This window comes from Oreochromis niloticus, linkage group LG14 (genome assembly GCF_001858045.2).
Source record: "Oreochromis niloticus isolate F11D_XX linkage group LG14, O_niloticus_UMD_NMBU, whole genome shotgun sequence".
In the NCBI taxonomy this organism is placed as follows: domain Eukaryota; kingdom Metazoa; phylum Chordata; class Actinopteri; order Cichliformes; family Cichlidae; genus Oreochromis; species Oreochromis niloticus.
The window spans coordinates 34,103,542-34,391,899 of NC_031979.2; the positions used below are offsets into that span (position 1 = coordinate 34,103,542).

Consider the following 288,358-nt stretch of genomic DNA (forward strand, 5'->3'; position numbering starts at 1 on the left):
TGAATTTTACTTTACTCTGTGATAGTTATGCAAGAAGCGTGGTCTAAATATATAAATGATTAGGGGGTTTTATTGTGTTTTAGGCTTAGTAGATGTCTTGTAAATGGTGAGCAGATCAGATAGGGGGAAAAAATGGTGGTTGAAGTGTGAACGGAGAGAATTGTTTTGTTCACTATCACTTGAATATTCCGTTTCGTTAAAACGTTTTTTTCCTACACTCAAACATTAAGTTTTTTTTTTCAGTCATAGATTCCAGGTGAAAAGGGCACACATTTTGAAATTTCAACAGCACGTATGTCATCGGTAGTTAAGGAAGGAAAGATTTGTTGCATAGCAACACCATGTATGGAGAAAGCAGTCAAGTGAAAACTAGTATGCTTGTGATTGGGATACTTTTTAAAGACTGTTTGGCCCAAAAGCACGGAGTAATTGGCATTGTTCCCAAGTATACAATTAAAATTTTTCAATTTGTGTCCCTTCACTTTGATCTAAAAGAAAAAGGTGTACATCTAATTGACATGTTATTTTTGTTTTTTCCCCACAGCGTGAATGCATCTCCATCCACGTTGGACAGGCTGGCGTCCAGATTGGGAATGCCTGCTGGGAGCTTTACTGCTTGGAACATGGCATTCAGCCAGACGGACAAATGCCCAGTGACAAGACCATCGGCGGAGGAGATGATTCCTTCAACACTTTTTTCAGTGAGACTGGAGCTGGAAAGCATGTCCCTAGAGCTGTTTTTGTGGACCTTGAACCCACTGTGATCGGTAAGCATTGTTACCATTGGCTAAATATAGCAGTGTAATATGTGAGTCAGTTTGAATAACAAAATGTCTGTCTGTTTCCTTAGATGAGGTGCGGACTGGGACGTATCGCCAGCTGTTCCACCCTGACCAGCTGATCACTGGCAAGGAGGATGCAGCTAACAATTATGCCCGTGGACACTATACCATCGGCAAAGAGATTATTGATCTTGTTCTGGACAGGGTCCGCAAACTGGTGGGTAAATTCAGAGTCATTATCGGCAAAGTAAACTAGATAATTGTATCTTGTTAACTTTGTCTTTCCCTCTCCATCCTCAGGCTGACCGGTGCACTGGTCTTCAGGGCTTCCTGGTGTTCCACAGCTTCGGCGGTGGGACCGGCTCTGGTTTCACCTCCCTGCTGATGGAACGCCTTTCTGTCGACTACGGCAAGAAGTCAAAGCTGGAGTTTTCCATCTACCCAGCTCCCCGAGTGTCCACCGCTGTTGTTGAGCCCTACAACTCCATCCTGACCACCCACACCACCCTAGAGCACTCTGACTGTGCCTTCATGGTAGATAACGAAGCAATCTATGACATCTGCCGTAGGAACCTTGATATCGAGCGTCCTACCTACACCAACCTGAACAGGTTGATCAGCCAGATTGTGTCCTCCATCACTGCTTCGCTCCGCTTCGATGGTGCCCTCAATGTTGATCTGACAGAATTCCAGACCAACTTGGTGCCCTACCCTCGTATCCACTTCCCCCTGGCCACGTACGCCCCCGTCATCTCTGCAGAGAAAGCTTATCACGAGCAGTTAACTGTTTCAGAAATCACAACCGCTTGCTTCGAGCCAGCCAATCAGATGGTGAAATGTGACCCTCGCCACGGCAAGTATATGGCCTGCTGCCTTTTGTACCGTGGCGATGTGGTGCCCAAAGATGTCAACGCTGCCATTGCTAATATCAAAACCAAGCGCACCATCCAGTTCGTGGACTGGTGCCCCACCGGTTTCAAGGTCGGCATCAACTACCAGCCACCCACTGTGGTTCCTGGTGGAGACCTGGCCAAGGTACAGAGGGCTGTGTGTATGCTGAGTAACACCACCGCCATCGCTGAGGCCTGGGCACGACTCGACCACAAGTTTGACTTGATGTACGCCAAGCGTGCATTTGTTCACTGGTATGTGGGTGAGGGAATGGAGGAGGGCGAGTTTTCTGAGGCTAGAGACGACATGGCAGCTCTAGAGAAGGATTATGAAGAGGTTGGAGTTGACTCTGCTGATGGTGAGGGAGATGAGGAAGGTGAAGAGTAGGTTCATTGCAATAAAATCATCAAAGTTATGCAAGTTCGCTCAGAAGCACTGTTACATTGTTCTATCAAATCTTGTTACAATATTCCTGTGTATATTTTTCAACTTTAAATAAATGTGTTTGAAAATGTGGTGTTTTAATGCTATGTGAGAATGTAGAATAGAATTCAGAATAGAATTCAACAGAATAGAATTCAACTTTATTGTCATTGCACATGCACAGGTACAGGGCAACGAAATGCAGTTTGCATCCATCCAGAAGTGCTTTAGTGATATAGATATATTACAATATATATTAGCAATAATATAGATATGCAAGTATATTACAGAACATGGAGACATGACCACTTTGTTTTGTAGTTTTGTTCTTTCAGTATCAGCACTTTCTTTTATTAAGGTGCTGCTGATCTTTAATAAAGAGTACATGAGCAATTAAAAGACAAGGTGTCAGTGCCTTATTTTTTTTAAACACTGATACTCAAACTCTAAGAACAGTTTTAAAGCTTTTCACCTTAAATATTTAAATACATAAAACAGCAGTTGCTTGGGGCTGTAAAATTTAATCTGGTTTCATCTAATTATGTGTTTGGGGTCTAGTGAGGAAAGTCTATAATATTTCACAAAAAGCATATTCCACCCAAACACAGAAATCCCATTTGTGAGGAACAGATTTTCTTTTTTCTAACATCTACATTAAAATAGTAATCTATATACTATAATCTCACAGTCAATCAGATTTGTCACTCTCTAGGGACCCTGGCCACTAATTTGGGAATCAAAGGTGTGCATCTGGCAGTATATGCTGAGCCAATGGTAATGTTTTTTTAGTTCTACCCCGAACAGCCACCACAGAAAAATGAAAAATAAAATACACCTTAAACATACATGCACAGTCAGCATAAAAACAATCATGTTATTTCATCTAAAAAATATTTACTTTAGATAACTGAAGTGCGTTTTGTCGATACCGCTGCTGTGGTCTTGTTTAAAAATTAGTTGGCAGAACGTTTAAATACCATTCGAAATTCTTACCTCCTTCCATGTTTGTATATTGTTCACAAACACCCATGCTGATTCCCCCCAGTGGTCACATTTAGAAACTACAACACATAATTAATGACATACTTACAGTATTAAATATTAAATATATTTAAGGCTGTGTGCTTTATACAGTCACTGGTACACTAATTTATATTTAAATTTAAGGACACAGATTTGGGAAATAGTTACCGCCACCCAACGGAGATATTAATATTATTTTAAGTTTCCTGATTCAATTTACTTTTTAATAGTAATATTTCTGGTCAATATTGCCTCCAAAAGATATATCTAGTAAATAGGTCAAGTAATTAATTAAATTACATTTATTTTAAAAAGATGAGTAAACAAATAAATACTTTAAGTGGTCGAAAGTAGAAATGCCTGTTAATAATCGTAACTACAAGCAGGGACTGCCTGCCGAACATGTTCAGAGGCTTCAGCGGAAGAGGTTTAACGTCCCGCTCTGTCTCACCGGTTTCTGGCATCGATTGTAAACACGTGCGCCAGGTGTAGCACACCGTTTCTCCGTCAGTTGTTCAGGAATCCTACCTAGGATCAGCTTTCTCGTCTCACAAACACAAACCTGTTTGATTTGGCTCGCCGTTTTCTACACTCTACAAACTGTATAGCTTTCCTGCCGCCAACGATCATTACCCGGACTTCAGCTGCCGGAGCATCTGTTGCTTATAGGAACAGCGGCATATAGATGGGAAGTTTTTGTTTTGTTTGGTTTTCATAATTTTGAACTTCTTATTGTTGGCTTAAAAAAAACCCTTTCTGTAAACAACGTGATCATTGAACGACAACACAATAACATAGACATAATAATATAGAGGAAAATGTGAGTAAATGTGAAGCAGCGAGTATACTGTGTTTTTATGAAGAAAATAAATACATATAAAAAAGAGAAAGAAAACAAAAACATCAATTTATACAAAGGGATTGCTTGGTGGGATACACCTTTGTATTTTTGCATAGATCAATAGTCTTGATCGATTTCTTCTCGCAGTGTGACCTGTTTGGCTGCGTCATCTTTTCACGTATGTAATTGAAGGCAGAGCTATGAAGACACAGAAAGAAACACATTTTTTAAAATTCTGTTTTATTGTACTAATACTGTATTAAAATTTAAATTACTTGGTTGTACTCAAATTGTTAAAAGTTATACATGAGTTACATTTATCATCCAAACCGCCAGGAGGCGATACGTAAAATGATTCTAGAAATGCGGTCCGAGGAAGTCAGGGCGAATCTAAGGGTCTATAAACTAGAGAGGCATAAAAGATATTTGTACGTTTAAAATTTACATTTTTTATTCTATAATTAATAGAAGACGCCTTTTACTTTATTCCGGATTAATCTAGTGATTTGTTTTTTTTTTGTTTTTGGATAAAATTAAGCATATAGTAATCCGCGCACCTCCTAATTTATAAGAAATGGTTCGGTCCTCTCCGCAAATCAGGCGCGAAAGCGCTGTCTGCGTCATTATTTCCTCTTAGATCGACTCCTAACGGTTGGTTTGTAGGATTTGTTGTCGAGTTTTTCTTGATATTCTTTACTCTAAGGACCAAAGAACAAAATGGTAAGAATTTTTAAAAAGCTCTGCCAAATGTTGGCAGTTGGTTATTGATGATATGTCGGTGCGCAGTTTTTAATCTGCTGTTCTAAGGAACGAGGGAGGAAGCGTTGCCTTTAACCGAAAAGTAGAAACGGGAACATGGAAGGCAGTATACGGAACTACGTTTTACTCTTTGATAATCAGACAGGTCGCATAATTTTAATTATCAGGAAGATTGGAGGGTATAAGTGTGATTTGGGGCGTGGGGAGATGACTTGGCGCATTTTTGGTGGTTGTGACAACCCATTCCTCCCCGCTTTCCGTTCGGCCTGTTGTGCATTGGAGAGGTGTGGCTTATATCCAGTCAGTGACAACATCTGGCCCAGCGTCCCAGTGGACTTTAATAGCTCTTGGTGCTCAGTTGCTGTGTGGCTATCTTCTCTAAGACACCTTTTGAAATAACTTGCTCTTTAGTTTAGGTTTTAGGTTTTTGACCTGGATAAATGCAGGGTTCGTACGGGTGCTTGAAATCCTTGAAAATGCTTGAATTCTAATGTCGTCTTTTCAAGGTTTGAAAAGTGCTTGAATTTCAGATGTGGTGCTTAAAAGTGCTTGAAAATGTAACTGTATTTCATTCACAATAAATAGCTATCTGATTGAATTGTTTTCTTATCAGATAGAGAAATAAAGTGAGACGCAAAAGCAAAATTTCCCCGCCTGGGCTGCCTTGCGTCTGTTTCAATATGTGACCCCGCCCCTCCCTCGGACAGTCGGGGATGAGTGCGCTAACATACCTGTAGGTTGCTGTTTTAATGAGTGTTTGATGGAAAACAACAATGGCGGAGTTTGCGTTCTCCAGTCGCATGATAGGTGAGTCCTAGTAAATAATTTTCCAGTACGCGTACGTTACACATGCTATTTTTTTTAAATTATGGTTATTATTTTGCTAGCTATCAAACTCGCTGGAGAAATGATTGAAATGCACTGAGTGTGATGCAGTATGGCAGCGCTATTACGGAATATGCTGTGAACTTAGCTAACATTACTTAGCAGTAATATGAGTTAATTTACTCAAGTGAAAGCTTTAAACATTAGCCCGATACATAACTAGCTAACTTAAGGCTTTCTGATTAACCCTCTGGGGTCGACGGACCCAGAGTCTCCATTTCAACTTGGGTCGAACGTGCGGACTTCAAGCTATATACCAGTTTTTAAATTGTGTTGGTAGGTCACGTTTTTTATGGAGAGCGCTAGCAAACACGCTTTGCTTGTGAGTGAAAAAAGAAAAAACACTCCTTCCCTATTGGTGGAAAAATGTACCATGTCGACCAATCAAAAAATGATACGGCAACATGTGGTATTTGGTTGTTGGGAAGAGGGAGAGAGCGAGTGAGCGAAAAAGAGAGAGAGAGTTTTGGTACGTGAGAGATTTGTGATGTTTATCATGTTTGGAGTCTCAAGTTAGTGTGTTGTCTTGTGTAGTTAGTGTGTAGTGTAGTCGTTTTGTTTTGTGTGTCAGTTCTACTAGTGAACGTCACAGTTGCTGCAACTGTGTGCTGGAAAAGCTTAAAAAGGGACCTTGAAAGTGCTTAAAAAGTGCTTGAATTTGACCCTGAAAAAAGCGTACAAACCCTGTAAATGGTGAACAGGTCGGGGAGGTGAAAAAAGTGATAAGGTTTTTGGTACCCATATCATCTGTAGTGAAAAAAGTGTGAACATTTAAGTGACCTGTCTTTCTTCCCACAGCGTGAATGCATCTCCATCCACGTTGGACAGGCTGGCGTCCAGATTGGGAATGCCTGCTGGGAGCTTTATTGCTTGGAACATGGCATTCAGCCAGACGGACAAATGCCCAGTGACAAGACCATCGGCGGAGGAGATGATTCCTTCAACACTTTTTTCAGTGAGACTGGAGCTGGAAAGCATGTCCCTAGAGCTGTTTTTGTGGACCTTGAACCCACTGTGATCGGTAAGCATTGTTATCATTGGCTAAATATAGCAGTGCAATATGTGAGTCAGTTTGAATAACAAAATGTCTGTCTGTTTCCTTAGATGAGGTGCGGAGTGGGACGTATCGCCAGCTGTTCCACCCTGAGCAGCTGATCACTGGCAAGGAGGATGCAGCTAACAATTATGCCCGTGGACACTATACCATCGGCAAAGAGATTATTGATCTTGTTCTGGACAGGGTCCGCAAACTGGTGGGTAAATTCAGAGTCATTATCGGCAAATTAAACTATATAACTGTATCTTGTTAACTTTGTCTTTCCCTCTCCATCCTCAGGCTGACCAGTGCACTGGTCTTCAGGGCTTCCTGGTGTTCCACAGCTTCGGCGGTGGGACCGGCTCTGGTTTCACCTCCCTGCTGATGGAACGCCTTTCTGTCGACTACGGCAAGAAGTCAAAGCTGGAGTTTTCCATCTACCCAGCTCCCCAAGTGTCCACCGCTGTGGTTGAGCCCTACAACTCCATCCTGACCACCCACACCACCCTAGAGCACTCTGACTGTGCCTTCATGGTAGATAACGAGGCAATCTATGACATCTGCCGTAGGAACCTCGATATCGAGCGTCCTAGCTACACCAACCTGAACAGGTTGATCAGCCAGATTGTGTCCTCCATCACTGCTTCGCTCCGCTTCGATGGTGCCCTCAATGTTGATCTGACAGAATTCCAGACCAACTTGGTGCCCTACCCTCGTATTCACTTCCCCCTGGCCACGTACGCCCCCGTCATCTCTGCAGAGAAAGCTTATCACGAGCAGTTAACTGTTTCAGAAATCACAAATGCTTGCTTCGAGCCAGCCAATCAGATGGTGAAATGTGACCCTCGCCACGGCAAGTATATGGCCTGCTGCCTTTTGTACCGTGGCGATGTGGTGCCCAAAGATGTCAACGCTGCCATTGCTGCCATTAAAACCAAGCGCACCATCCAGTTCGTGGACTGGTGCCCCACCGGTTTCAAGGTCGGCATCAACTACCAGCCACCCACTGTGGTTCCTGGTGGAGACCTGGCCAAGGTACAGAGGGCTGTGTGTATGCTGAGCAACACCACCGCCATCGCTGAGGCCTGGGCACGACTTGACCACAAGTTTGACTTGATGTACGCCAAGCGTGCATTTGTTCACTGGTATGTGGGTGAGGGAATGGAGGAGGGTGAGTTTTCTGAGGCTAGGGAGGACATGGCAGCTCTAGAGAAGGATTATGAAGAGGTTGGAGTTGACTCTGTTGATGGTGAGGGAGATGAAGAAGGTGAGGAGTAGGTTCATTGTAATAAAATCATCAAAGTTATGCAAGTTTGCTCAGAAGCACTGTTACATTGTTCTACCAAATCTTGTTACACATTCCTCTGGAGCAGAGTGCATACTTTTCATCTATAAATAAATGCATATGAAAATTAAAATGACTTGTTTTTATTTGATATAAGAGTGTAACATGGAGACATGATCACTTCATTTTGTCATTTTATTCTTTCAACATCATCAGTTCTTTCTTCCGGGTGCTGCTTATCTTTAACAATGAGTACATGAGCAATTAAAAATCAAACTTGATATCTACTTGACTAGCGATTGAGATGAATCATTTTCATAATTTCTACATCTACTCAAGAGCTCCAAAGCATTTTACAGGTTTCAATTTCTTCTTATTTTTTCAATTTGGATTTTTTGCTTTACGACATAAAGAACAGAGGTATTTATTGTTTGAAAAGCTAAACTCTTAACGAAAGTGTAATAATGTAAGGTGGCCTCTGGTTGTAGATTGTATGACTAAAATAAGACCTGAAGGTCACGATCAGCCCACAGACCATCTCAATATGGCTTCTGAGGTCATTTAAAGGAAAACTGGAAACGAACCCTCCTGAGAGGGAAAAAAATGGATTGTCTTGGAACTTGAGATTGAATCAGTTTAATAAGTTTGTACTGCCACTCTGACTCATTTCAACAGACTAAACTGTGCAAATAAATTTTCAGTGACAAACTGAAACTCCTTTATTTATGTAAAACTAACCAACCATAAGGAAGATTTAACAGTATTAGATCAAAGTTGTCTGTAACAGTCTTTGCTTAGAAAAAAGACACAAGACAAGTCAGCTTCTCTGACAAGCTGATCATTTCTTGGTGTTCTGTATCAAATTGAATCTAGTTTCATTTAATTATGCATTTGAGGCCTGGTGATGAAATTCAGTCACATACAGTCTGCATTTTAAACCAATCATGATATTTATTTATTCAAAATGTGTGCTTTAGCTAACTGAAATGCGTTTTGTTTGTTAGCAATAAAAACATTAATACATTTTTTGAAAGCAATCTTTCTGTTCAATATTTGTTCAAGAACAGAACAGAGTGTGTTCAATATTTCTCCCAGCATGTACCTAATAATCATCATCATCATCATAGGGCAATTTATTAAATTATGATTTTATTATTATGATTTTATTACTTAGTCTTTTATTCAAAAACAAACAAAAAACAAAAGGTATTCGTAAATATAAATGTTAATAATCGTAACTAAAAGTAGGTACTGCCAGCCGAACATGTTCAGAGGCTGCAGCGGAAGAGATTTAACCTCCAGTTCTGTCTCAACGGTTTCTGGCATCGATTGTAAACACGTGCGCCAGGTGTAGCACACCGTTTCTCCGTCAATTATTCAGGAACGCAACGCCTGCCTGGGATCACCTTTCCCGTCTCACAAACACAAACCTGTTTCATTTAGTTCGTAGTTTTCTACACTCTATAAACTGTATAGCTTTCCTGCCGCCAATGATCGCTACCCGGACCACAGCTGCCGGAGAGGCTGTTGCTATAGGAACAGCGGCACACAAGGCAGACAGACAGACGGGAAGATGTCAATTAGATTGTTGCCGGAAGAAACATGGTTCTCCCTTCAAAATAAAAGCGAGTCCCATTGCAAAGGAGACCCAAAACTAAGGAAAAACAAAACAAACAAATAAATAAAAGTAATGTAAAAAATATAACATAAAATAAAAAGGTAATTATCTGTAATGTTTTAAATTCATATTTCTGGGGACATTTTTATTTATTTACTTAAAAGACGAAAAGTCAGATTAAACTGCTTTTATCCTGGTGACCAGTGGAATTAAAAGTCTTTTAGGTTAAATAGTGTTTCAAAATAACTTCACTGCAGAGTCTTTGTCATTTGTATAAATTAAGGTGACTATATAGAAACATTTTTAATCTTTATTTTTTTGATATTGTATTAAAATCTACATTTAATTTAGTTCAAAATTTACATCACAATCGCATAAGTCTTCCAAATCATATTAAGTGGCCGAGAAGCATTGTTGAATATTACTTTGAAAGCACGCAGAGGAAGTGCAGTTTGTCCCACAGGGTGCACTTGATGGTGACAGTAAGGCTGGAGCGGGAATAGCCGGAGAGCCGAGGCAGGTAAAAGTGTGTATGTGTGTGTGTGTGCGTGTTGTATGATGAGACAGAAGGGGGTAACGGCGTGAAGAAGAGAGGGAGAGAGGTGAAAGGAGGACAAAGGAGACGAGTGAGAGTTGGAAAAACAGAAGAGATAACAAAAGGAGGAAAGGATGTCGGAGCGGATAGCTTCGTGTGGGAGCCTGTATGACAGCACCAACCTGCTGCTACAGTACTGCAACAACGGTGAGCTGCTTCTCATTCCTCTCCATCAGACACAACGGGGGGGAAATAAAAAACACCGCCGTCCAGACAGCTGCACAGCTCTCTTATTTCATTCAGCAAAATCGAGAAAACAAACAAACATGGTTTTGCATTCTTCTGGAGGACGTTTTAAAATATATTTCAAAAACATCAGAAGAGAATATTTAATGTCTTCTGATTTTGCTTACGTGGTTTGTGTCTGTGTAATGAGCTTCATATGATGTCCATACTTGTTAAAAACTCTTTTACGTATTGCATCGAAAACTGGATAAATATTATTAACACTGTTGTCAACGTACAATTTTTTTAGTTGCTACAATAAAAACAGATGAACACATTTCAAGTGAACTGCGTTTGAAGTTTTCTATCAATTTAATCTGTTTATTTATTACAATTTAGATATGACTTATATTTATTTTCACAGTTCCCAGCTGTTCCCATTATTTTAAAACTGATTTTGACACTTTCAGGGTCTCTCTCTGACAGCGTTGTGTTTTTAATAGTTAGAGAGTAAAATTTATTGCGTTATCACTAAGTCATTTACATGAGTGAAGAACCACATTTCAGTGCCACAAACCACTGTTGGAAATACAATTGACCTGTTGCCTTTAGCACTAAAGTGGTGGAGGGATTGTGGTTGCCATCATGAATAGGAACTTTGTCTTGTTCGCAATATCAGCAGCTTATTTTTTTACACTGATGGCCATTTGACAGTTTCCTTCTCTTTTCCCCCCCTGCTGCCTCGTCTGCCTGTGCCGGTCACATCCTGGTTAACAAATTTGATGCAAATGCCCGCCTGATGCTGCTAAAATAGATCATATCTGTGGTCACGCTGGAGGATTGTGACAGGTGTACGAGGTGGTGATGAGTTTCTACGGCTGTTTTAGACAAAGTGTCTCTGTGGATAGATTCATGTGGAGATGCGAATACCATCAGTGGAGCAGTTTAAGGCGTTTGAACTGTTGTTATCTTGGGGAAGTATCTGTGGATTGCACTAACCCTGCAGTCGACTAAACTTCACAGACAGCCATATTGAGAAGCAGGTGGGGAGACAGCGAGGGGTCGTGAGAGCCTGATCAGAGCTGTGATGTTTGTTATCCAAGAAGGAGCATGTGCCAATCAAAGCATTTGGTGGAGGTGGTGGTCCAAAGCCTCCTGCAGCTTCGTGGATCATAACGATTTCAGTTAAACTGTAAGACAAATGCACAGCCTCGGCTCGTTGATCTTCACAGTAGCTGAGCTCAGGTGATAGAATAAGGTCAAATTAAAACAAAAAGAGGAAAATATTGCTTGTAGGTTACAGTGGAAGCTTGTTGAGTGACAGCTGGTCCTGCAGCTGAGGGTCAACTGCTTTATTTGGACCACTTTGGATGCATAGTGGCTGGCTTTTTGGCTTCTTTACTTTAAATGTTAAAATAAAAATGGCACTTTGATTTAAATCAGCTGTTAATAATATAAATAAATTGCTTTTTTATATTTAGGTTATTGCCATCTGATAAAACTGACATGTTTCATTTTTGACTATTTATTTGAAGGACATTTAAGATAGAGTATACTGGTATACTGGTACAAGTGGGTTCTTTAATGAGGTGTTTGTTGCTGTAAAAAAGGAGAACTGGGGCTACATTTGTAGACTTTTTTAAGAATAGAGTTTGAGGTTAACTTAGCATGTTAACATAAGTGTCAAACAAATAAACCTTTGTGAAGGTCCTCACAAATGGAGAAAAACACGACAATCTGTGTTATCTGTGTTTTCTGATGCTGCGTCGAACCACTCAAGGGTCAAAGTTCCCATCTCTGTATGAGCCCTTCCCATACTGTCACTGTGTGCCATGAAGGCTGTAGCTTCTCATTTAAGTAAACACAGGATGATTTCTTACATTACGGTTGCTGTATTATTTTCAGACTGTATTTTTTACCTGCAATTCACCACAGCATTTTCATGCAAGAACATGCCGTGGGGTTGTTTTTTTTAGCTGGTGTGAATTGTGACTTTGAGTGGGGGACTCTACTACTAAAATTATTGAAAGCAAAAACAGAAATAATTTGCACCCTTCTTGGTCAACAGGGTGAAGCACAGTATTTAATCTGTGTCTGGATACTACAGTCAGACAATAAACAGTGTTTAGTTCCAAACTAGGTGCTGAAAATATGCCCGTGTGAAGTGTGAATCAGTCATAAGAATAACATGAAGGTGTCTTATTGCAGGTAGCAGGCTGCAGGTAGACAAAAATGAGCTAAGTAGAGAACAGAGTGTGTTATAATTCTGTTAGTAGACTCTGTTAGCAAAAGGAAGCTCAAGAGAGTTTAACTTAGCCAAAATGTGTCATCTTTCACGTGTCTATTGAAGCACCCTGTTTCGCTCCCTTTCCTTTGACCTGTCTGTCAATCTTCTTGTATCTGCCATCTGTCCTCTCGCTGCTGTAACCAGAGATCCTCCATCTTGATCCGATCTGTTGTCCTGTCCTGGTCAACGCTTGAGCCAAATGCAGTTTGGATTCTCCAGTGTTTAAAAATTTTTCAAGTCAAATTAAACACATAGTCTGTTTGAACATGTTGAACGTCTGGCTCCAAAGCTGGATGTTGTATTTGTATAATGAGTTAGTTTAGCATTTCCAGTACTGACAGGTTTTATAGCTTTTATCTAAATGATGCTGTTGAGGTAAATACAACACATCAGGCTACTTTATATATTCTTTCTCAGTCCTCAGAGCTTTAACTCTGTTGCTCATTTTAGAATTGCACAGTTGTCCTTTGAATCGAATATACTTGTTCATATTGTGATAACTTTAGCAAAGAGACATATGAGGACACACTGTGCAGGCATTAAGAGATTCTCAGTGATTAAAGTCTGCACACAGACGTCATTAATGGCCTCACAATAAATTTCAGTGTGCCTCACTTCTCTCCGTCCTGTTGTTTTATAGTCGGCAGGAGGTTTACGCTACTAACTAGCAATTTAGTTTGTATTGTTATTTGGGTTCTGGCTTTTAAGTATAGTTTGCATTTCATATGAAATTTTATTTGGTCATCAGTGGGGCATGAAGATTTTTAACTAAATCTCACATCTCACAATTTTATCTGAAGAAACAAGACTCTAAATGGGCCATTTCCCTTTGCACATCCATATTTTATGATTCATCTTTGTTGCAGTGGTGTATTTAACAACATGCACCTGTTATCTCTGCGAAAGTATGCACATGAGCGCATGAATCCATACTGACATGTGGATCACGTTTACAGTGCAAAGCGATGCTGTGCAACCTGCAGAGTACCACTTTACCAGTGCAGAGTGCAGTCTGTTCCTCCAGCTGAAGACTGAAATGACTAGCGGCTGAAGCAGTGTTGGAGCGCTACAGCGACGAACCCGTCAATCATGGCATACTGTATGCTGCACAGCTGCCATTTGCAAACTCTGTTTAGTGGCAATGAAAAGAAAAAAGCGTCATGCACCAGTCTGCTGAAAAATTTCTATCTTCATGGTACGCTGAGGTTTCAATTCAGATGGCAAATGTTTAAAATGTAAGATTTACTGTATTATTTATTTAAATGTTGGTATAGGGTGAGGAAAACACTTCACAAACACATATTTTATGTTGTGAAATGAGGTTTCTTCTTGTTGAAGGTTCTTCCTCCCAGTTTTCACCAGGTGCTGCTCATTGGGGATCATGCAATGAGTGGAGTTCTCTATAATATTGTGGGGTCTTGGCATTATAATTTATCGTCCCTCAAGCAGGCTGAAACAGCATACAGTGCAGCACAGAAGATTAAGCTGTGTCACACTTTAGCTACATAGACTGGAAATCGATCTGTTATCATTGGTTTTGGCCTTTTCCTGTCTGTAGAATATCACACACTCATCTTTTAAAACACCAAAATCGGCCATACTGCTGTTACCAGTTTGACACATTTCCAGATGAGTGCGTGTAGATCTTGAATGAGAATATACTGCACGGTAACTGGACAGTTTTTAAATTTTTACCTGCAAGGAAACGGACTACAGTGGTGGCATTTATTCTCATGTGGTGCGTAACCTTTATGTGGGTGTGTGAGTGCATGTCATTGATCCTGGACGTCGCAGCATCTCTTCCTGGTGGTGCCTGGCTGTGCTGATGCTGATGCTGGTGCAGTGTGTTTGTGTGGCCCTAAGCCAGGCTCCACCCTTCTGCCTCGGCTTTCTCTCTGCCTGTAGCTAATGAGACAGGAGGAGGGATGTAAGGGAAGGAGTAGAAAAAGAGGAGCGAGAGAGAGGAGGAGGAGGGGATGGGAGGAGGAAGAGGGAGTGGTCTAGGAAGGAGGAAGTGGAGGTGGAGGAAGGAGTGGGTCAGCAAAAGAGGATGGCAGATGATTTTTTTTTCTGTGTGTGTGTGTATGAGATAGAGAGAGAGAGAGAGAGAGAGAGAGAGCGAGAGGGTGAGCAAGCACCGGTCACAGATGGGAAGGGGAGGGAGTGGGAGTCCAGGAAGTCTCTAAGGAGGAAGAGTGAGGGCAAGTGGACAAACTGACTGACTGCTCTGTGGATTGAGTGACTGGTTGATTGACAGGAGGAGTGACCAGGCACTCAGCGTGGCACAATGGCAGGTAGGCATGTCGAGCTCCACCTTCATCATCACTTCACTGCAGCATGAATATTCCAGCAGCCAACAATCTTCTTATTGTCCTGTGGCGACCTCCCTACCTCTTTGACAGGATCACACTTACGCATCCCTCTGGATTTCATCATCCACATTTTTCTTCCACCTGTTTTTCTTTTTACTCCATTCCCTCTGATTTCTTTTTTTGTTACTTTCTCTTTTCCATCCATCCTTTTCTTTTGTTTACCACCCTTTTCCATCTGTCGGCATGTTTCTGTTCCCTGATAGCAGCCATGTCTGTATTATCCTCACATCAGCTTTGCCTAAAGTACAGTGCTGTGCTGGGATGGAGATGGAAGTTAGCTCGTATTGTGTGTGTAATGCTTACTGAATGTCAAATAGATGTGGGCTTAGGTTTATATGACAGCAAGAGAATACCACTGAGGTCTAACAACTGTGTGTATGTGTGTGTGTGTGTGTGTGTGATGATTCAAGGGCAAATTGAAAAGTAGCTGGCGCTGCAGCGCTCTTTAAACAGGTGTCCTGTCAGTAGATGAGATAAAATCAGCAGAGGTGAACTCTGCTGATCTCTCTTTGTTTACTGTTTCCTGTGCCACCATATGCTTCCTTGATTACTTTGTCTCTTAAGTAACATTTAACAAGTCTAGTGCAAACTCTGCAACTCATCAGGCAGCAACACAAACACACATCAAGGGAATAAAGTTAGATTTGTACACATCATATAGGTGTACAGTATCGACTGTTACAAATGTGTGTTCTCATATTAAACGTGGGCAAAGTTTCAAATAAAATCAGTGTACAGTAGGAGCAGAGGCTGTCTTGTTTGCGAGGCGCAATCAGTCAGAAAAAGTTGGGTTAAAGCAGTGGTTTCAGACAAAGCTTAAACTGAAGGTTTACACTGTATGGGATAAATGTGGATTATTTAAGTGGCCAATCATGCAAAGTTACAAGTATAATAGCTGGAAACAAGTATAATATGTCTCCTTTTATGACCATATGACCAAAACCAGTAGATTTTGTTTTTCATCACAATATTCAGCATGTTGGTACCTTGGTTACCACTGTTCCTTAGAGCCAGAAGGTCCTGGGTTCAAATCTAGTTGACCTGTCCAGGGTGTACCCTGCCTCTCCTGTGACCGCTGGGAAGGCTCCAGCCAGAACTGGGTAAACTGGGGAAGAAAATGGATAGATGGTCACAAAGCTGATGTTAGCAGCTTTGTGACCAGTGTTATCAGCACTGCACACAGTACAATTATGAAAACAACAAATAAACCTACAGCTGTTTGTGTCTTTTAATATTAAATGCTTTTTACAAGTTTCGTATAAACACTTAGCAAAACATCTTTTACGAGATGCTCGCATGAATGGCTGCCGGCATGTCAACATAATAAGGTTAGCACATTAGCATCAGATTACACGACTGAAGCTCAGCTAAATCGGTTGCCAGTTGATAAAGCTCTGACGTGAAGAGGCTTGTGTGAGCTGTGCTAAAATAGCCCCTGTAAAGGAGATGAAATCCTCTGATTTAGGGACCTGAATTTAAGTTACAAATATTACATACCCTTAAATTGATCCAAAATCAAACTAGGAAAGTGTTTTACATTCTAAGGACTTCATGTTGTAGCTGTCTAGTGAGTATTGGATGATTGCAGACAAAGCCCTGTTAAGGCAAAACTGTTCATTCTAGGTTCTTTCATTTTGCAGCTGTCTCTCCTGCCTTCCACCTCATTCTGTTTGTCTCCTCAATTAAGTGTACTCAGTAGTCGCAGTAGTTTAGATAAACGTGATTACTGCAGTAGTCAGATAAAAATGAATCATTCTTCTCCCACCTCTTCATCCTTTCTCGGTTAGTTCAACTCGTGATCTCCTCCCACCTACATTCTGGCTTCTCCCTCTTCAGCTGACAACTATTCCTAGTTGTGTGTCTCCATTTTCAGCTTGTTTTAATTAATTGTAATCATTCCTTTAAAAAAAAAAAAACAACAAACAAAAAACCCATTATTTGGGGGAAAAGTCAGCAAACATTGTAAACAGTTTCTATCAGGGCTGACTGGCGACTCTGTACATGCAGTAATTATGTCCTGGTGACACTGAAGTTACATTTAATTTATACAATGTGTCAATATAACTGCATTTTAAGCCAGCTGGAGAGTTTCTTGCTTCTTTCTTGTAGATGGACTTTTGTAAGTATCATGAGTTATAGTAACTGTGATGGTTCTTTTACTTTGCCTTTTTATTTTTGAGTTGTCAGAACCAACGTTTAGGTCATCATGATGACTAGCTGTGTTAAACAGGGACACCCAAACTGCTTTTTCATTGAACAAGAGAAACAATGATAGAGGCCCGAGACAATCTTACCTTAGATGCTGGTCTGTGTAGGCCAACTCTGCCATGCAAATCTCCCCTGAACTTCGTGTTTGTATGTAAATCTGAAGCTTAATTTCCTCATGGCTTCTTCCTGTGTCATTTGACTATGAAATATAATACAGTAAGGGTAACAGTACTGCCTGTGTCTCAGTTTACAATGCTGGGCATCGTGTTGCCTTGTGCCGAAGCAGTGTAAAGTATAAAATCCCTTTTTGAAGAGTGGCGCTCTTTTACTGCAAGTTTATAAATAAACATTTTTGCACAAATGCTGCGATCACATGATGACTTAAAAATAACACGGCTCAGGGAGGAAGTTTGTGGTAGATCATCTCATTTTTTTCCATTTATGATATTTCTGGGTTATATGAACATGTCATGGTCTTTTTTCTTTCAAACACATATACATCTTTATTGCAGCCTGGCTGTTTTTGTTGTTGTTTTATGGTGATATTTGAATTATTTGTAAATAAATGATAGCTTCATCTGTCTTTTCCACACCACTACCACTGTGTAAAGTTGGAGCAATACCTGATGTTTACAAATATTGCTTGTTTTGTTTGTGATTGTTAGATATCTCACTGTTTGTTCCAGTGAAGTAGAAATTCTTTATTATACCATTTAACATTCATTTAAACCCTTTTCAGTCTTTCAGCAACCAGTTAATGAAACTAGATCTCAAAGATAAGAGCTCTACAATAAATTGATGCAAGAGATAATTATCATCTTACACTCACACATTACTTTGTTGGGTACACCTCATCATGCAAACTTCTATTCAGCCTGTCCATTTGACAGGCTGATTAGAAGCAGGACCTCCTTTTTTTCCATACTTATAAGATTTTGAAAGCATTAACTTATGAATGGAAATATGTATTTTTGATCTGGAGATAGGGTTAGGGCTGTGAGATCAGAATTCAGACCTCATGAACAGTTGTGATGATGTGTCCAACTGAAAACTTGTCTTTCACTTTATCAGGCTGTAATCTGATAATGTGGGTCACAGATTTAAATAATCCACACCGGGCAGTTTGCCTTTGATAAGCTCTCGAGCCCACGATGATGTCATCACGGTGGGTGGAAAGATGGTGTGTGATTAGGCTGAAAAGAGTTGGAGAGGACCGGAGGTAGTCAACTTGGTGGATGTGTGTGGGTTGAGGTCAACAGGAGCTCATATGAATTCCTGTACGTGTATTTATTAGCAAAAAGTATTGCTTTAAAAAATGCACGTTTTTACTAATACATACATTTACTGAAATACTCATTTTGAAATGTCATGTTTCACACTGAACCAGTCAGTCACTATACCAGGCTGTTTGTACTGTAAATGATTTGGGAAACAAAAGCGTTACACAGCATATCCAAACCAAAAAGTCTGAGTAACAAATTTACACTCATGTTGAATTCATGTTTTAATCGCTCACATCCGTTTTTGTTTCAACCAGCAGTCGTTTTCTTGCATTCTGATTACTGCCCTCTGCAGTTGTCAGCAGTGGTTGCATAAACAAAACAGGCACAAATGCTGCAAACAAATGCACAGACTGCACAAACATGTCGGGACTGCCAATCAAAAGATTTTTCCACACAGCAAGCTGTGGTTGATAAAAATCCTCAGGGTACCTTTAAGTTTAAAGGATAGTCTCCAAGAGCGCTGTTAAGTCACTGTCTTACAGTAATGCATTAATAAAGTCTGTGCCTGTGGTGGCATTTCTGGAAAAATAAATGCAGTTTAATTTACTGTCCTCATGCTGCAGCTCCACAGTAAAAGCATTTAACTAGCTCGATGCAAGTTGGCATCCAGCGTTGTGGTCACAGATAATGTAATATGTTTATCTGCGCTGAGAACTTGCCAATATTATTCGTGGAAAAATTGCATCTACGAAGAGAAAACAGGGAGCTAGTTTGTTTTTCTGTTTCCAGATTTCTCTGACCTGCAGTTTGAAACCCCATTTTCTAAATGTTCTCATATATTAGAACTTAAATATTCATAATTTCCTCTTTAATACACAAAAACATAATAAAAAAGCTTTGTTTCTCTGTCTTATCCCTCACTGTTCTTTTTTCCTACCCGTCTTCGTGTCCTTGGTTTGGTTTTCCTTCCTGCCTTTATTCTTCTTCTGTCATTTACACTCATTCTCAGTCTGAATTATTAAAAATGGTCACAATACCTTTAAGCTCTCGTCCCCACCTAGAAATTTAACACCACTGATTTACAAAGCAGCAGCCACAGCAACGGATATCCATAACACTGAAACAGATGCTTGCTTTTAAAAAATAACCCCAAGAGTTCCCGTAGCTGCGGTCAGAAGTTTACATACGCTTATCATGGGTATGAATGTCATGGTAATCCTGGGCTTTAATGATTTCTTTGAACTCTTCTTTTTCCGGAGTGGAACAATTGTACAGCACACATCTTTAATGAATTTGAAAAAGAAGAATTAGGTGCACATGTTTGGATTTATTTTGGATTTTCTCTTATCCACACGGGATCAAAAGTCCACCTCCAGGCTCTATACGTGCACTCACTAATGAGTAGTGCTGCATAATTGACTACAGTTGGTAGTTTCTCTTTGTCAGCATAAAAAAGATTTGTTTGACAGCACTCACTGAATTGACTAATACTCTGAAAGCTGGGAAAGCCCCCCTCCGTAAGCCTGGTACTGCCCGAGGTGTCTACCTGTTAAAAGGGATTTTTTTTTTCCTTTTGTCTCCAAGGGCTTGTTCAAATTGAGTCATTTGATTGTTGGAGTTTCTCTTTATTATTATAGGGTCTTTACCTTACAATGTACAGTGCGTTGAGACCAATGCGCTGTATAAATAAAACTGAATTGAATTGGAAATCAGTATTTTCTGAAGCTCTAAAATGAGCTTTAAATCACCATAGACTGAGAAGGTGCTGACCAAGAAAGAAGCTCCTGCTCAACTGAGTTTGTGGACTAAAAGCTGGGTCCATTCAAGAAACCAATCACTTTAAGTGAACTATAACAATTCTGCCAAGAAGATGGGTCAATTATCCAGCCAGAATTATGCCAGCAGCTTGTTGATGGCTACCAAAGGCGTTTGTTCGAGGTGCAACTTGCTAAGGGACATTTAAGCAAATATTAGTGGGTGTTTGACACTATATGTATACTTTTGAACCTGTGTGGATTAGAGAAAATCCAAAATAAATTCAAAGTTGTGCACCTCAAGTTCTAAAAACTCATTGTGATATTTGTTTGTTTGTTTGTTTGTTTTTTACATTTTTAGGTTTTTTATTCTGTAAGTTTTTTATTAAGTTTTTATTTCTCACATATGCAGCTGCATGTGGCTCCTTTATCTTTCTGGTTTAACTCTTGAAATCTACATAATGAGCCCCTAGAATTCATTAAAACTAAAATGTTAAACACTTAAACTCTCCAGATGACACGGTGTCGGCGAGCAGTAACATGGACATGGAGGACCGGGTGTCTCACCTGGAGCAGAGGCTGCAGTTGCAAGAGGACGAGATCCAGCTGCTTAAGGCGGCTCTGGCTGATGCCCTGCGCCGGCTCGGCTATTGTGAGGAGCAGAGCCAAGGGAAGCAACCAGGAGGCGTTCATGCTGGGAGGAGATCTCTGGCCACTACAGCTGCAGCACCTACGAAGGGTAAGAGAGCAGCTGGAGAAAGGAGAGTCAAAGTTTTGATCTTTTTCCGAGCAAATCAGATTTCTCATTAGTCACATAACATCAGTGCTTCTGTAAAGCTGAAACATGTTGCTGCTGTTCATATTCCAAGATAAATGTCATCGCTCTCCAATCAAGTGGTTTCAGATCCCAAAAACTACATCTGTTAACTTTTACTATGTTGGTATTTGAAAATGATATAAATACTTTAGCAGTGGCAGTATTAAGTCAGTTTAAACTATTAACACAAAACACATGCTGATATAAAATCATACTTTCTTTTAATTTACTTTTGTCACAAGTCAAAATGGCCAGCCACTGCTAAAAATGAAAGCTGTGTGTTGCCAGTTGAACAAGCTGAGCATGCAAATCACATTTGCTTAAATGTCAAATATAGAAATTTCTGTTTCCCTTGATGACATTGATCTGGAAGTGGTAAATTAAAGTTTAACTGGGGTCTGGAACTGGGAAGCTGTACACACTTTGTGCTCATGGCATTTTCTTTTCTTTCAGTGCGACAGCTCCTGCAGGCTCTTCCCTCCCGACCTCTGAGTAATGGCTACATTCAACAGAAACGTCTCCTTTCTTCGCCTTCATCTCCAAAGAAAGAGGTGCTACAGTCTATAAAGAGGTAGGATTAAGAATGGAAAATCCTGCCAACAAAGATGCTGAACACAACGAAACAAGACTCTTCATGTTTTCAGTTTGCAAAGATGTCCTTTTTTTAATTCCCCTATCCACGTTAATAAAAATGGAACTGAAATTTGATCTGTTATCTAAGAGAAAGTTATAGTTAATTAATTTTAAATGATTGGTGGAAAATAGCATCATCAAGTAGATTTTACTTTCTCGTTTGATACTATAAGTTTAATTGGTTACTTACTTAGCAATCAACTGTTGTTTTTAACCCAATTGTAACTCCATGTAAAAAAGGGTAATGTTACAGTTTGTTCATCAAAACATCAAGAGTTCTCCCCCCCGTTCCCTTCTTCAGAAAGAGTATGTCCACAGAGCGTCTCACCCTTGTGAGGAGAGAGATGGGGGCGGAGAGTCGGAGTCGAACAACATCCTCCAGCAGCTCCTCTGGTGGCAAAAGGTAACAGCCTTTATCTGAGGGATGGTGTGAAAATATAAACTCTACTTTTTAATGCAAAATCTATGGACAGCTCTTAATGTTTGGGATTCACACTAAAGTATGAACCACAGAGTAAACCATGTTATTTGTCAGACAATGCAATTAAAGTTCTCCAAAAGGCAACAACAGCACAAATATTTTAGAGCGAGTCAAAGTGGTGAAGGTGAAATCCAGCAGAGAGCCAAAAGCCTTCCTGCTTCCCACAGGTTTATCAAAAATATCCCTAATAATGCATAACTTAAAGCCTTAATGCGTACACTGGTAAGTTAAAAGAAAGGTTTTACCTCTACATTTGTCCTGTAGGGAAAATCTGCCAAAATAATGTTTGTATCAGGCTGCGCATGTTCTGCTGTAAGGCTGGGCCTCGCAGTGGAAAAACAGTCATTATAAGTCATTAGGTTTGGGCGTTACAGCATCTGTCTCAAGTGGTCATTTTTGGGATTGCAGTTTTCACCACTTCCAAGCAGGCTTCATTTTTCATCCCTGGAGATTGCTGCTCGACTGCGTTGCCATGACGACCAGTCTGAAAACTCCTTTTTTCCTAACAAGCTCGGAGCCTGTGTTTGTGTACTGTGTGGGTCAGAAGGACTGTGATGAAGTTCAGTGGGTTAGTCGTAATGAGCTGTCTTACCGCTGCACTGTCTTCTGTCTGTAAGCAGACTTAACTGGCAGTAATTGAACCAGTCTGGCAGTCTGTCCCAGTCAGATGCTGGAAAAACGGTGAAGAACAAGTCAAATAATAAGCAATCTGACCCTTTACAATGTATGCGGAGATACTCTCCATCCATTATCACCCCAGAAAAGTGTGAAAAAATGTTATTATAAAGAAAGCAGTGTCAGTGTAAATTTAAGTTTTAATATAGTATCTAGAGAAGATCATGGTATTTTAGGTATAACAGTAGGTTCAGTGTCAGATACCTGTCATGGATAAAATGAGCATGTGTGTGTGGTACACCTACAGGAAAACATAGACGTGTGTAAGTGAGGCTTCAGTTATTCAGACTGTTTATCTGATTTTTCTCACCAACTGTTAAGCTTCTACAGTCGGTACAATAGATTCCAGATGTTTGGAGTTACTCAGCTGTTTGTCTTTAAGATGCTGACTTTATAACGGACACTGAAGTAGCAGCATACCACAGCAAATGGATAAAACATGTGGGTCCCTCATATAACCGAACAAATATTGAGAAAGTTTATCATTAGCTATCATAGGCATGAGATCGCGGACACAAGCAGCAAAAATGAGCTTTCTCTGAGGGGCGGCTGGCCTCTCCCTTAGAGAAAGGGTGAGGAGTTCAGCAGTCCGGGAGGGGCTCAGAGTAGAACTGCTACTCCTCCACATTGAAAGGAGCCTGTTGAGGTGGTTTGGGCACCTGACAAGGATGCCTCCTGGGTGAGGTGTTTTGGGCATGTCCCACTGGGAGGAGGCCCCGGGCCAGGCCCAGGACTCACTGGAGAGATTATATCTCTTGGCTGGCCAAGGAATGCCTTGGCATTCCTCCGGACAGGCTGGAGGAGGCGGCCATGGAGAGGGAGGTCTGGGCTTCTCTGCTTAGGCTGCTGCCCCCGCGACCCGGCTTCTGATAAGCGAAAGAAGATGGATGGATGGATGGATGGATGGATGGATGGATGGATGGATGGATGGATTTTTCATCATACATCAGTTCAGTCTTTGGTTTTACTCTTGTTGTTTTAAATCATCCTCTCAGAGGTGTTGCCATGATGCCATCTTAAACTGGGAAAGAACAAAAATGTTGCTCTTTAATAGGATTTTTTTTTTTTTTTGAAAAGGCAATTTAAAAGAGAGAGCACAATTTTGGGGGGAATTTCAAGACACCGGTGTTTATTATTTATTTATTTACATTTAATGATGACAGTGATCACCACTGACAAAATTGCAGAAAGCGCATAAAATGGGCTACATGCAAACTACATGCAAACTACTTTAACCTTAAGTGGGCCAGACCAGTGAAACTCTGCTTCCTGTCAAGGAAGTTTTTTACACATTTAATCGCTGCGATATCTTAATATAAGAAAAAGAAGATACATTTCAGCAGTGCGTGTCAGTTTTTTTACATGATAAAGAAATGCTGCTGTGGTAAATGAAAGAAATCTGTCAGCAGAACTCTTTGGTTCAAATTGGAAGAAACTGTAAAAGTAAAGAAAAACTTTACTTCACTGACTGTCCTGAATTGGAATTTTACTACTGTGTAACCATGATTTAAAAAAACACACACAAAAAAACAAAAAACCAGTAATGTCTAAATATACATTTTCCAAAGCCATCCGGTGGATAGTGTTTGCCGGCCTGATTCTGATCCTTATCTCTACTCTACTCTACTCTACTCTACTCTACTCTACTCTACTCTACTGTCTCCTTTACTCCTTTCATTCATGTATCATGTTTCATATAACAGTTCTTGGTAAAAGGGTGGTGTGGTAGTTGTGCAGAAAGGGGCGTGCCTGTACAGTAAGGAAGTGGATTCTGATTGGATGATATGACCTGATTCTGATCCTCCCCTCTCCTGTCCTCTACTGTCTCCATTACTCCTTTCATTCTGCTGATGTATTGTTTTTCTAACAGTTCTTGGTAAAAGGGAGGCGTGGTAGTTGTGCAGAAAGGGGTGTGCCTGTACAATAAGGAAGTGCATTCTGATTGGATAATATGACCTTTCAGGCTGAGCTAAAAGTTTGCAGAGTGAAGGAGGAAGTCCGTGTGTTGGTGTGGCTTTGGACAGGAGAAGAACCGCTCTGACTGCTCACCAGTGTTGACGCTTAGTGTAACGGAAACCTTGCAGACATGAAGAGATCACCCAGGTAAATGGCTGCTTTACAATGAGTAGTTAATGATTGACTAGAATTGAGTAGAAGCAGACTTTAAGCAGTGAGGGTATATTTGGGAATCATTTGAAAGGCAAAGTCATGCTAATTAAAACCTAAGTTGTTTGCATGTCATAAAGGAAGCTGTGTAGCTTTAAACCTTGGATGGCTGGTTGGTATCTCCACTATAGAAAATGAATACACAGCTTTTATAAAGAGAGGTACTTTTATTGTTAAACCTGGTCCCTCAGTTGCTGTTTAAATGAAATGAAAATTAAATACAGTTTTTATTGTTGGGGAAATGCTTTCAGGCTCTACCATCTTAAATGTTTGGTTGTTTTCATTCCAAACAAAGTCAGCAGTCAGTGCTTAGGTCTGGCTTGAAGACATTCAGGGGAAGTGGAGCTGCTTTTTGAAACCGTTGTCACGCAAACCATTAGATGCAGTTGAGTTCTCTGTCTGCAGGGCTGTGGGTTGCTCTGGGGAGGGGCAGCCGCATGGTTAAATGAATAAAACAACAAAGCTTGACGAGTTCATCGACCATGAGCCTAATGGCAAGGGCCAGGTCTTATGAAAAAATGCTAAACTGTGTGATATGTTTTAAATGTTTGGTTCAACCAAATGGGAATAAAGTGAGTTACAAATGCTTATTTATTCAGCTAACATTCACATAACAAGTGTGCATTCAAAGTTATCAACTGCATATATTTTTAAAAAAACCCCATCTATCTGGCTTTTATAAAAATATTTTTTTTTCCTGAAGTGTATTTCTTTATTACAAACTCATTACATTATGCAAATGCTAAACCATTTTAGGCATAAGCTGCTGTTTTGGCTGCTAATGAACATTTCTGCCTGGTTATGAAACGCACACACAGACAGATGGGACTCATTGAATGTGATGTGACATCGGACCAGTCGCTCTGTACTCAGCAGATCTGTCGGCTAACTCATTATTCTGTTAAACCTGACTGATTCTGACAGCAGATGAGACAGAGCTCCTGCTTTACTGGACACCCTGAACTTCAACAAGAATATTACACATGTTCAGGTTTTACAAAGTACCCGTCATCATCTGCCTTACTTTAATTTGCTGCTGAGCTTGGTGCACTTTTATGTTCTATTTCATTTTCAAGTTTTCCAAATTCACTGATTTCCAAAACAAGTTAAAAGTAGCTAATTGAGCATCAATTCAAAATGCTCCTAAGACTTTTGTTTTGAAATCCTCTGTCGCATTATGACCAGAGATGGGAAGCTAAGGAAGCTGTGGGACTGATGTTACCATTATCAATTCTGCACAGCTTGCAGAAACATTGATAAGATTGATTGAACATCCTGCTCTACATGCAGCAAACATACTGAGCACGTGTCTGATTGGAGAGGACTATTTTGCACCACAGTGAACCAGTTTAACATTGATGTGTCTGTCTTTATTTTCATATAATAAGTCATTTCAAAGTTAGGGTATTGTACAGCGTTTTGCCTTAGAGGGTTAGCATACGCCACGGAAAAGGAAAAGATTCCTATCGTGTTCAGTCTGTCATCTCCTCCTTTTTGTGTTTGTATCACTTGGATCTAGCAAGTGTTACATGGAAAAACTGTGCCTTCAACATTTGCTTTTAGAGGTTTATAATTTTACAAGAAATCTGAAGTTGGTTAGATGAAGCTATTCTGATTCTAACGATCATTAGAAAGCATAACATTGCATTAAAAATGTAGATTTAGCTTATTTTTCTTCCTCCCTTTCCACACTCTTCCTCCCTCTTTCGCTATCTGGAAACTGTCTGATGCCTCATAAATGTCAGAGTTGATTAGTTTAGTTTAGTGTATTTTGTTTAGTCATAATGTATTTTGCGCACAAGTGAAAATATGAAGAAAGTCAACTGTGTTCATGTCTATTGTTAAAGCTGCTGCAGTACTTGAGTCCTAATTGAGCAGGAAATGGATGCATGCACTCTTGACCGCTCCCACCACTCCCACCACAGTTCAGGGGGATGAGTCCCATTACTCGGACCACAACATCTTCTGCCTCCCTGCGTGCATCACTCTAATCTCCCAGATGGATGGAACTAGTTCTTAAGATTCCCCATAAGAAAGAGAGAACGTGCCTCTTGTAAACAGCAAAAAATGCTAAGCAGACAAATGCTGTTTGTAAGTTTGAGCTGCAAGCTTAAAAATATCCGTTTATTATTTCAAACCACTCAGTTTAGGATAAAATATCCTGATTTTGTTTTATGCAAACAGTGGTTAAAGTTCAATATATTAAAAGTCGGTCCTTTTAATCTTTCTGCAGATGCACGGGTGCTCATTAGTGCCCTCTGGTTCTTACAAGAACCCTTTGTGTTTTCAGAGAGCCCACAGAAAAGGCCAACTATACGCTCGGTGCTGCATGTTAATGAGAGGCCTGTTTGTGCGTTCCCTCTGCCTGGAAACCCGGTGACTAGTGACTGCTGCTGCCGTTGAGTTGTAGAAGCAGAGTTATGTGCCCTGTCCAGCTGCCAGTTGCGCAGCCTGGACCGCCATAATTACATGTTCTGGATCAATCGTGTTCTGTTATTGGCTAGAGCCATGCCACGCCTCATCTTCCTGGCAGACCACACTTACACATGCACACAAACAGAAACACATGCACGCAGTTCAAGGAACAAACAGGGCTTTATGTGGTTGCTTTAAAGAGCCGAAACCCCTCCTGGTCGCCTCTGACTGCCCAGAGACACAACAGACGCCACACAGGCCCTCAGATGACTCGTCTGTTTGCTCTGCTGCCTTTTAATCTTCTTCAAACACACACGCAGGCTCTCATCTCGTTTTCGTGATTGTTTTCTTCTTGCATAGGTCCCTTGTTCACATTGTAACAAACCTACAAAAGAAATCTCAAATCATTGTTTCAGTTGACTCGTAAGCTTAGAGAGCCATTGACATGTCTCAATACTGTCAAGATTTTATTTAGTAAACTCCCCTTTAAACAAATATCAGGATACACACGGCACAGCCTGGGGTCTTTTCATGTTTGTCCGCCGCAGTCTTCTTTCCCACTCACTCAGTTTCTTTATGTGTTACTTTCATAATGCAGCCTTGGTAAAGCTTCTTTTTGTCAACTAGTCTGTTTTTTGAACTGACCCACCAGGTATGGAGGTTTCATGCTTTCAGGTTTTCCCTCTGTGGTGTTCTAACAATTCTTTTGAAAGCCTTCAGGGAGTTTCCTCATATTTGACATAAATGTTCAAAGAGGTAGAGATTAGAATATGTGGCAAAATGCCTCCTCACAAAGCGCATATCACCAGGAACCAAAAGATAGTTTGTGTCCAAAATCATTCACTTAATGTGGAACTACTGGCAAAATCTAAAAGGTTGACAAAGTTGAAAAAGACGCTTTCCAGGTGTTTGTTTGTTTGTTTTCCTTAACGTTGTTTATGAAGTCATTCTTCTCTACTACAGATCCATACATAACAGATCAATGCTGGCCAACTTAATAAGTACAGGAAATAAATGGCTATTATATTGAAATTATTTTCTCAAAATAATAAATAAAGTAGATAAAAATAGATAATAGTGTGCTGAACAGCACTTAAATGTGGAACTGTGTAGTGAGTACTCAGGGTTTCAGACCAGCCATGTGTGGTTGGTGATGAGTGCCTGCTTATTACGTTCTTCCCTTATGAGCCTGAACAGATATTGGATTGAAGCCTAAATCTAAACTAACTTTGCTATAGTAAGATGTTGATTCTAGTTTGAGTGGTTTATCTTTCTTAGCAGTTTGAGCCCCCATGAACCAGAGACAAATATCCTGTGTCACTGCAGTTTTCCTCATAGTACTCATCTGTATTATATGACTTGCTCTGTGGTTGTACAATAAATCTACATGACGAGGAGGAGAAGTGTGTTCCCTGCTCTTATTTGCTTACCCTCCACCCTTCCTTTGCCTGTGTTTCCATAGAAATACTCAGAAAAGTCAAGCACGTCTTTCTTGATTCTCGTGTTGCTTTGCGAGGACCAAACCTCCATTTCCCTCTTATCTTATCAAGCCTTACCTTTATTGCTGTTGCCATGGTGACATCCAGCTGTCAGCCCAGGCAGCGCTTCAACATCCTGATACCCCGACTGGTTGATAGCATCCAGACAGGTTAGGTTGAGTGCTCAGCATGCACTGAAATGCTCGGCAGGCAGTTCTGATTGGGTGACAGCAGATTCAGGGACATCTGCAGCTCTCGCTGATGTGGCAGGTTTTGATTGACCGGTCTAATCATGGATTCTGGCAGAGTGGCTGACTCGCCGGTTGTCATTTTTACTTGTAAATGCATTTAGCTTGTCTGTGTGGCATCTTTTAATTCTGACCACCGCGATGTTTCTCTGTCACACTGTTACACATCTGCCATGTGTTTAACTGATAGGCACTGACACTGTCTGCGAATACAAGTGGACTCCTGTTTGCTTTGTGTCTGCTGACTCGTCTTTACAAACCTGTTTACACAGCAGAACTAGCAAGTTGGAAAGTTTTAGGCATCAAATATAATAAGGAAATGTGTATCAACTTGCCCAGCCCGGGGCAAATACAAACTACTTTGTTGTTTCCTTTATTTGTTTCGCCAAGTTGAAGGTAAAAGAAATTCATCAAATTTTTATCAAACCAGCCGTTCAGTATCAGGTCTTCTGGTCCTCTGTGTATCCAGGCCTGTTACCTACTATTCCCAGGTGATAGTTTATGTTCATATTCTAGGAATGTAAGAAATGAGCCTTTAAATCCTAATCAAACCTTTAAAACCAGTCGCTGTCAAGTAGTCTGGTCAAACCACGGCATGAGTTTGACCAGACTACTGGTCAAAGCCGTCCATCCTATGAATGACCTACCTGCATGCATATAATCTCTACAGCACCACTATTTCTTTTCTCAGGTAAAGACGTTATTTACATTAAAGTGTGCCGTATTGCATTGTAGCTGTAATCGTATGCACCAGATCTGATCTTTCCAGTTCCTGCCTCAACTGTCAGCTGGTTGTTGACATGCCTGGGCTGATGGAAAACTCCTCAGGCCTCTACTTATAGTTCTTGCCATCAGTGGCACAGTTTCTAAAGTAATCTAAGGAGTGTAAATAATCACCTTTCTCAAAGGTCATACTGGAAATGTTGCGTGTCAGTTATGACTCATTTTGTTAAAAATATGCTTTTCACTTGCACTTTTTAGGTCTTATAGTATTTAGTATGAATGTAAAATTCAAACAGGATTTCTAAATAAATGGGCCTAAATCCTGTCTTCGGACTACACCATCTCATCCTCTGAAGGCGAAAAGTTGTGCACATCTTTAGACGTGTGCTTTCTGCCCTCTATTTTCCATTAACTGAGGGTGAGAGATGTAGCATGAGTGAATAATTTATAAAGACATAATATAACCACCTCTCAGCACTTTTGGAAAATGATTGTAATATTTATGCTGTTTATCGTGTTATGTGCAAAAAGAATATTAATTGAAGTCGTATAACCATTTTTCTTTTTGTGTTCCAGCAAATCCAAAGAATGCACCTTCAATGCAGGTAAAATACAATTTTAATCCCACCATTGGTGTGTGTGTGTGTGTGTGTGTGTGTGTGTGTGTGTGTGTGTGTGTGTGTGTGTGTGAATTGCGTTAGTTATTCTGTCTCACCCTCCAATTACTGTCACACTTTAATTTGCTGTAAAGAGGATGAGCAGCCTCTCATGTGTGAAACTCAATTAGCCTTCAGGAGTCCTCGAAGAACTCTTGAAGGTTTCTTACATCTGTCATTTCAAAGAAATGCATTTTCTCATTAGAGATAGTGATGTCCCATTTAAATTATTTTAGAACATGTTGGAAATGCAGAAGATCTCCCATTAAGATGAGTACGAGACTTCTGGAGATTTTGAATATGTTGTAAAACAAAAGATCTGTAATTGCTGGAAAGTGTTTAGACATGTGAGGCTGTTTGTCTGTTTATGCATTTTCCCATTAATATATATTAACAAGCAAAAATGTGACTCTTTTTTTCAAGCACTGGTGAATTGTGGGATGATGTGCTGTTTTGCTATTTTACTTCGTTGTTTTTTTTTTTTCTATTGGACATTTATGCAAATTAGGTCAAATTAATTAAACTGCCTCATTGCATGCAAGACTTTATATGAAAAGATAATTGTCTAAATGCAAGGAAGCAGCTATGAAAGTTTTATGGTGTGTTACTGTATCCTTGTTACATTTTATACCAGCAAATTGCTTTTTTTCAATTAAAAAAAAGTATAGACTTTATATTACATGGATCTTTTTTTAAACTTCAGCAACACTTACATACACCAAATTTTCCAGTTTTAGTCCTGTCTGTATTCTGAAAGGATTTTTCTGTTTCTATTACTGAGAGGCTGTTAACAATATTTCCTCATTTCCATTTTGAAGTCTAATATGCCACCAAAGACACATGATAATTATGAAGCTGGCTTTATTCAGTGTTTAATTTTCTCTTCTGAAGCATGCAAAGTAGCACAAATTTAGAGAGAGATGGCCTCGCATGCATATTTAATCATAAAGTGTCTGAAAACTTATACCAAGTACCAAAGAAGGAAAAATTATTCTGATGTCAGGTGTTGAGTTGGAAGGTTTCTAGAGTTCCTGCTGCATCCGCTGTCTTCAAATTGGCATTACTGAGGAGAAACTCAAAGAAGTATTTCAATCAATTATGTTCCTACTGACACAAAATCATTTTGGTTATAAAGTTAGTAAAAAATGCTCTCAAAGCTAGAGAGGATGAGAGTACAGAGGTCAAAAGTAGTGTTACTTTGTCCTTCTCTCTTTCTTTAACTCGTGATCTTGCTTTTCCTCCCTCCCTCTTTAACTACAGAGGACAGCTACGTGAGGATGTTCCTCCGCGGCCGTCCCGTCACCATGCACGTCCCAGACCAGCAGAAGGGGACTTACAGCCTTGACCAGAAGGTGGCGCTGCCTGACCATAAGCTCAAACTGCAGTGGGTGTATCCTTAATCCAGACACAGAGAATTAAGAAGTACACGAACAGTTTACTTAAAGATTCGGATGGTTTAGATATTTAAAATATCTGATTAATAGATTCAGGTTAGTGTTACTTTATTTTTAGGTTTATTTAGATTTATTCTGCTGTGATTCATACAACATGCACCTGTCTGTGGCTCACCAATAGACCTGTTAGACCATATAAAAGTTTGAGTGAGTTTCCGTTCTTTGCAGTAAATATACAAACCAGAATTATAAAACAGTCCCTTTTCTTTGCACACAGCTTCAGTTTGTCTCAAAGTTCAGGTTTGAATCAGTAATTGTTCCAAAATCTTTACAGGACTGAACACATTTTACTGTCTGTGCTTTAATGGACGTGACCTCTGGTGTAGGAGTACATTTTTCTAAAACTAATGATCATATCTTCTGTTTTCACAGCTGTTCTGACACATATTTGTCTGTAGGATAAATAATAGGGGTCAAAGCACAAACTGTATCCCTGAAAACCAAGAAATTAAAAAAAATAAAAATAAGATTTGGTGGTTATCTTAGTAAGAAGCATCAACAAAATGTATAAAATAAGAATGCTGAATATTCTGGTAATCCTGTCCAGCACCACCCATCTTCCTTAATCTAAGCGTGGTCCAGTTATGGCTACCGTGGTCGTGACTGCCGCTCCAACCTGTACCTGCTTCCCACGGGAGAGATTGTCTACTTCAATGCTTCAGTGGTGGTGCTGTACAACACAGAGGAGCAGCAGCAGAGACACTACCTGGGCCACAACGATGACGTCAAATGGTGAGAAAACAGGAGGCTGATGAGAGCAGCCATTAAAGTTTTCTAATCTTTACAGAGACTGTGCAATTTCCTGCATCATGTTTGCTTTCCTCATTTACTCCAAGTCTTGTAAACAGATCCTGTTTGATCAAAAGCTGTGTTTAACTAACACACTGTGATATAGATGGTTTTGTTTAAACAGATGACTCACTTGATGATATGGCTTTTCATGCAGAAAAACTAACATAATCATCACAACACCATTCAAATGAATAAAAACTAGAAAGGAAACCTCTTTGAACAGTAAAAATGAAGCTAAAATGAGCAAATCTCCTCCTAAAATGAAATTAAAATGAAAACAAAATGTAAAAAAGCAAAACTCTATTTGACCCCACACGTGAGACGAAGAGAGAAACGCTGAGCTGCTCAGAAGCTGTTTTTGTTTTTGTGTAACACGTCATCGACAGCTTCTGTGTTTACCATCAGTGAAATTTGTGCTGTACTTAATGAGCACCAGTTGACATCCTGTGTCTGGAGACACTGGGATGTAAACATTCTGGCCCCCTGGGGCATGCTGGGAAAGCTACTCCGCTCAGCAGGGAAACAATCGAGCTCTCCTCTCCCACGCCGTCACATGGAATCCGCCTCTTCACATTGTGTCATTTTTTTTTTTTGTTTTAGAAATGCAAAATATGTTTCACATTGCAATAAATATTGTATATTTGTTTTTATTGACTTGGAAAATGTGAGTCAGTCGGTTTGTTTATATGGCTGTTGTTTATACGTGTCAAGTGTCTATAACGTGCTTCTGAAAAATACTTGAGATTTCCTGTAAAAGTCAGAGACCAGAGAAAACTGCATGTGTCACGATAAAGTTGAACTAAGCAAAGATTGTAGTGTAAACATTTTTAAAAGCATTGTGTGAAAGAAGCAGAATGAATGAGAATTAATCATCAAAAACCACAAATATAATTAATATTTTCTCATATCTTCTTAGCCTGAGTGTGCATCCTGACATGGTTACCATAGCAACAGGACAAGTGGCTGGAAACTCAAAAGATGGAAAGGTACTGCGAGAATCTCCAATCCTGCTGTAGCGTTGTCTCCTAATCGCTAAATATGAAACTGAAAGAGCTTTAAAACTTCAAATAGAGTTTTGTTTTTTGTGGAAACCAGAAGAAGGTTTGATATGAGTTAAATACTGTCTCCTCTTTTTTTGTGTGTGTGTGTTCAGCTGCTGGCTCCGCATGTTCGCGTCTGGGATTCTGTGAGCCTCAACACGCTCCATGTGCTTGGAATGGGAGTGTTCGATAGAGCGGTCACCTGTGTGGCTTTCTCAAAGTCGGTAAGGAGCGTCTCACCCTTTTAGATTAGAGGTGTCAACCTACTTCTAGTTCAGGGAATGAATACAACACAGGTGAATGAATCCCAGGAGGAATGGATCAATTACACCAATGAATAATGGCCTCTAAAGAAAAAACACCTCCAAATTCATTCCCTTTATTTTAGTGTGATATTCCCTAAACTTCACATTTAATGAGCCAACTGTTACAGATTACCAGCTTGAGAAAAATAAGCGCATTTATGTGTCTCAGTTTTTCCACATTCAATCAGTCAGTGTCATAAATCACAGGCTTAACAATGTTACCCGAGTGTGGTACGGCAGGCGATGGTTAATGTCTTTGTCAGTAAGAAGGCTGTAAAACTGATGAGTCATAGTTCTGGCACAGATATAATCAATGCTTTAGACAGCCAGACTCATGATGTGATCTATATATAACACTGCAAGCGTAATGCTTCCTGCAAAATATAATACAATTCCAATAACTCTGCACTTATCCAAATACCCAGTTTTTACACAAGTCATTCAGGCCCCTTTATATGTTTTCTTGCTTTATTAAGATTTAATCAGTTATTTATTCATTCATTCATTCATTCATTCATTCACCAGAACGGCGGCACCTTCCTTTGCGCTGTGGATGATGCCAACGATCATATCTTGTCAGTCTGGAACTGGCAGAAGGAGAAGCAGCTGGCTGAAGTCAAGGTATGGCCACCTGAGTCTGATCTCATTCATACAGCTGTATCATTATTGATCTCCTGGTTTCAAGTTTTCTAGATAACATGCATGGATGAAGGATTTTAATGGTATTTGTTTTCATGAGCATAGCAAATAGAATGAAACAATAGCTTCCTGGCTCCTGTCCCTGCAGTGCTCCAATGACTCTGTGCTGGCTGCTGTGTTTCATCCCATGGACACCAACCTGATTGTTACCTGTGGAAAATCTCACATCAACTTCTGGACCATGGAGGGGAACACTCTCACCAAGAGACAGGGCCTGTTTGAGGTATCGCAATTATACACAAGTTTTGTTTTCTTAAAACCCTGCTGTATATTTAGTTTTACTTTTATTTTTATTTCTTGAAGTGCAGTCTATAACAGCAGTCTTTTCTGTAGTCCTTGAAATCCTTCTTGTCTGGCTTTGTAGAAACACGAGAAACCAAAGTATGTGTTGTGTGTGGCATTCGCTGAGAATGGAGACGCCATCACAGGAGACTCCAGTGGGAACCTCTACATCTGGGCCAAAGGTACGATCAAAGTGAAAGTTCTGATCCAGCTTTTTTTTTTTTGCACAGAATTTAGAGATTCAGTCGCCAATCACAGAAATCCTGGCTACTTGGATCAACGAAGGTTTGCACACGTTTATGTTCATCTAAGACTGTTTCGATAAAAACAGGAATAACAGAAAATAAAATCAAGCATTTGTGGATACAGCTAATGAAAAAGGAAAAAGAAATGAAGGGAAACACAAAAACTGGTTACATTGAATACAAAACAGAACTTCTTACGTTAGAACATAGTTTAAAAAAATTAACAAAACACCACAACTCGGGAGGGTCGATTGGTACTAACAAAACCTTTCCTTGCAAACCACAGTAAGTTAGCTGCAACACAACTGAGCTTCACATTCCCATTAACACAGTAAAATCTACAGAGTTGTAGGTCATCGGAGCTCTATGGAATAAGCAAATCTGTTAGTCAACAGGAACATCCTTAAATTGAAAGTTAGAGAAGTTTGTCAGAAAGACCCCGGATTTTATCAAATGTGCCCTTTTAATTCTGGATGGATCTTTTCAAGACTGAGACACGACATGAGATCAGCAAGCCACTGAACATGGGTGGGCGGGGCAGCAGCCTTCTACCTCATCAAAATGGCACGTCTGGCCAGGAGGGAACCAAAGGACAGCAGCCGATGTTTTGCCCCGGTGATTAATTATCATCCTCACCCACTGTACCAAAGACAGCAAGTAGGGGGTTGAGAGCCAGTTTCAGGCCGGTAGCCTTGTTCAGAGTGCAGAAAACCTCCCAAAAATTTGCCAAGGCAGGGCAGGTCCAAAACATATGGGCAAGATTGGCATCATCAGACCCGCACCTGTTACAGCGAGGGTCTAAGCTAGGATAAATCTTAGCTAATTTGGATTTAGATAAATGGGCCCTATGAACTACTTTGAATTGTAATAGGAAGTGGCGGTCACAGAGTGAGCACTGAATCCCAAACGTCATCTGACATAGATATGGCAGTCTGGATTTTAAATGAAATCATTCATTTATCATTACTGTGAAGCACAAATGTAAAGAGGCAGGATATCTGCTGCTCGCTCTCTGATTTCCTGTGTCTTCTGACAGGTGGTACCCGCATCAGCCAGGTGGTGTCAGGGGCGCATGAAGGCGGCATTTTCTCAGTTTGTGTTCTCAAGGACGGCACCATGGTGTCTGGAGGGGGGAAAGACCGCAAGGTGGTGCTGTGGGACCACGATTACAGAAAAAAGGCAACGATGGAGGTGAGTGAATTCTCCTCTGAGGAGAAATCAGTCGAAGGTTGTGAAATTTCTGTGGAACCCACGTAAATATTATTTTACACTTAGGTCTTAACTCAGTGTAGTGATTAAACTGTCAGTGGGTGTCTCTTGTGTTGCAAGTAAATAACTGCAAAAAAAAGTTTTATTACTTAATGTTTTGAACATTGTGCTTTCTTTAACTCTGTGCTGCATGTGTGTGTCCAGGTGGGAGAGTCCTTCGGTCCTGTTCGGGCTCTGGCTGAAGGTAAACCCGGAGAACTCTTTGTTGGAACCACCAAGAATGCAATCATCAGAGCTGCCTTCCCTGATACATTAACGCCTATTGTGCAGGTACACGCTGATAAAATTCACACGCTGACTACTGACAAATATTTTAACTTTTTGCGTGCTGCATTTTAAATAAGAAATGATATGATGTGCTACAGGGTCACACAGATGAGCTGTGGGGTCTGGACATCCATCCCACCATGGAGCAGTTCGTTACCTGCTCACAGGACAAACAAGTTCACCTCTGGGATGCCCACTCCCACCAGCCCCTGTGGAGCAAGACCATCGAGGTGAGGAAGATTTTTGTGAATGAAGAGAGCGTTAGGGACTGAGCTTGCCGTTCAATCACAAGTACTAAATAACATGTCGTCATCTCTGTGCTTTAGGATCCAGGGAGGTCTGCAGGCTTCCATCCCAGTGGGGCTGTTCTGGCTGTGGGGACCATGACTGGAAAGTGAGCCTTACAGCTGAAACAAGTTAAAATTCAGAAACTGAGCATTGACAAAACATTGACAAACATTTTGTACAAGACGACTTGATCTCCTTTAATGCTGGAGATATTAAAGCCTTCCTATTTGGATCCTTGTGATGCGCATTTTTCCAAATGTCTGCCTTGTGTGTTGCAGGTGGTTGGTGCTGGACACCGACACTCGGGATCTTGTTTCTATGCACACAGATGGCAATGAGATCATTTCCAATGTCAAGTACTCTCCGGGTAAAACATCGTCTGCTCACCTCACTGACACAGATCCATAAAATGTTAAAGTTCAGACAAACTTTCATATTTCAGTTCATTGATTTTCTGCTAACTTCACTTTGTGTCTGCAGACGGTAACTTCCTGGCTGTTGCTTCCCATGATAACTTTGTTTACATCTATGCTGTAACTGAAAACGGCCGAAAGTACAGCCGCGTGGGGAAATGCACTGTAAGTAGATGCTCACATGGAGCGCCAGTTGTAAATGTCTGTTTGTAAGTGAATTCCCATTCTTACAGTGATCCCTTTTCATAAAATCAGATCGCTAGTGTCTGAAGGCTTAAGTAGTTTACTGAGGTTGAAAAGTGAATTTTTATATTGCTGTTCTTTGGATGAGAATTTCACTCAAAATTAACATCAATAACATTAAAAGAGAGTTTTAACAAAAAATGAAAAAGTGATGATGAGTCACTGAGTTCAATCGTCACTCTGCATGATCTGCCTCATTCCCAGGGACACTCCAGCTTTGTTACCCATGTGGACTGGTCGAAAGACAGCCACTACCTTGTCACCAACTCAGGAGACTACGAGATCCTCTTCTGTAAGTCATACTTCATGTCTGTTCATGTGTACTTGAAGCTCCACTCTCTGATTTTACTGTTAATATAAGAATCTGGTAAAATATGGAAACTCATATCACTGACATCTCAAAGTTAAGTGCACATTTCAAGGAATCTTTTGGGGGGTTTCTTCGGTTTTTAGGGGAGGCATCCAGTGGTAAACATGTGACCAACACGGACACAGTGCGCAACCTGGAGTGGGCCACCTCCACCTGCACTCTGAGCTTCAACACGTTTGGTAGGTTGATAAAACCTTTTTAAATTCATCTATTTTATCACACTAGTATTTTGCAACGTTTGCCTGAAGCAAGCGCAGCTTTCACACAGTCGTTTCTTCTCCTGCGACTTTGTTTTGATGGAGAAGAGCACGGTGTTTTTATGTGGCCGCAGCTAAAAAAACATGAAGTGACTGAAGATGCTGTTCCACTGTCTTCATCGCCCTCGTGCTAACTCTGCCGCTGGCGCTTTCTTTTTGTTTTTTTGTCTTTTTGTGTCTTGCAGGAATCTGGCCAGATGGAGCAGATGGCACAGACATCAATGCTGTGTGCAGGTCACATGATGGATCCCTGCTGGCCTCTGCTGATGACTTTGGCAAAGTGCACTTGTTCTCCTTCCCCTGCTCTCAACCAAGGGTCAGTCATGTTAACTCACGGTGACAAACACAAAGCACATCAGAGCCGGGGTCTGCGTGTTTGTATGCTTGTGCTGAAATTTGTTCCGCTTCGCAGACACGCTGACTTTAAACACCGCCAGAACTGCGCAGCTACGGTGTTTGTTTCTCAACTGCATTGTGATTAAGTTTTAACGAACACTGGGAAACCCAATGAAAGCTCAGCAGAAATAACAGAATACCTTATCATTATCAAGCCTGTAATGTGCACAATGTCTGCCAGGTGTTTATATTGTGCTCACAAACAATTGCAGGCTGTTAGACACCTTTTTTACAAGTTTTCAGTTAAAGCCTTTTAAACTGGGGCTGTAAACTAAATTGTCCATTAAGACAAACTGGCTGCCATTAGTACAGAAAATCACAAGCTGTAAAAAGTTACAGCATATTTTAAACAGATTTGGAATGAAGCTGAGTGTTTAGTGGCTTAAACCAGACAGTTGTGTTTCATGAACAGCTGGTACGAATGAAAAAACCCTACATTATACATTTGTTTTTCATTGCTAATAGCCTTCATGATTATTGAAACTTAGAAGGTTCATGAGGTGATTTATGTGACGAAGAAGGTTAACGTTGTTTAAAGAAGATAATTTTCTCCTCCAGTAATTTATATTTGGTATTATTGGTATTGGAGCTCTGTTCTTGCACCTTCCATGCAAACAAATGTAAAGCTACAGTAAGAGCCCCCATCAAGAGGAGAGCATGGATTCATAAAATTAAATAAGTCAGACTCCTATTGAATCAATGGAGTTGAGGTGGAGATGGGTTGCAGAGTGGCTTGCAGGGGCAGCAGCAGCAAGACTAAAGCAGCTGAAATAACTTCCCATATGAGATTGTTCAACTTAATCTGAGTAAGATGTCACTCGGGTTATGATGCACACAAATTTACACATGCATAAACAAGAAAAAGAAAAAGGGTTACTACTAACAATGGAGAACTTAAACTCCATGTTAGTGCTCTTGGACTCTACTAGAGTATCTTTGCTTGAGTCACAGTTCAAAATAAACCTTTTTTTATCTTGTACTTGGTTCAGCACCTCAGTTCATCCTGAGTCTGGAAGGATCAGTTTTAGCTCCTCCTTCTTTAGGCCAACTTTCTTATGATTGGCTCCCCCTGACAAAAGGGAAGGTTTGAACTGCAGGTGATTGGGGATTATTCTCCACAGCCAGAGATGTGTGTCTAAGATGCCTATATTATCATTTGCTCTCCATGACATCTTACAAAGCACAAAGTAGGATGAAACCGAGCATTTAGTGCGGTAATGTATCCACCAGGTTAGCAGTGTATATAATTTATTTATACTTAAAATAAAGAAAACCATGACCCTTTCATTTAAAATTCCCAAACGAGCATGTTGTTTACTTTTAATTCATTACTCCTTAACTCTGTTTTTCCTGCTTTGCTTTGTTATCCAGGCTCAGAGTCAAGAATACGGTGGCCATAGCAGTCACGTGACCAATGTTGCCTTCCTGCACGATGACAGTCATCTGATCTCCACTGGTGGGAAGGACACCAGCATCCTGCAGTGGGTGGTTGCCTAGGCAAAATTATACACCTGCATCTCTGACTTCCACTGGAATCCTGTGTGACCCTCATCACATCTTCTTCACCTCATCTTTATCCTCCTGCTACCACGGGGCAGCACCTCCTCTGTGCCTACTGGAATTTAAAAAAGTAAAGAAAAGAAAAAATGCGCCACCATAACTTGAGAAACCCAGAGATGTGACACCCAATGAGTATCACTGGAATAGTTTGAAGTGTACTGCTGTTTCTTATAGACTGTAGAGAAATTACTTGTTGTAATGGAGGAAATTACTAACCTTTCCCATTAAAAAATCAACTACTACAAATCCACATCTGACAATAGGGGTGACAACACAATAAATCTGCAATCTTAGCATTATTACTAACTGGGCCTGAGCTCTTTTAACCCTGTAAAGGGAAGTACATCTGTTCTAAATTACAAGCCTGTCAGCAAGGTTAGAATCATGTATACTGCAGTTTGTTAACCAATTTAAATGCATGCAACACAATGAGGTCTGAAAGATATAGTAAGATTTTAGGGTTTAACATGATGTTATTTTTCAGACGTCGGTTTCCATAAAGTGTAAATTTCTTGAAACTTGTTTGGGGTGTGTGAACTAACACAATACAAAAATAAAGGAGGCGTGAGATGCACTCTAATGTACTGCACGTTGAACTGAGGTGCTTAGATAATTGTTTTCATATCAAATTTAAACCAAATTTATTTAGTGCTGTAAAGTATCCATGATTTGTAATAACAGAATTAAAACATGAACCTTTTAGGAGTGCAAGATTTTTTTCTCCCCCAGGAGTGTGGAGTAGGTCCCTGTGAACATGCAGTGGTCTTCCTACACCTGGAAAACCACAGGTAAAATTTCAAACAGCGACCCCATGAAGGTGTGATTCTCTAAAACCATAAAGAGTGATACATATTGGCCTGCATTTGAGCAAATTAATATTGCATTAAATGGGTGAAATCTTCCTTTTAAAATGCTTATAATAACCCCTCTGCCTTCTCCTCTTCACTGTTACATCACTCAGCATTTCCATACTCTTAAGGTGCAGATTGTAAGTATAGTACAGATTGCTGTTGGAGATTGTAAACGGTACAAAGTGTCTGTTTTGTCCAAGCCTTTTGATTTCTCCTTCTACCGCTGGGCTGCTGTGTTTCTGATTGTACTACTACTGTAAATGTGCTGAGATGGCACTAGATGGCGCTACAGCACAAGAGAATGAGCATGACTGGGGCTCCCCTCCTCCTGTAGATGTCGACTAAAAGGTCTTTAGAGTAAATATATATTATGCAGTATATCCGAGTGGCTGTGTTATTTTAATATTTAACTGTAACAACGATGGATGTTAGAATTATTATACTCGTGGCACTTTTAGTGATTGACAGAGAGGTAATGTAGGCTGCTGTGCTATGGAAGCTTAGGCTGTGCTTTGCCTTCTTTTGTTTTGTTAATAAAGTTTTTACCCAAATGCACATGATGCTTTGCCCCCCTTTATTTCATCAGCCAAAAAGCTGAACGTGATGCATTGATGTCAGTGATGTAAATGAATAAAAGCAAACACACTATATTCCCAAAAGTATTCACTGACCTGCCTTTGCATGCATATGAACTTCTTCTTCTCCATCTTGAATCCAAAGGGTTTAATATAGCAGCTTCAACTCTTCTGGGAAGCTCCAGAAGTGCATTTTATTCTTCCAGAAGCACTTTTGTGAGGTCAGACATTGATGCAGACACATCAAACATGTCTCCACTCCAGTGGTGGTGTGCTTTACACCGCTGCATCCTAGGCTTTGCATTGCGCTTGGTGATGTAAGGCTTGGATGCAGATGCTCAGCCATCAAAAGCTGTTCCAGGAAGCTCTCTGCCCATTGTAACTGAGCTAATTTGAAGGCCACATGAGGTTTAGAAGTCTGTAGCGATTAACTCTCCAGAAAGTTGCAGACCTCCATGATTTTACATTGCCTACCACAGCTGAGTCGCTGTCATTCCCAGTCACTTTGTTAAAATACCACTAACGGTGGACTGTGGAATATTCAGCAGTGAGGAAAGTTCACGACTGGACTTGTTGCACAGGTGGCATCCTGTCACGGTATCACGCTGGAATTAAATGAGCTCCCGAGAGGGACCCATTCTTTCACAAATGTTACAGAAGCAGTGTGCATGCCTAGTTACTTGATTTTATACATGTGTGGCCATGGAAGTGACTGGAACAACCGTTTACTTGTGCTCCTTCCTGATGCTGCTCTCTGCTAAGATTGCCACATCTGTCACAACTGTGGTCTTCTGTTCCTTTTCAGCCACCAGTGTGGTTGGTTGGCCAACAGATGCTTGTCTGTCTGGAACTAAGGTCCCTGTTGTTCTCAACCACCTTTGGGGGTGTCTTCCATTGGGACTAGGGTACTTGGTAGTCCATATGTGGCACAGATGTTCATGTACACTATCCCAGTCACTTGGTTGTACCTCTCAGTGTCATTTAGTGGTCACATAAACAAGCAACTAAATGCAACACATTACTCACCAAGCTCATGATATTAGATTTACATACATTTTCATATGATCAATAACAGATGGAAAATATTTGATATGAATACTGGGATAGTTGAGAGGGATTCTAGGAAATACTGGTAATCAGTGATGGTTATTTGCAACAACACTTCCAGCATTGTTATGACTAACAGCAGCAATTGTGCAGTTTCTTACTTTAAAAAGCAGGAAATTGGAATCCAAAGACGATTCCAGTGTTTATCCAAAGAACAGCAGAATGTAATAAGCATAGTGACACTGCACTGGTGTTGTCATGATGGTCAAGATTACCTGTTAGGTGACGTATCCAATGTTCCCTTCGTAAGAAGAAACAGGGCGCGGTTTATCAAACAGGCCCTGACTGCTGCTGGCAATAAATGTACTGCCCTCTCATGAAAAGTGCAGACCCCTTCCTCCATCTCCATTTCCATGTGGCCTAATGCAATCTTCTCTCACATGGATTCAAAAAAAAGAAAGTTTAATCTCATTAGAAAACCCAGTCAACACAGAGAACTCATGGTACTCTTTTCTGTGCTGGTGGGTTCCTAATCTTTATTTTTTGTGTTTGCATGCATTTTTATTTCACTATTTTTACGTGTTTAAGGGTTTGTTTGTTTGTTTTGTGCATTTTTGTGTATTTGCATTTTATTGTTTGTAGTTTTTCTCTTGTCTTAGACGTTATTAACCAGAGTCCCACTTTTACCTACCAACTATTGCCCAGTAGGTGAAAGTGCAACCAGTCTTGAAAGATTTTTATTTTTATCAAGTCTTGTTTAGATTCCTTCTTTTCTTTTATTCGATATATGGCACATATGAATATACAAATAGGGTCATAAAACTTCAAAGTTAAGATAATGATTTGAGTTTAATTGTACCAGTGAAAGAATTAAATTTAGGCAGTTAGATAAAAATTAACAGAAATTACAGTAGTTTGTATACAGTCATTTGATATACAGCGTTTTTGCAGAACTCTATGCAGTGTACTGAAAAAATGAAGTACGCCTGTAGAGGGAAAGTAGCAGCCAGGAACTACTAATGAAATGCACAGGATTCACTGATGATCAACAAGTGTCACCACCTCTGTGTGTTAACACAATGCCATGATCCCAACAATTTCACCCCAAGGTCAGACCGTGCAATTCTCAGAGAATATTGCAAAAGCCCAAGAGCTCCATTGGAGACTCTCCAGGCTCAGTTACCATGCTAAAGGTCATGAATGTAGTGGTTTACACATTCACTTAGCAAGTGAAAGGCTGCTGGTTTGGAGAGACAAATCCTTTGGTGTTCAGGCAACAGCTGAAAGTAACCATTATTTTTTTTTATGACAGTAGAGTAATTAGGAAACACTCTGAGCAAGTCATTTGACTTGCTTGTGAGGAGGAAGCCTCTTCTCTCTGAAGAAAGCATGAGAGCATGACTAAGACTGCAAAGGTGCATCTGAAGAAACCACAAGATTTCTGGAACAATGTCCTTTGGACAAGGTGGAAATGTTTGGCCAAAATAGGCTGTGCCACGTGCTGTCATACCAGCTGACAGCACGGTGGTGGAGGGGTGATGATTTGAGTTTGTTATGCAGCCACAGGACCTTAGCCGGTTGCATTAGGCTGTAGCAGCGGACCATGAACTCCTCAGTATCCTAGTATTTTAGAATCAAACATGAGGCTTTCTGGCTGAAATATTACTGTGACCCCTGAGGACACGAGTGCATAAATAAGTGTTTGAAAACATCCAGAATAATGTGAGAGTCTGATAAATTCATCCATGAAATTGTTCATTTAAGTTATTGCTGCTGAACTGTGGAATCATGGCGTATACTTACAGTAGACGGTATAGTATAAGTATATCTGATGTGTCCTACATGAACATAACAACAGCTGACCTTATGCATTACTGAGGGCATTCACAAGATATATGCAACATATACCCAGCTCTACCCTATTAAATACAATAACATGTATGTTTCTATTTATATTTGTAGTTTATATTTGTTTTCATAACTCAACTGTGATATGACAGCAAATATAATGAAATCATGAGGCCAAATGATCATGTGATGACTGTGATTTTAACTAGAAGGGTTAAAATAAGCTCAAGAACTGCAGGAATACATCCTTTCAGTCCTGCCTCATACATTTATTAAATCAGCTTTTGTCTTTGCATCGGACCTGAACCTCACTCGCAAAAGTGAAAGTTTTCTAATTAATCTATTTCACTATCACATTGTATTTCCTGCATGCTCTTTAGTCTTTATACAACATGAACTACTCTTCCGATCTGGTCTGAGGACCGTTGATTGTCAAAGATCCCTATCACCAGCAGGACTTTAGTTAAAACCACTTGAATTGCAGTCTTGAATGAGTATTATGGATTTCTGTTGTCCAATTACACTAAACAGCATTTTGCCTACCCCAGCTTTAATGCTACTGTAGAGCAATACTGGTGTGGACAAAGTGATTACAAAGTGAACTTTAGAAGCTGCAGACAAAATCAATGAAAGACAGAAGCAGACACAAACTAATGACAGAATTAGCTTTTTGTAGCACGATTCGTGTAAAGACCCTTGAGCTGAAAATAGTTCCGTTTGAAACCAAGCCTGACTTAACTCAGTAATAACTGTAATAACTGGTTATTTGTGTTGTTATTTATTTGTCTTTTTTTTAGACTTATTCTTTCTCTAATAAGCTTCTGTAGAAAAACTTTCACATGATCTTCTGTATTCTTTATAGGGTACAATGTAGAGTGCCTTGAGGAAACTGCAGTTGTGATTTGTGTCTGTATAAATAAAACTAAACTGAATTCTGTACACAGAGTAAAGCATAGCATCCTTGCAGTCACTGATAACAGATCATCTTTTTAATCTCTGGATCACCGAGGCCTTCTTTCTCATGATCAGCTAATCTGTGAGTATGCACTGTTCTGGTGATCAGAGAGAGCTGGTGGTTTTTCTAAAAATGGCATTAGCTTCTCTGAAAACATTCAGTTTTCTGGAGGGGCTGTAGCAGTAGGTGGTGGGGGTATTATTGATGTATGATTCATGGTTGGGGATGATTCATCGCTAATTCTGTTTTATTAAGACACCAGCAAGTGTTTTATTCTTGTCCCCCGACGGGGGACGCACATTTCCCATACGTGGATAGGATGAGACCGAGACATACAAGACCCTAAACGTTAACATAATAAACATCAACGTGTAGGAGGAGGGGGCATGGAAGAGACAGGAATGCTTGGGCTTATTAGAAGGATACGTTCAAAGACGGAAGATAAAATATTCCAAGTGTTTTAGTAAGCTTATTGTAGTTTACTTTGGGTCTGTACTCAGGGAAAGGGTCGTACATACTACAGGAAGAAACTGGAGCTACGTGAATATGCATACCTGTTTATTTTAAATCCTTCCCACAGTGCAGTGCTAATGCTAATTCTGTGTTGACCGATCAGACCATGAAAATCTGTCTGTAAAGACAATGTTTGCCCATTAACTGAGTCATTATGCTTTCAAGGCACATTACTATGAACTGGTTGATGTATGTGAGTGTAAATAATTCACAGATGAACTGCACTGTCTTTCAAATGTGTCTTACTGGTTAAAATAATGATTTTTAGTAATCTATCAATCTTATCACTTGGCCCAGCTGTGGAGGGTTCATGTGTTTTATGTGCAGCAGCAGCATCAGACTGACTCAAAGCTGTCTTATCTGAGTGCTCTGGAGGTGGGTGGGATACACAGCCAATGTCATTTTATACATACCACATTTCCTCCAGAGGAGAGCGAGAAAGCTGGACCCAGATGTGCTATACAGAGACTGGCTGTGACCAGCATCAGTTTCATCTTAAACAGACTCTGATGTAAGAGAGTCTTATTATCTAAGATGTTCAGCTCTTGTGGATGAAAGAGACAAAGAGAGACGGGGGTTATATGTATGTTCTTAATCAATGAGCATGCTTCAAGATACTCGTGTTTCCCACTGACACCTCGTCTGTGACACAGGAGGTAGAGCAGGTCATCTACTAACTGCAAGGTTGGTGGTTCGATCCCTGGCTGGCCTCTCCTGTCAGTGTGCCAAAGTAGTCTGAGCCTTGAGTTGCTTCTGATGGAGTCATCAGCATGTGTGAATGCCTGAATAACGCTCATGTAGAATAGAAAAGCACTGAATAAGAACCAGCCTGTTTACCATTTGGGTTTCAAACCTGTGGTGAGCATATAGAACGGTCCAAATTTTGGTTTGCGAAACAGAATTGATCCTGTGTAGGTGCCCTGTACTGAATGTGCAATGAAAGTGTTGATAGCAAAGATCAAAAATAGAAAATGACAGACTGCACACAAATAAACTCCAGTGGCCTTCTCTGCTTCAGTGAAACTTGAGTCATTAATTTCCTTAGAAGGCCGATTCAGTTCACGAGCACAAAATAAGGTTAGGTCTCAATGTCTTGCCTAAGGTCACCTTTGGTTTGTGTCCTCTGGTGTCCTTCCTTAGAGATACATGTAAGGTAGGGGCTGAAAACTGGAGTTGGTTGGCAGCTGCTTCCTATTTTCTTAAAGTGACAGTAGATGTGGATGTGAGTGTGAATGGTTATCTCTGTTGCCCAGTGACAGATTGACAACATGTTCAGGGTGTAACTCACCCTCTGTGACCCCAGTTGGATAAAATATTTAAGGAAATTAGGAAAATGGTCGAACTGCGTGGCTGCAGTTTAGCCGTAGGAGACAGAGCCATCTGTGACAAACACTGGAGAGACTAGCACAACTATATTAGCAGATTTAATGCAAATCAGGGAAAACATGGGCTGCAATTTATTGATTTTCAGTCTGGTCTGGTTGGCCTTTTCTTCACTGTGACAGCAGAACAGTGGAGTTTAATTCAACTATAACATTGGTGTCTGTCTGCTGGGACCAACAGAGCAACAATATACTTAAATTAGGTCAAAAAAGCGGAGCAGACTGACATCGAGACACAACTACAGAAACCAACATTCACTTGATCATCTGACATCACAAAACTAATTCATCCAAACAAATGCAAGTTTGGCACCACTTTACACCTGCACTGTTGGGTCCGAGAAACAGATGTGAAGGAGTTACGTAGAAGACATAAATCACACAAAAACACGAAAAATGTGACATTTTTCTGATGGGAAACAAGTCGTGAGAACAGAGAATAGACGGAGCCGTTCTCAGAGACGCCACATAATGACACAGGATGGAAGATTCTGACAGTCTGGGGTCTCGTCCGCAAATGACACAACCCTGAGGCTACAACACTTGCACACATACAGACACACAGGCGGACCATTTCAGTAAAACTACACTGACTCACAATTCCCGATCATTTACACAAACTCTAAATAGATCATCACCTCCATGTTATTTCTTCTTTCTTGTGTCCTCTTCCTGTTTTAGTTGCACAGTGTTTTTACTGGGAGATTTTGTAATTTATGCAAGAGAATTAAATGCTTGGAGAGACGCATTCTTATAGTATTTGTTTCCTATAGTCATTACAGAGTAAAATCTGCATTTACTTCATGTGATTATTGGGGGGAGTCAAGGCAATGTGGGTGGAAGTTGATTAAAAACATTCCAAGGAATTTTAAATATAGCATTTTAAAATAAATCATGTCTTCGTTTTCCTCAGAGATTTCATAACTTGTTGCAGACAATCAGAGACTTGAGAAGGAGTCTAAATGCTCATATCAACTATAGTTTAAAAATCAACATTTCATATGGGTGGCAGTTGTCTAATAACCTACCTGGAAGTACATTACGTAAAATAATGTACACAACCTCACCTGAACATGCTTTATAGGTTTGTGAACTACAAATCAGTATTTCACAAGTCTACCCAGCACCGCAGATGAACCCTTTGACAGACATTTAAAACTTGTAAAGTTTGTGCTTTATGCTTTTTTAGGTAACACAGGCTGCCTGATGTCTGACTGGTGAGTGTTAACAAGCGTGTGTTTCCCTGTAAAGAGCAGAAAGACTTTGGACTTTGTTTCAACAAGTATAATTCCATGTAATGCCTTTATCGCGCATTAACAAAACATCTGGTGGTGGTATTTAAAAAGTCTGTTTCAGTTTCGTTTGGCACAAAATTCAGCTTGTGACAAATTTAACTGGAAGCGCAAATTTGCAACAAGATTATTATAAGATATTTTGTTGATGTGTGATTCATTTCAGTGGTACTGAGATTCAGTCACATAAAAGTCAGAGATTGGTTAACTATTAAGCATTTAGAGAAGTACCATACTATACATGTTTTGGCAAGGAACAAGCCTACATGATTAATAAGCGTTACATAACTGGAAAATAAGGATAATTAAAAATAATCTACCTAAAAGCTTAATACCTATCACTAATTCAGAGCTTGTAATTTTTATTTTACTTTTATTTTTTTGCATGAAACTGTAATTACTAAATCACATATCACTTACTGGAAGCTTTTTAGCCGCTCACACGCTGAACTCTTGCACCGCTCGACTGTTTACCATCCGTGCATCTGTTCCGGTTTAGTTACTGGAGGGTCTGCCAAGATGCTGTGTTTGGCCTTATCAAAACATCAATTAATATTCCAGACACAAAACAATAACAGACACAGACTGAGCAGGAGGGTGTTAGATAATCAAAACATGATAAAAATGACATAACATGTCATAAAATTAGCGCATTACTATTCTGCGAAATGTTTGTGTGTGTTCAAATACTCACATGCTCTTTGTGCTTGTTTACCGCATCATTAAGGAGGAGCAACGCTACCCATCTTTAGCTCAAGAAACTGATCTTCACAGGAAGCACGGAGAGCAGGTAGTTGTGTTTGAAATAGGCAGAGGGATAACTCTCAGAAGCGAGGAGGAGAAGACATAATGGAGCTGGGAAGAGGAAGAGCTCATGGAGAAGGCCGATAACGCAGAGCATATCGAGCACTCCATTCTTTACCACCGGGGTGTCTGAGCTGCTGTCGACAGCCTGTTGAGTGGTGTGTTGATGTATGGGGCGTTGCTTAATAACAGCAGTCTGTCTGCTGGTCAACCCACAGAGCGGAAAAAACCGGCAGGAGTCATTTTATGTACTGTAGGATTCAAGTGGCTGCATAAAAGCGTCACGCAGCACTTGTCTTCTACTGTAAGCATCTGTACAGTTTTATGGCTGCAGGGGCAGATCACGCGTAATCCTCGATCGATGCTGTTCTGTTGTCATGTAGAATCAGTAGATTTTTTTCGTTACTTTGTTGCTGTGAAAGGCAAACAGAGCATAGAGCACAGCCGGCTTTGATTATTGAAATGAAAATAGCTCCAAAAAATAAAATACTTTTCAAAAGCACGTAATATGTTAGTCAAAGCAGCAATTTGGAGGTCAGGTCTGCTTGAACTTGAGCTGTGTGAACCTAAACAAGACTAAACACAAAAAAACAACATAGTTAGCATTTTCCAGCAATGCATTTACTTACTTATTTTGCATGAAGCCTTAAATCTTCAGAGATCCAGACTTACTGTGCAGCTGTGGTACTGAGTTTTGCATTATAATTAATAACAGCATTGCATGTTAATATACTCACATACTGTCTCTTAAATCCATAAATGCATTCATGCCCTCAATTGTCATCATGATGACAATAAGGCTGAGAGGGCTTCATAGTGATTCACTGTGTAGCAACAGACAGATTATTTTAAGACATTTCAGGTAAAACCACACATCATCTTTGTTGTGCTGTTAGCGGTAATGCTTTTTTAAGCTGGCATCTTCACTGCAGGAATTTAGAATAATAAGTGGCCAGCACAACATCACAGTCAATTCTTGCAGTAAGTTTTCTGTTTTCACCTAAGGTGCTAGACTATAGAAGCCTCAAAAAGGTCTGTCAAATGTCATGCCATTGCATCTCATAAAGATATTTTCAGTCGAGTCAAAGTTTGCCAGGATCAGTCAACAGACTCCAATTCCTCTATATGTAACATGGGCCAAAGTGGAAGACTCAAATTTCCCACTCAAATATATGGCTGTTCCAGGGCTGCAGATGATTATGCTGTATTACAGAAGAGTTTTGTTCCAGGCTCACCCACCTCACTGGAAATACACCAGGTTTTCCTGAAAAATGCTGTGGACTGGCCCGAGATGGAGAGGAAGCTTTAATCTCTGCAGGGTGTTTATTTTGTCTCTGTTTCATGGTGATCTGGATCCACTCCAGTGTTTGGGAGACCACCTGTCTCAACAGAGCTGGTACTGCTCAAGGGTGTGACACATGCGGAGAAACTAAAGTACATGCTGATGCGAGCACTTTAGATAACATAATGCCACGACAAAAGCACACAAAGCTGGAAAGGGAATGTTCAACCGGCACAGTTTAGTAGGAAACATTACTCATACAGTGGAAGATAGTTGTGGAGAAAAGATTCAGTCCTCTTATTAATCTGCAACGTCACTAATCTTGAGTGAAATAAAAGCTACAAAGATTCTCCAAAAGATTTTTTGGCCTTCTCAGTTTTGAGATGCAGTTTATGTGAAAACACAATTCAGCAATAGTGATTATTTAACATTTTTAATAGCAGATGAAACAGCTGCTTATTGGGATCAGACTGAGAAAACAGTGGCCACGTAACATCACCAGTGATGACTCAACTGAGTGAAATGCTGGTCACTTGACTAAAGACGGACATCATTCAAGCACAGCAAGATTTCTTATTTAGCTGCTCATACCTGTATTTTTCAAGCTGTGACATCCACCTCACTGCTCGAAAGTCAGAGGTCGTTACAAAAGATCCATGCTTTTTAAAGTAAATCATTGGATTGTGTTTGAGATAATGCATTTGACTAGTTGAGTATCTGGAGCATCAGTTTGATTAAAGCTACCAAAAAAGGAAACAAAAAAGCACCATCATCTAAATAAATGCTGTTATATCAAGGGAATTGCTAGAGTAGTTTTAAAACTGCCTAAATTCACAGAACAGCACAGAGGTGGAAAGCTGGAGTGTACCTCTGACCAAGAAGGAAAGTCATCAGACTCTGAGTTTAATAAACACAGTTCCTCAGCTGCCAGCTTCATTATATAAATGCAATCCATAAGAGCTATATTCTGCTAGATTGTGAAGAAAGTAGTACAATGTTGAATGAAATCTTCAGTTTTCAGCCATTTTTATCCACACTGAGCTATTTAAAATTGTCACTTCAAAATTTGTTACAATTTTCAGTTGTGCTAATGTGATTAATTACACTTTTAACATTACAAACTGGAAGAAGACTGGAGTGTACACCTGTGTAGATAATAGTTTATGTAAATGTTTATTAGAAATCTTTACTATGTACTGTATTTTTTGGACCATAAGGCGCACCGGATTATAAGGCACATTAAGTGAAACAAAACAGTCAGATAAGTCAAACTTTACTTAACTCATTCTTCTTGCTTCCTCCACTTCTGTACCATTGATTCATTAATGTTGAATTCTCTCACAGCTGCTCTATTCCCATGTTGTTGCAGTATATTAATGACTAACTTCATAGATTATCTCAGTTATTCTCCTTCCTGGCTGAAGTTTGGTCCGTTTACAGCATCCTGCCATGCAATTGCATTTGTCCCTAACCATCAGGAACCCTCACGTTAACTTTTATCGAGTGGAAAGTAACTAGAGATGGCACCATACCACTTTTTTATGTCCGATACCGATACCGATACCGATATCATAAATTTGGATATCTGCCGATACCGATATGAATCCGATATAGTGTGTTTTTTAATCAATAAAACTGTTTTTTTTAATATCTTGCTGCATTTTGTATACGTTCATACTCAAGTTTAAATAAACAACAACACTAAAGCAATTCTGTTATACCTGTATGTAAAAAATACACTGCGCCCAAAATATTTCATAGTTCAGCAACACTGATCAATCTAATAAACTTAAATCTACTCCATCCTCCCTATTCTGGTATTTTAAAGAGTACTTAGCAGAAATATTAAGCAACCTAACTAATAGGGTTGCAAACTCCCAGCAAAAAAAAAATAGGGAACCACCCCCCACCCTCCACCTCATGATGCTTAATCGATGTAATCAACTTTAATTTGATGCAGGGTGAAAAAAAAATGCACAGAAACAAATTATTTTTCAAGAATAATTAAATAGATTCAACATCTTTCTTCAACAGAATTGCAGACTGCACAGATGGTATCTTCCCAAAGGAAAAAGTACTATAGCTTACTAGGGTATATTAGACTTAACAGTTACTATATACAGTAATGGACTTCTATACATTTTACAACAGATTAAAACTTTGGGTGTTAGATTCAGATAATTATTTATTAAAAGCTAGACATTTTAAATGAGAATAAGAAAGAAAAGTATGTCTTTGTGCCCCCTTTTCCCTGTTCATGCCCTATCAGCCCCCCTGGCTAAACTTTGCTAGATCCGCCCCTGCACAGTTACCAGCCGTCAGCTGCGTAGAAAAGCATCCTGGTGTAGAAAGTAATATTAAATAAATTCTAACAACAGCTTATCAATGTTAAACGTGCTGCTGTTGTTCAGCTGCTGGTTTCCTCTTTCTGGTGCAAAGTGGGCCAAAAACAAAGAAGAGACGGACTTGCGACAGAAAAGCCGATCAGCTGATCATTGATCAGTTTCACGACTGAAGTAGCAGCAGGAGAGGGAGAGAGAGAGGCAGTCGCTCCATATAGAGAGATGAACTTACACACTTGCTTTACTTCTCTCTGGGATAACGTCATTGGAGATGAAATGCTGGTTTGGTAGGGAGGCTACAAATACACACAGCCGCTCTATCACGTGACGCATACTGTTCCTACGTGCTAAGGTTATGAGCCGAGTTACGCCGTGTCCCAAGTTTTGTGAGGTGCTTTTTTGATATTTAATGGATCGGATTACATTTTTTATTTCTCGCCGATATCCGATCCAGTAATTTAGGTCAGTATCAGACCGATACTGATACGTAATATCGGTCCATCTCTAAAAGTAACCCTTCAGTAACCCTACAAAAGTCACTGCTGTTTAATTTTCTCACTTCATTTATGTTGGAAGTGATAGCAGAGCTGTACGTTTGATTTTTTTTCAGAAATCTTTCAGTCAGAACATGCTATATCATGTTTATGTGCAAACTAGCGAGCTAACTTCCTGCTAACGTCTAACTCCGTTAAATTTAATAAATTCTGTTTTCATTAATTGTTAACTTAATTGTTACACCTGGTAAAGCAGCAACACTGATAATTTTATTAAAGATCAAAGAATTTAGACAGTTTTTAACTCTCAGTCTGCTGCAGTGTTCGTTTGACTTTGGGACCTGAAGCGGACGGAGTTTTGGACCCAGATTAATCCGAGTCCGCAAGGCTCCTGACTACGGTAGCTGTAATGCACCCACAATCCATTAAGCAGCGCGGCTTTGTAGCTTACCAAAGTCGTACTAAAAACTTTTTGACAGATTTTAGAGCGCCGTGTACCACATAAAATTGGTTCGAGGTCAGTAAGCACAACCAGAATTCATACATAATGCGCATCAAATTATAGGGCGCACTGTCGATTTTTGAGAAAATTAAATTAAAATTAATAGTGCGGAAAATACGGTATATAATAAACTATGAATATTACAATGCTTGTGCAAAAGCTGAATTACTTAGTGGACTGTTTATACTGTCTTTATAGAAGGCAGTATACAGTTGGTATAAAGGCTGAATTCACTGAATGAAGCGAAGCATCATCGGCTTAAATTCAAATTAATCTCTGCTACACTGGATTTACCCTAACACTGACCATGAACACCACAGCTGCTCTACAGAATGACTGTGGTTCAGGAGGTAGAGCTGGTCATCTACCAATCAGAAGGTTGGGCAAGATACTAACCCCAAGTTGTTCTTCGATTAATCCATCAGTGTGAATGGGTGAACGAGGCAAGTTGTATAAAGTACTTTGAGTACTCACAGTAGAAAAACACTGTATAAGAACCAGTCCATTTATCATTTACCAGTCCAACGCAGTACATTACTGTAAATTTGCCACAGTACAGCAAGCTAATCTGTGGCTCCTGCACTAAGTATTCTGATGCAACCTGTGAATAACACAAAGTTCATACGCCTTAGTTTGTTTTGCAGGATGCTTCACCAATCTTTGATTTAGAGAACTGGGATACGACACGTATATGACACGTATATTGTTTGATCATGTTTGTTGAGCTGTTTGAAATTTAAAATTGGCTGCTACTTAAAAAACATAACTTCCTTTGTTCTTGTTCCTCTTCTGTTGCACTAACTAGATGCTTAAGTTCATAGACAGCAACTGGAAATTTGCACCGTACAACTAGAAATGGAGGCTGCAAACCTTGTTTGACCCATCTTACCCCCTGAGTATAGCGCTATAAACAATGCACAAATTATATGGTTTGTCTTTTTCATCCTTTTGTATGTGATAAGCTCCAGTTACAGATACATCTATAGGGGTGGGTTTTTTTTTTACAAGTTATTGTTCCCTCCATCTAGGATTAAATCGGTTTGATGTTTGAAGGTGAGCAGTGAATAATAATATCTTCCCTCAGCTTAACTATAAGCTCTTTTTTGGTGCTTGAACTTTACAGAATACAGAAACATTTCATCAATTTTCCCTGTATCCAAATATAATTTTTGCCTTTTCTATGTGTTCAATATTTAAAAAAATCTGTGATTGCATTTTGTTGTCTTCTGACTTTGGAGCGAGCGTGTACACTGCTTAATTGTACTTAGGCAGATAAACAAAGATGCTATAAAGGTCGGGGAGCATCTTGCAATGTTTATAGCAACAGATAATGGGAAAACAGTGGGATCAACCATGTAAATAAACAGAGTTGACTGCTGGGAGGCGTTTTACAGTAACAAGCCTGGTTTTAACTTATTTCAGTTTACATATTACACACGAACATCTTCAGAATAAATTAGATTGACTTTCAGTGTAAGACATAGAAAGTTGTGCTTTTAGTGTTTTAAGTCACCTTTGCCGGATGAATATAATTCCGATATGCATGATGCTTATTAGCAACTGTGTAATCTTTTATATGAAACACACACAAAAAGCTTTAAACTCAATTAAAATTTTTAATTGCTTATTTGTGGAAAGTTAAATCAGCTGCACCAATCAAAGGGTGGCATGTCACTGCAATTTTATCTTTTATTTACTCCCGCCCGACGAGTCAACTGAACCAGAAAAGAGGCCATGTTTCCAGAAAACAGTTCAATCACAAATGATATTTATTTTTTGACAGCAGTTAGATGTCATTAATTTTCTCACCATGTGGTACATCATTCAAAATACTCTAAAGAGTTCCCCACAGGAAATCATTTCAGTACTGAAGCACCAGATTATTCACGTTTACAGCTTTACAGGGTTAGAATGACAAGAATGCCCTCCACCGTGTTCGTGGTGCTTCACCCGAAAAGTAGATTTGATGTTGACACACTTGATAAGCATTTGACAGGCACTGCAGAAGAAGTGAGGGTACACAGAGACATCCTCCCACATCTTTCACACATGTTAATCATCAAACACAAAATACATGGAAGCCCACGTAGCAACGCACAGACATCAGTCTGTGATTTTCCACAGAAACAACACCATCGTCCCCCATCTCCAGACTGTAGAAGGGACACGAAAGTGCCTGTTATAAGAGACCGTCATGTCCAGAGAACAGTCCTGTTATTGCACAAAATAACGACGGCCTGCAGTAAAAATTTCCTACCTGCACACACACACACACACACACACACACACACACACACACACACACACACAAATAAAAGCTTCTGTGACTGTAACGTAGAATAAACTGAGGATCACGAGCGCTCTTCATAAAATTGTCTCTTTGTAAAGAAACTTGTAAACAAGAACAAGAACAGTGCTTCAGTCTTGTTCAGCACAAACCTTGAACAGATGCAAGAACAATCACAGCAGCACTCCATCAGACCTGCATGGTGGTTTGGCTAGATGAAAGCCACTCTTGAGTAAATGACATATGACAGCCCACTTGGAGATTGCTGAAAGTAACTCAAGAGGCATGAAGACAAAAGATTCTCTGTTATAACGAGCCAATAGAAAAAAAATTAAAAATCAGCTTTTCTTTAAGCAGAACTCCAAACAGCTGTCTGATACAGACTCCTGCAGTGAATCTTTGTAGAGCCTAACTGGGAGTTTATGGATCGGCAGGAAATCTACCATGTAGCTCCTCTGAAACCCTACGCCGTAACCTGACGTGCATCTCCCTACAAATTTAATTACACGTCATATTCATGCAGTCTGCATCTAATGTGATTGGTCTGTTCAGTGTTGTCAATTTGTCCTGTGTATTTCTAGTGATGCAGTTTTTGAAGTTATCAGTGACGGTAACAATCATCATCTCAGTATAGGAATATTAATCATAGCGTCAGTGTAAGGACTCACAAATGTCTGCGGAAACTATCAGAATAGACAAATGTGATTGGCCCCAAACCCCCCCCCAAAACTGACCACAACAAAGAGCCGGGATTGAGAGGGGAAAAAGTCCCGGCTTTTTATCCCACACAAACAGCCAACGTTGTAGCATTTATGCTTGTGTTGGTGCATTTTGTTTAAATTAGCTTGTGGCCACATCCAGGTGTTTTTATGTGTCCCGCAAGCCACAACAGAAAAAATATGTATAATGCCGGAACTTTTTTTTCCCTTGGAGTGGAGTGGATGCCCACTCTTTGTTGTGGTTGTTTTAGGGGGCTGCCTCAAGTTTGTTTTCACTTCCTTGTGCGTTCCCTCACATCCATTCTGGTAGATTTATCAATGTCCTTCCAGGAATATGCTGAGATTTGTGACTATTTAGTGGAGCTGTCAGTAAAACACATATAAGAGTTTCAAACAAACTGACTTATATGCATTCATGACAATTCTCACCGCACACATTCTCTGTCTATATATGACCCCCCTGCACTGCAAGCTGTTTGTTTTCGTTTTTATGCCCCACCCCACCCCCCCTTTTTCAATTCATTCACCTCTCATTAGTGCATGGGGATCTGCACATCCCGAGAGCCGCTGCCAGTCCCCTCAAAGGCCTTCCTCAAACCATAGCCTCAATTCATGCTCAAGCCATCTACCTTTATCAGAACACACTGTTAACAATCACACAGAGAAGCCTCAAACTAAGCTTTAACTAATTTTAATGCACACAATTTAATGCAATTTAATGCACGTCCAAACATTGGTAAATTTCAGAAAAATCACACCGTCATATTTTACACTGTTGACTGTTTCCAAATGTAGCACATGGGGGGGAAAGCGTTCTTCAGACAGAGGATAGAAAATGCAGGTGGAAGTATGTGTGAGTTTATTAGTGATATTATTCAAAACCATGGACTACACATCCTGCAAACTTTGTACTAAGGAACCGCTAAGTTAAAAAACTGGCTAATGTCCATTTCAGCTGTCCATTTCAGACACAGCTGAAGTGGACGTGCGGTCTCACATGCCCTTCTGCTGGGTGATGTTCAGAAAAGGTCAGGGCAGCAGTGCATGTGTGAAAAAAGCATTAGACAGACAGAAAGAGGTAAAAAAAAAAAAAAAAAAAAAAAAAAGCAGACACACTCCAAAATTTATAAATAGCAAGGTGAAAGGTCATAAGTTGCTGCTTTTAATATATATCAACATGTGCCACAACCTGAGGGACCGGGAATGACACACAACAACACAGGGATGCAGGCACATCCGCACACACACACCTCACAGGCCTGCTGCACATTATCAATGTATGAATCTATAATGTTAAGATCTCAGTTTTCTGTGGACTATTGTCTAAATTGTTTTTTGCTCGGTAATATTACTTATTTAAAAGTGTCATGTAATAAAGGCGCATTGAAGCGATATAAGAAGAGTGAGCGAGAGAGAGAGAGAGAGAGAGGGGGAGGCGGAACTTAGAGTCTCACTTAGTGACGGTAACTCTCTCTCTGGCTCACTCTCTCCCTCTCACCCCGTCTGTGTGTGCATGTGTGTGTTTGGGTGTGTGTGTGTCTCAGTCTGCCGGCTGTTGTCGCTGTGCTCACACGGTTTGGTACTTTCACAGCCACTGTACTATCTGTCCGAGTATTTTTCGCGGAGGTTGAATGAAATGTAACGAGATTTTGTCCCCCTATCTGGATAGTCTCCTTTTTTGGGAACTGACTCCAAGACTCCGGGAACCTAAACGTGAGTACAGCATCGCATCTTTTAATGACAAGCGTCTTTACCGCTGTATTTGCTCTTTGCTTTAAATGCAAGTGAAACTGTCCTCTGCAACAGAAAAGTAGAACTGAGCTCGGTTGTTGAGGATTTTTCCTGATAGATCATTAGATCACTGTTTTCACATCTTGTAACAGACATCGCGACAGGGTTTAGCCGTCTGCATTAAATGGTGATATAAAACAACCCCAGAATTATTGATGCACATAAATAAAAAAAGGGAGACTTTACTATTGATATTCACGGTTTTTTCTGTTTCCCTTTATTGTCAACTTCCCAACATCCCATCCACTCTGGGTGTTATTTTTTGTGCTCCCATTAACCTGTTGTCAAATTGCATTACTGTAGCAGCGGGAAATCAGCTGAGCTGGCACCACTGACATTGCGGTACAGCAGGCACTAGTGTCCCTGCCACAGCTCCGGGGGTAATGAGTGCACACAATTAATAAATTATCAGATTGAACGATTAAATCAGCTGCTTGTGTCACTGAATCTCTCCAGCTCCATATTACTCTGGGAGCGACCATGCACTGTTTGTGATGTTGCAGAGCCAGCTTGGGCACTGTCAAGAACCGTTCTGAGTGCAGTTTATCGTGTGCTGAAGCAGACTGGGAGCGTTCTGTAATGAGTTTATGAACTTTAAAGGGGGATGCCTGCACTAGTAAAGCGCGTAGCTCATTTATCACCCCTAGCAGAAAATGTCTCAGTAGTGCATAAATGAATAATAATATTGTCCTTTTTCACTTTAAAAAGGACAATGGAGAGTCTGCATTAGTTTGCATTACAGTACCAAAGCCTGCTGTTCAAATGACAAAAATCACATAAAGGTTACATCTAATCCAAACAAACTGCTTCTAACAGAGAAAATAGTAGATTGGTCCTTAATTCATGCATTCTTCTGCCTACTTAGGATCTTTACTTTACAGGGGAAAGTGTGTTGAGGCGACTGCTGTGTTATATATATAAACTTCAATTAAACTGAATTGAATCTGTCAGATGCGGAAGATAACAAAAGATAAAAAAAACATAAAAGTGTCAGAGTCAGAGGTGATCTGAGTACAGCGTGCTGTAGTTTCACCTTTGAGTGTCAGTCTGAAATTCACTGCTTATAATTCTTATCATTTAAAAGAAGAATTTGAGGATTTAGTCACTAATCAATAATCTTCCACTTATTGTAGTGTATCTTAGAAAGGACAAGAAGCTATGAAAACTATGAGGATGAATGACCAATGATGAATTATTGATTCATGCTAAGCGTGATGAATGATCTTCACATGCTGAAGTGATTTTCTCGCTCTCTGTTTCTCAAAGGCATTGCTACTTTATTTTTAATTTAACATTTCGAGAGTACAAACAAGCTCGGCTATATACATTTACAAAAATATATGTGTATAAAAATCTACAATGACTTCTGCACTTTCATTAGCTTTCATCAGCTGAGCCACCTCAGGCAGAGAGAGGGAGAGATAGACTCAGGGACAGTGATCTCAGAGAAAATGTCATGCTTCACTGGGATGCGGGGAGATGTTTCGATGGACCTTAATGGTCTTTTTTAGTCGAAAATCGAAACCATGAATCCTCTGCTCCTCCTGAAGAATTCCTGTTTTCTACTTCTACAGTTGTAATGTTAAAATCAATAGAATCTCATCTTCTTCTCCCCTGTGTCTGCACCGCCCCCCCTCCCCTGTTTTCTATTTCCTCGGTGAAGATGGATACAGTCAGCCTGTCCCTCTCTTTCACGTATTTCATCTTTCCCTCTTTTTCCTTTCCTGATTTCCTGCTTTACTGGCTCATTAACCTAAAGTGTATTACAAAGCAGTGAGTGGGAAATTACATTTATTTTTTTTAAATGATCCATTAAATTTAAATGCAATTCTGCCTCATTTCTGTATTGGTGCATGATTTAAAACATTACAAGTAAACATCCCCTCCTCATTCTTGACCCCTGTCACCTCACTGGAAAGATAATCTGTGCAGTTTTAGCTCCGACCTTCAAGGCAGATGGATGACTGTGGTTAGCCGAGCGCCAGCTTTACTTACCTGAAGTTCCTTTTTCCACCACTTCACGCTCTCTCCTTTCACCCTCAGTCCAGATGGATCTCTCCTCTCCTTCCTTCTTCAAGGTTTCCCTTAGAAGTCCGATTTTGATGTGACCTTTAAAAACACTCTGAACAAAAACCCACTTACATCTGACTTTTGTCTTCAGTGTGAAATTGTATAATAGAGATTCAGTCCGGGTCAAATGACTCTGCAGCTGTCGCAGATATTAGCGGTTCCAGCTCAGATCAGCAATGATAGAAACATGACACCCAGGTTTTGACCCCCTTTCACGCTGTGATGGGTGTTGATGTTATCATTCTGCCTTAACTTATCCAACTCTGTCATCTCAGCCCCAAATTCCATCAGTCTCCATTATTAAAGCAGCAGTCTAAGCAGCAGTTTAGTCAGCACTGAAGCTGAAGAGACTAAAGTAAAAAAAACACCAAAAAAGTAACCACAGTAACACGATCAGTGGACTCTATGTGGCTCAGTAGAGTTTACTGATCTTGTTTTCAGTTTGTTTGTGAGGTTAAAAAACACACACAGCTGAAAAACAACCATCTAGCTCATCTTGCGAATATCTTTTACAAATTAAAAAAAGCATATATGGGACACCTGTCAGTGCACGTGTGACAAGTGTGCCGTAGTTTTTATGATTGCCAACAATATACAGTCCACTGGATGGATTAAGATTGGCACAAACACAGTGTTTGGTGCTTTTAGAGGTGCTTAGAGTATGGGCCAGTCTTCACTTTTCCAACAACTCTAGCAAGTCACAGCTTTCACTCATCCTGTGTAAAAACTCAAAAGAGGATTAAGAAAATTGGATTAGGAAATGTGATTCGAGTAAAGGTGATGTGACACGAAGAGCTGAGAAATGAGTAGATAGGACAGAGTTTTTAAAGGACAGGAGAAACAAAACTGAGATTAAAGTAGGTGAGGTCAAAGGGACAGGAAAGTGGAAGATGGATGTTAGGATGAGGACAGAAGGATAAAAAAAGAACTTCAGAGGAGGGTTAATGTGAACGAGATAGCAGTGAAGGTGTAATTGGTCTCCAGAGGAGCTCTGATAAGCAGCACTTAAGAGCCTTTGTGGTTAAGTAATCACTGTGATTAACGGCTACAGCGCTGCAGAACGACACTAACAAGTAGCCTGACTGTAGGATCGACACCCACCGTGGTACATTATCACATTATATTGAAACATAACAGTGTTGTGGTGTGGTTCCCTCCCCAGTTTTTTGCAATTTTCTGAAAAGACTTAGACTTAGACTGCATTTAAATCTTCACTTCAGATCCACGCAGGATCTGAAGTGAAGATTTAAATGCAGCTTTACATCAGAACTCTTTTCTATCTGAGTTTGTGGATCATTACAGAATTGCTTGGTCATTGCTTCATGCTTCATTTTATATTTACATATTATGTGTTAACTATCTTGGTACAACATCTTCTCTGGTTTCTTTGGTCCCACACTTACTGCTTCTTCACGCATGCACAGAGAAGAGGAAGTTTGTTCTGCTCCACCAGCATTTGACAGCATTTGTCTGCAGTGCTTGTGTGGCAGATTAGAAGTGTGTTTCCATGCAATGTCATTATCCTGTGAATAGCTTTTAGCGCATCCAACTGAACAACTACCCACCATTATGGGCCAGTTATGTGTTGGTTATTTTTACAAATGGGGTAAAATTAACTGGCAGGCAGTGGAATAACGCCTTACTTTATTCCTCTAAAGGTGGGCGTTTCCTCTAATGATACAACATCACATGAAAACTGTTAATGTTTTCATGTGATCAGTGTGCAGCTTACATACTAAAATGAGGTAAAAGATCATTAATGATGAGACCAACAGTTTGAAAACTTATGTGTCTTGTTATTTAGAAACCAGAAAGGTCAAGATTTTTTACCCTCTATTAATGTCACGGTCCTGTGTCAGTGACCCAGTGTTTTGTGTTATTGTTAATCTTTGATTTCATCATTTTTGTTTATGGTTCTGTATTTCTAGCTCTCGAGTTCTTCTTTGTTTTGTGATTTCTATTTCTTGGGTTTTGTTCCTGTGGCCCTCATGTTTAGTGCAGGTTTAGTTCTGTCTTCATGTTTATTTTCTTGCTCCCCAGTAAGTCATGTGTCATGTCACAGTTTGTCTCTGTACTCTGTGTTCCCTCTGTTCAGTGTCAAGTCCATGCCTGTTGTGTGTTTCCTGTTTTATTTTGATAGTCCCTGTCCTGTGTGCAGTGTGCCTGGTTTTGCTTCCCTTGTCTCGTTAGGTCTGATTTGTCCCAGTTGTGTTACCACCTGTTCCCCATCCTCTTGTTGCCCTCATCATGTTGTGTTTTTCCTCTGTGCTTCTGGTAATGTTCTGGTTCTCTGTTTCCTGGTTTTGGTTTCTAGTTTCTCAGTTTTCCAGTTTAATCTTAAGTTTTGAGTTTCTAGTTTAGCTTTCTTGTATTTCATACTCGAATGTTCTCCAGCAATAAAGCTGACGCTTTTAGTTAATCATTCTGTCTCCGAGTCCTGCGTTGGCGTCCTAGATCCTGCCTGCCACACAGCAAACTCTGACAATTAACCTGATTTTTTATATGGGCTTATATACCGATGGGGTGGTCTAGTTATTGAATAGGGGGTATGCGTACATGCAAAGGTTTTACAGTGTGTAACTATGATTCTTGATGTGTATAGTCAGATTCTTGGACTGTATAAAGATTTAAAACATGTCACATTTGACCTCTGACCTCTCCTTCAAGGCCAATATCTTTAAAGAAAGTCTTGCCAAGAGAGAGTGACTGAGCTGCCTAGTTAGTTAAAAATGTACTGAATAGAATATTATATAATAAATACTGATGATCCATTACCTAGTCTAAATAATGTTTGTGTAATCAAAATAAATGTGTCATGCTAGGCTAAAGTAAATACTGCCCAGAGAGCGAGCTCTCTTGCACTCTCTCTTACGCTACTACTTGGATATTTGTATTTTATACCTTTGTTAGCTGTTTTAATGCTCTGTGTATCTGGTGTGCAGATGCAATTTAGGAAGTAGCTAAATCTGTTACAAAACATCTTTTCTCTCATGAGATCAATTGGGACAAAGACTAAAACTACAACTAAAGTATAAGTGATGCATTTTGTGCTGTTTGATCAACACTTAAACCAACATTATTATACAGACAATAACATCAAAAACTTTTTAGAACACAGACAATAACATGTGAGTTTGTTTACTGACCACGATGTACAGACTGAACATTTTCGGTTAGATAGATAGCAACCTGTGGGTTCACAGCGTGCCTAATTGGACGACTGTTCTGGAGACGGCATGTGCCACAATCCTGGTTTTTAATTAGGGGGGTGACTCGTAAACGAGTGTGCGTGATAGTGCTTTGAGTCACACCTACAAATCCACCAACTCTCACCCACGCTGAGAACGGTCCGGTGCCACGTGTCGCGACTTGTTTAATTGGAACTCCCTGTGCAGAGTTTTGTTTTTGTGCCAGTGCGATTTGCTGCGCTTGCTTTTGCTCATTTGGAGGAGCAACAACACCTATGACCAATTTACGCTTTGTTGGTTGTCAAGATAATTATTTGTCTGTTTTTTCACAGCGTATCGGAAATATCAATATATCTTTAAGCAATAGAGGATTTCTAAAATAAACGATATTTTAAATATTAGCTCGTCCAACATGGTTTGCCATTTTACTGCCTCATTACTTCATCAACTGAGTGAGATGAATTAGATGCAGCCCATTATTTTCAAATTATGAAGATAAGGGAAAACATTTAATAACCCTTAACATAATTAGATGCTGGACAAGAATGAATATGGTTATCAAGTTTTGTGTTAGAGTTACAGAATTTCACTGTTTCGGAAATCTATGCAACAAAAAAAGAAAAGACAAAAGAAAACGAGAGACAAAACTATATTTGCCGTTCTTATTGGTGCTGTCTTGTTCCTTTTAAACCCTGTTTGTGGTGAGACTGGTCTTGTAGCCCTGGGTAAATATGAATAACTCGAATAACCACTGACGTTAAACCTCGTGTGACTGGCCTGGTGTGTTCCCAGCTGCTTTAAGAACAGTACCAGAGAATATTGCATGACTTGCATCTCCATAACAAAACATTTGTTGTTAGAAGGTGGTTACAGTGAGGGATCCATCTTGTATTAATAAAAATGCAGTTTTCCTTTGCACCACAGTTGAAATCCACACAAATGAGACTTATAATAGGTCCTATAGTGTTCGTATTTTTTACATAATAAATTCAGATCCCCACTTTTTCCACACTAAACTCTGGTTATGGTTGTTGCAATGGTCACTGCTTGTATGACTTGTGAAACCAACACAGTGTCACAACTCACAACTACAGTCTTTTTGGAAACAAGAAGTGTTTCATAGAGTTTTTAGTACTCTGCAGAATACCTAATCTTTTCCATGTGTTGCAATAATTTCCATTTGTGCCATTTGGCAATGATTTTGTTCCTGCATTTATAAATTGCAGAGACATCTGGAGAGACAGACCAGCTTGCAAACCCATCCCTTGTGCAGGTTACAAAAATTTGAACATATAGAGCACGGTGATACAAAAAGGCAAGAATAACAACACAACACAACACTCTGACATAGCTAGTTTGAAAAACCTGTTCGGGAAGGCCAATGTTTGAGTAATGATAACTTACCCATAACCCTAACCCCTAACGCTGACCCTGCATTGGGTAAACAAAGGTCTAACTTGGATAAATAAATACATTTTCAAGGCCACATACAATTTCATGTTTGTCTGGCCAAACAATGACCATGAGGGCATCAGGGCAATGCTTTGGCCAGTCAAAAATCCAGAGATTGCAATCGCAGTTATAGAAAAACATGCTGTTATTTAAATTTTTCAAAGAAGAAAATAATTTTTAGGCCTTAAAATGCATTATACTATTTAGACTGGATTTCCTGGTTCCTGTTACATTTCATCAGAAGCTACTGGCATCTCAGATAACCTCAAGCTGTCTTTAGTATTTTTGTCCTTATTTGCTTTATACATAAATGCTGTTTGCTTTAGTTTTAGCTGCTTGGTTAGGGTTTGGGAAAGATCAGGGTTTGGCTTTTTTTATTCTGCATGTTTAAAAATTATGCCATCTTCTACATTACAGACCAAAAGGAACTAATGGGTCACGGACAAGTGTACATAAGTGGTAAGAATGGGATTAGACCTGTGTTACAGTACTGATGTTAAAGGACACATTGTGGATATCTCTGACATACAAAGGGTTTTAGCAGAATGGCAGTGTCTTGATTGTTGTGCAAATGACAATAATTTTATCTGCCAGCACCTCAAACAGAAACCCAGCACACACAAACCACTGTCCTGTTTAAAACTGTGTTGTGTTTTGTGGTGTTGTGTTGTGTCTCCACCCATTTCCACTTAGTGAGGTTGTTCCAGATCACACGTTACTGAGTGGCAGTTCAAGTTTGTGGCTCCTTTTTTAAAAAATGCAATAAAAGACACCCTGGTATGTACATATTTTCCTTCCTGGAACATTTCTGTGTGAGTTTAGTAACGTAATGCAATGGCGCGCATCTCTGTGTGTCGATAACCCACACACCGAGAGGGAAATTTAAACAGAAGAGAGGACAAAGGGAAACGGAGGAGGGACGCACATACACAGAGTTTCGATGTGTGTGTTTGTGTCTGACGACACTTCTAAATGAACCAGGTGTGCTGAGGTCACTGCTGTCTGTCAGTAAACACTGTTAGCCCTGTTAGGCAGACACACACACCTTCACACACATAGCAATGTTTCCGCTGAGCAGACAGCAGCACCTGTGGCGAGCATTAGAGCAGTTTCAGATGGTCGATAACCATCTAACCATCACTCCGTTTGCCCTTTTTATTCCCATTAAATGTCGAGCTCTCTATCCACTTGCTTCTCTTCTACAATATCAGTGCCACCTCTATTTCTCCTCCATTGTGTTTATCTCCTTTTTCCCTCTCAGGTAACTTTTTCCGCTCTTTCTTCTTGTTCATCTTCAGCCTCCTGCATCTCTTCTATCGCTCTATCTCTGTCGTTTGTCTGAAAAACATTACCAAAAACTCTTTTTCTAACCATTTAGCCGTACCCACTTTCTATCTCTCTTAGTATCTCTTTATCTTTTTCCTCTTCTCCTGTCTCCCCCTTCCAGTTTATTCAGCTACTTGTCTTTCATTTTCTATTCATCAATAGTTTTCTTCTTACCCATTCTTCATCTTTTTCTTCATGTTTCTTAATCAGTAACTCATATGATCCTGACTTTCAGCAGTTTTGTTACCTGGTGTACTGTTAGCATTTACAATTCCACTGATAAAACCACGATGTCTACTTAAAGACTCTATGGTGGAATCAGTTAAAGATGCTCAAAGTGAATCTTTGTAAAAATAGACAATCTTATGATGTCAGAAAAATTAAAGTGTGAGTTTGCAGGAAAGGAGAAGCTATCCCTCTCTGAGTCACTTTCTTTCTTTCTCATTTTCCCCTGTCTCTCCAAGGTTCCTCATCAGGTCTGTGGCTATTGATTGTTTTAATAATAGATTACCAAAGATGGTCAGATGAAACTCTAATGATACTTGAGGAAAAAAAGTAGACTGTAGCCAGTTTACAAAAACAGAAAGAGGCCCAGAGATCAAAATGGATGAATGATGTGCCTATATGGACAGGTTTAGGTTTCAGTTTGTGGGAGGAAGGCTTGTGCATGAGCATGCGCTCATTTTGTTGTACAATATGAATGCAAAATGCATGTGCCTCTTAATACTTTGATTTTAAATGTTTAGTTAATGGTGTGTTTTTTTTAATAATTTGAACAAAACCAATTTTTAGCATTGATTAGTATCTGAGAGTTGATTTTTGGCAATCCTAATCGTTACGGCTCCAGCAGGTTTCGCGTTGTGTAGGTGTGTCCCGAGGAGCCAGTGGACAGCTGGCTTCATCCAGCAATCAGCCACCCAGCAGTATATAACCTTGTGAAGAGCTTCTCAGTCAGTGTTAGGACTAGTCTGGTGACGTTTAGTGGCATATTCTGCTTATTTTTACTAAGCTTGGTGGTTTCTTTGGGCTGCTAGTGAGTAGCAGGTATTTGCTGGCAGCAGAAGCATACCCTTTAATTTGGTTAACCATCTCTTTTGCGTATCGTTAGGATATTTTAGTTTGTGGATGGCTTTTGTTTAGTTGAAATAGTGGTGTTCCCGTATTGTTGTTCTTTGTAATAAAAATCTGTATTTAAACAATTTGCTCTGTTTGGCTTTGTCTTTTCCTCCTCTCATCCCGTAGCTTTATTCTTGAGGACGGAACAATAATGATAAATTACAGAGTGCTCACTTGCTATCAGTAGCTCTATTTCCAGAAACGCTCAGATCACAACTGACCTCAGAGCAGTGAAAGCAAAAGCTAGCAGTAGCTAGTCCAGCATGCTGGTCTCCAAACAGTGCCTGACGAAGACCAGGGATTTATTCACAATGTGAATAAGGCAAGAAGAGTTAAGCCGGTTTCCAGGAACAACAGGCAACTCCAGCAACAAGATGGCAGATGCTCGTGTTAGATTTCACTGGATATAACACAACAAGCAGGGCTTGCCTTGCTTGCCCTGTTGAAATACCATCCACTCTATCGATGATATATCTGCTGGCTAATGATTTGTCAATCACAAGAATATGTGGTGTCATAGTAAATGTGCCCCTTTTCATTATATCTGGTTTAAAACACTAAGGTTATGATACAAGACTTCACAAACCAGTGAGTGAAGTCATGCTAGCTATTTCTATATGTCTATCTTTTATATCGTCAGTGGATGGAGCTTTTAAGTTCAAACTTTTATTGTAGTAAGAACCAAATCTGGGTGTTCTTCATGTAGGGAACTTCAGTTATATTAATAACTTGAAGGTGGTTCTAAATTTATAATATGATGTAAGTTACTTTTAACCCTCATGTCCCTATGCTTCATTATTGACTTGGTATGGACATCTTTCCCAGCGTTTCAGTTCATTTTTTAATTGACTCCAACCAATATATCTAGCTTTCTAGATATTTAGATATGACATTTATAACGGCCAGTAAGTGAAAATTTAAAAAGTAAGAAAGAGATTAGAGAAACACGTTTCAACCATGTTATGAGAGTTGATCCTGCGTTGTTTGTCCATCATTAAAAACTGCAACTTTCCTGTTGGCAGTGAGTGTTTAGAAAACTACAATAACAACAATTAGCTGATCTGAGTCAGCTAGAGCATCAACAAGTAACTCACAACTTGCTGTAACTGTAAAACAAGTTTATTTTTAACCTGCACTTATATATTATTTAGTAAGGACTCAGAAATAACCACACATGACATAAACTTTATGTCTTTGGCAGCAGGTTGTCTAATTTTATGTCATCTACTTAGATCTGAGAAAAAAAAAGTTCTTTTAAAGACTTCACTCAACACCATTAACATCAATAGAATTAACCAATCAGATGAGATGAGGCACAACAGGAAGTGCCTCAGGAAATAACCGCATGCTGGCAGCCCACCAATGTTGGCAAACACATCGATATCGAAACTTGTGTAGACCTTCACTGACATTATGCTTTCCCCCAAACACTCGTTAACCATAACTTTTAGTCAACTTTTATATTAACTTATTTAAATATCAGTTCACCACTGTGACACAGGTCAGTGTGTCTTCATTCTCCATGTCTAAAACCTTGGTCCTCGTAATATACAAATGCAACTAAATCTTGATACAGTTTAAAAATTTAAAGTTGTCTGAATCTGTCAGATAAAGTTTGGGATTTAGAAAGTGTCTGGTTGATAATGCTTATTGCAAATAATTTATTTCTATATTCATATATTTAGTCATTTATGTCCTCTATATGGCATTATTTAAAAATTTTGTTTACATAGAGAGGCATGGCTTCCAAACTAAGGCCCCTTTGTGTGTGTGTGCCTGTGTATTGTAAGCCAGCCATATCTGTCATCACTCACATACTCACTCATTTACACACCCACACATACTCTCGACTCAACAGAAATTCAGACAGTCACACATTTGTGAGTGTGTATTTCACACACACACACACACACACACACACACACACCCACACACACACACACACACACACACACACACACACGTCTGCTTTGCTATTCTCGTGGGGACATCCCATTGACATAATGCTTTCCCTAGTCGCTTACCCTAACTCTAACCATCAAAAATAAATGCCTAACCCTAACCCTAAACCTAACCATAACCCAATTGTATCCCTGACACTAAAACTACATTTTGAGCGTGAAAAATGCCTTCAACCCTGTGGGAACCCGTACACACACACACACACACACACACACACACACACACACACACACACACCAGGCCTCAGTGGGATTAGTCTGACAGGCTGCCTCAGAAATGAGTGGAGGTTTTCTGCAGCCTGTTATTAAAACTGCTGACACCTCCACATCCAGACCTCCACTGGAATATCATTTGTCTGAGGTACACTGAGCAGTCAAGGACTTAGTTTACAGATCATCATGTCACACCAGCACAGTGCAAAACACTCCCAGCATACTGCAGCATACTGCTGTGTAGAAAAGGTGCCTGTTTCCATACTGTTGTGGCAGAAATATTTTTTACCAGTATAAAAGCACATCATCTAATTCAGATGGCGGTTGATAAGTTCCTGCAATGGCTCTACAATTATCCCCGATGCATCTGAGTGTATGTGTGACAGAACGTGTTAAAAAGCATTAAGTAGTGTGTGTAGGGATCAATGTGGCTTGCAGTGCTTTGAGCGCTCATTGAGCGTTGAAAAGCACAATATAAGTTCTAGTCCAGTTAAGCTGTCCTGGAAAACAGAGATACGTTTGTGTAAATCTATTTGTTAATATATGGATGGATAGTATTCTGTATTAACTGGATGGATAGGAGAGTGAGATGAAACTGAGATGAAAAACAGCCATAGTGAGCTTGCCAGTGTGTCAGACGTAACCACAAACACTGCGAGTGGTGCAAATAACATTACTGAGAAGTTTCAATATCAATAAGCATGGGTATCATTAAAACCCTTCTGATCCTGATTGATAAGTCGATGGACTACAAGTGATGAGCCTGAGAGATACGTAATTCATCTTACCTTGCGTATTGGATGTAGTCTCATGTTAATTATTTGTGTATTCATGCAGACACACAAAACATTTACTGCATGTCTGAAAACAAATTAACAAGCTCTGGTCATCTGATGAAAGCCAAATTTGTCCAATAAGGCTCGATGCGGGAGGGATCACGGGAAAATATGGCACTTTTAATGAAGTCATTAATTTTCCCTGCAGGGTGTCAGGTCAAGCCTACGAAGGCTCTGAAACATGGATGGCTGCATGAGCACTCAAGCATGAAATGAATAGCCAAGATTAACTACCTGCAGCCTTCAACTTTCTCTCTGACTGCTTCAGGGTCTGGACTGCATTTCTTTTTACTATTTTCTGCTTTTCTGCATTCCTGTCTCCTTCTTTTCCTCCTGAATGTGCACATTCAGTTCTTTTCCTCCTGCAAGGTGAGGATATTTGTCAGAAATGTGCCACATGTGCTCAGTTGTATTGTCTATATTAAAACATTAGTAAATGAATGGTTTTGAGAAGTATTTCCCCTTAAAGCAATTTTTTTATTAAATTTAGTTCAATCTTCTGAGGGGTGATCAGGTTTGTGCATCAAAAAGTTGGAAGCTTTGTGTTCTGTTTAGTTGAAAAAGAGGGAATGTGGGAATATGTGATGTGAAAAAGACAAAATATCATAAACTATTTAGCCTAAAGTTTTTTCGATGGGTTAATTTTGGTTATTGGCGATCCATCCATCTCAACCATGTTAAGGAACTTTGGAGCATGTCCTTGCTATCATAGGGTGAAAGTTAGCCCTGTTAGGCAGACACACACACCTTCACACACATAGCAATGTTTCCGCTGAGCAGAAATGAATATTTCCCCTCTAAATGCACAAATGAAACACTTGCGTGTGTTTCATTTGTGCATGTGTTTCATGTGTTGATCTCTCTTGAGTTATCTATGTTGGCATGATGTGATTCATAAATGCAAAACTTAAATTCCCCACTCAGTGTGTTGTGTTTGTGTATTAAGAGAGAGACATTTGGTTTCCTCCATGAGTCAATAAATCATCCAGATACACCAGGGCAGTTTTGCATTTGTAATACAACAAAGTTTACAAGTTTACTTTCTCATGGTGTGAACCAGACAGCATTCTCTACCGTGTTTGTCAAGTAGCATGGTGCATTAGACAGGATAGATGTCCCGTCTAAAGGTTTGTGTTTTTCAGTAGAATCTCAAACATTTTTTGTTTTCTAGTTGTTGTTCCACTTTAACAGAACCAATGAAGAAGCCCCACTTCACTACTAACTCCTACTTCCTTTACAGTAAAACTTTATGAAGGGTCAAATAAATGAGTCAGTGAAAGCACTAAGAGAAAATATGGAAAAGGTTTCCAGAGAATTGTTGCCTTATTCATTAACATACAAACCAAAGTACACAAAGGATCAAAGCTTCTGTTATTGTATCCAGTTCACCTTCGATGAATATCTCTTTGTTTGATTTTATAGCTCAGTGTTGCAGTAAACAGGCTGCTGGTCAGCAGAGGGCTGAGGATTGAGTTTTTAGGCTTCCTGGAGCCTCACATAGAAACAGGAAGTGAAACCTGTGGGTGCAGAACAAGTTCTGAGCCCTACATTAAAGAAAAAAACAAGTCTGTGTCAGTAGCCACGCCCCTTAATTTTTAGTTATTGAATAAGTGTGATATAAACATACTGTACATACAATAACAGTAATTGCATAGTGTAGAATCCTTTGACTACCAGTACATTTTAGAATTCATTTTAAAATCTTGGTACTGACTTTTAAAGCTTTGAATTGTGATGCCCCTGCCTACATTTCCGATCTTTTAGAACCCCACACTCCCTCTCGCAGCCTGAGATCTTCTAATCAAAGGCTGTTGGTCGTCCCACGAACTCGTTTTAAGACTAGAGGTGATAGATCTTTTAGAGCGGTGGCCCCCAGGTTGTGGAATGCTCTCCCTCCATCTTTACGTTGTCTTGATTGTATTTATTCTTTTAAAAAGCAGCTTAAGACTCATTTATTTAGATTGGCTTTTAATTAGATTTGTGCTGTATGTTTGATTATTAATGTATTTTAATGTATTTTATGTATTTCTGTCTTATATTACTGTGAAGCACTTTGTGGTTTTTATCCTGTGAAAAGTGCTATATAAATAAATTGAAATTGAAATTGAAAAATTGAAATTGAAATTGACTGAAACCGAGAGATAATGCATGCTGTTATGGTAATGAGTTTGACTCTTAAACCATAATTTACAAAATGAACATCACATTGTACTTAATGAGATTTTAAACTAGTGATGGAGACTGTAGAGTCATCGGGAAAGGCTGGATCCATTTTTCAGTATGGTTCAAGAAGCCACAGGGTTGGTTCCCCATAGACTGCATATACAGTGCCTTGAAGAAGAATTTGCCGCCTCCTCATTTTTTCTCTTTTTTGTGTACTTGTCTCACTTAAATGTTTCATATTATTAAACAAATTTTAATATTATTCAAACACAACACAAGTAAACATAAAATGTAATTTTTAAGTGTTGTTTACCTTTATTTAGGGAAAGAAAACTATTCAAACGAACAGTACCTTGCCCTACGTGAAAAAGTAATTCCACCTCTTGGTAAATTATAAACTCAAAAAGCAACATATCATAAACAATTGATCCAAAAAAACCCTCAAACAACAGATGAACAGAGTTAATGGAATCTATCTTAATAGGATTATAAAGTCATTTCTAAGGCTTGGGACTCCAGCAAACCACAATAAGAGTCAATATCCACAAATGGAGAAAAATTAGAACAGTGGTGAAGCATCCCAGGAGTGGTCAGCATACCAAAATTACTCCCAGGAGTGCATTAACGACTCATCAAGGAGGTCACAAAAGAATCCAGAACAACATCTAATAAAATGCAGGCCTGAGTTAATGTCAGTGTGACTGAACAATAAGAAAGAGGCTGGCCTAAACAAAAAGAAGAGTTCGAAGACCAAGAAGTAAACAAAGGCTTGTCTTATATTTGACAAAAAGCATCTCAATCATCACCAAGACTTCTGGGAAATTCTTTGTGAAATGACAAGACAAAAGCGGAACTTTTTGGAAGGATTGCATCCCATTAATCTAGCATAAAAACCACAGCATTTAATGGAAAGAAATATCATACCAACAAGTATGTTATAGTGTGATGGTCTGAGGCTGTTTTACTTGCCAGAATTGATGGAACCATGAATTCTGCTTCTTACCAGAAAATCCTGAAAAAGATTGTCTGGCTACCAGTTCGTGCCCCAAGTTTGGATTTAAAGTTTGGACTTAAAGCCAGTTGAAATGCTTTAGCCTAACCTTAAACAGGCCATTCATGCTCAAAACCCTTCAAATGTGGCTAAAATAACACAATTCTGCAATGGAAAGTGGACCCACATTCCTTCACAGAGATGTAAAAGGCCCATTGCCAGTTACCACTAATGCTTGACGGTAGTTCGTACTGCTAAGGGTGGCACAAGCAGTTATTAGGTTTAGGGAGCAATTACTTTGTCACACACTGATAGTTACTTGGGCTATCTTATATTTGGGTTATCTAATATTAACATTAATTAAATCTTTTAAAACACGTAAGTGCAACAAATATGCAAAAAAACCTAAATCAGGAAATCGGCAAATACTTTGTCAGATCACTGTAAAAGATGGATGTAGCTACTGTGTCAGCATTAGCGTTTTGGCCTGGTTGGTTATTTTGCAGCCAAAATTGAGTCAATTTAGAGCTAAAGGTGGCGTGATAATGTGCTAGCTTATGCTAACATGCTTAGCTAACTATAGAGATGTAGTAGGCTACACAGGCATACAGCACATATCTACCTTCTAATTAGTGTTAAATACAAGACTATAGTGCTATATAAGACTTAAATAATATCATTGAATTCACCAAATTTTAAGCACAAACTTCTTATACAGTGTTTGACTCCAATTATCGAAGTTGAGACCGAGGCCTAGCAGACAGCTACGAGCTACACCCGCTCTGTACCTCCAGCACACATGTCAGTGATAACGCCCATACACAGTTGTTACAATGGAGTAAAGAATTCATAGCTCTCAAAACCGTTTATGTACTGGCCTGCATTTTTGTGTCTCTGGTAAGAACAAAACACGCAGCTTGTTCATGTCTTTTTAATTACAGTCGGTTCAAACACTGCAGTTTGAAACATCACAGACTTGTGCTTCAGACATATGGAATGTTTCCTCCTCTGCTGTGAATACTTACCTCTTTTTTTCTGTCATTCATTTAATCTTTGTTGTTCTTTTAACATCTGTGTTTAAGTTGTTTTGTTTTTTCAGCATACATGGAGATGTATTCTTGTTTTATTTCAAAATGACTGTCAGAGAAATTGACAAAACTCGCTGCCCTTCTGTTTCTTGCTCTCTCAAACACATTACATATGAGCATAGTTAACCAGGTGAGACGGCCACATGACGAAGAGCGTGGCCCCTTAGGCTTCAGTCTAATGACTCAGCACGGCAAATGATGACGGGCTAGAAGCTGTTATCATGCGGTTGTTCGTGGTTGTTGTTCTTTGCTGCTCTCAGCAGCGCTGTCATCTTATCTAACATGTATTGTGGTGACAGGCGCCATGTTCAGAACGTGCCATAACAGCAGCACATCCTGTTCTGATTATTATTTTCTCTCATACTGTAGCTGTGTTTGCTCATATGTTGTCGTTATGAGTCTCATTGATGATCTGTTGTGGAAAAAACGGACTCATTCAGAGAGTTTCATTTGTTTTTTTGTTTTTCTGGTTTCTATCAACAAGAGTCAGGACAGTAACATGCAGGATTATTAGGATTTCGTCCTCAGCATCGCCACTATGAATTGAGTTGATTTTAAATTACTTATTAGTTGCACAATGCGGGTGGAATTATTAGCACTATTGATTTATGTAGATGAAGGAGGATACTTGCGTGGCTCTCACCACTAATTCCTACCAATGCAGTCCTCCTTCTGTTTATCCCAATTTGATGCATCGCTTCCTGTTAAATAAATGTTTTTCTCCCAGAAAACAGGTTTTTCACATCAGCAAATGTAAAAGCATTTAGTAAGTGGATAAAATCAGAATCACAGTATTCAATGACTGACTGATTGTTTTTAATCAACATGTTTGTTCATTAATACTAGATGTTTGTTTGCTTCTTGTTTTTTTGGTTGGATAATTACTGTCTGCGTGGCATCCTGAACACTGGGCCTCCTTCAGGAACCATACACACAATCAAATTCTTGATCTTCTGTTTAGGTGAAAGTGATCCACACTTGTTTTATCAGTTATATACATAGATACACAGCAGTATGAGGAATATTTGAACTTTAATTTTCATAACTGTTCAACTATTTTTGGAGGAGTAATAAAAGTTACACTAGTTGAGGTTAGGCAGGAGGCCTGGATATGTTGCCATTTCATCATAGCGCTAACACAGTGAGAGACAACCATTAAGACCTAGTACCAGTGTACTATCACCAATTAACCTAACATGTGTCACCGTAAGAAAAACCCAGAGCACCCGGAGGACATGCAAAATTCATTCAGCAGGGCCCGGGCTGGTGTCCAACCACATTCTTTTCACTGTGAAGCAATTGCTAACCATTCCATGACTCTGCTGTCCCACATTTAAGGGCCCATTACACCCGCAATTGTCGGCCTCAGAATGGCAGCGCATGCCAAAGTGACATTATATCTGATGGTGCAAGGTATACTTTGGTGTCATTTTGATACGTTGTGCACCTCCCAATTCTTCGAACCTTGTGTGGGTTCCACGCCTCGTACGCCCTAGCTGAAGTCACAAGTGTGCAATTGTTTAGATTTTTACTGCAAAGATGTACTAGAGCAGATTCAGACTCCAAAATTATATGGATGATACTGCAACAGCATAAAAATATAAGACTTCCTGGGGAAATCTATTAAAAAATCTATGCTTTTTACTCCTTTACCTTCACTTACAATTTGGAGAATACTAGACTGCACTGAATACCCAGGCCCTCAGTGCTGGTATAAATGGTGACAGGGCTGTTTTATGTGACCAATATGACTAATGTGGCAACTTTAATGAGCCTGTTAGGCTGTGATGTCTTAATCAAAGTGATTTTGCTTGAAATATAGTGCAAAACAACTAAATAAATTAAGTACATAAATAAAGCTTTATTATTCACAAGTGGTCGCTGCAGCAGAAAACTCTGCACATTTGCTTTTGCAGATTTTGCAGGATGCCCTTCATGATGCAAACCTCCTCCCGGGACCGATCAATTGATCACGTAAACCAAATAACTGTAATGGAATTTGGATGTTGTTCGATAAATCTAATACAAAGTGTATGACCATGTTTATCATTATCAAGGTTTGCAAAGCCAAGAGTTACTATATATGTCTTAGCAAACCTTTTATTAAAATATATATAATAATAAAATTATCATGCCAAGAGCTGCTTCTAGGTACTCGTAAAGTTTGCTATCAAGTGTCATCGTCGAATATACGTTTTATGCTCGACAGAGTATCACCAGCTTCTGTGATCACCTTTAGTATGCTAATGGTCTCCTGCTCGGTTTCTGACCCACACGTTCCTTTGGCTACCTGCCATTTATGGCACTGACCACATTGTTTCTTAAAGACATTTTAACAGTCTATTAAACTTTATGTCCCTCTTTATTTCCATCACAGTATGGCTCTGCTCTGATGACGTCCTTAGCAGCTGAATTAATAGATCAATTTGGAGTGGCCGTCACGGTAACATCATTACAAAGTCCAGACTTTGTTCCCTCATTGTTCATTTATTCAAGGCACAGTTGCTTTATGGACGTGCCGTCAGTGAGTTTACTTTCAACCCAGTTGTGTCCTTGCCTCTGGCTATAGGTACTAAATTAGTCAGAAAGGACAGTCAATAAATCTTTGTGGTAAATATCCTAAATGTCTTTGATTTGATTTTCAGTTTTTCCAGAAACATGCTGCTACTAGTCACTTTCCGACACCCATTTGGCTTTGGCCACAAAATATGCCATACTGACTTTGAAACATTAAAAAAGTCTGTATTTTACAGTTACTGTATATAGAAAAAAAGAACATTTAAATGTATTTAAGGGTCCAACGACTCATGAGCAGGTAGCATTTACAAAGTTGAAACCTAAATTAGAAGTTTTAAAGTTTGTGCAGTTTTAGTTTTAAAAACCGGATTCAAATATTCGGACAGTTCATTTCATGCATCAAAATGACAGAGGACAATCACAAAAGACGTGAACCAACAGCATTACACAAGCACGCACACACACACACACATCTGATCCCTACACGTTACACTCGGTGGGACCAGTGCAGGCCGATGTGACGCACAATGTGCAACAATTTCTTGCTGAGCTTTACAAATTTAGCACATGTGAGACTGTGCAGCAGACATGTTCTGGTCTGTGTTGATGACATAGAATGACTGCTGCACTGTGCTGACTCACGCCTTGCAGGGTCAGATGCCATAGTAGTGCATTTTACTCCAAAGATATAACAAAAACTGATTACCTTGCTGAAGACTGAGCCTTTCTAATAACACAGTCTGGTTTGTTGGTCCAGATATACCCAATCATCTTTGCTGTAATCTCATCTGAAGTCACTGTCTGTTGTGACTTACCTGTAAACGGATTAGGCCTTTGATGGATTGTTGTAATAACTATGACCCTAGGTGGCTGCACTGCTGGTGACAACAGTCTGTCAGCACTTCCTGTAAGAGAAGATTTAAACAAGTTGATAGATCATGGAGATTGTTGTGCATATTATCACCCGAACACTATCCTAAACAAATAAAATAATGTGTACGTTGGAAGTTTGTTTCTTCAACACCAGATCCAGTTATTATGTTTTTAAATTCTTATTAACCCAGCGATGAAAAGCTTCACCAAAGTCTTAAAAAAAAATCCTCCAAATAAAGGAAAGAGCTGATTTTTTCTTTTATAAAATTGAAGCCATTAATTTTTTTTACAAAGTAAAAAACAAAATAAAAACATTTAGAAAATATACAAAATATTGTGTAATGTAATAATGTGTAACACATAATAATCATGCTAAATACCTAATACTAAATATTAATAAAATGTCCACTCCTTCTAGAATGGCCATCTTCAGACTCAAATAGATTCAATTATTGGATCAATGAATCATTATCCGGTCTTTAAGTGATGACATATGAACCCTGCTTCCAAACTACTCTGCGTTTATAAAGGCTGTTGTGTTTTTAACATGTTTTAATGCTTTGTATCTTGTTCTGTTTAATCTTAACAAGCCCCTAAATAAAGTCAGTGATCACTGCCGGCCTGTCTCGGTTTTTATCACCACTTCATTTTAAAGCTCAGTTTTTAAAACTTTACGATGTAACTACAGCCCAGCCTGTGCAGCAGTACATTAGTTACTAACCTCATATTGTGGGGGGATTCTCCCAATTGTTCTCCTGACTGAAGGTTCGTCCGTTTACAGCATCCTGCCATGCAAATGCTAACCATAGCTGTGTAGCTAGCGATCACATAGCGCATCATTATATACCAGCTAGCCCAACTTCAGTAACCCTACAAACGTCACTGCTGTTTAGTTTTCTGTCTTCATTTATGTTGGAAGTGATAGCACAGCTGTACGTTTTCATTTTTTCAGAAATCCCTCAGTCAGAACATGCTTTACAGTGTACACAACTTTTGCAGCTGAACATGATCTTAAATACTACATGCTGCTGAATAGCTTATCTATAATAGACAACACAGTATGTCAATAAATTAAACCATTACAAATAAATGAATGATACACGGCACTTACAAAATACAAAATACAAAATATAGACAAGCAAACGACTAAATGTTTCAAGTTACTTACACCACTGTCCAGTCACATTAGTGGACTACAACAGGGTTAACTTGTAGTAAATGCTAATGTAATATATCAACATGCAATATAACACTTGACCCTTTGAGCTGTAACCTGCTTATCGTTAAACCAGACTCACTGTATACAGAAGCAGAGAATTTACAGGCCGGGTCCCCTGACCTTTAAAACTGTGCCTTCAGTTGCATACTACAGAACACATCTAAGAGCAGAGAGCATATGTATCATTGTTAGCTGCTCTTTTGTGTTTAGGCACATATATGTCTTCAGTAGAGGAAATGAGGAAGGAAGAGAGGCTGTGCTGGTGTTGTTATTACAGTGTTTACATCTTCAGTGAAAGTGGTACTTAAAGTTTTGTTTGGACCAGCGTGAGTGATTTTAGCACTAAAGATGCTGAGAGCATGCGTCACTGTACAGTTGCAGATACTTGTCCTAACATAAATACGAGAAGTCATCCGATGTGAGCAACAATATTGCTCATTTGTCTCTTTCTATCTAATGATTGATACGAGCAGCAGCGAAGATAGCACAGATATTTTCCATGTGTGTTTAGGGTCAGACGAAAAGACGTTGAAGGAAAGATGTAACCTTGAGTTAAAACTGAAGACTTTTGGCCTTTATGTTTATAAAGATATTTAACTCTACTTAACAGTGTTAAACAGAAATATTGACTTGAACTTCGGTCCTTCTTGTTGTAATTATAATCAGAGCTGGACAATACTTACATTTTTTCTGAGTTGAAACCGGAAACAAAGAGTGGTCTCTTGAGCTTAAGTCCACAGTTTTGTCAGTTTGGCAACCCGTTCAGGCTCCTTCCTATGTGGACTGTGGCTGTGTAACATCAACCGTGTTCCTTCTTCAAGTTTATGTCAAGTTTATGGTAAACAAGGACCCCAATACAAACTTACAAGTGGGGATCAAATAAGACTGAACCTTTATTCTAGGTGAGGAAGGAATAATTCAAAAAGCAGAAGAAAACTAAATCTGTGAAAACAGACACACCACGGATAACAACACGAGCATAGGAAACATCAGTGGGCAACAGTGTGATGTGACAACAAACAGAACAAACTGAAAGTATAAATACATACAGAGCTAATCGGGGAATGTGAACGCACAGGTGCAGAACAGTCGAGGAAACAAGACTAAAGGAAAAGTCAAACTACATACAGAAACAAGACACAAAACTAACAAATTTAAACAGGTAACAAAACCAGGACCCCTAATGCAAAATGCATGGAACACGAGGGAAGCAGAAAACTACAACTAGAAAATTTAAACATTAAACTAAGAGTATAATCAAGACGAAATTAACAAAATACGAAATAAAGAAAACCCAAAGCCCCATAATGGAGGAAAAAAACTAGAAAAAGCAAATCCAGCAACCAAAATACTGGAGAGATACAAGATTAAAAAAGATAAACAATAAACTGTGAACCAAATATAAATCAGTCAACATAAAGGTGAAAACTGAGGAAAAGGGAAAAATCAAACTAAATTTAATAAAAAAGAAACTGAACTCCAGGACGATACAACTAATTATGGGTTCACTCATGTTCACTCTAATAGCCTCTGATGGGTGTTTATTTTTTAATACATTTTTTTAGTAGAAAACTATGTAACTGCAACATTTTCAAGTTTTCCACCCATTCTGGACTGGTTCCACGTGGCCGAGCAGATGTATGTGTGCATGCTGCGAGCTAAATGGGCAAACCGTGTGACTATCACAGGAACATCTTTCTATCAGCCCCGAGGCAAGCTGCCTGTGAAAGGGAGCAAACAGAACCCACACAAACTGATGGGAGATATATTTAAGGACCTGTGATGCATAAAATCTTATTTAGACAGAGAGATGACAGAGTTGATGATGTGTCTGACTAAAGCATGTCTGCTTTTAATCAATTGTTTTTTAATTACACCTCAGGTTGGGATTTTATCATACTGAATCAGTCTAATACTGAGCTGTCTTAAACTTAAGTTAGTTTTCTGCAGTCTCTCCTGTTTTCTGCCAGTTTTCTTCCACGTATGTTCTCAGTCAGCCGCTTCCACAACTCCCTTCATGCCCCCAAAAGACCATCTTTCTACTCGTACCCTTGTTTTTGGAGAGATAGGCACCGTGCTTTTTAGATTCATGCTTGATCACTTTGTGCACAGATTTTGCCTGTTTTAAAATTGCAGAAATTAAGGAGAAGATATAGAATTTAGTTTTTCAGGCAAAACTTGTAGTTTTCCCTACCTGTCAGGTGTCATGCTGAATCAAAATGTGTATTTGACTCCTATTATCATGCATTATGTAACTGTGCTTCACAGAAACTAAGTTGCAGCCCATTTGTAGAAGCATGACTGGAACAGAGCCAAATGGCACCTCTTTCAAAGCATGATTTAATGCGACAACAAAAGACAGTAACAGTTCCACAGTGGATTGCTGTTGTATGTGTTTATTAGTGGGTAAAGTTTTCTTTTGCAGTAATGGCGCTTAAGGGAATTACAATAGGAAACCATCCAGGCAGTGTAAAGTCCCATAAGCCCTGCAGGAAGACAATAAAATATTTCAGCCATCTGGAGGCTGCTGAGCCTGAGTGAACAGTTACACTGTGGTTTCACCAACTGGAGCAGAACTCAACCACTGACACTATTTTGTATAAATGAGCTTTTGTTTGTCTCTTTCTGTGGTTTTGGGTGTAATTTCTCACCTGTTTTTTCTGTGACCGTCAGACAAAGATATCACTAAATTTCACTTGAAAGAAGAAGCAGCAAGAAAAATGATGAGCCAAATGATCAGTTTGTAAATAACCAGATGATCTAAAATCTGAACCTGGTTGCTTGTCAAAATGTGCAATGATCACGAAAACACAAATTATTTGTTTGTGTCCATGGACATAATTTTTTTCCTTTTTTTGTGACAGCACGAGTTTGAAACATAGGAAGCGCCTTCCTGCAGCAGGTATGTTGTGAAGACACTAAAGCAGGATGTGTAACTAAAGGACTTGTGGTCTCTCTAGAGTGGCCAGCTAAAGAATCACAAATAACATGGGTGGAGCATTCATATCAAGGATATGAAAACCCCCCAAATAACTCAACACAAAACAGCAGATCAAAAGTTGTGTCCATTTCACAAATAACTTGGAATAGAAAAATCCACAGATCCTTGAACTCAGCATGAGGTGGTCTCAGACTAGTTTCAAACAAACAGATCACTTTGCTTCTGGTGAGAATGCGACCCAACCTTGATCTGACCCAACTACCATACGCAGCAAGTCTGAATTAAACACCTTCCTGTAAACAGGTATGCTTTGCATTCTCAGATGTGGCATAGCATAGGCGTGCAGAGTACAGAGTAAAATGAATAAAATTGCCCAGATGTTGTCCACCAGACCACAACACTGGAACTTCTTCTACTTCTTCTACTTTTTGTTGTTGCCTCCGCCTCAGACACATCTGGCCAATAAGCAAACAGAATGTTCTCTCGTGGTTTGTAGTGACACTATGTGGTTAGCCTGAAGTTTACTAGAATTTTCTCTGTGCGGAAGGAAGCCATTGCCACAGAAAAAAAGCAGAAATCTCAGGAAATTCGTTGTGCATTCACAGTTACAATCAAACTCACTTTTTTGTAAGATGTCTCAGTTTGCCTTCATTCTCATTCACCACAAAGGTTATTTTCAGTTTCTGTGATTGTCTGCGTATTGTTTTTCCTCACTTGGTTTCTTTTCTTGCTGCTGAAACATCACACTGAGATGTGCATTCATTTTTTGAATGATCACATTCCACGGGGAGGGGCACATTTCTTGGCTCACTGAGCATTCATTTACATGTAATTTATGTGCCAAACATAGACACACGATGTGAAACTCAGTATTTCCTGTCTGTTTGTGCACATAACATTTTGCTTCCTTTCCCTCTGTCTTTCTTGTCACTTGATAAATAAAACTCGGATGCTTTATTGTTTTCTGTCTGTAACGGAGGCTTAAAAGAAAAAACTTCTCCATTTTGCCTCTCAGTCGTCATTTTTCCTCTTGCCACTTGATCTTTTTCCATTTTATGCTTCCCTCTCCTTCATCTCTCTTTGTCATTTCTCGTCTTTATCCCCTCCAGTTTTCCTGTCCTCACTCGTCTTTTCTCCTTTTTCATTCTCCCATTTTCTTATTACATCCTGCATTTGCGTATTCCGCTTTGATTAATCATTTTTAAGCAGTGACTTCCTGTTTGCCTTCCTCTTTCTATTCGGGGCAAATATCCGTTTTCTGCATTTTTATCTTTGCATTGTTTTAAATTGAATAAAGTGCTTTATTCAGTATTGTTTGGTTCATCTGAAAAGATCAGTTGCTTCACAGGGTCTAAAGATTATTGTAAAAGAATATCCTGGTAGTTTCCTTTTGCTGGATAAAGTGTAATCTGTCTCAGTTCATTCACATTATCTGTCAGGAAATATGGAAGGAAGTGATTGATGATTAAGAAACCTGCTGTGGTAATTCCATACCAGCCTTGTTTGTACCGTATGAACACATTTGTCCAAGACCTAGGACATGTTAGGATGAAGGAGAGCAGATCCATTCCCAAGTGACCACACGTTAAAGGTTTTCTATCTACGTGCAGAGAGTGGTCACTGCAGGCAAAGTTGGACAGATTGAAAGTTTGACTGCTATGTGCTGCAATGACTGTACGGATGGCCAGTAGAAATGAAGCATCCATCCCAAAGCAGCCACTGACAGCAGCAAGGAGCAAAAGCTGATATGTGTACGTTATTTAACTATATATATATCAAGAGTTTACAATGAAAAGCCTTTATTTGAAACAGTAGACAAGTAGACATGACAAGTGTGTTTTAACAGTTGCTTGTTTTATACAGCAGTGTGTGTAAACACAGCTTGGATTTGTTAGGTCGTGCTCCTAGTTACTCTACAGATCTATTAAAACTATTTTAATACAGAAAACTGACTGAAATCTTGCTGGAAGCTTAGAAAATTTCTCTTGATTTATTCTGTTCTCTGTGGGTCCATGAACAGTGTGTTGAGCCTAGCAGTGAGTGCACCATATGCCACACTGTGTAAAAGCCCCACAACCAGCCTTGAGTTGCATTGCTTTTTCCTGGTAGTGTAAAAAGCATTATCATTTATGGCTCAGTCACATTAGAGTAAAAATAGGATGGCAGCCTCCTTGCAATTAGGAAAAATCAATGGTTGCCCGGTAGGGATGGGAATTGAGAAGAGAACTGGTTCCCAGTTATTTAGTTCCTTGGAATTGTTAGTCCGCCTGCCTATCGATTCTGCTTATCGGGGACACCTGCTCTACAATCAGCTGATTTCGGTTTGTGTGCCAGAGCAGGACAACAATGGCAAAATCTACAGCGTGGATATGGACATATAGACATTTTATGGACATATGGATGTTTTATTTATTTTTAATGGTGGTAACGTGCAAACTGCATCCAGGCCAGAAACAACTGCATGCTGCCAACACAACGTTGGCTCTTTTTAAGCATCTGCACAGATAGCATGCTAACACTAAGCTAGCCAAGAATGCAGAGTGATGTTAAAGCTAAATGAATGCCGACCCCAGCCGGGTTGTGCTGTTAGCTTTATGTCCATACCTAAATATTAAGAACGATCATACGTGTGTCCTCATCAGGACAGGAATTTGTGTTGGTGTGTGGGATTGTAGCCTCAAGTTTATATTTTGTTAACTGGTAACTATGAGACAATGCATTTCAGGTCATTTTACAAAGAAATGTGAAAGTAATTTAATAACTTTGTTATTAGTTAGTTCCCATGCCTATTGCCAGTCTGTGCAAATGTGAACAACTGTTCTGTGACAACATAACAGGGGACTCAACAAGTGGTTGTCAACTGTGGGTTTTCAATTATTTACAATTTCTATTATGTGGGTTACCAATTATTTACAGTTAATTATCACAGACTGGCTGACCCCACACTCGACCCCTTTTTTTATGACCACTTTGTTGCCACCATCATGCAACAAAGTCCTTTTGAAGATGGCAACTAATGGTGAGTAGTCATAGACCTTCAAAGCGATCATTTCAAAAGCGAAGAGACTGCGAGTTCATTGGACACGGTCTCAATAATTTTGGTCTCCAAACAGTGTTTTCCATAGTTTAACTGTTAGGATACACACCTTTCCTTTGTCCTGTTCCTGAAACTCAACGCTGCTTCATATGATAAATAAACTAGATTCACCGATCAGTTTCGTTCATGCTACCAAACTAGCCGTTACACTATTGCTGTGTTTCACTAACAAAATCCATTTCTCAATTTCTAAGCCTATGTTAATGCCAAGGTACTTGGCATATAAGAATTCCATCAATTAATATGACTGAGTCTTTTTTTAAGATTCAGATTCCTTTATTGTCACACAGTCGATACATGACACATGCTGAACAAAAATATACACAGAGAAAATCTCCAAAAGTTGAATCTGTTCATCTGGACGTAGCGTCCAGATGAACAGATTCAACTTTTGGAGATTTACTTTCCTGGATGATTGAGAATGCATTTAGACATACACAGAGAAAATCAAGAAAATCATAATAAAAACAGGACCATGTTTAAAAGCCTGTAGTCCAACTGTCTGTTACACAGTAGTAGAATAAAATAAAAGTAAAGATGGTATTGCACATGTATAGAACATGAAAAAAATAAAAACAATAAATGCAAAAGAAAATCATTTTCAGAGATTAGAGGAAACAGAGTCATAAGACTGTATCCATCTTTTCATGTAGCAAATTTCTGCTAAAAATCAGAAACTCTAACTCATCTTCCCTTTACTGCTTGACAAGATGTCTCCACTTCTCAAAAATATCTCTTCTCTTGAAGGCTGAACTCCAGTGTCCTCACAAAAAAAACGAAGTACAAGAGGACAACAAATACACAAAAAGAAACACAGGCAATTCATTTTGACCCAGTCACTGTGTCTGCACTAGCTGTCATGGCGCTGATAAGTCAAGATCTTCACAACAAACCTCCTCTGCTCTCTCTCCTCTCGCCCTGCTGTGCTTATTGTTGCGGGGTTCATCAGAGTGATGCTGGGACTTTCCCACCACACTTATGGGAGCTGACACTGAACTGTCCTCCCTTGTGTTTACAATTCATTATGACAATAAGACCCCTCTGGGACACCCGTCTCAAACAGACCCATGAGCTTGGAGATGCAGCCTAAGTGTCTTGTCTGATGCGGTTGGTAGTCCTGAGTGCGATAGCCTCGAATTTCCTGAACAAAATGCCAACATGAAAGTCAGGTAGGAAGGCAAGATCAAAGAGGAAATGTACAGAAAAGCATTCCTGCAAGTAAACGAATTTGATTGGCAGCTCCATACATTTTAATGTCAAGCCAGTTTATTGTGTACTGTTGCCTGGAGTTGCTTCCATCAAAAGCCACAGAGATAATCACACATATCAAAAAGGACAGAGGCAGAAGATGACAGGCTATCTCCTAAGATAGAAACTACTCAGCAAATAGCTTTTAATAAATTGGAAGAAATGCAAAGCTTGAAAATGTGATGCTATTGATTTTCAGCGTTTTCAGCAGAGCTAGATGTAAACCTACATGTCCTTGATTCCTGGTAAAGAATGCCAGGCTTTAAGCCAAATGACCACCTTAATTGGTGGCTCCATTGACGAGTATGTATATAGATGCATCAAGCTGGTGGTTTTTGTATTTTTGTTCCTTCTATTTGTCTCTGCTATTTAAAATGTAGGTAATGTGATTTATGATAACTGTTATGCAGGCAGCAAGCTGAAATGCGATGGAACAAATAATAGAGTTATTTTATATACTACCAAATGTTTCTGGAGTTATAATCTTCAGACTATATCCAATCAGCTCTTAGCAGGTTTATTTACATCATTTTTGGTCATCTGGCTGTAAAAGCAAAGTTTCTGTAAATTAAAATAGAGTGCAATGATTTGCAAATATTGTAAATCCATACGTTATAGACCTTTTTTTCACATGTCTGAACTGAGAAATTGCACCATTATAAGAAAAATATGAGCTCATTTTGAATTTAATAAAAGTAGCACTTTACAAAAAAGATGGCATGGGGGAAGCAAAAGATTGAAAAAGTAAGTTGTCCCAAAAAGAAAGATGGAAAAACATTTGCAACTAATTAGGCTATTTGGTAACAGATCAGCAACATGATTGGGCTCAAAAAGAAGTGCAGGTGGGCAGAGGTTCACCTGGAATTCTACAATTATACAAATTGTGGGAAAATTTCTAAATAATGTTCATCTACATAAACTACGACTATATATGTGTTGTGTGAACACACCATTAGTGTAACACAATGCAATTCAACCAAATCTTTGGATTTGGAAAGATTATCCATAAAACAGGACCATCTCCTTCTTTAAACAGTTTCAGTGAAGCATGAATGTCTTCTTGAACTATCAACAAGGATTGTTGGATTCATTGCAACACAATTTTGACTCCCAGTTGCAGCTGAGTGTAAAGTGCCCACTTACTGCAATGCTTCAGGCAGTTTTTTAAACCTTTGGCTTTGTATGTAAAGGATGTCAGTGATATGTTCACTGCAGCCACACAGCCGAGGCTGTAAGCGAGGAAGGCCCATCTGTCTGCATGTCTATCTCTCTCACCATTAAGAAAAACAGGACAAAGGTCCTGTGGGACTTTAAATTCCAGACAGACAAGCGGTTGTTGGTCTACCAGCCAGATATAGCGGTTGTTGACAAGGAGCCGAAGACAGCAGTTGTGATAGATGTGGCAATTCCAGGAGGCTGTGTGTGTGCGTGTGTGTGTGTGTGTGTGTGTGTGTGTGTGTGTGTGTGTGCGAGGATCTCTGGCTCTCTTCCACATTGTGTCTTTTGTCCCATCTTCCTCCCCCTCACCCCCAACCAGTTGCAGCAGATTGCTGCCCCTCCCAGGTAAGCCAGAGGTTTCTTCCTGTTAAAAGGGAGTTTTTCCTTCCTACTGTTACTAAGTGCTTGCTCAAAGGGGGCCATTAGATTGTCTCTGTTACTGTCAGGTCTTTATCTTAAAATAGAAAGTGCCTCGAGGTGACTGTTAGCGTAATTCAAAAATTAAAAATTAAAAAATATAAAAAAAATGGAATTGAATTGTGTGGGCGTGTGTGTCTTTGTGTGCTTGTGTGTCACCATGTGACATACCTGGACATACCTGGAGCTATACTGACTGAAACACCCTGACTCAGTCTGTTTATGTTGTAAGCGCTAACTTAACATCAATCATTACTTATTTAACTGATATGATTAACTGAATAAAAATAGCAGCAGATAAAACTCCAATTACTGGTGATAGACTCTGCTCAAATTTCATTGGACGGACTGATACAATCAGTAAGGCATCCTGCCAGTAATGTAATAGATATTGTCCGGACTTACTCCTTGTCTATAAACACTGGCTGTGTAGCCAATACAATAGCAGCAGCTGCAGGACGCCAGCATTGTTTACACCAGAGCTGGTCACTGCTATGTGCTTGGATGTGGTTTGGTGTTTTGTTTTGTTTTTTCGGTGTGTGTGTGCGTCTTTTAATTAATGCAAATTAAAACCAATAAATCTACAAGTGTAAGACACGCATAATTTAGTACTAGAAGTAGATGCTGTAGGATATATGTGCAGATATGTGGCTGAAGAGCCACTACAGGATCGACAGGATGTTTAAATATGTTTTGTGGAAAATATAAACTCAGTTTTCTTTCCTTACATGAGCCTAATTACACCCAGCCTTTGAGTTCATGGTAAGTAAGCTAAGTTAATGTTGCCCTGCTAATAGTCATTACAAAACTGTCACTCGGTTAAGAGGTGGTTTAAAGGTTGGGAAGGAGGGGCTTTATTTCAATCTTCACAGTTCAGAATAAAAATATGGGTTTTAAAACAAAGGATGCAGATTCATGTATTTGGGAATTCAAATGGGTACCAGCCTTCCTCAAGTTTAACACAAGTTAACACAAGTGTACATGAGAGTGAATTAAGTGAGGATCAGGTCCTTAGAACTTGTTCTGCTAGTCTCCTATTGTGCTTTGTTACTTTATCCCAAGGGTGAGCTTAGCACACGAGGAGGGGGATGATGAGGGGGATGAGGGGAAAAAACACATAGAAAAGCTTTATTAATATTACTAATATGATTGTTAGTAATGTGTGTGTAGATATATTTGGAATGAGCATAAAGAAAAAAGGATGTGGGTCAATATTCACTCCAAAATGTGAAAAATGTGCACAATGTGTCTGCTCAGGACACAACCTGTAACCCTGATTCACTCAAACTTTCATAAAGACGACTCGCATGGATTTGAACTAAAGTTAGACATGTAGTACGCTTTTTGCCAGTATGCTTTTTCTTTTAAATTGTCCTCTGATTACCTGGTTAGAAAACAGAGTCCTTCACAATGGAAATGTTTTTTTTTTACTTTTCTGATCTTACGTCCCACTGCTGTCACTGCGTTACAATACTGTATAGAGTAAAGGTTTCTGTGTAGGATGGAAATATGATGCTTTAGGAGTGGCTCGTACCCTCTGGTCTTTGTTTTTGTACAAAGCTTCTTGCAGTTCCCACTAGACCTTTAAAGTCCCCCTCAAATGTTCCCAAGATCTTGTTCTTTTATCCTTTAAAAAAATGCCCGAGAGGAATGAACTTCCTGTCTGAGTACCAGTGGAATAACATTTTCAATGATAAGTCTTCCCTGTTCATGTAGGAATACCACAGTAGCAGGTAAGTTTCAGTATCTTTGTACGAGATAAATGTCAGGTAAGCTTAACAGTTGTTTGAATTGACAGGACCTGGCAAAAAAATAGAAGAGAACCCCAAATGATGTAAGTGAGAATAATACAATTCAACATATTTAAAATATATTACAAGGGAGGAGTGAGGAAGCCAGAAGGAGAATGGGCATTGTGCCTACTTATGATGTGATTTAGATGGTCAGGTGACACGTGTATGTGACAAGTCACAACCTTCATTTTTTTTCAAATGATAATTTAAACATAATAGATAATTATAAATATAAAATGTAAAAATAAATATAAAAAATGTCAGTGAAAAATCTCAATCACCTGAGTAACATCTTTAAAGCCAGGATTTACAAGAAAAGAACATTTAAAAAGAACTGAAAGAACTGAACACATTCATATACTTTCCATATATAATGTGGAAGAGGAAGTCATAAGTGGTGGGAGTAAAGCAGGGTCTGGGTCGCTGTACTGTACATGTTATAATAGTTGGTGGTGGGGTTGGGGTCTGTGTCCTCTCGTTTCATTCAGGAGCTGTAATTTCTTGAAATTTCACAATCCTGGAAGCTAAAAATCTATAAGGAATGAGAGTCGTCTGTAATATTTACAGAATGTTACATAACCCTATCTCATTGTTTTGGGACAATTACGTTCCCCCAGTTCCATAAATAGTGGAGCTCATAATGCTGAAGTGATAATGCTGTGAGCATTTTACTCACAGTTAATGGGAAACACTAATAAATACGCTTTAACATCATCTATGTCCCATAGAGCAGCGTGCAGACACACCATCAACATGCTGCCCATACAACAGTGCAAGAGTGTCTAAAATAAGAGTGACGATAATGAACTTGCTGAACTCCAGCTCTGCTAAAACTATCAAAAATGTTATAAATGTTGGGAAGTGGATGTCAGAAACATGGGAACATGGGAACATGGGTGGGCCTAAACCGAGAACAAGGGGCCACGATGACTCTGCTGTCATCAGGTGTCCGGTTCTCTGTCACCACTTGGCTGCAGCCCAAGTTCTTTTCTTGTCCTTATTATTTGTCATTGAGCTCTAGTTTTTGAAAAGCCAGTTGAGACTTGTAGGGTGAGTGAAAGTATTTGGCAAACACACCGTGAAATAAGAATTTTAGAGGGTGGTAAATCCAATTTTACCAAAAAGTTTAATTCATTATCATAAATTGTAGCTGTTCTGTCAGTTTGTTAACAGTAACAACTGCAGCTTGCGTCCGAGTCTTTCATGTAAAGTTCCCTTGAGAAATAATTAAGCAGTAAGCCATTAGAAATATTGACTATGATTATCCTGAGTGCATGCGTTTCTCGGCAGTTCTGACTCTGTTACTACAGAGTGATTGTTCACTAAGATGCTCTGGGATGTCCAGTGGCTAATTTCTCTCTCCATTTCCACCACATAACATGTACCCAAAATAATACAAAGTTTACTGGTTATTACGTATTTTAATAACCAGTAAACAGAGTGTAAATGTTATTCAGTATTCTTTGAGTTTATTTTTATATTTAAAGACTTTATCATGGCTTCCTTCCTTCCTCAGCTAAACTAGACTGTTGAGATCATCGTTCAGCGTGTCCAGTAATGATGAACCATCTGGCATCTGACTTTGTTTTCTTTCATTTTATTGCCAAAACTGCAATTTGGCACATAACAAGCTTGCACTTCCACTGAACAAGTTAGCTGTGACTCCTGGCAACTCGTGTCTAATTTATTTATAATCCGACAGTGTGAACAGTAAAGAAGGCGTTTTTCAGTCTGGTTTAAGGCAAAGAAAACAAAGAAGGTGTGACACCACGCTGATGCTGACCTTCACATATCACCAATACTGATGAGGGTTTGTGAAGAAGCTAAAAATAAAAAACAGCTTTAAAGTATTATTCATCTGAACTGTGCTAATAAGCTGCTGTAACAGAAATTTCGCCTCCCCTGTGAACTCAGGGTGCTCGGTTTCTAACAAAACGAACAGGCCTCACAGGAAAACTGCCTGTACCTGCGGAAGATTGCCATTGTGTGGTTTAGAGGGTTTTCATGAGCGTTTTTACGAGAGTGTGCGTTTGTGTATGCATGTGCGTGCATGCTTGTGTCCTGGAAGAGGCCAAGTTGTTTTGTGAAGTGTGCAAGGTGTTTCAGCACAGCTGATAGTGTTGCATTATTGTCTTCCTGTTTCCGCTGTTTGACTGTCAACAGGAATGTTTGGCAAACAGCCACCCAGTTAGTGCCTCAGCACTGACCCACACACACACTTTACATTCATCCTTTACATTCCTCCTAATCTACGACTATCCACAACTCAGATTTACTTTGCATGCTTAAAGCAAAAATGTAAATAATTGCAGTTCATTGTGGAAACAATTGTATGCATCCAGATTTCTTTTGCAAAGCAGGACAATGATATTTTGTTACCACCAGTTATGATGCACTTGGCAGTGAGGTGCCCGCAGGGCCTTGTTTTAACATTTTCACCTTGTTTCCAGAGCTCAGATTTTTTTGCCTATTTTTAATTATTTTTAACAGCACTTTTAACAAGTGAGAAGCGGAGCTCACATTCCAAAACCATCTTTGTTCTCAAGGTTAGATTTACAGGTTAGACAAAGTCACAGACACGTGACTCTGACCTTTTCTCAGACACAGGTCAGGATCTTGTGTCTAGATGCTCCACTGTCTCGTATTACGGCGCAGACACTAGACTAAAGAAAGAATAAATAAAGGGTCATATTACTACTGCTAACCACGGTGGAACAGTGGTTAGGACGATTGCTTCACAGCACGAAGGACCCGAGTTCAGTTGTTCTGTCTGACTTATTTATAACCCCAATGGATTATTATTTATAATCCACTGTTCTCCCCGTGTTTGGGTGGATTCTCTCCAGGTACTCTGGCTTCCTCCCACAGTCCAAAGTTAACTGGTTAACTGGACTCTAAACTGCCACTAGGTGTGAATGTGAGTGCGGATCGCTGTCTGTCTCTCTGTGTTGGCCCTGTGACAGACTGGCGACCTGTCCAGGGTGTACCCTGCCTCTCACCCTGTGGTAGCTGGGATAGACTCCAACCCCAACACATCCCTGAATTGGAAGAGAATTGATGGATAGATGAACTATTAGCTAACCTGGACTTATCTTAAAGGCATGTTGTGCTCACCACACTTCATATTTTGGAGCACAAATACAGATTTATAACCAACTTTTTTAAGTTTCCTGTTTAGGCTTTGATTAGTGGGTTTTTTTCTGTTATACAAAGATGGAAGTGTTTTAAAAATTTTCTGAAAAACTGATTTTATGGCCGTATTCTTTCTTTAATATGCTTGGAAACCAAAATACAGAACACCCAATGGTCACATAAATATGTTAAAAAATACATACATACACCTTACCAGCAAAATAACTACTGTAATATGAGATTATAAACATTGAACAACTGTATAAACATCATAAAAAATGAAATTAGACTTCAAAGAAAGCATAACATGAAATGGATATTGACGATTATAAAGAGAATTTGCTATTTTGTGGGGACATCTGAATGTATAATCAGTATTACTATATCATATATGATGCATTCAGAATATCTTATAACAAAAGTAGTGTACTACAAGTTTTCCTGATGAGCTCACTATGTAGCCTTCTAACATAGAACATCCTCTATAAGCAATAGGAACACAGCCTATATTATCTTATTAAGTGGTGACAAGGTACACTGATCACATGACTTCCACTCGCTGCTTTATAATGATGTAAAAAGCTTTGACTCGTATGGGTGCACTGATGTATGAAAAAAAGTATGTTACATTTCATGTTATCCTGCTTAATGTTGCTTTGTGTGCACAGACTGTGACATATTGGTTACCTAGAGAAAAACCACAAAAGCCAGAGGTGGCTACAACACAGGTGCACAATGAGAGGCTCGTTGACTCGTTGCAGCATGTGGGGGATGGGTATTAATCGTGTCGTGGGGACTTAAATCTGTTTACTAAGGCACATTGTGGGGGACTTTTCTCCTTTATGGGGATAAAAAGCAAATCCTCATAAAGAAAAACAATAATATTTAAGCTGTAGACATGCTGAGGTTAGACTGAGGTTACATTTGGAGTGAAAATTAGTTTAGGCAATGACTAATTAAGGCGAAGGTTTGGAGTTAGTATCCTTGAAATGATTGAAAATCACAGTAATGTCCTTGTAGGTCTTGGGAACACGGCATTGTAATTGTGCTGCTGCCAGTGCTGCCTTGACCTAATCTCCTCTGGCAGCAGATCAGACACTGCTGTGTTTTACTCTACTGCCCCGAACAGGTCGAAAGAGGCCTTCATTGTTCATACATGCACACACATTTCTAATTCCTTATTACTAATAAACCTGTTGAGCCTGTGGCCTCAAATCTTCTTTCACATAACGTCTCTGCAGAACTGTACTTTATGCAATACGGTCCTTTTTCATTTGTTTTTCATAGGAATGTTGGGCGTTTTTAAAAAGGAGTTCTTTTAATACAACCGGGACTGCACAGAGAGGCTAACGGCAGGGAAGTAAAAGAAAGAAAGGGAAAATAAAGATGCTATCTGGATGAAAGAAAGCTGTATTTCTAGACCATGTGTGAAAGTGAAATGAGAATTTATTAAAACTACAAAAAGCTTTTGTTTGTTTTATTGTTTACTTATTTCTACATTAACAGAAGCTACAAACAACTCACCCTCCCTCTGGTAATGACATCAAAGAATTTGTCAAAGGTAGTTTTTTCAGTTTCTATATTTGCCAGCACTTATCTGTTTAAATGTGCACTGAACAGATAAACAGACACTTCTTCCTAATCTGTAGATTTGCATTTTAACAGGAATCCAAGTTTGGATGTTTATAAATGTGACAGTGCCACACTCTTGGAAGCCTTTTGTTTAAGTTAACTAAGCCAATGTAAACTGGGAGCTCAGCCCTTACACTTAACTCCTATTTGAGTTATTGTTGCTTTCCTATCAGCTCAGAGCAGTTATTTTCTGACCATTATTTCCTGACCTCTGGCATCAACACAGCATTCTTGCCCAGAGAACCGCCGCTCACTGAATATTTTCCCTTTTTCAGGCCAATCTCTGTAAAGCTACAGATGATCCCAGTGGCAAATCCCAGTAGATCAGCTTTTTCTGAACCCTGTCTGACACTGGTAACCATGCCATCTTTAAGGTCACTTAAACCTGCAGAACCTAGCCATAAAATAATTACTAGAAAATTCTATTTTAATGTTTACTGAAACTTCTGCTAAAAAACAAATTATGCATGGAGTTTTTATCTTTTTGGCTAAAGGTGGCATTTTTGTGCAATTCATTGCTCACAATTTGTTGTGTCCATTGCACAAGATGAGTGAAGAAAAGAGTGTAGGCAGGGTGGAGATGAGTGTCAGGGGTGATTTGTGACAGAAGGATCAGAAGGAGTGCTCGGGTTGAGTGGCTTGGAGACAAAGTTAGAGGGGTGAGGTTGAAATGGTATGGACATCTGCAGAGGAGGGATAGTGGATGTACTGAAGGAAGGATGTTGAAGATGGAGCTGGGAAGGTGGAAAACAGGAAGACCTCACAGAGGTTCATGGATGTAATGAAGGAGGACATGTAGAAGTTGCTAGGGGTACTGTGAAAGAAGATGTTGGATGTACGCATCCCCTTTCTTCATTGCAACAACATGGAATATATTCTTGTGTTGTAAGAGATCTCACTGGACCTCTATTGTACTTGGAAACAACGTCAGCGTCGCCCTTTTACACAGTCCGGCTTCTGCCCTCATACTGCAATCAGCTTTGAGCAAGGCGATAACGCCACTGTTTCAACTACGTTTGCTGGGCAACCATTGCACCACTGTGTTGCCCCCACGTTTGCATGCTATCAGTTTTTTAATCACATTGGTCGCTGATTGTGCAAGGTGTTCAAATGTTATCGCCAAATGTGCATTAGTGAAACACTGTGAAAGTTGAATCATGCATCCCACATCTTTGTGAACACTGCAAACAAAGAGGGACTCACTCATTAAAACCATCCACGCACTATTAACGTTCAGGACCTATTCGAACATTTATGTTGACACTATAAATTATGACACAAGCTGGCGAAATTACTGAAAGGACAACAGCAGCAATAGAGCTATTAACTAGTTCAAAATCTTAAATCTAAAAGAATAAAACTATGTGAGTCAATACGCTCTACTGGTTAATGCAACATATTCACAGCGACTGGAGTGTTGACTTTGCATCAGAAACAAGAACTTCTGACTGCTGACGAGTGGCTTAAATGTGTGCATACATTTCTCAGAAAGCACATGCATGTGCATCACTCACATGAAAATGAAGCATGATAAATATCTGCAGCTGATATTACAAACTGCATTTCTGGTGACTGAGTGGAGAAAGATAACAGAACGGAGTCTTGCTGGAAAATAAGCCCATGTCACTCTGGTTTATATTACTTCTGTAAATAAGGACTGACAGCATGTCCTTGAGCCAGACCTGATCCTCCAGTTACTTCACTGTGGCTGCTGGACAGTCTTTATGTTACATTAACTTAGTTTGTTTCTTACCCTATGATTCCATAGTTTGATTTGAGCACTTCCCCTGCGCTCTGTGATGGGAGTTTAAGACGTGACGGTTTTGTCACTGACATGTGGGCCTGCTGTTATCTAATGAGGAAGTCAAGTCTTTCATCTGTGCTCAGTGCGGACAGATGTGATCACAGTTCTTTGATTGTCGAGTGCTGTGAACTCAGCTGTGAAAGAGAGTCTTCAAGACAACGGCTCAGTGGGATTGCATCTAAACTGTCTTTTATATTATAAATAGTCATCTTCAGGAATGCAAGGTAAAAAGTCTTTTAGTGTTGATGTTTTCTTTCTTCGTCATTTATACTTCTTCATTTGTATTTCCTTCCTTTCTCGTCTTGCTTCTTTCCTCCTCATGTTTCTTTCCTTTTATTGAAAATTAAAAAAAAAACAAACCTCCCAGCTTGACAGGAGAGTCTTTGCGATTCTTTATTTATAATTAGATATTTAATATAATCACTGCAGGGCTTTGCTCTTCTATTGTAACCCTGACACAATAGGATTTTAATACTTATCCAATACAGGTGTCCATTCTTATTCCCAGAGTGTCAAATATTGCCATTTTGTCACAGATACTGGTATCTCACAGATATGAAGTGTCATAGTGTTTTATCGAGACCCTTTGAGGTTAGATTTGAACACACTGGGAAACCTCAACAGTTGATAAAGTGCAAAATATTTTCCTAAGACTAGCTAAGTAGGTGAAAGGAAACAGCAATTAAAAGTCAAACTAACAGAACAAAGGGAGGCTCCCAAACAGGATGTTCTTCTAGTTGACAGTCTGGTAATTTATGCCACTTCCACCTTTCCTGCCTCTGTATGTCACTCGAGTGTTTGCTTTCTGAAATAGTACCATCACATCACCTTCTACATATTTCTGTGACACCAGCAGCTTCTGACCAAATGGTGCAATTTGCCAAAGAACGGAAAAATGGAATTACCTACGGAGGCCACAAAAGGTTACACCTTTAGCTAATGCAAATGCTCAAAGTAGAGTGTACTCGCAGCTACTGAGGAATGAACCAAAAATGTGTTGCATAACTGTCATAACATCTCCTCTTCCTGTATCACCTATAGCTCATTTCCTTAAAATGTCAAACTTTGTCTTTCACAGGGGTTACAGGGGTTAGTTTCTCAGAAGAAAATATTAAAAACAAGCAGAAACATGAACCATTCATCTACCAGCTGACACACCTTTGACATTTTAGAACATAAAAAATGACAATTTACCACAAGAGTGATGAGTAATTATCTCTGCAACGAACCTGTGTGTTTGACAACAGATTAGGGCAGAGCTGTGGCCCAGTTGTGGTCACCTTATCAAAATGAATGTTTCGTAAACATAGCTTTTTTTAATCGTGTCACTGAGGAAATGTCCTTGCATAGCACTCTCCTGTGTTTGTATATATGACAGTAGCTGTCAGCTCAGTCCAAAATCATTGATCACTTAACTGGCATCTCTGAGGCCTCTTCCTGGGTTTGCAACCGGGAAGTAAGCTCACTTGCTCAGCATGTCTGCCAATTGCAGTCTCCCCTAATTATGAAGTATGACATAATTTTTCAACACTGCTACCTCAGTAATGTTGAGGGATTTTTCAGCTGAAGTTCTGCGGTCTGGTCTCTCTCAGTACTGACGAGTAGATTTCCATGAAATTTTCTGCGTATGCCTCCCAAATAAGAGTTTTGCACCAAACATCTAATTTGCATCCTTCGGATCCTTTGGAGCAGTGTGGTTTATAATGTTCAAAAATATATTTGAGTAAAAAAATACATCAAAGTGATCCAATACATGAAATATAGAAATTAAAGAGGTAATCAGCTCTTGTCCTGCTCCTTCTGTCATTGTATGTGTTTGGGTGAAAATTCTGTCGCTCTCGGACTTTATGTTTGCACGTTATGCAAAGCCTTGTGATTGTACGGTTTGTCAGCATGTGCTGTGTTATTGTGCTGGATAGTAGAGATTCACTGTATGAATGTTAGCCACTGTTTCACATGCTTTGTTTTCTTGCACACACTTTTATGAATGTCTGGAGCAGCAAAATTCAATATATTGGAAGACAAGGGCTTGTTGTGTTATGTGAAGGGTGTGTTCATTCCACGCAGTTTTGAGCGGTCTGTTTTCACCACGAGAAGGATCCCATTCAGTTCAAATATCCAAAGCAAATACCTGAAAATGCTTATGGGAGTTATCGGTTATTGCACATTAAAATCTATGTAAAAGGCAAATAGATGCAAGACAAGACAGAATAAACTGTCTTTTGACCAGTACAAGCTCTGGGGAATGTAAATTTCTGCAAAAAAAGTTAAATATTTAAAGTTTTAGTCACAGTTATTCCAAATTCATGCTTTCCCAAAATCCCCCAAATACCAAAACTGTCAGCAAAATAGGCATAAATGGTCCAAAAGATATGATAGTACTGTAAGATGTACCACTTGTTGAAATGGCCTCGGATAAATGTTGGATAAATAGACCCCTATATGGTTTTTATATAGTTCTGTTTTAGTATTTATATTATTATGCAAAAACAAATAAAAAAAAAACATTTTCTAATTACAAATTATCTTAACTTATTGCTCTCTCTTTCTCTTTCTTGCAGATTTTCAGGACTTGTGAATAAATAGGTCCAGTCCACCGAAGCTGGGTAAAGTCATTCCTGCCTCACCGGGAGCATCTCTGAGGGGTTTTGTGTGTCATCAGGACCTTGAGACACAACGGCACACACAAAGTGATGTTCAGGCTCATCGCTTTCACGGTAGACCTGGCAGACCTCTAATCTCTAAAAGATTGATGAGGTCTTCTCCAGGCTCAGGAAGCCTGGCATGGCATTGATAAGGCAGCTTTTATTTCACCACATTATATAGCTCACTCCTTCCCTTCTTCACCTCTTATACTGAAGGACAAAGGCTGGCCTGGAAGCGTGAAAGAGGATTATAACATGTCAAGTCAAGAGGACAGTGGTTTAAAGAATAGGAGATATGACATTCCCTGGAAATAACACGTATGTTTTCCTCCATTGCCTCGTGTGGGACTGCTGAGCAGGACGTCAGAGTCATCATGTCACTGTCAAACTGCTGGAGCTGGAACATAGTGAAACTACAGAAGGGAAAAACGCAAAGCTGAGAGTAGCTGAACACACTTCGCACACCTGCAGATAGTCTGATACATGACAATGTGCAACATCTCCTTCTGTAATGTGGACAGTAAGGTGGACCAGTTCTTTCAGCCCACACTCTACATCATAGTCATCGTTCTTGGGCTGCCGACTAACTGCATGGCCCTGTGGGCTGCCTACATGCAGGTGAGGGACACATAGTCAGAGTTTTCCACCTCCAGTGGCCTCAAATGTATCAGACTATAAGACAGTGGTTTAAAAATTGGGGTTAGAACCTGCCACTTTGGTTTCACGAGCCATTTTGGGAACAAATAGGTCTTATTTTGGGTCTTCTTTTTTCTTCCAAGGAAATCTCCCTGTTAATCTTTCTGTTTATTCCCAAAGTGCATAGTAAAAACAATCCAAGTGTTCATCCACTTTAGATGTCTGGCATATGATTTTTGTTAAAGAATAAACCTTAAATCTGACTGAAGACAAATCCAGTGAGAAGAATCGACACAAAATCAAATTCTGGTGGTTTCTGGGGTTCCCTTTGTAGAAATCCAGAAACAGTCCTATGACTGCACTAAAAACAAAGCAGTTCACAAAAAGCAACACACTGAGCGTAACTAAGGGTAACACACAATTGTGGTTAATGACGCTTGTCGTTTACGTCGCATGTTTAGCGTTGCCTGCCAGATATGGTCAAAAGAGCCGTTGGGATATTTTCTCACACAGCATCAAACTTGTACTGCGTTTCCCACAGACTGTCAGTTTGCTTTGGCAGCAAGAGGAAGGATTTTTATTGACTTTTACTCATAAAGTTCAGCAACTCGTGTTTTTCAAAAAGAGCCATCATTAAAGTGAGCAACATTTCATGTTACATTGTTTGTCTTTCATGTCAACATCAGGACACGTTTTCACAGTTCAGATGACCATAGGAGTGTTGGGTCAGGTGCATTGTGGTTATTGTTGTTACCACGCTTTGCAGCATTAACCAGATCACCGGCTTCATTGAAACTCAAACTGAATACCAGTTCAGTTATACCTAAATACTTTGTATGAATAGTGACACCTTTATTCACTAGATGCCATTTAATCTATTTACCATCAGCTGTACATAATGCAGGACACGTTTGTGGTGTGACTTGGGAAATTGAATTAGGAAAACTGAATGGAAGCAGCAGACACGCTAAAGTTCTGCCTCTTATCTGTGCACTTGTCTTTTTCAACTCCTTAAAGTGGCCATACATATTTGAGCTGCAGTAATTCAGTGTTCAGCGATTGCCAAAAACATTTTCTAAGGCATGTGTGAGCCAGACACTCATTGCACAACACTAAAGGTAACAAAGGGCTAATATTCAGACCAAACACAATCAGCCTTTCAAATTCTCCCGTGTTTTGACTTCCAGGAAACCAAATCATTTGCAGCTGAGGCAAATATGCATCGCACCTTGTTTGCATTCCCTGTTCTGTTGGAGAGTTTGCATGCAAAGTATAGCTGGCTCACCAATTTTAAGCAAACATGTTAGTCTTCTTGTTCAGATTTAAATCTTCACCTTCTCCCCTTTGCACCAGGTACGCCAACGCAATGAGCTCGGCATCTACCTGATCAACCTGTCGGTGGCTGACCTCCTCTACATTGCCACTCTTCCTCTGTGGATCGACTACTTCCTGCATCACGATAACTGGATCCACGGTCAGGAGAGCTGCAAGCTATTTGGCTTCATCTTCTATACTAATATCTATGTCAGCATCGCGTTCCTGTGCTGCATATCACTGGACAGGTACCTGGCTGTGGCGTACCCTCTGCGCTTTGTGAAAGTTCGACGAATCAAAACAGGTTTGTATGCAACAAAAACTTGACCAAAGAAAGTGGATCTTTAATTCCTGTGAAGGGAAGAATCTAAAAAAACATGTTGCGCTAAAACACTTGGACCTCTTTACACACGTCTAAGATACTGCATTTGATGATGTTACCCAAAATTGTGACACTACTGAGACTGGATAGGAAGTACATCTTCAAAGTACAGTGGAACCCCGACTTACGAAATTAATTTGTTCCAGAGGGTCTTTCGTAAGTCAAAATTTTCGTAAGTCGAAGCACCTTTTTCCATCGCCTTTTGAGTGAGGCGATGCTGGCTGAAGACGAAGTTCTTGGTGGAGGCTGAAGAAAGCATATGTATGCATACATACGTATGTGTACATGTACATAACATTATGGAATTTAATTCTAAACATTAAAACTAAAACTTACATTTACGTTAATTAATGTACGTAGGTACACTGTGCAATGATATTTTTTTAACATTTTTTAAAACTCGCTCAAATTTATGCCTTATGCCGGCCCCATTATGAATGAACGACAGGCTAATTGCAAACAAAAAGCACACGAAATAGCGCACTGCAACAACAATACGTCTTTCACGTGGAACAGCGAAACGCATTTCGCAAACGGATTTCGTTACACGGGCATTTTGTCGTACCACGGGCAAAAATATTGCCATTAAGTGCCTTCGTAACTTGAATTTTTTGTTAAATGGGGTCTTCGTAAGCCGTGGTTCCACTGTATATCCTACATAGAAACTTACCATTATGTGAAATACCAGAAAACTGAGTATTGTAGAGATGGAAATTATGTACCATAATTGTAACTTATAAGGGAGACTAGAACAGCTTAAACTTATTAATAGTTTCTTGTTGGTGGTGCAGTCACTCAATAAAAAGCTGAGGCCTTGATAGGTCTCATCAAAATTTCTGCGAGTCTTCCATTTTAAGGCCAATCAAGTCATCTTCCCATTCACCTCTGGACCACTTCCAGCTGTTTTTAGATCACTCCAAGGATGCCTCTCTCATGTGTTTGTGACAATAAATTTGTCCCCATGAATCAAACTGGCTGTAGACATGTATATATGAGTGTGAATGGTTGTCTGATTTTCTGTCAGCCCTGCAGTAAACTGCTGAAATGTCCAGGGTGTGGTGTGCTTCTCGCCCTGTGAGAGTGGGGATGGATGGATGGATGGATGGATGGATGGATGGATGGATGGATGGTTGGATGGATGGATGGATGGATGGATGGCTCAGACTTACTGTAATGGCTTGTGGTGTTTGAGGGAGAACAATCAGTGGTTCATACACTATACACAGTGAGGTTTTATGCCTCCCTATAATTTGTCCGTGTTACAAAAATGAAATTCAAGAAATGGACGAGATCCAGCACACATTGCAATGCTCAAATTCAATAAGTAAGGGAATCAGACGTCCACAGAGTGACCAAAATTTAAATGAGATATAGAAATGGAAGTAACCACAGTATTTAATGTTTGCTCTCTTTGTCTTTCCTCTGCTTCCTGCAGCTATCCTCGTCAGCACCATTGTGTGGATCATTGAGATTGTAGCAAACTCTGCTCCTCTCTTTCATGATGAGCTCTTCCAGGACCGGTTCAATCACACCTTCTGCTTTGAGAAATATCCAATGCAGGACTGGGTAGCAGGCATGAACCTCTACAGGTCATTTCTTGGCTTCCTTGCTCCGTGGACGGCAATGCTGGTCGCCTACCGAGGGATCCTTGCAGCAGTGCGTTGCAATGTCTCAACAGAGCGCCAGGAAAAGGCCAAAATCCAGCGGTTAGCTTTGAGTTTGATTCTCATTGTTTTGTTCTGCTTTGGACCGTATCATGTCCTCCTCCTGGTGCGGAGTGTCATGTTTTTACAGAAGCCATGTGACTGCAGCTCAGAGGAAACCTTGTTTGCAGCATACCACGTATCGTTGGCATTGACCAGCCTGAACTGCGTAGCTGACCCTATTTTGTACTGTTTCGTTAACGAGGGAGCTAGGAATGATGTCGGCCGAGCCCTGTCGGCTTTACTGTCAGTGGCCTGCAACAGGCGGCCCTCTTCTTCGCCTTCACATGCTGACATTCTCAATGCTGGTTCAGTAACCATGGACACACCGCTGTCAACAAAGAAGCAGCCTTGTGTATATGCTGATCCAGGCAAGACCAACAACTACAAGACTGAACTGGTGGCTCTGAAGGAGGAGTGTCTACAGATGACCATCCTCAGGAAATAACTTCACTAGCTGGAACAAGCAGTAGCAGGTCCAAACTGTTCAGCTCAGCGAGAGGCCGCAGCTCCTAACAGTTCCAGGGTCTCATTTCTGACGGCCTAACGGGCTGAAATCAGATGCAATCAGTGGCTGCGGATGCACGGGGTTAAGTCAGTAGGTGACATATCAAAAAGGCAGAATAAGGATGGGATAAATGAAATAACATAACACAGGGTCTGTGGTCATGTGAACAGACATGTGGGAGGATGAAATGCTTACGCAGCAAAACACAAAATTGTTAGGTGAATGAAAGATGGGCAAACCACTGGTTAGATTCTCACCACTGGTGATGCAAAAAGTAAAGTGTAGTCTGAGAGTGAAACCTGAGGATTTTGTCTGCTAACAAAAAACTTTGGACTTTAAATAAAGGATTCTTTCATTCCAAAACACTGTTAACACATCAGGCTCAGACAGAAAGGTCGTCAGGCTCAGTTCTGTCTCATGGATTGAATGTTTTGTATTTAGAGCTGCAGTTTAACAGCCTCCACAGCTACGGTGCATGCAGATGTTAGCATGCTAATGTCCTATTCTGCCCTAGTAATCTGGGAATGATCATCATGAGGTATCATCATGATGATGTGAAGTGTCTGATCAGAAGAAACTTTGGGCTGCTGAGTCAGGGGATCTCACAGCAGACTTTAGCATTTCTGGCCAGCAAATCTTTTTTTTCTTCATTCTGAACCAAAGTGCAAAACCCACAAGCTGGCAAATCCGATGTCTGTGGGTAGTGTGGCTAATAAGGATGTTATCAACAAATTTTGATGACTTGGATTTTTGGACAATTTTTCCAGCGTGCCAGGAATCATTCACAAAGTCAGATATGGTGGAATATTTAAGAGAAATGCTTAAACAGACCACGCTCTGCATGGTTCAATGCTATTAGTGGTCAAAACCCAAATGCACTTAAGAATATATCCCCACTTTGGGATATATAAAAGAAGCATGATGGTGATTAAAAGGACCGAGGATTAATGGTCTCTTGAAAATGTCTTTATTATGGTGTTCAATTTTTAAAGGAATTTTTAAAAAGCCTTATGAAGTACCTCAGCTTGTAAACTGTGATGGCAAGAAGGCTTACAGTAGAGTTGTTGTATACCATGAGCCATGTTTTCTATTTTATTTTTTACAACACACAGCAAATAAACCTCCCTCCAGTGGGATATCAAAAACAAATCTTAAAAGCCTTCAGATAAGTTTGAAAGTTTATTATTTTCCATTATTTTATGTCGTGGAGCTAAAGATCAGTGTCATACTTCAGACAAATGTATGTGTATGCAATTAACAGTAGCTACAGGAATATGTGAGCATACATACTGCTAAATGAAAAATGTATCGCTAAAAAGATGATCATCAATGAATTCAAGCTGCATGCTTGGGCTAAAGAGTACACACAGTTGACCAACAGTGATAACGTTTACATTGCAGTTACAGACAGGCCTTCTGGCTTAAACTATCCAGACTAATCTAATTTATATGTAGTACAAACATTCGAGTTTTTCCTCCATTTACATGTGCACCACTGCACAGCATGCATAATTCATCCTCAGCTTCCCTAAATTGGAAAAAAAATACATTCCACCTTGATTGAAGTGACATCACTGGCTGCTAATACTGTTTGTTATATTAGTGAAACAAATTCATAGATTTTTAATTGTTTTTATTTTTAAAGGCTTGATAAGGAAATCCTTCAGTAGCTATAAATATTAAACCACTTTCAGAAGAACCAGTAGCAGGTTAAAGCTGAATTTAAATAAGAAATTGACTGTTGTTGATGATTTATTTAAAATTTAAATATTTAAAATATATATACTTGATGCTGATTGTTTTTAATGTAAATATGACGGACAATTTTTAAAATTTTTTTAATGATAAGCTTGGTCATGTAAAGTAATTGCTACTGAAACCAGCGACGCACAAGCCCCGTGTTAGGATGGATGTTGGTTCAATCCCGACTTTAAAAGATGACGCCAATCTATGTGTTTAGGAAAAAAGTTCAGTTCAATTGTCAGCCTGATCTATAAATTTTATTTCAGTTTTCGGTGGAGTCTGTTTTTGTATTTTTAGATCCATGGCAATGACATTTCATAAGTGAATTTGTTTACATCATAGGATGCCCTGCTGGATGTTTAGAGACAAAGCAATGACGCGGTGAATTTCCTGACGTGCGGTATTACGGCTCAGATTATTCCCGTCCAATCAAATTATTTCGTGGATTCAGGTATCATGTTGCTGTTCCACATGCAGTATGGGACATATTTTGGAGAATGTCTGATCCCAATGACAAACATGTTTATGTTGCGCTGGCATGAAAGCATTGCTAAATTCAGTGGAATAATGTAAAGTATCTGGACAATTTCAGCTTGTTAATATTGCCCTAAGTGCTGTCCTATGTGCCACTGGTTTTAATGTATCTGTGTGCCAGTCCAAAGGAGGAGGTGCCAGGCTTCATAATGTGTATTTGTCCAATAACAGTGTCAGTGAGAAATAAATTATGCATATAAAAAAGTGCATCTTCCAGCGTGCATTTGTTTTGCACTTGCAAGCTAAAGGTGAAGCAGCTCTCTCGTGCTGGTGGCTTTTGAAATGGAAATTATTTAAGGGAAACAAGTCTATGCTTACCGGCATACTCTAATGTTTTCTTTCTTCTCTTTCTCTTATATCTTCTTTTTTAACGTCTTTTTTTCCCTCCTGTTTTATCACAAGAATTAAACTGTTGACGTTACGACACGATTGGCAAAGAAAGGTCAAGCACTGACGTAGGTAAAGGTAAAATTAGTACTAAAAAGTAAATACCCAGTTGAGATACTACAACCTCTAACTACACTTTTCTTTTAACGCTGTATTTACTGTATACAGACATACACAGAATGATTAATATCATGGGATACAAATAAAGTGTATAGTCTGACTTAATTGATAAAGACTTCACACAACTGCTTCTGCTATGCTCTGTGTTTTGCTAAGGTACTGGAGAAGAGAGTCAAACCTCAGTTTCAGGAGGAACAATGTGGTTTTGTCCAGCGAACACACAACTCTTTAACTCTTTGAGGGTCTGTGAGAGTCACTCTACAAGTGTTTTTTGGATTATGAAAGGACCTATGACTCATGGGAGATGCATCGACCCACTGTCACAGGCTACTGGGTCCCAGTTTAACCACAGCGAGCTTGATTTACATTACCAGCAGTAGATCAAACTCTTGTTTAAGTTGGCCTTCACCAGAGCTGCCCTTTGTCACCAGTTCTGTTCATAAAATGGACATAGTTAGGTAGTGAAGGATTCCCACTCTCTCGATATCACCTCTCTGCTTTTTGTGGATCATGTGGTTCTTTTAGCTTGTTCAAGCAGTGAGTTTCAGCTCATGCTAGTTCATCTCAAAGACCAACTAAGGGTCAGAGAGAAGTTATTGCCCAAAGTCAAGGAGCTGTTAAAGCTCAAGTCTGACAGTTTACATTTATGTTAACTATGCCTTAATTCTCAATTAACACACCCCTCTTCTATTTGATAAGAATAATAAATAGGGGGATTTAAGCACTTTACAATGTCACACTATTAAGCATTTTCTATTAAGGTATCTGTAAGGTATTAGCAAGTTCTTTAATCATCATATATATAACATTACTGGTCCTTACTGTGCAAATTATCAAGACACAGATATTACAGATATATTATTATGACTGTGATTATACGTATGCAGTGATTTACTGTAGTAGCATTGATAGCTGTACATGTGTAAGAGTAACAGATGGATAAACATAGCTGGATTTATAAATTTCATACTAACGAGGAGTAATGATATATAAATAATTAATTAAGCACTTCCAAATACCTTACTAATGCTTAATAGTGTGAAATTATTATAAAGTCCTACTGAACCCTCAAAAGAAACATGAAGTTCTGGTAAGTCATTTCTGTGTGTCTTAGGAAAAGTTTTTTTTTTATTTTTTTTATGAGATTTCAACCAACACTTGGCAGTGTTAAAGGAGACAGCTCCACGCAGCAGAGCTTTAAAAAGTCCAGGTCAAAATTATTTGCACAGATAAGCAAAACGTCTGCAGTACACAGAACCCTGCAAGTGCTGGTAACAGATCACTGACCCGCAGACAGAGCAAGTCTGGGATCCTGCCAACACAAAGTCACCTTCTTCACTCTTCACATTGTCTTGTTCCAGCCTTCCTGTAAAGCTAATGAACAACATCAAGGACATGCTGTACAACCTGCATGTGTGTGTGTGTGTGTGTGTGTGTGTGTGTGTGCGTGTGTGTGTGTGTTTTTTTTTCTAACAGTGTGAGATGCGTCCTTCCCACTGTGATGCTTTAGACGCAACCCTATATTTACAGCCTGTCCTCACAGGGATGGACACATTCATAATGTCCTATACAAAACAGGACAGCCTAAACAAGGAAGTATGAGATGTGGGGAAAAAGGCAGATGTATTCGTGTGACATACACAAATGTGTGTCTGCGTGTACTTTTCATTTGTGTTTTACAGCATTAAGCAAAAGGAAACCGAGCGGTCGCACATGCCTTTATGTTCTTAAGAGGAAAGAAAGGACAGACTCTCTCTCTGAGGGAACATTGTCTCTTGTCCTCTATGCGTCACTAAGTTCCTCTACTAAAGATTTATATATAGAAGCTCACCAGAGGCCACGCTGTCATTACCAGCAGCTCACCTGATGATGAGAGTGATTTATTATCCGATAAGAAACTCCGCTGGGATATAAAGAACAGTTGTGCAGGCTTTTTGCATTCGATATTTATATCTATTTCTATAGGCAGATAATAGGTAAAAGAGCTACAAAATAGCTGGAGAGATGAAACTTTTTGTTACGCAAACAATTCTGTGGAAGTTTTAGGCACACAAGGACAGGATAAGCAGTGCTTCACAACATTAACATATTATCTTTTAAGCTGATATAGAAATTGATATATACTGATACAGAGCATTTCAGAGTCCCAACTTTGCAGCAGATGGGCTACAGCAGCAGAACATCTGGCCAGGTGCCACTCCTGTCAGCTCACAACAGGAAAGCGAGGCCAGTTCAGCTGTAAAAACATTACCTGATCTCAAGAGTCTGATTTCTGCTGTGGCATTCAGATAGAAGGGTTGGAATTTGGCATGGATAACATGAAAGCATGAATCCATTCTACCTTGTAGTGACAGGTGATGTCATGGTGTGAGAGATACAATCTTGGCACACTTTTGGCCTCTTAGTACCATTTGAGCATTGTTTAAACTCCAGAGACTACCGAAGTATTGTTGCTGACCACGTCCATCCAGCCATCCTCTCACACACCACGTCACAAAGCTCAAATCATGTCAAACTGGTTTCTTCAACATTTCAAGGAAGTCGTAACAATAAGTTCATTGTACTCAAACAGCCTCCACATTCACTAGATCTCAGTCCAGCAGCGCACCTTTAGGACATGTTGAAATGATTTGCATCATGGATGTGCAGCCAACACATCTGCAGCACCTGTGTGATGATATCATGTCAATACAGACCAAAATGTTTCCAGCGTCTTATCAAATCTAAAGACTAAGGTAGTGCTGAAAGCAAAAGGGGCTCCAACCGCAAACTAGCAAGCTGTAACTAAAAGTGTCTGGCAGGTGTATATTGCCTTTTGAAGCTTACTACAGATATACTGTGTTTTTAAATTATTTATTTATTGTTTTATATTATTGACAAAAGTTTTTCCAGCTTCAGTAGCTCATAGGATTATACAGATATATCCACAGATACCCAAACGACAACAAACTCGTATTCTTATGTTCTTTAGCATGTAACAACACAATTTAAAAAAATCCCTCAAAACAAATGTTAGTGAATGTGACATATTCAAACTTTAGATGGTAAAATGATAATAACGGTTAGTGCAGCAGAGGGTCAGCGCAACAGAAACCAGTCTACAATAAAAGGTGAAATCACAACACTCACAAAAGTGTATTCATTTAGGTACCTTGACCTTAAGCAATAATAAAATTGTGCTGCACAGATGACTGAGTGAGCTATATTCCTCTTAAAACTGTGTCTAATGTGACCCAGCATCCTTTTAAGATCCATGTTATAATCTCATTAGCCCATTCAGCTGTATTCCATCCTGGCAGAGGACAAACAGCCTGGACAAATATACAGAACAGTTAAAAAAAACAGCTAAAACTCCCACTGCACATAGATGCTGACCACGTATTGTGAGCCTAATACAATGGCCCCAATTTCTGACTGACAGAAATGTATTTTTCAAAGGTTATTGCATGTTTGGTGATGCATTCAGGGTCCTCGTGGGCTTATGAAAATCCTTTTAGCTATAAATGACCATGGAACCCTTCAGCACATGTGAAATCGCAGCAGGGAGTCTTACACTTACATTTTGAAATAAAGACACCCATGCTTGTCATCACATGATCATCCTCTTTTTATTGTTGTAGGTATTTATGTATTTACTTATGTTTGTGTTCTGTCTACACTGTAGCCACTGATGTTTGCAATTTTCATATTTTTTGCTGCTTTGCTGAAGCAAAGATGATCGAACTGCTTTGCATCTAAAAATATAATATACTGTATTTAACATTTTACATGATGCTTTAGTTTACTTTCATTTTTTTTAGCATGTAAAATTGTTATTGTTAAAAATGGATATAAAAAAGCGATCTATGCCAAATGCACTCAATTTAAAAAATCCAAAAATCGTGAGCAGGTAAAGGCTTGTCATTGTTAAGGTTACTGTTGCAGTGTGAATGGCACTTCCAATTTTATCCATAGCTCATAACAGTCTATATTAGCACACATATTGGTTTATCTAATTTGAATAAGGGGAGGCCATCTAGACTCTTAAAAGTCATTCCCCAGCCCCTCAATAACTGAGACCATATTTATTCAAATAATCCAAAGCCTTATTATTCATATCCAGAACTATTTCTCATTCAAAACACAAATTCATGGAGAGTGAATCACACACAGCCTTTAGCTTTGGGATTTGGATTCATGGTAAGTTGAAAGAGGTCAAAGAGAGAATTGCAAATGACCATCCATAATTCATGTGCTCCCAGACCTGGTTGTTCGTCTCAACTTTTAAGGTCAAGACATTTCCATGAATGTGGGAATCTACAGGCAAATGCCATAAATAGGCTACATTACCATTTGTGTTTGTGTGTTTATTTAGAATTAGCTAGCTGAGCTAAGACCCTTTTCCAGTAGAATTTAAAGGTTTTATTATAAATTCTTTTTGTAGTAACAGCTGTGGCTGTCTATTGTGTTGAAGACGCGCCAACTAAAGTTTTGTGGAATAATACTTTATTCCACGATGAATCAATGTAGTGTCTTGTCTGCTCAGAGTCAAGCAGCAGAGGATATCATACCCATGGAGAGGATGAGGAAGCACCTATGCCAATGTGAAATAAAAGGATTTCTAGTGGGACAGCTAACAGTGGCTGAAGCTCCTGGAAACCACTATGTTCATGAGCAGCATTAACTTCCAAAACAAGTAAAAACATGATCATTTGCAAAGAAAAGAAATTTTAAAAACACAGGGGCAAAGCCTCAGTCACAGTCCTAGAGAGTGGTTCTGTTTATAAGGTTGGGGAAACCTGCAGTCAGCTGAGACTGAAGAAGTCACTTGGATGAGTGACGAAACGTTACGTCAGGATGAACAGAATCAGCTTTTTGGAAATTCCTTACCCGGATGATTGAGCATGCATCAAAACAGTTAGCTTGTAATGTTCAATTCAATTCAATTTTATTTATATAGCGCCAAATCACAACAAAAGTCGCCTCAAGGCGCTTTATATTGTACAGTAGATAGCACAATAATAAATACAGAGAAAAGCCCAACAATCATATGACCCCCTATGAGCAAGCACTTTGGCGACAGTGGGAAGGAAAAACTCCCTTTTAACAGGAAGAAACCTCCGGCAGAACCAGGCTCAGGGAGGGGCGGCCATCTGCTGCGACCGGTTGGGGTGAAGAAGGAAAACAGGATAAAGACATGCTGTGGAAGAGAGACAGAGATTAATAACAGATATGATTCGATGCAGAGAGGTCTATTAACACATAGTGAGTGAGAAAGGTGAGTGGAAGGGAAAAACTCAATGCATCATGGGAATCCCCGGCAGCCTACGTCTATTGCAGCATAACTAAGGGAGGATTCAGGGTCACCTGGTCCAGCCCTAACTATATGCTTTAGCAAAAAGGAAAGTTTTAAGCCTAATCTTGAAAGTAGAGATAGTGTCTGTCTCCCGAATCCAAACTGGAAGCTGGTTCCACAGAAGAGGGGCCTGAAAACTGAAGGCTCTGCCTCCCATTCTACTTTTAAATACTCTAGGAACAACAAGTAAGCCTGCAGAGCGAGAGCGAAGTGCTCTAATGGGGTGATATGGTACTACAAGGTCATTAAGATAAGATGGGGCCTGATTATTTAAGACTTTGTATGTGAGGAGCAGGATTTTGAATTCAATTCTGGATTTAACAGGAAGCCAATGAAGGGAAGCCAAAACAGGAGAAATATGCTCTCTCTTTCTAGTCCCTGTCAGTACCCTTGCTGCAGCATTTTGGATCAGCTGAAGGCTTTTCAGTGAGTTTTTAGGACATCCTGATAATAAAGAATTACAGTAGTCCAGCCTGGAAGTAATAATAATAATAATAATAATAATAATAATAAATGCATGAACTAGTTTTTCAGCATCACTCTGAGACAGGATATTTCTAATTTTAGAGATGTTGCGCAAATGGAAGAAAGCAGTCTTACATATTTGTTTAATATGTGCATTGAAGGACATGTCCTGGTCAAAAATGACTCCAAGGTTCCTCACAGTGTTACTGGAGGCCGAGGTAATGCCATCCAGAGTAAGAATCTGCTTAGATACCATAGTTCTAAGATTTTCAGGGCCGAGTACAATAACCTCAGTTTTATCTGAATTAAGAAGCAGAAAGTTAGCGGCCATCCAGGTCTTTATGTCTTTAAGACATTCCTGCAGTTTCACTAATTGGTGTGTGTTACCTGGCTTCATGGATAGATAGAGCTGCGTGTCATCTGCATAGCAGTGAAAATTTATGCTATGTCTTCTAATGATGCTGCCTAAGGGAAGCATGTATAATGTAAATAGAATTGGTCCTAGCACTGAACCCTGTGGAACACCATATTTAACCTTAGTGTGTGAAGAGGACTCTCCATTTACTTGAACAAATTGGAGTCTATTAGATAGATATGATACAAACCACTGCAGTGCAGTACCTGTAATACCTACAGCATGTTCTAATCGCTCTAATAGGATATTATGGTCAACAGTATCAAACGCAGCACTGAGGTCTAGCAGGACAAGCACAGAGATGAGTCCACTGTCAGAGGCCATAAGAAGATCATTTGTAACCTTCACTAAAGCTGTTTCTGTGCTGTGATGAGCTCTGAAACCTGACTGAAACTCTTCAAATAAGCCATTCCTCTGCAGATGATCTGTTAGCTGTTTGACAACTACTCTTTCAAGGATTTTTGATATGAAAGGAAGGTTGGAGATTGGCCTATAATTAGCTAAGACAGCTGGGTCTAGAGATGGCTTTTTAAGTAAAGGTTTAACTACAGCCACCTTGAAGGCCTGTGGTACATAGCCGATTATTAGAGATAGGTTGATCATATTTAAGATTGAAGCATTAATTAATGGCAGGACTTCTTTGAGCAGTTTTGTAGGAATGGGGTCTAAAAGACACGTTGATGGTTTGGAGGAATTAATTATTGAAGTTAACTCAGAAAGATCAATTGGAGAAAAAGAGTCTAACTTAACACCGATGGTACTAAAAGTAGCTGTAGATAATATTACATCTGTGGGATGATTATTGGTAATTTTTTCTCTAATGATAAAAATTTTATTTGTGAAGAAGTTCATGAAGTCATTACTAGTTAACGTTAAAGGGATTGTTGGCTCAGTAGAGCTCTGACTTTTTGTCAGCCTGGCTACAGTGCTGAAGAGAAACCTGGGGTTGTTCTTATTTTCTTCAATCAGTGACGAATAGTAAGATGTTCTGGCTTTGCGGAGGGCTTTCTTATAAAGCAGCAAACTATTTCTCCAGGCTAAATGATGATCCTCTAAATTTGTGACACGCCATTTCCTCTCCAGCTTACGAGTTATCTGCTTTAGGCTACGTGTTTGAGAATTATACCACGGAGTCAGGTACTTCGGATTTGAGGCTTTAGTTTTCACAGGAGCTACAGTATCCAGAGTCGTACGTAGAGAGGAGGTAAAATTATTAACAAGATAATCGACCTCTGTTGGAGTAGCGTTCAGATAGCTGCTCTGCTCTGTGTTGGTACAGGGCATTGAAGATGATAACAGTGGGTGGATTATATTCTTAAACTTAGTTACAGCACTTTCAGAAAGACATCTACTTTGATAAAGTCTACTCTCCACTGCTGTGTAATCAATTATTGTAAATGTAAATGTTATCAGGAAATGATCAGACAGCAGAGGGTTTTCAGGAAACACTGTTAAATGTCCAGTTTCTATGCCATATGTTAAAACAAGATCTAGAGTGTGATTAAAGTGGTGGGTGGGTTCTTTTACATTTTGAGAGAAGCCAATTGAGTCTAATAACAGATTAAATGCCATGTTGAGGCTGTCATTTTTAGCATCTACATGGATGTTAAAATCACCCACAATAATTATTTTATCTGAGCTGAGCACTAAATCAGATAAAAAGTCTGAGAAATCAGAGAGAAACTCTGTGTAAGGCCCAGGTGGACGATAGATGATAACAAGTAAGACTGGTTTCTGAGTTTTACAGCTGGGGTGGACGAGGCTAAGCATCAGGCTTTCAAATGAATTAAAAGTCTGTCTTGGTCTTTCGTTAATTAATAGACTGGTGTGAAAAATTGCTGCCACACCGCCCCCTCGGCCTGTGCTTCGGGATTTCTGGTAGTTAGAATGACTCAGGGGTGTTGATTCATTTAAACTAACATACTCATCCTGCTGCAACCAGGTTTCTGTAAGGCAGAGTAAATCGATTTGTTGATCAATTATTAAGTCATGTACTAACAGAGACTTGGAGGAGAGAGACCTAATATTTAATAATCCACATTTCACTGTTTTACTCTTTGGTTCAGATGTGGATACTGTATTGTTCTTTCTTTGTGATTTTTTATGTTTAAGTTGTTTATTGCTGGTTTTTAGTTTGTTTTTTGTCTGTTTGGGAGCTGACACAGTCTCAATGGAGATGGGTTTTTGGGGGGGTAGCAGGAGGAGAGAAGCTGCAGAGAGGCGTGTAAGACTGCAACTCTGCTTCCTGGTCCCAACTCTGGATAGTCATATTTTGGGGGGTTTAATAAATTGGTCCATATTTCTAGAAATGAGAGCTGCTCCATCCAAAGTGGGATGGATGCCGTCTCTCCTAACAAGACCAGGTTTCCTCCAGAAGGTTTGCCAATTATCTATGAAGCCCACATCGTTTCTGGGACACCACTCAGACAGCCAGCAATTTAAGGAGAACATGCGGCTAAACATGTCACTCCTGGTCTGATTGGGGTTGTTGTTGTTGAATGTTATGTTGTTGCTTAGCCATCTGTGTTCAGATGTCCAGAGACGGGAGGGTCGCATGTCTGATCTGCTAACAATAACTAATTAAGGAGGAAGAGGATGAGATGGAGATGAGAAGGCAAGAGGAGTGCTGCAGGAGACAGATGAAGGAGATGAGAAATACAGATAAAGATGAAAATATAAATGCAAAAATGTTAAATTGTTTGAAACAGATACTGATGATTTTAAAAAGTCAAGTAACTTATAATTGTTATACTGATATACTATTTACCTGATGCCTGTATCACTAATTGTTTTTGTTTGTTTGTTTTGTACTCTTCTATCTGAAACAACAGAAAAGTGATGAAAAAAATTCTCTATCTGTCCTTGATGATGAATATTGTCATTGTGAGGGCAAAACAGTAATGATAATTGAAGATAAAGTATCTGAATTTCAGGAGCGGGACCGCGCCTCCAAACACGCCCTTTCCGGTTCTCATCTATATATGTTCCCCCAGTTCTACAAGCTGTTCGTTCTCATTTACATGCCCCACCCTTCCTCCCCTTTTCAATTCTTTAACTTCTTAAATAATATTTAGTACATGGGGATCTGCCAGTCCCCTTCGAGGCCTTCCCCAAACCACAGCTCAATTCATGTCCGAGCCATTCATCTTTATCTACTAAAACGCTGTCAAACCTCAAATGAGGACTTGGGCCCAGCGAGTGAATTTCTATGTAAAGCATGTATGAGTGATTGGACGTGATCGCTACGTCCAATATGGTCTTAAGAAATGTGCACATGACATCACGTGCAAAACTATAGATCTGCGTGACCGGGGCTTCAGCAAATGGTTTCACAGTGACCATCAGCAACCTCCAGTTACCGCTCACAATCGGTTGGGGAATACACTAAAAACTGGTCTCTAAAAATGAGTGATGATGCTGAGTGTGATATTGAAGTCACAACATATTAGTTGCTTTTTCATACCACAGGGATCACGAGCTACAACTACAACTTTCAGCTAAAATCCTGCCCCCTCTTGGTTAAAGTTAAATTTAGCAGCTTATAGCTATGTTAGATTCTCCACCCTATTACAGTTACCCTACAGTTACAGACTTTTCCTCACTCAGCCTGTTTTACTGTATTTTAATGATTTCTTAAGTCTCAGCTGTAAAACACAGTTGTTTTTAAGGAAAGACTAAAGCAAATGAACCAAAACAAAACCCAGGAAACAGCTGGCGCCCGCCACGGTTCACTGACCACGTACCAAAAAAAGCAAGACCCCTCAGTAGATGTAGATTAGCTACTGGCTGCCTTTTTAATCAATGTGGGCAAGATTTTAGATTCGAGTTAGAAAAACAAACACAATTGTTTGGCTGCCAGACTCCCAGATTGTATCCATAAGTTGGGACAAAATAATTTATTAAGCCAGTATTCGTGTGTTAACAACAGCTGTTATTTTTAGGATCCATTAGTTTTGCATTTAATGCGGTCCATTAGAGCAACATCACAAACAAGCAAGGACCAAAGAGCAAATATCTGCAGCATCAGACAATGGAAGCGTCAGAACAGTCCTGTATCTGCAGAAAAGGCAGCGCTATATTTAAAGGGACACTGTAGCAGCCAAAAAGTCTAAAGCCTTGATAGATTCCTGCTGATCGCAGCTATGCACAGACCCATGTCCACATAAAGGTGAAATTGCTTCAGTGATTTATAGTTTGCCCTCTGAGTACTGAGTCCCAATTCTAAAGAATCATACGCGGTGGCATCAGTCCTCTTGTTTTTACAAGGACTGAAAATGACCCAAGTCAGACATTTATGTGGCCAGCGCCGTACCATGAGGTCAGGTATACGTTGTGGTTGAAGTAAAAGCCAAATGGCAAATTGCAGGGGCGTAATTTCCAAGGGGGTTAGGGGGTTATAACCCCCCCCCCCCCCCCAATAATCAGACCCAACCAATATAACCCCCCCAATAAAATTATGAATTATCTTGCATAAATAGCCTGTTGATTTGCTTTACTCGTTTCAGGTATTACCAGCAAAATAGTTGCATGTTTAATCATCTGGGAATTTACCCAGATTTATTTATTTATTTAGACAGAGATCTTGACCCCCGCAATGTTCAGCACAAAGTTACGCCGATGGCATATTGTAATTGCAAAGTTAAGGTTAGGTTTTGAAAATACCATTTTCTGACTGGACTGAGAACCCACATCTGTGTCTGTCTGAGATCCCGTCACTACACAGATTCCGTACACCCTTGTGCATGCTTACGTGTCTGGGCAGTTTATTGTGTGGGATGTGTCATTTGATAAGAAAAGAGGGAATGGGAAATGAAACAATGGCTGTTTGTGCTTCAGCTTCATGGAGTCATAATGCTCATAAGTCTGACTCACATCGGGCATTGAAGCTCAATCATCATCTAGTCCACCGCCTCACCCCAACTTCAGTGCACAGTTACACAATCTGGGCCAGAAACATGATGCACAGCACATACACTGAACTGTGTTTGAATCATAAGATGGAAAGTTTTTTACGTATTTCTCATTTAATTCTAAAAGTGGAAACTAGATTTGAAACTGTCACAAAAAAGTTGAGGAGGGTGTGACAGACAAGACAGCAATCGCTCTGTTTAATAATGCAAAGCTGTACTTTATACTGGTACACCTGGTACAGGCATGATTAGGGATGGGTATCGTTTAGGTTTTATCCGATACCAGTACTAAACCGGTACTTTTGAAACGGTGCCGGTGCTTAAACGGTGCTCGAACCGGTGCTTAAAGAATGAAGAACACAAACTTTGTCCAAAAACCTCTCATGTTCAGCTGTTTTTTTGTAAAAAGATAACAATGTTAGCCTTTTCTGCAGCTATAGGACATATATGGTATCACTCTTGGCTGGAAGCAGTGCTTAAACAATGGAAAAAACACAAACTTTGTCCAAAAACCTCTCATGTTCAGCTGTTTCCCACTTTTTCTTTGGTCATTTTAGCCTTTTTGGCCAGGGTGAAGGAGTATCTGCCGTCAAACAAGAAGACAGCCGCATGTAACTACGACGGTGTTTGCTAGTTCACCTTACATTAATAACGTGGTTAGCCTACTCAACGTAAATTACACACGAACAACATGAAGCTACTCACGCAGAGAAGAACAGCTGCTGCTGCCATCATCATTTCTGCTACACTGGCAGGGCTAGGGGCCAGGACTCTACTCTTCGGGTTCTTGGGGGATGTCGCTAACTCCGGGTCCGATAACAGGCACCACACCCGCAGTAGATGTGCACGGTGTGAGGGCTCGCAGCAAGCTATCAAATATGGTGCATTTCTCGGCTTTTAAAAAAACGCTATGCGTCGCCAGGTGTTTCATCAGATTCGAGGAGTTACCTCCTTTGCACAGTATCAGCTTAAAGCACTTGTTGCAGGCTGCTGAGTTTGCATCTTTTGCTGTGAAGTACAGCCAGACTTTGACCACTTCGCCTTGGGCATTTTTAATCTGTAGCTCTGCTCTAAAAGAACGTACGTACCTGGGCCCGCCTACTACGCTTGCAAAGGTAAAATGATTGGCTAGAATCCAAAGTGTATGACATCTCACGAAAAAAAAAGCACCGAAATGTGCGCTGCTTTTCGGTCTGGTTACTACCGTTTATGTCAGAACGGGTGCCATAATGGCACCAGATACCGGTACCCATCCCTAGGCATGATTTATTTTACTATATAACAAAAAAATTAGTGCTGTCAGCATTAATCTCGTTAAAATGACGTTAACGCCATAACCGCATTAACACGGCAAAACTCCGCGTTGACAGCAAATACAGTAACGCTAACAGCACTAAAAAAATACATATATAAATATTCTACTTTGGGTTTTTTTTACATGATTGTTCTCTTTTCTTTTTACAGTAGTATTTTAAATTAATACTACTGACCAATTTTAAAGAGTTTTTCAAATCTAGACAGAAAAGTATTGGAGGCGAGCTGACAGATGATTACTCAAACCTCAGACAGGGGGGTTGAAACTACAGTGTAACCTCTTCAATGGTGGCTGTATATACTTTATACACATACATATACATATTTAGGTATACAGTATATGTCCAAGTATATATATTTTTTTACCTAAAACTATTTAAATCATGTTTTAAATCCAATATCTACTAATTGCATGCAAATAAAAAGGTGCTTAGAAGCACTTTATTAAAGGTCTTCACAAGGTTATTTATTTTCATTCTCATGGAAATCAAACCAGTTTTCATATAATTAACAATTCATTCATTGTCTCTTAATATCTATGACTCATTTTCTTGTGAGATTTTTATGTAATTATCTTGTGACCTACACTGCATATTTTAACATCACATGATTTTAGACACCACCTTCTCTTTGTTTCATATGAGAAGGAGGATAACTGACTTAGTCGATGTTAGTTTAACACGAGAGCTTATTGTGCTGCAATGGATCAGTCTTAATTAAAAGAAACAACAGAGCAAAGACAGAGAACTTTAAGCAGCGTGTTTTTATTCTTACTTCACTTCACCAACTCCTCTTAGTGTAGGATGAAGGGACAGTGACTCATTGATTGACTGGGTGTGTCTTTCTGTGTGGATGTTGCATGTTCCCTCTGTGCCTGTGAATTTCCTCTGGGTAATCCGGTTTCTTCCCACAGTCCAAAGATGTGCTTGTTAGGTTACTTGATGTCTCTAAACTGGCTGTAGGTGTTTGGTTTTACGGCTGTGCTAGCCCTGACCTGCTGAGGGTGTACCTTGTCTCTCACATTACCAGGCTGAATTTTGTGGAGGGGTGGATTAGCAAATAAAACTTGGGCTGTCCATCTATATCCTTTTGTTTGAAATTGCAAGGATGCATTCTGCCAAAGCTTCTGTACTTTTGTACTTAGTTGATTAATGTACAATAAAGCTTTTCTTTTGATGACCGCGATTATGCTTTGACGTATTTTAATATTAAGCCACGTTTGTTTCCCACACCTACCAAAATCCACATCCATTTTTTATACACTGTGTGATCTGCCACAATTACAACAAATTATTGTCAGTGCCCTATGTTATATAAAGCAGTAATATATTTCTTTTTGAGTAATATTGAAATTTTATCAAAAGCTTTAATTATTTTATACAGTTCAGTGTAGTGGGCAATTTTTAAAGTGTCGCTGGTATCACTGGGTGTGGTCATGGTGTTGACCCAGTAGCTTCACTTATCTGGGTCTTAAAATGTGTCCCACATCCTTGCTAACCCTTGCAGATGTTTCCTGAAGGTCTGATGAGCTGGCAGTCTGCTTCTGCATGTGAATCCTGCTCTGATTGGCTGGGTCGAGGAGGAAATACGAAAATGAGACCTGAAGCATAAAGTCTCTGTACTTCCTGTTGACAGAGAGTCCCCAAGGTGATGACAGAGTTTCAGTCCAGCTGTGTTACCGTAGGGTCTGTGAATTTTGGGAAAGCAAGGATAAGATTAAAGACTGGGACATGAAGGACTATACACTGGGGACCTGCTCTGAGGCAATTGAACTGAGATTGGACGTAGATTTGGGACTAGAGATTTCAGCACAGGCTCAGAAACGAGCAAAGAGGGAATAGAAATTTAGTGTGAGATCAATAAACATGAACAATAAATCAATGTGTCACTATTTGAAGGTACACTTTGCCAGTGATAACATTAGACTCTCATCATTGTTTCAACACATCTGATTTCTGACATCAATATCAGGTATTACTTCCTACTCTGCGAGCTTAGAGTTCATTCTTGGGTGAGAGGCCATGGCTGTTGGTGCAGCAGCTACAGCAGAGACTCAACGACATACAAAAAGTGACTGATGGCTTTTACAATTCTGGCAGCTGTTTATGAAAGCTTTCCTGATTTTTTAAGACACAATTTTAAAATCCTGGAAATTAAGGATCAGCTTTGTTGCAGTGCCCTAAACTCAGACGTTGGAATTCCCTCAGAACGTGGCAGAGCAGTCTGGTCATCTTTCCAAAGCCGAATGCTAAAATTTAAAAATCAAGTACTGCTTTTTAAAATGTATGATAACTAATTGAAGGGGACATGAAACACTACAAATATAAAGGCTAATTTACACCATTGAGCCCTGCTCTCAAAATCTGACATTGATGTAACTGTCTGTGAAGCTGGATTTAAGAAAGAATTGCTTAAAGTTTTAAAAACATGTTTAGCGCCGTCTTCTGTCAGTACGGAACGTGGCGTCTTGTGGTTGGTTGGTTGGTTGGTTGCGGCAGCTAATCCTATTGTTAAGTGATGACGTATGAAACCTGCTTCCGGGTCCAAACTACTTTGTGTTTATTAAGGCTGTTGTGTTTTTAACATTTTTTAATGTTTTGTATCTTGTTCTATTTAATCCAAAAAAGCTAGTGATCACTGTTGGCCTCTCTGAGCTTTTATTACCAGTATTCATCAGCAGCACATTTCAAAGCTCAGTTTTTAAAACCTTACGGTGTAACTACAGCCCAGCCCATGCAGCTGTATATTAATGACTAACCTCGTCTTGTGGATAGATTATCTCAGTTGTTCTCCTGACTTGGGCAGCACGGTGGCACGGTGGTTAGCACTGTTGCCGCACAGCAAGAAGGTCCTGAGTTCAATTCCACCATCAGGCCGGGGTCTTTCTGTGTGGAGTTTGCATGTTCTCCCCGTGTTTGCGTGGGTTCTCTCCGGGTACTCCGGCTTCCTCCCACCGTCCAAAGACATGCAGCTTGTGGGGATAGGTTAATTGGATAATCCAAATTGCCACTAGGTGTGAATGTGCGAGTGAATGTGAGTGCGAATGGTTGTCTGTCCCTGTGTGTTGGCCCTGCGACAGACTGGTGACCTGTCCAGGGCGTACCCCACCTCTCGCCCTATGACAGCTGGGATAGGCTCCAGCGCCCCCCGCGACCCTGAAAAGGATAAGCGGGGATGGGTTCTCCTCACTTAAGTTTGGTCCATTTACAGCATCCTGCCATGCAATTGCATTTGTCGGGAACCCTCGCATTAACTTTTGAGTGGAAAAAAGTTAGCGTTCATCCTCCGGCTTCACTGTGCTAATGTGTTTATTATGGGCAGAAATTAATTCAGCTCAAGACGCTGTAGATTCCCATCAGTAACACTTTCGGTCAGCTAGTAAAAGGTAGTTCTATTAATCTGCGCTCGTTTACTCTTGAACCGGAACCGGATGTTCCAAAAAACTGAATTGTAGAACTGAAACTGAATGGTGAGAGTGAAACTGAAATTATTCGACAGCTGAATTTTTAAAGGATAAAATGCAGTTTCAAAGCAAATGAATTCATTTTCAATATATAAAATTCAATTTCAATTTAATGATGATCATTTTCAAACCATAAATTCAATTTCAAATTAGACTAATTCAAATTCAGTTTTCAAAAGCATTTATTCAAGTTACAATTCAGATTCAATCTGAGCAATTCAAATTCAAATTTAACTTATTCAAATTCAGTTTCTGATGGCACAGATTTCTGCCCATAGTTTATATCATGCTAACCATAGCTGTGTAGCTAGCCACCACGTAGCACATCATTATATACATGCTAACTTCAGTAACCCTACAAACGTCACTACTGTTTAGTTTTCTGTCTTCATTTGTGTCGGAAGTGATAGCAGCGCTGTACGTTTTAATATTTCAGGAATCCCTCAGTCAGAACATCGTATGTCATCTTTAGATGGAAACTAGCGAGCTAACTCCCTGCTAACTTTGAACTCCGATAAACTTCTACTTCTACTGTTTTGTTGGATACCTGGATGTTAAACTTAATTGTTACACCAGAGCAGCCACACCAATTATTTTATTAAACATTAAAGAATTTAGACAGTTTGTGACTCTCAGTGATGCCGCAGTGTTCGTTTGACTTTGGGACCAGAAGGTGTGTTTGGACCCAGAAACGGCTAATGACTTAAAGACTTACATCAAATACTTACATTAGTTGGTTAGCTAACTCGTGACATAGAACATAATGGCACTAAAACTAAAAATAGGTTTAAGAGGATCATGTTTGTGCTGTTCCTGTCTGCAAGACTGAGCTTTATGTTAAAACCAAAAATATACTGTCCACTAGCACCAAGTGGTTCTGCCTTATTTGGCTAGCACCACTCAAACGGGACAGCCAACTTGTGCACTGTTCTGTGTCAGAGTTGGAAAAACAAACTTCTCCTGTAAATCACTTCTTTGCATTAATTGTGGAGCTGGATTCTGGATGTGATTCACTCAGAACAGAAGATTTAAATCAGTGGGGTTAAATGCAGTTACCTTGCCAGAGTATCAGACCACTCAGACTGTTTTTGGTATTTTTCTATAAGATGATTATTTATTCATATAAAGTTACAATATAATGTGTTTTCATATTTTATGTTGTCATATAAAATCTGTCACAGCTATACAGCTAGTGTTTATTGAAGCAACATACATGAAGTACAGGCTTAAGCTTCAAACAACTCTGAATATCTCTCAATTTCAAAAAACTTTTTGTACTTTTGGCCTGGTTAAAATCACTGTGCAGCGATTTCTTACATGGCCTTACATGGGCACACAGCACACCATCCCAGCCTCCCCAACCCTCTCAGAAAGGGTTTGCAACCTGTACTTAGCAGTTCTCTAGAAATTTTCAGAGATTAATCATAAAATTGTGTCTATACAAATGGAGCAAGGGTTATATTTGTTTAGATTTTCCAGAAAAGGCAACACAAGACAGCATTAGATGCTTTTTATTTTTTTGAAACAACGGACTTTAAAGCCAAGTATTGGTTCATTCCAGAGGAACTGTTAACAGAATGCAGCTGATGCTAGGTTTCCAGCTATGCCTGTACTACAAGTTGACATTGTTTAAGAATTGAAAATCAAAGCTGTAAGTAATGTTAAATCACTGAAATGTTCCTTGTATTGATAAATTCTGTGACTCTGTGGGGATAATTAGCTAAGCTGCTCTTTAAAATTCTCCCTTTTTTAACCCTTGTATGGTGTTCGGGTCTGTGAGAGCCATGCCATTTAGAGGCCGTTGCCCCTTTAGGCAGTATATACCATCAAAACCTGCAAAATATGGTATAAGGATATGTACACTTGATTAGAACTGATTTTATTTTTTTATAACATTTTATTGACAAAAAACGAGAAGCACATTAATTCATAAATGTGATCGAACAAAGGTAAAAGGAAAAAATTAACCATGTTTGCTGTTCACATGGCTTGTAATTGGGATAAAGTAAACATCTGTTGAGTAATTTAACATAAAATTGTTTGATAGTGTTAATTGGAAAGCCAAAACTCTAGCGGGTCCACCAGACCCATGAACACTGGCTGAGTAACAAAAATACGAACACCATACAAGGGTTAAAAACCTTTTTTCTGTAAATTGAACCGGTGGTGCATTGAACTCCCTGGTATGTTAAGTATTGCCCCTAAGGTCACTCTCTCATTGTGTGCTCTACTTTTTTAATGCACTGATGTTTATATACTTGTTGCTGTTGAATGGGTAACACTTCTGACACACCCAGCAAATGAGAGGTGCTGCAGAGCCCTGCAGAGCAACCAGGAAACACGCTGTTCAATACAAAAAAACAATGCATGCTGTTCTGTGATTGAATGTGCCTCTGGTTCTCAAACAAGGCTAGAGCCAGCCAATCAGGAGACGATGGGCATTTAAAGTGATAAGCTTAAAGAGCGAGTGTGGGGGGATAAATGCAAATCTTTGGAGAATTATACCTTGATTTGTGCAGCACTTTCTATTTTCAGGGCAAGAGTCTTAATTTTATTACCTCTGCAGAACTCTAATCTTTGCCTAGGAGCACAGGGTTCATCAGGGATATCCTCAGACTGAAACAATGTAAAGCAGTAGGCACAGAGGAGAACGTCCAAAGTAAACAGCCTCAGCTTGAGAAAACAAACAGCTTATATCATCTGTAAGTGAGCTGGGCAGAAAGCTTCTCCAGTTCACTATTTACAAACAAAATTTCCCTTTTCTCCTCCTATTTCTGTTCAGCCTGGCTCCAGCTATTTGCAGACCGTTGACTTAGCTTTGGTTTGTTTTCAGTGCAGAATGATCTAATCACTAAATCAATAACCAGCCGTTTTTTCAGCAAGTGAGATAATTATATTTATTTGGCTTCTGATGCTTTAAAGTCTGATGTTTCTGAACGGGAAGGCTGTTTCTGGCAACGGGATATTTAGAAGAGTACATTTGTCTTCCTCGTTCTCTTATTCTGAGAAGCTCAGTCCCATACTTCCTGTTAGCCTAAGTGAGAATGGGCATTAGTGATTCAGCCTTTTTCCCTTTCTAAAATTATTTACTGTTATTTATAAGATGAAAATGGCATTGCGGTAGTTTTTTTTTTTTAAGTTGATGCAAATTTAGAGGCTATAATTCTTTTTGTTGTTTACAATGTAAGGATATGAACATGCAAGATGTCTAAGAAATCCTCAGATCAGTGCATTCCTGACTGTTTTGTGGCCTTTAAGTTAAGATTGAAATTAATCATCATTGTTATTAATTTATGTGCCAACCAAATAGCTCGTAACAATGGGCCAGATACCCGTTACCAACAGGACAGCTTAAAGCATACCTTCTTCAAGTCCACAAAACACATATTGACCTGTCGGGGAGACTCCCGCACCCTCTTAGTTCCTCCTGAATCTGAGGTTTGACCAGCAGATGGACCCTCCTCTCAACCTGAAACACACCCCTCCTGTCCCCATCACCCTAATCTGCCAATTCACAGGCATCCAAGCAATGTTTCAGGCGTGTGTCAACCAAAACAGCCCCAGAGGCATTCACAGCCTTTAGGAGCTCCAGGGAAAGTCCTCCACCCCAGTGCTCCTGCCACCAAGGACTTGTTAAACTACCTCAGGGATCTCAGCCCGAGCAATGGGCAAGTTGTACCGTTTATCCTCAGACGTGAGACGAGTCACCTGACAGTTAGCAAGACTGTATTCAAGGCCTGCAGGGTTAATATGATTATATTTATTTAATGTTAAACTGTTTAAAAATGAACCCCAAAATTCCAAAAACAAATAAACAAGTGTGTGAATTATTTTAAATACCAACAAATTGTCCTATATTTTATATTTTGTCCTATATTGTTCTATACTGCTTAACGTAGTAGTATCCCCATCAAAGTATCTATAAATACAACACTGTCGGAATGAAATATAAACTCTATTTACAGAGAATATGGAAAATATGCTTGTAATACAGTGGATCTGGCAGAAGGAAGATTTTCTATTCAATAGTAATAATAATAATAATAATAATGATAATAATAATAATAATAATAATAATAATAATAATAATGCTTTTAAATTTGTTAAATTTAAAATTTAAGTTTGTTTAAATTTGTTGGATTGTCTGCTAAATCAATAATCACTCCTCCCCTGAAAAATAAAAATAAACCCAAAACAAACAACATTTTAACTCATGGATGCTGAACTCAGTGGTTCTGTTTAGGAGTTTGGACAAATACAAATACGCCATCTAGTGTGTGCAAAGCAAAATGACCACTTGACTTTGATTAAAACTTTGTGTTAATTTTTCTCAGCATGAATTTAAATTTATTTAAAAAAGGTCAAACGTCCACAGAACAGTCACTCCAGGACGTTGATGTATTTGAGACTGTGGTTGTGGCAGAAGTATCAGCAGTTGTTCTGCGATGGTACCACAGTGGCAGTAGTGACAATAGTAATGGTTTATGTAGCAATAATTAAAATTCTGTAATCATGTGCAGTTTAGTTTTTAAAGGGTATGCTGCTTCAAAATGCTGCAGTTCCCCGCGATGCTGACCAGCTAAATTTAAATAATAATAATAATAATAACATACAAATCTACAGATATTACTATACACTGTATATCTGTATGCATCTGTACTGACTTAAAGTGTTGCCTCTTTAAACCCCATTAAAGGTTTCTATTTAAATCTTAATTAGAAACATTTTATAACACAGTACAGTATAGATGGGATTAGCTAATAACAATGAAAGATTACAGTTTTTGTATTATAGTACTTTCACAGCCATCATCAGTATGAAGCACATGCAGGACGTGCTGTATATTCTTGGCAGTACTTACTGCTGCTAATGCGAGAAAAAAAAAAAGCTCCATGATCTAAATCTGTCATTTTCAATCTCAATCAAAAATCTTTTTGCCATTTCAGCCACGTATATATGGGATTGACTCTGTATTGTCCATAGCCAATCCCCAAATGGATTTTCCTAGATAATAGACAGCTGTATGATCTGATAGATTTGTGATGTAACGATAAAGAGGCTTCTATCAAAATTGCTGAAATCAGCCCTGATATTGATATCTAATGGAGCAGACCTGATGTCAGTTTCACCACACAAAGGAAAATAATATTAGAAAGAGGGGGAAAAAAATTCCCAGTTGACCAGATGTGTGCGCGCTCATCAGTCTGCAGCAGAACAATAACCGTAATGGCAGCTTGCCGTTGAATTCTCCCTTTTCCATCAGCGAGGAGGGAACTGACTGAAAAGACATATTTTTTCAATATGGAAATGTGTTCTATTTTTCCAGTCTCATTGTGAAATAATGGCTGTTTTGCTTGCCTCTTGACTTCCTATAATAATTAATCATGTGAAACAGCCCAAATACTTGGTTGTCACAGTTCACTGCTCTCTATATTTTCATTTGTAATAACTGGACACAATGAGAAGGTAATTCATTTTTGGAGGTTCAAATCTCAAAGAAGGCGGCAACGATTTATTCTTGTTCTCCCTCTTTCACTCGCTTTGCTCGCTCTCATTTTCTAGCACAAACTTAAGCAGTGCAACATTGTTTCTAGCAGAAAATTATCCAAAGTGGCAGCACGTGGAAGTGCAATGCAAGTGCAAAAAAACAGCAGCAGTGAGCATCAGATGAGTGATTATGAACACATTAGCAGTTTGAAGGTCAGAGGATAATGTATAAATCTGGAATCTCAAGAATGATCATGGCAGAAAAACACAAAGTGGAGAACGCCCCTCTCAAATATGTGCAGCCACACACACACACAGCAGCAGTTTAAGCACAGCGTGCAGAGAATAATGTAGATTTATGTGGAAGCTCATAAACCTCCTCCAGACGTGGTGAAATGATGGGTGTTCACCCAGCCGACCCCCCACCATCTGTCAGAAATTACCAAAAAGCACGCAGCTTCAGATTTAAACTGCAATCTCTCATTCCAGGCTCCCTGTTTGGATGTTTTTCTCTTTATTTCTTTTTTGTGTGTGTGCAGTTCAGTCCAGGGATCAGAAAAAATTTTTTTTTTTATTAACCACTTTACTCATTTTTATTGCATCGTATTTTAGATAAACTGGCCATTATAAAATGAGCCATTTCTCCTATTGAGAAGTTGAATCATGAACAATCATGAGTTTCCACCCTCATTTGAAAATATCTTGAGTAAAAAAACGAGTAATGCTGTCTTCTAAAGGCAGCTGGCACTGTGCTTCCATGCTGCAGTTTCTAAAAATAAACAGGCACTGATTTGAAACAGTAATTAAGTCTTTAAACATATCACTACAATTCACTTTCCTCTGATGCACTCAGGTCGTGTTAGTTTCACTCATAAATCTTCAGTATGATGGCATGAGTCAGGGCAGCCACTAGAAAAATAAAGAGGAACACATCACATCTGTCTCCTTTCAATCTCACAGAGTGGTTGAGCCTCCTGCTCTGCATCGACTGTCCTATTGATTTTTGCGATGAAATTGAATGAATACCGGGTGGGAGGACAATTATACATAAGTGGGAGTGGGAGGAGACTGACTGAGCTTTTGGGAGAAGTCTTTCACACACACTCTTAGTGCTACTCGGTTTGCAGAACTCTGCATAGGACGATTTCTTCTAGGAGATCTTTTTAAAGATTTTAGAAGTTAACACTTCAATCGGATGGTGATGGTTAAATTCCTGCTTTTATTTTTGAAGCTGAAGCCTAAAAATGAGATTTAAGATAAATAAATATTAGGTTTGTTCTTAACAGTTATGATTCACGTTATACTTTTAGTTCACCATAAAACTAAATATAAAATGACATATATACATAGTGTTGTCAAGAGTTAATCGGCTGGCTTTCCTCTTCATACAGGCCCTTTCATCCCAAGTGATGTTAAACTTATCTTTGCTTAATCGCAGAAAGAAAGAAAGAAAAAAACTATCAACATTAAATGAACTATGCTCTTTAAGATTCATTATTATGAATTTTGAAAAGTACATTATATTTTAAACTTTCAAAAAAGTGCAAAAAATCCATTGTACAAATACACAATTTACTGTATTTATGAGCCATAGCAAACACGTTATATTATGATTATTATCATTATGTACATGCTATAATAAACCACTAGTTAGGACACTTTGTCACTCCGCGTTTTATCAACCCATGTATGACTAACAGGGCCAAAAACGCACGCATAAGAAATAGACTGTGGAATCCATGAAATCCACCAGAACATGTTTACTGAGGAGCAGCAACACTTCTGCTCTTCGTCATGCTACCACAAGGTGGCACCAATGTTCCGCCACTTGAGGCACCAGAGCGGCTTTTACACCCTGATGATCCATTTAGCTGCAGTCAACCTTTTAACCAGTGTTAGAGTAAAAGCCAGAACAGCCTACTGTATGTACACTACCAGACCCTGCAGGGAAAGCAGGTGTGCGCCAGCTACACCTGCTTTGAATGATTTACTCTTTAAAAAAAAAAAAAAAACTGTGTCTATTTCAAGTGACAGAGGGAAAACAGGCTTTTTTAATTAGGAGCCTGATTATGGCATTACAGGATTAAATATTTATATCAAATTTAAGACCTTTTACACATTCTCAGTGGAGTATTCAGCTGACTTGTGTCTCAGCTGTTCTTGCCTCTTGTCCTTAAGTGACTACATAACATTTTGGACAACAGGGAATTCCAGTCTTTGGTTCCAAAATGAAGAAAAAAATCTTAGTGGTAACTTTTTCCATAAGAAAACTGCATGTGGGAGTCCAAATAAGATTTGCTGTTGGCTAAAATGAAGCTTTTGCATTTAGATTAGGACGCAGAGGGAAAACTGGGAAATTACAGTAACCTTGTCCTTCCACATTGCATGTGTTGCTCGGGAAAGTTTGTGGCAACTGCTTGAAGTGTTTGGTCAGTACCCAAAGCTGAAGAGGAGTTTGCAAAACCAAGTCTCTGAAAACCGTTTCCCTAACATCTGCTCATAGACCTAACCTAATAAAAACTCAAGAATGCCGTTAGTCTGTGTGCTTTACTGCTTATGGGGTTACTTCACTTTTTCCATATGCAGCAGCAGCAGCATGGGCGATCTGGCTGTGCAGGACCCTCAAAATTCTGCTTCCAGCGAATGTTGCCTCTGCTCCAAATATATAAATGTCCGTGTCGAGCTGAAACTGTGATACAGTTCAGATGCTCGCTGCAGCTCATACAGTTAGGTGCCTGCAGCATCCAGGCCTTTTGTACCTCTGAGCAGTTCCTGCTATTTGTGGTGCGGAATCTGTTTCAGACTGCAGCTTGGGATCCATCTGCCTTGGATTTGCCACGTATTTCCAGAGCAGGAGTCTGGCTCACCGGTGTGCTTCTCACGGTGATGTGAAATAGTGTGAGTGGCTGCTCTGTGCACGTGTGCTCGTGCGTGTGATCAAGCAGGACAATGTCACCTTGACTACAATCTACAGGAGGCACCGAGGACGATCGGCATCTGTAGAGCTCTGGACGGAGAAGGAGAGCGGGGGTTGAAGATATTTACGTGTCTCTCTGAGTGTGTGTGAGAATTTGCCAAACGTGTGAGTGTGTGTGTGCGTGAGAGAGGGAGAAACAGTGAGGCGGGTATAGCTCTCTCTCACAGCTCACAGTGCTGGAGGATCCCTCTTCAGACCCAGGCACAGCGACGCAGAGATGTCAGGCGCAGCACACACAGGTGGGTCATAAAGAGGAGCTGAGGGGACAGGTGGGCCTAGCTCAGGTTATGTAATTCCTATGCTGTCAGCTGTGTTTTTAATAATTATTATTCAATAATATTGATGCAAAACTGACAAAAATTTGAAAATAAGGGGGAGGAGACTTCTTCTTTTTTTTAGTACAAGTAGGCTGAACAGGCCTACAGTCTGGCCAGGGTCATCTGGATTGGTCCAAGCTCTCTGGACACAAAAATCTGGCAAACAATAACAAATATGAACAAAACAGATTTTATAAAAACCCTTCTTATTCATGTCATTCCTTCTTAAGTAGAAAAAAAACACCCTTCAGGCTCTTGCCAGTTGAATTCCACTCGCTGATTGAAATTTAAGGCAGAAATCAGCTGCAGGTTTCCACGTGTGTCCGAGGCTGCCTCCCTCGGCCTTTACAGACCTTCAAACAGCCGCAGCGGGACCTTCAAGCTCCCGTTCAGCCATAATTGCATTTGCCGCTGTAACGGAGTAAAAACCCGCCGCCGCCGCCGCATCCTTCGCTCTCCGCCACGTGACTCCGCCGGCAGCGCATATCCGAGTCCTTTCCGTTTTTCTGGACTAAAGCAGCCTCCAGCTTCGGCCAATCGCGTCTCAGCGGAGGCGTCTCTCTCTCCCTCTCTCTCTCCCTCTCTCAGTTTTTCGCTTTCTCTCGTGATGCTTTCACTTTCTGTCGAAAATCAGCGATTCTGAGCTTCGCGCGCACTCGATTTTGTCTGTTTGCTTGAGCGCATTACGCATCGTTTCTCTTTGGCTTGTTTAGCTTCGGCTAAAGCTTTTGCTTACTGTATTTCATTTGACCTCATACGTTGCAACTAAATTTGAGTCTCGGATCACGAGATGGTGAAGAGTGTTGTAACACAGCGCGGCTGATTGTTCATAATTAATAAAAAAGATTTTTTTTAAATAACGTGCACATTTTGCAAAGTGGGACATTTGTCCCGTGAAACGGGGAACTGAACAACGTAAAAAAGCAACACTTATTTTTGGCAAAACGTCGGAAATCCGAGTGTGCAGAAAACGAGAAAGGTATCACGAGGCCCTGTGACGTCAGCCGCTCCCCTGCGCTTCCTCCAGCAGCCAGTCAGCGAAGGGATGCTCTGAACGCAAGACTGCAGCATCTTCACCGAGAGAACGAGCAGGACAAAACGTCTCTTTCTCTGTCTTCCTCCAGCTCCGAGTCTCCGGACCCTTCTCACCCACCCGTCACCCCTGGGTGTCTTCGCGACTGGAGCCAGGAAAGGATAAGAAGAACGAAATTCTGATAGCCTAAGAATCGGATTTTTTTTCTATTATTGTTATTATTGCTTCACCGATCACCCTTTCCTTTCTTCTCTCCTCGGCTGACTTCGCCTCTTTGCGCTTTGCGTTGTGTTTTTGTTTTGTTTTGGTTATTGTTCCGTTTCGCTGGTTATTGCAGAGGAGCGCCACCATCCTGTACCGCCTGACATGAGTACTGGTTGCAGCGGAATGATACACATATCCTAGCCCGCTTATCTGAAGGTTGATGGAACTGTGACGCTCCACTGGCACGTTTTTAGTAGCCTAGAAGTCGCTCCATCTGCAGAGGTCTCCTGTTTTCTCCCTCTCTGAGCCGCTCCAGCGTTTCTTTCTTTCTGCCCCTGCGCAGCATCTCTCTGTACGCACGGCGCACCACGGAGAAACGCGCAGCTAACCTACCCCGTTCGTAAGAAACAGGCGTATTTTGCAATTCCTAAATCGCTTTTACCCTCTCCAAGGACTCATCTGCACGGCTACGCTGCGTAAAAAAAACGGAAAGGGGGGATTTAAACGCAAACGCAGCCTAAGCATCCAAGAGCAAGCTCGAAAATGATGGCCGGCGGAGCAGTACAACAAAACGGCATTTTCTCAAATCCTCACCATCACAATCAACAACCACACATGGAGTCCGATCCCCCGGACTCACGTAAAAGACCCCTGGAGACCCCAACGGAGGCCAGCAGCACCAAACGCACAAACACGGGAGGTAAGAGCGGCGCTGGGGGATGCGGGAGCTGTTCGGGTTTCGGTGAATGTTGCTTCGTCTTGAGGCAGGCAGAGAGAAAGCAGAGCAGGTTGATCTGATTCTTGATGTGCACCATGGCGTGGTGGAAGGGCAAATTCACACATTTAGGGATTAAAAATAAAATGATACAGGCTAAATTTTAGGGAGACCGTCTTTTTTTTATTATTCGCTTCGTCATAAGCGACAGTCATTTTCCATCAGTATTAAAATAATCACGGGTCGCCGCATTTGATGGAAAGGAAACAATGAGAGGGACTTGGGGGTGGGGGGTGTTATTTGGAGGGAAGCCGTCGCTTCCCCTCTTGCACATCCTGGATGATTTAGCCTCTTTACATCAGCCGAATTGGGTGTTTTTATTGCGTCTTAAGATTTACGCGCAGCCACAGCGGCCATGCTGGAGCCAAAATGAGGATGTAAACAAGTGAAAGCCAGATCAGGCTAGTACGTGATCGCAGGGTCTCATCCCGTCGACGGATGACCTTGTGATAATCTCACACATCAGCCACCATCGCCGCTTTGTGTACAATTACACAAGCGGATAAACAAGCGGACTCATATTAACAGCAGGCCTGTGGCGAGCTAGGGAAAACAGGGGGAATCCAGAGCAGTTTAGAATGCGACAGTCTGTGTTAATGCAGTGTGTCAGGGAGAGGATATTTTTATCATTCATTGTTGTCCTGATTTTAATATTCTGCGGCTGGAAGGGAAAGCTGATTTTTTCCCCACTAATTTCTTCGATGAATGATTTCTTCATTATTCTCTGGTTTGATGAAATATGGATATGTCACCATGGTAATCACCATATTTGGTTTTTGTTTACATGCTGTCATGCGCCAAGCATTCCCATCATTACAACCATCAGTAGCCTATCCTGGCCATGCACCCTATCATGGACATTTGGACATACAATACACCTTTAAATGTGCTATTTATACTCAGCAAAAAGATGATAAAGGTTTAGGAGACTTTTTAAAATGCTGCTGGAGATTCTGGGAGTAGATCCAACACACCCTTTAAAATGCTTAAATAATTAGATTCTATAGGTTTTAATGGGACCTGATCTTTTAGTGCAGAGAGTTCAGTCTGACTATGATTGTGAAGACTGAATATTTGTAATGCCAGTTAGACTGATTTGAGGACTAGTTATATGCTTAAGGTTAAGATACCTAACGTGTTCTCTAATGTGGAGTTTGTTAGAGTTTAGTCCCAACTGTAATTCTCACCAGGGCCTTAAAGATTGAAAACAGCATTTAAAATTTTAGCTTTAAACTCTGAAATGTCTTCAGTGTTAAACTGAATTCCCTGAACAAACAAAACAAAACAAAACCCCCCCAGGGAATGTAATTTTCATTGCAGGTAATTCTGCCGGTATATTAAAGAGGAACCTCCGTCGTATTAGAGAGGGTGAGCATGACTGAGCTGTGATTGTTGGCCTAATTTCTCAGTCTTGATTTGAAATGGTCAGAAGATTTGGCTTCGCTCAGTTAGTGCAACTGTTATGGCTGCTGTAACACGATCTAAACATAAACTCTCGCAGATCCATAGGGCTTAAGTGCCCTGTTCCTTTTGGATGACAATGACAGGTGGCATAATGTGAAATTTGAAAACAAACTTGTGTTTAGTGCGAGCTAAGCGACAGACTCCTCTGGATTACTGAAATTCATCTTTTGGTAGATCTTTGCATGAACTGGCCCCAGTGGAAAAAAACATCAGGACGGCCATTTATAACAGATTCTTCAGGTCCCGCCAGGAAACATGACAGCCATCCTCAGGAGTAATAATTAGACAGCGAGTGAGGAGAGTCCGACTGAGGAGGTGTGAGCTGCAGGTTCGCCAGCAGTGTTTAACTCCAGATCGATGCAGCACTCAGAGCACTAAAGGCTCCTCCTCACTGTACGTAAAAAGCCCAGGCGGCCCCTCTGGGGACTTTCTTCCTGCCTGCGTAACGCTCAGGCCGCTTGTCCATTTAGACAAATGAAAAGGTTGGAACGGTGATGATGATGATGATGATGATGATGAGACAGCTAAACAGACTCAGGCAGAGAGGACGGCTGCAGTGCTGCCAGCTCAGCCAGCAACATCAGGCCGATGATCCGATAGCATTTGGTTGAAAATGAACAAGTAGCTCCTACACACACACACACACACACACACACACACACACATGCAAAACTACAGCAACAAAGAGGAATCAGAGCTTGGTTGTGGGTCTATTGTGACAAATTCTGCACTGACAGTAAACTCTACTCTGTTCTGAAAATGCATTTTTGTTTGAATTTTAATCTGAGAATTTGGTCTTGTTGATTTAAAGCTAGAATTATCTGGATAACAGCGTTGAGCCTAACCTAGATTTTTACTTGGATCAAGATACGCAAAGTGTTTGTATGCCTGACTCTTGATGGAGAGAAAACATTCACCATGTAATGGCTGATTTTAGCCAAGCAGAAGCTGTATTTTTTCACAGAGAACATGCTTTTGTATTTGATATTTTTTAAGCTGCACCCACGCTGCAGTTGTAAATTTAGAAATCAAAGTGGTGCTAAGAGATCATAATAATGGTTGTTTTTATGTATGATTAGTTTACACCACACACTCCCCACCCCCTGTGCTTCCTCTCTCTGTAGTGGCCTTCCTGCAGCCCCTATTTGAAACTGAAGGCATTGTATTCCCTCACCAAGAAACTGAGACTCATGGTAAGAGAGACTTTGATTTTGATCTTCTACCTGTTTTATAATCTTTACTGTGAAATTCTGATTCACAACACAGACTTAATGTGCAAAATCCTGGAGTAAAAATAAAAGATATAGGGCTTTTAACAAGGTGGTCTGACTGCTGCAGGGCCTGATATTTAAATAGGATTTAAAGCAACATTTAACACCCTCATATCCTGCTCATGATTCAGGATAATGCATGCTGATGTTTTTTATATTGTATGTTACCAGTTCCATAACATTCATTGTCATGCTTTTTATACAAATCCAGTGTTTCTTTTGTCATGATACTCAACATTGCTGCTCAGATGATGACCTTTGACCTCATGCTAGCCATGCCATCAAAGCATTTGGGTTTACGACCGCTGATGTATTGTTGAAATGTTCATTCACTGTTCACTGTGGTTAAAATGTGCCAAATGATGGCTGCAGCGTGCAGCTGCTGCTGGGTAAGAGACGCACAACAGGAAGACTGAAGCTTTATTGAGTAGACCTAAAAAAGAAGGAAGAAAACTTTTAAATCAAAGAAATTTATCTTTATCAAAGTTTTAAAATATTTTTAAGTCTTTTTTTTTCCTCCAACAGCTGCAGCTTATAAATATGTCCAGATGTAGGTTTTAATGCCAGGGCATTTCCATTCATATCAATCAGATCTGCTGCGTTCATTAGAAGCGAGAGTATGCGTTTGGGTCAAAAATGATGAGAAAAGATGGACCTGGATTTTTCCAGTGTCCAGGGTTTATCCAAATATCTGTGTGTGTGTTTGTGTGTGAGAGGGAGTGAAGAAAAAGGCAAGCGACAGAAAGAAGGAGCTGGTCTGCTGTCAGACTGTAGATAGGAAAACATGGGACAGCTATAGCCCTGCGGGTCATAAATCACAGCTACGCCTTATAAAAAAGCTGAAGGTCTTAAAGACGGAAAGATCAATGAGGAGCTGCAGTCGCTGCTGTTCACAAGCTCCCACCCCCACCACGGCTTTAATCCACCAGCCCGAGCCCATTCTTATCTCTGCGCCTCCCGCTCCCCTCACCGCGTCCAGCAGGGTTCTTCGGGATATTAAAGAAACTCAGAGTTCCCTTTTATCGTGTACATATATGATCAGAGACGTTTAATGAGCTCATTCATGCTTAATCCAGTTTCCTATGTTTAAATAGATTATTTACAAAGACGGGCTTGATCATGATGAATTCAAAGGATAAATATCTTCCAGTAATTTCATAATTTATACATTTGGTGCCACTCAGGGTTCACTATTTCAATGTGTTCATGTGTTTTGGTCTTTTCTTATCATTTAATTGTGTATATATATATAATTTGAATGAAAAATCCTAAAACCAACAAAATAGGTCTGGAGCCAAACGCCTATAAAGCAGCCAGAATTATTAAATCATGCTAAACATCTTACTAAATCATTGTAATTCTCAGCATTTGTTATTCACTGATATTGTTTACATCAGCTATGTGTGATGCATGGCTTACATTTAATTTTTTCAGCTTAGCTTTAAAAGAAATATACTTTTATTAATTTGAACTATTTGCGTTATGTGCAGTGAACTGTAGCCACTTGAAAATAGATCCATAAGTCGCTAAAAAGCTTTTTAGAAGATGAAATATTTTCCAGTGCTATATGTAGAGAATGTTCTTTGCATTGTAATATTTTATCGAAGCGTCCTGGAAGTTGCATGTTTTTCATTCATTTTAATCCAAGTAAGATGTAGAATCCAGCACCATAGGTTAAAGCACCGGATTGATTTGTTTGGGCTAATGCAAAGAACCAGTGCATACAAATACCCAGGAACAGCCTTTCAGTCTAAAAGAAATTACTCTGATTCAGTCCACTGAAAACAAATGCAGCTTTCAGGGGAAAAAACCTGCTTGTATAAGCCATTAAGAAGCCTTACGTAAGCACAAACCAAATAAACTGGAGTGGGTTTTTTGTTTTGTTTTTTTGATTTTCATGTAGGTGATCAGGAAACCAACATGTGACTGTGTGGGAGCTGTGCAGGTTTATCAGCTTGGATAAGTTTGCTGACCTTGGTGCACAGAGATTCTCAGGCCTTTAATTATAAGCCTTTAGTGTTTTTTTTCTTCTTTCTCCTCTTTTTTTCCTCCTTGTCTTCTCTGCTGCCTTTAAGATATAATACATTCATTTAGTAAATGGATGGACTGGCAAGCCAGTGCTGGGAAGAAGAAGGAGGGGCTTGAAATGCCCTTGCCAAGTGACATTAGGGGACTAGACTAGCAGTACACTCAAAGCTTTCCGTGTGTCTGTGTGTGCATGTGTGTGTGTGTGTGTGTGTGTTATATGTTTGACTTCAGGTACAAAAAGCAAAGATGAAGTTTAACGAAAAAGATGAGGTGGTGTGTAAATGATATGTTGCGCTGCACACTTACAGTAGCAGACCCAGAGTCAGGCTGTGACTCGAGCCTTGACTATATGAGACAAGGCCTTTGATGGCATTGATCTGAGTGTTTTCTGTTGCTCCTGGAGCTGAGCTGTGCATCCTTTTTTGGGCCATCCATACAAAGGAGGACAGTCTTCCTCACATTGATCGGCCGTCTGGTCGAGGAGGAAGAAACCCCGACACCACCCAGACCGAGTTTCACTCCTAAATTCAGCTAAAACTGCTTCACTCTGAGCCAGATTGAAGACAATAAGCTCATATTTTAAATTAAATATCAACACGTTACAACTGTTGATGCTATCTTACAAAATATGCACAGTTGTATTTTTTCCTGCCGTTAAACTCAAGGCGATATTTTTGGTAAATATAACGACTGATAGCGTTCCCGCTCGTCCTTTAGCGCGAGAGTCAGAACACAGCGTTCTCCTCTGCGACACGCCTGTTTTGTTCACTCGTAAGCGTTCCTCGCCCGCTCCCTCTCCTCTCTCCCGGGTTCATTCTTTCCATCTTCCTCTCCTCTTCATCCATACTAATCATGCTCTATTCAGACCATCATGACTCCACTCTCCTCCCCCTCCTCCTCCTCCTCCAGTCCTCCTTCACCCTCGTCCTCCCATCATTTCATCCCCCACCCACTCCCCCATCATCAATTGCTGGCTGCTATTGACGACGCTCACTCGGCAACTGTTTCCGAGGCTGTCAATCGATTTGGAGCCGCCATCGACTTGAATCTGCCACCGGTAGCTGCAGTTCTCCTTCTCCTCTATTCTCTCCTCTTCTTCTTCTTCTTTTTTTTTTAAGCCACTGCGTCAAAAAAAAAAAAAAAGCAAAGAAGCCATTGTACAGGGTGGGGTGAAGGCACTGAGAGGTGCTAATGTTCCCACAAAGGGAAGCATGTGATTGGTTTAGCGAGACATCGGTCACAGCTAGCTGGTCGCTGATAGGTGAGGAGAGCTGAGCGGCGATAAATATGGATGAGGGAGCGATGAAAGGGCCGATGCAGGGAGGACAACTGGAAGGGCCCCCCTGCTTTGAAATAGCCTCGGTGTATGAACAATACACACCACTTTTCACACACACTCTGAAGAGAGAGAAAGAAGGCGGCTTCGGCTATCTTTGTTAGCGTAGCCGCCGTGTCTGCTCCGATTTCTACGCAGACGCCCTGATGACAGCACATATGGAGGCAGTATGCAGGCATTTGATTGGTTCTCCCCAAATCGCTATTCAAACTGAAACTCTGCAGCACGATGTTTCTCTTATCTCAGATAAGCTCTTTCAGGCACGTGATAAATCGGTAGAGGAACCCATTCTCTTTCTATAATTATTTGCCTCCTGCAGGTGTTGCTCTATCGAGTTGGGCATCTTTTAAGTTTCATAATTTTGTAATTTATTCTAATTTTTGTTGCGAAATTGTTTGCATGTAACCCGAGCCCCTCCGGCATCATTTTTAAATTGAGATGTTGCTTCTCTGCAAACTTCTACGCGATTGCTGGCACAAAAACAAATGAGAGTATCTGCATGCTGCTGGCGTTGGAATCGTCTCGATGCCTTTAGGGATGTTCGTGTGCGATTTTTTAGATATTGACTTCAAACTTTAGATGTAAAAACTTTATGAGATATTGATATGTTCTAAAGCAAGCAATTAAAATAATGAACGCTCCTTCTGTGCTGCGGAAGTGTCAGCTAAAATGAAAGACGCAGATGCTGGAGTGAAATTAAAGAAAAGGTGAAATAGAGACATTTCCTCCTGCTCGCCTTCCTCTGTGAGTTCTCTGTGTTTATGAGCGACGATGGCTATCTCTCAGAATGAAGACAGCTGGTCAGAGCCTCACTGCTGGAGTGCTTTACGTCTGTGTGTGTGTGTGTGTGTGTGTGTGTGTGTGTGTGTGTGTGAATGCTTCCTTCCAACAAAAGAGAAGAGGACTGGAGGGGGTGTGTTAGACAAAGCCTGCCCCCCTTAACTCTCCCTGCTTAGAGGAGATGAATATTTTCCAAGTCCCCAGAGCTGTGAACCTCCATACCAGAGCCCCCCTTTCCCTCATCCAAGGCTGTGTTCACACTGCTACACTTAAGACATTTCCCCCTCATGTGGGTTTCATATTTACATTTGACCTATATTATTTTATAAAGACAGATTGGGGTATTTGGTACTGATATCTGTCATTATTGTTGGATTTCAGAAGTTCCCCTAGATATTTAATCTTGTCAGAGTGGAAAAAATATATAAAGGGGGATTGAGGCCATTGTTGTACTGGAAAATTAGTTGCTGGAATCCAGATTAACCCTTATTTTTATGCTTGACTTAATTCTGATTAAACCCTTCACATAAAGGTATATCAAAAAGTTGTGGCTCCTAAATTATACACATATTTTGTATTGACCCACTTTGTATATTTATATTGAAAAAAGTGCCAGAAAATGCATTTTTTTTAAAGTGAGTGTTTAGTGAACCTCCCGATGAAATTAAAAACAAAATTTGCATATATGACTTTTAATTTGTATCCAATTTGCAACATTGAGTTTATTCCGTTACAAATGTTGTGCAATTTATTTATTTTTTTAGGGAAGAAAAGTCAAACTGATGATGTAGAAATGTCAAAAACTCACAAAAACTAATATGACACACTTAAATAATTTAATTTACATTTGATCTTTTTAATGTTTAAATCCAAGTGTTGGTTAAGGAATTAACATTTTGAATTCACTTTTTAAAATCTACTAATACTGATAATTAGAGATTCAGGTTTCTGAAACTGAATTATAGCAAAGCAAAAACAACAAAAGTGGTGAAAAAGATGGAGAGAAAATATTTCTCTTTTAAATAAATGAACATCGGTCTTACAATTGAAGACTATAACAGATATATCTATATATCTTTCTATTGTTTTGGTATTGGTTATTTCAGAGACATTTTGTTTGCGGATACCAGTGCAGGGAATTACTGACAAATGTCATTCAGCAGTGTAACATTCATAACTGTGATTCTTCAGATAGAGTATACTCCAATCATGTCATTTCTGTAACAACAAACCTCTTAATTCTGAATTATAACAGGCACTCGTGTGCATTTTTTGAATTTCCAAAGCCTTTGGTCAGGAGCTCTCTACATACTTCCAAAAGTCAGGTTTTTGCATAATATTCATAGCAGAATATGACCAAGTATCAGGGGAGTAGAGCGCAAGTGCCCCGAAGAAAAGAGCTGCCAAACACTTACAAAATAATGAAATGACTGGACATGTAATTTACAAACTAAAACTTCAGTTAAGTGGTGACTTTAAGTGTGCTTGTTTGAGTGAAGCGTTTGAGGAAAAGTAAAAGAATACGAGAAAGGCTTTGTGATCTTCAACCTTCCTACCCTGCCTGTGCAGGCCTGTGGACACCAGATCCTGGGATTTGAGCCCCCGATCCCCCAGCATGGAGAGCCTATTCTGGGCCTGGCGGGTCTGCAGGGGCCTTAGCAACAGATTGGACTGTTTACTCATCCAGATATGCCATGGTGATGAAGGATTTATTATTTATACATGTTGAGATTGGCCTTTCTTGACCTGCTGAACATATGCAGAGATTTTGCACAATTTAATCAGCCCTAGTTTTTCTGTGGCGCTCGTGCCTAAACATATCTTTTTTAAAAACATGTTACTATTATAGAAATGGACACTGCTGTACAGCCGTGTAGTTCGGCCACATGTAACCTTAGTGTCAGGCCTGCTGGTTCCTTTAATGATGACAAACTTTAGGGGTGTCGTGGGTTATCCACATTTTTATTATATCACACAGTCACACAGAAAAAAAGATGCAAGTCTTTAATCAAAAAATCCTTTTGGCTCGTAAAAGAAAGCGTGTGTACTTCCTGTGTGTGTTGTAACTAAACTGCAGAGTGAAAACAAAGACCCTCATCACAGCAACCAGTAGGGAACCCTGTAGTTACTCAGCTGCACATCTACACAAACACACCCACATCTATACACACACACACACACACACACACAGACACACACTCACCATTATCTACTTTGTTCTTTAGTAGCCAGTGGTTTAAAGTTTTAATCCCTCCATTTTCTAGCCCAAATGATTTAATTTCCTTTTTAAAACTGTGTGTGTTTGTGGTTTGTGGTTTGTGTTGAGGGAATCCTGTGGGTTCCTGAGCACTGGAAGCTTGCAAGTTTACATCATCTGGGGAAAAAACCATGTACACAGTAAAGCAGAAATACTAAACTAATAATACAAAAATTAAACGGATTATTAGCTGCCATTTTAAGGCGTGTATTTAACTCATTCCTATTCAGCTTTTGTGTTATGTACAGTTTACATAACACAACAGCTGAACGGGAATGAGTTATCAGTGTGAATCGGAGCATCGGAGGAAAAATACGCACATGCAAGTTTACACTTTTTTAAAAATAACTTTAAGGTCTTCGTAGCCTAACATAAACTAAGTGGATCTCTGCAGCTGTGGGGTTAGAGGTATCTGTGGGGAAAAAAGAGAAATTGTTTTAAATGGCCTGCTCTGTCTAAACTTGAAGCTCTCCTGTTTTGATTGTGTATCTCTGTAAAGGAAGCATGACTGGTAGACATTTAACCTTCCACGGCCAATATCAGCCATATCAGCCCATTATAGAAATGCTGGATTGCAAATAAGCAAACTGAGTGTAACTGAGCACCAACTGAGCACGTGCTCATTTATACAAACTGCTCTGTTCAGTCACACTGTGTCTACTTGTATCAGTTAATAAGTCAACTCTAACTAAAATGTCATGTGACTTAATGATGGTTCGCTTAGAAAACCATAAAAATGGTGGAGACTCTTCTCCTATTTTACTTAGAATAGTTCACAATGCAAATTGATACTTTTTTTGAAGTTTCCTTGAACTGTGCCTCTGTCCAGCCCCTCAGTTCATCCTCTGTCTCTAACAAACCATTTTACCTCTTTAAAGACAATTTCCTTCTAACTGGTTCCCCTTCCAAAGATAATAAAATGTGAACAGCAGGTGGGCGGGGCTTCGCTCCTTACAGTTCGAGCTGTATACCTGAGGCCATGTCCACACTAATACGTTTTCGTTTGAAAACACATCTTTCTCTCCGTTTTGGCCTTCCATCCCTTATGAAAAAGCTCTCCAAAGTGGATAAATTTGAAGTCGCTGTTTTAGCGTCGCAGTGTGGACTGCGAAAACGGATACTTTCAAAAACAATCACAAATTTTAGTCATATGATGCAGTCATGTGACCAATTCAACTAAGATGGCGGACGACATTGTACAGCAGTTGTTTTCTTTGCTCTCAATTTTGACAGCCCTATTAAAGATTAATATTAGTTTGTACATGCTCCAGATAGCTGGCGCGACATTTCAAGGAGCCGGAAAGTAAATAAACAGCAGACAGAAATGATGCAGGTCTAATCGTCTTACGTTTCATGCATGCGCAGTAAGAGGAACGTAGCGTTTACAGTGGGGATGAAAATGTTGAGCATTTTTAGACGAAAACGCCGTTTTCAAATTTATCTGGATTAGTGTAGACGTAGCCTGAGATGACTATTTCGCACTCACAACCCCCCATCATGGCAGATGACTGCCCCTCCCGGGTTCTCCTGGAGATTTCTTCTTGTCAAAAGGAAGTTTTTCCTTCCCACTGTCACCAAGTGCTGTAGAAATGGAAATTAAGGCATACATTACGAGGGATTTTATTGATACCTATACCGAAAAGGATTCTGCTCACAGACCCAGTTTGTTACTGATCCCCTTTGTGACCACTGAACATTTTTGTTATGGAAAAAAAAAGATTTATAGAATTTATTTTCAGATTTAAAGCTGTATTATTATCTGAACTGCAGGTAAAGAAAAAGTGTAATAAAAATACTTGCATGTGGTTCTGGTGCCAAAGCGCCACTGCCACGACTTTGAGGTCATTGTTGCGCAATGTGAACAGAGTAAGTTGATGAATTGAATTGACGAGTACTGAGACATACGGTTTTGATGGAGTTTTGCAACCTGGAGCTGATTCTCAACCAGAACAAGTCCTTGATTCACGCTCCTATTCACTGTGTTGCTCGTGATTGTTGTTGACAAATGAGGAACAGGAGCACCGAGTGAAATGTTCACCTTCCCCAAATTCATACCTCTGCACACCTGGGCAGCTGCCGCATAACACTGCTGTTTGACTGCCAAACTCCAGCTGTGTTCAAATAAAGTTTAAACTTATAAACGTCTCGTTTAATCGCTTGCAGCTCTCCCTCGATGACATTAAGGTCATTACGGTATCCTGAAGTGTAGCCTTTTAGGAACGCCACAGAACACCCCCCTCCGTACTTTCTGATAGATAAAACAGTAAGAACTAATCAGTAAGAATCACCACAGCTGTAATTACGGTGTTTATCTTGTTCGTATTTGGACTGAAAGTTTACATGCTCATTATGTTGTCAGCATGAAAGAGGCGCTGCACATGAAGGGGGCCGGGACTCTGTATCTCTGATGATTCTTTATTTCAAAAATTGCACAAAATAGTAGCAGAGAACAATGAGTCTGACATCATGCCGAGACATCGGGTTTTTAAAGCACCCCGACGCTGCCGCGAGTCGCCATTAACCTCAGCAGGTGACTCTGGTTTGATTGGCGTGTTTTTTGGCCTGACTCTGCCATGGAACGCTCCTTTAGCATCATCAGCAAACCCAGTGAGCTTTTAGCGATTTCTAGAAAACCAAACATTTTTCTGGAAGCATTTCTGTTACCTTTTTTTCCAGCGAATAAACAAAACACCCACTAATAGTGTTTTACCACCGCTTTTTAATTCGCTGAGCTTTGAGAGGCTGTAACGCGTGGGTGAGCTTTGCGTGACCTCTGCTGGAGTTTGAGGTCGACACTGGTAGGTCAGATATGGCCAGGAGAGCCTCCAGCTGTTTGTTATGGTTGAGTAAATGAGCACACAGGATTTTCACCTGTATCTTTGGGATGCAGAGTGACACTGAAGCCAGTGTTGTACTGTTGTACTGTACTAAGACTATAACCAAACTGATCTCTGTGGGCAGGGTCACCAGTAGCATGAGATAACTAAATAAATAGCCAAGTGTGATTTGTTTTGAATCAGGGTTATTGTGCATTTGTGGTTCGCTTTTAGTTTTTACCAGGGAATTATATTCAAACTGTCAAAACGATTTTGTGAAGTCTCGTATGAAAGAGTTTGGTAAGTGCATACTGAGTCAAAACATCACATCCTTAAGTACAGAGCAGAGTATAGAGACTAATGTGTCTCGGCTATGGAAGGATCTCTTTATGCCGTGCATTAAGAGCTACGGCTTTGAGAGGCTGAGAGAAAGACAGCGAAAGATGCACAGCTTCTCAAGTTTTGTCGATGTTTATGTGCTTTTAAAAAGCAGTTAAAACTTGAGGAATGTTCATAAAACTTTTGCTGTAAACTATGGTGCAGCGTGGGAGGAGGAGGCAGGTAGCTCTGCACAGATTTCAAGCTTCTTTTTTCATATCTAGAAGTTCATATTTTTGAAAATTGAGTCACAGCAGTTGTCAAACCTGATAAAAGATTTTTCCAGAAGTGCGATCCAATTCGTGTTATATAACCCTGTTTACCAATCAACACCAGCTCTGCAGTTCTTTTAATGATACAGCAATATGTCATCAACTTACTGGGCAGGTTTTGTAAACATGTGCACTGGGTTTATATTTTTAAAACAGATTGCTAGTGTGGAAAGCAGCCATTTAGTAGAAAACATATCTGTGTGATAATAAATGATGATGACAGTCTCATTTTTAATTTTTTTGGTGGCGATCTTGTTCTATGCATATATAAATAATTTTTTTCTAACGCTTGCCATGGTAACAGGTACAAGTGTTACCATGCAACAGATACAAATGATGAACGTGAGTCACTCTTATTACGTCCTCTTATACGTGATGAGTCACGTTGCCAAGGTGTGTAGGCTTGTTTATGGGACGTCGGAAACGATCTGTTTGTGGAGGAGGTGATTCTGAGTGTGTGCTTCTGCCTGCTTTGTGATCCTTTGTTGTTTGTGTGTGTAAGGCATTGTGTGTGTGTGTGTGTGTGTATTTACCAATTCCCCTGCCTTATTAATACGAGCTGGTTATAATTAGCCAGGCTCTATCTAAAGCAGGTCAGTTCAAGGCTTCGTACTCAAAGTGGGTCACTGCAGCACGGAGAGGAGAGGGGAGGACTGGGATTGTGAAGGAGGCAAGCTGAGAAGATACAGGAGGAAGGAAATGATGAGGGAAAGAGGGAAAAGAAAAGATCACTGGAGGGGAGGAGGGATAAACAAAAAAGCGAAGAGGAGGAACCAAAAGACAGTTTTAGGACACGACCATGTGACATTTTCTCGAGCTGAAGATGGCAAGAATAAATGTTACATCATTGTTGTTGCTATTTGCAGCTAATTACTGATACGCAGCTTGCATGAGATACTCAAGATATGGTTGTTACTAAAAGGAAAATATTAAGACAGACAAGACAAAGTTATGCAACAAGCTCATGTTTGAAATTTGTGTTATGAAACATCTTTCCTCAGAAAACTGTAAGACTGTATGTAGTCTGAATAAAAATAGGGAACATCAGTTTAAAAGGAAACATTTGGGCTGATATATAGATTTTGTTATATTAATATTTAAAAAAATAAATATTTTTTAATGGATATATAAACATATAGTCTACATATGGCACCATGAACACAACATTTGACTCTGCAGCAACACCTGATCAGCGATAATGCTTCTGTTCCACATGTGCTGCAGACGGTGCAATGAGTGCTGCAGCACATGCTGCAGTAATAAAGCCACTTTCACTGGCAGAAGATGCTGAACATAAATTACCGCAAGTATATTTTTCTAAAACTCCTTAAATGTACAACTACGGTATGACTCTGTTCAGTCAATGTGCAGAAAGCAGAAGGTTGCAGAAGAAGTGTTACGGAGATTAATTATTACTGTTTCATTAGCTGGTTAGGGTCTGACCTTTCAGCCAAACAGTACTAAACTATAGCCAGACCCACTTTTTTTAATTGTTTGCTGTGTTAAATTTGACCTATTTAGATTTATAACTGATCAGGTAATTTTGTGTGAGGTAGCTCTGCTTCTAATAAAGATTTCTAAAACTTTAAGAGCTTAGGAGATGCAAGAACATAAGGGAGAGATGGTGCAAGCACATAGATCGTATAAAGTTAAATGTAAAGTAGGACAGTATAAACTAAGGAGACTGATGAAGAAGTGAGGATGATTAGTGAGAGATAAGGAGACCATTACTAGCAGGTGTCGTGATGTTGGACTTTAGTGGTTCTGAGTAGAAGATCCTTTAATAAACACCAAAAATGTTGCCTTGCTAATGCACAACATGGAATTCAGATTGCACAGGATTTCAAAAGAAGAGGTTAAACCTCATTCATCTTATTTATTTGGTTGTTAGTAACCAAACCCAAAAGTGGGTAAACTGAGGTAAGGTTGGTTTTGCTCTCCTCTGGATCCATGTGTGAGCTGTCTGCAGTTTGTATTTCATCACCAGCAGAGCTGAGGAAGGGCAGGGGAGTTTCAGGTTTCCTGTCTGTGTGCTCATGCTTTGACTTGGCTGAACACTCAGAGACGAGAACAGAGCCCACCCAGTAACACTACAATCATTTTGCAAACTCACATGGGTTGAAGCACAGGACAAAGGATTGAAAAAAACCAAACCAAACAAAGAGATAACAATTTTAGTATCAAAGCAAGTACACCCACTCTGGAAAAAATAGTAGCTGCAAAACTTTAGGGGACGTTTGGTGTGTGAGCTGGTGTCAAGTAATCGGTTTTCACTGTTTAACAAAAACAGCAAATGATTAATTATAAATCAGGCTCTTAGAAATTTCTGGTAATTAAAATGAATGAGTGTGTGATGTGACAAATTTAAATAAAAATTCAGGAAAGCATCTTAAAGTATTGTGACATTGTGGTGGATACAGCACAGAACTATGTTAAAATGTTGAATGCTGCGTTTCCATAACCGTGTGTGTGGAAGGAGGACGGCAGTAAGGCTGATGTTTCATCATAGCTCAAGAAAAATGAGAAACTGTGTTCATGGAGACGATATGCAGATACATTCTAGAATAATATATCACTCAGAGATTACTAAACACTAAAATAACAGTATGCTGTCAGCTTGTATGCTATACAGCGCTGTACTGTATTTTCTTATAGTAAGAAACCATTATTCGTTGTTAGAGTAAGCACACTTTTATTAATTAACTTGACAGGGAATTTTCTCACACCTGATCTCAGCTTCACCTCATTCTCAGTGTACTGTTTTGTGACTACATCAGTGTTAACACATAGTCAAATTTGCTGTCTTTACAGTGTGGAATTAAATTACAGAGTAGTCTGCAAACAGAGCAGAGCTGCATTTATTCCACATTTATGTAGTATCGAGTTATAGTAATTACCAATTTCCGAGCTGTAAATTATGCCAAAGCCAACATATAAATCATAATTATAACTGGGAACTTTTCTGAATTATTTCTGACGTGACACTTACTAACACAAAGTGCCTGAAAAAGTCAGTCGTTTGTTAAAATTAGACCAATTTATCTGTCTTTTTAAATGTCACTGAGCAGCCCAGCTGCTCAGAGTTGTGAATATTTCCATCTCTGCTGTTTGACCTAAGTGTGGAATTATCCGAGTCCAGCTTGTGCATCCAGCACAGTGGAGAGAAGAGGTCTAATCTAATTGTCCAAAGTAAGTGAAAACATGTGTGGATGAAACATGGGTGTTAAAATCATTAGTTTGAGATTATATAACCTCACCTGCAATCTTAAAGGAAAGTTTGAGTCAAAACCAGGATCCATCTGGTGCGATTAGTATTCCTATCGCTTTCTTGATGTGATATTTATTGCACCTGTTTAGAGAGGGGAAACTTCTTTGCTGTTTTTGCTGTGCGGACTCTTGAAACCTCAGCAAACTTGCAGTATGTTTCTCCTCAACGACCGCACTTAATCAAACTGAGCAGGGACCTGATCAGCCATATAAACTGCAAACACCTGTGGAGGTCTGCAGGGCACTTTACTAATTACATTTATTTATAGTTAGGTGTCGCAAACGCCTCCTTTCTACTGCTGTTTTGTGTTACAGGGATATCGTAGGAATTAGAACTATAAAAAAGCACTTAATATGAGTCAGCGGGACTGCATGGAATAAATCTTCCGTCCAGATAGCTCTCGTCTTTATGCCTCATTGTCAGAGCATGGCATTGTAATAATTTATATGCAAGTCCGTGTTTGTACTTCGGCGTCTCCACTTGTTCACCTGGGTGAAAGACAAAGTAAAGTGGAGTTACAAGGTGCCGTGCCCTTGTGAGAAAGTGCGCCCCTAACAGTAATCCTATTTTAATCTGTCTCTGGAGGATATCTGTCCTGGATTACCAAATATGAAGAATACTGCTAGGGAGGGAGCACAGACACACTGAATGAGGTAATTTAAAGAGAGAGATGATAGAACAGCTGCTATGGATTCGCAGTCTCATAACGTCGATGTTAAAGACTGAAAAAATAGGATTATATAATCTGGCGAGTGTATTGCTCCTAAATCTAGAACTCTTGCTTAAGTCATTGTCAATTTGATTTATTGTGGTGATACAATCAGTTTATAATTACTGACAGTTATTCCTAAGAGTCATTGTTTTGTTGAGTTGGTTTGACATGTCACATGAAACCAAAAATACCTTTATTCCTACTGGAGGCAGCTGGGACGAGCTTTGAGATGATTGATGGTACTCCAATAACAAACATACGAATATAAATTTATTTGTTTTCTAAAAGCTTCCAAAAAACTCTCTGAACAGTTTAGATTAGCACTTTTATTTTTTAGAACTTTCTCGGACAATGAAAAGAAAACATTATTGTGTAAAATGTGCAAAACCAAAGGGAACAAAGAGGTTCTCTTTACAGAAAAACTGTGTTGCATTCAGCTTTTATTAAATAGGCACAGTGCAGATAGTAAGGAGAGACCAAAAAGAAAGCTGGGGAATGACATTTGGTATGTAACCAGTTAAGAAAGAAGCCAGGGACTCCCTGCTGATGCTATTCATACCCATGTGGTATGTTTCCTAACCTCTAAGCCAACTGATGTCCCTGAGCAGGTTCTCACACTCTGAGAAATTTGCAAACAAAGTCCCCGACATGACTCAGAAAGATGCGTTTAACTATATTTGTTTATATATGTTTTTGGAAGCGTGTTCAGTGTTTCTGTACAAAAATGACATTAATGGCCTAAGATGAAAGAATAAGGAAACAGTATGAGAATATGATGTGATCTGCAGCTCTTTAATATTACTGACGTATCTTCATTAAGTAGCTATTAAAGATAATTTATGTGACAGTATTAGTTTTTATATATAAATCTGTTTTTGCTGCTCAAAGTGTTGAAAAATATATTTTAAAGGACAAATTTTGATTTAAGAATTTTGCTGGACCTTAATTCTTTTTAACACAAATCTCATGTCTCTGCACAAAGGAATAAAGAATCAAGTGTGAGGTAGTGCTACTCTTTAGTTGACCTACAGCATGTAGGTGCTACTGAAAAGCAAAGGCCCGTATTTTGCAGGGGAGGAATGGCTTGCTCTTGCTTTTTCTCTCTCATTTTATTGTCAAAGAAGCTGCAGGCTGCATGGAAAAGGTTGAAGGTTCAGGTCAACGTGTCAGTGAATGTATCCCCGCTCTGAATGAACACAAATCGATTAAGGTGTGCTTTGACCTTTTGGTTTATTCCCTTTCTCCTTTACTTTGTGATTTTTCACAAACCCAAAACATTAACTTGAAAATGTCAGACCTTATTAAGTCAATTCAACACACCTGGAGCTGAGGTTGTTTTCGATTCACATGCAAATATAACATTTCTGTGACAACAGACTGCCACTGTGGAGGTTTCAGGTGAAGTACATTTTGGTTTCTGCCTCGCTTCATGTTCGTGTTTGCTCACCTAGATGTTAAAATCCAGTTGCACTCTTGACTAATGATGGTGCTTATCAAATATTTATTAAAGAGCCAGAAATTATTAGTTGATGCTGTTTCTCAGAGTTGCTCTGTAGATTTTATCTGTTAAAAGGAAACAGTGCCTCTCAAGAAATAATCATTTATCATCATTATTGGCACTTTTAGCCAGATGTTAAGTGTTAGAGGCAGCATTAGGCTTACAGAAGGTTAAATCAACATGCCGATGATTTTAAATAAATTACATGTCAAATATAAAAACACAGGGGGAGGAGCCAAGGCAAAGATATTAAAACTAGGAGTAACTATGTGTAAAACTCTAACAGTTTATGAATGATTATTTCCATGAATCAGTGAAGAAAATAAAGATAGAAGGAGACCAAAGCATCAGTCTGAAAAGGAACAATAACGACCGTATCGGTCTCGAAATGTTGATGGGGGCTTGTTGTTTGAAGCCCTTTTAAAATGAAGGATTACTGTTTTTTCTGTTGCTGCCTCCGTTTCCACCTTCGGGCGGATGAGACAGATGCATTTTTCCAGAAAACTCTGAGCTGAAATCAGTCGACATGAGGCTAGATGAAAGAGAAGACATCTTCTTTTCATATCCACGGTTTACACTGTATCCCTTGAAGCAGGTGCAGCTCAGCGTAAGCAGGGAAAATATATAAATAATAAAATATCTGGATCTGCGTTGGCCCGCTTTGTGTTTGTTTACATGAGCTTATCTGCACATGTTAATCAGCGCATGTGTGTGACTGTCATGGCAGCCATGTGGTGCTATGCATCCACAGGCATCGTTTGAATCTGTTTAGCTTAAATAACAAAACTGACGTGCAGCGTATTCCACGGCTCTCCCCCCTCCTCGTGCCAAGAGGGTGACGAGGACCAGATTCCTCGGGCCCAACGCTGAAATTAGATCAGACCAATCTGGGGCGAGTGTTTAGAGGCTCGTGCAATCGGACAAACAGAGAATGGGGAGAGATAACACTGGCACGGACTCATCAGATTATAGAAATAATTAGTTGTCATGGATAACAGTCATCATTTGATGTGATTGGGTGGATTTATGCAGCTTTGGGAGCCTTGGATGGTCGCTTAGGAAGGAGCTGAGGAGGAAAGATGAAAGACAAAGAATTCTGCTTTGGCGTAGCGATGCGGCACCGGCTCGCATCTGTTCTGTCAGACTGTGATTACTGACAAACACTTTCCTTCCACTTCACAGTTTACACAAGTGATGCACTGATTGTGAAATCCTGGGCACATAACGATGTCTGAAGTAACGATTTGGCCTGCAAGAAAAATATACAATCAAAAGGCACGCATGAGGGCAAAGGTTTAAAAAGGCTAAATGCATACTGTAGCTTTTTGTAATGTTCTTCTTCTACAGCTTTGTATTTGTATTAAAACAACATGAGCTGCAGTAGCTGTCTCTGACTTTTTTTTTCTTTCCTGTTTCCTGTTTCCTGCTGCAGAGGAAGGCGAGTACTTCCTGAAGGTTTTGATTCCCAGCTATGCGGCGGGTTCAATCATCGGGAAGGGAGGTCAGACCATCGTCCAGCTCCAGAAAGAAACTGGCGCCACCATCAAACTGTCCAAATCCAAAGACTTCTACCCCGGTAAGAAACCACGACCTCTACTATATACGGATGAATGTTGGAGTATGGAAAACAAAGGAAAATGTCATCAATAAGAATTTACATGATGGGAAAGCTTCAAAGTAAATCATGTGAAATAATGACACAAAATATACCACTGTTTGCAGGATTGTCTGAAATGAACTTTTGAGGGGACTTACCTTAAGTTTATTTTTAAACCGGCAGACAAGCATCTATTTACAGCTTACATTTTATTTTTCTATTTACAGTATCGTATTTATTTTCAGTGCAGTTCACTGAGATATAACTCAGAATGCAAAATCTTTGTTAATATGCTGGTCAATGAATATATATATGTATATATATATATATATATATACATATATGCACTGAAAATAAATATATATCTATATCTATCTATCTAGATAGATATAGATAGATAGATCTATATATATATATATATATGTATATATATGTATATAGGTAGATAGATAAAGATACATATATATAGATATAGATATGATTAATGAATTCAAGCCAGCAATAAAAAGAAAAGATCATGGTTAAAATGTATTTAAATGTTTATGTTTAGTATGTTTTGTAGCTATTTTCTCTTAAAATCCTGAATTCTACTGGTTGGTTAAGCATTATGAGTGTGTGCTGTTATGCTTGAGAAGCGATTGATTAATGATACAGAAATGGAGGCATGTAAACCAGAAAATGAAACATGGATGGATCTATTTACTCATCCATTTAGAAATGAAGTGTGTCTGACAGGCTAGTCTGACAGCTGGATAGTGTAGTGGTAAGACTACACACCTTTGGAGCGGGAGTTGCAGGTTTGATTCCCTCACGGTATCCAGTAAGGGTCCTGGCTAGACCCCCCATGCTGAAACCAAGCCCTGGAATGGCGCGGCGGCAGCTCGGACACACGCGTTGTACTGTGTATGTGACAAATAAAATTTGTGTTTATTTAGATGCATCAGTAGAAAGTGTTGTGAACCATTAAGAAACCATTTTATTATCTTTACATCTTGAATGTTTTCATGATGTTTAAACACATACACGATATTTAAGGCTGAGTCTTTTTGCTTTGTGGCATCTGAGTGAGCCGTTTCGCTACATTCTGCAAGTCGCTGCACTGAAACTGACAGTTAAGAAGAGTCCCGATGTTGTGAAATAGATTATTCATAAAAAAAATGGCATTCTCCCTTTGCTCATGTGTTAATGGCTCTTGTCTGTGGTTTTAAGTCCTCAGGGACAGTGGGGCCTTGACTGGGTTTACTTTGCATCCCCCATCAACCGACACACATACATGCACACGCACAAACGCACGCAAACGCGCACACAACCCACCAGAGATCAGGATTACAGGATCAGGGGTGAAATTGTATTTGTCTAAACTCTTAATGCTGCCCTGACGTGACATGTGGCCCGAGCAGTGAGGAGGAGGGGGAGGACGCTGCGATCTGTGTGCGCATGTGTGCGTATATGTTTGTGTGTCTGGCCGCTGTGAGGTGTTGTTGTTGTTTTGAGCTGGTGAAATCATAAAGTGGATTGCAGCATTCATGTTCTCCATACTAAATACTTGACTGGGACACAAAATTACGGAAAACAAACCTTTTTATTTGTACTTTGCTGTGTTTCTAGAATTGGGACACCCTTGTATTACAAGAAATAGTAGGAAGAATGTACGAGATGAATAAGAGTTATGCTACTAGAACTTTGGCTACATTTTCGGGGAAAATGTTGGCTCAGTTAAACCCAGAAAAATCCAGGGCGTCCCATCTAATGCTCTAAATTACTCAGCCAAGGCCACAAACGTTCTATAACCCCAAACAAGTCGTCAGAGCAGCCGAAACCCAACCATAAAACATTACTTGTGCTTTATTTGCAAGATCTCATTGGTGAAAAACATTAAATGACATTAAGTGACAGTGAGAGTTTTACAAGTTGCACATTTTCAACATACATTTAGCTGATGATGATGAATATTCACTGAAATATAACATGCATGTGTCTTTCTGTGGTTTCACTCCTTTGCTGCCTCCGCTTTGCATAACCTCAGAGCACGTGGAAAAACAGTGCTGGGTCAAAATTTAAGTGCTTTCATATGTGTCCGTTTGAGCTTTGAGTACCCAGTGGCAGGTTTGCAGGTATCAGAGTGGATGAAATATATTTTTATGACCCAAATTTATTACGACAATGTATATTTTTCTGTCTAAAATAATATTAACAGTCAGGGATCCTGGAAGAAGTAAAATTACAACTAATGATAAAATGACCGTACAGTCACGTGTTTGCACTGAAGCAAGGCATTAGCAGTGACACTAAACACTCGCAGCAACTTCCCAGTGTTGTGGTTGCACCCGTGGAGTTTCTGATGTAATCTCTAACCAAGAGCCAATCACAGCATGACGTTTCTCATCAGACTTATCGGGCGCACAATGTGTTGCATTTGAGTACTTTTCAGAGCTTCATTATAATATTCCTGTTGGTTTCAATGGGAATCGGAATTTAAACTGGCTGCTGCAAAGAAAATAACCATTTAAGAAAGAATATGAAGTAAACGTTTGTACAAAGAAGTCACCAGATGCACAACTTTCCGTGTTTTTAGTGGTGTGTGTTTTGCGCTGCAGTTTTGACCAGGACTCTCTTTAATTTAGAGAAAAGAAGGTTTTGACATCAATAAAGCTTAAAATGAAAATAATAATTCCCAAACAAAAATTTCATGTTCATGTTAACAACAGAAGAAAACAAATAAAAGCTTAAATGAAGCTGTGGAGCCTTGTTTTTTACTTTGAAATAAATAAAAAGGTTTTTGACTGTGGCTTTCAGTGTGATGCATTATGGAAATAACAGTCATCTACGCTGTGAATAGTTGTCCTTGTAAAGCTTAATTTCACATCATCCTGTGCTCTGTCCAGCCCAGCTGCATTAACGCTCTTTTTTCCCCCGCCGCTTTAAGCTCCACTGTGGTCTCCAAGTATTTATTTGGTTTGAAATTCAGCTCTCATTCTTGTTGTCTTGGTGTGTGCGTTGAGGAGTGTTTGAATGTGTGTATCAGTTCAGTGTTTTCAGGGGTCTGCAAACAAGCCACCGTTGTTTGACATCGGCACACGAGACTCCTGAAAGCTCTGCCAGCTCGAACAGATGCAAGGTGCAGGAGTCTCCGAGATTTATGCACACGCGCAGATGCACACGCATGAATTCACATGCACTAATACACAATGCATGCACTTGGCATACTGTAAAAAAACCCATACATGAGTAGATAAATCCCAAGAACATTTGCACCCTTGTACACAGGATGTGCATGAAAAATCGAGAAAAATATTTATAGCCATGCACACACTCCCAGATATACACACAGACATGCCTTCTAATCTCCTGGGAGAAAGCCAACAAGAACGGGATAGAAAGAGGGGAGGAAGGGAGACAAGTGAAAGACAGAAAAAGAAAGAAAGAGAGGGTTGTATGAGCCTTGGTCTGAAGGGGAGGAGAGGAGGACATGTGTGGATGTGTGCACGCGCACACACCCTTCCTCTGCTCTGAAGGGGGCATCTGTATGCAAATGAGACACGGTTCTTCCTGGGTGACAAATCAAAAGGCCCACCTGCTGCAAGGGCCCGTCTGTGTGTGTGTGTGTGTGTGTGTGTGTGTGTGTGTGTGTGTTGGGAATAACGCAGCCTGTCTAATGAACAGAGTTGAGAGTTACTGCTGTGTCTTGGCCAAAGCATCTCATTCCTCTCTTCTCACTCTTCAGAAGACATTAGCAGCTCTCCTCCCTCTTCTCCCCCCCACATATGCACACTCATATAGTACGTCCCACATGGAAAACCTGTTAGGGGTCACTGGGGAACTTCATTTCATTGTCCTGGAAAAACAATGAAAGAGCCACACAGACAAGTTTAAACCTGTCATTGCGGCTTTCTTGTGCCACCCAAATTTTAAGATTCGTTATATTTTCAAAATAAAAGCTGTTCCTGGGTGTATCCATGTGCAGCGACGGTAAAGAAAATGATAACAGCACAGTTAAAGTAATGTTAAGAATTCTGCCTGGGTCCCTAGGAGTAAAAGCTGCAGAACAACATTTGATCCAGAAACGAGAAAACTGCAGACACAAACAAATGTGAGTTTCTTTCCCAAATGAAATCATCAATTTGAACTAAAATAAATCACCTCTGGCTCTTACAAAGATTTTTTTATCGCAAAGCCATAACATTGTTTGGCAGCCTGTGCACTACAGAGAGCACTGGGAGACATCGCAAGCAGGGCTGTGCAGATTAGAACTGCTGAAAGATGCAGTTAAGATGAAAACTTTAAAACTAAATTAGATTTTCACAGTAAATGGGTACTTTTTAAAAAAAATAAATAAACGCCGTACTTGCCCCTTGGGGTAAATTCAGAATTTGTGGCACCAAAGCTAATGTGACAAGAGAAGACACAGCACTGAGACTCAAAAGAAAAACACAACACTGGGCTAAAAATAGAAAACCTCACAATAAAAATCAACCTAACAGGAAGTAAACAAGCGAGAGTTCAATGAGAACTTAAAGGTGGGTCAAATTAGGGGAAGCACTGAAGCACATGTAGCTTCCTTCAAGTATTAAGGTTTTCTTAAGAACATTCAGATTAGAAAACTGTTCTCAAACACATGACCTTATCTTACTCTGCTCTCCTTTCCTCAGCCTACATTCCTCCACCCTCTGTCCTCCAGCTCCTTCTCTCCCTCCATTCCCCCTTTTGATTCATGCATCCTTCGATCCAGCTTTATCTCACCCATCAGTCATTTCTCCCTTCCCCTCTATCTCACTTTCTTTGCTTCCTCTCCCTCCTTCCTCTTCCCTTCCTTCCCTCCGTCCCTCCCTTCATCCCATCTGGAGAATAATGCAGCAGCAGCACTTAAGCCGACGACCAATTAGCGAGGAGTAGCAGTACCGGCGGACGAGACAGGCCACCATTCATCCTCGCACACACGCGCGCACACACATACACGGAGCTCTATGCGACACACCATTCACTATGATGGCACAACAGATTTATTGCATACCCATACAGTACAAGGCAGTGCCGCTTCCAAATATAGCTCCCCTCAGTCTTGCTCGCTCTTTTTATTTGTTACCCTCTCTCACTTTCTATTTCCTGAGTTAACTGAAAACGGAAGAACACAACACTGTTTAATATTTAACTGTGCATCTGCACAAGTGCAATCAGCAAGAGAGCGATTAAAAACAGCTCTTTCCATTTACATATGTATTAGTGAGACTTTATCCTTCTACTAGACCTTTAAATCTATACAAGGACTTAAAAATGACTTTCATGAAACAAGGGTGAAATTTATTTCACACAGATGATATGCAGCAGCATTCAACATTTAGAAAAAAGTGGATTCATATGCTGTAGACTCTGTAGGAAAGAGACAAGACTTTTGATACCAGAGCCGGACGATCTTAGAGCAGGAACTTTTTCCTGCGTTCATTAACAGTTACTGGCAGATAGGAATGGGAATCTTGGTCCCCGTCTTCTGCACCAGTGGTTAAGTCGGCAGACTGTATGATGGGTTACCAAGCCCATTAATAATTGTTTAGTTACATGTCAGCGTTGTGGATGCAGGAGGAACTTTCATTGCTGCTGCTAAGTGCTGTCATTCCTTAGATAAAACTTGTTCATCAGCAGCATCCGTTGGTGGATCGGTTTGTCCAGAGAACAAACAAAGCTGCGGCCGCTTTACATAAAATATTCATTCACAACACCTGTTTTATAATTAGAATCGACCCGCTTCGTTCCTTCTGCTCTGCTCTGCACTGAGCTATTGACTGGTCAGACGCGGAGACAACGCTATGAAGACAAACTTAAAGGTTGAAATGAGTTAGTATTGATGCATCCAGAGCATCCTTGTGTCCTTTTGCGGTGTTAGTGCTGTAGTTCAGTTTTACAGCCTTGGGTCTGAGCGTCTCGCAGAGTGTTACAGCAGGATGAAGTCACGATGTGAACATTGACCAGGGTTGGGTTTTTTTCTTGGAGATTATGTATCGGAATTTCAGGAGCGGGACCACGCCTCCAAACACGCTCCTTCCGGTTGTCATCTATATAGGTTCCCCCCAGTTCTGCAAACTGTTCATTCTCGTTTACGTGCCCCACCCTCCCTCCCTCCTTGTTCTCAATTCTTTAACTTCTTCACTCCTATTTAGTACATGGGGATCTGCCAGGCCCGGGTACCATCGCCAGTCCCCTTCAGGCCTTCCCCAAACTCAATTCATGTCCAAGCATTCACCTTTACCTACTAAAACACTGTCAAACCTAAAATGAGGATGTGGGCCCAGCTAGTGAAATGATTTTTGGAGCATCACATTCTGCAACATTTGTGTGTCTTGCAGAACTGGCCTGAGAAGGAAGGTTAAAAAATGAGAACATGATCTGGAACAGTTAACCAATAAATAACCTTTTTCAAGCGAGCCAAACCTTTCGTCAAGGCTTGATTTAAAAAATTCAATAATATTGATAATATATTTTTTGCATGCACATGAAACTAACTTTAAACAAATTTGATTTGATTTTTCTACAGAGAACTGAGTCTTATTAATGCAGTTCTTTCCGAGCTAAAGGGAACTGGAACCACATTTGTTTTACGATTCAACTGCCAAAGTCTCTGACCTCAGTGTATGACAAACTACCAAAGCATCCAGTAAACGTGTCCGTTCTGAGCTCATTTGTCTCTTCAAATTTCATGTCTTACTGTGAAACATGAACCTATTTAATCAGAAGAGATACAGAAATGCGTCGAAAATTTGGATTTATACCAGAGAAATGCGACTTCGAGAGTGTAAACACTTCAGAGAAATGACCTTTTTTCTGTTTGTGTGTGTTTGTTGACTGCGTATCTGTTTGCATGGTACCCCTCCCACAGCAGAACACATTCCTGCTGTGGTGACTTCATTACCACGTATAACCCACTTCAATGAGCCTGATCTAAACCGAATCTGATTGTTAATGAGACGCCCCGAAGGACGGGGACCACATGTTTAGATTTGACTCACGTTCACACAACTGCAGAGGGGACGACCGAGCCGATTAGTTTCTCATTAGGCGCTGAGAAAACACTGCAGCGACATTATGTCACATGTAAAAATGAATAGACCCTGATCCCCAGCTGATTATACGCTACGGCCACAAGTATGTTGACACTCCAGAATATTCTGTCAGAGTGAGAATGGAAAGCATAACAAATAATTGGATTTATGTCTAAATCTGGATTTATCTCAAACTTTTCTTCAGTCGCTGTCAATCCATCGAACTCTGTGGCCCTTCTTGCTCATTTTCTCTCAGTCTTTTGCCCCCTGCAGTCTGTCTCTGCCACTCTGTCTCCTCTGTCTGTCCTCTGCCTCAGCGTGCCACCATTTTAGAGCACCGTCTTTAATCCCACAGTAAGATTGTGGTTTTCAGTATTTAATATCCCTCTCGAACATGCACACACACACAAAACCGGCGCACATCTGTCGCAAAAGGCCACACGAGCTAACACAACACCTGACACAGACACACACTGACACACACGGTGCATCCAGCCTTTATCAACATTACTGATTTCAGCACTCAAAGCCTCTTATGCAGCTCTAAGCTCTCAGACTGAGAGATGGAAAACTGCAATATTACAAATCACACACACAAACACACACTCACATGACTGATTTTCCTGTTTGTCGGCTATTTCCCTTCTTAATTAAGCGACTTATTCATTAGAAATGTCTTCTGCTTATCAGTTATAACGAGATGATTTCCACCAAATTAGATTCCTACTTTGGTTCCATCAGAATTTGTCAAATTACTGAGGAAAATTGACGCCAGTTAAAGCGTCTGCAGGCTGTCTGAGCTCGAGCTTCGCAGCCGATCAGCCCTAAATTTAAACCTGTCTGTGTTCTGTCTTCATTCAGAAATAACAGCAGCTTTTTACTTTCTGGACTTGCATCCTAGACCTGGTGACTGCAGACAAAAACAACCCATTTGGGAGAAAAGAACTGGCACTTTTACATCATAATCACACCAATTATTGGAGATAATCTCACCATTAGCTAAATGAGTTATTGCTACGGGCTGCTTGTATTGTTTCAGTATTCTGTTTAATTGAATTATGGTTTAGTTTGAAGAGCTCCCTGATGCCACATGCTGAAAGTTTTCACTTCTTTTCAAAAAAAGTACAAAGTAGAAAAGTAGCAAGTACTCAATATCAAAAAATATGAGTCCAGCAGAATGCATATTGTGTTAATCTGTAAATGTCAATAAATATATATGAATAAATACATATTTGCAGTGAATTTGTTGGTGCAGAACATGACAAAGCAATGAAAATAAATAAGAATCTCGCTCAGTTGTAGCTGAGGATAGTGATAAAGAACTGAATGAAGAAAAAACGCTGACGGCACTGTTTTTTTTCATGTTTGTTTGTGCGTGACGTCAGTCAGCTGGCACACAGGCTGAGTAACGCGTCTGTACCAGTCAGTGCCGTGCAGGCAGACGGACACGCGATCATATCGCAGAACTCGCAGAAAGTTTGACTTCCATAAGTGGCAGAGATATTTAAGTTTAGTGTAGGTACTAACGTCTTCTTATTTAGGCATGTTTGAAGGTAAAAAACAAGATAATCATCTGCTTTAAATGCAGTGAATTGACTGAACCGTCACCTTATTATAATGTTTGTCTTATGATGTTTTACAGTTACAGTCTGTTTCTTTTTTGCATGTCATGCAACTTAATTAAATTTTTTACTTTTATGAATGAGAAATGATTTGTAGAGTCAATTGTGACCTTGCTGCATGTCACTAAAACCTTTAAGTAACTATTTATGTATATTTTTTGATGATCTGCTACATTTTAGAAATATGAATGAATTTTGATGAATTCCTTTTCTCTACTATACTTTGGAGTAGAGACGCTGCGCAGTTGAAAAGGTCAAATTAAAAGTGGTGGGAGCTTGTTGCTCTCCTCTAAAGTGCCTTTCTGAGTGTGTTTCTGTGTTCGGAGGCTCCGCTGGGAGCTGAACCCTGAACTCTGGCAGAATGAACATGAAGTCATGCAGAATGAGACCCGTCAAACCTGAGCGGTGCTAATACCTCACTGACACACAGCTCTGTCAACCACATCAAGCCAGCGGCCAAGTTTTCACCTCCATATGTCGCTTGTTTCGTATGTTATGTCCAACACGGCTTGGTGATTAACCACAAAGGAAGGAAGGAGTTTTTCAAAGGTTTCTCTTCCCGTTTTTGTCTGACTTTGACTTCCGGGGAGTAAATCTAATTTCATGGATAGGATACCTGAAATGTTTACATGTGACCCAGTAACACACAGATGAGACAGGACAGGTGTACTGTAGCATGTAGGGTGATTGTCACATGGAGTACGGTTACCCTGAATCATACTGACAGCCCTCCTCTTTCACCCAATGACTCTGCACCTCTGCAGCTCTGCAGTCACATCAGTCGGTACACTGCTGCCTGCAGACAGGCATGGCTAATCAATCTGCGCACCACATCTGCCACATATAGGGGTGAGGCAGGGCGTCGGGGTAAACTCACCTGCAGTGGACCTGTTTTGTTCTCAGATTTGTTTTCCTTCCCGACCATTCGTTTTCCCTTTCCTTTTCTATCTTTTCTGTATTTCTGTCTCCGCCTGTGATAGCCCGCAGGATTCAAAGCAGCGTGACTGATCAGTAGAAATGAAGAAGCTGCTGATCGATATTGGTTTTTCCTCACCTCGGCGCTTTCTCCGTCTCTCCATTTGCTGTCTTTGTGTTTAGACTTTTAATAAGGGAGTGTTGAGGGTCCCAGCGAGGCCAACTGTAAATAGAACAGCAGGAATATGGCCGGCTTTACCCGCAGATCAATGCTGCAGTGGGAGTGCATGTGTGTGCATGTGTATGTGCAAGATTCTCAGCTCTCAACCCTGTCTGTAAGTGTGGGGACTGCTCTTCAACCGGTGTGTGTGTGACGAGGCGTGAGAGAGCGTGCGTCCTTGGGAAGCGACGGGATAATGCATTCTGTCAGTGAAATATGACGGTCGTAAACCCCTTCAAACACTTTCAATGCCTCACTTCACTGCACAGTGGACACACACTCACAAGCACACACCCGCCTTTGGGATAATCACCATTGATCACCACTGCAGATCTGTGTGTGTGTGTGTGTGTGTGTGTGTGTTTACTTGCTGAGACGATCACGGACATAAAAAACCTGAATCTCATTTCATTTATCTTTACACGGTCAGTGCAGAGACATGCCATGAGTACCAGCTAACCAAAATTCTCTTAAAGGGTTTGCAAAGTTACCTTCTCAGCAATGATAACTTTTAAACATTTAATCCATAATTAGATGTAACAGTTTTGTAGCTGAGAAGCAAAGGTTGGGCAGAGATGGTTATTGACAAGTTTCCACCTGCAGGAAATCAGATTTAAGATATTTGGCGTGCTGGCACGTGCTACAAAAGCTTCTTCAGGCAAACAGAGCACTGTTGGAAAAAAGTTGCACTTAGTCCTGCTACTAAATAGTTAATTTTTCTTCCAAATGATAGTCTAAAATGTTTTTATTCTATTTTCTTTCTAACTATATTAAACCCAGCAAATGTATTGGCTCTATTATCCATAAATCATAGTCCTCCCCCCACCCTCCTCTGTTTGAGAGCCATTGTGATGAATGGGATTCACTTGGATTCACATTTATAAGCCTCGTACTTTAATATTAGATACACAGAGACGGGCTCTGGGCTACCTTCAGGGCACATGCTCGCAACCAAACAGTAACAATCATTTATTTTCTTGAAGACAATTCTGAATAAAATGGGGAACTAATTTTATTTTGTCCTCATGTGACAAAAAAAGCCCACACTTCACTGGACTAAAGGGTTTGTTTGTTTGTTTTCATATTTGGCAGCTGTTCACGGCCTCACAATAAATGAAGAATTCCCAAATCACCAGTTTTGCAAGCAAAACAATATCAGTTTTTCTGATATTATTATTATAATGTTTGTTTGATTTGTGTTGTTCAGAATTGTTGGCATGCAGGCATCAAAGTCAGGTCTGAAACAAATGCCTGAAATATCAGGGACTGCGTTCTGGAGACAACTTGATGCGATATGACGACGATCTGATGTGGAGCAGTTTGGAGTGTGAAATGACTTTTTTTGCTTATGTAACGGAGAGGAGGAGGAGGAGGAGGAGGAGGAATGGGATGTGAAGATATCCTGTGCAGGGCTGAAGTGAGACTTGATCATTGTGCGCATGTGCACGAGTTAAAGCGATTCCACCTGCCACTCACGGCATCATGGCGCCCTGCAGCCGCTCAAACTGCAGCGTCATTGTTTAAAGCTCTTCCTGCTTCTGTCATGCCCAGCTGAGGTGCGTCTCTCCGGGTGAGGGAGCCACCGCCGCTCTGAGGCTCCACCGAGGCCCGCGACCTGACAGGAAACGCAGCTCGGAGGCAGCAGGATTTCTGGTCGAAGCTGTTAAATTCATTTTACAGTGATGCACTTGATCCGCATCCAGGTCTGTTTAAGATGTGGAAAAGTCATTTCCAGGGAGAAAGTGGCTCCTGACAGCTAGTTCAAAGAGATTTTTCCACACATATTGTTTCAGCAGGTCAATCTTTATCTGATTTAGCAGGGACTTTTACCAATAAAATTGCTGTTACTTACAGTTGTTTAATTATCAGAATAACTAAAATCTGATTACAGCTAAATATTTAGGTCATAAAAAGTTTCTTACAGTGAATTCCTTGTTGTAGGTTATCACTGCTATATATTTGATTATAGACAGACTATAGTTTAAATGAAAACAATAAATATTTGTGAAAAATTTAAGTTCAGTCTGTTTATAAATATCTTCATATTTAGTTTAACATGAGCAGCTTTTTCTACCTTATCTTTAATTCTTATTTCCCTGTTTCTCTAACGACCGCAGTTTCCCACAACAATCATTAACGATTGATGTGATCCGATCTAATGATCAGACTGAATGAACGCGGCGTCAGTAAGAAATGTGCATCTGTTTGGGAAAGAATGTGAAGCACTGCTTCTTGTGTAGTTTTTTTTTATTCCTTTCCTTCCCGTGTGTGTCTGCACTGGTCCAGCTGTGTCAGTGTGTGCAACACACTGTAGAGCCCAGTCAGCGCACAAAGAGAAAGGGGCTGTGAGAGGGGGTGTGGAAGCAAAAGAGAGAGTGAAATTAAAAAAGAGAAAGGAGAGGGCAGTAGCAGAAGGAGGAGGAATAGTTCAGTGTGCAGAGGTTTGTATGAGCTCTGAGGGTTTCCAACTGTCGCAGACAATAGTTGGAGGCAAGGCGCTCTGTATGACAATAGGCTCTTTGACCCCGGTCAAGCTCGCGGGAGGGGGTGGACGACAGTGTGAGGAGGAGGAGGGAGGGTGTCCCCATCTGTCTCAGAGGAGAGAGTGTGTACATCTGTACTCTGCGCTGTGTGGGCAAAACTGTGTATGCTTGAGTAGCGCATTTACATATTTCTCTTCATGTCTTTGGGCACTTCTCTGCATTTCAGTGTTTCAGAAAGCGAATACGTCTCCGTTACAGACGAAGTTTCAGCTTGAGTTTTGTCATGTTCTTCAAGTTTCTGTGTGCAAATCTGCTCTCAAAATTCACTTTTCCATCTCAAGATGCCTTTTGGTCAGTGCAGATTTTTGGATTCATCCACAATGCATTGGCTTCAAAATGCAGTGTAATACGTTACCGTACACAACACATGAGTACTGTGAAGAAAATTATGCTATTTATCAGGAAGTCCTACTGAGATCACAATCCCAAAACATTTCATGTTAAGAGCAAGCTGCTATATGTTTTTACAGACATTTAAACATAGGAATGTAAATATTGAATTTTAAGTTATTTATTTAATTACAGCTGCTTGCACATGCTCAGTTGAGATATACTCCAGCCTTTGTGCGACCCCAAACTGGATAAACAGTTCAAATTTAGACGTTGATTCTTGTGAATCTGTGATGTGGTTTCTGGAGCTTGTGTAACCAGTGCAGAGCATTCGTCTTCAGGGTAAAATGATGAATACAGCAGCATTCCCAGAACTCTGTGGTGCAATGAGCAGGGAAAATATGAAAGAAGTTGATGTCTTGTCATAGTTAAAAAAAAAGAGGAACTTGTATTCAGAGTGAGCCCATGCTGTTATAATTAACAGTAGTAAACTGTTTACGGACATTACTGTAGGAACACTAAAATAACAGTACAATGGAAACTAGTTGTATATTTTTCCAGTAAAAAACTGTTACTTTTTCTGTCAGTACTTTAGTGTCATTTATACATTTCTCTCATCATATTTGCAGCATAAATCCATAGATATGTTTTTAACTGTGATTAACAGTACAGTGTCATTACTATTTTACTGCATTATACCATGACGATTTGTAATAAAATAGCAGCTGCGCTTATCTTTTCAAGCTACACGAGGGAAATTGTTTTCTTTTAACTGAAAGGAAGACAGGCAGATGTTGTTTAAGTGGTTTTAACGTCACCCCATAACAACCCTTCCAAATATTCCATGAGCCTCTGGTGGGTTTGTGACCCAGACTTTGAAAAACAAAGCCTCCGGCTGAGTTTAAGTCAGCAGACTTCGACTGATGGATGTCTCTGTGTTTCTCTTTCCTGTCACCCAGCTTCTCATGTCTGTCAGTTCTTATGAAAAAACCCTTCTGTGTGAGGAGCTTGGCTCAGCAACATGACTTGGGCCTCTTCATAAAACATCTTTATCATGTGGGGAGACAGCACGCACACAAACACGCTGCAATTTCAGCTCGTTTGGCTGCAGAATATTGCCTCCTCTTTCACTCTCTCTATCCCCATAAATAGCAGACATAGCTAGATTTGTCTCTGTGTCACCATGGTGTTTCGCTGCTATGACCATAGCACCAGGCCTCGGTGTGTGTCTGTTTGTTGCAGGTTTGCAGAGGTGCAGCACACCAGCTACCACACACACACACACACATGCACACTCCCACCCCCACCCCCATTGGACAAAGCAGAGGATTGTGGGTCTGCACACCCGTTGCCTTGGTGATGAGAATCAAAGTGACAGCTCTCCTAGAGGAGGAGTACCCCCTCCTCCTCCTGCACCCCTCCTTCACGCGCTCCCTCTCTGCTCCTCCAGCAGGTGTAAGAGTGAGAGAGACAGAGAGATGTCTTTCTTCCCGTCTTGGTCGCCTTCCAGATCCTCTCGCCTTCTGTCCTTGAGAGTCGCTGAAATAAGCAGCGCTCGTCGGTAGGAAGTTCAGGCTGTAATTTGTGTGTCAGCTTTTAATAACATCATAAATTGTGTATGCGGCGGAACATTGAGTAAAGCTTTTCTGGGAGAGCTGCTCACGGGGCCTCGTGAGATGTTTTTATTTAAGCGAACTACGAGACAATTCGGAGATCGTACGGTGAAAACAAAAAAAGTCGCCGAAAATGTCATTTTGATTCAGTAGGTGAAATATTTCAAAGGGCGTGCAGATCAAACACACGTTCACAAAACACGCAGCGACAAATTCTCTCTCTCCCGATTGGCTCTTCACAACAATGACACTTAGCGTTGGTGGTAGCCATAGCAACATCCCTCTAGTTGCACAAAGGGGTCAGATCTAAAAGGTCTAAATCTGCTAATGTCTCTGAGTACCTCTCGCATGCACTCTCACCAACACAGATGTGTGTGTGTGTGTGCATGTCTGTGCATATATGTGTGTGTGTGTGCACTTAAAGAAGCAGGTTCCTTCACTATAGAGTGTTGTTTTGTGTGGGAGTGGCATTTTCTTTAAGGAGGAGGAAGGTGAGCGTGGCAAACAAAGAGCCTCATTGATGACAGAGAGAGTAAGAGAGTGAACCAGTTGTGAAATCGCTTTTTTTTTCTTTACAGACCTACAATCTCTGGCAGAGGGACAAAGGTAGCCCTCTGGGACCCCTTAACCCCTCACACACACACACACACACACATCTCTCCCTCACAAAAGAGCTGGTTCCACAGCTGCCTCGAGTCCCCCATCCCTCCCCACTTCCATTATTTTTAATCCCCCAGTGAAAGCTCCCCCAATTTCTTCCCCTTTCCCAACACCCGAGCCCCACCCCCTCGCTCTCACACGACACACATACACCCCCATCACCACCGTCACCCTCTTCGCCCCGCACGACAGCCCCCCCCCTCTCCCAGTCTGAGGTCTCACAAAGCCGTCAGCTGTCATATCGTCTCTCTGACACGCTGGCTGGACTCTCACTTTAATTACGAACCCCTGAGCCTGATTATGGCGCACGTACTAGCCTCTCCAGTAACCAGTGCGTACCAACCAGGGTTCACTGGTGTGCACGTGACTAGTTGATGGGGTTGATGAACTTTGATCCAGCAGTGACGACAGGTTGACGATTGCCCCGTCCACCATCTGATGGTCTCTTACATATTTTCTGTTTTGTTTTTTTGTTTCTGCCTTTTAATTCACCATCTTTTTTGCCATAAAAGTCAACTAATAAGCTCGTTCGAATGCAACCTTTGTTTCTTTCGACAGTTAATGAAAAAAGATAAAACAATTACACTACAAACTGTACTTTGGCAAACAGTTGCTTATTATTTTAACACAACTGATGACAAGAGCTGCACAAAACAGAATAATTTGACCTGTTTTTTGCACAATTGTTACCTTCAATCATCGTATTTTTTCGCAGCCTCGGTGTTTCCCAGCAATTATCAAATCTTTCATGTGTGTCCTCTCATCAATAAACTTGAGCTGCGTTCTATAAAACTCCTACTTTCATCTGCCTCCAGCCTCTAGCCGTCTGTTGTTGTCTACGTGGTGTTGTAAATCATACAACGGTGTTCCATATGGTTGTCATTAATAAAGATGAGGTCACACTTCCAGTCAGACCTCACCCTCCACGCTCACACGCACACTGAAGCTCAAACAACATTTCGTTACACTCACGCGCACGCTCATGGGTGCGCAGCCACATTGATACTCTGCAGAGAGGGTGGCCTATAGAAAGCTGGAGAGAGGGAGCTAATTAGTGTTTTAGCTGATTGCTAATTGCCACTTTCTTCCGCCTACTTACGAACAACGCGGTGAAAGAGAAGAAGAGAGAGGAAGCAGAGGGATGTTTTTTTACTTCTGCTACTATCGGAAACTTGTTCATTTACTTCTAATTGCTCGTGTCCATCGTATCTTCATCGAGTACACCCTCGTTTCTCTCCTCTTTGAGCTTCTTTTAAGTTGAAACTTTTAGCTGAAACAAGGTTTGGGTGTCTCCAGAATTATTCACCTCATTAATTCCCATAAAAGTTTATGCTTAACTGTAACTCTGTCTAACAGGGATGGCTCAGTAGCACTTTTTCCATGTCTGATACTGATACCACAACCGTGTGTCTGCCGATACCAGTTCCAGTCTTATTCCATCTTTTTCTTCCAACAATCAACTAAGATGCTAATAATACATTAGCTTGACACAAGTCAGGCCTCCAGATGTCATTTGTCATACTAACCACTCATGACACATCTGTCTTTACAGCATGTGGCGCAAAGTTTGGTATGCATTCACATAATAGATTTGGCTTATGGATCGTGGATAATGTGTAGTTTATTTAAGAGAAGATTGACATTTTTACAGAAGATCTCTCTAAAGCCATCTACATGAATAAGCACCACTACAGACCAATGGAGATTTGAACCAGTGTTCATGTAATCACAAATTACATGTGTTACATATCTGCATCAGCCTAAAACCTTGTGGTTTGCCCTACATGAGACAAACTTCCTCTTAACAACATAATAAAACCTTATTCCCAACTGTTCTCAATAAGTGTTTTGGACAGACATCGTGGAAAGGTGACAGCGCTTATTATTCTCTATTTCTCCTCATTAAACCAGAAGAAACTGAAATTGAAAGGAGCTTAAATTAGCAGGAGCTTTCAGTGGCTGGAGTCCATTGTGTTTTTGCCAATCAACACTATTCTTGGTGATATGAGATGACATGGGATAGAAGTCAAGAAACAATTTTTCTTGGCCGGCAACCTCACTGATGGTCCACACTTTGGCTCCGTTTCTTCTGCTCACTCAAAGGAAGCAACCTGACTTCTGCTCAGACGTTGATCAAATTTCTCAAAGCGTAAAAGCTGGGTTAAAGTTACAGTACGAGCCCTCCTCCCGAGCCAGAGAGTTTTATTTGTTTTTCCAATGTGGATTTATGTCATGTTGGAAGGGGAGCGTGCATTTGAGTGCAAAATCTCGGGCAGTTTGAGTAGCACTGCATGCAGGGACGAGCTGGAGCAGAGAGTTCAAGTATAGTTGAGGATGTTTTAGTGTGTGAGACTTTTGCACAGTTTTCACTTTCTCAGGCTACGTGTCCACAGTGTAGAGCCAAGCCCCAGCTCGCACATACACAAACACTCATGCACGGGCATACATGATGTCAGACGCACAGAGACATACTCAGAAGCATGCACACATGCTCTCACACACTGAAGTCCCAGCTGTAACAAATGGGGACCAGATTGTGTATGACGATGATGATGTAAAAGACCAGGCATGCTGGTCTCCATGGTTGACGAGCTTTGTTGAGTAAATGTTCAGTGTGCGTGCGTGTGTGTGTGTGTGTGTGCGTGTGTGTGTGTGTGTGTGGGGTCAAACCCTGGTCCACGTGCCATGAGCTATTAAACGGCTCTCGTCGTTTCCCTGTAGGATTCATCATGTGGTGCTGCAGTCAATCAGAAACACGCATGTGTGGGTTGATAGAATCGGTTTTCTTCACTGTACCTATTTGCTCATTTCGTGTTTCCTAATGCTTGTTTATGTTTCACAAAGATGATTACGTAATGAAACTCGTTTGATTTGTGTTTTTCACTTCTGATCGGAGGAACAAAAAAACTTTCCTCTGCTCTTTTCATGATGGACTCGAGCAGCAGCCTCCAGGGCTGAGAAAATGAAGCCAATAACACAGTGCCAAAAACTGCAGTTCCTCAAATAGCCACTTGAGGCAGCCTTTAGTAAAACTCATAGGCCTTTACACAAAAAATAAAAATTTTTACAACCTTGTTAAAAAACAGCTTTGGTCTTGTTAATTTTGTTTGTACTCCTTCACAGTAACTGTACAAAGATTCATTTTGTTAATAAGGCAACTCGTTTTTTTAAATACCAAAGTTTGCATTAAGAGAAGTCGGGCAGGGAGTAGCTCTAGGACTGTACCACAACTCTGCCAAGGGACATCTCAGGTAGCTCGAGTCATTTAAATTAACTTCTCAACCGTGTTTGTGCTTTTTTAAAGAATTTTTAATGCTGTTACCTGAAGAATAATGGCTGGCTATGAGGTTGATTGTACTAAACAGAGGTCAAAAAGGCAGTTCTGTTTTGGTCATTAAAAAACTAGTAATGTATTTATTAAGTTATTTAGCATTAATTAGCAGGGATCTGTGTGATGCTTTCATACAGTCTATGAATCCAGATTGGTAGCCATGCCAGCTAGCATTAGCCGATAACACATCTAAATAGTCAAAATGGTACACTCAGTCCACAAACCAAATTTCAACTTTTGACAAATGTGCTGTTTTCCTCGAGGTTATTGTGGCCAATATCATGTCATGTAAGGTTAAACATATCAGACTGTTACAAATTTGCACTGCTGCTACAAAACAATGTGCTTTTGTTAAATCCACGGTCTTTCACTTATTGATCCTTTTAGATACTCACAACCTTTTTGGTATATCTTAAAGACTAAAGCTGCATTACAGTGTTTATAAAGTATGGAAATTGTGCCACTCATCATTTTGTTTCTTAGGTCTAGCCACCACAGTAAAAAGTTTTCTTTCATTATTACTATAAAGTTTGGTAAAACTTAATAAGCAGAGCAGGGCACTAACATTGCAGAGCTCCATTAGCTGACTGCGTGGCAAATGTGATGTCAAGACATCGGTCTTTGGTGCTAAAGAGAGAGCGGATTGTATGAAGGCTCAAATTCAAACACCTGATTCTCTGCAAAGTTGTGAAAATGCTGATAAAGTGAGACAAGTATTCTCATAATGCTTGTCTCAGCTTGGCTCCAAAGATACTCTGAGTGACATCCACTTTATCTGTGCATATGTGTGTGTGTGTGTGTGTGTGTGTGTGTGTGTGTGTGTGTGTTTCCAAGGAGCATGAGTCAGAAGACAAAGGGTGTGTTCAACTGAGAGAGAGTGGAAGGAAATGAGAGGAAGTATTAGGAATGTGGGGAAAAGGAGAGAGGAATACAGTATATATATGCTGGATTCATATAGCAAGAGCTATAAAAAATATACATCAAAAAGTGTTCATGTTTCACTTTGAGTTACTGCTGCGTTTTTAAAGATAACAAATGACTGAATGAAGGCATGACGAGAAAAATATTCTCTGATATTTCATTAGATATTATGTTAGTGCATTGTGAGATTATTACACGTCATAGACTTCTGTTTTTTTCCATCCAGTAAGAGCTTTTCTGACCACATTATGCTGGACAAGTTTACCCTCCAGGGATTGGGACACTCAAGTAAAAGGGACAGTAAATATAGTGCAGTGTATAGTAGATAAGGGGTGATATGGGGTCACAGTTCCCAGTCTACTTCTGTTTTTAATCTGCGACTTTAAGATCTTCCAGGTTTTTTTAAGGTAATGCTCAAAGTACTTTTGAAATTAGTACAGTATGCACTAAGAACGTTGCCAACATGTTTCATTTTGCCTCTGAGGAATGCTTTCAGGATCTATAGTTGAATCTATAAATCATCCTCCTAGTGTGCGAGAGGTCTCAGAGAGAGAGATAGTGTTTTTAATGTGTGTGTGTGTGTGTGTGTGTGTGTGTGTGTGTGTGTGTGTGTGTGTGAGAGAGAGAAAGAGAGAGAGAAAAAGAGGCTGACAGCAGAGTTGGGGCAGCTGACGGGGTAACGGGGCAGTTGTAGTCACATGGGGAGTAGAGATGGATTTGGGGGGATTTGAGGCTATAAGAGGGTGGGGACAAGGAGGCTTAGGCCAGCTGACACTGTCCACATCACAGATAGATGCACACGCACACTCAAAATAATGACAGTAAAAAATGAGCACGCCGTGTGGCTCCAAACACTGAGAAAACACACATGCACTGTGCACAGATACGTGCACATACACACAACAAACAGCCACACCTTACACGCACGTGCACGCTTGAGCAGAGGCTACAGACGACTGTTTAGTTAACTTTGCTGCCTTGTGTCCCAAGACCTCGTGGGTAAAAGAGTGGAAGGATGGCGTGGGTGTGTGTTTTGGGAAGGGAGACAGGTGTGGCTCTATCAAGGCAGTTGTGCGACACCAGATACCAACAGTGGAGATAACACTCAACAAGTTGGAGAAAGGGAGGCGAAGTGTGCATCTGTGTAACTCTGTGTGTGTTTGAGAGGAAAGAGAGGCAGAGAGAGATCATGAATGTGATGCCAGAAAAAGGGGCAAACATGAACAACAAGCTGTGCATAGGCTCAGTGTGTTAACTGGTGAGCAATGATTTCATCTCTACTCACGCTGACACAAATCCATGCTGATGAGCAAGGCATCAGCTTGATTGCAGGTTGATTGCTTTTTTTTAAAATTCATTTATTCTTTTTACTGAGAATTGTCATCAAAAATCAAAAATCTTTAGGAACTCGTGAACTTTGCATTTATGTCTACTGTTCCATTCTCAGCATCTTGATTTGTTTAGCTACAGCAGATCAGATAAGATCATCAGCAAAGTGAGTGACGTGTTTTCACATGTCAAAAATGGATCTGTGGTGCAAATGTGGTAAAAACCCCCAAAAAGTTTAAGCCCCTGATGTGGTCAACACAGAGGAACAAAGCAGACTCAAAGAATAAAAGAAGAAGAGGACAAGAGAAAGAAAACGCACCGACTCAGAGCGAAAGGGTCAGAATGAGAGAAAGGAAATTCTCCTCTCGCTCTCTCTTTATGACACTTCATTATAATGACTGTCGCTCAGTGTGTGTGTTTGAGAAAGATGTCTGCATTTCTGCTTATGCGTCTGGATCTCTGTGTGTGTGCGTGTGCATGTGTGTGAGGTGTGAGTAAAATCAGAACAGTGTTGAACTCGTTTGGGTGGACCAAGAATTCACACGAGGTCCAGTTACCGCGCAGGCCCTCCGAGGACACAAACGAGCTGTGTGTGTGTGAAAGACAGATGAGTATGCGAGTGATTAGGTGTGTATATATAGTTGTCTGTGGTTACATAGTGAGAGGTGTGACTTTCTAGAGAGCTGGATAGCTGAGCTAACTGTATATAGTGTGTGTGTGTATCTGCGTTCTTTCCACAAGTGTGTAAGTGTGTGGAAGGGTTCCTGCAATGTCACTATTTAATGACAAGGGACAAGAATACGTGAGTGTGTTTGGTCTATGGGGAAGACCCAGTGGAACACATTTCTACAGCTGTCCCGCTGCTTGCATCGATGCCAGTGCCATCACTTCCTGTGTGAACTGTATCCTGTTTGATATTTAGTTTCACCTGCTCATCGAAAGACATTAATAGAATTTCTACATTCACCCGTTGGAGGCAAATCACCGATCATACAGCCAGAAAACAGCCACGTGATCCAATTTTATTTTCTTACATCTCCACCGAACAACAAAGGAATTTTCCTGAGTCACATGGACCTTAGCGGGCATGCCTTACTACCTTTTCTCCCCACTTTACAACCTCAGTCCACGTTATTTTTGTGTCCTCAGATCAAGTTTTTAAAATCTTTCTTCAGTATCGTCTTTATGTCAGTGAACAGCCGCTGGACTTTCATGCTGACATGTCCCTGCTGCGAAAATGTCACTTTAAATTACCAAGTGACAACGTTGTAATAATGGTGATGGCTTAGGTGTTCATTTTCTGAAATCACACGTTAGTTCGTGAAGTCCTGCCTGGAAGTTTTGACCATCAAAATCTTGGATTAATGTATCCAGATGTGACAAGCAAGGAGCTGATCTGACCGAGAAACAGTCCTCGTGTGCTACTTTTCGACTCTAATGGTGACCTTAACCTGCAAAATGAAGTCCCGAGGTAAGAGATCAAGGAAACCAAGAGTCATTTTCCCATAGCCCTCTTTCTGCAGCCAGAGGAGTCGCCCTCTGCTGGCCATAAGAATTACATTTCTGTGCCAATGCACTTGCACACTGGCTTCACTTTTCAGACCTGTTCACCTGGGTGTAATCACTGAGATCTGTGATTTTCATCAACTGGTCCATGTAGTGTTAACTACACGATTGCACCTCCTGCTGATCCAATTGAGTTCATAGTCTCTGTCTACTCATTTCTGTCATTAATGAAACCTGAGATCCTCCCTGCTTTTCTGTGTTATCATGTAGTCAAGCAGGTTTCCCCATTATTTCAGATACAGTACATGTTTTTGTACTGAGATTGATTTTTTTCCTGTGAAAGTGGTTGCAAAACACTTTATGGAACAAAACAAGAAACTGGCCTAAATCTCAAGGTCATCTTATTTATTTTTCCTTGTAATATTTGGTGACAACTCAAAGAGACCCTGTCTCTCCTCTTCTGTGTCAGACAAGTGAAAGATGATGGAATAAGCTTGCCTCAGAAATTTTAATAAAAGGACACATTTGCTGTTTGTACTTTGTATGTTTGCTAAGCCCACCCCATACACTGGTACATGAAGAGAGACCTCTCCTCCCTGGAAGACCACAGTGTAATTCGAACAGTGTTTTCCTCTCTGTTTTCTACTTGTTGCTCAGAGCACGCTGGCAGCTCTCAGATGAATGTGACAGCAGGTACAACAAAGTGATGGAGAGACAGAGAGAGAGGAGCAAAAGTGGGAATAGAAAGAGGCAGCAATGAAAAGGAGGAGAGAAAAGGAAAGGCCGAATAGCCGAAGGCTAAAGAAAAGCAAAGTGGGTCAAAAGGAGGAAAAAGAAAAGAGAGAAAAATTTGGGAAGGGAAGCAGTCATGGCATGTTTTCAGCTGTTTGCTTGGCCTTTGCTGGGTCACTTGGGCAACACCGATACCGCTGCCAAAGAAAGGAAGACAAGAGAAGAGAGGGAGAGAGGAAAGAAGGGCAGGATGACTGGAAATGGGAGGAGAGGTAGAGAGGGTGGATGCTGAAGACAAACTGTGAGGAAAAGCTGTTACTGTTTTTGTGAGAACAAACTGAACGTTCCCTCTTTGATTTAATGAGCTGGGGAAAAAAAAGAATCCTGCACAGCATCAATGATTCATATGTTTTAGAATTTAGGAGCTAGAATTTGATCAACTTGAGAATAAATAAAGAGGAAGGTTCACAGGCCAGAAGTATATCAGACACATCTGAGAGGAGGACGCCTTCAAAATAAAAGCCTTGGTTTGAGCTAATGAAGGTTCATTCAAGAACAGTGTAAACTTTGTGGTTTAAAAGAGAGTAATAAGAATATAGTAAAGAAATGAAAGAGAAGTAAATATAAGTAAAAGAAACTTGAGAAATGTACAGACTAATCTAGTTAATGTAAGTATTGACCATTTGAAAATCTGCAAAACATATTTTTACCTGTAATAAAGCTAAACCTATAGTTATATTGTAAACGGTGCCTGCATATGCACAGAAAGGCTGGAGTAATGTGACAGTGTTTCCTGCAAAAATAAAGGTCACAACAGTTCAAATTCCTGCTGCAGCGAACATCTGGCTGCTCCTGTTATCACAACTTTTGAAGGTTTTCTATTATTAAAGGATTTTTTAACAAGCAGTGGCAACCTCATTTATCTTACTGTTAGTAATGTACTGCTGCCCATTTATCACAGATCTTTAGAAATACTTTAAAAGCCATGTTTCCAAAGAGCTCTGAGCCATGCTGCTTGAAAATATGGATGGAAGAAGTGTTCGTGAAGTCAGCAGATAACTGGGAAAGGGACTTTGTGGACTGGAGGCGTGAAGGACACGGAGGTGGAGATTGGACGGAGAGCAGCAGGTCTCTCCAAGTGAAAAGCCTTACATCAGAGCAGAGGAATTCCTGCCTTTTCTTCCAGCTTCTTTTGTTACTCTTTAGAAAGAGTTGCCTTAGTCTTCTCGCCGAGTGCTCTGTCACTGCCGGACCTCTAGACAGATAAAAGATGGGGGAAGGGTGGAGGTGATGGGGGGGCGAAGAGGAGGAAGGAGATGGGGGAGAATGAGTGAGCAGAAACAGTGAGGGAGAGGGGGGGAGAGAGGATGACAGGAAACCATGTTTTTATGGTACCTTGTGCTGCTTTAAAAGCAAAGAACATGGATGAAAGGATCGGCACAACTCTATGAGTACGTCCTCCAACAAACAAAAGAGCTGCACAATCCAGAGTTTATTATGAAAAAAATAGTAATGCTGAATAATTATTAGGTGCAATAATTTGAGTAACTACTTATAAAACTGAGAACATTGTGTAAGTTGGCCTTTTATGGATTCATTTGCTTGCATTCTCTCCTCTGCAGCATTTGTTGCTTTTATAGTTTTTTATGATCCTGTCTTTCTCGGTTCCAAATCATTTTGTACAATACCTCTTTAGATTCTTGTTGGATTGCTCTTATTGTGTGTTTTGGGATATTGTACTTAAGGTGGTACCTCTAGTCGTGCTTTGTTCTGCTGGGTGCTTGTTAGTGCTGATTGGTAGTATTAACGAGCACGCCTGAGAACAAAAGGATTTTATTATCAAAAACTAGCATTCAGTTCGAGTGGACGTCGTAATCTGGAAAGAGAACATTTTATGTCGAGACTATTCACACCTCAGCCTGATGAAAACTTTAGTTTTTCCTGTTTTGCTGTTTTAAAGCCAGTAAAACTCAATAAAGACCAGTGAAGCTTCGCCCCCAGGCTAGTTGTCCACGGTAACTCCAGGATTTAATATGTTTTTCCTAATTGACCATGATTTTGTCTGGTGTAAATAACGCGGGGGCCGGTGGGAGAGTGTGTGTTACAGCCCCGTGGGCACTCGGGGAGACCAGATGATTCTGTGCCAGCTTGTTACAAAGCAACCATCACATTTTCATCCACATAAGCTACAGTGCTGGGACACACTTTTCATTTTTGTCTGTCCTTTAATGTTTCTCTAAAACTTTTAGTTTTTCTGGTTTCCTTTCATCTTTGCTTTCTTTTGATTTCTTTCTGCGACTTTTTCCTTCTCTTTGGTTTACAGTTTCTTCTCCTTGTCTTTTCTTATTCCATATGTCAGCTCTTCTTTCCTTTTTTCCTTCTTTACATAATTTCTTCCTTCCTTCCTTCCATTTTCTTCTCTCTCTTCTTCTTGTCTTTCTGTCCTGTCTTCATTTTAATGAAGACTTGGTTGGCTGCAGCAGAGAACAGGTCCAAGTTTCCTTACTGCCCCTGATTACATCAGCACATGCAGTCATGCTCTCTCTCTCTCTCTCTCTCTCTCTCTCTCACACACACTCACACACACACACACACACACACACACACACACACACACACACACTCACTCTTTTTGGAATAACAACTCATGACATCACCAGCAGCTGCCCAGCTGCATAAAAGAGTGTGTGTTTGGCGTATGTGCACAACAGTGTGCGTTTCTGTGTGTGCACGGTCAGCGGGGTGATACTGTTAGTTGCCTAGGTAACAGAGCAGGATCAGTCAAACAGTGAAGACCAACTCGAACAAAACTTTGAGGAGTTATGCAACATTTTGCAACAGTTTCTAGTCTTCTACCTCTACCTCCTCGTCCCACGCCTCTGCTTTTGCCCCCACAGCTGGAACAGCTGTTTGGCCCATAAACCTTTTGTAACTCAATATGGAGATCAGTGCAGTCGTTTCTATTGGCTTATTAAGGTTTCAGTCAATGAATCCATCCATCTGTTGTGACAGAGGCCTACTGGCCAGCGTCAGCCCTTTTATCCCTTCAAAGTGCTGGTCTTACTGTGGGACAGGAGGAAATTAGACATACGTACATAAATTATCAGTTCATCAATTTTAAGAAAAACTATGAGAGTCAGTTAACAAGCTTGTCAGGCAACTTTAAGAAGGCTACTCTGTTACTCTAATGCTTTATAGCACTGGAAACACTGACTATTAAGAAACAGATCAATGGGAAAAATGTTGAATAAATCATAAAGATAAGGAGTTTAATTGTATTGCTAAAAGAAATGCCGATTTTGTACTAATTAAAACTGAAAAATGTTGTAAATTACTGAAAAATCCAGTAGCTGCCTCTTCAGGTTTATGTTTGCAAAGTTCAAAAGTTTAAAGCAATACATTTAAAACACATGTGACAATATGCACGACTAAACATGAACACTGAGTGCTGAAACGTTAACAAAGCTCACAGAGTTGAAACGTATCTCACCAAACTTCTGCTGCTTAGAATCTTTGGATTTTAATAATGGACTGATATCGGTTTAATAATAGCAGGCACATAATAAGGTGTGCTAAAGAATTTTAATAACCGCATTTGCATGAGACTTCGTCAGACATTCACTTGTAATGTCAGAGTATCTTCGATGAAAGATTGAATCCATGAGGCCAGTTGGAGGTCAGATACCACCTCCTGCACCAAACTTCAATTATACATTTGCCGTCAGTGACCTTCATGTCTTTGACTTTATTCTTTTTCCCATCAAATTCTTCTCCATCTGTCGTTCTATATTGGCTACTGTAGTTTCCTAAGCTACTTTATATACTCTTTAAACCCCTAAAACAACAAGGTGTTAAACTGCACCCCTAACAGACGGCTAATCCAGCAGATCTGATCAAAGGTAGCCAGTTAACCTGAGCTTATCCGCAGCCTAAGGAGATCCGTTTAATGAGCTTACATTAAACCAGCGCCACGTCTCACTGTGCATTCAATCGGCTCCAATGAAGCCTGAGAGGTTATTTATATTAAGAGATGGATACTCGCTTTCTCTCTCCCGCTCAGACTGCGGCCTTCTTCTTGGATCTAGTTTTTCCATCTTCGCCTCAGTTTTTGTCTCTTTATACCTGCTTTTGGTCATTTCGTGCCTGTCTGTGTCTCTCTAACTGTCTCCCTCTCAGTTTTAGCTTGTGGCGTGAATTTGTCTTTGTAGAGGAATGAAAGAAATCAGCAACAAAAAAAGAAAAGACAAAAGGAGAGAAAAGGCAAATAAGTAACCACAAGAGATATTTGTTTTTTTATTAATCAACTGATAATTCAAACTTAATGAGTCCACGTAAATAGATGTTCAGGTAAATTATAAATCGTATGTAGGTCACGCTCAAAGCAAAAGCCAACATTTCTCTGCACATCTTGCAGAATCTCCGGCTCCTTTGGTCTCTCCTAGTCTCTGTTTTTCTGACATTACTTTGTTATGACAGGTCTCGCAAAGGTTTCCCTCTCTGCATCCCAGGCTGTCTGTCTCTCTCCTCGTCTCTGTTTGTCCCCCTCTTTCTCTGTTGTCACTCCATTTTGACATCGGCATCGTGACTCTGTGCTGATCTGCCTCCCCCTCTCTGCGTTTCTGTCCATTTCTCTGCCTTTCCGTCTCCCTCCTCTTCGCTTGATGTTTTTCAGATGTGACAGAAGTCGTGTGAACCTCTGTATCTCTTTCTATCATTTGTCGTTCTCTCTGCCACTGATGTTTTTTCCATCAGAGGGGTGCTGGAAGTAAAGAAGCTGTACATCTTGGCACAGCAGGCGATGAACATCGTGTACCTGTGAACACAGGACCTCTGGCGTTTCTGTCACATCTTGTCTGTTATTCCTTTCTGATGTTTCTCAATTTTTTTTTTTTCAAAGTTTGAAAACTTTCTCCAAACAGGGAACTTTGGGGATCTAGAGAGCTCTCGGGGAATTTTTTTTTTCCAAATGGGTCACTTTGCAGGAAATTACCAGAATATATTTGACAAGTTGTTTCGCACGTTCACCGCACTTGCTGCCGGTTTTCAGCCGAGCTGTGGTGGAAACCAGACTGTTTACGCCTTTAGTGGTTGCTAGAGCTGGAAAACAACATTAATAAACCAAGAAGAAATACGTTTTTTCAGGTCATGGCAGCTGTCTCACTTTTTAAGGAGAATTTTCACATTATGATCTGTACATTTATTAACAGAAAGCATTCCTGAGAGGCACAGTTTGCAGCTTCATCTTGTCAAACCTAAATCCAATCTCTGCCTTAATTTAACATTTGCTTCACTAGATCAGGACATTTTATCCACTGAGGACTGACTGAGTTCATACGGATTTACTAAGGCTTTGCTTATCATTTATCATTTATTAATTTGTTGTTTTATTCATTAGAGATTCAGAACAGAATTATAGTTAAATTGTATAGACCTAGATTTTGAGGGAAATGTAGGGCATGGGTCCTGCTCAGCAGACTTGTACTTGTTTACAAGTTGGCTAACTTAAGATAATGCCTACTTCTGTTATTTGCTGAAAATGAAATGAACTGATACAGTCAACAGTTATAAATTAACTGAAAAATAAATGAACTATTGAAGACCAGTGTTAGAAACTAAACATATTTATTGATGATGTGAACAGCTGCTTATTTAAAGAGCTTACTTTACCAAACAAAGAGGAAAGGATGTCGGTTTTCATGCCAACGCAGGAGGAATGTTAAATTACAAAAATCGATCTACTAGAGAAACAATTATTCAAACGTAATGCAGATTGCTTGAAAGACTTGCATTATGTTCCATTATAGTTTAAATTGCCAGTGGGTGCCTGACTTTAGCACTTTGGTTTATATAAAACCATCTCCACATTAAAATGTTGCAGACAAAGCCACACATTTGTATATAAAAATTCACCAAAATGAGCAAATGAATTGTCTGGCCCTCCAGATTTTTACGGTTTTTGTACATTTGGAAGTTTGCAGGAGGCATTTTACAAAACAATAAAAATAGCTAAACTACCCCAGCCTTCGCTACATCGTTAAAATCAAATTAGCTCATTTCTGAGAATGCAAGTAAATAGGATTCGAGAGAGGATAATGTCATCTTTCTCGTTATAATGTGAAGACTCTACAAGCTCAAAACACTAATCCAGAGCCACAGAAGACATTACCGAGGTTGCACATTTTCAGCATCTTTGACTTTTAAAGCCGCAGGAACAAGTGTGACATTTCAGTCACCGTGCAACGTGCCTTCAGCTACAGTAGCCCCAAAGTGACCGAGTCTCCACCCCCAGCTGGACAAGACTGGACAGAATGAATCATGGCTGCCGGTTGTAGGTTGACTGCTCTGTTTCAATTAACAGGCAGAGAGACATCTAAAGTGGACGCACTGCAAATACATCAGTGTACTCAGTGCAAGCCCACAATACTTACTGCACAGTTATCCTCATCTCATATTCATTACCCTCGTTCAAAGTATTCTCACTGTAAACAAAACAAACGTTAAGTGTCTTCCTTCTTCTGTTTTCAGTATTCCAGAAGCAGAGGACATGCGTGTCCCCTCCCACTGCAGGATAGAGTTTCTGTGATCTCTGTCGCGTTAATGTGGCTGTTATTGTTCTCTTTTTTTTAGCACAGAGGGACATTCTTGTGTCAGTCATCTTACAGTTTAGTATGCATCACCATACTGAGCATACATATGTTGCTGTGAGTCAGAAATCAGAGGAGAAGCAGCTCTCTGTGCTTTCAGTCTGCTTCCTACGGTGCCGCTCTGGTCATCAGGGAGAGGAGGAGGAGGAGGTGGAGGAGGAGAGCAGTGGAGGAAGGAGTGAGTCATGTTAGTTAGACTTTAATAAAAACAACTGCCAGAGTCCACAGCCTGGATCATGATGATGATGATGATGATGAGTGTTCTGGTGTTGAACGAAATGCTGTTGGGTCACTTGGTCACTGTGGAAATTGCGACGTGAAGTTCACGTCTGTTATGAATTTCACAGCCTCTTACTTTTCATTTCCAATCACCGTCACCCTCTTTCAGAAGTAAATGCTCCAGGGACGAACCTTGTTGGGATTTTGTGTTTTATGGCTGCCGGTTTGTGCGACACCAGACTAGTAGCTGCAACCTGTGCAGTAAATTGCATCCAGAAAAACAGTTGCCAGTTAGTTAATAGAAATGCCCCACAGCAGCATGAGTGGATAGATTCCATGGCTATTTCGAACTCGGGGGCATCATTCAGCTGTTGCTGGCACTGTTGCATGTGTTTCATGTTAGGAACTGACCAACCTCCTGACCTGAAACTTTGGAGCTTAGTTCTTTGTGTCTCTGATGTGTTTCGTAGGCTGTGACGCTTGCTCCTTTGTGGTTTGCTCCAGTCTATTTATTTGTGCTCTGTTCATAAATCATAAATGTTTGATTTTTGTCATCTTTGCACTCACATTTTCCAAAACTTGGGGACATTATCTCATTATGAAATGCATTTCAGTGGTGCTGCCTAGCTGTTGTTGCTGCAAGTGTAACTGGTTTTTCTTTTTACTGTTCTCGTTTCAATTATCCGTGCAGCAATGTGAAAAACTTTACCAGCAAGGCCTGACAACACTGCATGAAACACCTGCAGTTTTTAAACCGTAGTAAGAAAGCACAACTTCACTATGTCCACACTCATGAATAGCAATGCTATAAATAAGGACTTTATTGTGTTTCTTCCTGCCCTGTGTTCTGTGTCTAAGAAATGCCCTTAAAACATTATGTAAACACAGAAGGTTTAACAACATTGAACAGATATTACTTCAGCAGCTGCAGCATGTCAAGTCTGGAAAAAGCTTCCAGCCGTTAAAATGTCAAATGATGAGGTTCATTTTACAAGGGGAAATGCTCAAGTCATATACAAAGACACACACACACACACAAACACATAGTGATGTTTTTGCACCAGCGTGGAACTGACTGCCAACAGAGCTCGCTCTCTGAGGGATGCATAAATTCTATTATGTTGGCGCTGTTTTGGCATTTGTATGTTGCTCACTGTCTGCGTTTTTCCTGCAGGGAAATAAGACATTGAGACACGAGAATGAGCATGATAATTAAAACACAAACTGCCCCTTAAAACATGAACATAATGAGCAGCCTTTTCGTGTTTCTCTTCATTTAGCAGCTAAATTCATTTTTTTTAAATATATATATATTTTTTTTTCAACTTCAGTCTTCCTGCTGTGTGAGATAACAACTTCCAGATAAGATGGTAAAATCTGTGTGTACAGTTTAAAGTTTAAAGCTCTATAAGTTTAGATTAAAACACAAAGTTTGCACATGAACTTTGGATAATGTTGGGAGAAATCAGGTCAGGATATCATCTTTCTATCATCTTTTCTCTTCTTATGTTTGTTCTTTGTTCATATGTAGCACACAGCAGGCGAGAGTCAGTTCACTTCACACACACTGTCACTATTGGAGATACTCAATTTGGTTTAGGCGAGGGAGCTGCCCGAGTAGCGCATGCAGGAGCCAGGACGCAGGATGCCTGTTCCCTCGCTGTGAATTCACCAGACAATTACCTGCTGATTCTCACACGCGCTTAATCGGATAGCATACAGGCTTTGTAGCAGGGAGCGGGCAGGTTAATTTCTGATCTGATCGAGTCGGACGTACGCTTTCTTCATGCGCGTCTGCCTGGTGATGTCTAGAGTGGTTCAGGGCTGCAGCAGCGTGTGGGAACGGCTTTTGGTTTCTCCTCAGTCTTTCATCAGACAAACTACCTGCTGATAGTCTAATTTATTGACTGGCTGGGAGAAGAATGTGGAACAACCAGAAGACAAAGACATAAATTTATCTCAGGAGCTGAAGACCAAAGAGAAAGAAGACTAAAAACTGTTCAAATAACACAACTCCAAATGGATGCTCTAATTTTTCCATATCTGTTGGATGCAGACATTTAATAACTTTACATGAGTGGTAATGTGTCACAGTGATAATGAACCCCATTGCTTCAAATTATGCGCTTTAACACCAAGTTTAATGTCAATGCATGAAACAGTTGCTGCAATATGAGCCTACTTCCTGTTTGCCTCACAGCTCAATTCACTGCCTCAAAAGTCAAAAATCCTTTTCTTAAAATCCAATATTCCAGAAAATGAGGGGAAAAAATCAATGTGAGTGTTATTTCCAGAAAATGTTAGGGTAAGGATGGTGATTAGAGTGCTGTTAGTCCACACTTGATTTTTTATTTTTATCATTAGAAAAAAAAATTACCAATAATCATCCCACAGATGTAATATTATCTACAGCTACTCTTAGTACCATCAATGTTAAGTTACACTCTTTTTCTCCAATTGATCTTTCTGAGTTAACTTCAATAATTAATTCCTCCAAACCATCAACGTGTCTTTTAGACCCCATTCCTACAAAACTGCTCAAAGAAGTCCTGCCATTAATTAATTCTTCGATCTTAAATATGATCAACCTATCTCTAATAATCGGCTATGTACCACAGGCCTTCAAGGTGGCTGTAGTTAAACCTTTACTCAAAAAGCATCTCTAGACCCAGCTGTCTTAGCTAATTATAGGCCAATCTCCAACCTTCCTTTCATATCAAAAATCCTTGAAAGAGTAGTTGTCAAACAGCTAACTGATCATCTGCAGAGGAATGGCTTATTTGAAGCGTTTCAGTCAGGTTTCAGAGCTCAGCATAGCACAGAAACAGCTTTAGTGAAGGTTACAAATGATCTTCTTATGGCCTCTGACAGTGGACTCATCTCTGTGCTTGTCCTGCTAGACCTCAGTGCTGCATTCGATACTGTTGACCATAATATCCTATTAGAGCGATTAGAACACGCTGTAGGTATTACAGGTACTGCACTGCAGTGGTTTGTATCATATCTATCTAATAGACTCCAATTTGTACATGTAAATGGAGAGTCCTCTTCAGACACTAAGGTCAATTATGGTGTTCCACAGGGTTCAGTGCTAGGACCAATTCTATTTACATTATACATGCTTCCCCTAGGCAACATCATTAGAAGACATAGCATAAATTTTCACTGCTATGCAGATGACACGCAGCTCTATCCATGAAGCCAGGTAACACACACCAATTAGTTAAACTGCAGGAATGTCTTAAAGACATAAAGACCTGGATGGCCGCTAACTTTCTGCTTCTTAATTCAGATAAAACTGAGGTTATTGTACTCGGCCCTGAAAATCTTAGAAATATGGTATCTAAGCAGATTCTTACTCTGGATGGCATTACCTTGGCCTCCAGTAACACTGTGAGAAACCTTGGAGTCATTTTTGACCAGGACATGTCCTTCAATGCACATATTAAACAACTATGTAAGACTGCTTTCTTCCATTTGTGCAACATCTCTAAAATTAGAAATATCCTGTCTCAGAGTGATGCTGAAAAACTAGTTCATGCATTTATTACTTCCAGGCTGGACTACTGTAATTCTTTATTATCAGGAAGTCCTAAAAACTCGCTGAAAAGCCTTCAGCTAATCCAAAATGCTGCAGCAAGAGTACTGACAGGGACTAGAAAGAGAGAGCATATTTCTCCTGTTTTGGCTTCCCTTCATTGGCTTCCTGTTAAATCCAGAATTGAATTCAAAATCCTGCTCCTCACATACAAGGTCTTAAATAATCAGGCCCCATCTTATCTTAATGACCTTGTAGTACCATATCACCCTATTAGAGCACTTCGCTCTTGCACTGCAGGCTTACTTGTTGTTCCTAGAGTATTTAAAAGTAGAATGGGAGGCAGAGCCTTCAGTTTTCAGGCCCCTCTTCTGTGGAACCAACTTCCAGTTTGGATTCGGGAGACAGACACTATCTCTACTTTCAAGATTAGGCTTAAAACTTTCCTTTTTGCTAAAGCATATAGTTAGGGCTGGACCAGGTGACCCTGAATCCTCCCTTAGTTATGCTGCAATAGACGTAGGCTGCCGGGGATTCCCATGATGCATTGAGTTTTTCCCTTCCAGTCACCTTTCTCACTCACTATGTGCTAATAGACCTCTCTGCATCGAATCATATCTGTTATTAATCTCTGTCTCTCTTCCACAGCATGTCTTTATCCTGTTTTCCTTCTCTCACCCCAACCGGTCGCAGCAGATGGCCGCCCCTCCCTGAGCCTGGTTCTGCCGGAGGTTTCTTCCTGTTAAAAGGGAGTTTTTCCTTCCCACTGTCACCAAAGTGCTTGCTCATAGGGGGTCATATGATTGTTGGGTTTTTCTCTGTATTTATTATTGTGCTATCTACTGTACAATATAAAGCGCCTTGAGGCGACTTTTGTTGTGATTTGGCGCTATATAAATAAAATTGAATTGAATTGAATTGAATTGATGGTGTGAATTTACCCACAAAAACCAAAAAGTTTATTTTGCTAACACAAAAATGACTCAGGGACTATTTCTTGATTCCAGGCTGGGAAAAAAGGTGTGCAAGAAATTATAGCAGTGCTTTGGGATCCGCTTGGCCTGCAATGAAAAGCACAATGTGTTTTGTATTAAATGCATATTCACTGATCTCTGTGTGAATATGTTTGTAATGGGACTAAGCAGGTCTTTGTTGGTGCAGCACAGCTGTACGGCAGCTTCAATATGATCTCCAGTGACAGAATGGCCTTTTCTGCTACAGTCTCACACACACACACACATGCATGGACCCATATTTACAATCTACACATAAAGACAAACCCACACTCGCACACTCATGCCAAGACAATGGCCTGCTAATCCTTGCTTCTGATTGGACGGGTCCAGATTACCCAGAGGGCACCAGCTGTCAGGGAGAGACGAGGCCCAGTTTCCTCAGTATCGTCACACACGTACACACACAGACACACACTCCGATGGTCATGTCTCTCCGCTCACTGATACTCACTAAAAAGCAGAAAGAAATGTTCACCAACACAATGGTAGCGCGTGGCTACGACTGAGAACTGCCAATGTTTAGCTTGCGAGATTTGTTGGCCTGTCGTCACGCTCAAACTGAAGCGTTCAGCTGCTGTCATCAGAGGCTGTTTGTCACTGCTGTCACCAAACTGTAAAAATAGGAATGGGAAGTAATACCGCTGTATCGCTAACAGGCATTGCAAAGGTTCGGCACGGCCAGGTAGCCAAATTCTGCAAATGCGTAATGTGCTGCGTGTTTTATTTTTAGTGTCAGTTGTCACAACCTCTTCATCCTGCATGTGCAGCTCTTCATCTGAGGGCTGTCCACTAATTAACATATTCACCCTTTAAAAATGTTTCCTTGTGCAGAATTTTACAAACAAAATCCTAAAAGCACTGAAACAGTCTCTCTTCGGTTTCCGCAATATGTCATCAGTTCCCAACACCCTTCTACAAATATAGCAGTTTAAAACCCACAATCCCTCCTCTCCAGTGTTGCCACACAGGGCCGAGCTGGGCCAAACCGAGACGGTCCAACAATGCAGGGAGAGGCAAGGGACAAGAAGAGCTAAATGACACGCTGCTGGGCCGAGATAAGAGCAGATCCTACTAAGTACTGGACTCAAGGGGGGAGGGGGAAAGAGAGAGATGAGAGAGGGTGAAGAAATGGGGATAAAGAAAGGGAGATAAAATGAGTTGATGAGGGATGAAGGAAGAGAGTGAGGAAGGAAGTGTGTGTGAGGACAAAAAAAGTAGAAAAGAGAGGAGAGAGTGATAGTAAATGATAGAAAGAAAGAGATTTAGTTTCAGTGCGTTGTTAAAATACAGCCGGTCTGAGAGGCTTTGCATTGGCCTAGATTCTCCTCTGTGTCTGTCTGCCCTTCTCTCTGCATACAGCATGTATTATAGCAATTGTATGCATTTTCATTAGGCAGAAACTTATCTGCTTTTCATTGTTCTGCTCCTCCAGCACATTGCTATGAGGTCATCTTGTGCCCCATGGAGCTTGAGTTCCAGTTTAATAAAAGTTTTTGCTTGCATTATATTATCAGATTTCATTACAAAACAGAAGAAAAAGTCATATAGAATTAGTGTTTTTTGTCCAGTCTTATTAATCATCATAATCGTACGCATTGACTCCTCTTTTATTACATCTAAGAAACAATATAGTGAAGAGGTAATTCAGTACAGGCTTTTCAATTTAATTTACACTTTAAAATTGCATTACGGTAATAATGTCCATGACATTAATCCAGAACTGATGTGCTTTGTGATTCTGTCAAAAGCCATCTAAGTGGGTTTTTTGTATATTATTACAAATTCTGCAGTTAATCTTTAGCAGATGCAAACCTCATTAAACTGAAGCTAAAACTTTCACACGAGGTAGCAAACTGATTGCATTTTGATTTTCTTCTCCTGCTGAAGTAGTGGAGGGCGAATCCCCCGTGCATCCACAGCTTTGCGTGATGTACTTTGTCCAGCTTATTTGGAGCCGATGCACAGTTTTAATGCACACACACACGTGGTGTACACGTTGAAGCAGAAGCTTGGAAATTATTACAGCATGTTTGATTTTTTTCTTGTGCCCTGGGGATTAATTTCCTGATTGGACGAAATCCTGGAAACAGACATAAACTGAGTGATGCCGATATGTTCAGAAGAAGGAGAGAGGAAATATGAACCCTGATGTTTTCTGTGAGGTGAAGAATATCATGTTTTACTAGCTTTCGTGGACACTGCAGCTAATCAGCTTTGACTCCGAACAGCTTTCTCTCTCCCTGGCAATTATACAAACGCACAATGTATTAAATCAATACTTTCATTTGTTATTTGTGTAATTACAAGTTTGTAATTAGGTTTTCTGTTGTTGTTTTTTTAAACAGCACCTACACAAAGTTCATTTTTCTCCACTTCGATCTTTTGTTCTATTTCTTGATAGTTCTGTGTTTTCACCCCCTCTCTCTTTGTTGCTATTTCCCGCTGCTGCAGTGTTATTTCCCAGTGGGGATCATTACAGTTTCCTGCTATCTTTTCTTATCTCACAGTTGTTATTTTTTGAATAGAAGCATGTGCCATGGCTGGTTTTATTTCCATTCAGCAGCATAAAGAAAAAAAGATGAAAACAGAAAATTCTGAACGTTCAAGTTAAACTGAGAGAGCTGTGTTACATCAAACCTCTACCTGCTCTCTGTGCTTTCCCACCAAGCTGCAGAAACCTTTTTGAAATGCTGAGAAGAAAGCTGGGATACAGTCAGTCATAATTTCAAAAAGATCTTGTAAATATAGGAATCACATTTTTGAAAAAAAGCGTCACATTGATAGAAATAACTGCTGACTAAATTATAAGGATTGCCGTCTTCTTCTGCATGTTTTTTGCAGTAGCGCTCAGCTGTGGTGTGCTGCTGCCACCCTGCTTTACAGGCTTGCACAACACGCTGATTCATAAAAGTACTCAAGAGATTAAAAGTACTCAACTGAATGGTTTCATATCGTGACGAGTGATGATTATTATTTATCTTTCTTTGCTTGAAATGATAATCACGATACCAGTAGCCACCAGTTTAAGCTCACACACTGACCCATCTGTGTGTGTGTTTGTGTGTGTTTGTGTAGGCACAACAGAGCGTGTGTGTCTGATCCAGGGGACTGTGGAGGCACTGAATGGTGTCCATGACTTCATCGCTGAGAAGGTGAGGGAGATGCCTCAGAGCACCCAGAAGACAGAGCCGGTGAGCATCCTGCAGCCGCAGACCACCGTCAACCCGGACCGAGTCAAACAGGTCAGTCTCATTATAGGATGCAAGGAAAGCCAATAAAATACTAATGTTCATGAATTCTTGTTTTAAATAACTGTTTATTAGTTGTGTTTGTGTGAGGCGGCTGGGTGTGTAAGGTAGGGAGGAGACAAAGTGGTTTCCTTGGTTTTCTCTGGAATGCCGAACTGTGTGTGTTTCTGTGTATGGGCTATGATTTTCTGCCTGAGTAAAGTTGAATGAGGCACAACATGAGGGAAAACAATGATGGCAATACAGATATGTACGCACACAAGGGAGGAAGGGAGAGAGCGAGGGAGCAGAGAAGGTAAGATTAGAAGGAAATATTTATAAAAAGGTGGAAGGATCAAAAAGAGAGTGAATTAGATGAGATTCGTTGCAATATGCAAACATATAACAGGCTACAGTTTATGGGACATGAACACGAACACGTGACATGAACTGCAGGCCTGCCCACGACGCGCACACACACACACACACACACACACACATGCTGACTATGCCAAATCCCTAAATAATCATCCCAACAGGAAATGACTTCCCGCTAAGGGAGGAAGTGTGAGCGAGTGTCCAGATCACTCTCTCTCTCTCTCTCTCTCACACACACACACACACACACACACACACACACACACACATATACATACAGTGTGAACATGACTTATAGCTAATCTTACTGAGTAATTTCGGGTTCTTAGCTCTCACTGTGTGTGTTGTTATATTTTTAGAATATTAGTTGGCAAAAGAAAAAAAAGTACCGGGTGCAATCTTTAAATCTAGATGTTTCCAGTTTGACACAGGTATATAAAACCAAGCACCTAGCTATGCATGCTACCTTTACAAACATGTGTGAAAGAATGGGTCATCCTAATGAGCTCACTGAATTTGCACATGGCATTTTCATATGATGCCACCTTGCAGCAATCAATGTGAAATCAGTGTGAAATTCCTTCCCACCTAAATATTCTGCGATTAATTGTAAGTGGTGTTATTGCAAAGTGGAAGCATATATGAGCCACAGCAAGTCGGCCACAAAGTAGTAAACCACTTAACGTTACAGAGTGGATTGATCAAGTGCAGAAACGTCACCAGTGCTCTGCTGAATCAGTAACTGCAGAGCTCCAAATCTCCTCTGGCATTAACATCAGCACAAAAACTGTGCGCCAGGAGCTTCGTGGCATGGGTTTCCATGACCAAGCAGCTTCTCTAGGTGTAATGCATAGGTAGCTCAGTGCTTCTGTCCATACAGATTTTAAACCCCTGGACTTTGGTAGTGGTAGGAATATTGCATTTGGTGGTACAGAGATGCATCAAAGGCTTTAACTTTATTTGAGACGGTAAGAAGAAACTGTCCATTCACCGAAATCCAGATATGAGAAGACATTTCTAATATAACTTTTGATCACAATGCATCAGTCTTCATCAAACACATCGCGGCTGATTATTAGGTTAATGCATTAAAAGCAGGACTGTGGTTTTAGCACATACACTGCTGTTATCGCCCCACACTATATTGTCTGGAACAGCACTCAATAGTCAGAAGCAGCACAAGTGTCACCATTTCACTAAGTTGTTGTTTGCCCAGAAACTCTGAGTTCAGTGCTTCGCACAGACTCCGTCCACTGCCGATCGCACAACTAAATGTGAGTGCCAATACCAGCTGTGTAATGGAGGACAATTAGGGTGGCCACATTGATTATGATCCCAATCTGTTTAAGTGATTATCATCATTCTCTCTTCATGATTGGTCTCATTGATTAGTCAAGTCTGGCATTGTTTCCATCTATTGACTCTTCAGGCTTGTCAGACAGTGCATTCAGCCATGCCTGTTGGCACTCACACACGCACACACACACACACACACACACACACAATGCACTAGACACTAAAAAGTGTAAACTATACTTAAAAGGCTGTTAAAGCAACCACACATTTAAAAAAACTAATCGAAGTGTATTATGTGTGCTGCAGAGTGAAAAAGTATTTTTGTGCCAGAACTTTCTATTTTTCTTCTTCTTCTGCTCTCAGTCTGGGTGTTGCATTAGAGTTGCGTACATTTTCCCTCGCTGTTTGCGATTTCTCATCCTCTGTCATGAGCAGAATTTGGGGGCTGGGGAGGGGAAGCAGCGCTACGCCTTTATAGTTTTGAATAATTACAGTTATCAGACTTTTATACACACAGACACACAACAAAGCCCTCAGAGATGGTGTTTTCGCAGAGTGCACAATTCTGAGGTGCCGTTATAAAGAGAGTTTTATGCATAATTAATCAATTCTGGGTACACACACACTCATACAGAGAATTCTCGAGCCCACACATACCCAGCAGAGTTGAACTCAAACGGGCAAATTGTTCAAAAAGGCTGCTGCGTTTTAAAAGCTGCTGCATGCAGATAACGATGCTGAAGCGCATTAGCACATCTGGTGTTTTGTTTCCCTGCGTCTGAAAAGTTAATTTCATCATTTTAACATATGTAGTGCTGGAAAGGCATATTATATGTCCGAAAGTATGCGCCACCCGTGGGTCACGGTACCTATCTCCTTCCTAAGCATCCCATTCAGTTAGGAGAGCATAAGTGAGCGAGCCACTGACGCTGGCCGATAAGACTCGGCTTGTAGTCGGTGCAGCAGTTCAGGAAACTGACAGATGGTCTTACAGCCTGTTAAGTTTTTCCACACCAAACTCAGGTTTCCGTGGCCAGGCAACCATTGCAGGCTCCAGGGAAGTTATTGGGTGAGAAATGGCAAATTATAATTTCTCCACTTCAGTTTTTGCACAGATTGTAGGCGGTTTTGTTACTATTGGACTGACCAAGGTTAGCTGCTTCCAGTTTCCAATCTGAATTATTTATTTAACTGAAGTGTCCTTCTTCCCCTCCGTATACAGTTAGTGTATATGTCGAATTTGCCGCTTGTGCATCATGAGCCTGAGCCGGAGGCTGACCGACAGCTGGGTAATGCTATTTTGGATGATATGAGCAGCCAAAGGGAGACAGGCAGGCTAATAGCTGTTGATATTTAGACACTTATAATAGAAGGCGAATCCCCCTGTTGCTCTTTAGGCTATTTATACCATGTTAGAGAGGCAACTAAATGGACTTGGGCAGCATTTGACAATGCACAGATAAAAGACATGTTCTCACACATAGAAGGAGAACACCCTCACTAAAATAGCCTTTTCGGCCATGCCGGATACTCACTGTAAATAAAGAAAAAGTTGAGAAAACTCATAACATGTGAGCAACTTGGTTGCATTGGCTGTTTCAGTTTTCTCAACTTTTGCTTTTGTCTGTGCTACGATTTAGTTCTGGTAATTTTCTTGTTCGGCTAATTACGATTTTTCTGTGAGGTTAATAAAACTTCTGGTTTGGCACAGTCCTTTTTCACCAGACACCCTTCCTGACACAAATCTCCCATTTATCCAGGATTGGCAGCAGCAGTGGGATTACACTAGCTTGTGATCCCCACGGCACAATGTTGGGGGTTGTGTTTCCTCCTGGCTGCAAACTGGGGATCTTTTGTGTGTTAGGCAAACACGATAACTCCTACGCTATTGAAATTTTGCACATTTTACACATTAACCCCTCAGGGATATCTGGTATGTCTATGTTGCTATCCTATAACTCTATAATAAAAATGAAGAGGACACACACTGTTATCTAAAACATGCATGTGTTTCTATAATGTAAGCGTAAAAACATTTGTCTAACAAGCAAAAGGTTTCGTGTTCTACCTCGTGGCTTACAGGTGCGATCACAAGCTAGTGTAGTATCACTGCTGGTCTCAAGTCCAGATAATTGGGAGGATTACATGTGGTGTATAAATCAAACAAAAGTTGAACAGTGTATCTTAGTTTCTGTCTTTAAAACTGAAAAAAATCTAAGAAAAATACTCATAAATGTAACGTGGAAGATAGTTTGTCAGGGATGAGTAACCAAACACACTACACTACACAGCCATACATAAATACACACAAATGCAATGTTGTCCTTAGTAAGATGAGACCTCTTGGTAGATCCTCACAGCATTTTAAAAGCGTGGCTGTCATTGTGCAAACGCTTGTCCAAACCATTGTAGACAAACTCACTTTGACCTGCTGAATGGATCTCATTTACAAACACACACTTATACACATGTGCCTCTGAAAGATGACTTGGCGCCCCGTGTAGTGCGGTCCGATTGTGTCGACTATTCTGGTTTTGGATAAAATGTCCTCTTCTCCTTCTTCTTGTCGAGGCCGCGGCTGTTGTGGCATTTGCTGTTGGCATTTACTGTTTGACCCCATAGGACTGGCTGGCACAGAAAAAAGAGGGGAGCAGCGTGAGAATTTGAGATATCCGAAGGGTGTCTGTGGGAGGAAAGGAGGAAAAATGTCGGAACAAAAGACTGGGTCAAAGAGGGAAAACAAAAAAAGTGTGAAAGGAGATGACATAAAGATAGATCGAGAAAGGGAGAAGACAAACAGAGCCAAAAATGCTAGCCTGACTGGCTGAGTGGGTGACTGAAAGCTGGAAGCAGATCTGAACTCTTGTTAGCCGACAGCTGCAGAGTGACAGAGAGCTTCAGTGGAAGAAGCAGCTGCTGATAGAAAGAAAAACAGAGCAACAAGAACACCGACAGACAACACACCGCACTTCAAGGCCGCATGACGGGACGACAGACCAGGGAGGAAGTGATTTATGAGCTGGGTGAATTCTTTTAATGAGGTCTGAAGTGATGTACAGATGAAGAGAATTTATTGAAGGATTTCATTACCTTTATTATTCATTGCTTGCTTTTGTTTACACCTCCAACTCTTGTAAAACACCACCATGCCCCTCTTCACACTGTGGCACGCGCTAATGTTACGATGGACAGTGTTGATCCAACTTTAAATAGTCATAGATTGTGAGTGCCCTCAAAAATCACTCACATATGTTGATGCACAAATATTAAACAAGTGAGATTTTTTACTTTAATCCAATTAGAAAATATATCTCTTTAGATAAAGTTGGAGTTTCATAGATTACATTTTTAGCTTTTTCTGTAATCTCATTATTGTGAATCTGTTGATCCATTAAGCAAAATAAATGACATTTCTCCTATTTTAAAAACAAAAGTTTAAGTCATAAGCAACTATTTCCTCCCAGTACAACACAGTTAGGAGATTAGCTCCTCTGCCTTAATGTGCTGTATCTCCAATCACACTTCCACACTCCCACTTGCTATTTTCATTGCATAAAGTGCATTAACAGTGAAAAGTATAGCTACATGAAGCACATCCATATGCATGTGCACATAATTCCCAAACAGTTAAGTGTTTGGGAATTATACACTCCTGAGTGGTTTCTGTGCAGAAGGGGGGTAGCATCAATCAATTTTTAAGCTAGTAGGAGGAAGCCATGCTTTTAGCTAGCATTCTGTCACTGATGCTAGCCACACGTTGGTGACGATGGCAGAATTATATCAGGCATTAAATCTAAGAGTGTTGAAGAATTGTTCAGTGTTCATGTTTATATCTTGAGTGAAGACGAATTGCTCAGACGCTTGACAAGTTGTCATGTTGTGAAACTAAAGTAGCTAGCTAGCATCACAGCTACAGTCAAATGCTGCAGTATTCATTACTAGCAAACACAGTTTGCTGTCTTAGATTTAAAACATCATTACTCTGTCAAAATTCAGCTACCACACTAGCAAGTAGGTATATTGTATGTAGTCTACCACATGGAGGAGTATTAATTGAAGTATCTGAGCTGAGACACAGTACTGGTCGGGTAGCTTAATTTATCCACTTGATTAATTTTATCATTCTTATGTATCAAAATGCATAATCTTCCGTTTTATGCAACTGTAAGTTTAGTGTTAGACTTAGAGCTGTAAGATGGATGGGCTTAGATCACAGTGATCTAAATGAAAGGCCATATGCATGTGTCCTCTCTCTGCTACAAGGGCAGTTCATCTGTAAAAGATCATAAGGACAGTGTGTGATAATCTGTGCAGGGATATTGCCCAGAAGGAAAATATGATCCGAGCATTATATAAACGCTCAGATCCACTGAGCATTTATGTAATGTGCCCTCCAAGCAGAGTAGAAAGTAATATCATAACAACTACAGGTCTGTGGAGTCTGCAAGGGATTAGAATTTACCCATCCACCCACCCATCCATCCATTTTCTTAACCACGTATCCAGTTAAGGGTTGAAGCAAGCCATAATAAATACTTTATTTATGACCCATTTAAAAGAATCACTATTGCATCCCCACTTAAATATGTTGGTTACTTTTAGGCAGGTAGATTTGTGAAGGTGGCAACACAGCTCGGGTGTGTTTGTGCTATTTTCTCCTCTCACAATGTGGTTCTAACAGTCTCTCACATTTTGTTGATTTGCTAAAATTATAACTTGTGGGAGATGACGTTTAAGATTACCAGCAGTTACCTCCTCATGCGCATTATTGATTCACTCTTAACGCAAAAGCCTTCCTGTGCAGACGAACGTAAACATCAGTGAATGTTTAAAGGCAAAGCACCCTGGAGACTCCCCAGACTGTGTTTGTGGGCGATGTAGTAAAGCACCACCTACTTCATATGGCCAGTAAAGCATGCCCTCTCTCCTGTTACTGTTGCATTATGCTGTATAGATATAAGCAGCCATGTCGGAGCTGTGTCCCCTGTGAGATCATCTGCAAATGGTCTGTGGTTTTGTTGTGGTATTTTTCTGGGGCTATTTTCAGACCAAGCTGGCCTTTATTCAGACTGAAAACAGCAGCAGCCTTTTAACATTGTTATGCTGTAATAACAGCAGCGCTAAAGAGTGAACAGACACACACGCACATGCCTCTACTCGCATCAGCTCCAGTGTTTCCCAGCAGCCACTTTGTTTGGTCATTTCCTCTGATCTCTCACCTCCTTCGCGAACACCTGTTTCCTACTTCCTGTTATTGCTGGCCTGCACAGGAAGTGTGCTGTGAATGCGAGGAAAACATGGAAGGCCCCTGGCTCACTTTGAGTCAGATGATAGAGGTGGAGTGTAAGACTCGCAGCTTAGTTGGCAAGAAAGGAATAATTCAGCTTCAGCCAAACGATGAGTCAAACACGCCAACAGTCAGGAAAAGTTCTGTGTTGTTGCTGCTGATCAGTGAATGAATGCACCCGGGATTTTATAGGATCGGCCGATCATTTCATCACAAAAGGCTGACCACTCTGTTGGCTACCATGAATGACAAAAGCATTGTGATCATAAAGTGATCGTAAACAGACTTCTGCTCCACAAGATCACATTCTTATTTTGTCAATTAACTTTAAATAAGATTAATTTTTAGCCATTGAGGTTTTACCTGAATCTATTGTTAATTCCTCTGTTAACAAACCAAATGGTTTCATTTTTGTGGAATTGTTTAGCTTAGGAACTCAACCCGGCCAGTTAGTGGAACCCAACCCAGTATTTTGTACTGGACGTGATTTACCTCATCAGCTTTTATCCCACGGTTATTAGTGACGGCCCCACCCTTGAAAATGAACTTGAAGGTCATTTGTGCAAGTTGTTGTTACTTTTCATAGGTGCATTTCAAAGTTAAGCAGCCTCTAGTGGCTGTGTGAATAAGTGCATATGAATATATGCTGCTTCCATTACATTTAGATATGTTTAACATTGTTAAAGGTTCTATTTTTAACCAGACTATGACTTTGTGATTAAACAAAGACAAAAAGAGAAAACAAAGAGAAGCAAATTGAAGATTTACGGTTAAAAGTTACTCGTGTTAAACAGACTTTTTCATTGGTTATTTCAGACGTCAGGAACAAACCACTTGGCGAGGTGAGTTGGTTCCTAGGTTTCATTTCAGAGATGTTTAAATCCAGGCTCCCCAAAACCCTCCACTGCAGTAAGTCGGGGATCGATGTAGGTGTCCCAGATAAGAGGCACTTGATGTATTCATGTAGGCTGTAAAAATATCTGTCATTGCTTTAGTTTAGGGATAAATTCAGTCAAAATTCAAGGTGCAGATGTTTTACACAGGATTTTACACTCTGCGATTTGCTTTCTTACATAACAATTTATCCGTTTTTTTTCTCCCGTCAGTCCTGTAATCTGCAACGTCTGCCTCGCTGCCGAGTCAGCGAGATTACAGGCGCAGTCTCTGTTTTTCTGTCTCGCTTGTCTGCTCCAAAGACAGATGATTGTCTGCGTTTTATTATCTCAGCTCGAAATTCACATTGTACTTCACGGTGTAGACCACACACAGACAGAGAATTATCAAGTTAGGGTGTGATGTCATTCATTCCTCAGACATATGTGTGTGAATTGATTAAAAAAAGAAAGATGAAGATTTTTAAAAGGTGCGATGTGCTTGCAAAGGAAATATCTCACACATGGAGAAAAGAAGAGAAGGAGGCTTCGTAATGAGTTTGATCTCCCCGTCTCATGTTTCGTCATCTGATTGGTCCGCACACAAACAGACTTGTGGTTTCTCCCCATTTAAAACAATGTTTTTCATTTTCTGCATTATCTGTAAGTAGTTGCAGTTAATCCTTCTTCTTCATCTTCAGTGTAGCAAGTTAACGGCCTCTCTGAGTGTATATGCTTCTGAGTTAATATTCCTCCAGCCAAGAAGCGGTTCATATAACAGCAGACTGAAGCTGGTCTATTGTGTGGAGGAGGATAAAAAATATCTCTGGGTATGGTCTTGTAATGCTTCTGAGGGGGATTTAATGAATATTTGCAAACTTACCATTCCTCATGTCTAATGATTCCTGAATGCATAAAACCATCTTATTCAGATTCTGTTCAGTTAGGTTTAGCTCACTTTCTGTTCAGCGATAGATGACTGCAGCCAAATCTTTATTATTGATCAGGTTGGTGTTTTTATTGTTTATCTGTGATCAAGACGCATCCAAAATGTAAACAAGAGGCTTTAATTCTCTAACATGAACTTTAGAAATATCATACTTTTAGAAAAAATAACACAGGTGGAGAGCATGTTGCAAACTCGTGTGCTAGAATTAAATAAAACATTTTGAAATATACGAAAAACTTAACTAGACGGTTTTGTTTTATTAATGCAAAAGAATAACAGCACACAGTGTGGATGCTTTGGATTTTGCAGCATCTGTTTTATGACTAAAATTGCACATCAGTAATTCTGCATTATACCTGTTTTGAAGGACAGGATGACAGCCAGGAATAATCCTCCTGCTGCTCAGACACTCCCTTTAAATCCCCTGAAATAAGTCAAAAGCTCCCTTGTCATGACACCCACCCGAAAAGCTTAAAAACAAATTAAAAAGACCACATCGGTACATTTTGTATCTACGTTTTTGAACGTGTTGCATTTAAATGTAAGCAAATGGAAATATTTTCAATTTGGTGACCTAACATGCAGTGGGTTTCGGCGAATAAAGAAAAAATGATGCTTAAAACTAACCCCCAAAAATGCTTAATGTCCTTGAAGCAGCTTTATTTTTCTAAAAGCAAGAAAATGTAATGTAATTTCATGTTGCGCTCATATTCCCTCTGCACTCGCACTTGTGATGGCAGAGAAACCCTCGTCATGGAGCAAGAACAAGACCTGAGCTCTTTTAAAGTTATAGCTCGTATACCACATCATCTAAATTCATGTGCGTGGGTATGTATAGGAGTCTGATCTGTATATGCGTCCAAGTTAACATCATGTTCTCTTGCTGTCGGTCATTGTAGCCCAGCTCTTCTGTCATTCTGTTATTTTTAACCTCCAAGGGGGTTTCTGTGCTCCTGGGCGAGCCAGAGAATGAAAGAAGAAAGACGGTGAGAGCGGTGGAAAAAGAGGGATGACACAGGGAGAGAGGTGACTAAGCCTGTGGATCAGTAGGAGGCAGATTAAACTAAAGTCCCCTGCTTAAGACTTCAAAGTTCAAACTGCAGCAGCCTCAACAGTTGTTCGCCGTCCGCTCACTTTGCGTTTTTGTGCGCTCACGGGAGATCGCTCAGAACATGCGTGTTTTGTTTTGTTTGTGTGTGCTTGCCTGTCATTGTTTTTCTCACATAGATATGGATGACACTGTGAATCGGTGCATGATGATGTGTGTGAGCAGCCGTGTGTGTGTGTGTGTGTGTGTGTTCATGTTAGCGTCCACTGACGATACTGCTTGTGACTGCAAAACAACGTTTGTACCACAATGTCATCATTACCGGTGTGGCGTCTCAAAAATTGACAATCCTAAATTTTAATAAGGAACAGGATGCTAAAATCAGGTAGAGGTTGTGTTGCATTCATAAATGGCATTTGGATATTATCAGTCAGAAGTAAACAGACGGGATGAATGCAAGTGAATTCTTGCAGGGATTTGGATAAATGTACATGTGAAAAGCAGGCGTGCTATTAGATGTTTCTTAATCCTCAGTTGATTTTTTTGTTCCCTGAGTTGTGTTGGTGCACAAGTAAAAGTCTCAAATAAACAATACAACCCTGATTTTTCTAAATAAACTTGCACGGGCTTTGTTTTGGCTAATCAGAATGGGAACAGGAGCCTCTTCCATCTCAGGAGATTCCAGGGAAACCATTTTGCAGATTTAGTGTTTCATGAAATTTGAACACACACAGGAGGGAATGACTCGAGAAAGGCAGCTGGCCGTAAAAGCTGCGTGTTAATATGTCTGCACATCAAGGTCAAACCCTAACAAGCTACTGCAACGTGCAGTGTGTGTGTGCGTACATGTGTCTTAAGTTTGCTCGTGAAATGAAGCATCGCTCTGTCGGATCGTTATGCTTCGGTGATCCCGGCACCCCTGTTAGCTTATCACTTTTACTTGTCTATGCGAGACAAAAAACAAATACGTACACACATTTGTTGATACACAAAGTGAAGTGACACGTTTTGATTGATGAAGCAAAGCAAAGCGTTTGTCTCCTTCAGCCTTCCTGCTTAAACACAAGGACGTGGAGACAAGTCGACCATATCGCAGCGAGCAAGAACATCTTTGTAGGGCGTTTAATTATGCTGTGTCAACGTTTCATTAATCTTCTACATTTTAACAGATTTATTAAAGCACCTAGTAGCTACAAAGGTTCCTTCTGGATATAATCACAGCAATATAATATGTTTTATGACAGATCTTGGTAATTATTTGTCCATATATTAAATGGCAAATGTTTGCGAGCCCTTCAGTCAGTGTCATTCACCACTGATGTTTTCTGCAACATCAGCAGATACAAAATACTGAAGGATTCAGTTTAGTGTTTTCTTCTATGTCTTCTACTTTATAATTTATTTTTAATTGTACAGTTATTTGGTTATTTGTACATTAGGTTGGAGACTTATTTCCTGTAACAGATATCCACTGAACGTCCAGTGAGTAATGTATAAGGTTTATTGGAGTTTATTGCTTAAAAGCATGAAGCAGATGATGAAAGTACAGCTGTACTCGAGGGGTTATTCTCTTTGTAGTAGTAAGACTACACACCTTTGGAGTCGGAGTTGCAAGTTCAATTCCCATCAAGTATCCAGTAAGCCCCCCTCCCTTGCTAAAAACCAAGCCCTGGAATGGCGCGGCTCTGTCTGCAGCTCGGACACAACACATTTTACTGCATGTTGTACTCTGTATGATTGTGTATGTGACGAATAAAGCTACATTTTGAGCTTAAGAAAAATCTTACTGGTCTTACTAGAACAGATCTGGTAGAAGGAAATCAAGGAGAGTAATTAATGTCTCTGACTTGTCGAGTTGGGATTTGTTCCAGTGTGACAAACTAATCACTTCCAGAAAAATACCCAAACATCTCTCGTGTTTTTGTTTTGAAACTGTGATAATTGAACTTTTTATTTGACAGTCAGACTCTGAACGTGCTCCAAGTTGTTCCTGAATCCAATCATCCCAATATCGATTTGAACTTATCTGTTAAGCCGGCATCCCTGCTGAAGTCGACACTTCGCATCCCTGCTCCTTTGCATGAGTGTATTCACGAGCAGGAGATTGATTTTGACCTTTGACCTCAGCCCAGCACCTGCAGCCGTAGGACGTTCTTGTCAGCAGCTGGATAGAAGCCAGACCCTCCTCTGCTCTGTGGAAGAAAGTTTCTCCCAGCAAGTATAAAACTGTTCAAAGAGAAGGGGAAAAAAATCAAATGAAAACGGGAGACACCTGAGATCAGAAAACGTAGAAAAAACTGAAACCTTAACAAAAAGCTTTAAACCTGAGCGGCTAACGGGGGAAATAATGAAAGAGTTGTCACTGTAGGAGAGATTGCCTGCGTGCTGCCAACTGTCACATAATCTTCTTTGTGGCAGCTCTGCAGAAAGGTGCTGGGAGCATGGGATTGTGGGTAGGTAGGAGGATGCCTGGCTGAGTCGGTCATTGGAGCGAGTCAAAGCAACAGCGTCAGCTAAATAAAAGCAGGATAAAGTTGATGATTTCATATTAAAACTGTGTGTGTGTGTGTGTGTGTGTGTGGGAGTGAGTTGTGTTTGACCTTGGAGGAAGAGCTTTGCTTTACTGAACACAGAAAATTGAAAGAAATGAACAGTGAAAAATTACAACAGTACAGCACAACATAAGGAAAGACGCAAAAAGTACACAGCTACGCAGCTTTAAGGGACTGACAGATGTTTTAACATTTGTGAAACCTTAAAAGGGAAAAAACCTCAACAATATGGAAAGAAATAAATGCGAGAAAAGAAAGTGAAGCAAGCGGAGGAGGAGTGGAGACGAATCTAGAGCCTCATTAGCAGAGAATCAGTCGGATATAAAGATGGTAGATGTGATCGGTAGCACCAGGAGGGATGCAGACATCACTGTACACCACTGTTTATCCTCCCACTTCTACACCGACACTCTGTGGATGTGTGTGTGTGAATGTTACAGTGCAGAGTGCAGAGGATGAAAGAACTCATGAGTAAAATCTTTTCAGCTTCTTCCTCTCTGCAGTTCTCCTGCTGGTTGTCGCTTAATTATTTTATCCGTCATCTTTACTTTCACCCCCACCCGGTTCATCTGCTCACTGCAAAGCAACCATCCGGAGAACGTTGCCCTTGAACAGACCCGTCCTGGAACATTTTGGATGTACGGTTAGACCGCTGTATGAAATCTAAGGCAGTGCCAAAAAGTGGTATCTTATTTTATTTTTTCTAATTTTTCACAAATCTTTGGCAGCTTAGAGGATATCTGTACAAATGTTTACATCCAAAATTTGACTGTTACTTATTAGCAGTGGATATTAGCATAATCATCTGTTCAGATTAGAATGAGTGTTTGCAGAGTTTTGACAGTATTTTACACCATGAAGATTTTTCCTGCATCTTGTTAAGAAAGGATCGCATCACGCGTGCATTTGTTAATCTCGCCCTAACCAGAGGCTCCAGAATCATCTCTAATAGCCGTCTTACTGAAAAAGACATTACCCACGGCCTGCCATACCACACCGAAGGAGGATGGCGTAGCCAAGGCGCAGCGCCAGGGTGCTTCTTTGATTTACAACAGTAGCATTTCTTTGTAATGACAGTGAACTGAGTCAATGTGGAAAAACTTAGGCATATTGTTAAAATTGTGCTTGTTTTTCTCAAGATTTTGCAGGCTGTGAATCATCAGTTTTGTAAATGGGTGATTCCTTAAACTTTCTTCTTTCATGCTCAGAATGTACTTGCAATAGCTTATCATGTTATGGTTTGCATTTTGTCGAGCTCCCTTTTATATCAAATTGGGCTGGATGTGGTTAATGAACTAAAATGAGTTTGACATCCCTGGATTAGACTGAAGGAAAATTTTAAATCATGGTTACCATAAACAGTTTGACCAAACGGCAGCCAAGTAAATACTGTTAAACATAATGTCTAAACGCATGTGAAAAGATTGCCCAAGGGCTCATTTAAGAGACATTTAGGAAGGCCTTCATTGTCAATGACAATCAGTTATTAGTAAACAAAAACAAAACAAAAAAAGATTTAAATTCCTATTCAAGGTTTGTGAGATCTTCATGAGTTGTGCACAGTATCCCTGCATGTTTAGCCTTTCTAATGTTTTTCAAACTTTCATCATTTTCCATCACACGCACATCTGGACTGAATTACGACACATTATAATTTCAAAATGCTTTCAGTCATTAAAAAATAACAAATACTGAAAACTGCACACATTTGTGTGACCTCTGAGAGTTTGTAGATTATCTGTTGTGACATAACCAAAGCACTTAACTTCTCTCCAAATGAATGAGGTGCGTGAGTTATTAAATGTAGAACAGTTGGGTGCGCTGTACTACAGATCAGGTTGATTATTTTGTATCACGGGCTGCTGTGGCTCAGGTGGTAGAGCAGGTTTTCTACTAAATGCGGCAGTTCTGTCCCCAGACGCACCACATGTTGAAGTGTCCACAGGGAAGACGCTGACGCTCCGAATGGCAGGCCAGCACCTTATATTGCAGCTCAGTCACCAGTGATGTGTGTGTGAGTGGGTGTGAGTGGGTGCATGATGCAACAACAACATAAAGCACATAAAACGCTATGATAGCACAGTACATTTATTGTGACTTCACTATAATATTATTCAAATCAATAAAGGAAAATATTTCATGAATGATTTCACCCCCATTCTCTTTCAGTGCTTTATAGTATTAAAGCTATATTGTGTAAAGAAGGAATCCTTAAAATCGCTCTGCCTCAGCAGTGTTCACACTTTGTTAGCACTTTGCTCTTCTCCTGAATCTACACAGGACGGCAGATTGTAGCGAAGCCTCCGTTAGCAGCAGGACGCTAAGAGACATGTTGAAGGAGCATCGCTGTGTTGTGCCTCGCCGTAACAGCTTGCTAATCAATAGAAACTAGCTACAAATTTCCAGTCCGCCTGAGAGGAATGACGAACCGACAAAAGAAAAAAAAAATCACACCTGTTAATCCCAAAGAAACGTCTCACAAACAAACACGGTCAGGCAAAAGATAATTTGCTAATATTCAAGTTGAAGCAGTGAGAAGCAAAAATGTGACGCCGTCTGCAGGTTTGAATTTGCTCTTGTTATCGGCTCCCTCCTTCATGCTTCTCACTAATTTTCTATTTCTATGTAAATTCATCTCCCGCCTGACAGAAAGCTGCAGTGCAGAGCACACGCGATTCGGCGTGGCAGCAAGCCTCTGTAATCGAGGCTGCCTCCACACAATGTTGCGCGGCTTAAAACTGCAGCAAATGGGGGCTGGGGGGTAAAGGAGAAGTGTGAGACAGGGAAAGTGAAATGGCCTTTACATTCTTCTTTACCTTGTCTTCTGCTCTTTTTGTCCCATCGTGCTCTACATGGAAAGGCAGAAACCCCAAAAATTGTGGCTCTGCTAATGTTTTATCTCAGGTTGTTGAATCAATAATCCCCTTCCGCCATTTCTTTCTCTTATTTTACTCCCCTGGTCTTCATCAATGCCAACTCTGTGATGTTTTCCGCTCGTTGTCCTCCCATTTCTCCCACCTAACATCTCTCTTTCTCCACTTATAAGCGTTTTTCTCACTCAGACAGATCACAGATAGCAGTGCAGGCAGGGCATTCATTTATTTGCTAGGTGGCTGATGTGCAGCAGAAGTCCACAACATCTGCTGCAGGTTGTTTGTTTCTATTTCTGTTGTCTTGTGTGCACAAAAAGGATCACATATTGCAACAAGTTGCAGCCGAGGGCTTTTTCCGTTATTGCTGTTGAATGCTGACACGAGTCTCACACTTTCCTCTGGTCTTTTCCCAGTCAGCAAAGTGACGCTTTTATTGTGCATGGAGGTCAGCGCTGCGGCAGAGTGGGATGCGTCACTCACTGCCTGCGTCAGTGGAGCAGCAGTGAACCCTTCATATACGCAGTTCATTCAGACTTTAGCTCCCTGCAGACATCAGATCTGTTTGTGGCAGACAGCCCTCGTGTAAACCTTTTCATACAAAAGTGTTATTGTTGATTATCCACCACTAAACTGAGGGCAAAAACAAACAGATAATGGATAATTTTATCTTTTTGAGTGTTAATGTCATTTTGCACTTACCACCGATATGAACAACCAACAGTGTATATAAGGCAGCACAAGTAAGCTTGTTTTCCAAAATGAACATGAATCACTTCAATCACTCGTCCCTGAAAAAGTGGAAACAGAACACTTCATAGCTAACTGCATAATGTCCTTGCAATAAACTGAATTTAACCTTAGAGCAAACCCAGAGAAATCACGGAGGGCAAATTCAGTGAAATGTGTTCACTTTCAGTCTGACTACTTGGCAAGCTTCTCGGTAACGCCATAAGAGAGTTATTTTAGGTTTACAAGACTAAGTCTCTATGTCCAACTTAAAAGGTCATACCTGTAATATCAAGATAGCGGCATAAAAAAGCTAGAAAAAAAAACTATGCAGAGAATCAGCGGATATAGCTGATAGAAACTTAAAAAAAAGAATGTGTTGCTTTTGTCTCAAAATAACATTTAAAAATGGATTTTTCCCAGCAAGCTAGACTCCTTTTACAGCTGTTCAACTCTATAAGGCATTAACGGCTTCATTAGTGGCTCAGTCTGCCCTGTCCACATGTTCAGTGTCTCTGGCTCCTCCCAGCAAAGCACTTGAACAAGTTCCATTCAAAATCAGATACATTTAGCTACATGTTTACAAAGATAAAGAATAGGTGTTAGAATTGCCACCGGGTCTAACTTTCAGCCACATAGTTAAATGTTTTTTGTGGAAGGGGTGGAGCAATGCCACCATTGCGCCTCCCGTAAATTTCACATTAACACCTACGACTATTTTAATCTGTTCACTCATGAACAACATGAATAAGAGGGAAGCTGCAATTCCAGCAGATCAACAGATCTCAGTGATGGCCCACATCAGCTGGTGGCTTCAGCTGATATCTTGCTATGCATCCAGTTTGCAAATCTCACATGCAAGGGGGCTATTAAATTGCTTTAGTCAGCCTACAGTTATTGCACCCTGCATGCTGCTTTCATCACTAACTCCTGCTCCAGCCTGTGAGTAAGGGGTTTGCTGCTGCTTTTTCCTCCTCTGGCTCTCTTTTTATGATTGTGGACGCACAGGGAGGTCCCAGAGCAAAGCTGTAATGCCAGATATGAAGTACTGCAGATGAAAATAATCAATCATCTTTTGGCTATAGTGTTCCTGGCTGAAATGGGCTCCAGCTGTTAAGAAATGCACTGTGAATCAATTCTCCTTTAACTGTAAAACATTAAATGAAGTGCGTTATGTTCATTCATCGACTGGCGAGCATTACTGTTCTGTTCATTTCTGTATGCATATAAGTTAAATATGCTGCACCGTGTTTGGGTGTGAGGAGAGTGTGTACATATGTGTGTCTCACTCCCTTTCACTACCCTTTGAATGCTGGAGCTGTGTTTCCATGGCAACGCTGACCCCTGGGAGTCAATGTTATTTTTTTTCCACACAAGTAGCCTCTTTGCAATCCCTCTCTCTCTCCCTCTCTCTCATCCATCCTTCCCTCCCACTCTTCATCTCCTGTTCTCTCACCAACTCGCATTGCTTCTCTTCTCTTCTTTTGCTATTGTGTACCAAAGTAATAAAGAAAAAAAAACACTCTTTACTTGTTATCTGTTCCTGCGCAGTCCATATTATTCAATGGCTGTGTCAGCTCTTTCTCCTTTCAGGACATCTTTACACTGTTGACACACATTCACGCACAAACACGGCGCATCAGAAACTCTCCTTCTTCCTCTCTGTATTCAGCCATCGTTCAGTCTCAGTTCATCTCTTCTTTGGATCTCTTTGTCTCCTGTCCTTCATAAGGACACCTCTAAAAGACAGCTCCCACTGTTTTGCATCTCGCAAACAGGAGCCTTCATCGTCAATTGTATAATGTCGTCTTCGTTTTATAATTCCACTCTGTATTTTGAATTCAAGTTGGGATGTTATCATGCATGTGTAATCGTAACATCACAGGTGAGACATCGCCTCGTTTCCCTCTCTGCTGAACATGAACAGTGTAAAACATCAGGAACAGCTCTCTGTAACACTGATAAACTCATTTGTGCAGAAAGACTTTATACTTCCCTTTGGGATTGTAGCCGAATTAATTGCCTGATCAATAAAGAAACAAATCTATCGCTTATATTTCTGCTGGGTAAATGTACTTTAAAACTTTTATAACTAAGTAATAACTAAAATAATCTCTTTTTTTGCCCAACCTCCCACCAGGCCAAGCTGATCGTCCCCAACAGTACAGCAGGATTGATCATTGGTAAAGGCGGAGCTACAGTCAAGGCAGTGATGGAACAGTCTGGGGCGTGGGTCCAGCTATCCCAGAAGCCAGAAGGTATCAACCTGCAGGAGCGTGTGGTCACTATCAGTGGCGAGCCCGAACAGAACCGGAAAGCAGTGGAGATCATTGTCCAGAAGATCCAGGAGGACCCGCAGAGCTCCTCGTGCCTCAACATCTCCTACTCCAACATCACAGGGCCAGTCGCCAACTCCAACCCCACCGGCTCACCGTACGCCAACTCAACCGAGGTCATGCCAGCTGCCGCAGCCGCTGCCGCAGCTACGGCTTCTTCTCTGCTCGGCCAGGCAGGCCTGGCTGGGGTTGGAGCCTTCCCAACCACTATGTCCAGCCTCTCAGGCAACGACTTGCTCGCCATCACTTCTGCCCTCAACACTCTGGCCAGCTATGGTTACAACACCAACTCTCTGGGCCTGGGGCTCAACCCTGCTGCTGCCTCAGGGGTTCTAGCCGCAGTAGCGGCTAATGCAAACCCAGCAGCAGCTGCTGCAGCTAATTTGTTAGCATCCTATGCCAGCGATGCATCCACCAGCGCTGCTCACCCTGCAGCCAGTCTCGGAGGCTTCTCTCTGGGATCCCTAGCTGCCGCTACAGGGGCCACCAATGGTTACTTAAGCGCTGCTTCACCACTTGTGGCGTCATCTCTACTGGCCACAGAGAAGCTAGCAGAAGGAGCAAAGGAAGTGGTGGAGATCGCTGTGCCAGAAAACCTAGTGGGAGCCATTCTGGGGAAAGGAGGGAAGACGCTAGTGGAGTACCAGGAGTTGACCGGCGCCAGGATCCAGATCTCCAAGAAGGGCGAGTTCATTCCTGGAACTCGGAACAGGAAGGTGACCATCACAGGTTCCCAGGCCGCCACACAGGCTGCACAGTACCTGATCAGCCAGCGAATCACCTACGAGCAGGGGGTACGCGCCACCAACCCACAGAAGGTGGGCTAAACCTGACAGCCGATGAGAAACGAGGAGGAAAAGAGGAAAAAAAAGAGTGGGGGCTTGGGGGAGGAGTATAAAAAAAGTGAGAGTGAGAATGGAAAAAGGAGAGGAGAGCAAGAATGTCGGAAGGAATCGTTCGCACCGTTTTCTTCTGCGTGTTTTCAGTATTCTCTATTAAAAAAAAATTTTTTTGACGCAAAGCAAAAATGTGCTGAGAAGACGAGGAGGGAGAGGAGCGAGTTATTACGCTGAAAAACCAAGAAAAAAATGTGCAAAATGTAAATAAGGTTTTATTACTTAACGTCTTGACCTTTTGGGATTTTTTATTGTTTTGTTTATTGTTTTATTGTTTCGTTTCGTTTAGTAAATTAAGCTGTCTGTTTGTTTGTGTATTGTGTGGACAGAGCTGAATGCCATGTAGACAGGCCGACTGCCTGAGAGGCTACAGGAAGTGGGGGGATGGAGGGAAGGGCATGGGTGCGGCAAGGCGGAGGGTTGGGGTTTACAGGGTACAGCCCTCCACCAACCCCGAACCCAATACGGAAACAACCCTTAGCCCTCCCTCCCCCTGCAGACCACACCCATCACCCTCCAGTAGGGTTTTTGTTTTTTCTTCTAGGAGATTTACCCCAAACCCCTCGCCCCACCTCCCTTGAATGCCCCTCTCACTTTTTGCTCCCCTGACCCGCCCCTCTCCCTTTTACAAGGGTTTTTATAACAAACAAGACTGCAAACCTCAGCCAGGTGTGCGAGAGAAGAAATGCCCTTGACTCCTCCCCCACAGCCAACACCTTCTATTACTTCACCCGCATATGATCGTACCTCCCTCCTCCTCCCCCCGTCTGGGAGATGAAGGGTGAGGTGAAATTGGGCAGAGGTGCGGGGAGAGAGAATCAACCAGGCACTTTTTTTTCTTTTGCACACCTTCCCATACCTGTGATGTATCCCACAAGCAGTGCAGCGCTGCAGGGGTGTTACAGCATGTGACGCCCACCCCCAAGTGTGGCTCTTAACGTCTCAGATAGAAAGGCGAAGCGCACGCCGATGACCTCACATAGTGAAAAACCCATAAACGACAAGAGCGACACAGCGCAGGCTGCGGCAAACACACAGGATCTATGGCATTTTTTGCAGTCTGCTGTGATAATTCTATTAACTATATTGTCGATATAGGAATCATTACCTTCGTCATTATTTATTAATGAGTTCACCCATATAAGGCTCAGTTGTGTTTTTTTTAAATCTGTGAATTCAGGTTGACATGAATGTAAATGAGACTATTTTTGATTTGATTCTTTTGTTTTAATTTAAGTGGATTGAAGATGAATAGTAATGTCACATAGTGTAATATATGTCTTATTTAAGTCCAGTAAGAAAGCCAACCCAGGCATTAGGATCAGTACAGTGAAGGATCACCTTGTATATCCAGTCAAAGAACAGACCAGGGAACACACACACACACACACACACACACACACACGTTTTCACACTGAAACAGAACATTATGATGCCATATTTGGTGCTAGGAAAGGGAAATCACCATATCTATGATGCAGACTGCAGTAAGACTTCTAGATTAGCAAGAAAAGCTCTAAACGTCTCGTACCACAGGCTGCAGTGCAGCTACATTAACCTACCTGGTTATCATGCTTAGCTCCTAGCTCATGCTGCAAAAGATCACTGCTGTTTATATGCCCTGTTGCAGTTTGCCTACATTGTAAAGTTGTAACTAAAATGAATAATCCAGTTGAACTGAAACTAATTCTCGGATAAACTGCTGCTCGGCCTGTGGACGCCCGAACCCTTCGGATTAACCCAAACCACAGACTAGATAGAGCGAGAGCAATTAAGACTAACAAGATACTACTGAGAAATGCAAACATTTAGTCGGAGGTGACACTGAAACATGACAAAGGAACGTCGTTTATCTGGGGTCCACTGCTGAATCTGCAAGCCTCGCTAGTAGATTTGCTTTTTTACGGCAGCGTGCATATCAGTAATGGAGATAAATAGGCTCACTGACCTTTGCTCTTATCATGCATCCGTCCAACTGCCAATGAGATGAAGGGCAGATGAGAGATTTTTAACATATGTCCTGGGAGCTGAGCTCATTTCTGCCTCTGGCAAGCTGTAGGTCTCCCTCAGAAACGGATTTACTGCCCACTGTAGACCCAGGAGGCTGCTGAAGATGCTGTTGTTTCTTCTGTTGTTGAGTTTTTTTTGTTTGTGTCGTGTTATTTTTGTCTGTTTTTTTTAACAATCGGAGTACACTGAATTTTTTTTGTCTTAATGCACTGTGAAGCGAGGGAGAGTTTCTCTCGACCTATGAGGTCAGGGATGTGTGCTATAGATGGCATCGTTGACTGGATGGTTTTTTGTATGGCAGGGAAAAAAATACGCATATATGAAATATATGTAGAATGCATATGAAGAACTTCACCGGAAATGCACATCATATCTGAATATTGATGGAGGTGAAAGAGACTAGGTCGATGAAGAGGATCAATCAATTGAGGTCAATTAGATCCTACTTACCTGTTATCTTGGAAAAGTGTTTTGTAATTAGGGGGCAGGATGTTGGGGAGTGTTAGGTGTCCAGTAGCAGATTAAAGAGACTGGAACAAATTCTAAATTCAGTATCCTATCGCAGCTGTGTCTTTCTCACGTACTGCACGTCCAACAGGCAAGTCCCTGGACAGAGATTTAATTCTGACAGTAGCTGAAGTATGACGGAATGTAAAAGGCCAAAAATGAGGAGGGGGTGCATTTGATTTATTGACCTAAAAGCCTGGTGAGGGGAGGGAACACCTCTAAGACTAAATAAACAGACCTTTTGATTCTTTTGAAACCAATCCGACCCAAAATCCTCCACTGTGCTTTTGAATGTGTCACTCTCTGTTGGAGCGCCAGTGAGGGTTTATCTCCACAGCTTGGTAAGGAGGCTTCTTTACTCCCATCTAACACCATCCACACTCTCCTCACCCTCCCACTCGTCCTCAGTTTTCCAGTGCACTCCCATCCTGACACCCCCTCTCCTCCTACCACATCGCTCCATGGGTGACTATGTCTGGTGTTACGATCAATGCATGTCTGCTGCTTGCCCCGACAAACGCCACAGATTGAGCCTCTTCTCTCTTTGCCTCCTCGGGCAGCTGAGGCTCGGGCCACCAAATGCGACACCATCAGAAAACAACCACACCCGAAGAGGAAGTCATAGCTGGCAGGGCACAGTGCATAAACACTCTTATTTGTAGTTTGTACTTCATAACAGTGGTGAGATACATTACTAGCTTGGAAAACATTGCACAAACACACACATATTTTGAGGGAATAATTTCTCTTTGATAGGGTTGACTGGATTTTATTGCAAAACCTCATAAAAGATCACAGGAAGCCAGTGTGCTTTTGCTCTGCTATAGAAATATACTGTGCTGAATGCATTCAGTCGGCTGATTTCCATTTTATTTAGAGTAAGATTTGTCTTTTTTGTGCAGGTAGACTCATTTATGGACTTACTATCTATTGAGCAATTTTGGAAATTAATTTTAGGTTTCTTGGTCAGACAAAACAAGCAATTTGTCACATGTAGTTGTTTAGCGGAAACAATAATTACTCAGGTAATTTAAATTAAGATTCCGAATGCGAATTAATTGAAAGTCACGTGCCCGTGTTTCCTCCCCCTGCTTGGAAAGCGTGCAGCACAGTATGTTTACAGTGGCAAAACCACACTGAAATTCCTTATATAGGTGCCATTTGATTTAATACTTTAATTCTTTTTTATCTTATTAATTAAACCTTAGGATGACTGTCTTTTACACAGCAGCTAATCTCTTTAGTTATCATAACGTTAGGGGATTGAGATAAAATGTGACAAGTACTAGAAGCAATACATGTTGTGTCGTCCCGTCCCTTATCCTCTGTGTGCCGTAGGAGCTTTTGGATTTACCCGTAGACGTTGAATAGGTTTACACAGTAATTTTTTTTTCAATTTGTGGAAGATGCTGCTATTTAATAATAATAACAAGAAAAAGAATACAAAGTAAAAACATATCGAAAACTGTCCTTTAGCTGGAGAGGCTAGTTGCAAGCGGCAGTGTAATACACGCTCTGTTATAAGCTGACAATAAGTTAATAAGAGCATAATTTTAACCTGAACAAGTAAAACCTGTGCCAAAACAGAACTGTAAATGTGTTGATTTAAATCACATTAGGTAAGAGGAGACATACTTTTATATTAAGAAAATGTGAAAAGTGCCAAATGAACCATATTTATAAATCAATACATAGGAAGGCGGTCAGTTTTTGAGAACTAGGTACACTAACAGACAACGCGCTTCAGTATAGCAGTTTGTTCAATCCCTCTTCACTCCTGCCACAAGACGAGGGACCTCCATGTTAGCCAAGTGTTAGCCTGTCCTCTGGGAACTACTCTTCCCAGGATGCAACAGCACTATGACTCTGGGGCTAGACGTATCAATATAGCGATAGGTTAGCATAATAATGCTAAAAAAAAATGTGACTAGATAGCATTCTTAAACACAGCCTTTTATAGTTACGATGAAGATGTATTTTGTGGAAATAGATGTTATCTTTTTTGCACGTCTATATTGCATGATATCAAAGTGAAGCGTGGACAAAAAAAAAAAATCAAAGAAACAAAAAAAAGAAAAACCATTTAGGAAGTGTGTGTTGTTCATTTTTCGGAGACAAATCTTTGCATGCCGATAAGGGTAGAGCATTTTGGTATTGTTTTACACGCGTTCAGATGTTCGTTGTTTTTCGATGCAGTCGCGTCAAGTCCCGGTCCACCTGCTGCAGGTGAAGACGATGTTTGATTTCGATGTCACGACCGAGTGAGTATTTTGTCGCTAAGCTGTCTAACCTTCCTCAGAGGGATACGAACAAAACTCTCGAACAAACCTAAGACTATTTTGCTACTTGTTGAGCGAGCTTGGACTAAACGCTTCTCAGTTCCTACTTAACTTTCGAACAATTTTTTGAAGAAAAAAAAATCTGGATTTATTTTCAAATAATAGACTGAGATTGTCCATGAATGTACTCACCTCTCCATAAGTTTGCATATCACTCTTCTGACCACTGGCGTGCAGTAGAGGCTTACATGTGTTTTAGTGTGTCTCTGTAATCTAACCTTACTAACCCCTCGACGCACTCTGTCAGGCTCTCAGTATTAATATGTTGTCTGTCCTTTGAGCCCCCACGCTCTGAGCTCTGGCTTGTCTTGTCATTGAAATGCACCTTATTGACCTCAAATATGACATGGAGCATCTCTGGTCCCGCCCCTCGTGGTCGCGAGAGACTCGTAAAGAGAGACAGTGTGTGAGAAAGAGGTGAAAGCTCCCCTCCCTCACTTTTAAATCCAAAATAACGCAGAGACACACTAGGCTGTGTGCTGCACCGCCTGCCTCCCTCGGGTGACTCGCTGCAGAATTTGGGACAGATTGTGTTTTCACTCCCTTAACATGCAATCCAAGGCTCTGATCTCGGGGAGAGAGAAAAAAAACAGCACTGAACATTGCCAGTGTGGGTTTTGAATCCTGATCCCCCTCCTCCCCTCTCTCTCTGTCTCTCTCTGTCCTAAGTTTCCCAGTTCAGTTTAATTAGATGCTATTGGCTTCAGTGTCAAACTTTTTTGTTTTTTTGCCAAAGTCTCTCTCCGGATTTGTAGTGCGGTCATGCTTCGTATACTGACAGATATTGTCATGGGAAGTGGCCCGCTGCTCACAAAACTAACTGAGATGGGGAAACGATCGAGATTTCCATTATTGCTCCTCAGTGACACGTTTGCACTAAACCTTCTGCTGTTACAGTGCACGGCACGCCGAGCTGAGGTGGGGGTCAGTGTGCGAGACTACTGTAGATGGTAGCCTTACTGTAGGTGTTCATTCAGCATTGTATTTAGATGTGCATGCTCCTCTCTCTCTCCCGCCCTCTGAGTTTGTCTGCTTTAGGCCCGCTCCGTGGTGTCTGTGTTGCGGCGTAGCCGGCTAGCCATGTTTTATTCATGTCTTATTTTTGTTGGCTTTTGTTTTTACTGTAGAGGAATGCAAACTCAAATCTAACCTGCTCGCCAGGTGACCTCATTGCTTCTCAGTGGGTGTGTGGCTCTCTGACATAGTCCCCAGCTCTTGTTTTCTGCCCCCCGCCTACCCTCCACCGCCACGCCTACCTCCACAAACCCACTCTCACCCACACCCACCGCCTTTTCAAAACAACATCTAAGACATCTTTTGGGACCCCGCTCCCCACCCCCTTTTCCACCCTTCTTCCTCCCCCAACTCGGGCCCCATCGAAGCACCAGCAACTGTAGACTGCATTTGTCATATCACTGTTTTTCTGTTCCTTCTCTCGTTTCTCTGTTTATTTTTTCCTGGTTTTGATTTGTACTGTATGCTCTAACCCAGACCAGTTTTAACAAAATGCCATTTTCTGTATGTAGCCTGTTTACCCTACTCCACCCTCCCCTACACACACACACACACACATACACACACACACAAACACAATATCCTCCATGCCCTCTTTTTTTGCACTTTCACTGCCCACTCCTCCTCCTCGCCCAAACATACACACACTTTCCTCCTCCGCCTCCCACGAGTCTCTTCTCTCGAGTGCCAAAATAGAACAGAGAGGAAAAAAAACAAAACAAAACAAAAAAAAGACAACAACAACAACTACTACTACTACCATTCCAAGCGTTTCTTTGAGTTGTTCTTGTGTGTCGGACATCCATCCTGGAAGCACCCATGAAGCCAGCATGCTCCGCCCTCATAACATGATGTCGCTCATGACGCCTCAACTGAACAGCACCTTGCCCCCCACCACCACCACCTCCTCCTCCTCCTCCTCCTCACCACCCCCACAGAGCTAAACCCGACAAGGATTAACCCTTCTGCAGGTTGGCTACCTACCTACTGTCCTGCCTCTCAACCTACCTTAAAAAAAAAAAAGCCCTACCGCTCATGCCAGCTGCTTTCCTAATTCTGTCATTTCTTCAGCCTGTGGGACTTCATTGATTGTGTGCCATAGTGTTGGGGGCACCTTTCACTCTCCTCACCTCCCCCTTCTTTCTATACCCCCACCCCACCTTTCTCTCTCTCTCTCTATAACCCCTCTCGCTCTTGCTCCATTTGATTTTTCTCGATGGGAAAGATTAAAAAAAAAACTCCATTTTCTAATGATGATTTTTTTTGTTGTTGTTTAACATCCAAACCACGCACGCCGACACATGCACCGCCCCCAGTGCAGTGGTGTGGGGAGTGTTTACGCACCGTCAGCTGCGCAGCCATCCTCTGTCTTCTTGAACTTTTTGAACTTTCACCCCCTCATGAACTTTATTGACCTTCTTCCTCCTCCTCCTACTCCCCTTCTGTGTTCATCCAACTGTTTGGACGATAACTCTCCATTCCATCCCCAAAACCTCTCTGAGACTGTGCAATGCTAGCTGATATGATTGGATTTTTTTGTTTGTTTGTTTGTTGCTCATCATTGGGGACAGTTCTCTGAGCTATAAGTCAAAAAAGAACAAAAAAAAAACATATGAAAGGAAGAAAAAATATTTTAAAAAATGCAGACAAACAAAAAAAGGATAAAACACTAAACAATTGTTTCTCCACAATTTCATTTTTTTTCTCTCTCATTGTAAATATTTTGTCAGATTTTTTGCCGAGGTGTAAAGAGAGAAGTGTTGAGCAGAAAGGGGCGGGCAGCATAAAGAGAAACTAGTGGACGCGGTAGACGATCGTAACACTTTTCATCCTCTGTATCCGATACTTAGGTCTGCCTGTATAATCGGCTATGCTAGTTCTACTGTGTTAACCTGTGCTGTTGTTATTAGTGTTGATTTACCTACTGTATTCGCTGTTTAGCGTTCATGTCGGCTAGCAAACTTTTTAGATAAGTGTGCTCATCAAATAATAATACTAATCTTGAGAAATAGTCCGAGCCATTCTCAACGTAGGCTTGCTTTTGTACATTTGTTGATGTTTCTTAACAGTGAGTTGTAGTGGCACTAGTATCTTTTTAATCATCAAGCCATAGTGATTGAAAACGCTTGGTCATGTTAGAGACATATCATCGTGGAAGACGGCTCGACTCAGCTCCTCCAAGTCGGAGAAAAAAAACAAAAACAGGGAGGCGGAGACAGGAAAATTGAAAAACAAAAGAAGAAGAAATTAAGCTCCTCCCGGGCTACAAAATGAGGAAGATGAGCTGCTAACTTTTGTGCAATACAGTCCTAGTTTACATAACATAGAAGGATAGTTTAGAGATGATTAACCTCTGCAGGTGCCGCTCAACCACTCCGCTGCCTGCAGAACCAAACTTGTATCATATCTCCATATTTCGCCTCCACATCAAAGACATGTTGAAAGTATTAAAGTGACTGTGTGAGATTAGACTCCACCATTTCATTGCATTGCTCTGAGCTCCACTCTTGATTTATGCTGCCTGCCCCATTGCCCAGAGAACACCACATGAGCTATTTATTTCTCAGACTATTATTATTATACTATTAATAAATAACAACACAACGAGAAAAAGGGAACGACTGGAAAAAGGTGAATTAATATTATAATTGTTTTGTTTTTATTTTTAGTATTTAGTGGTTGCTTTTAACAACATTCATTAACTGACTTAAAGATTACTGAATATTTAATGTAATTGTAGCATTGTGTTTGTAAAGAGAAAAAAACCTAGTGAGTTGTGTTTCTTGACTTGTGGATTACCAGTGAAGTGGGCAATCTAGTGCTAATATATATGAGGTCTTTTTTTAAGGATTCTTATTTTGCGACAGCAACAGCAGTCATTATAAATGTTCATTTTAGCATCACCTGTCTTCCGTTGTCTTATTCTTCACCTTCCACCACACTCTGCATCATCACAGTAACACATCGCAAGTCTGAGGGTGGGGACCGAATGTGTGTTTGGGTGAATCGAGGTGCGCGCGCGAGGGTGTGTGTGTGAGCAGCGTGTGTCGTGAATGTGTGTAAGTTAACGAACCTGTGTTTATTTGTGTGTCTATGCAAAATACGGTACACGTGTGCTTGTATCTTTGTGTGTCTGTCTGCTCACACGTGTGAATCTGCGTGAGTCTGCGTGGATGTGTGTGTGCGCGATTGTTGGGTCTGTGAGGGGGGGGTTCGGGGTGGGTGTTGTGTCCAGTGTCCACCAAAAGCTAAAACTTGTCAGGCTTCCATACTTCCTGATGGAACCTCCTGACGTTATAGCTGCAAACCCTCATCATGTGATCTGACTCAACTCGACTGTCCATAACCCCTTCAGTCACCTGACCAACCAAATCAACCAATCACTGTCCACCACTACCGCCTTCCCCCTGCGCCATCCTTTGCTGCACACCACGTCAGCCCCATGTGATGTTCTCCATTGATAACATACTACTGTCACAATCTACTGTTACATGCTGACAGATCTGGGGATAAATACGCTTGCTTTCGTTCATTCGAGGTGTTTTCACCTTTGAGATTATTACCTAGCGCTCCTTAAATCAAGGCAAGTGTCCCTCAGGTTGTTTGACTTTTAAAGGATCAGTTCACCCATATTTAATGTTTGCCCAACAAGTGCAATATCTGTCAATAATTTATGCTCCAAAACGCTGGAGGTGAATAGAGTTAAGTCCGTGGTGGTGCTCACTGCATTAAAAATGCATACGTAGATTTAATTCACATTTGTGTGCATATATTTCTGAGGAAACCACAGCCCTCGCTGCAAACAGCTTTACTGTAGTTTCTGTGACTGATAAGTCAAAACACCATGAGTCAAAAAGACAGGTGCTGTCTAACTTTCTAAAAATTTTGAATGTGACTTGAACAGTTTGGAAGATATTAGCTGTACAGAAGTCCGATATCTTTTGAATAATAATGAAGGAGATAGGCTACATTTACCAAAAAACAGCAATGTCCTTCTCTGTTATACAAGAAACTTATTGTGAATAATTTTATGTAGAAAGTATTTTCTCTCTGCCAAACTACACCTGCTAACTGTGGAAGGAAACGTGCATCTACCTGTGACAAGACATTCGAAATGTTAACTTCAGCTGAGCTGTAATGATGGTTAGCTACATGTTTCCTTTAAGTGGCAGATATAGTTCCATAGAAGCGAAATAAAAATCGCATCAAAGATAATAAAGATAATTTTTTGTTTGTTTGTTTTTTAGTAATCTTTTCAAGACTTTCCCAAACTCTAAGAAAATAGCACTCGATAAGTAAAAATTTGGAGTTATAACATTGAAATTTTGAGGTACATAACTTGAAATGTTGAGATGATAACCCAGCCTAGCAAAAATAAATAAATCAGCGACTTAAACAGGTTTTAGTAGTTACTGCTGTGGTGTCATCCAATCATATTTTTTGGTTCCTTGATCACCATAGGCCGGGTGCCGTAGAGTTTTATTACACCGAAAAGCTGGTATCTCCAAAATTGGGCAACTTACACCAAATAAATCGAGATGGATAAATAACTCTACGGACCAAAATGTCAATTTGATTTTGAGAAGAACTGTACCTCTAAGTAAGAAACTATTTCTTGGATAGTTTGGATGAACTGACCAGTTAATCAGCCTGAGGTGGACTTGTTCCATTTAATTTCTTCAGCGTCATTTGATGAAATTTAGTTTGTTTTCCCCAGAACTGCATATTACATTTCTACTGTTCATACTACTGTACGTGCTGCATACTACCTTACCAGGTCAGAATCCACCTTAACCTGTCTCCATGCCAACCACAGAGGAGCCAGTTGCATGGCAACCGGCTTCCGCCACAACAAAACAACCTACCAACCAGCCATCTTTCTCAACTGACGAGGCCACGCCCACCTGACTATGATCGCTCCGTAGAAGAAGAGATAGAGGAAGAGAGAGGATAGGAAGAAGGGATGACAGATGAAAGAGATGTAGTTGTGATTCTCAGGGTGTCTTATATAGATCTACTGTTTAGTCTGTTCTCCAGTCTCTCACTGGTGTCCTGTTGCCCCTAACCGAGCCCAAAGACGATCATGTCCTCCTCTGATAAAGTCCTTGTTTGATTGACTACTGACCAATTCCTCTCCATCAGTTGATTGATAGTATTGATTGACCAATTCTCTTGAGAGCTTGAGCTGAAAGAAGCTCAGCACTGTAACTAATGTTTACAACCCAAATGAGACCAACAACGCTGTTGAAAGAATGTCTAGGACTTAAAAAAAAAAAGGGAAAAAAAAAGAAAAAAAGAGAGACAAATCTCTGAAGAGTACTTATTTCTAAATGATGGAACTTTTCGCTTACTTTCTATGTGACATGAGGTAATGTAATTTTTTTCAGTCATTGCATGTGACTATTTTTATTTGCAATGAAACTGTTAGAATGGATGGTACATTTGTGACGTCAGTGCAACGTTCAGACACCGACGCTAGAAGTCAGCCGGTGTCTACTAAGTGTTTTCATGTCGCCGTGAGGAGTGCTTATGGACCAATGAATGCTAAATGTGTGACCATACAAAGCTGTAAAGGTTTTGTTTATTTGTACATGGTTATGGGTAAAATAAACCATTGAAGCAAATTAACATCTTTAGTCTTAAGGAGTAAGCCCTCACACGTTTATTTGTAAAGTCAGTGCCGAGAAAGGTACTTTGGATAATGCAGTTGAGGTAAGTTTCAACAGTTAAAGCTGGTGATGTGCTCCCATTCAAACACTCGGAGGGCTCGATGTAGTTGTGTCAAAGTGTTAGAGAGGGTCAAGAACAAAAGAAAATCAGGGTCCGATCCACTTCCACACATCACCATCCTCCCTCCGACAGGCATCACAATCAAGAAGGGGTGAGCTTCAACTCCGACATATCCATCTACCCACAATCCTCCTGTGCACCAGAGTCATCCGATCAACAAACACCTGCACCCCCGCATCCACCATGTCAGCTCCTGTGACCTCTGGCCAAATCGTCTCAGCCCTCTCCATGCCATCGGCTAAGTGGCTAGTGGCTTTTTGAGCTGTTGTTGCAAAGCCTCCTGGGAAATGGAGTCACAAACAATTCACAGCATGGTCTGACCAACCTCTTGTCACTCTCCTCCCACACACCTTTCTCCATACGCCACTAAAGAAGTTCCTCCGGCTTCCAGCGAGAAGGTCATGCCATTTTGTTCCTGATGGGTTAGGTCGCCGCAAACAAGAACATATATGCGCTTTCCAGGCAGCTAAAAATACAATATGGAAAAAATGGGTAAAAGTGACTTTTTACAGTGATTTCTTACATAGTACATTCAGTATTAAGATCTAACCACTGAGATGTTCATCAATACACTTTGCACTATAAATGTGAAACTTTACTTTTTTTGTTGTTTATGAAGCTAGAAGTGCTGTTGGAGCAACTACTTTATTGGTAGACTTTAACCTCAAACCTGGAGCCAAAGTCAGTAATGTCTGACTGAAGGAAGTAGATAAAGAGAGCTGGAAAACAGTGAGGCTGGCAAAAAAGTTCAGCCACAGGCTCAAAATAATAGGGCACATTTCAGAAAATGTACCTCAAGTACAGTGATTTACCAGTTATTATGACCGATATTCAAGGTTTAAACTATTAACTTTAGAGTCCAATCACACTGTTGCACTACTATAGAACTCGACCTGACCTGATGTGGCTCTAAAATGAAGCTGTAGATACAAACAAGTCAAAACTCCAGAAGTACATGACTTAACTGTCTGTACAGCTAACAGCATCTTCTTAACGGCATTTCCTGCGCAGGACGTGACATATAAAAAATACATTTGACTTAATTAATTCTAAATGATGCAACTCAACCAAATTCATCACTATTTTATAACATTATTTCTCACTATTATGACCAAATACCACAAATATGTGTGCCAGACTCTCCGACAAATCAGTTCAAACTGAACTTACTGACAAAAACCTCAGTCACAGAGACCTAGACACCGCCTCCCTGTCACCAGGTGTAACTGGTCACAAACAGCGTGCTGCAGCAAAAACCTTAATGTGATTCTTTTGGTTGCGGGAAGACTGAGTGTCACGTTTGCTTGTAGTTTGCATGAAAGAAGCTGACTTGCCTGCAAATACCTGCAGTATGCCTGCAGTGAAACTTGAAAAATTGAGTCGCACACCAGAAATCGTGATGGTTCGCTTTCAAAGTAAAAGCCTTATTGCTGGAACCAACCGCTTTCAAAGGCTGAAACTTTTACTTTGAAAAATCTATATTTCTGGTTTTCATCACACATTACACTGTTTCACTACCACTTGGTGAGCACTTTGCTGGTGTTTGGAGACAACTTCCATGCGAACTACTGGTGACCGCAGCGACCTGCAAACAACCAATGCAACTGCTTGGAGGTTCTGGTGCAGTATCGTATCCCTATTTGCAACCAGTTTCCAACTAGCATCTTTCACATTACGAACCACTTACAAGTCAGTCTTGGAATACACAAATTTCCCTAGCAACCAGCAGTTGACAGGGTGTCAATGATCAGATTTAAAGCCTAAATGAACGGGGCATGAGCAATTGATTTTACAGTGATTACCAGCAGGGGTGGCACGAGGGATTTAGGGCCCAGGAAAATAATATATCACTTTGTGCCCCCAAAGTGATAGGGAAAACACATGCCATCCCTAAAAATGTGCAGACATGAATCAACATTCTGCTTAGGTAAGTAGATGTTTTTGTTTTATGCAAGATTTGTGTATTCAAGTGAATTTAAATTCACAGCTATAAAATTATGTTAAAGAAAGTTTTAATTTGCTTAAACATTTTATTTATAATATAAAGTATTGACAAATATAACTTAAATAATCCTATTTTATTTCCCATTTATATTAATTTTCAAGCAAATAATGTATTATTATTACAAAATAAATAATATATAGGAAAAAAATACATTTCCCAGCGCGCATCCTGTAATCAGACATACAAGAACTGACCTGCTTCTTCAGATATCAGGGTGGCAGTATCAGTGTCAGGAGTGTGGGTATGGGGAGGTGGGAGTGGGCTGATCCAGGTGTGTTTGGTCTGTCAGCAGGTCGGTATATGTACAAATGGTCTGCCTGCAGCGATTTCATGTTGGCTAAAACAAAGACCACAAACACATTATTGTCTCTTAGAAATGAAGTGCGCTAACCAACACTTGGTTACACTTGGAAAGCCAAGCAGCATCTTTAATTCTGAATTCACTGTTAGTTTAATTTCCAGCAGTCCCTCTTTTCTGTTTTGAAACCCAGAATTTGATTTTAACCACCCTATTGTCTTACAGCGTCAGCTAGGAGCTGCAGCTGGACCAAACCAAATCACGAAAACAGCGGGGCGAGGAGGGGTCAGAGGCTGACTGGATTTTATTTCCAAAAAGTAAACTAAAATAAACTAATGCTAGCAAGCAAATGCGTTTAAAAGTACCTGTTAAGCAAACATTATTTTAAGGTGATAGGTTCATAATTTTCATGTTTAAAAAAAAGACTAATTAACTGCTTTACTGATTTCTAGGGCACCTGTCAGTCTTGGGGCCTTCATCACTTTGTTTCCCCCCCCCATTACTAGCAGCCTCCAGCTAACACTTGCCAACCCATCAGCAGATACACATTTTCCCCATGGTAACTGGTCTCTAGGCCTCTGTGATTGGGGTTTGAATTGAATTACCACTGTCACTGAACAACCCTTTGGCATTTGGCAGTGAAACCTTGTCGAGCCATTAAGAACAAATACTCACACAAGTCTATTTTTTTGTGCTGAACAGTAGCTTGAAAATCCAACATATGAACCCAAGACAGACCAAATTCTACAGCACTATAAACAGAGATTGCTGACCTACAGTTGGCACTACTACAGTGCTTTGAACCAGTGATGAGACAGAAAAGAAAAAAGAACTTTTGAATGCAGCAGTGCAAATGTTGCCAGCTCTCAGCAACCTGATAATCTCATACTAATGGAAGAGGCCAAATTTTAATCAGGTAAGGTTTTTACTTTTACTTAAAAGCAAAACTTGTTTGATTACGGCTCACATTGGAGCTAAATGTTGATTCAAATAGTTACCACGCACAATATCTTTCCATGCTGATGTCATTCATAATATATTCACAATATATCAATAAAAGGTGGCATTTGGCTTCATAGTTAACATAAAACAGCCTCCACTGTTTGGCTTCTCTTACTTAACAGAAAGAATAAGATTGTTTCTGGCTCCAGAGCACTTCTTCCTCCAATAAACATTTTTGTGACAAAACATACTCACTCAGATGCTTTTAGAAACAAAACAACATCTTTCTGACAGTTACTTTGACTGTGTTCACGTCATTTCTCCTCATCTGTACAATGGCTTGAAAATTGGCCACTGGGATGTACTCCAGTTTTAAGATGAATTACACTGTGCCTTAGATCAGCTCCCAAAGGTGCTGTAGGTTGTGTCAGAACCACAGAGTGCTTTGAGGAGACAGAAGGTAAGTGGATTAGTGGCTTTAGCGAGGTTAAAAGATAATTTTGTGTAAGAACATGAACGCAAAATCTCTACCTGTGTATAGCTAGGAACACATGGTGTATAAATATATATACTAGTTTCATGTTTCCAAGGTCCTGTGCATTGTGCAGGGAGTGATTAAAGCTTGGTTCTTCCTCTGCAGAGATAGTAAACTTTCAAAGTCACAGCTTTGTAGAAGAATAAAGGCAAAGAAAGCAATAAATCCCCTCACATCACTGCTACAACTGGCATTAAAATATACAGTTAACAGCTGGTTTCTGTTGAAACTTCGTCCTGTCAGTTAAGTATTTCATTTGAAAGCTTGAGAAATGTCTTCAGAAGAGAGAGATTTTTTTAGCCACATAATACATAAACAACATTATTATGAAAGACATTTTTAAACTAATCCAAACTGGAAGTGTAGTTGCTGTTATATGTCATGTAATTTTTCAGTGTTTCAGTCACCACTTTTCTATAGAGGACCTTGCGATGAAGCTAGGTTAATAAACTAAGCCTGGTGCTAACACATAGATCACCGACTTCATTGAAATGAGGCTGCTCAGGTGTTGTTCATGCAGCTGCTATTTTCTGGCAGCCAGTCAAGCAATTATAAACCTCAAGAAGTTGAAAATCCAGAGTTTAAATAGCACCACAGACCTTAAAAGTAATTTAATAAACCATGAAATTAAGCATCTTGCCCATGAAATTCCTCTGATTCTCAATTGTAACTCTTTATCTAATCATAGCCAGTGTTAGCTTGCCATCCATCTTTGTCGGTGTTAACAAAGCACCTACAATTGCTAATAGCTCACCTTTCCTCTTAGAAGCTGCATATTGATTTTCCTCCTTCTTCATGTGTTCCTTTCACCGTTTTACACGCTCCCTCATTCATCTGAACTCTATGAATAGACCCCACTGAACCCCAAAGGAGATGTTCACAGGAATGTCCAACTTGTTCCTGTGAGGTTTGGTGGAAGTAGGGATGAAGATAAATCGCATAGGCTCGCTTACTGCAACTTTTCTTTCCTTATGGAGTGTATATTTCTGCAAGGAAGCTCAGCTTTTACGAGCCTTGGATTGCAGCTTTTGTTTTATGTTTTTGCCTTGTTTCTTAGGATTAGATGGAGGTTCATATGATCACATTTTGTAAGTAGGTCTGTGCCAAATGTCTAAGTTGTCCATCTGCAGGTGTAGATATCTGAACTAAACCAAAGCAACAAGCAGAATCACACTACACTGCCCTGGTGCTGGCAGTGCATCTTCACAGCATTAAAAAAATACAGATGCATCCTTTAGTTTCACAATTCAGGTAGGCATAAAGGGACATGCAAATATATGGAGTATTACAGCAAATTATTAATAGTGTTGGATTCGATACCGGATGCCTCTCTGCCCTCCTTCTCCCTGACCTGACCATGTTTACAGCCAACATACAACCATAGGCATTAAGCTGTGACATATCCACACCCCACTGAAACTGTTAACTTTTAGTAGCTGTTATAAATAAGTAAGGCAATCGATCCCAAAGAGTTTCCATGGTTCCTAAAGGGGGTGAATATACAGCATTTCTATTTTATTAGCACAGGTTAGGGAAAAGAAGGTTTTTGGACTAAACCTACAATGTTCTACTTTTTCATGGTGAAGATGGAGATGACCGCACCACTGTTTCTACAGAGAAGCAATGACTGTCTACCTTAAAATTAAATTACAGCAAACAACCAAATAATAATCACCACTCCCGTCAGCTGCCTGCTTTCTATCCCAGTCTGAGGGCAGGCGAGCCTTTGCCAGCCTAAGCAGCAGATGTTTTGAATCTAAAAGATACACAATCACTTAATCCTTTGCAATTCACATTCTGAGCAACACCGTCTAACTGGATCCACAGTGAGGAGTGAGGTTGGCTCAAAGGGTTTCATTCCATAGGGCTATATTTAATTCGAAGGGATGAAGCAAATTAAAAAACAGATCTGAAAAATGTAATTCAGTAGGTAAAATTGCGGGCGTTATTGGATCTTTAATAATATCACCTTAAATCTAAATTGTGGCTTTGAGGCAGTGTATGTGCTTCGCCTCGAATGAAATGCTGTATTTGGGCCTTGCAGGTTATTTTAAAGATGGAGCAGAAACATGAAATGATTCATCTGTCAGTGCTCTCAAATTTTATCTTCTCACTTTTCCTTCGTTGGGATGTGGACTGCTGAATTATTTAAAGTGTTTCACTATAGAACTTTTTCTTCTTTTGATAAGAAATGAAAATATATCAACCACCAGCAGATTCACAGATAACAGATCTGAAAAATCAGCATTTACCTTTTTGAAAGGAAACCCTTTAAGTGATATAAAGAAGACAACAGTGCAGTCCCTTTGCAGGTTTTTGATACAACCTATTTTATATGAAATTTAGAGTGTAATAAAAAGTTGACTTTAATAATTAAAGATATGATTTCTAATCTGAAGTGATTTTAAATCAACCTGAATATTTTTGGAAGCTAAAATGCTTTGTACTTACATGGAAAGCTTCAAATCTCGCATTGTGAAAGTATCTTAACCACATACAGCCTGCAGATTCGTCTCACATAAAGTCACTGAACCATAAGGAGAATATTTAGGAGTGAGAATGAACTGATAGCCCCTCTCCTCTTTCATCAAAAAGCAACTAATCTTACTGTAAGTCGAACAACACATTCTCCTGCCTTCATCAAGTGTTTCAAGTGACCTCACACACACACACACACACACACACACACCTAACATATGTCTAACACAAGTAACTCAACTGGTTGCACTAATGAAATTAATATATATTTATAGTTCTGTGTTGAAAAGAGTGCTTATCAATTTAAATTGCTCGTCACCGTCTTTAATCCATATTATTTTTCCTACAGCACCATCATAAGTGCTATAATTCAGATGTACATTTCTTTCTCAAACATATTTCAGTTTTATTGAATGTATAATATGTGTAAAAAAAAAATATTTACATCAACCATAACTGCATTACAAAAGCTGTGACTTAAAAAAAAAAAACACTGTAGTATGTACAGTGATTGCTTTATCAATTTTATGGTACTTAATATGTTCTGCAATCCTGCAGCTGTTGTTCGTTTTCTTTTGTTTTTGTTCTGGAGTCGATGCTTTAATAAATACGTTTTTCTACGGCACAAAAGGGAAACCTACGCAGTGCTTGATGTGTCTAACCGGTGTTGCTGTGGGTGGCGGCAGAACCAGAACGCAAAGAAGTCCTGCTCCCTTCTCTCCCTGGTGTTTATTTTTTTCATTTGCGAACAACATAAAAATGCAATTTGCCCAAATGCTCTCTGCCTCTTCTTTCAGTACATAAAGCACTATTTTACTGCTCTACTTCTTCTTTTCTTCTTGGATTTATTTCTCCTTGGAACATTTTTAGGCAAGCAAATGGAACTTGTTGCGTTGAAGGTAAGACACATCTGGACGGCTGTTAATGCTTTACATTGATCTAATCTCCGTTTGCAGTATAATAAACGATTGCATGTGGCATCTAAAAGGTTTGCAGAGAATTATCACCTGATGCTGCAGTTCCCGTCAGCTCTGTAGAACGTCTTAGTGCTCATTTCCAGCTGTAGCAGGCAGCTGTTTTCATCAAAAAGCTCCACAACTCAGCCAGCAGGAATCATATCGCAGCATTTCAAGCTATCCATGGTGCCAAAGTCGTTTTGCTACTATATAGCCCTGCAGTATAATTAAGGAGACTATTACGAGGAACATTTAGGAAAGTGCAGCATGATATATATTTGTTATTATGTTCCAACACAGTGAGCTAATGCTTTATTCCATTAGCTCTGCAAGTGTCAGGGCATGTTTTCAGCCCACTCTTTCCAGCATGCAGATTTTTGTTTTACTTTGACCTGAATTCACCAAATCCTCCGGAGCAGCTGTGCAGGGTGAACTCTGATTTGAATAAGACTAAGAAATTGTGTTGAGCATGCGGCTGAAGCACAGAAGCATCCAGAGCTGCTATGTGGGCTGACGAGGACAGATTAGCATAATGAGGATATAGGCAGAATCTTTGGGTAATCTTCTAAACATAACAAAAAGTGTGAACAGTGTGTTCGCAAGTATGCATGAGGAAGATGACAAAGAGAACTCAGCAATGGACTCTAAATTTGTGTGAGCATCTTTAGAAGGCAGCAGCGAGAGACGGTGTCGACGCGTGTGAGAGAGAGACGGCATTTTTAGAGTAATGGGCCTTTACGCAGTTAATGTTCCATAATTCAGATTTACACTTTATAAATGACAATAAACCAAAAAATAAATAAAAATGAATAAACAAATGGTGCATTATTAAAAGTGACATGTCTTCTTTACGTTATTATAAAATGAATAAGAAATTATATGCTGTTGGGAAATAGTCACCTTAAAGGTTTTCACCTCAAACTAATTTTTAGACATTAAATGCTATTCAGGCAATGCATGTTTTCAGATTTATATTTAGCTCATTTCAGAGAAAGACAAAGACATGCAATGAAAAAAAAATGTAATTAAGGCTAAATTTGTGAGCCTGCAAGTGCAGCTAAGTACAAGAGAAGTAGTCAAAAAGCCATCGCCCAGCTAACAGTTATACTCATTTTTATTGCATTACCCCATTAAAATGGCATTATTAGAAAAATGAATTGCCAAAAGGTGGCTTTTTTTCACTGAATTTCAGCAATTGTTAGGAAGAATTATGCAATTTATCTTTTTGCATTATAATGGATCAAGAATAGATTCGGCAGCACTGCTTGGAAGTAAAAATAGTGAAATCTTGAGCAGGGTTAGACAGTGTAAGCTCTCCTCTATGAGGATGTGTGAAACATGCAGTCATGCCAACAAAGCTCTTACAGCACAGACAGAAAAGCATGGCTTAACATGCTTGTATTACATTAAGTATATGTAATGCAGCGTATAATTACCTGATAAATGCTATCGCATTATTTTATTTGCATTATTTTTTAAAGGAGCAGGATTAAAAGAAGTTTATCTGATGTGTGTCTACCGTGCAAAAGACCTGCCTGGATATACAGAGTGTTGTCAAGTGTTGGCTACATTTACAGGATTGTGCTGTTGTTTTAACACAGACATAATACACGTGTTACACATTTGGTTGTTCCAATCAGAAAAATTTAACATATCCAGTGTTGCAACACAATACAGCCATAGTCCAAATTTTACTTTATTTCTGGCACAAGTTTGAAGACATGCATAGAAACAGAGCTTATTACTGCCGTTGTTGTTCTATTTTTACTGTAATAACGCTCCCTCGCCTCCCGGCCCTGCAAATCACACAAACCCACAAGGACACATTAGTCTTTCCACAGTTTATGAGAAGCCAGCAGCCCTCTGCACTCAGACTGCACTCTGAAAACAAGACAGTTCCTCAAAGGTCCAAAATGGAGCTTTGGTCGTGACCAAGACCATAACAGTTTAACGTTGATCTGGTGGCTCCTAATTCCCACTATTACGTCACTAATACGCCACCTTTGTATTAAAATACATGCCATGCATGGGGTGGGAATAACTGTAAGGAAGCCAAACAGGAAATTCCTTCTCTTAGATGGTGCAAGAAAAGACTTTAGGAGGGTTAGATTTACCAATATCATGTATGAAAATATAAGCAATAAAGCCATACTTCATTAGTGTACCCCCATGTGACATTCATTAATTACAAGACTGTGATCAAATCTGTGAAAAAACAAAGACACTCCTACTGTTTTTTTTTTTTGGCCAAAGTATTCCTCTGGTAACCAGAAGAGCCGCCTGCGGGTATCTTACAGAGTCATTTTTAATCACAGTGTAGCAGCCTCTCGACACGTTTGCCTCTGCCCAGCGGGTTCGACTATCCACCTGTCTTTGAGACCCCAAAACCATCACGCGAACCCTGTCGGGAGACATTAGACTTTCCGTGATGTATGGAAGTCAGCCAGAGAGCAGTGAAACCACATCAGGCTGCTCTGACTGCCTGAGGCTGCTACACATTACAGTCACAGCGGAGCAACAAAAACACACAATGTAAGCTCCTTCGTTCTCTCGTGGTTGTTTTTGCTTTATTTTATAATCCGCAGGTATCATACATGAACATTTACTTGTCTGTCTGTTACAGGTAACATCTCTTTACTGACCCAGTGGTCACTACTACATGACTGAGTCACGCGCCGAATCAAATTTTAACAAAGAGATATGTGCTGTTTTCTCCAGAAATCTTGTAAAAATGTAAATCGCTGGTGAATATTCTGTCAAATCCCATCAAATTATTCCCAATAAAAAGCATTAAAATAGGGAATGACAAACATAAGTTCTCAAGGACTTATAAGGTTTATATGTAGCAGCAAAATATTTGCTGTTTGGATACTCTTTCTAAGAATCTGAGCCTCTATATGACCATACATGAACATTATCTTAGGGAAAAGTCTGTATGTGTGCCAGAGAGCACAGCGCATAGGGAGGAGACTGATAACACGGCTTGAGAGTGTATCAGAAAAGCAACAGTGAGAATTTGACGTTAAAATTGGGATGCCAAATACCTCGATATGATCAGGGCTGTGGTGAAAGGCAGTTTTAAATATGAATTAATTTCGGAGATATGTATTATTTCTACTTTGAGACATTGTTTGATTATTATTAGTCAGGTGGTAATCAAGAAGCTGATGAATGAGTCAGTGATAATTAAAGATGATTGAGGCAGCTGAGGCCATAAAAGGCTTTTGCTTTTCTCCGCCTTTAAAAATACATAAACACTCCTACTACAGCCTTTCCTTGCCTTTTCTATCTGTTTCAGTGTAGCCTCACTCCTTAACCCCTTTTACACTTGTCTTCCTCCCTTCCTTCTTCTTTCCCTTGGGCTTTTCATCCCTGCTTTTCTCCGTCCCCTTCCTCATTTGAACAAGAGACAATGGAAGACAGCAGTCGGAAAAAAATAAATGTCAGGACTAAGTGAGATTCAAGACAGACTTAGCGGATTGGTGAACTTGAACTAACCTTCAGTCTTTGCATTCCTCTGCTCTGCTTTTAAGTTATTACTGTTGCGGGTCATTTAATAACTGAATGATAATCTGATCAGGCTAAGTGCTCGGAAATAAAGAGGATGAAATGAAGCTTTCTTTATTCCTCCAGTCAGACAGATGAGATCCCAGGGTTTCAATCCAAAATGCAATGAAGCAGATTTCATTGGAAAAATCATTGCTTGTTAGAACAAGAAATAAAAATCTATCTACAGGATATATTTAAATAGCGAATAATCAAAGTTATTCAGCAGTGTTAAACTTTCCACCTTAAGGAAAAAATTGTAGAACACAGTGGCTAAACACGAGCCCTCAGAGCACGTCAGCCTGTTATGGCATCATTGCGACGTCATGGGACATCTGTGCCTTTTTATGTGACATATTACACAATAAGATGTCTTGATTTTTTTTCAGGGTCAATTTTGACCTTGAAAAAAACAAGAAAGGTCAAAGTCAAATGTTGAGCCAACTTAGGTTCTATGCCCCCCAAGGCTTCTTATATTGTTGAGAGAAAATCCCACCCAAAAATTTGGGTTAGTTAGTTTTGGTGTTGGTAGCGCATGTCTGAAAACATTGCATGGTTTGTTGTACTAGCAGACCATCCAAGAAGGTTGTGCTGCAGTTTTGGTGAGTGAAATTCCCTTTTATTTGCCCATCCATCCGCCCTAGACAGGTCACCAGTCTGTCACAGGGCTAACACATAGACACAGACAACCATTTGTCCTCACATTCACTCCCACATTCACACCTATTGGCCATTTAGAGTTTCCAATTAACCTATCCCCACTAACTGCATGTCTTTGGACTGTGGGAGGAAGCCGGAGTACCCGGAGAGAACCCACGCAGACACGGGGAGAACATGAAAGAACTGAACTCAGGACCTTCTTGGTGTGAGGCAACAGTGCTAACCAACAGTGCTATTTGTACTTAGCACTAATTAGGGGGATATCTATCTCTGTGTGGCAGCTAACCTTATAGTCTGGATGCAGATTCCTAACCGAGCTAGCCAGTATTCACTCTCCATCTTCTTGTCCAAATATGCTGCAGGTGGCTCCAGAATAATCAACACAGTGTTGGACAAATGTCATGTTGGGTAGGTTTATTCTTTATATACACTGTATGATCACACGTAGTTACATCCTAAACAGAGGCAGGTGACCTTATATAGGATGTCAAGATGTAAGAAGTCAGTGCAACTGGAGAAACATATCAGTAAGTGTGAATAGTTATAAGACAGCAAACAAAGCTTGTATTATTATAGTGTTAAGTGGGTTTCTTGGAAAGTTGTCATGGTCTCAGTCATCTCATTCTTTTCCTTTTAACCACAATTAAAAACTATCTGGAATGTGCATTTCTACATGTTTAAATGGCCAGCACAGCATGTTGTCACTGCAATCACAATGGAGAGCAGAAATAGAAGAGCAAGTTTACTATTTTCTATTTTTTCCAGACTCTCCTTTATTATTTTACCACAGCCTTTGCATTTGAGCCCCCAAATGAAACACACAAAGTGCTTTTTGGCAGCTTTTCATTGCATTCAATCAATGCTGTCTTTACCTCTGTGTCCGATGTTTATTACAGCCCACTTCTTTAATCTTAATCTTAAGACTTCCAGTGCCGCCCTCGTCTCGTTTTGGGCTTCTGTCTGGTTAAAATACCCCTTGCAGAGTCCTGGAACATGGACACTGGGCTGAACAGTGCTCAAGGAAAATGAAATCATGTAAATTCAGACTGAGTCACTTGTTGCAGAGGTTAGGGGTGAGGTGGATGTACTTTGCTCTGTGAAAATGGAGGCCCAGAGGAGCAGTTTTCTGGATGGACATTTGGAATACGAAGGGACTATTTATGCAACACACTCAGTGCCAGCTAAATCTCCTTTACATAAGTCAGCTTATGGAGCAACAGACTGTCTGAAAACAGGAAAGGTTCAGCTGGAGTAAACTGTCAGTACAATGATTCACTGCCACGTGTCTGACAACAGAATCTGTTATTAAATAAAGTCAACAATATTAAATTTTAGCGGAAACATATTAGAAAATTATATCACATTATGTCATTTTGAAACTTGACACAACGGGAGAGGGGGGATAACACTAAGGAAGCAACTCCATTACTATTACACTGACCTATTTCTGTGAGTTATATAACATATAGAGCACAGTCCCTTTCGGAGGACTGTGAACAGCAGGATTTTTATATTATAAGTGTGTGAAGCAAGTATACCTCAGACTTTCATTTCACATTTCTCATTTTGTAATGTGGTGAAAGCGAGCTGGTTAACTGTACAGTGTCATGGTTCTGTAAGTCTCACTGACTCTCCTTTTATCTCACATTAGAGGAATTTATTGCACTTTTTCCCTTGATGCATTTATCTTATCATTGTACTCAAGATCTTGGGAATATAGATTTATCATTTGCCGTGAGATAAATTATAGTGAAAGGGTTTATTTTTCAGGAAAAACTCATATTCACTATTGATTCTTGAGTGCTTTTAGTTTTAATAGATGATTAAGATGCATTCGTATATTTCATTTTTTATCTTTATGTCGGGGGTCATTATGGGGATCCTGACCACCAGACTGATAAAACATTCCTTTGTTACTAACGCCACAATCTGGCTTTTTATGAAGAAGTTATGAAATTTTAGATGTCATGTTTTTTTTTTTTCAGTATGCTTGATGTTACACTGCAAAATGTTTATTGTCGAATCACGAGTAACTTCCTGGCAGGAATTATGCAGCTATTGCTGTATTTTACACCGCAAAACTGACTAGACCTTTGGAATACAATAAAACAACGCTATGTTTTAACATGCTGTATGCTACAGTGTTATACTGACATCTTGTAAAAATAAAATACTGCAGTACATTTAACAGTGTGTGCAGAGCAGTGAGGTTTTAGTGTTTGATTGTCACACTGCAGATTTGCAGGAAAATGAGGGTTTGCACTTCATCTGTCATATCCAGCCCACAAAAGCGCTTTGTTTTACAAGGCAAAGCATCACTTTTAAGGCATCTAATGTAATCCGAACCACAATACTTCGCAGGGTTGGACTGCAGACATCACATCATAGTGGAGCTCATCAGTCAGACTGATGCGTTCTTAGCTTACCCACATCAGGGCACTCAGGCAATAATTGCTTGTATTTGACCCAACAAACGACACCTTTTACATGACACATAGTCATTTGAGCCATTGTTAACTTTAAAATATTGATTGTTGCAGCCTGAACAAAAGTAAACAAGTGTCTACAGTAGATTAAGTAATGGCCAATTCAATGATTAGAGTACTCAATCATGAATATTTAATCATAACATAAAGGAGGCTGCTAACTAATGGAGGATAAAGCAGAAGATCAGCAACTTAAAGGAGAGCAGTTCCTGGCAGAATTACATTTGGTTTCCACAATAAGAAAATCAAAAGAAATATTGTTTTAGACTTTAAAGTGCACAATATCACTGACTCTTTACCAAAACTGCTGCACATCAATTAAAAACAAACAACAATTCAACAAGAGAACACAGACAGAACCAAATGGACCCCAATAAACACTCGGCACCAGAGCTAAAAGGCTGACTTAACTTTCAATTGTCTGAAATTCATTGTTACAGTAAGTCTACATGAGGAGAATGAACACATTAATCCACTTTCCCTGTCGTAACAGTTTCAAATGGACAATCCTACTTTACCAAACTCCCAGGCTTGAAGAGTCTGGGCAGAATGGTTCGTCTGCCTCCTCCCGCGTGCAGATGGCTGCCCAGCAGGACTTCAGAGGGAGCAGCAGCTCGTCTCCGACATCCAATTCATCTCTTATCCAGCAGCCTGAACTCTGACCTAAGTTTAAATGAGGGCCTACACACACAAGGCTCTCTGGAAAGATGATGCAAGTCATGAAGAGATGAATGAGTAAAGGCCCAGACCGCAAAAACACATGGCACCTTTCCTGCCCAGTAAACTGTTACGACCCAAGAAGAAGAAGAATCCTCAATGAGGAAATCATCACCTCACCATCACTACAGCCTCAACAAAAGATTTTTTTTTTAAGTGTCTAGCTGTAATGGAAGAATGGTAAGGTTTAAATTGTCAGTAAGGCAAATTAAATAAAGTATAATTACCATTGTTTATTTTGATGTGCAAAGGCTAATAACACAGGTCTGCAACCAAAAAACTGCATAGGATGTTTTGACCGGGAAAATATTTTAAAAACTCCATTTCATCAGGTTTTCTTGCAAAACAATTTCGCTTTTTAAACTGAAATCTGGTAACCTATACTTGAGTCAAAAAACAATATCCAATAATGATTTCTTACATAAATTTAATATTTCTAAGAGTGAGACTCAAGAGAAATACAAATAAAAAATGCGATGAATTGATGGGGGTCATTAGGAGGGGGAGGTTATGGTGGGTTTGGCGGTGTGAGGAGCTCAGATGATCATGTCCCAACAGGTTTATTTTGTTCATAGCATAAGGTAAGGAATCTCAGAAACATTATGCATGGATAATTGTAATAAAATATTGATTTTTTCATCACTGTTGTGCTTTTTTTAAAAATATAAACTCCTCATGTTTTGCAAAAAAAAAAAAAAAAAACTGTATGTGATGGAGGAAAATGGAGATCTTGGATTCAGCACCCTAAAAAACATCAAATTTACCAATCAAATATCTCATACAGCTGAAAAAAAAACAACTTTTTTGCAGACCTGTGTAATCAAACCTTGAGCTCATAATTTGATAACCAGAAGCTTAAATAACACAGTACAGATGTGTTTAACAAATATTTAACCAAAATTTAAATTTAAATCTCAAACTGAAAATATGTTGATTGGTTTTGTCAAAACCTGTTCCTACAATACTCGACACCTGCTGCTCACTTGCCATTGGTAATTTAATTATTAATACAAATGTGAAATTTAATGCAAGTCTGTGGCAAACTGATTGGATCCACCAGCGTAGGACCAGAGAGGAGTGGATGCCAGTGAAAATTAGTCACTTGTACAACAAGAAGTAAGATCACTTTTAGCAACACGGATTGGATGGGTCTCATGCTGATACCTTTGACCAGCAGAGTGGTAAATACATATTTATATGTGATCAGGTTTTACAGTCTGTACCAGTATAGCAAACAGCGCTATAGATACTGGCATTAGACAGAAATGGTTGAGTGCAGAAGAAAGATTTTATTTTGAGCTAAAATAAATTCTACAACTACATGTGAAATGGAATCACTGAAAAAATAATTAAAAATATGTTTTAGGAAAAGCATATACTTTTTTTTCTCACTAAAGCTAATTCTGAATACAAACGAAACTAAAAAAGAGTGAATCCCAAACTTTTATAACTCTGGTACTGTGAAAAATAAACTAATTCCTGTCATGGGAGTTTTATTTTGAAATGTGGCCAACGTCCTGTATGTAGTTTTGTAGTGAAAAGGAAAAAGGGGGATCTTAAAATGTCATGAGCATGTGGCTCATGAAGGAAATCCTTGGTACAAGTATTGGATTTCTAATTCTGTGCAATTTTCTTTGTGAACCTATATATATATAAATATAATCTCCAGTTATTTTAGATACACTTTATTGAAAGCTGATGCTACATCTCTGTTGTTTTTCTGGATTCACTGTTGTGTGTTGATGATTGTTTGCAAGTCTAATGTTATGATAAGCAGCAGGAAAATGGTAGGGGACCAGAGAGAATTTCTCTTTAAAAAAAAGAGTTAATGTGTTTTGTCTTGTTAATTAGTCAGAGCAAGAAAGATCTGCAGTCATATTATTGCAGCGTCAGCGATAGTGAGGCTGCTGTATTGGATTGTTGTGGTGAACAGTGACCGAAGCCTGAGGGCAAATCTATTCATTTAGCAGTCGATCTGAATCTAAACCTCACCTGTAGTCCTGGTCTTTGGGAAAAAGCAGAAAGAATGAGGTCACAAAACCTTTGGTCTCTGTCTGACAATAATTGTTTACTTCAAGAAGTTAGACACTGTAATTGATTTGCACTGTTGATATAAATGATTTTCCAGCAGTTTTTCTTTAAGGTAATTCTATTTTTAATATATTTGATTCTATATTAAATCTTCTTTTGGGAGCTGCCTGTTTGGAAAAGCGACGTCTGTGAAGAAGAGCATCACCAATTCATGACAGAAATAATTGAATTTGCTTCGCACAAACCGCCCAAAGCAACATTTTTTATTGTTAAAAAGCTGTTCACATGGAAACATCTCATGGGAGTATTTATTATAGTTTTATTAATAGAAAATTCAGTAATTATTCAAGCTCAGCGCCACGATGACATTAACCACACTCAAATGTAAAGGCAGAGCAGCTTATAATGCATAAAGCATCAGCAGAGTTTTATGCATCTCTAATCTAATCTGAATCACAAGGGAAACATTTTCATGGTAGAGTTTAATATGATTAAATGTTGAGATTAAAAGCGCTCCTCTGACAATAACTTTTTAAAATATTTCATATCTGTGATTCTCAACCTGAGCACACCTCGGCTTTGTTAACAGAGAGCAGTCCATGTCTGCGTGTCCCGTGAAGGTCAAGCAGAGGACGTCTTCTTTTATCGGTGCTTCTGACTGAAGATGACCGTGCTCACAGTCTCACACACACACTTACAGGCAGCCACAACCACAAATACTTGCACATTTACACAAAACTACACGTGTAATTTTTCACAAATATTCACACATGCATACAAACTGAACAAAACCAACCCTTACTGTTGGGCTTCCAGGCTTTAATATACCAGGACTCTGAAAAAGCTTTCAGGATATCGAGCGGTCCAAACAATGGGGGGAAATGGCATTGGGGTTTCCATGGCAACTGCTGCAAGCTGCTAAGAGGGCTGCTTTGAAAACATATGTCAGACTTGACTGGTTTGTTCACAGTGAGCCTAGCAACAGATTCTGTGTGCAGCCTATCACGCTGTCTTGCAGAGCATTCACTGTTCTAACATTTGACTTTGCTGTCTGTCAGAGGTCTGAGATGATTAAGTCAGAAGAAAACTACCCCCATTAGAAGAGGCAGAGATTGTTTGTGCAAAAACATCATGTTGTCTTTTTTTATCTCAGCTTGTTCTTTTAAAGGTTTTCACAGCAGCGAAAGAGAAAGAAAGAAAAGGCAATGGAGCGTCAAATCCTAAAATCCATAACAGCTAATCTCTCCCTCAGAAAAGCAAACGTTCAACATTCACTGAGCACCAAAATATGATCGCCAATGTCCTCATACTGAGGAACAAGCTTCTTAGTTCTCACAAGGCTTAACAACCCTTCCCTTTGCTGTCTTCACTCTTTCTTTAACTACAGAGGATTAAACGGCTCAGAGCGAGCGATACTTTCACCATCAGCATCACTTTTAATTGTTCAGTCAATTTTCCTGACTGCCAAACACTGACCTGATGTGAAGACTTGCAGCCTCTCTCTCTGTTTTACACTGCGTCACTGTAAATATCTGCAACATTAATGTGTTAGATTGCTGAAACCTGAAACTGTTAGAGAAGACACCCTGGGTTGTGGGAGCACAGCATAGGGACTCTTTACTGTTTTATGACAGAAAGACTCAATTGAAATATAAACTAATGATGAATTATGAAAATAATTGTTAGCCCCAGCCCTGGTAAAGGTTCTCCCTGTAAAATGCATACTACTGCTGTGTTCAGCGCCTTTATATCTTTATGTCCCATCTGGTTGAATTCCTGTATTTCATTGCAGAGGTGGTGGGTGGGTTGTACCAGCAGCAGCTCAGTGCCATATCACTGCCACACAATGTGAAGAGCAGGAGGGTTGGAAGAAAGAAAGAAGGGAAGAAAGAAAGAAAGAAAGAAAGAGGGAGACGTATGAAAATAATTGAGATGAGGAGGGGGAGAGCTGCCTGGGGTGGGGGGGTGGAAGTGGAAAACAGGGAGAGAAGTTGATTAGGAGGGAGGAAGAGAAAGAGAGATGCGTCATACCAAAACATTAGTATGCAATCAAGTTGTTGGTGCGGTGAGGACTGTCGTCTGTCGACGGCTGCCGCAGCCTTTTCAAAGCTGCACCGCAGTGTCACACAAACGCTCAGTACACACTACACAACCAACCGGCACAACAACTCCCACCATTGTCTGTGAGAAAATAGAGGTACAAGAAAAGGATTGCCATTTCCATGTCAGTTTGTGCAGAAGAGCTTCATATATCCAGTTATTGATCCATGTCACCCTTTCAGTTTCAGCAGAGGGGCTTATTAGAGGGTTGGAGCTGGAAATGAGCCAGAGCTGCACGCACACATGCACGTAAGCACACACACAAATGGTAGAAAACAGAAATAGTAGAAAAGTGGATAGTTAAAAAGACCAACAACTCATTATTCTCTTACTGTAGATTGTATTTTTTATTTTTTCATGTAAAAAATATGGGGAGAAAAGGACAACAGTGAAGTCATGTAAAGGAATGATAGATAGATAGATAGATAGATAGATAGATAGATAGATAGATAGATAGATAGATAGATAGATAGATAGATAGATAGATAGATAGATAGATAGATAGATAGATAGATAGATAGATAGATAGATAGATAGATAGATAGATGAAAATTGAAAACCGTGTTTCAGTTTCCCTGTCACAGATTTCCTTTGTGATATTTGTGCTTTCAGCAGCATGCCTGAAGAGTGTGTGTGCCTCTGTGTGTGCCTCTGTGTGTGTTTGTGTGCGCATGTTTGGGTGGGGGAGGAACGGGGGACTCTAAGACATTGACGAGCTGCACCCCTCCTTTCTCGCTCTCTCTCTTCCTCTCGCTCTCTTTCTCTCTCCATCGCCATGGTCCTTGGCAGGTCCTCGTTGCCATGGCAACGCTCACATTGCCGCAGGCTGGCTCAAGCGAGGCGCGCTGGTTGAAAAAGAAAGCATGAGAGGAACGGGAGCGAGAGGGAGAGAGAGATCACTGCAGAGGGAGGGGAGAGCAGGCGAGAATTGGTCCTCCAATTCATTACCCCCCCTCCAACCAAAGAAAAAAAACTCAACCCAACCCCCCCCCCAACAATCTTATCATTGGCATCGACACGGCTGGGCAGTAGAAAGGCCTCTACTCTGCTCAGTAGTCTGAACACGTTGGATCCAAACTTCAGACTGCATTTATTATTCATCCTCCTCCTCCTCCATCGCAGACAGCACCGCAGCCTAACACCCAGCTACACACTCACACTCACACACACACACACACACACACCTCAGGACCTGTGCTGAGCTCAGACAACGGGAACACACAATTAGTATTGCACACAGCGATATATTGCATCATTCTATTACCTTTAGATGGTATAATGCAATACAGTAGAGACACAGGCAGGTGTAAGATTACTGTCTGTAGATGGAGGTTACAGTGACTGACTGGAACTGAAGACGCCTCACTGCATCAGCTCTCGTTTAACCCCTGTAACCTTCCACTTCCACTGACACAGAAGGGAAGTTTTTTTCAAATATTCTTCCTGACTGTCAAGACCAGAACATGTCAGAGTTTGTCGTCTTCAAAGCAGAAACATGAGTGTTTATTTTTTCTGGAAGAACTTTCCAAAGTCACATTCCTCCTCATCTTTACCAATACTGTATATTCCCATGCGCTCAGAGTCTTGTGCTGGTAAGGCCATTGATCGGTCCAGTTCACAGAAAAGGAATCCCTATGGCCCGTAACAGTTTGTATTACATGGTTAGTATTAGTTTATGTTGTCTTCACAAGCAAGACATTCAGTTTTCAGGGATAATTAGGCCGTCATCTGCCCTCTAGTGGATACAGGATACAAAGTTAACACGCAGGCATGTGGAACAATAATGCAGATGTCACAGATGTGCTCATTACGCACACAGCTAAATGGCACCATATAATCAGATGTTCACACATAGTACAACATGTGTTTTTCTTTTGGGTTTTTTTTTTCCAAGTTTTTTTGTTTGTTTGTTTGTTTTGATGGTGAAATGTCAGTCTGTGCTACTCCAGCACAAGTCGAACCTGCCTCACTGCCTAAGCTCTGACCTCTTGACCCCTCAGCTGCTAAGCTGAGCAGGGACAGTGGTGCATTCAAGCAGGTGAACACATTGAGGCAGGGTTGCTAAGATACAGGCTGAATCCCACCATGGACATCGCAACAAGAACATCAAGAACCCTGCCCCTCTTTCAGTTTCTCTTTTTACTTTCCTAACATCTCAAAAAATAATAAAATAAAACATAAAAAATGCAAAGACTGTTGAAGCTGCACATCTAACTGTCCTCACAGTTATTAAATAATGAGAACCATTGTTTAATCATATTCCACTTAGTAAAATTTTGTTGAAAAGCCATGTCAGCAAAGTTGAAACATGGTGAAAGAGTAAAGGGTGAAAAGTTGTCTTTACGTCTGAATTTCGTAGAAAAGAGAAAGGCCAACTGTTCATCACCTCTGCAAACACCTCAGATGACTCAGATCATCAAACCACAGACAAATAAAGATGAGACATAGCAAAGAATCTAGAAAAAAATTAATTAAATAATGTAAAAAATCTGAAACACTAAGATGACAGGATAGCTGTCCCAGCTCTGCGCCCAAAGAGCCAGTCGACAGCAGAAACATATGCCCAGTCATGTTGTTGTGCTGATGTGTAGCCAGTGGCAGTGCTGTCTCTCTACTTGTTATCATAGTAAGGATGTAGGTGAGTGTACTTTTTTTTTTACTGTTGTTTGGCTTACGGTAGTCATAGTGTGAATCAGCATGGTTTTTATTGGCTGCAGAGGTGCTGTTAATACCTCAGAGCCTATAATAGTGTTACAATTAGAATACTGTGAATCTCTGGCCATGCATAGTACAAGTACAAGTATTTTGGGGGTGCAAAATTTAGGATTTGACTGGTTTTTATGTCCCACTGACCCCTTAAAATACTGTTATAGCCATTCATTTAGATAGATGCCTGCCAAGGTGACAGTAGTGCTGCTAGAAGGCCCTTCTTGCTGTGAGGCGACACTACTTACCACTGTAGGCAGTCAAAGCAGAGTAGAGCAATGGTTATGATTCAGGGTGTCAAACATCAGGCCCAGGCGCTAGAATCGTCCCGGCAAAGACTCCAATCCAATGACATTACACCAAAGTAATTAAGTAATGGATAAACAATAAAATGACTGAAAAGTTCCTGTTTTTCACTCTCTACTAAAGAAATTTTGGTTAAAAATAAGAGAAAACTTTCATCAATCACCAAAAATGTTATGTTTTATAAATATGGGATAGACTGGGCAGCGAGCTACCAGATGTTTTCTGTAATTCTACACATTTATAATGTAGAAACACTGAGATGTCCTGTTGAAATTGTAGTTCTTTATCTAATATTAAGACTTATCAGGGATTAAATGTGTAGTTAGACATTGTTACACTGAAAGAAAGTGGGGTTTCACTCATTCGGCCCACTTAAGATCAGACTGGGCTGCATGTGACCCTCGATATAGAATGAGTTTGACATGCCTGGTTCAGACTGTCATGTTACCTGAGTAAAATAAGCCATCCATTAATACTAATTTATGACTTGCAGTGGAAGTTGTGTAGCTTACTAATCACAACCGCAACAATTTCATAACTAAAAAATGCTAGAAAAAAACAAACAAACATGCATGAATGTTTGCATTTGTGTACTTTTTTAAACATGCTAAACATTTACATTTGAACCAGATTTAAACCAATTTTAGCCTTGATGGCTGCGTAGTATTTAGATGTGCTTCAGACCTCTAATCAACAGTTAACTGCTCAGTGGAAAGCTTCCCTGAGAGAAGTAACATCACTTCACCTGCAGTTCTGTATTGTTGTTCTACTCTTTATCTCCAAAGGATGCATCCAGTATAACGATTACAGGCCATAAAGGGTCAGAAATAAAGCCTTTAGCAGTTTCCTTAATGAGTCATGAAGGCATACAACAGGATAGAAATATAAACCTTGCTCATATGTTAATGCTGGCCAAGATTATTCCCAGAATTCACAACCACAGTTTTATGTTTCAGCTCAGAAGCAACAAAGCCCAGGATGTTTATCTTTGTCTCAGATGTGTAGCTGTACATGATAACTATTTGACACAAGTATAAAGAAGCACTTAGATACATTAAATATAGCTTCAATAGTAGCCTCACCACATCTCTGTCCTTTTCCACATAAAAAGCTTTTCTGTCCTCTCTCCGTCATGTATTTCTGCTGCAGTCACAGCCGAGCTGTGTACATTTGGTTTGCTGCTTTGCTGTGGTGAAATCACACAGAAATGGAGGTCATTTTAAGCACAGGTTATTGGAGTTTTTACAGCCTGGTAATATAGTCACGTTTCTACTTTGTACAGTAAGCAAAAAAATGTTGTACTGATAAATATACACCAATTAGTGTATAATTACATCTTCCAGCAAGTTGATACATTCTCATAAACTTGGAATGACTCCATTAAAAATACATCGTAGCAGTGACCAGTTTCTTGAAGCCACCATGTTGTCCCACCATCTTGAATATGGTGGCCAAGATGGGCATCGCCACTCCGCATAATCACGTTTTATGTATTTGGCTAAAAACTGGCTGCATATGCAGTACATCTTATAAATTACTTAAAATTTAAAGATCACAAATAGCTCTTTTAAACTATAACCATTTAATATTAGTAAATGTATAATTTCATCATCTGTTTCTCATTATGTCTTTGTCCTCATCCACCACTGCTCCAACTGCTGCCTCATTTCAATCTAATCTTCCTCCTCCTCACCTCAAGCCTCATCTCCTGGACGGAAGTCAGGGAAAGAACAAAGTATGCATAAACAAGCTTATTAATTCCAGATTTTGTTGCAATTATTTATTGCCAGCAGATTAGAAATGCATCTCTCACAACTGACAACAAGCCGGCTAAACAACAGCAACAGCTGCTTATAAGCTAACACAACGCTGATTAACAGCTGGATTATATTATCAAATTGGATGAGAGTTTATTCACTAAATAAAGAAAAGTTTCACTACTGCTGGCTAACAGGATATCCTCAACAGTTCACCTCAGCATCACTGTTACTGGACAGAAGTGTGCTTCATCGTCTTCTCTCACAAAGTTTCACAGGCTCCTCCAGAGAAAACAGACGTGGACACCCGGCTGAGGTAAACAGCGGACTGGCAGTCTAAACTCACGACAGGTGTGGCCAGAGTTGTTTGTCCTGCAAAGGCCACCATAGATAGGATTACGCACTTGAACTGGGAGAGATAAGAAAACTGATTTCAGTTGACCGCAATCTGTGATCTACTGACACCTAGTGGTGAGATTTTATACATTGTGCCTTTAAGATAAGATAAAGTAAGATATCGCTGATCCACATAGTAGGTTCATCTACCTAACTTCTAAGTGAATAAAAAAAGTGTATACACATTAATACATTTAAAGTGTAAAAAAACTTTTTTCATCTATCTGCATGAAAGCTGGGTAAAAACAAACAAACAAACAAATAAAAAAACAACATCAGTTGGTGTGTTTGTTTCCAGTTTGCAAAGAGGAGTTTCCCTGTTGGTTTGCACACTTACAGAACAAGCAGGTGTGACTTCATGTGAAGCGACACTGCTGGGGCAGGTCTGGTGCAGAGCCACAATGATTCACCTTACATAATCTGGCTGAAATGATTAAATGTCTCCCACCACCTCTCCTGCTACACTCGGCATCTAATTCAGGGCACGTTTTAAAAGGATGACTCACGTCCAGAGGAACTACACCCGCAGTCAAAATCTCCTTTCTAATCCCTCATTTGTGTGAGCAATTAGCAAATATGTTGTGTTGCTTTTCACTGCTTAAAACTGGCGAAAGCATTCAGACGTGCAGGACACAGAATATAACTGTATTCCTTCAGAGAAGTGAGGTTGTCAAGGAAGCAGAAACCATTACTCACATCCCAGCAGGTGTATCAATTTGAATCTGCCGACCCGTTTCTCTGAAAGGAACCCAATTATTTTTTCCTTCCTTGGAAACAAATGTAGTGTAGATGGTGTAAATGATGGCCAGTGACAGTTCCTGTGTGCAGCATAACACTCGGGGACGGCCAGTAATGACAGTAGGAGTTGATATCATTGAGATTTCAATTCTTAGACTTCATCTTCCTGTGTATTTCAGATAAAATTTCACAGATAGTGAACTCTACATATAATAGAAATGAGATGAGACTATAACGCTTTGTCTTGACCACACTGGTACGTGCACAGACACACACACAGATTTCTTACGACGCAACCAGGATGAAAGATTCAGAAAAAAAAACATTATAAAAAGCATAACAAGATACATAAATGGTATTCTACCTTGAAACCAGCTTCCTTGAATCAGCTTGTGTAGTGCTTCACATGCACCATAAAAGCTATTACATAGTTCCTGGGAGATGACTGTTAATAAAAACCTGTTCCTCAGCAGTATTAAAAAGATGCACGTCAGAAAGGGTCAGAGATCACGCCTTTAGCTGTTTCCTTAATGATTCATGAAAGCATACAGGGGGGTAGAAATAGAAAGCTGCTAATATGTTAATGCACCCCGATGTCATCACCAACCACTGTTTTATGTTTCGATTCAAAAGCAACTGAATCCAGGATATTTTTCTTTGTCTCACATATGTATACCGGAACACTTTGCATAAACAAAACCTACTGAGTGACCACATATATGCTTGTGCAATCAAGCTGGTAGTTACATTTTAACTATGGGACTAAATAGGTGGAAGGTTTGGGAAGAATGTGAATAATAACTTGTGGGCTTGTTGCTACTAAATAAGTTGGAGGTTGGCTGAAAAGACTGAACATAGATACCGAATAGGAGGATTATTTTTTTTAATTAATTAATTTTTTTTTTCAAATCTGGCCTCAAACATTCTGACAAACTATAACTGATGCCTTTTATTTTGAAAATCCAAGATAATTCAGAGCATCTGCTAAGGTAGCTACCATGCCAAGAGTAAAAGAAAACATGAATAACCAAGAGAATGAAATCACATTATCTGATGAATTAAAATTTCAAATCTTTGGCAACAACCTCTAAAGTCTACAGAGGAGAGAGATGATCAAACCTTTTATCAGTATACAGTTCAAAAACCAGAATCTGTGAGGGTTTGAGTGTGGATTTGTACACATGCACAGCTGTGTCACTGCTGAACACCATACGCAGGTTTTGGTGTAACATGCGTTCCCATCCAGATAATGTTTCCTTCTTTCTTACAGCAAAATATTACCAAACCAGATTCTGTGCAGGTTACAACACCACATCTCTGTAATAAAAGAGTGGCCTGCTTGCAAGGGGGCACTCTATTACTCAATATTTTGAGTAATAGTGGAAAAATATGTCAAAATGAGTCCAAAACTATTGAGAATAACTGAACTATTGAAATGGTATCTCAAGCCAGGATAGGAAAACATTTAGTGTCAAAACTACAGCAAATGATCTCGGTTCCCGTACTTGACTTATTGTAAGAATAATTGAGGCAAACTGAAGTGTGCAGCTGGAATTAAAGAAAAATGCAAAATTATTATATGCTTCCCTGTGCTTTTTTCCTGTTAATTATAGGCTTTAATACTTTACAAATAATTTCTTTCTGGATTTATTTACCCTTTACACAGCTCCAACTTTTTGGCCAATTTTTGCGTAGGCACAGAAATTCCACAAATGAAGAGTAACCCCCTCAGGTTACCTTTAGAAATCAGTCACAATCAGTAGCGGCTAACAAACGTCAGACACAACACCCGTATGGTGGAGTATGCTGGCTGCCTTGAACAAACACAGAAATGTTAAAACTGTTAAATTGTAACAGATCATGCAAATATCACAAGCCAAAAATAGCCTTTACCACAAGTCTGAGCACACCTTAAGGCCAAGGTTCCTTTAATAGTCACTTGAAGCAGGGCTCCAAATCAAGTCTGGAAAAATAACAACAGACATCTTACAATCCCAAGGCAAAATTTCTTAAAGACAAGCATTTTGGGGAATATTGACTTGGCTTGGATTTTAGTCGGCTACTGCACTCAGGGATGGCAATCGACACTTGCCATTGGTTTGTATAAATTTGGATTTTCTGAAACACAGTGGGTTTGGGTTTTTTATTACATCTGGTTTTTACACATTTTCATTTTATACTATAAACAATAGGAGATCATATGTAGAAACAAATGTTTTTTCTCTTAGTTTAAAAGCTAAGTGCTCAAAATACAAGAAAGCATGTATGAATTTTGTATATTTTAGCCAACAGAGTAAAAATTATTTTTCGTTTCATTGACCTTAAGCTCAGACAGCTGCACACACGCTCTCTCAGCAACACAGGCATATGCACTCAGGCACTCAAGCCTGAAAGCTCTGAGGCGCAGGAGCTCGCACACACATTCGACATACCTGTGAGGATACACAGAAATCTGGCATTATCTGCGACTCTCAGAAAAACATTTTAGCCAGCATCTGACATCTGTGGCTCTCGGCTTTAATGACTGCCTGCTACACCCAAAGAAAAAAAAAATAGATGACCTGATGCCAAGTCATGTCAAATACACTCAGTAGAAAAAACGCTAAAAATGTTCCTTCTTGTCTTAAGGTTACATTTTATACCTCTAGCATAGTGTTTATCATTTCAAGTTTGACAGGCCCTTTGAAAAGGCTAAAAAATGTTAATGCACTTGTGAGGTTGGATCAATAAGGCTTGCAGCATGTGCAGGGGGTTACTACAGATGGTGAGAGTGTGATAGCACCAGAGGTGCCTGAGCTCATTAAGAAACAGGACCATACTCCGGTGCAGAGCAGGCAGAGGAGAGCAGTGAAGGGAGGGCGGAGGATGCAGAGCATGGACTGAGGTTTTTCACCTGAGTGTCACAGAGCTCCGATGAGTCGCTGCCATCAGAAAATGTTAAAAATTATGAATTGCCTCTTTGTGCATTGAGACGGCTACAGCAGATCTGTGTTAAATTAGTTAAAAGAAATAGTAGCATGTAGGTTAGAAGCTCAGAGGTTGTTCAAAGGCTGCAGGCAGCGGTTCCACGCAGACGACTAGCTGGACTGTGGCGCCCTCTCCCTGTCGCAACTGCTTATGAGCATGAAAATTTACCTGAATAACCGCAGTTCATGTGTCGAGAAAACACATTTTTTATAACAATATTATTGCATGAGGGAAAAAAAAACAAAAAACAGTGCCAATTTGGGGGGAAAAAAACTACAAAAACCCCCAAAGCTTATTAAACTAAACCATTTTATTTCATGTTAGTCTTTGGGCCATCTGAAAAAACTGGAAAATCATTCATAAAAATCATATTTTACAGAACAGATGGTTTGGATTTTTTTGCCTGACATCATGAACATCATTACAAAACTACGCCTCTGTAAATTGGGTACAGTCAAACTGTTGCACAATTTCAAATCCACAGTGTGGAGTTCACACACAAATTCAACTTTCATTCCTTGTAGATGAAGTCACTGCTCTGAAAAGGCACGAGAGGAAAATGTTGCTGTTAACTTGCGTGGGCCAACAGCAGGACAAAAACCCCCCCCAAAAAAACCAAAAACATGTTTTTCTCATTTTTCATTTCCTTTAATCGCTTTTGGACTTCATGACATTTGTTTTCCTGGAGAAACAAATAAGGTCTCCAGTACTGGACTCACACTGTTTACAAAAAAACAAAAACAAAAATGCTAAATCTAATGAGATGCTGTGTCATTGCTCAAACCTGTTGTGCTTCCTGACACCATTATCTTGTACACTCTTATCAGTATTGTAGTCGCTGATGCCTCCAGGTGCACACATTGTGTGTTAATCTGTCTCCATCTGGCCAAACTGAAATGAACATTTGTCTTAAAGATGCTACAAAGAATCCACTTTATAATTCACCTCACTACTCATTGTATTCACAACGTGCCCTTTTGTTGACAACACCATGCCAACGTCTTGGCAACAACAACACTGAAGTAATTAAGCAGTAAACTGTCTCTGATGTGCTCACATGGTCAAAAAGAAACAAACAAAACTAAAAAAACTACAAAATGACACCAGACTAGTCACCATCAGTTCTGAGTTTCTTTTTCTTTTTCTTCTTCCTTCCTGAGCCCTCCACTTCTTCACCAAAGAATGTGTCCATGGGTTCACATTTCACAGGCACCTCTTCAGTCTTGACTTTGACACTGGGCTCCAGTCCCTCCTCCACCTCCTCTCGCTCTCTGTCCTTCTTTTTCTTCTTCTTCTTCCTCTTCTCCACAGAATAATCGCCCTCCTGGAAGGGGAGCTCCATCATTACTTCTTCCTGAAATTCATCTACAGGTTCCTCTTTCACATTCACCACTTCCTCTAGTCGCTCTTTTTTTATCCGTTTTTCCTTCTTTTTCTTCTTCTTTTTCCTCCCTTCTTCTTCTTCCTCCTCCTCATCTTCTTCTTGACCTGCTTCTTCTACGAATCGCTTGACCACCAGAGGTCGGAGAGTTGTGGAAGAGGGCCCGAAGGCAACTCCATCCAACTCATTCTCTGCCACGCAGGTCAGAGTGGGGGTCTTGCTGCCAAAAGGCTGGAATCGCTGTTTGAGTCCAGGCGGTATGGAGGGGGCTAGAGCAGCGGGGATGACCTGAGGGGCCTGATTGTTGCTGCTGTCTCCGTAGGTCTCGCACACATTAAGCAGGCCTGAAAAAGCAGGACCAACAACTATGCCATTTGACGGCTTCTTGTCACTGGTGAGCAGGCGGAGTTCTGAGGTACTGTGGTTGGATGCCAGGATGCTATAGATCTGCTGCCCGCTACCAGTCTTGGCTCCAGCTGGAGCAGCAGTAGGAACCTTCAGGGTCTGGAGACCAGAGAGGGGCACCTTGATGCCACTGAAGCTGGATGGAATGAGAAAAGGTGAGTAAAGCATCACTTAAAGTACTCTGGAAAAGGTTTAAACAAACTGGTTCTTCTTACACCGTCATGCTGTTACTTTGTTACTTGATATTTAATGTACTTTTAGTACAAAAGCAACATAATTCTCACAATGGGAAGTTGTCATTACCAGCAACCTGCGCCTTTGCTCACCTTAGCGATACTTGTCATAATGGGTCAGTTACCATTTGTAGATTTTAAATAGATACTAACAGATTTTACAGTCATCTCAATGACCTGATGACTACATGACTAGATTTTAACAAATGCCACGGAGAGGTTGTTTCTGTTAAATGCAGTTAACTCCAAGTGCCACGAAACTTAAAGGCCTGAAAACTTTTTAACAGTTCCACTGTGGAAACAAATATGAGACTAGAGGTGGACTCCTTTTAGAAATTACCTAAGTAGATTTAATCTCAGCGTTCCCTGACCAAAGTGCTGCACACAGTATCTACAACTACACACACAGGTAAATTATTACAGTTAAAAAAACAAAACAAAAAACAACAAAAAAAAAAAAACAGTGAACACATGATACAGAATTAAGAGGCCTTCAACAATAAGCAGACACATTAATCGCTCTTTTTATGTCAAGTGGTAACTGATTCTACAACCGTAGAGTAGCATCTATAAAGGTTCTGCCACTTTTTGTTTACGACATGATATTGGGACATATAAGAGAACTTTGCCAATGGATCAGAGAGACCTGGGAGCTGTAAACAAATAAGATTTTAAATAAGATCTTAAACTGAATGCCAGAATGAGACGGGGTGAGCAGTGACTCCATCGTTTTGATTTGACCAAAACTTCAGAGGATATCTGTGAGATTTCGCTTGAGTAATTGGAGATATGCGAGTGATATGCTGTGTGAATGTTTACTGATGATATCAGAGAAATATTCAGCTTTTGGCATCTTTCTGAAAGTATTGTTACTGTGGTATTTGCATCTGAAAATTGTTTGGGGTTTAAACTGCTTATATGATTGCATGGAGAGGAAGGACAAAACCCCCCCAAAAATACCATTGCAAAAAAAACAAGTTAAAAAAATAGTTTTATCCTTGTTATTATGTTAATAAAAATGTTTGCTGTGTCTGATAAAGGCAAAGGCAGACTGTACCCACCATTTGGGATCAAAGCTGGCAGGCGCTTTAATGAGCCATAACTCATTCTTGTTCTTCTTGAGGTTTTGTGCTAGAGTGCTTCTGCAAGGCTCGTGGCAGAAAGAGACAAAGTCAGGAGGACACTGGTACCTTGTGGTCTTATCTGTGGATTAAAAAACAACACCATCGAGTCAGAAGCACAGAAACTGTAACACCTTTTAGTGTGGATATTAACTTTCTTCTGTTTTGCTTTATCTATAAACCACATATTTAATGTAAACACAATCGTTACCTCTAGCCTGCTATACCGTTTGCCGTCCTCTGACTACTTCTAAGCCTTAATGAATCCGCTCTAACGTAAGTAACTACTAGCATATCACCTCCATTATTACACCAACTTCGTGCAACGTCTGCGTGTTAACTTACCTGATTCTGTCGGTTTTGCCGCTGATTCCACACCAGTGGTGTCCGCTTCATCTTCGCTCGATGAGGATGATATGTCTTTCGGCATTTTTTATTTTAAAATACGATCAAATTTCTGAAATTAAAAGTTTCTGTCTCCAAACGCATGGCTTGTGTGGGACGCACATGTGTTGACAAAAACTGAACCGTGACCTTTAAGTATTTCACTTCCGTGCCAGTTTTTACTGTAGTTCCACGACGAGGCCCTCCGTTGACTTCGGCGAGTATGCAAACTCAAATACCCACAATTCACCTCACGTGGTTACGTAACGTTCCAGAGCCCGTCTGAGAAGCAGTTGACAGCGGGGAAGAGTAGGCCGAAGTCGGTAAACACAACAAATATATCAAAATTAGTTGCAAACAACCAAAATATTTGAGCTAATTTCATATATGTAGAATGCGTAACATTATTTTAAAGCTGTGTGAGGTCCGTTAGGGGACAAAGTCAGTAGCAAAGAGGGCGTGCACCTGTCCACGCTAAGTAGGTTAACGCAGCTAACCTGTGTTAGCACGTTAGCAGGTTCGCTGAACACGCTCAGGTTAGCTCGGCCAGCCATGTCGTCCCCTTCCTCCTCCAGGCGCCAGTGGTGCTACCTGTGCGACCTGCCAAAGATGCCATGGACCGTGGTGTGGGACTTCAGTGAGGTGGTCTGCCGTGGATGCGTGAACTACGAAGGAGCCAACCAGATTGAATTCTTGATCGCGAGCGCCCGCCAGTTGAAGCGAACTCACGGCATGCAGGACGGTAACGTGAGGTCACCTGGTCCCTCTCCCAATAAACACGGCACATCAGCCCGGGGAGAGGTGGCTGCAGACGGAGGCAGGCCGCACGGGGACCGTTTCGAGAGGGGAGGAAGAGGAGAAATTACCGCATCAACTATTCGTGTACCGCCAAACGGGCTGCATCGTGACGGCCAGCCGCTTCAAGAAGTTAACCGTCAGAGCCCCAGTGGCAGCCGGAGATCCATGATTAGCGCAGCCATCCCTCCTAATCTAGTGACTCAGAGTATTGCAGGTATTCCCCCTGGGATACTTGCAGGGATGCCCGCTGGTCTGACGGCCCGGACAGCCCCTATGAGCAGCCCTATGATCTTCCCTGCCCCTGTGCTGGCAGAGATGAGCCGCAGACAGCTGGGAATAGGAATGGGGATCACCCCTTTTATCACGCCAGAGCTGGAGAGAGAGCTGAGTTCCTCCCAGAACCAGCCCAAGACGCAGACCCACACAGTTGTGGCTGGCAGCAGTACCAGCAAGAGTACAAGCCTGGCTTCTTCATCGTTCTCCATGGCTGGAGGTGTAAGCCAGACTAGTCCTAAACCTGCATCATCTCCAGCCAGGCAGCCACGCCCCCTAACTGCAAGGTCAGGAGGAGAGCCCCTAGGATCCAGCACCTCAGCAGAGGCAGCTACCACTGCTGCCGCAGCGTTACCCCACAGCGGTGCCTCTGAGCTGGCATCTGCATCTGCCAATAACAGCCATTCAGCTGGAAACAGTCTGTCCTGCACCTTGTGTCATGAGAGACTGGAAGACACCCACTTTGTTCAATGTCCATCAGTGCCAGGCCACAGGTTTGTATGTTTGTCGTTTATTTTTGTCATTCTAAGACAGTATTGTTATATAAATATCCTGAAACATTGTTTGTTTTTAGCTTTTAGCCAGGTTAGCTATTTAAATATGTTTTGCACACAAAAGCATTCATTTGTTAAACTGGTTATAAATATATATCCTGCAGTTGTTAGTGTCCCTAATACAGTAATTATGTCCACTGTAATACTCTTCCTCCGCCAAATATAGGTTCTGCTTCCCGTGCACGAGAGGGTATATCCAGAGTAGGCATGGTGATGGGGAAGTGTACTGCCCCAGCGGAGAGCGCTGTCCATTGGATACCTCTCCCAACAGTCCCCCATGGGCCTTCATGCAGGGGGAGATAACCACCATTCTGGGAAATGGTGCTGCCGGTTCAGGATCGAGCGGAGCAGGATCTGCTTCAGCTCCTGCATCAGCTCCTACATCTGGAGCCAGTACTGGACCTGGAGCTGCAGCTTCATCAGGGTCTGGAAGTGGAACAGCAGCACCAACAGCTGGAGCCGGAGCAGGGAGTGGGAGTGGGAGTGGAGATGTCACTGTCAAGAAAGAGAGAGAGACGTGATGGTGGTTTGAGTGGCAGCATGGACCCAACACAGCAACAGGCAGGTCTACAGACATCTGACCTTTGTGAAGAAAATTTATAAAAAGCACTTACGTTTGGTGTTTATGTTATTGATATGAAGTGGGATAAAGTGGGGCACAAAATAAAAAAATACACAAAAATACAAAAGGAGAGGCTCTCCTGTTGTATTCTATAAGTGTTTTAACAGTAATATCCATAATCCCAGCCATGGTATGATTAATATGCTTGCAGGTCATATTAATTATATTTTCATGTGTTTGTTTTCTGTCCCAGAATCATATCCCAGATCAGAACAGACGTCTCCCCCGAACAGCTAAGGGTCCCAGAAGAGAAGCAACGCAACAACCCACAAATCTCAAAACATCCATTAAGCAAGTTAAACTGCTTGTCACATCGCAATGAAGTCAAAACTATTAGGCCTAATCAGAGATCTGATGATGGCGGCAAAGACTGCCTGCACACATCACTTGTTTTTTCTCTAAGCAACTGCTGATTTTTGCCACTGTATAGTGAGCTTGTGAAATTAAATTTCCCAATGCATTCTGTGCATTGCATGCTCACTTGCAGCAATGCTGTAAAACAGTTTAATGCCATTTTTTCAGTCCAGAAAACAGCACAGATACTCATGGAATATCACCAACACAACCAGACATACATCGTAAAAATGTCCCTAATGATGCAATGGTGGAATCACATGTTCAGGACGAATCACAAGCTGGACAGCGGCTACTGCTTAAGAGTTGGTAATTAGTTGTATTACTCGAAACAAGCATCGCTTTCACATTAGCAGATGGATATAGATTATAGCATTCCTATCTGAATACATACAGTGCAGCTTTGTCAGGTGCTTCCTGGATCTTCCCATTAAGCACAAGATATCCTTTAGTGTTGGTGCTTTGGCACTATAGCTGCGCTACATTGGCTGCTGAGGTGTGACAGCAACTTTTAACAGGAGTGCAAAGGCCTAGTGAGGATGTAGAGGTGATGATGGCACATTTTACAGGGTTGACTACCAAGAGACCCTGATTTGTGCCCCATTCAGAGCTGTGTTTTTTAACCTTTGTTTTGTTTTGTTTTTACCTCGGTTTATGCTCTCAGATCCACTCACTGGTTAGGTTTAGGCACTAAAGACTACTTGGTTAAGGTTAGTGAACCCTGCTCCTTGACAAATGATGCGTTGTAAGCAATTGATGACTCATTTATACCATAACTCAGTGTGTCACAGCAAACATGCTAAAGGACACTTTGTGCATAAATTAGTTACGGTTTAGCTTCAATACCTGGTAGTGATTGGCACCTTGGGGATAAAAACAGAAATACTTTAGTCAAAGCAACTGACATCAGTTTAATTTGTGTCAGTGATGGCTTGTTAGGAGACCTGATAGATGAGTGATTAGAGTTCTCAAACTCTTAGACAATAGCCGCTTTCCAGTGTTGTCAGCATACACTCAGCTTTGTGCAGGGAAAAGCACAAATATATATACTACATATACATACACATATATGTATATATATATATGGTTTTTTTTTTTTGTTGTTGTTTTTTTTTTACATGTATGTCAAAGTATAACTAAACAGCAGCCACAGCTGTTCTTTTTATTGTTGAAAAGTTGAGTTAATTGTCTTGGGAAAAAATGCCATATTATTTACCAGTGCTTCATCAAATGAAATATTTTCTGCTTCTACAAGTTAAATTTACAGCTTATAACTGACATGACACTGACAGTGATGATGTAATGTACCTTCAGCAGATTTTTTTTTTTTTATTGCTTCATGACTGAACCTGTGTCCTGATGCACAGATTTTTCTTTCTTTTCTAAAAAAATCTCCAGTAAAACATCTAAACAAACCTGCGTTAGATGTGGACAGAATGCCAGTAGAGACATTTCTGTGCGCTTGTGCATTTGTTGTTTTTGTTTTGGGTTTTTTTTGTCAGCTTAAATTGAAGCTGACTTTAACTCAGAGAAAGGAGAATGTTTTGCTGTGTAGACACAACCAGTTAACCTGTCAGCGCGTCGACCAGCAGCAGAAACTCAGTGTTTGACTGTATTTAAATGTTGCTTTCATACGAAATCCAGCCCAGCCTACATTTTACCCCGAATGTATATAAAAAAAAAAATCTATTGATAGGCCTACGATTATATTTTATACTAGAATGTTAAATGTTATATACTGTAAAGAACTGTAATAGTACACACGTGCAATCCTTAGACATAGTACATGCAACAGTTTGACATATGGTATTAAAAAAATTGCGCATAATTTCTTAAACTTTTTTTTTTTTTTTAAAGTGAGAATCCACTGAAATGCAGAAATCTTTGTTTCTGATCCAGAGATGTTTAATAAATCTGTGTGGTCTGGTTTCCAGTCATAGTATTGAATATTGTATATTATTTCCCATTTGCTATATTTCAAAATTAATTTCATAAATACATTAAAGTGTGCAGGGATTTCATGTTCCTAAATTGAACAACCAGACATTGTAATGATAATATGTCAAAATGAGTTTGTTTTTTGGTGGATTCTCTCTTTATGTGCAGTGAGTACTTGACAGTACAGAAGCACAGACAAACCAAAGGTAATTTTATGCCCAAACTGATGTTTATAAATGTAAATGTTTTATGGAAGACATATATATATTTCATTATTTGATGGCCAAGTTTCAACCAGCTGGTTCTCTTCATTAGGCCGTTACAGTTAACAGGCCCATGTGTTCTACTGTACTTATAGGATATGTACAATATAGTACTATAGTCTGCAGCAGATTCTTACATAGCACTTATATATTTTAAAGGGGACCTATTATGCTAATTTCTAGTTCGGTATTTTTATGCTTTTACTTTGCTAGAGTAGCTTTGCATGACTCATAGTTCAAAATAATTCACAGTTTTTCTCGGACTGGGCCTTGATGCAGCCCTCCAATTCATTCTGTCTGAAAAAAGCCATTTTATGGCTTTTCTCTCCCTTAAAGTCATCTTTCTTCTGATTGGCTGCCTGTCACAAACAAAAGGCTTAAAGAGCTGGTGGGTGGGGCTTTCTCTTTGACATCATACAGAACTAAAAATAGAAAAGAAGCCTCAGAAACTGAGTGTTTAGAGCCTGAGTTATAAGGTGACCAGGATTACATGTACATACACTGACCTCGTGTTTTGAAATTTTAGCCATGTTTCTTATATGCATCCACCTCATTATATATTTGACAGAAATTCAGGAGGAAAAAAAGCATAATAGGTCCACTTTACAAAAAGATCCCACAGATCAGGCCTGTTGTAGAGAAACATCTTTGAAGAAATGTAATAGTATAATATGCACTGATACGTCATGCAATCCCTTGTTAAGTGCCTTTAAAAATGTTTACCATCTGTTTTTGTGTCTGGGAACCTCAGGGGAAGTTAGGAGTGCAATGGCTTCTTTTATTGTCTTGTCAATGATTAACCTGAATCTGCTTCCCTTCGATCACCATCTGACCGCTTTTGCTTTTATCTGAAGCCTTCGTAAAGTTGACAGGCCCTTCGGTGTTTTATTTGAATCCTCCCACTATATCGTTTTTCATTTATGTGACTTTTTTTGTAGATCTGTCAGTTTTATTGCAGCTTCCTGTACAACATAAAACCAGGAATAAATGGGATGGAAACTTGTCCTTCTCTTTGTTGTTTATTTACAAGTTTTACTGAGTATCTTTACCTGTTTATTGAATTATTTCTGGGTAAAACTTCATATAATGAAACTACTCACCATCCTTTTGTTAGAATCGAAAGACTTATATGCTTGCTGTCTGAAATTGCTAGTCAAGTCAAGGAATTTTCATATATTTATTGCTTGTGCAACCATGCATCCTTACTCTAATTATCTGGGCCCAGCTCGCTGGAGTAGATCTCTGAGCAGTGATGCCCAGATCTTGTGCTTTCCAACCACTGCTTACAGCTTTTCCAGAGTGGACATTGGAGCATTCCCAAGCCAGCCTAGTTTGGGACTGCCAAAATTGGTTTGACTAGTGTCTAATGTCCATCATATGGTGTGTTTTGCCTTTAATCTGTTGGTATTTATCAGCTCTAATGCTGAAAACGTGTAATTTAACCTGCAAGTCTTGCCTGTAGACTTGGTTACAGCTAAACTTCATGTCTAATTCATCTTTAAAATCAAAGAGTCAGAGTAAAGCGCCCCCGTGTTTTAATGTAACAGCAGTCTGTGAAATTTCTTATTATACCTGTGCTCCTTTATAATCCCAACAAGAAACTGCACAAAGCAGAGCTTGTAGCTGCGACTCGGTTTTAAGGACCACATGGTGGCGCTCCTGGTCTTAGAGTGCCTGAAGGAGAAGACGCTGTGTGGCAGCATGATCTTTTGTCAGGTCCATTAGGCCTACAGCCTGAGGAGTCGGTAATCCTTTAAAATTGAGAACTGTCGCACTTTAACCTGTTACTGCCTAAACATCTTCTGTTTTTACCAAAGAGGCCACAGCTTCGGGTCTCTGCCCTTGGTCAGTAGCTGTAGTAGTAAATAAACTAGTCAGCCTGAATAAAGTTACGCATTCCTGATTAATTTTCACTATTTTGATTGTGATGAAGAGAAGGGCGGGCAGTGATCATTTAAATGTCGCTCTCCACCGCCCGACCATCGTCCTCCAGTTACGCGGATCTCCTGCTTTCCCCATTAGTGTCAGCTCATTACAGCTATTGTTAAACCAGTTATGGAGGTGTTAATGGCCGGTGGAAGATCCATTGGATTGAAAAGCAGCCCGCAGAGTGAGAGAGGTGCCTTTTAAAAGTTCGATTAAAGGTGTTTATTAGACGCAGAAAAAAAAGTCTTGGAAAAAAAAAACATACTGAACCCTTTTACGCAGCAGGTGTATCGATATATTAAGTATCAACTGAGATCAGTTAAACAGGTTGTACTTGCAGGATTGTCTGTATTTGTTATTCTTAAGTTTAACAGGACACATAAGCTGTAAACACCACAAACCTCTCCAGAAAAAAAAAAACCATACAAACTTGATGATGCACAAATTTTAATATTTATGAATTCAAATTTCCATTTGAGACATTTGCGGGGCAGTAGGCAAATGATTAGCAGATGCGCTTTAGTCTGTCCCGTTTTATTGACTCATACTCGGATAACTGAAACCTCGTAGGGGAGAGGGGTTTGAGGCCTTAGGGTAAAAGCGGTTTGGATCGTTTCAGGCCCTGAAGAAAAACTGAAGACGTTCAACTTGTAAACTTGAGTAAAAAAATAGGATGAGATCAAGGCTCCATTATAATGAAGAGTCGTTTCGTCCACTTCTCATTTAAATTCACTAATACGTCAAATTAACGTACATTTTAACCAGGAAGCTTTTTTTTCATGTGAGCTCAGAATTGACTTACAAATATTTAATCCACGGAGAAAAAAAAATCACCCAGGCTTGGTTACATCGTTACGACATGCAGGCGTTAGTTTATTCCACGTGTTAATGGATGTGACAGCACTTTGCGAGCAGGTGATAATCTGTCCCTTTGACAGGTGATATCACGCAGAGCGTCTGATTAACTATAAATGCACGTTGACCTGAATCCCTCCCTCTCATCTCTGTTTTCGTGAGGGCAGCAGCCTTTAAATGGACGCCACGGAGAAATTTCATTGCTGGAAATGTCGTGTTTCCAATAAATCTTCACGCAACTGAATCCTTTACACTCTGCATAATATTGTTGCATCTGCGCACTAACAGGCCAGTTCCTTCCTGTGATTTCCACGGGATCTTATCGCCCAGTTTTAATCCCGTCGACCTCCCGCCTGCGCATCAATTACATCTCCATTGACTTGCCATTAAGCATAAGCATTGACATTCACAGGCCTCCGTCTGCAGCGAGGCCTGATGTGTATTCCACAACACAGGAGTCCGGGCCCATGCATTAGGCCAGGACTAGGCTACATTATTTATTTCTTTGTAGCGACCGGGCCTCCTCTGAGAAAAAAGAAGCTCTCCAACAAAGTTCCCAGGGCGAGGAGGTCTCTCACATTCAAACGACCCCAATATGCGTAAAATGCGCACATGAGCCATCCTTATCCAACGGTTGGATAAAGATCTGTCTGTTTATGTGCGGGGATAAGCTTCTTGGTCAGCTGTGTTTACTTTTTTTTTTGTATTCCTTCTGTTTTACTTGGTTTTCGTGACGAAGATTCAGAAGAACGTAGAAGCAGATGGTCTAAAATTGCGATAAGTCTCAGGCGATTCATGCTTTTATCAAAATATGTGAAGGCCAAAGTTGTCACGATTACATATTTTGTTATTCAAGCCCGAATTCTATTTTTCTAATTCTTTTAGAAAAATAGATTTGTTAGCAAAACTGCAGAAACCAGATACTTAATGTTTAAAGAATTGAAAAAGTAATTTTGGATTTTAATGACGCGCTTTTCTGTAGATTTTTATTTTTTTTTTATTTTTCATATATATATATATATATTTTTTGCTCCAGTTTCGAAACGTGTTTGATATTTAACTTTTAGTCATGATCAACAAAATTCTTCTGAAATACTGAGAAACATCCCAAAAATGCGCACAGCTTTTGAACAGTAATACACTTGCTCGGGTGGTTTTCGCCAGCACAGCCGCGGGGCCAATATCCAGCACGCCAGGGGGCTACATCTGCCTTCTTTGTTGGGCCCTTCCTGCCCAATTCAAAAGTCAGGGCGGGGCGGGGCCGAGCAGAGCCTTATAAGAGAAGGGCGTCCAGGTTCCTCTACTGTATTTCCAAGTTATATCTCCGTCTGTCGCGCGCTGCGTCCCGAGGGCCCGGTGACCAGAAGAAAAAAACGGGCCACGAGAAAGAAGCAGAAGTCTGTTGAGCATTAACAAGTTTAAAGCTGCCAAACAATGGATTACTGACAACTAAGAAACGCAGACTTACCTGTTCTCCGGAGCGGAATCGCATCACTTTTTCATTTTTACGCATTCTCCGTGCGACAAGAGAAACCTTTCTGCTTGGATTTTCCTCCTGATACGTGCCAACTTTTAGGAGGACTTTTTATTTATTTTTGTTATTCTGAAAAGTTCGGTCACAGATAAAATATTCTCTTCTGAAGACTTTTGTTTGGGATGTTGAGTTCTGTGAAGATGGAAGAGTGGAATACTTACTACACAGCCAGCGAGGCCAGCGAGGTAATGACAAGCGAAAACGTGAAAATATCAACAACTACAAATCCAGTTTTTTATTTACTCTTGTTATAAATATTGCCGAGGTCTCCCTCTTTGTTTGGGGTGATTTAAAAAAGGGAGAAAGAGAGACAGACCGTTAGGGAAGACAAAATGTTCGCTTATGCAGCGGGACTCCGAATCAGAAGTAGTTGTAATGCTTTGATACATTCGAAAATAATCTTATAAAAGTAGGCGAAAACCTCGAGTTAACATGGAAATATTATGACACTGTCGTAAGAATCAAAACATCCGCGTAAGCCATTAATAATGGAAAATCAAATCTCGAGAATCTGGACAAAAATAAAAAATAAAAATAAATAAAAGTAAGAAAATAAGAAACTCGTAATATGTGAGTAACTAATATTTTTAGCAGTTATAGTAAACAAACATCATAAATAAGCAAGAAATAAAAAGCAAGTCAGGAAGGGGCTCGCTGTTTCTGCAAAATAAATACTTTGATTTTAAATCAACAATGAAACAATTATAATTTAACGGATTTCCTAATAAATCGATCGTCCGTGAGAATTATATGATGTTTTTAAAGGACATATCCTCACTGTTAGGCCTTTATCCTTTGTGTCTCTACAGCCGCTTAAGTCGTGCAACGATTCAAGTGTAAATGAAACAAGACTTTTTCCTCCCTAATTCAATTAGGAGGTAATTCCATCAGCAGCAGCAGCAGTTCTCACCTCAACCCAGCCTGATTAAATTACCGAGAAGAAAGCGTTTGATAATAATTAACCAAAAATAAGCGGGCTAAGATAGTCTGTCTTTTATCACCCGCAGATTTAGTATTTTCGCATCCATAAAAATTAAATATCAGTAAGACTCGGGATTCAGAGAACCACAATTCTTGACATTTAGCACTGAATTATTCAACTTTATTCGACACAAAAAGGACTTGGAAGTAGTATCACTCCTCCACTTTAGGTTAAATACTGAAGAACTTGTTTTTTCCATGGCGCAGTGGAGGAGGCCGTCTGACCGAGAGGCACCATGACGCGCTTTTTACGCATTTTCAGGTTAACATCGCTGTGTGAAATCCATGTCCCCTCTCAGCACACTGAGAGCTTCATTGTGCATTGATAAGAAGTGACTTTTAACACTGGGAGTCTGGGAGTGTTTCCTTTCACATTTCACGTTTTGCGCAAGAAATTTAGATCAGTTATTTCCAACAGATTTTTGCAGTGTTAAAAACTGAAATCAAAATAATTAATAATAACAGGATTTGTATAATTATTTTTCCCATTTTATTTCTTTTCTGTGTTCACATTGCAACTAACTAGATGTTGTTCCTCCCCTTTACTTCAGATGTACTCATCTCCTACAACCATGAACTCTGGTCTGGGCTCCATGGGCTCTATGAGCACCATCAATAACTACATCAACTTGAACCCAGCCACTGTCTCGCCTGCTGGTATGAACATGTCATATCACCCACCCACCACCAGCATCAGCAGTTCACCACTGGCCTCAATGGGCTCCGCTCCCGGCCACATGTCCCTCTCCCCAGTGGCCCCATCCCTCACCTCAGGCTCACTAACTCAGCTGGGCCCTGCTGCTCCAGGCTCCCTGAGTTCTTTGTCCCACTATCAGGACATTAGCCCATCCATGAGTCAGCTGGGATACACCTCTCCTGCAACTCTGAACCGAGCAGGGGCAAAGGAGATTAACCCAAAGCCCTTCCGACGGCCAATGACCCATGCCAAGCCACCATACTCCTACATCTCCCTCATCACCATGGCCATCCAGCAGAGTGGCAGCAAGATGTTAACCCTGAACGAGATTTACCAGTGGATCATGAACCTGTTCCCCTACTACCGTGAGAACCAGCAGCGCTGGCAGAACTCCATCCGACATTCCCTCTCCTTCAACGACTGCTTTGTGAAGGTGGCTCGCTCACCCGACAAGCCGGGTAAAGGCTCTTATTGGACTCTCCACCCACAGTCGGGCAACATGTTTGAGAACGGCTGCTACCTGAGGCGCCAGAAACGCTTCAAGATTGAGGACAAGTCAGCAAAAAAGGCAGCCAAGAACCAGGACATGGGCTCAGGAAAAGTAGTTCACAGTGTCGATCACTTGGTGGAGGATCGCAGCCCTGGAGGTGGATCAGAGGGAGCAGACTCCACCCACTCGGATAACTCCCACCCGGGATCTTCAGATGACCAGCCCCATTCCCGAAACTCGATGGTTTCACTGGAATGTCCTCCATTGTCCTCCTCACACCTCCACAACCCACCTGTCTCCCTGCCACCCTCCTCCACCACCTCATCTTCCATCTCTCCATCCTCCATGTCCCTCACTGGCACCTCCTCCTCCAACCCACTCCTCCACTCCCAGACTCTACCTAGTAGCTCCCACCTCCTGCCTAGTGTCATGCAGCAACACATGGACATACAGAGCGACCCCCTCAAGTCTTTAGACCCCCACTACAACTTCAACCATCCATTCTCCATCACCAACCTCATGTCCAACGAGCAAAAGATGGACCTCAAATCCTACCAGGACCAGCTGATGACCTACAACACCTACGCTGGGACCTCTCCTGTAGCAGCGAAGCAGATCTACGACAGCCCGGGGCCGACCACAATGGACTCGGGCGCTTACTACCAAACTCTGTACAGCCGCTCAGTACTCAATGCCTCCTAATATGGACTTTTAGCGACTCCCACACACACACAAACCTGCTCATGGAGGAAAGCCAAGATGGAGACTTCTGTGTCTCCCTGCATCTGTTAAAATGGACTCCAATGCTTTTGCCATCTTCCTCTTTCATTCTCTCTGTGTCTCTGGACTTCAAAACTCACATCCAAAATAAAATGGCTGCCATGTTTAGAGGGACAAAAGAGGACACTTTTTCTTTTTACCATCTCTGTCAAACAAGGAGACAAACTGGTTACATGGGGGACAGAAAAGTGAAGCTGGACAATAGGAGGTCTTAAATGATAATGAAGTCATTTAATTCATCTGTGTGTAAGTTAAAGTCCAATCCTGAGAATTGTGTGTGGCAAAAATAGCCTTGTATAAAATGTAAATAGAGGTAATGAGGAGGGGAAAGGATATTTGCATTTATTTATGAAGGGAGAAATTTTAATATAACTTGTATTGTGCTCTGTCGACCAGTTACAACCGCAATGTGAGGTTTCGTTTTTTATCCAGAGGAAAGTTTCAGGTTACTGCTTCAGGCAGGTGTTACTGCAACTGGAGACATTTAAAATCGTTTCTTTGTGAGTGTGTTACAACATTGGTCATTTTTTGTTTTCACACCGTGATCTGTCGTGTTTTTGTCAGATCGGGCGTCTGTCAATTTAAACGTGTAGCTCATGAACTCTGTGCTTTCAAAAAAATGTGTCGTCTTTTGGTTAATATGAAGAAAAAAAAAGTTGTGTTCCTGCTGAGGTTTAGAGTAAAAGTAACCAAAAAAAAAAGAAAAATCTGTAGTGAGAAGGAAAGATGCAAAGCAACTGTGGTAAAAAAAAAATAAAAAAAAATATGTGATGTGTTTCAGATGACCAAAAAATAGTTCCTTTTATTACTACGTAAAGCATTTTAACTGCTTGCCTTTCCAGAGACTGTAACATTTCGAATAACAGTTAACTGGTGAGGTGCATGGAGGAGTTCTGTCAGTTACTAACAGTGGGGGGAGGAGAGATGCACTACTGGAGGATTTACATACAGTACTTTGCACTATAGAGCTCTCAATGGCCAGGTGGGCTGATAGTGTGTGTGTGTGTTACAACAATACGTAGGAATGTCCTCCTTAAACTGTCAACGGATCAGCTAAGTAGTAACCGTGTAAAAGTGGGTCAAAAGACCGCCCCAATGTCTGAAAAGTGCCTTTTCTTCAAATGACTTCTGATGTGATAAGAGATCAATGTATGGATGATCTTTTGAAGGATGATAAGCAGCAGAGGATGCAGAAGTTTCAGGTCATGCGATGTCCTCTGTGGAACATGTTTTAGTTTCAATGCCAAATGTCCTTTATTTAAAATATGTTGCTTTTCCAACTTTGAAAGTGTGCTGATATAATATATTGTTTGTGTTTTCTTTTCTTTCGGTTTAAGTGTGATCACACTGATTCATGTTTCTTTTTTCTTATTAAAGAGGGGACAAATGGTGTCTTTGCTTTTCTTCTTTCCATCATTTTTAATAAAGGAAGAGTTTGTTGGTCAGTACATCCTGGATCAAACATAAACAAAACAGCAAATCCTTAGCGTGGATTTGCTGTTTTGGATTAGAAGAAAACACATCAGCTCTTTAAGGATTTCACACAGATAAAGCATTCAAGAACAGCCTCGTATTACAGATTTTATTATTTTAATAAGCGTGACAGTATAAAAGTTGAGCCTTTTTCAAGATCATTTTTGCAAATGCACAAACATTTCTAAAAGTTAGCCACTGAAACAAATGTTACAGCAGACAAATTAATTATAAAATTATATTTTTCTACATCCTGCACTTTTGTTGGCAGCAGCTCTTACTTGTCCTGGCCAATCAGTCACAGCTCTTTGGTAGGGTAGTGCTGCAGCAATAGCACCGCCTTGTTGAAACAGCTCCTGACCAAATGACTGTGGTGTGCGACATGTAGGACATGTAGGACTGGTAGACTAAACATGGCTGGATCACACTGAGATCCTCAAAGCCGACCTCTGCGCAGACCCTCTGCCTGGGCGGCATCGCACACACACAGAGTGAGGCCCTGACCACTCCAAAAACTACTGACCTGCCTCTGACCCTGCACTAGAAAAACCGTCAGCAAGTCAACGAAACAAAAACAGGGGAAAGTAGGAGCAGGACATTTATCTTTTTTGCCTGTACGGTGTCTTCCAATTCCAGAGAGCTCCACCTAAACAGTAAACACACAACGTTCTGCATGTTTAAGGAGTTTTTTCAAGCAAGGGAGCAACAAAATATATAGCCTAAGTATGGACAGTGGCTGAATCACTTGCAAAATATGGAGAGGATGAGATAGTATAATCATACATATGAAAATGTTGACTTCAGAGAAATTCTGTTCAACACTAACGGTTCTTGCTTGAAGCCTGCATTGAAATGCAGGTAAATTCATGCTAAAACCACCAATTCATGTCTAGAAACATGAGCAAATACAATGCTATTTTGTCACCAAATTATTTAATAAGAGTTAATGCATTGACACACACACACCCACAGCCCCCATGCTGGCAGGCCGCCTGTCTACCTGCCCTGCTCTCTCCCTGTCTGCATGTTTGACAGTTGCTCAACCCAGCCCTATGCTGTAGCTGTTGTCACGGATTTGTCCCTGACTGCTCTTTTATCTTAAGCACAGTAACAAATAACACCAGTGCATATGATCAGCAGCAGCACACACTCTGAAGATATTGGCCTCATTTTTAACCTCAGTCTGAATTAGCGATTCTGACTTTCATTTTTCTGTGCCTGTTTCATGCAGCAAGATGTTTTCGCCAAAAGGTTGGTGTTGTAAGTCATTTAAATCATGTAGGTTTTGTTAGTAAACTGTATTCATAGAGTACATGAGTGCAATGCGCAGACACACACGTCTGCAAATTAGTGCTTAGGAACAGCTGCCAAAACTGGAACGCTCGTTCGGCCGTCAGAGGAACTGTGGTGCTCGCACATCAGCTTAATCCTTCAGACCAAGAGGTGACCACCAACTTACCAGCCTATTTCTATTAACTATTGGAGACAGTGCCCACTTGATTCTTATAAAGAATTACGAATGAATCAAGTAGACAAGACATGTTTAACAAAAAGAAAATTAACTATTAGAGAGAGGAGGAAAAAAATGTATCAAATCTTTCTTTCCTTTCCATATGGATGGGCCTCAACACTCACACAGGCAAGACACACTCATACATATGCCTTAAAGAAATGCTAATTGATCAACGGTCTGAGTGTGAAACTCAGGCAGTTCTTGCATACACAATAGTCCCTTTAGAGCATTTAGCTTGATAAGATAGGCAAGCACCCACCTGATATCGTCTCCACAGCTACAAAGACACACACGCACGCACACACACACGCACGCACACACACACACACACACACACACACACACACACACACACACACACACACACACACACATACGTACATATACAAGAAGGTGTTCCAGGTATGACTAACCTGACTCTATAATGTCACTCATAGTAATCAGGAGACCTCGCTGATAGTGGTCACATTCATTCCAGACTTTTGGTGAAGGAAAACTGATTAGAGTCTATCCACAGATAACACACTGTGACTTAAAGGTCTGAAGGGACAACAGTGCAGCAGCTCGAGCAATTTCAGCAGCAAAGAGAGAAAAAATTCAGATGTGACCCTCACATTTGTAACCTTTCGTCTGTAATCTGTAACCCTGGGCTGACCCAGTTTTCAGACACGGGACTCTTTGAAAACAGATACTGACTGCTGATAACAGTCTGGATGTCACAATAAAATATTCTCCTCTACAAATGACCATAACAGCCCCAGATTTTGGTTACAGATTCTGGGATTTTCCCACACACTTCTGTGATGGCATCATTTTCTTTTAAAGATTTAATCTCATAAAATTGATAAAGTTTATCAGATATAACCAACTCTTTGTCAACATAATTATGCACATCAGAAGTGTCAAAAGTAATTGGAATATCTGTGTTGAATAGTATGAAATAAGTATGAATAGCCACTGATTTTTGTGGCTTTTTTCTATGGTGAGTATGATGATCAATTAAGTTCATAAGACTTTTCCAAAGTAACAAAAGTAAAAGAGGAAAAATAGCAAAACATGGAAACAAATGTTGGAATATATCGATGTATTCATGTCATTCAGACCATGACTGCAACATGGCTGCACCTTGTTGGTGGAATACAGTGTTGGGTTACAAATGGCTTATTACACTACAAAAATTTTTGTGATTAAAAAAGTAATTGCTAGATTACAAGTACTCGTGGAGTCATTTTGTATTACCAAACACAAACATTTCCCATTACTTCGCATCTGATTTATTTCACTTTTATTCATATCACTCAGATGGTTTGTAGCCTTCTACAGAGTACATCTACCTGTGAAAACATTGCTCTTACCTCAGTGCACAGTGAGTTGATACTTGTAGTATTTGCCACACCAAAAGTAACAGTAACAAGTAACAAGCTCTTGCAAACAAGCTTGTTAGGGACACAAGAAGACCACATCATCCAAGAAAGAGGCCTCAACATGTCTGGAGATGTATGAGAGCATATCACATAGGACATGAATGCACTACTTAGAGGTGGTCTTTGCAAAGTAACGTCTGGAGGTAAAGAACCTGTGCAAAACATGAGTTAAACAACAAAATATGTTCATGAATTCGGAGGAGTACATTGTGAATGTGTGACTGCAAGCTTTAATCTTGCAGATGTCATCTCTGCATAAAGGGCATGCTACGTCGTGTACTGGCACTAACAATGGATGGAAGGCCGCACATGTTGGATCTTTTAAATTATATTTTAAACTGATTCATTTCCTCTGAATACTGCGCTGTTATGTATGCGCTGGGTCTGCAAGCGGTACTGAACGATCAAACTAACAAACATATTTTCCCACTTCATAACATGTGTTCAGTAAGACTTTCAGAAGATTTTGCTTATTTAAAAAACATCCCTAGTTTGGGGCAAAGCACTTGTTCGCTTGGTGGTGCTTCCAGAAAATTTATAAGATGACAGTTAAGATGTGTTTCAGTGACAAATGGTTCCTAAAGACATTATCGTGACACAACTGTCATTTTTAGTATAATGAGTATTTGTCTCCTGAGGTGCAGCAGTCTCTCTGTTGAGCATGTGCTGACGGATGTCCTCAGGCTCTATTGCTGGAGACAGAAAATCCAACAAGGAGCCTGCCAGCATGCACACCTGTACAAAGAGTATCTGTGCTAAAATGAATAGTGTTTCATTTGCATAAGAGACAGAAAAAAGAAAGAAAGAAAGAAAGAAAGAAAGAAAGAAAGAAAGAAAGAAAGAAAGAAAGGAGGAAAAAAGGGTGGTGTCTGTTTCTAAGATGTCTAATGCAAATGAGGCAGTGCATCCTGGATCCTGTTCTGTGGATGAACTGTTTACACTTGTTATGCCCGAGAAAAGGGAGGGAAAAGAGAGCGAGCGAGATAGAGAGATAGCGAGAGAAGGAACAAAGCACTTACAGTTCAGTCCTCAGGCTACTTGAAAAGTGAATGATTTGATGACATATAAGTTCATGTGTTAGTTAGTCAGGGAGAGGGGTATGACAGTTCGTCAACAAATATGCACTTGCTTGTACAACAAAATCAAAAACCTGCTACTCCCAAAAAACTCGAACTGGTAATTATGAGATCACTTATAACAACAATAATTCAACTGAGGAAGTCTTAGAGATAAAAGTCAATAACATACAAAGGCTGAAATTTAAAATATCAAGTCTGGTGGATGTGTGACTAATAAAGTCAGACAACTGCAGGCAGTGAATGGAAACTATAAATAGTCCTGCCAAAGAGTCACAGGTTTTATAAGACAGACAGACAAAGGTCCAGCTTTAAAAACATCAATAAATACAGTTCAGTGAAAGGGCCCAACCTCAGCTGTTATTTGCATCTGCGATATTTTTATATTTGGTAGTACAGCTCTGTTCTGAGATATCCTCATCTTGCAGTTTGTATACACGGAAAGCTAAACATGGGGGAGAGCAGTATCAACACACTAAGCACAGAACAGAGCAGGTGTCAGTGACAGAGGTGGGCTCCAAAGCGGCCTACAGATGCACTGCATTTCTGCTGTGTGAGACAGAAGCTTGACATTTTAGTGTTTGAACTGTTGATGTGACAAAATAAGACCTATGAAGTCATCAGAGAAATTTAGATTAGGCTGTAGATCAGTCAGTAGAAAAAAACTTACTATGATAATAAATCTGCACCCTTAGAGCAGGAAGGTCATGGGGCTCCTGGAGTGGAGTTTGCACGTTTCCTCTGTGCCTGCCTGGGCTCTCTCCGTGTCCTCCAGCTTCTACCCACAGCTCAAAGACATGCATAAATAGGTTAATTTAAATTAACTGTAGGTATGAATGTGAGAGTGGCTGGCTGCCTGTCTTTAACTGTTAGCCCTGCAATAGACTGGTGTCTAGAGTATACCCTGCAACTTACCCTATGACAGCTGCAACAGGCTCTAACCGCCCGCGACCCTGAGTAGGATAAGTGGGTAAGAAAATAGTTGGTTCGATAAACAGTAACATAAGAAAATGTGCTTTATACACAGCAGGCAAGGCAGAGAGTGAAACTAACATTAATAAACATAATTTATTTGAAGGAAAAAATAAAATAAACAAGAGTTTGCTGATGCTATCATGCCGACCTTTATTTCACTAAAATCCAGCTCAGGTCCTTTTTTACTGTTAATGATTAATCGAAATAGTGGGGTGTGGTGAATGAACTTTTTTTAGGTTTTGAAGGAGGCCGTCCACAAAAACAACAGCTATTGCCTTGAACAGCAATAATCATGATGGTACATGTCTGTTATATAATTATTACAATATAAAACATCGCTTTAAGCTGAAGAGTAAAGTAAAGAAAAGAATCTCGAAAATCTAGACAAAAAGCCGTTTATCGGTGGCCAAATCATCAGGATGGAGAGACATTAAAAACTGAGCTGCAGGTAAAAGAGAAAAAAAAAGGCAGACAAAGAGACTGTCAGTGCATAACACAGTCAGTATGTCATTCAGACAGACGGACGGACAGACAGAGCGCCACTGGCCCAGCAGAGGCACAGATAAGCAGTTGGACTTTGCACCGTCAGCCGTGGGTGTTGCAAAGAGCCCGAGATAAACTGCTGGCCTGAGAGACGAACACAGAGGAGGAGAATGATTACATTTAAACCTAATGGTGTGTGTGTGTGTGTGTGTGTGTGTGTGTGTGTGTGTGTGTGTGTGTGTGTGTGTGTGTGTGTGGAGTATCGATCAAACCAGCACCCCTTACTCTCATGGACGCAAAAAAGAGCAGCAGGTTAAAGGTCAAGGGAGCTTGTCTTGTAGGCTGGTTGCTGGTTCTAAACCCCGAGTTGGGGGCTGAGATGGCGCTAAGTTCTTGTTGTTTTGATAATGTGCTCGGAGCAAACTGTGTAATAGTTGTTCTTCTTGTAAATAAATGTTAAAAAGTCCCTAAAAAGGTCGCTGTTTTTTCATGTGCCATTCATTCAGCTTTTAAAACTGTGTGCTGTTTTTCAAAAGACCAATTTTTGACATTCTTAAATTTCCCGCTCGATTTTTTGTTCCTGTTATCATTTTCATGTAATTTTTTTTGCATCCGGTGACTGTTTACACTGACCCAGTTTCCCAGAGGGGATCATTAAAGTTTCAGTTTATCTTATCTTATAGTAATATTGTCTCTGTTATGATTGCACATAGCACCTGCCGGGTTTGTCCAGTCCTCCCTGTAACATTAGACAAAGCAGATTTGAAAATAAAATCCATGGATTGTTTGCTGTGGTATTTCGATTAAGCCTCTTGTGGATCCAAAAACTATGCGTCATACCACAGGTTAATATGCTGACACCTAGTTCTGCTGTGTAGTTTCAGGATGTGCTGTGGATGTGAAGACCGATTTCTTCAGGACTTTGTTTTCTCACGTGTCAGAAGAAACCAGCAGGCTGGATTTATGAAGCCAGGCGCTGAACCCGGAGATCAACAATAACGGGAAAGCCCCACGCACTTGTTTTTTATCACTCTGATAAACCTTGATTCACAAAATCACCTTTGCTTCCCAGACATGAGGGATATCATATAGCCTATCTAAATGATAGATCTATCATGCAAACTAGCTCAAACCACTGTGATACATTCCACCTGAGGCTAATGCTGGTGGAGTGTCTTCAGCATAAACGTCCTCAAACAATAAAACCATCGTTTACTCAAACAGCTTAAACAACAGATCATCTCATTGCAATGGTGTTCTCTGCCAAGAAATTTAGGATCCTGGAAAGTTCATGTTACATTAACATAACTGAAACTCCCAATGGGCACAGCATGGGTCAATGATGCCAGTGACTTCAGAACAGCTTAAAACCTTAAAAAAGAACAACTGTCATGCAGTTTAGAACATAAAAATTTACAAAACCATATTTCTATGAATGTGCTGTTTCGAGCTGGCCACAGACATGAAGGCTAGAATGGTATTTACTTGTCAACAGAGCTATCAGACACTTTAAAACTAAAGGAACTTAGTTTTAATAGCTTATTTATACATTGGGGATACATTCAATTTAATGCAATTCAATTCATCTGTTTGAACTAAAAAAATTTACACTGGAATAGTTTACATTGGCAAACAGCATTTGCCATTTTCTAGTACTGTTGGTTCTGGGTTTGAATCCACCATCTGGCCAGGGCCTTTCTATGAGCAGTTTGCACATTCTCCCCATATCTGCGTGGGTTCTCCGTGGGTACTCCAGCTTCCTCCCACAATCCAGACACATGCAGGTAGTGGGGTTAGGTTAGGTGTGAATGTGAGTTTGAATGGTTGTCTGTCTCTCAGCCTGGTGGCGTGTTCAGGATGTGTTGCTGAAACTCCACATCCACAAGCAATTTTCTGAGTGGAGTGAATAATCACACTGTAACAGCTTCTAGTACACCCATTACATGTAATTCAATACACTATAAATGCTACAAATGTAGCAATAAATGTAGCACTATAAATGCTACAAATGTAGCATTTATAGTGCTACATTCTGATTCTGTCAACATCTGAATCAGAATGTTTTCATAACATCGTGATTTGGAGCTTCTCTTCAGTGGGAGTTGAAAAAAAAGATATTTTTGGCAGGTTTGTTGCTAACACACCCTCCAATTTTCAGCTACAATTTTCATGCTTTCAGATGAGCAAACAAAGAGTTACAGGTCAGTGTGTTTCGTTCCCGAAGCCGAGCAGTTGTTTCTTCATAGCTACTTTCAGGTTCAACAAACCGACAAGTGGACTGTGACAGTGTCAGGATGGTGTGAGGAGACATAAATTGTCCACAAGTGTGATGAGACCTTCAGGAATGTCTACCAACATCTGGAGAGCATGTGTCGGGTCAAACACACGGTGAAAGTGTGCGAGAGTGTGTGTGCGACTGGCTAGACTTTAAGACAACAACTACTTGAATTGACATGACAGCCACCACTGTCTGCTGCTGTAAATCACACACACTGAGCCTAAAGCACATATTCTGCACACACACACACATATAAAGACACACAGAGCACGTCGGAGGTTGTCTCTGGCTCTCAAACCGATGAAGACAGGGTGCCCATCCTTTGCCAAATAACAGAAGCTGATAGAGCAATGTGTCAAACTGTTGTGTTGAACCTGGCTGTGACCGGGTAAGAAGCACGACTTTGGTTCTCAGCTTGTAACCACTTTGGCCGAGTTGGGTTCCCTTGAGAAAGATTTTAGTGTATTTGCTCAGTTTTCATCTTTGTGTTTTTCAACTGATATCAGACAAAGCAGTAGTGTTTGCTCTGTCCAAAATCCTCCGAGGTAGATCTGTAACATTTAGAAATCAGGCAGAAGACGTTATCAGCTTTTGGACAGCAAGTCTGAGAGTTGGAGAGGAAAAAAACGAAACAAAAAAAAGCACAACTTTCACTGCCTTTTCTAAAATGTTTGTTTAACCCAATTCAAATAATGATTTCAGTAAGGACAGATAAACTGAAGATGAAAAGAGACACTGTTTCAACTACTAATTATTTCCAGCACATCTTCATATTTAATTAAAGAACAATCGCCAATAAGTGGGTGCCCTGAAATTGCTTCCACAAATTACATTACAAAATGTGATAAATTGATTTTTTGTTTAGCCAACAGAAAATAAAATCAAGAAAAATATGTCTTCTGATTGGGTGGACAGCCTGGCGTCTGATACCAGAGATGCCTGCTCCTTCGACTCTTCATATTCATATAGGTGCGTGACTTCACCTCTGCTAAATCAGTCACTAAACTGGACCTTTTTACCATGTTTGGACGGTTTTAATAGAATTATCTGACAAATAATATAATTTTCAGTAAGTTATAGATCATCCAAGAAGTCTCTTCTTCAGTTTTGGTGCCTGATATTCTAGTATTTTCTGAGTCTGTCATTTAGCAATAATTAGAAGATTTTCTACACAAGCAACATCCAAGTTAAAGCTGATAACGTAGCGCACCACCCTCTCTGGTTTGACTCTGCTGCACTAGGGTGGGGTTGTAGAAGGAATAAGTGGTCAGCCTGGGAGTCAGGTGTAACAGTAGACCTGAAGGTAGGAAGGTGAAATTGTGGTCTAAAGTTTTCTTCATCCAGGCAAGATTCTTGCCTCTTCTTTGCTCTGTAACATATAGATGTGGATTTTTTTTGTAATTAATTCAAACTAACATTTAGAAAAACGTATTTTCTCTGTTTCATGCATGACTTAGAGCATGTTGTGTGCTATAAGAGTGTGCAGTTTTGTTTTTAAGGGCAGTGGGTCAGTGTGTGCAATCTGAGCCATGAGAGTTCATTCTGTGCAGAGGAGAGGTCAGCCTGCTACAACCTGTTCTCATTCCCAGGGCATCATATAATGCAGTCTTGTCAAAAAAAAATACAGCAGACTAAAACCAGCCCCGTCAATATGTCAAACCCTACAATGCAAAAATCCCCACCCCAAGCCCCAAATCCACCCATGGACTCTGAAGTTAGCACTACAGGCTCCTTCAGACTAACATTGAATTGCTGCTCATGACAAATGTCAGTGAAATAGTGGCTAAATTCTAATAACTATCTTTGCTAACTCTACATGCTTACGCTTCCCCACATTTTAATCTTAACTGAATTAAAATTGATCAATGAAAAGTTTGAATTCAGTTAAAACAGATAAGGAAATAAAAGTTATTATGATTTGATAAATTCCATCTCTTGCGAGAACCTTTAATGACTCCTAAACGAGACACACACCTTTACATAAATAAACACACCATTTTGTCTAATCAAATATAGATTAACCTTGGCTTTGACTGATCTGTTTGTGAGGAAGCAGCAGAAGAGCAAGGAAAACAGCCATGACTTAGCAAATATCCTCGTGACACTGATTATTTGCTGCAAATATTTACAGCAAATCAAAGAATTAATCTTTGGTTACAACTCAGCCGCTGATTGTTTAATATTCTGCCAGTAGAAAACCAAATTTGCTTTGAGTGACTTTTTATCTGTCTATAATTCAGAGAGACAACTGTGAATGTGATGGCCCAGAGGCCAACAGCTCAGTTTTCAGAGAGAGAAAAAAACAAAGCAAAGCATGACTTTCCTGCCAAACACACACACACACACACACACACACACACACACACACACACACACACACAGGTAAAAGCTACAGTCCTGCAGTTTACAGTGCATATGTGCTTGAGAGTTTTCGTAACCGCCACAATGCAATTATATATGTGCATGCACACACTAGGCCTGCTGTTATCTTATCAGTTATCACAGGTGTTCATATTGAAGGTACCAATTGCCGGTTTCCTGCTAGGAATTACATTTTATGTGCATCCATGAGTTTGTTGGCGTGTATGTTCATTCGTGTGTTATACAGAATGTTTCTGAAAATCTTTTTATATTTCTGCATAAATATAATCAAGAAATATGAAAATCTGATTTCTGGATAATGTCTGTGAGCAGATGCACTTGGGTAACAGGGTGGTATACTACAAAGGTTAACACAAATAGGCTTTCTTTGAATTAGCAGTGGTTATCAACAAAGCTGCATATGACTCTTATTCTGCGAAAAATGATCCCTATGAGCGCCACCCACTCTGATAAGATAAGTTATCAAATATTAATAATATTTAATATTTAAAATAGAACAGTAAAATGCAACACTGTTGCATATTACTCAAATTAATGTCACAGAAAACTGTTAATCTTGGGATTTATTACACATAGTGATAAAAAGTTAACTCAAGTTTATTTCAATTTATTTCAATGCTGAGTTCACTCTTGGTGCTGTTAATTTATAATATGACAGTTTCACATTTGAGCTTTGAAAATTAACAGTGGATACATTTAAACATTAAAGGTTACTATCCACTAAAGCAGATGCAGAAATCACTTCAGACTCTTAGCAGAAAAAAGTGAAATTACTTTTACATCCTCCTGCGACCTTGAATTGGATAAGCAATGGATGGATGGATGGATGGATGGATGGAATAAATAGACTGTTTCCAGATGCTGAAATCCAGCATTTGCAAAACAGACTAAGCAGCACATTAGAAGCAAGTTTAAAATAATTTATACACTTTTGCACCAACAGCTAAAAATATGCATACATGCAAATTACAGTGAGAATGAAACATTCTTTTACATCTGGGCTTTATAACGTAGCAGAGAATCTAAACAGTAAGAGTCTATCATACTTAACACATGCTGTAAATAAAAGAATAAATGCAAACATGCCACTTCCAATTTTATCCAATTTTAAACCAAAATTCAGAACCTGGCTAAATCTGATTAAATCAATAGCAGAGTTATTTTGATCCTCAAGTATTCAGGCTGTGAAGCTTGTGTAGTCACCAACGCTTTGCATTATGGGACTATTGTTCACACCAGTCTGAGCTAATGGTAGAATATATGAAGACAGATGTTTCTTTTGGGGTTGAAAGTTAAATTATGGACATTAGAAACTTATCAGAACTATAAGCTGCTGTGTAGTAAAATAAGAAAAATGAATGAAATGGAAACCTTTTATGGACAAGAGTGAGATTTTTGCACTTTCCAGTTTGAAGCAGCAACAAGGAGGTACGGTTATGAAACCAACGAAACATTGTCTGGGAAGTCGTTGGAAAGAAGAGAAAAATCACCTAAAACAGCATTTTGAAAAATATGTGTTTGTGATCACAATATTGTCACACTTTGAAGTTCTAATTATAACACATTTAACTGTTGACATGCTATAGGGCTGTTATTATTTTATTTATGACGACATCTCTTGATTGTAGACTTTGACAAGGATACACCCACCACATTGAAAGCGTTCCAGATTCAGTATAATTTGGTGATCATGTACTCTAATTGTCTTCTGGGGTCTTCCAGGCCTTTTGGTGTGCCTAGCTGGACAGTGCAATCCTCTGCTTTTAGATTTTTCCTAGATCTCTCTGATGAGATTATTTTGGTTTTTCAACCTAATGATGGCTGCCCTCATTTGCATTTGCATCTCTTTGGGCCGTATTTAAAATGAAAAGCTATAAAATTAACATTTTGAACCAACTTCAGGTATTTAATTTGCTTCATTTATCATGAAATAAGACAGGAGCGCGCCTCACCTGTCCATGAAACTGCTTGTCAATCAGATAATGAATTTTGTAATTCCTGATGCTCTTACAAGCGATTTTGTAAAAGACCTTTGGATTAAAGGTGAAAGAGCACACTTCAGCCACACACTGATTATGTGATTTAAAATCTTTTGCAGTGTTGTGCAGCGGCAAAACTAAAACAGCACTTTGTGTCCCACAAAAAATTAGACCTAACTATATAACCAAAGAACCAAAGAATTTAACCCATCTAATTGGAAAATCAAGTCTTCTCAACCCCCCTTCATAATTAGAACTGCAAAATTACAATAAATCCAATGCCTATAATGTTATAAAACATATGTGTTTCTAGGGTTATAGATGACTCCACAAACATTTGGGGTTTTAGGAGAAGCGGACTGATGCATTTATTACAGGAAGCATCTTTTTGAATACCAAAATGTCACATTTAAATATTCACCTAGGTTCCCCACACAAATCAGGAATCATTATTTTTTTTAACCACATTCTAAAATACATCAAAAACTAAAGTGGAAACCATTTAATTTCTAGTTTTTAAGAGAGTCTCCAAATTTGCCCTCTCACACTGCTTCATAATCAACTTAAATCAAGCCACTCTGTGCCCTTTGACCCAAGGTACTGTGACAGTCACACCACAGTGACAACTGCAACCAGGAACTTAGTTCATTAGCTGTGTGTGTGTACAGCTGGACACACAACACACACATACATGTAAGTAGGGACCTTATAACAGCTGGGGCTGTGGCCTGTAGTGCTGCAGACACAAAAGTGACAGAAAACTTAGAGGAGCGAGTTTAAATCCTTAGACCACCTGGGAAAGTGAGGGTCGGGAACCCCGAAGATTCTTGCTTCTCTCAGCAGCTGCTGCTGATGTGTCTTTGATCACTTTGCTTCAACCACAAAGTAATCAACAACGGAAGATTGGAGCTGTCAAACAAAAAGGTGTAAAACGGTGCCTACAACGCATCAAAACAAAAACAAACCTTGTCACTTAAATGTAACTGTCTATCTCCACAGGTGTTCTGGGTCTTTGCACCTGTCTAGAGGCTGGAACAGGTGTACAGGTAATTCTGTCTGTCTCATGATTGTCGGGCCTGTACAGACAATGCTTGATTGGCAGCACTCTCGCTCTCTGCCGTAGGGTTCAGACAACTTGTACCTTGATCATTTTTTGCACAGATTTTGCTGATAACAAAGCAGATGTTTGGGAAATTTTAGAGTTTTGAAAAGTCCTTCTGAAGAATAACGAAAATGCTTTCATATGTTTCCACATTATCAAATAAAATATAAACAAGTGATAAATTAAAGGAAAAACCAACAAAAAGTATTGAAGTAAGTTTTGGGGCTGTCATGTGCCACCAGAACAGCTCTTACAAGTCTAATGGAAGAACTGAACACCAGACTAACAAAGATGTTTCCTCACCTGCGAAACATCTTATGGAAGTGCAGTCCAGTGTTTCCCAGAGTAGTTCATGGGAGCTGAAATTTTATGACTGGGATATGATTTGATACATAGTTACAATACGTTTTCCATTTTTTATCGAGTACTGAACACAGACAGTGGAACAACTGCATGACATGTTGAAGGACTGATAGGCAAAATGCACATATCTAAAACAAAACGGTGTACTTTTTTGAGCGATAGCGGAGTTTGTCACGGAGAAGAAGCGCAAAAAAACTGAAGATAAAAAGCATCATGTGATGCGTAAGCTGCAGAGGAAAGTTAACTTCCAGTTTTTGATGCTCAGTTTCACTTCAACACAAAAAAGTTCTTCGCATATTATGACTTCTGTTTTTTTCAGTTGCAGAAATTAAGCAAAACACTCAACAACAGATCAAATATAAACAAGATTCCCCGAATTATCAGTTGTTTCATGTATTTTTGACACTGCCCTCTGGTGACAGTACAAAGCTGCAAAACTCTGCCAGAACCCGTGTAGCGTCTACGTAACCAACATACCTTAGCTTCCCTGACTCCCACTTCCCTTCAATGACTTGTTACAGAAAAACCTGAAGGTCTCGGTCGCTTTCACTAACCTGTTACTGATTTGTCTGTCCAGTGCTTTCATTCACAGAGCCCCCTGGCTAGCACCAATTAACAGCGACATGTACAGACACACACATTCACTTAGAGGCTTCTGCACCCAGCACCCAGCTGGGGCAGATTAGTCACCCTCATCACCCTCCCTACTGTGTAGCCACCCTTATCAGGGAGCTCAAATTAACACCCACACATGAGAGACTCCCCCATTACTGGTTCTGATCTGACTGCATACCATCTTTGTTTTCCCAGCTACATGCAAATCAAGGCGAACCCTCCTCCAGTCCAGATGGTGGTGGTAATGAACCCGAAGCTCCGCGGTAAATGTCAAACGTGCAAGGAAGAACGACATCTGCGTTTAGGCCATCTAGAAAAAATGAGTTTAGTTTAGTTAGCATCAGCTAACTGCTAGCTATTTATAATGAACACATAGACCCAATAAATTTATGGACTATGAGCAAGATGCGTATTTAACTGCTTCGTCAAAGAGGGTCGGCCTGTTCACTACAGTAGCTCAGAAGAAATTTCTACATCTGTTGAATACGCTACAGCAACTCTTCTTCCTGTTCCAAAAAACAGAGCTAATCCTCGACTAATTCTTGGAAGCACTCACATTCCTTTTGATACCCAATCCAGTCTGCCGTAGACACATGCAGTGACTGAGCTTAAGTAGGATCAAAGGTCAATAGCTAAAGGTGTAAAAGAAGGTAAGAAGTCCATCAGGAGAAGAGCAGCTAAAAAAACCGAAGGAGGACACAGGGAAGTACTTAGAACTCAATTCATAAACCAAACCCAGGGTATTCAAAAAACAAAAATCACACAAAGTAAATTGTAAAATGTCCACAACACCACAATCTTAAAATAAATCTAGAAAGTGTCGCAGCAATCGGTCGTTATGAATCGCCTGCTGCTGGGTCCGGCTACTCCTCCATGTCTGTCTCCATGGCTACTCCCAGGTTTTCCTGATATCAATCCTGCTGCACCAACAACTGTGCTGGCCACCAGTTGACTTAGCCAGTATAGATCATTAGCTTAATTGTGGGTAGGAAGTAATATTATCTCTACTACAACAATAAGAGGAGTGATATGGCTGCCACCCGCCAGCTGAACCTGTTGTGAACCACTTCCCTCATTAATCAGTGCAACACAGCTGGCTAATATGTGTTCTAGTTCCATGTTGCATGTCTCCAACCTAACCGACACAGCAATGAAGTTCAATAAAAAACCTTCACACATGCAGGTATTGTGTGTTTGCTTTTTCATTTGACTGCCATTTTTAACAATATCAGTAAACATAGCAAACGGATATGTTTTATGTTGTGTCCTAAGCTTCTGAGATCAAAGGTCAGACACCCAGCACCACATTTAAATTAGTACCTCTTCAGCATCTCTTGGTAGACACAGATAAAGCTATAAATTGCCATTTTGAACACACCGTGCCTTCTTGTGTGTAGTGCAGCAACATGTGCTTTCCATCAAAAACAGTGAAAAACAAGGCCGGTCTGTGGCGACAGATTGGACACAGTGTAATATGGTTTGGCGCGTGCTGGTGTCTCTAATGGGCCAAGTCGTGTTATGGATGTATCCATCCTGTCTGTTCATCCGTCAGACTGTTTTTCCTACCTAAAATGGACGTGGTCTGAGGAGGGGGATGATGATGAGGAGGTGGGTGGAAGGACGAAAAAAGCAGGGGGAAGGATTGAAGGCCAGTGGTAAGAGATGGAGGGGGGGGGCGACTGCTGCCAGGGGATGAATGAGGGCTACTATGTCTGCTGGCTCCAGACTCTGTGCATGTGTGCTCGTGTGTGTGTGTGTGTGTGTGTGTGTGTGTGTGTGTGTGTGTGTGTGTGTGTGCGTGTGTGTGTGTGTTTGAGCATGTGGCTGAACAGGGCTCCTTGAGGAGAGGTCGACAACCTCTCACGCTCAGGTACACAAGCTCCACTTATTTTCACAGAACAGCCTAAAAACACACTGTTGCACAGTTTGGGCCATGGCAGACGCCGTAGAAAAGGAAAGGAGCCGTGATTATTTATAATAACTGTTGACGCATGCCCATCAGTCATTTTTAAGTTCACAGTTAAGACAATTAAGAGACTCAGTGTGCATGTGCCTGTGTTTTCTGCACTGTTTGAACTTGTGCAGGCTTAAAGGCAAACTTGCTATTTTTTATGTAAAAGTGGGTCTACTCCCTCAACCAGTACAATAAAAAGAAAAAAAAAAACAACAACATGTGTGAAATATGTCATTTCTCTCTCTTTGTGTTTCTTTATTTATCACTGCAATGAGAACCAAACTTTTTCACATTTTTGGCACATTTTTCACTTTATATAATTGCTGTGAGGTGTAGCATGCTGGTCTAATGTCTGAAAAACAAAAACCACATATCACTTTTATGCCAAAGGTGCAACTAACAAGGTTGGACCTAAAGATTTAGTCCTTCATGGTTGCAGTATTTTCTGCAAAAGTGAGACTTATTTGTGTTTTTGCTTGTATCTGTACAGTGAAATTTCAGGACTAGTAGTGGACTGCCTCTGAACACAACCTGAAGCTGCTATAATGAGGTGGAGACCCCCAGACCTAATTTAGCTGTCCACAGGTTTATTGTGCTTAAATGCAAAGCTATGGTTTGCCTATATCCTGCATTGTTTTTTGTTTTGTTTTGTTTTTTTATGAATACATGTTATTAAATCTCTTCTTAGCCACTAGTTAACAAGCTCAATAAACAGTGTCAAACTTAGCTGTTAACGGATGGTCTCCAGAAGAATACACCATACTGTTTCAAACAAGTGACAATTAGTGCTTCTTTTGGCATCACTATGTGTCGCTCGCTGGAAAAACAAGGAAGGTAATGAAAGACTGAAAACTTTGTTGCATAATAAGGTCAAAGATTACCTGGAGAAACTGAAGGCTGGTGCCTTCAAATACTGAAAAGGGTGCAAGCCACAGTGGCAGCAGCAGAGAAGAGTGAGGCTGCAGGTGAGAAAGCTGAAGATGTTCCCCAGAGTAACAGTAGAAGTCAACTTTAGCATGGTGCTACTTTTGGTTCTTTTGCTAGTCACCACAGATATTACATCACAAAATTGTTTCATTTTTTAAATACAATTTTGGATATTTAGCTGTAAACATGTAATAAAAGAAGTTTACACAAGCTTGTTGCACTGTTTAAAAACTTTGCACAAATATGAATCGAACACAGTTGATTCTAAGGTAAAATGCATAAACACAGTGAATGTTTTGTGTTTGTTTTTTAATAGTACTAATTAATGCACTGTTTACTTGAAAAATTAATGTACTTGAATTTTTTTTTCTCTCAAAGTGCCGGTGATGTTGCACACACTTTGAGACTCTTGGCTTCAAACACTTGTCAGGTATGATAACTTTTTTAAAAATGTATTTTCTAGTTAATACAAAAATCTGGAAATATATTTCAGCAAGTAAACAGTAGTTTTTGATTTGAGGCACAACTCTGTTTCCTTTTCAGCAATGGTGAAAGATTTATGCTTTTATTAAATTAACACCAGTGAGCAAAGGACAAAATTAACTGAGATTTATTGTTATCTGACACTTCATTGTTATTAAAGGCAGGAAGCATAAAGGTATAAAGGCTGCATCTCTAATTGGACTCTGGATCATACGTACTCAAAACTAGAATCAACCACAGCACGGCACCTCTCATAGAAGAAAACTTGTAAATATACAGAAACAAAATGCCAACATTCAGCTTTACAGGGAATGAGCATCTTCTTTCTGCAGCTGCCATTTGGCACAACGAGAGACAGAGCAACAAACAATGAAGTCACGTTGCCTACAAAAAGCAGGCACGTTGCTTAAAAATGACAGAATCTCACATGACTGTCCTCTTCTCAGTTTTCCTTCCTGCCATTGTCAGGTGTTGCTTACCTTATGATATAAATGCCTCAAGGTGACTGAACTGAATAAAACCAGTGTAAACATCACTCCAATAGCTAACACACAATCTGTCCACATAAGGCTGTCTCAGAGGGTCTTGCATCATTTACACAAGCATCTGTAGCCGGTACATTCAAAGCAACATCAGTTAGCCCCTAGGCATTAGGTCTATTTCAATGTTCACAAGCACCTGTAACTATTAAGCCGTGAACGGTGAACAAACTGCAAAGTCCTGCAGCTTTAAATCTTCCCTAAAAAAAGAAAACATGTCTGTCAAAAATGCCGGCTTTCCTTACAAACGGTTTCTCTTGCCTTCTTAAACGTGATGAAGTTTAGGAATGTCCAAGCCTGAAATACTTTGCCCTCTCCCTCTCTCTTTCTTTCTCATCTCTTAATTTCGGGCTCATTTCCCCACCATCACAATAAACACCTGGAGAGCTGCCCTTTTTCATTCAGATGCTCCGAGTCGATGGCCTCATTTAGGGCCCGACTGTCCTCCCGTAAGTGTGTGTCTAGTGTCTCTTCAGCTTATGTGTGTGTTTCTCTAAAGTATTTATAACACACATTAAAAAGCTGATTTTTTACCCCAAACCCTCCTGCTTTGCCCCTCCGGCCCAGGCGTGGTATCTAACATAACCGGTGCTGGGTTTCTCTCTGTGGCCCTGCGTTCCTGGCAGATAGAGGGGCCATCGACCGCCACTGGGGGAACTTTCCTGGCTCAGGGAAGCCACCAGACAATCACACCTTTCATGGGCCGAAGAAAGCACCGCCCGTCCATTGGCTCGTAGGCCATGGCCAGGGAATTTCTCCCTCTCTCTGGACCCTCTCTCACTGTTTTTCTGTTTCTATCCCTAAATTGTGTTTTGTTTGGGGGGGGGGGGGGGGGGGGGGGGGTTGCCACTTGCTCATTTCTGTCATTTCTTCTGCATTTTAACAGTGACCTGCAAACACAGAAGGGGCAATTAAATTTGAGATATTTTAATTTTAGACCACAGATAAATAATCATTTTTCATTTTACATTTTTATAAAAAAAAAACCCAAACAAAACAAACAAACAAAAAACTTTAATATTGACTTTTACAATAATTGTTAGACTTGAAGTTCATTTTACACGGATACAACATCCTAGCATGAAAACTGGGAATGATCTGGCTAAGGTTAAGATGCTAAAATGTGAAAAACTGGTTTTGTAACAAAACACTTGCATGTATTTGCATCACCGGAGGCACTGCTGCTGCTCAGAGAAACAGGAACACGCTCACAGCAGTTATATAAGTCAGCGCAAAATAAACTGAAAGTCTTTAAAAAAAATCAGCTTTAGATTGCGTTGATGTGTGTTTCTCTTAGATATCGCTTCCTTTGTGTTTAGGATCTAAAAACAAACAGTTCTTTTGATATTACCTCAAGAAGAAGAGATTCTTGTCGAGATTACTAACAAGTTTTGAGCAAACAAGATTCACAGCCCTTCTTCATCTTGGTCTTGATCTCTCTCTGAAACTTTCCTCCCCCATCTTCTCCTTCTAGATCCGCACTGAAGCCACATCTGGGTTTACAAAGCTACCTTTTTGCAGGTTTAAATTTAGAATCACCTTCTCTGGGACCACGACTCTTACTGAAAGTCATCCCGAAGTGAGAGAAGGAGAGAGAGAGAGAGATTTTCTAAACTCGTCCCTGTAAATTAGCAGGTTTTGTGAAAACCAATTTGGAAAAGCTTGGTTTGGAAGCATGAGGGGACCAGTTGTGATGTTGTGCTGTGTGCTTCCCGTAAAGGTGCTGAGTAGCTTTATTCAAAGAGCTGTGGTAAAAAGGCCAAATAAAGATCAAATCAACACGGAGGAAGCTTGAAGGGAGGGCCGGGCTTCTGCGCAGCGGTAGGGGCAACCTGGGTCATGGAAAATGTAATAAAAACTCGGAGCTGAAACATTCATGGTATTAATCAGTGTGCTGTGTCACAATCACAAGGACATCACGGAGTTGCAAAATCCCACTTTTAGCATGACTTTGATGCTCCTGGACTCATCAGCGGTGATGTTTGAACATTACAAAACCTCAGTCAAGACACTCAGTGGGGTTGATAAAGCTTCTGCTTGTATCTCGGTAGCAGTATGATGTGTACGTCAATCCTGTCCTGACATCGACGCAACACTTGGTGCCAAATTAATCGCCCTAAAACTTCTCACCCTGACGTTGCCCTGTGTGTGTTTGGCTGCTCAGAAGGGCTGAACTGCAAACCCTTTCCATCCCACCTGAGTGGGCACGCACCTCCTTTGCCACCCACTATTTCAGCCGGCCCTCTCACAGCCTCCACGTATTTTGCTCTCTTCTTCTTCTTAGACTCCTAAATGTGGTGCTTCAATGGAACATTGAGTTCTAACAGAGTGATCTGCTTGAGAGCGCTCGATCAGCATCATATCTCGCCTTAGCTTGTTTTGTGCCGGCTGTTTCTTCATTTGCCTTCCCGGAATAACTTTCAGCTTACAATCTTGTGACGTTGCTAGAAGACAAGCAATCTCTACGACAAATATCTGATGCTAACATGCAGAATCTGCAGGGAAGGGACATGGTTTCTGCTAGCAGAAGCTTTCAGGTTTGTGTTTTTAAAATGCTTGAAAGAGGAATTGCGTTTGCCAAAATCTAATCTCAACACCATCAGCTACAGTTTGTCAACAAAATGGTGATTCGCTTGCCATACTTATATCACTAGCAGAGCAGTCAAAGGTGAAACTATACACAGACCTGTGTGTTCAGTACATGTTCTCATCCCAGGGTATCAGATACTGCCCTTCTGTCAAATGCTGCTGGCAACCCAGAGATGTGCACAGTGCGTCATTTGGCACCAGTGCTTTGATGCAGCAACACATGCATTATTAGATGCCAGAAGCAGTAAAGTCTGTATTACGAGGCTTGTTATGAGTGATTTAAGGCTGTCCCCGTTTGAGAGCTCCCACTTTTGCTTTCTTTTCACTTGTTTGTTTCATTTTTACTGATGTTTTCTCTTTGCTTCCACCATTTAGTCTCGGTTGCAGCACTAAAACATGCTTGATTGGATTTAGAAAAAGTTTATGGTTTCACTTCAAAGACGGCCCTTTACAGCATTAGCTCTGTAAAAAAATGACACCTATCCATACTTGTAAGTAAAACGTGATTGTGATCTTTACAGCTGTCCATATGTGGCAAGATGGGAGCGTTGTGTGTTACAGGTGCAAAGGACACTGTGGATGCAACTGTGAGACACCACTGCATTTGACAAAAAAACTGCATTTTCATAGGAAATACTGCCTTTGAGTAGTACAATAATAGTATTTCTGCACTTCTTTTAAAAGCTTTTTTGACTACAGGGAATACTAACTTGGCATCATTGCTACTTGAAGTTGTTTTTTTTCCCACCAAAATACTGTTTGAGGTGGAAGCAGCTTTGAAAAGGTGCTACTAAGCAGTTGGATGAATACACAGAAGTTCACACATGTGCATACACACACATGCACACACACCCTGACATGGATCAGGAGAGGGGTGGGGCCAGCCATGCAGAGCAGTCTTGCATCCTGGTGTCACGTCAGCCATTTTAATTCCTTCCAGGAACTTGTGAGGATTTTCACTGTGCTAACAATGTGTACTCATGCATGAGTCACACGCACACTTGCAGCACATCCCTTTTTCCTCCCTATTCCCCTCTCATACTCTGTCTCTTCTGTCTGTTGCTGCCCCCTTTTTTTC

General features: G+C 40.3%; 8 protein-coding genes across 13 annotated transcripts in view; 7 read left to right on the forward strand and 1 right to left on the reverse strand.

Annotated features, from left to right (window-relative positions):
- LOC109194646 (tubulin alpha chain-like) overlaps window positions 1–2,187 on the forward strand; it is a 2,457-nt gene extending 270 nt beyond the window's left edge. The window contains exons 2-4 of the mRNA XM_019345378.2: window positions 545–767; window positions 851–999; window positions 1,083–2,187. Coding sequence (XP_019200923.1) covers window positions 545–767; window positions 851–999; window positions 1,083–2,060 — 1,350 coding nt within the window. The 3' untranslated portion in view covers window positions 2,061–2,187. The remainder of the gene's footprint in view (window positions 1–544; window positions 768–850; window positions 1,000–1,082) is intronic.
- Window positions 2,188–4,523: 2,336 nt separating this feature from the next.
- LOC100704022 (tubulin alpha chain) lies at window positions 4,524–8,058 on the forward strand. The gene is made up of 4 exons (XM_019345068.2): window positions 4,524–4,680; window positions 6,403–6,625; window positions 6,709–6,857; window positions 6,941–8,058. Exons 1-4 carry the CDS (start codon window positions 4,678–4,680, stop codon window positions 7,916–7,918), a joined length of 1,353 nt encoding a protein of 450 aa, XP_019200613.1. The 5' UTR covers window positions 4,524–4,677; the 3' UTR covers window positions 7,919–8,058.
- A 1,930-nt stretch (window positions 8,059–9,988) lies between these two features.
- Window positions 9,989–41,725, forward strand: eml2 (EMAP like 2). 4 transcript variants are annotated; one of them, XM_005461105.4, is made up of 22 exons: window positions 9,989–10,285; window positions 20,662–20,886; window positions 21,418–21,535; window positions 21,899–22,000; window positions 30,360–30,388; window positions 31,700–31,829; window positions 32,476–32,625; window positions 33,602–33,671; window positions 33,839–33,949; window positions 34,556–34,651; window positions 34,818–34,952; window positions 35,094–35,193; window positions 36,293–36,447; window positions 36,670–36,795; window positions 36,891–37,022; window positions 37,119–37,186; window positions 37,359–37,447; window positions 37,561–37,658; window positions 37,941–38,028; window positions 38,190–38,285; window positions 38,549–38,679; window positions 40,131–41,725. In XM_005461105.4, exons 1-22 carry the CDS (start codon window positions 10,213–10,215, stop codon window positions 40,254–40,256), a joined length of 2,448 nt encoding a protein of 815 aa, XP_005461162.2. In that variant the 5' UTR covers window positions 9,989–10,212; the 3' UTR covers window positions 40,257–41,725. The 4 variants fall into 4 exon arrangements, with proteins under 4 accessions (XP_005461162.2, XP_019200611.1, XP_025753928.1 ...); XM_019345066.2 differs by lacking the exon at window positions 9,989–10,285 and adding an exon at window positions 14,737–14,884; XM_025898143.1 differs by lacking the exon at window positions 9,989–10,285 and adding an exon at window positions 19,913–19,931.
- Window positions 41,726–58,699: 16,974 nt separating this feature from the next.
- gpr4 (G protein-coupled receptor 4) lies at window positions 58,700–106,970 on the forward strand. Of its 2 annotated transcripts, none has more exons than XM_003456386.5 (4): window positions 58,700–58,925; window positions 99,860–100,561; window positions 101,933–102,197; window positions 103,711–106,970. In XM_003456386.5, exons 2-4 carry the CDS (start codon window positions 100,427–100,429, stop codon window positions 104,424–104,426), a joined length of 1,116 nt encoding a protein of 371 aa, XP_003456434.2. In that variant the 5' UTR covers window positions 58,700–58,925; window positions 99,860–100,426; the 3' UTR covers window positions 104,427–106,970. The 2 variants fall into 2 exon arrangements, with proteins under 2 accessions (XP_003456434.2, XP_019200905.1); XM_019345360.2 differs by lacking the exon at window positions 58,700–58,925 and adding an exon at window positions 97,363–97,522.
- A 25,857-nt stretch (window positions 106,971–132,827) lies between these two features.
- Window positions 132,828–221,750, forward strand: nova2 (NOVA alternative splicing regulator 2). 2 transcript variants are annotated; one of them, XM_005461108.4, is made up of 5 exons: window positions 132,828–133,890; window positions 136,554–136,622; window positions 153,478–153,621; window positions 190,888–191,054; window positions 209,161–221,750. In XM_005461108.4, the coding sequence occupies exons 1-5, from the start codon at window positions 133,734–133,736 to the stop codon at window positions 210,181–210,183; spliced, it is 1,560 nt and encodes a 519-aa protein (XP_005461165.1). In that variant the 5' UTR covers window positions 132,828–133,733; the 3' UTR covers window positions 210,184–221,750. The 2 variants fall into 2 exon arrangements, with proteins under 2 accessions (XP_005461165.1, XP_003456424.1); XM_003456376.5 differs by lacking the exon at window positions 136,554–136,622 and having other exon boundaries at window positions 132,830–133,890.
- Window positions 221,751–250,162: 28,412 nt separating this feature from the next.
- Window positions 250,163–253,698, reverse strand: polr1g (RNA polymerase I subunit G). Its single transcript, XM_005461110.4, has 4 exons — window positions 253,558–253,698; window positions 253,022–253,342; window positions 252,617–252,758; window positions 250,163–251,458 (listed from the first exon to the last, which is right to left on the reverse strand). The coding sequence occupies exons 2-4, from the start codon at window positions 253,104–253,106 to the stop codon at window positions 250,645–250,647; spliced, it is 1,041 nt and encodes a 346-aa protein (XP_005461167.3). The 5' UTR covers window positions 253,107–253,342; window positions 253,558–253,698; the 3' UTR covers window positions 250,163–250,644.
- Window positions 253,589–258,867, forward strand: irf2bp1 (interferon regulatory factor 2 binding protein 1). The gene is made up of 3 exons (XM_005461109.4): window positions 253,589–254,625; window positions 254,852–255,246; window positions 255,501–258,867. The coding sequence occupies exons 1-2, from the start codon at window positions 253,613–253,615 to the stop codon at window positions 255,204–255,206; spliced, it is 1,368 nt and encodes a 455-aa protein (XP_005461166.1). The 5' UTR covers window positions 253,589–253,612; the 3' UTR covers window positions 255,207–255,246; window positions 255,501–258,867.
- A 3,070-nt stretch (window positions 258,868–261,937) lies between these two features.
- Window positions 261,938–266,516, forward strand: foxa3 (forkhead box A3). The gene is made up of 2 exons (XM_003456378.5): window positions 261,938–262,362; window positions 263,710–266,516. Exons 1-2 carry the CDS (start codon window positions 262,300–262,302, stop codon window positions 265,045–265,047), a joined length of 1,401 nt encoding a protein of 466 aa, XP_003456426.1. The 5' UTR covers window positions 261,938–262,299; the 3' UTR covers window positions 265,048–266,516.
- The last annotated feature ends 21,842 nt before the right edge of the window (window positions 266,517–288,358 follow it).

Bases quoted from the DNA above. Each gene is read 5' to 3' on its own strand.
- LOC100704022 (XM_019345068.2), top strand. The intron at 6,626-6,708 runs GTAAGCATTGTT...CTGTTTCCTTAG, and splicing joins CCTTGAACCCACTGTGATCG to ATGAGGTGCGGAGTGGGACG. The intron at 6,858-6,940 runs GTGGGTAAATTC...CTCCATCCTCAG, and splicing joins TGGACAGGGTCCGCAAACTG to GCTGACCAGTGCACTGGTCT.
- eml2 (XM_005461105.4), top strand. From the start codon at position 10,213: ATGTCGGAGCGGATAGCTTCGTGTGGGAGCCTGTATGACAGCACCAAC. The intron at 36,448-36,669 runs GTGAGTGAATTC...GTGTGTGTCCAG, and splicing joins GAAAAAAGGCAACGATGGAG to GTGGGAGAGTCCTTCGGTCC. The intron at 38,029-38,189 runs GTAAGTCATACT...TTCGGTTTTTAG, and splicing joins AGACTACGAGATCCTCTTCT to GGGAGGCATCCAGTGGTAAA.
- gpr4 (XM_003456386.5), top strand. From the start codon at position 100,427: ATGACAATGTGCAACATCTCCTTCTGTAATGTGGACAGTAAGGTGGAC. The intron at 100,562-101,932 runs GTGAGGGACACA...CCTTTGCACCAG, and splicing joins TGTGGGCTGCCTACATGCAG to GTACGCCAACGCAATGAGCT. The intron at 102,198-103,710 runs GTTTGTATGCAA...TGCTTCCTGCAG, and splicing joins AGTTCGACGAATCAAAACAG to CTATCCTCGTCAGCACCATT.
- nova2 (XM_005461108.4), top strand. From the start codon at position 133,734: ATGATGGCCGGCGGAGCAGTACAACAAAACGGCATTTTCTCAAATCCT. The intron at 136,623-153,477 runs GTAAGAGAGACT...TTCCTGCTGCAG, and splicing joins CCAAGAAACTGAGACTCATG to AGGAAGGCGAGTACTTCCTG. The intron at 191,055-209,160 runs GTCAGTCTCATT...ACCTCCCACCAG, and splicing joins ACCCGGACCGAGTCAAACAG to GCCAAGCTGATCGTCCCCAA.
- polr1g (XM_005461110.4), bottom strand. From the start codon at position 253,106: ATGCCGAAAGACATATCATCCTCATCGAGCGAAGATGAAGCGGACACC. The intron at 252,759-253,021 runs GTAAGTTAACAC...TTTAATCCACAG, and splicing joins GGCAAAACCGACAGAATCAG to ATAAGACCACAAGGTACCAG. The intron at 251,459-252,616 runs GTGGGTACAGTC...CATTCCATCCAG, and splicing joins GCCAGCTTTGATCCCAAATG to CTTCAGTGGCATCAAGGTGC.
- irf2bp1 (XM_005461109.4), top strand. From the start codon at position 253,613: ATGTCGTCCCCTTCCTCCTCCAGGCGCCAGTGGTGCTACCTGTGCGAC. The intron at 254,626-254,851 runs GTTTGTATGTTT...CGCCAAATATAG, and splicing joins CCATCAGTGCCAGGCCACAG to GTTCTGCTTCCCGTGCACGA.
- foxa3 (XM_003456378.5), top strand. From the start codon at position 262,300: ATGTTGAGTTCTGTGAAGATGGAAGAGTGGAATACTTACTACACAGCC. The intron at 262,363-263,709 runs GTAATGACAAGC...CCTTTACTTCAG, and splicing joins CAGCCAGCGAGGCCAGCGAG to ATGTACTCATCTCCTACAAC.